The 225,152-nt window shown below is 50.5% G+C and overlaps 5 protein-coding genes across 9 annotated transcripts in view; 4 read left to right on the forward strand and 1 right to left on the reverse strand.

The window, feature by feature from the left end:
• The window catches only part of LAMC3 (laminin subunit gamma 3), a 60,934-nt gene extending 27,004 nt beyond the window's left edge, over window positions 1-33,930 (forward strand). The window contains exons 8-29 of the mRNA XM_046680470.1: window positions 291-389; window positions 2,892-3,028; window positions 5,567-5,677; window positions 7,608-7,800; window positions 7,980-8,098; window positions 10,928-11,146; window positions 12,780-12,968; window positions 15,772-16,017; window positions 16,856-17,009; window positions 17,675-17,817; window positions 18,315-18,493; window positions 19,796-19,937; window positions 20,948-21,153; window positions 21,535-21,611; window positions 22,827-22,961; window positions 24,207-24,354; window positions 25,396-25,545; window positions 25,715-25,817; window positions 28,181-28,380; window positions 28,970-29,116; window positions 29,207-29,306; window positions 32,411-33,930. Coding sequence (XP_046536426.1) covers window positions 291-389; window positions 2,892-3,028; window positions 5,567-5,677; window positions 7,608-7,800; window positions 7,980-8,098; window positions 10,928-11,146; window positions 12,780-12,968; window positions 15,772-16,017; window positions 16,856-17,009; window positions 17,675-17,817; window positions 18,315-18,493; window positions 19,796-19,937; window positions 20,948-21,153; window positions 21,535-21,611; window positions 22,827-22,961; window positions 24,207-24,354; window positions 25,396-25,545; window positions 25,715-25,817; window positions 28,181-28,380; window positions 28,970-29,116; window positions 29,207-29,306; window positions 32,411-32,661 — 3,448 coding nt within the window. The 3' untranslated portion in view covers window positions 32,662-33,930. The remainder of the gene's footprint in view (window positions 1-290; window positions 390-2,891; window positions 3,029-5,566; window positions 5,678-7,607; window positions 7,801-7,979; window positions 8,099-10,927; window positions 11,147-12,779; window positions 12,969-15,771; window positions 16,018-16,855; window positions 17,010-17,674; window positions 17,818-18,314; window positions 18,494-19,795; window positions 19,938-20,947; window positions 21,154-21,534; window positions 21,612-22,826; window positions 22,962-24,206; window positions 24,355-25,395; window positions 25,546-25,714; window positions 25,818-28,180; window positions 28,381-28,969; window positions 29,117-29,206; window positions 29,307-32,410) is intronic.
• Window positions 33,931-37,058: 3,128 nt separating this feature from the next.
• Window positions 37,059-58,647, forward strand: AIF1L (allograft inflammatory factor 1 like). Of its 2 annotated transcripts, XM_046680144.1 has the most exons (7): window positions 37,059-37,248; window positions 37,483-37,544; window positions 41,466-41,579; window positions 48,216-48,282; window positions 50,700-50,741; window positions 53,051-53,213; window positions 55,786-58,647. In XM_046680144.1, the coding sequence occupies exons 1-7, from the start codon at window positions 37,218-37,220 to the stop codon at window positions 55,871-55,873; spliced, it is 567 nt and encodes a 188-aa protein (XP_046536100.1). In that variant the 5' UTR covers window positions 37,059-37,217; the 3' UTR covers window positions 55,874-58,647. The 2 variants fall into 2 exon arrangements, with proteins under 2 accessions (XP_046536100.1, XP_046536101.1); XM_046680145.1 differs by lacking the exon at window positions 41,466-41,579 and having other exon boundaries at window positions 37,063-37,248.
• Window positions 58,648-59,696: 1,049 nt separating this feature from the next.
• On the forward strand, window positions 59,697-157,367 carry NUP214 (nucleoporin 214). Of its 4 annotated transcripts, none has more exons than XM_046667207.1 (36): window positions 59,697-59,830; window positions 62,086-62,281; window positions 62,919-63,070; window positions 63,916-64,114; window positions 64,777-64,847; window positions 66,093-66,156; window positions 66,606-66,709; window positions 67,469-67,575; window positions 68,394-68,460; window positions 70,755-70,881; window positions 72,241-72,402; window positions 76,728-77,202; window positions 79,896-80,071; window positions 82,633-82,730; window positions 85,351-85,437; window positions 85,638-85,787; window positions 86,876-87,034; window positions 89,675-89,778; window positions 92,061-92,243; window positions 92,973-93,058; window positions 93,163-93,246; window positions 101,704-101,964; window positions 102,802-102,963; window positions 105,073-105,172; window positions 117,370-117,445; window positions 119,296-119,374; window positions 122,218-122,311; window positions 124,137-124,198; window positions 126,616-128,442; window positions 130,456-130,526; window positions 142,018-142,174; window positions 148,543-148,695; window positions 153,392-153,563; window positions 155,579-155,718; window positions 156,563-156,587; window positions 157,105-157,367. In XM_046667207.1, exons 1-36 carry the CDS (start codon window positions 59,786-59,788, stop codon window positions 157,136-157,138), a joined length of 6,309 nt encoding a protein of 2,102 aa, XP_046523163.1. In that variant the 5' UTR covers window positions 59,697-59,785; the 3' UTR covers window positions 157,139-157,367. The 4 variants fall into 4 exon arrangements, with proteins under 4 accessions (XP_046523163.1, XP_046523181.1, XP_046523189.1 ...); XM_046667225.1 differs by having other exon boundaries at window positions 142,021-142,174; XM_046667233.1 differs by having other exon boundaries at window positions 126,622-128,442.
• A 22,865-nt stretch (window positions 157,368-180,232) lies between these two features.
• FAM78A (family with sequence similarity 78 member A) lies at window positions 180,233-195,114 on the reverse strand. Its single transcript, XM_046645978.1, has 2 exons — window positions 193,598-195,114; window positions 180,233-181,051 (listed from the first exon to the last, which is right to left on the reverse strand). Exons 1-2 carry the CDS (start codon window positions 193,918-193,920, stop codon window positions 180,523-180,525), a joined length of 852 nt encoding a protein of 283 aa, XP_046501934.1. The 5' UTR covers window positions 193,921-195,114; the 3' UTR covers window positions 180,233-180,522.
• Window positions 195,115-205,437: 10,323 nt separating this feature from the next.
• Window positions 205,438-220,318, forward strand: PLPP7 (phospholipid phosphatase 7 (inactive)). Its single transcript, XM_046672300.1, has 2 exons — window positions 205,438-206,656; window positions 218,990-220,318. Exons 1-2 carry the CDS (start codon window positions 206,206-206,208, stop codon window positions 219,352-219,354), a joined length of 816 nt encoding a protein of 271 aa, XP_046528256.1. The 5' UTR covers window positions 205,438-206,205; the 3' UTR covers window positions 219,355-220,318.
• The last annotated feature ends 4,834 nt before the right edge of the window (window positions 220,319-225,152 follow it).

Consider the following 225,152-nt stretch of genomic DNA (forward strand, 5'->3'; position numbering starts at 1 on the left):
GGATGGGTGGATGGAAGGATGCACAGGTGGATGGATGGATGGGTGGATGGAAGGATGCACAGGTGGATGGATGGATGGATGGATGGATGGATGGTGGGTGAGCAGATAGGTGGGTCACTTCCTTGGCATGGTAGGAACAGTAACATGTGGGGGCAGGCTCTTGGGTCAGCCCTCCTCCTGGTCCTCTCGGGAATGGGGAAGAGCAGAGAGGGTCCTTCCGAGGAGGGCGGGCTGATCCCATTCTGGAGTTGCTCGTTGACTCCTCTCCCCTTGTCCTGTCTCTTTGGCAGACCCTGCACCTGCAATCCTGCTGGCAGCCTGGGCACCTGTGACCCCCGCAGTGGGCGCTGCCCCTGCAAAGAGAATGTGGAAGGCAACCTGTGTGACAGGTGGGTGAGCCCGTCCAATAGTGAGCCTGCTGGAAGTGACCTCAGGGCTGGTGGTGGGAGGAGGCGGGGGCAGGTCTCGTCGACTTGGGCGACCTCACCACCTGGCGCTCTTCCTGGAGCGCCACGACTCTGCCGTCCAGGAAGTGGTCTCAAGGTTTTGACCCACCACCACTGAAATTCCTAAACTCTGAGAAAATGCATCTTTTTTTCTTTTACATCTTAAAAAGAAAGAGCTGGAAGGGTAAGAGAGATCCTTTAATCCAGTAAATACAGGGCCCTTGTACCACAACCCTCCCATCTCACACCCAGGCAGACATCACTAGCGGAGCACTACCACAACCCTCCCATCTCACACCCAGGCAGACATCACTAGCGGAGCACAGCAATCTTTATCATGGGGCTTGCTGTAACTTCAGAATCCTGCTCTATGCCTTGCTCCATGAAGCTCCTGCCAGTTGAGCTGAGATTCGAGCCTCTTTGCCATCCTTGCCATCCTGTCCTGGTACACATGGAGCGTCTGAAGCTCAACGAGGCAAAATGCCTTTTGTAAAGCTGCACAGTCCTTGAACTTGCTCTCGCGTGCGTTCAGGGCACCTCCTCGCCGCAGGCAATGGGGCTGGCAGATGAATGAGGGTTCCCTCCTTGGACACCATCTCCTCTTCCTGGCTTTGTTGCTGACACCTCTGAAGCCCTTTGCAGCCAGCACGGGGTCTGCCCGGGGCTCTGGTCCTCTGGCCACAGGCCCTGTGTGTGAAGTACCGAACACAGCATCATACTGTGGACTGTCTGCTTTCGTCAGTCCGTGCTGGGCCCGCAGTGGTTCAGGAAGAAGTTGGTGACAAAGCCACATGGCTGGGCCTGGCCTGGGCTCTCCCAGGCTGTCCACACCTGGCCTGTGGGCCCTGGGGTGGGAGGTGGACTCCTGCTGGGGCTTTCTCCCTGGAGACCCCTTGAGTAAGGAGGCAACATGGAACTGGGGCACGAGGTCCCACCTGGGCTCTCGGACGGCTCTGCCCCCCACCGCCTCGCACCCCGAGGAGGTCCTCCCTTGGAGCCCCACTTAGCTCGTTTGTGAAATCATTGATGAGCTGTGCTCGTCGGAGCTGGCTGGGCGTCCTGGTCGTTGGCAGCTTCTTATGAATCAGATTCCGGCACCGGGCCGGCGGAAATGGAGGCCCCAGGGTGCAAACCAGGCGTGTGTGTTTGTAACACGTCTCTCCAAGGCTCCCCGTAGAAAGGGCTGATTCTGGGGCTGGGGTGGGGAAAATGCAGGATGAGCCCAGAGCATCTTGTAGTGCCAGAAAGCAAGGAAGTCCTTAATTAAAAACAAAACCAGACAAAAACAAACAAAAAACCCCAAACCAGGATGGGGGCCCGTGTCAAAAGGACGCCAATGTGAAAGAGCTCCCAAAGCTGGAACAATTTGAACAACAAAATAAATAACGATAGTATTGGATTATAACCCAAAGAATAAAATAAATATCCACGAGTCCACACTGATATAAATAGATGAGTGAATAAATAAATACACAGAGATGAAGGGACAAATCTTCCTTCCAGAAGAATTCCCAATAATAACTGTAGAAGGAATGAGGGAAATAGAAACTCTGTTGGACTAGCATAGTAACAGTCGCTGTAGGCAAGAGCCGCCGATGAATACTGCAATTAGTGGGCGGAACTTTAAGGAGAAGCAGGGTCTTTGCAGAGCCCCAAAATAGCCCCCTTAAAGTATTTGTTAATTCCTGTGCTGGTTTCCATCTGTGTCCACAGTTCTTTGATACCCCTTCTCCAGGAGGGGGAGCTTAGTTCCCCTCCAATTGCCGGTGCCCTGGACTCAGTGACTTGCTTCTAACAATGAGAATGTGGCAGTTTTGTGGTGAAGGAACCTGGCGGGCGGCACCTTAACCAGATGGCGAAGGTTACCATTACCGGTGATGTCACCTGGGTGTCATTTACCCCGATGTGATGTGACGAGAAGGGCACTTCACCGCTGTTTCTTCCCAAAACCCATAGCCCCAGTCTAATCATGAGAAAAAAGTCAGAGAAACCCAAATTGAGGGACATTCTGCAAAATGCCTGACCAGTACTCTTCAAAATGTCAAGGTCGTGAAAGACGACAAAAGACCAAGATGCTGTTACAGACTGGAGGAGATTAGGAAATAATTAAATGCCACGCCATGTCCTGGATGGGATCCTGGAGCAGAAAACAGATGTTTGTGGAATGGGAGAAACCCTAATCCTAAAGTCTGCAGTTCAGTAAACAACGTTGACCGCTGTCGATTTCTCGGTTTTGATAAATTCGCCTAGTGGATGTTGACGTTAGGGAGAGCTGGGTGGGGAGGCAGTGGGAACTCTGTACTATCTTTTCAAGTCTTCTGTAAATCTGAAAAATATTTTTTAAGTTTTCCCCAGTGATTCTGGACTCGCGTCAGTCCGGCTGGGATCCCCCCGACCCTCGTGGACTCGTTAGGCCCCCATGGGCATGTCCCTCTTCCGTTTCAGATGCCGCCCGGGGACGTTCAACCTGCAGCCCCACAACCCGGCCGGCTGCAGCAGCTGCTTCTGCTATGGCCACTCCAAGGTGTGTGCGGCCGCCGCTGGGTTCCGGGAGCACCACATCCTCTCCGACTTCCGCCAGGGTAAGAGGTGCCCCCTGCAGCCGCCTCCTAGGGGTCTGCCCCCAGCCCGGTGGGGGCAGGCGGTGCTGCTTAGGGGCGATCCTGCCATGGTGGTGTGGGTGCGTCTCCCACAGGTCCACATGGCTAGCTGTGCCAGATGTGCCCCTCTGTGCCGCTCAGCGCTCCCCAGGACCGGCCCACACCCCTCTGTTCCCTCCCCAGCCTTCAGCAGAGTTGGGGGGCTGGGCAGACAGCAGCCTTTGGATCCTGTGGGGGAATTTCTGATTACTCTGTCAAGATTGGCCTCTGTGAGCGTATCCTAGTGCCGAGGACGCAGGCCCAGTCCCCTGGCCTCCATTTATTGAGCACCTGTGCTGAGGCACTGTGCTGAGCTCTTTACGTGCGTGGAACCTCACGACATCCCCAGCAGGTAGGTGCTCTCATGCCCATTTTACAGATGAGGCAGCTGAGGCCCAGGAAAGGGAGGTCCCATAACTGAGCTGCTGGCACCCAGGTTTCTCAGCTCCTGAGTTCTGTCCTTCACCACCGAGCAGGGTTTCTCTCTGGGCCCAGGATCCAGGGCTGCCCTGGTGTCCTGGGTCCCCATCTCCAGGCGGCACAGTTGCCTCTTTGGAGCAGGAAAGTGTTGGAGCTCTGAACTCTGCATTAATCATAGCCTGCGTGGACCCCTGCGTGCCCCCCAGGGAGGAGCCCACTGTCAGCCTGGGATCGCACCACCTGCGCTGGCTCCCGGGTGCCCCAGACGCAGGGGCACTGCGCCCTCTGCTGGACACCGCACAGACAGCAGGCCTCACGGGGGCTTGGAATAGGGACCCCGGGTCTAGGACATCAGCGTCAGACGGGACTCAGTTTACAGATGCTGAGGACGCGGTCCTTACTGTCTCTTCTCACTTTGAGCCAGGCCCCGGGTCGGGCGCTTCAGCCCTGGCGTCTCACGTTATCTCACAATCACTCTTGGCTGGCAGGTCTTAGACTTTTCCGTCTCTGGATCCTCTTTATGCTCTTGAAAATGAGGGAGGCCCTCAGAGCACTTTCATTATTGTGGGTTGTTTATATGGATATTTTCTGTGTTAGAAATCAAAACAGTAATTTGAAAATTTCTATGTATTCATTTTTAAATGACCAGGGAAACTTATAACAAAAAATAACATCTACCTGTGAAACATAATTATCTTTTTAAAAGATAAAACATTTTGTGAGAAGAGTGCTACTCGTTTTACTTCTTCTTTTTTTTTTTTTTTCCTGAGGAAGATTAGTCCTGAGCTAGCATCTGTGCCAATCCTCCTCTATTTTGTATGTGGGTCACTGCCACAGCGTGGCTCACAAGTGGTGTGTAGATCCGCATCCGGGATCTGAACCCACAAACCTGGGCCGCTAAAGCAGAGCATGCCGAACTTAACCCCTAAGGGGGCTGGCCCTCGTTTTGCATTTTCGTGCATCTCTTACAGTCTGGATTAATAGAAGTCAGCCGACTCTCACCATGGCTTCTGTTATTTAGTCTCTTGTGATATCACATGTTGTGTAGTTTCTGGAAAACTCCACCGTATGCTTGTGAGAGAGACAGAATGAAAAATGCAGATAACATCTTAGTGTTCTTAAGAAGATGGTTTGACCTCATTGATCCCCTGAAAGGGTCTCAGGGATCTCCTGGGGCATTCAGACCAACTTAGAAAACTGCTACCGGGGTCATAAGTACTTCATTACCCCCGTTTGCCAGATGAGGAACCAGGTTCAGAGAGGTTAAGTAACTTGCCCAGGGTCACACAGCCAGTGAGGGGCAGAGCCTAGTCTAGTGTCGAGGAGCCCCAGCCTCCCCTTTGCGACCTCTTTCCCTTTCTTCATCCCTCTGTCCTCCCCCCAGGTGCCCCAGGTGCTGGGCCTCCGCCCCATTCCCCAGGTGCCCCTAGAGAGTGCCCTCTTAGGTCCTCTGCTCTGTGCCGGGCTGTGCTTGGTGTACGGCTATCGCCAGAAGGTGGGTGGACTGGACTGGCACAGGGAGGACAGAGGCCTGGGTTCTCGTCCTGGCTTGACCATTCCCTAGCCAGCTGGCCTTCTGGGTGCAGCAGGCTAAGGACGCACCCCCATCGAAGGACAGGAGCAGTGAGGTTCCAGCTGAGGCAACTCTCTGAAGACCTGAAGACGAGGTCAAGTCCAGTATTGCTGGAGCCGGCTCCGACGTCCCAGCGCCCCACAGTGGCGTCTGGGCTGTGTCTTCCCGTGGCTCAAAGCCTGCTGAAGGGCCGGGGCAGGCCCAGCGCTCTGAGCGTACCCACCCAGAGCTGGGCCTGAGCTCTCCAGCTTCTCCGGGGCTGCCTCCCACCCCGAGGTCCCCAGCTCTGGGCTGGGGATCCAAGCTGCCTGGCCGTGGGCTCGAGGTGTTTGCATATGGCCTGTCTTTCCTTTCCCTGGGCACTGTCCTTTCAGACTGGGCTCAGGCCTCTGGGGGCTGTCCTTGGGACCCAGAGAAGGGTATGGAGTGCAAGGGCCAGAGGCCACCCTCCAGGACCTCACAGAGCGGGGTGTGTGTTTGTTGCCCAGGAGCTGAAGGCTGGCAGGCTGGAAACATGGGGGGCCCAGAGCATCCGGCACGATGGAGGCCAGGGGGGCTCCCCCTGAACCTGGGAGACGAGGAAGAGCTCGTAGCACCAGGTACCTGCCCACGGCGGGCGGGGGGCGGGTGGTGGGTGAACTCCCTGTGTCCCTTTCTTTCCCTTTCTTCTCGCTGCTGTGACAAGTTAACACCAACTTAGTGGCTAAAAACAAGACAGATTTATTCTTTGAGTGTCTGGAGGTCAGAAGCCAGGAACGAGTCTCCCGGGTTAGAAGCCAGGTGTCGGCAGGGCTGGTTCCTCCTGGAGGCTCAGGGGGGTGAGAAATCCGTTCCCTGGCCTCTGCAGCTTCTAGAGCCGCCTGCAGTCCGTGGCTCGCGGCCCCTTCCTCATCTGCAGGGCTGGCCGAGTCTCTCACGTTGCCCTACTCTGACCCCAACTGTTCTGTTTCCTCTTCCATCTTTTAAGGACCATTGTGATCCCATTGGGAGCAGCTGGATAATCCATATTAATCTCTATCCTGTGGGATCAGCTCATTAACAACCTGAATTCCACCTGCAACCTCCCTGCCCCTGCCAGGCAATGGGACATATTCACAGATTTCAGGCATCAGGATGTGGACACCTTTAGGGGCCATTTTTCTGCCGACCCCATGCCCCAACCCCCTGCTCCCTGATCACTGCCTTGCCACCCAGGGCCCCTTCAGGCCACTGTCACACCCCAGACAGTCCCTGTGCATTTCCCATCAGCCCCCACCCACCAGCCCGCTGCATCCCTTGCCCAGGGCTGTGGGATTCCTGCAGAAGCAAGAAGTTCTAGATTATTCTGAACCCCACCTCCATCAATTAGGGCAATTTTGGTCTCCTGGAAGCTGTATCAGACCGAGAACCGGGAGCCTGGGCTCCATTCTTTGCTCTACTCTGGCCAGAGTCGGGGTCTGCTGGCTCCCCTGAGCCAGTCCTACCCTTTTCCTCCCTATCCAAGAGGGGCCGAGGAGATGACACACAGATGACCCGGGAGCTGTGTCAACGCAGTTCCTATGTGCCCTGCGGCCAGGAAACAAAGGACACAGGGGTCCCAGGACCCTCTCGTGGGGCACGTGCTCCCAGCTCAAAGGCCCGAAAGCAGAAAACACGCTCTGTTCCCTGGCCGCTTTGTCGATACACTTCAGAGAAAGGAGCCACCCGCTCCGGAAGTGTTGGCGGGGTTCCGTGCTGGGTGCTGGGCGCGCTGCGGTGGGTGAGGCGGGTGGGCGGACTCAGCCAGTCCTGTTTCACTTCCTGGTCTGCACACGTTCTGCCGACTCGCGAGTACAGAAGGACTGGGAGGAAAGGAAGGAGGGGCATCCCATTGCTGCCTCCTGCTGGGTCGTGACTTTCGGCACAAGCGGTCGGCTCAGGCAGGGAAATAACATGGGTGACAGATTCTCTGATAGGGCTCCTGGGCCTCCGTGCTGCTTTCTGCTGGAAGCAAGTTCTGCCTCCAATGGAAAGCGCGGCCTCTGGGGCCATCAGCGCCCCTGCTTTGCCACACGTGTCGCACGCTTACCTTGTTCTTGCTTTGAGTCTTGCTAAGCTCCCGTGCGTGTGGGTCCACAACACTTCTGCGCTCCTGAGGCCTCGTGAGCGCTGTGTGTGAACTGGCGGCTGGGCGCCGCTGCTGGGCATGCTGGGCGTATCCCTGTTCCATACAGACTCCTTAGTGTCATCACACTTCACCTACAAAACCCAAGTTTTAAGTATTCTTAAAGTATTAAGAATGTCAGGACGGCGACAGCATGGCATTAGACGAGGCGTGGGGCCCTGTGTGTCTGCAGGGGTCGCACGCCCGTGAAGCCAGCCCCAGCTGCAGAGTCTGGCGTGGAGGGGAGGGTGGGCCACCCTCAGCATCTGCATGCAGGCAGCCTTTGATTTTCCACTTGCTGTAGTTTTATCTTGTTTGAATGTTTAATTGCTAATAAAATCAGTGTAGACATTAAAAATCAAGCTAATTAACTGAAGACTGTCAGAGCCTTCTTCTCTTGTCCTCAGAGAAGTTCCTGGGAGACCAGCGGTTCAGCTATGGGCAGCCCCTCACGCTGACCTTCCGGGGCCCCCTTGGGGGCTCCCCGCTCCCTGTGCAGCTGAGGCTCGAAGGGGCGGGCCTGGCCCTGTCTCTGCGGCACTCCAGCCCGTCCGGCCGCCAGGACGCCGGGCAGCCTGGGGAGGTACAGCTGCACTTCCAGTGAGTGTCCTGCTGTGTCCCGAGGGCTGAGGTCGGGCGGTCAGGGTGGTCCCTGAGGTGCGGGCATGCTTGGATCCCCCTGTGGTCGGGGGCTCTCATCCTCCCCACCCCTGCTGGAGGCTTCTTGGCACCACCTGCCCCCAGCCTCAGGTTCCGCTTTGACCCCCTCTCCCTGCCAGGCTGCAGGAGACCTCCGAGGACGTGGACCCTCCGCTGCCCCCCTTCCATTTCCAGCGGCTGCTCACCAATCTGACCGCCCTTCGCATCCAAGCCAGCAGCCGAAGCCGAAGCCCTCCCGGTCAGTGATGATGAGAACAACCACCCCTCCCCCCAAACCTGCTGGGCCCTTCCTGCGGAACCTCGTCGGGTCCTCACAGCAGGGCGGCTGTGTCCTCATTTTACCAAGAAGGAATCTGAGGCTCAGAGAGGTCGGGACCCTTGCCCAAGGTCATGTAAGTGTAGGCAGAGGGAGTGGATGCTGAGGACAGAGGCGGCAGCTGGACAGGTGAGGGGCCTGAGGATGGACAGCTCTAAGGCCGGTGAAGCAGCCAGGCAGTGATGGGTGCCGCCACTCCACGGCAGAGTCCACCGCTGCCCCCATGCCTGATCCTTGAGGACCCTCTGTCCATCCGGCCTCGGGGGGCAGCCAGCATTCCCTGGGGTGGGCTCTCCTGCTGGTCGCCAGTGGTGTTGCCCCTAAGCCGCCCAGAAAGCAGGTCTGGTTTCTAAGCCGTCTCAGCTGGGGGGGGCTAAGTCAACGCACGGCTTGGACCGGGACTGCTCACCACTCTCGCCCCGTCCCGTGGCGCTTGGCCTGGTGCTCCTGACTGTCCCTGGTCCGGCCCTCTTTCCTGAAACTACTTTCTCCACCTTGTGGTCTTACCCCCTCTCTCCTCCCCTTCGTACCCGTATGTGCCTAGAGCAGCATCCTCGGGGCCCCTTTTTAGAACAGCTGTTTCATCTGTAACACCCCTTTTACTATCTGGAAATGGAATTCATAGATATTATAACCTACCTAGACACAATTTTTAAAAATCGTGTACCGTACTGAATAAATAAAAGGAAATGATATAAAATATAATCCTATGAATTCCAAACGGTCAGTCCTCAGGCGTGCCCACGCTGGACGACACAATGAGGTCAGAGCTGCCCCCGCTGTAAGGAGGGGTTCGGGTTTGGGAGAAACAAGCAGCTCAGAAGTGCTATACACACATGGAGAGCAGGGAAATGTGGACGCAGAGGCGTGGACGGCAGATGCCAGAATACAGACCAAGCTTAGGACCACGGCCACCGGGCGGACTCAGGAGTGTCGAGTGGGCACTCAGGGAGGGAGGTGTTGGGGACAGAAGCCGGCTGGGTCGCCCCGTCACAGGCGGCACAGCTCTCCGCCTTCGTCAGTGTGGTTCTTTTTAAAAGGTTTCTCAGCCTCGATGGCTTCCTCGCTTCATTAGAGGACAAAGGCTTGGTAGAGCGTCGTTTGTGGGTGAAGCTGTAAGGCCAGGTTTCAAAATGATTGCCTTTATCCTTTAAATCCTTTATATTTGTCGTTTTGAAATCACAACTAAATGGGACTGTTTGCTGGCTCGTCGTGAGTGGGGCAGTCACAGAGGGGGCCACGGAGGGGGCAGGGTGTGTGATGGTGGCATGCTTTTCCCAAATGGTGAGTGAAAATGCTGAACGAAACAAAGCACGGTGTCCCTCTGCGCGCACGGCGCCCGCATTCCTAGACGGCCCGTGTGCACTCACGCGTTCCAGACGCCTGTGTCAGTGTGCAGTGGAGTTGGGCTCTGGGCTCAGGTGTTTACACAGGGGGTTGTCTGCCCTTTCAGCATCCAGCAGGACATTTGAAAGTCCCCTGGGAGTTTCTGTGCATGTCAGGGCGTCTAGCATCGCTGGCCCTGCCTCCCCATCGTTGTGACAACCAGAGCGCCCACAGATGTGCTTCTCAGGGGTGATTTTGCTCCTGAGAACCTCTGGCTTAGATGGCCAGCTTTCCTGGGGCTCCTTTAAGTGCAAGGCTTGGGGATTGTCCCCAGTCCCCCTCCTGCCCCAGTTCCTTCTTCCTCTTTGGAGCTGTGGTTGAATTGCCTTAATCCCCACCGTCCTCCTCAGTGCTCCCAGAAGCCCCCCACTCTCCAGGTCTCTCCGAAGCCCCTTGCTGAGGCTCCTCACAGGAATTCATTTCCCCTCTTCCCAGCAGCTTCCAGCGCTGCTTTCTGTCAATCACTCAACCTGTTGACAGATATTCACAAGGCCCCGCTTACATCAGGCCCACGCCAACATCAGCCAACAATGTGTCTTGGAAGTTGTTACGTGTCATTGCTCATTGAAAAGGCTGGCTGTCTATGTCCACCACTTACCATCTCGTGGTACAGCTGCTCCATAAAGTTTTAACCATGCCCCGTTCGTAGACATTAAAGTGGTTTCCAGGGTTTCACCATTGCAAGCAGAGCCACGGGGCGTAGCTTCGCAGAAAGGTCTCTGTTCCTTGTGCAAGCATCGAAGGGCAGAGTCCTCAGACTGGAAACGTGAGGTCAAAGAGGGCGCGTGTTAAATTTTGCTGGGTGCTGCCCATTTTTCCTTCAGAAAGGCTGGACCAGTCTATCTCCTGGTGACGAGAGCCCACCTTGTCCGCTCTCCCTGCCGTGGTGGTTCTCCGGGGTTTGCAGACTGTGGTTGGTTTTTACGTTTTGCCCGGAGTTTCCAGTTGTTTCCTGAGGGATTATTGGTCTGCTGGGAGCTCCCCCGTTACTAGAAGCAGAACCTCCTGGTTTGTATTTATACATCTAGGTGTGGAGTCGTCCACACCCCATCCTCCACTGATATTGATCTTTAAAATGCTTACCAATCTGAGGGGCGTGAATGGTATCATTGTTGTTTAAATTTACATATCTTTAATAACTCCTGAGAGGGGATGTCTTTCTGTAAACTTTCCAGCCATATTTACTACTTGTCCTGAAAATTGCTCATTTCTCCTTTTCCCTTTCTATGACTCTTTTTTAAAAATGGTAGTTGATCCGTGGGCTGCCTTTATCTACCTGGGCCAATAACCTTTGCCTGTTACATCTGCGAACTGGAAGGTTTGGGGAGAAACGTGTGTGTGTAACTCTGTCTTCTCGCTCTGCAGGCCAGATGTTCCTGATGGAGGTCCGGCTCACGTCGGCCCAGCGGGGGCTGTCCCCCCCAGCCTCCTGGGTGGAGACCTGCTCGTGTCCCAAGGGGTACACGGGCCAGTTCTGTGAATCTTGTGCCCCAGGATACAAGAGGGAGACACCACTGGGGGGTCCCTATGCCAACTGTGTTCCCTGCACCTGTAACCAGCATGGCACCTGTGACCCCAACACGGGTGAGTCTCCTAGCACCCCATCCGAAGGCCTGGGCTCCACCCGGACCAGCAAGATGAGAACTGACCCCAACAGGGTCAGCCTAGTGCATGTGTGAGTGACCACTAAAAACAAAGTTCATAAAATGGCATCATCGAGTTCCTCCCATGCGAGGCACCTTTATATAGAGTGCAGCATCGGATCCTGCAAACCGCCCCTCCCCCGCCCCGGGGTGCTGGACCATCCCTGTCCCATCTCACACATGAGGGACCTAAGTGCAGGGAGGCCACGTGGCCGGTAGGTGGCAGAGCTGCTCCTCCCACAAGTTCACTGCTGGCTGCTCATCCCGAGTCTTAGGGAGGAAACCCAGAGAGAGACCTTGTGCCACCAGCAGGTACCAGAAGGGGACTGGACACTGGCCACCCCGCACTGTGGGCCTCACACAGGAAGTGGGAGGGTCTGTGCCCTGCTGCTCTCCTGGAGCAGGTGGGGTCTCTGAGAGGGGAAACGCCTGCTCAGCTTGTCTCAGGCTCGATGCTGGAGCTAAGGGACACTAGCCCAGGAACCAGCAGACTAGCCAGGGAGGGCAAGTGTGCGCCACAGGGGCCTCCTCCCTTCTTGTGTCCAGGGCAGGCATCACTAATGGAGCCCAGAGGAGGCCTCCTCATCCTTCCATGCAGTGCTCCAGGCAGCCCCTACTGAGGGAGCAGAGTCGTCTCATGAGATGGGACCAATTTGTCATCCTTGGCCGTGTCAAGACTTCCTGCTCAGTTTGGGCAAATCCTTGTCTGTCAAATGGGTGCAGCAGCCACTGCCACCCACACTGGTTGAAAGGAGGAGGGATGAGCATGTGGGTGCCGGGCCGAGGCAGGCACCAGTGGACAGCAGGGTACCCCCGGCCCTCTCTTCCCTCCTTTTCACCTCAGCCCAGCTCCTGGAAGCAGTGGTCTTCCTTAACTCCTTCTCAGCCAGGCTCCTGGCTCCATCCCTGGCAGTGGGGCCTCCCTTCCCCCGCGCCCCAGGCTCTGAGCAGACTCCAGGTGCCGTCGGGCTGGCGAAGGGGGTCTACAGAATCCCCCATCATGAGGGACCAGTGGGCAGGGGAGGAGGGCCTCCATTCTATGAGGCCAGGCAGTCTCTGGGAACCCACAGACCCCATAAACGGGGAGCCACATGGATCCTGCATCTCTGTCATTTTCGCTTTCGTCCCTGAAGTTAGGGGGACACACAGGAAGAGAAAAGGAAAAGAGAAAACGCCAGCTGTGCTGTCTGGTGGTTCAGTTACAGGTTCTGGAACACAAAATAGTGATGACAACAGTAATAATAATAATCTGTGCCAGGGACCACACAGGGCACTTTGACTGCAAGTTCTCATTGAATCCTGGCGAGAACCCTTGGAGGTCAGAGCCGTTGTTGTGCCTCTTTTGCCAGTGAGGACACTGAGACGCGGGGTGTTAATCCGTCTGCCTGGGTTCACGAGGTCAGTAGGTGGTGGACGTGAACCCAGGCTGGACTCAGTCCCCAGGCTGTTCTGCCTCTGCCTTCGAAGGGTTCCCACCCTGGTTCTGCTCCATGATCCCCACCACCAGGATGCCTGCTGTGTCTGGAGTGTTCTGGGCACAGGCAGCGGTAACTAGGTGCTTGTCTTGCCCTCAGGGATCTGCCTGTGTGGCCACCACACCGAGGGCCCGTCCTGCGAGCGCTGCTTGCCGGGTTTCTATGGCAACCCCTTCACAGGCCGAGCCGACGACTGCCAGCCCTGTCCGTGCCCGGGACGGTCGGCCTGCACGACCATCCCAGAGAGCGGGGAGGTGGTGTGTACCCACTGCCCCCCAGGCCAGAGAGGTGAGTGGCTTGTGCCTGGGGCCCTGCCTGGGCTCCGGGAGTGGGGCCCTGGGTTTAGAGTGTGGCGGATGAGGGAGGGCCCAGCTTGGGAGTGGCAGGCCTGACCTCGGGGGACACTGAGTCCAAGAGCCCCATAGCCGGGGCCCTGGGCTGCTGTGGTTTCCGGGCAGAACTTGGGCCATTGAGCATATCCAGGTGAGATTTTGAAAATCCCCATGTCCAGGCCCTGGCTCTCTAGAGCCTGACTTAGAAGCTGGAGATGGCCCAGGAATCTGTATTCCTAAGTCCCTGGCTGACGCGGTTAAGGTGGGAAACCTCTGCTTGAACTTGCAGCTTTAAAAAAACGTCACCAGATAGTGTGTGAAGCAGAAATGCCCCCGCCCCCAGCCCTCTCCTGCTCCTCGTCTCCGCTCCAGGACTCCAGCCCATCTTACACATCTGACTTTTTTAAAACAACTTTATTGGGATATTATTCACATACTCTACGATTCACCCATTTAAAGTATATAATTCAATGGTTTTGGGGGGTATATTCCATTATTAATTTTTTTAATTGTGGCAAAACATGCATAACATAAAATTTGCCATTTTAACTATTTTTAGGTGCACAGTTCAATGGCGTTAGGTGCATTCACAGTGTTCTGCAGCCATCACCGCCATCCAGCCACAGAACTCTTTTGTCGTCCCAAATAGAAACTCTGTCCCCATTAAATGATTAATAGTCCCCTCCCCAGCCCCTGGCACCCACCATCCTAGTTTCTGTCTCTGAATTTCACTGCTCCAGGTCCCTCGTGTAAGTGGAATCGTACCGTATTTGTCCTTTTGTGTCTGGCTTGTTTCACTTGGCATCATGTTCCCAAGGGTCCCAGACATCTGATTCTATATTTGGTACCTGTGGCTGCATCAGGACAGCCCATTATGTTGGTCCTGTCGAATGTCTGCTTGGCTGGGTCTGCTCTGACAGCAGCAGCTCCCTGACGGCCAGCAGCCAGCAGGTCTCGGGGGACACCCCAGAGTGGGGATCCCAAGAACCGAAGGAGCAAGGTCCCACCTCAGGACCCCATACCCCACCCTGCCATCGTGCTGCCCTACATTTCCATGACCTTCCGCACATTTCTGGCTCCCCAACTGTGGCTTCCTCTGGTCTGCAGACGCAAGGGAGCTTGCTCAATGAGAGTGTGGACAGTTGGAGAAGTTCAGCCGGCCTCAGGCTGGGAGAGACCCGAGGGAGGATGTCGGGGGAGCAGAGTGCAACAGAGTGCACAGAGGGACCACCCCGGGAGGGATGCCTGGGTGGACATTAGGCCTGGCGCCTTGTACCAGCCCCGTCTTTATCACATCGGCATCCTTCAGGCCCCATGAGAGCCCAGCACACAGAGGGCCCACCTGGACAATCTAGTTGAGACTGGTTGGGGTCAAATCCTGATCCCCACCTGCCTACCATCCCGACCCCTCAGCAGCCCTCCTGGGACCTCACAGCTGCCTCCTGCCCTGGGAGCTGTCCTCACTTAGTTCCAAGCGAATGGCTGGTTAACCGCGGGGCCGCCTTCTTCACCCCCAGCTTCCGCCTCCTCCTTGCCCGTCTGACTGCGTTTCTCTCTGAGAGCCCCTACCTTGGACTCTGTGCACACTTGTCTTTTCCTTTCTTCCCTCTTTTTCTTTAGTGTTCCTATTCTCCATTTTCAAGGTTGCCTACCTTTAGTAATATTAACTTGATTTTAACTGGACCAATGAGCTTTGAGGACACAGGGAGCCCACAACTATTGTTCACAATGACAGTAGCTATTTGTTAAGTTGTAAAACGAGTACATACTCATTATAACAATCAAAACCATCTGTAGAAGTGTAAAGAGGAACATGAAAATGCACGCAAGCAGGAAGACGACGTGTCCGTCACCCCCTCACCCCCAGGAGACCATGGCTGCTCTTTAGGTCTGTGGATCCCCTGGTGGTCTCTTTCACACGGATATACACAGAGAGATGGGTGTGTACCAAGAACGGGCTGATGCTGCTTGAAGCACGTGGTCCATGTATGTTCTCTTATGCCCCACCTGTGTCCAGAGTTGACCTCCCAGGCCACGACTGTCCAAAAGCCTCTTCACACATCATCTTTTCTGAGACTCACAGTGACCCTGAGGGCTGGGAAATGAGGTGGCAACCCCAGTTCAAACCCAGGAAGCTGGTGGACATCAAAAATGACCAGTCCAAAGGAAGTTTAGAAACCATGCGAAGCGGAAAAGGCAAAGGGACCATGAACCACGAGTGAAAGAGCAACCACAGCTAAGAGGGAGATGAGGAGGAGGAGGAAGGTGACGATGACTTTGAAGATGAGGATGATGAAGACAGAGCTGGTCAAGATGATGATGATAGAGAGATGGTCAAGAGGATGACAGATGACGACGATGATGCTAATGATCAAGATGATGGATGATGATGAAGATGATGATGATGGAGGTGCTGATGCAGAGAATGGTGATGGTGAAGAGAAAGGTGATGACAACATGACGATGAGAGTGATGATGAATAGGTGGTGACAGCCACCTATGGTAGCTGCCATTATTGTCCTCACTTCGCAGACAAGGAGCCCAAGTTCAGAGAGGTGCAGTGGCTTGCCCAAGACCACACAGCCAGCTGATGGCCTAGACGGGCCCTGGCCCCAAGTCAGCCTGACCCTGGAGCCCATGCTCTGCTCCACAAGGAGACCTGAGGGACATTTGCTTTTGTTCACACCCACCCTCACCCCTGTGGACCCAGCACATTCCTCATGCCTGCTCCTCCATACACAGCCTTCTCCTTTCCCCAGGGCGGCGCTGTGAGACCTGTGATGATGGCTTTTTTGGGGACCCACTGGGGCTCTCTGGAGCCCCCCAGCCCTGCCAGCAGTGCCAGTGCAGCGGGAATATAGACCCCAACGCCGTGGGCAACTGTGACCCCCTGTCTGGCCACTGCCTGCGTTGCCTGCACAACACAACAGGTGCTCACTGTGAGCACTGTCAGGATGGCTACTACGGGAGCGCCCTGGCCCCTCGGCCTGCAGACAAATGCATGTGTGAGTACCCACCTCCTGGACCCATGGGGTGGGGCATGGTGGGCCCCTTCTCTACCAGACCCAGCTGGCCACTCTGCAAGGCTGTGCAACCTTAGGCAGGTCCCTCACCTTCTCTGTCCCTTGTCCATGAAGTGTAAGGGTTTGCTCTTCTCCAAGGTCTCCTTCAGCCTGGGGATCTTATCAACTCTCATCCTGGGATGTTTTTCTGCCTTGATAACTTAGCGCTTTGCTCTCCCTCCACAGTTAGCACATAGACTGTCAGAGATGCCTGCGGCCTCCTCAAGTCCTGGGCTTCTGATCAGGCGGTGCCTCCCCAGGGCCTGGGTGGACACTCGGCCCTCTGTCCCATCCCCGAGGGCCGCAGCATGATCAGCCCGTGGAAGGCTTCCAGGAGTGCTGCAGGGGGAAGCTCAGCATGTGCCCAAAACTCGCTCACTCCTGAGCACCTTTTTCCATGTAACACCTGCCAGCCCTCTGCCAGCCTCTTGTTCTGTGGGCCCCGAGACAGCAGGGTCAAGTGACCCAAAACAGTGGTGCAGGGGTCCGCCTGTGACCCCCTGGCCGCGTCTCTGGCCTTTTCTCCAGCCTGTGAGGGTGCAGGGCAGGCTCGGAAGGGCCATCTGCCACCACGACTATTCTAGGGCTGTCTCTCCCAGGACCTAGAAAATGGGCTGAGATTTGAACCCAGCCCTAGAGCCTTTTCCAGAAACAGCTTAGGAGTCTGAGCTGAATGTGAGTCATCTCTGTGGCCACCCCCCCCCATCTTCTCTGTGTCTCCTGGCCCCCCAAATCTTGATCTGCAGGGTTCCTCAACACTCTTTCCTACTCCCACCCCCAGCCTGCAGCTGCAACCCAGGGGGCTCAGTCAGTGAGCAGAGACCCTGCGACCCAGTGACCGGCCAGTGCTCCTGCCTGCCTCATGTGACTGGACGGGACTGTGGCCTCTGCAGCCCTGGCTTCTACGACCTCCAGCCTGGGAGGGGCTGCCAGAGGTGGGTGGGGCGAGGTGGGGGTGCCCTTCCCCTGGGTGTCTCTCTGGGATGGAAGGAGGCACCAGGGAGCCTCAGAGAGGGGCCTGGCTTGGAATGTGTTGTCCCAGGCCCACTGCCAGGTACACGTGCCCTACGCCAAAGGAGAACAAAGGGATGGTCCCTTGGGGGTCAGACTCATGGCCCTGCCAGCCCAGAATGCAGGCCAGGAGCAGCCCTAAGGGATGGCCAGCTGGGCAGGGTGCTGCTTTGGTCTCTGATTCCCTTCTCAGTGACGCTGTCACTCAATGACCTTTTTGGCCACAGCAGCACCTTAGCGTCTAGGGAACAGTGGAGGACCCCTGGGAAATGCCCAGTGCAGCAACAGGTTTCTCCCTTGCAAGACTGCTCCGAGTCTTTAATATGCTAACTGCACTGTGACTTTCCAACAGAGAGGTATAGTCTCCAAGATGTATATGTCCCCATAGCCTTTTTCTTGGGGGCACCATTTTGTGAGGCTGTGTTTCCCAGGCACGGCTTCGGGGAGGCTGTTTGGCATGCACTGACATGGAGCTGGGGCCTTGTCAGCAAGGGTGGGATCAGAAAGCCCCTCACCAGCTGCGGCCAGCAGAGGCCAGGCTGGGAGGGACCAGAGCTTGTCTCAGACCCAGTTGCTTCTCTTTTCGCAGCTGCAAATGCCACCCGCTGGGCTCCCAGGAGGACCAGTGTCACCCTAAGACCGGGCAGTGCCCCTGTCGCCCGGGTGTCGAGGGCCAGGCCTGCGACAGATGCCAGCTGGGTTTCTTTGGCTTCTCTGTCAAGGGCTGCCGGGGTGAGGAAGCGGCGTTCTTCCTGGGCTGCCCAAAGGGGAGGGCCTGAGGTTTCTGGGCAAAGAAGAAGATGGTCCTGCAGCAGGAGAGAGAAAAGGCAGGCGCAGGGCAGGTCTTTGAAGAGCAGCCATGCAAACGTGGAGTGAGTGAGCAGAGGATGGCGCAGGGGCCTGAGGCCTTGGAAGAATGGCCAAGAACCTAGTGGCAGACCCCATTGCTAAATTCCTGTGTGCCTGGGGCTGTCCTGTCACCCCTCTGGGCCTCAGTTTCCTCATTTGTAAGGTTGGACTGGTTGGTCCTCAGATCAGGGGGACACTGAAATAAGTCAGGCTCTCCATCCTCACCTCTGACCTCAATCAGAATCTCCTGGGAAGGACAGAGGGGTGTAGTTGAGCTGCCCAGGGGGGTCCAGAGCAGCCAGGTGTGGGGAAGCAGGGGACCTGGGGGTTCCGCTGTGGGGTGGCCATCAGGGCACCCAGGTCTGTCCTGGCCCCTCCAGCCTGCAGGTGCTCCCCGTTGGGCGCCGCCTCGGCCCAATGCCATGAGAACAGCACCTGCGTGTGCAGGCCCGGCTTCGTGGGCTACAAGTGTGACCGCTGCCAGGACAACTTCTTCCTCACGGCCAGCGGCACGCACTGCCAGGAGTGCCCGTCGTGTTACTCTCTGGTGAAGGAGGAGGTGAGCCCACCCCATCCAGGCTCGTTCCACTTTCCCCTTCATTCCACGCTCCCAGTGAGCGCCAGCTCTGTGCTGGGCGCCAGGAAATGTCTGCTCATTCACAGCTCATCCCCTGTCAACCTGGCTCAACCCTCACCTCCGCCATTGTCCCGCTCCTGAGTGGACAGGAGAAAAGTGGCTATCACTGCGTGTCCTTCCCCACCACCCGGGCCGAGGCCTCACACTTTCTCAAGTTCAATGAGGATGGGACCATAGACAGCCCTTCATGGGGAGGATCAGGAGGAGGGTGATGCCCGTTCTGGGGCATAAGTAGTATTTCGAGCAAGGAGGCGGTGGGTGCAGGAGTCAGGAGCATGAACTCTGGGGTTCCCCTCCCCCCGTCCCATTAGTTGTCATGCGCCCAGGCAGGTGACAGCCTGGGTAAGCATCTCTCCTACTCCAAAATGGAGATAATTCAAGCCTGCAGCCCCTTACCTGAAACCAGCAAGGTCAGCTTCCAGAATGATGGTTCTATAGAAAGATAAGCTGGTGTATGCTGAATATCAGGGACCACCCCCGTGGTGCCTAGACCGGCCCCTGTAATCAAACCCATTGATACCTCTATAGGAAAACATGAATACTCACACCGAGGTGGTAAATAAAGACCGCGGGAAGCCTTGTTCAGATCAGTTTTGCTCCCAAGTGAGTTCAGGGTTTTTTGAACCTGAGTTTGCCATCAAATAAGGAATGGAAAACCTTGTGGTTTTTCAGAGCATTTCGGACTTTGGAGTCAAGGAGCGGGCTCGGGACCCATGGCCCCTGCCCCTTAGGGTGGTTACAAGGTGAACATGAGCTGGTGTGTGGCTGGAGGTTGCTCGTGGCAAGTGCTGTATAAATGCGGTTACTGTCCATATGATGAAAAGAACAATATGATGAAAGGACATGTTGCATAGCACACTCGCTCAGCCAGCGGGTCTCCATGTCACGCCTACTCTGTGCCAAATCCTGGGAAGACTGTGAACAGGACAGATAGATCCTCCTGGGGCTTCCCCTCCCATCCCTCCCTCCCTCAGTAGGACAGAGGTGTGGTCGGCTGAATGCCAGCGGGTACCTTGGCTGTGAGAAACGAAGGGACAGATATGATGATGGAGTGGGCAGGACTGGTTCTCAGAGGTGTGATGTGTCCTTAGCTTGGGGCCTAGGGTAGGATTTGGAGAAAGGGACCGTTGGGGAGGGCAGGCCAGGCAGAAGCCAGGGGGAGGTGTCCTGGCACAGCTTCCAGGCTGCCAGCCTCACACACCCTTCCATCTCTGTCCCCTCCAGGTTGCCAAGCTGAAGGCCAGGCTGACCCTGATGGAGGGGTGGCTGCAGGGGTCTGACTGTGGCATAACCTGGGGACCACTGGACATTCTGCAGGGAGAAGCCCCACGGGGGGACGTCTACCAGGGCCACCACCTGCTGCAAGGTATAGCGGGAGACTGGAGCCAAGGGAAGGACTGGCTGGTCCAATGCCCCCTTTGGGGCCCTTCAGTCTGGTGTCCACCTTGAGGGCTCTGGGCTCAGCCCCTGAGGAACTTGCTTGCTGGGAGAGCCTGTCAGACCCTTCCTGACGAGGTGGGTTCCTCCCATGATGGAGTCCCGTCGCCCCATGGACCTCTCCTCCAATGTTCCTCGCCTGGTTGTGCTTTGTAACCTTATTAATATCGGTCTCTGACTGTAGTGTCTGTACCTATGCCCCTGCCCCACCCAGACTGAACTAGGGGAGGATGGGGCTGGGTTCATTCATTTACTCACTCAACTGATTATCATGGCGGCGCTGTCCCAGGTGCTGAACAGGTAGAGTTCCTGCTCTCTTGACTGTTGGCCATTTGGCTCACTGCCATATCCCCGACATAGAAAATAAATGAGTAAATAAGAAAAAAGCACACAGTTAGTGAAGCCAGGTGGAACTGGGCCCTGGAACACTGAAATTTAGGGATCACTGAAGGCAAATTGACAGTTTTGTGAAATTTCATGTTTATAAGCACGAGTATGCCTATAGCAGCCAGACGTAGGTGAGCTGAGCACCTGTTGGCAGGACTAATTATCGAAGTAGAGAGCTCTCAGATGCTGCCTGTTAAAGCACCCGTAATGAGCCACACTGCCAATTACAGAGCTGGCTGGAGGTGGAGTGTTCCTGCCGTCTCAGTTTCAGAAGGAGTTGTTTATGGTGGCTCTGGAAGGCCTGGGTTCCTTCCAGTCCCTCGTCTGTGGCTGACTTCCTGTGTGTGGCACCTTGATCCTGATTTGTCCTCTCCAGGCCTCGGCCTTTGGGGAGGCTCTTCCTTTGGAACTCACTGGTGGTGCTCAGGCCTGCTGATGGAGTTCAGCTGTGCCCAGGAAAAGTGGAGGGCACCGATAGGGACCTCCGAGGTGGGGGCTTTGGTGTGAAGTCTTGACCGCTCTGTGACCCCCTGGACTGCGGGCTTTCTGCAGGGGCCCGGGAAGCCTTCCTGGAGCAGGTGACAGGCCTCGAGGGTGCTGTGAAGGCTGCCAGGGAGCAGCTCCGGGCGCTGAGCAGGAAGGCACGCTGTGCCCAGGCCAGAGCCAGGAAGACCTGCATCCAGCTGGCAGACCTAGAGGCAGCGCTGGAGTCTTCAGAAGAGGAGATTCTGCACGCAGCCACCGTCCTGGCGTCTCTGGTACCGCAGGGGGCCCCTTCCCTCCGCTGAGCCTGGGCTCAGTGCTCTTGACCTGGTGACCTTGGGCGTGCCTCCTCTGGGAGGCTCAGTTTCCTCAGTGGTAAAATGGGGGTCACACAGTACCTCCTCTGCTGATTCGGTGGGGTAACGTTTGCAAAGAACAAGGCATGTTCCAAGTGTATAGTGACTGCCCAGCAAGTGGTAGGCGTCATTACTGTGATTTCCACGTTGGAGGAGTCCGCTCACCAGATGCTGACTTTGTAGTTAGCCTTGAGCATTTATGAAATAACTGGCCCTGTCCAGCTCTGCCCAATGATTTAGCCAGATGTGGCCCTTGCCCGTCGGGGATGGGCCATCAGTTTTCTCCTCTTTCCTCTAAAGGTGATTCCTCAGGAGGGGCTTGGCCAGCCCACCAACTGGAGCCACCTGGCCGCAGAAGCCCGTGTCCTTGCCAGGAGGTGAGCCCCCGAGAGCATGGTGAGGTCCTGCCCACACAATCATGACGGAAGCCCAGCCCTTCTCTTGGGGGGTTCCAGAGTCAGAGTGAGCCCCACAGGTGTCCCCACACCCGGAGTTAGCATCAGATGAGTACGAGAGCTGCCTGGTGGGGGGAAATGTCACCACTGTGGGAAGGAGAGATGTGAAGGACAGCCTGAGCCTGGAGATGCCGGGAGGTGGGGGGACCACAGAGCTTGGTCAACTGCAGGCATCTGAGAGCAGCCACTGGCTCTTTTTATGATAGCTTTGTTGAGATATAACTCACATACCATGCAAGTCACTCATGTAAGTGTACAATTCAGCGGTTTTCACTGTATTCACAGAGTTGTGCAACTGTCTCCACAGTCAGTTTTAGAACATTTTATCACCCCTGAAACAAACCTTGGCCCCATTAGGCATCACTCTCTATTTCTCCTCAACCTCCCTGGCCCCTGGGAATCACTTATCTACTTCCTGTCTCTGTGGATTTATCTGCCTGTTCTGGACATTTCATCCGAATGGAATCATACACCATGTGGTTTTTTGTGTCTGGCTTCTTTCACTTAGCATGATGTCTTCAAGGTTCATTCACGTTACAGCATGTATCTGTACTTCATTCCTCTTTACAACCAAATAATATTCCATTGTATGGATATGCCACATTTTGTTTATCCGGTCATCCGTTGATGGATATTTGGGTTGTTTCACCCACTGCCTTTAAGAAGCAGCTTAAGATCCTAAAAACACAGGGTCTGTGGAAGTTTTCTCTTTTAGCTGTACTCCAGGGACTTTAGACCCATTTTACAGATGAGAAAACAAACTCAGAGAAGTTACGTGATGTGCTTAAGGACACAGAGCTTGGAAGTGATAGAGCCAGGATTCAAACTCCGGTTGTTTTAACTGTTTCTCTTCTATATTGTCTTTATTAGGGTGACCATATAATTTATTGTCCAAACTGAGATTTTATGTGTGTGATAAAAGGCTCTATTAATCATTATGCCAGGACCACAGGCATAAACTGTATATAACGGGAATGGGGGCTTGGTGCCCTTTCATCAGTCTTCACTGTGTATCCGGCAGAGAGCTTGGTGCTCGTGGCTGTTCTCTGTTTGGGATGGCAGGAGGCCCACACAGTGGCGGGGGGTGCCCAGGCCTCCCTCTGTGTGAGCTCTTGGTTGGGTTGTATTTTCATGCAGCCACAGGGCCACCGCCACCAAGATCAAGGCCACTGCTCAGAGGGCCCTGCTGGCCTCCAACACCAGTTATGTGCTTCTCTGGAGTCTGCTGGAAGGCAAAGTGGCCCTGGAGGCCCAGCAGGAGCTGGAGGACAGGTGAGACCTCCCAGGTGTGGGGAGGAGCTTGGGTTGGCCTTCTGGAGACAAAGAGGCCTGACCAGGGGCTGCTGCTTCCAGAACCTGCTTCGTTCCCCTGAGTTCTGATGGTCTTCAGGGCGGGATGAGATGTCTGGGGTCTTGGGCCTGCTCGGTGGTGAGTTACAGGAACCCACTCATGCCTGGGGTGCAGCTCAGCCTCTCGAGAGAAGGGACAAGAACCTGAACAAGTAGGGGTCAGGGCAGCATCTCCATGTCCCCCGCAGTGTCTCCCAGCTCACCCCAGCTTCCCGGGGCAGCTCCTCTGGGCTACCAGCTGCCCTCTTGGCCTCTGCTTCTCTGCTCTGGGTGGCCCCCATATATCCCTCTTGGTCAAAGGATCAGTGGGGACCCCCCAACACCTTACTGAACCCCAAGTTGTCTTCCTAAATGAGAGAATCTGATTGGCCCAGCTCAGATCAGGCAGCCAGCCCTGAGCCAGTCAGCATGGGTGGGATAAGGTCACATGACCGCCTCCTAGGGGTGGGGGCACTGGCTCTCTGAGTAGGGGTGAGGGATAGGAGAGAGCTGGGCTATGGTTTCCACCCCAGCCAGTGCCCACGGTGGGCGAAGCTGGGCGGGGCGGGTGTGGGCAGCTCCGCCTGGGAAGTGGGCGGAAGCCAAGCAGACCGTCCCCTGCAGCCAGTGCCTCTCCATGGCTGCTGGCCTCTCTGTGTCTCAGACCACAGTAAAGCTACTCTAGTTGGTTGATCATAGCCCCTCGGGGTGAAAGCACCCCAGAGCCTCCTGCAGCCCAGGGGGCTCCATTTCCCTGGAGAACAACATGCCCAAGGTCAGCCAAGGGCACAGCTGAGCCCAAGACCGAGCCGAGGCCGCTGGCCCTTCCCCAGCACCAGGCATTTTCTTCTTCATGGTTCACCCAGAGGAGCCCAAACTTTTGCAAAATGTGAGATTGTCGAGTGAAACCAAGCACGAGGCCCTTCAGAAAAGCATGGTTGAACCGAGTGAACAAAGAAACAAGAACGTAGTCCCTTGGCTGCCTTTCCCATTCACGTGGAAGCTGCAGAGTGGCGGCCACTTTCTGAGGCCGGCCGCTGGGTCCCGACCCCCACAGAGGGCGGCTCTGCCTGGGACGCTAGGCGAAGGCTTCAAAAACTGGGGGCTCCAGCTGGGGGCCAGGACAGCAATGGGGAGGGATGGCCTGTGCCCTGCTGCGTGCACCATCCTGCCTCTGTCTCCTCCCAGGTACCAGGCGGTGCAGGAGGCCCAGAAGGAGCTGGGCGCGGCTGTGGCAGAGGCGCTGCCCGAAGCCGAGAGAGTACTGGCCGCCGTGCAGCAAGTCGTCACAGACGCGGCCCTGCGACCGGCCTCGCTGGCTGTCCCTGTGGCACTGGTCAGCTCGGCCATCCTCGGAGTTCTGCAAGGGCTGGGGGAGGGGGAGAATGGGGCAGCTTGGGGACCAGCACGGCCCAGGCAGGGGCAGAGGACGTGGCTTACTTTTAACTATATAATGGTTGATTAAAACAAGATAACCTACCTCCAGGCTTGGCTGAGCGACTGCCCGGCACAGAGTTAGAGCTCAGCCGATCTTTGCTGTTGATTATAACGATAATGTCAAGGCCGGGGTATTAGCAATGGGATGAGACAGACATGGGATCAAATCCCAGCTCCGTGGCTCCAGCTGTGACCTTGGCCCAGGACTTTCCGTCCGCTGTGCCTCAGTCACTTCCTTGGTCAGGCGGAGCTCGCCCATTGGGTTATTAGAGGGCTGCGTCCATGGGGGGGGGGGGGGCTGATTTGTGAGAAAGGCACAAGGTGGCGTCCCTGCTGGTCATCCTCATCCCCTCTGTGCCTGCCGCCCTGTGCCTGCCGCCCTGTGCCCGTCACCTCTGGGTAAATAGCTCCATCATGTCCTGTCGATAATCCTGAAATCCCAAAACTCAGAAACTGAATTAAAAAAAAAAAGAAAGACTAAGCTTAAACAAATGCATTTGGGGCAAAACCTGAGCGGCCCCAGATTGCTCCTCTGGGTCTTTGTTTCTCCCCCTGCGTGTGGGAGGAATGTGCGGGCGGCCTTGCGAGCTGCCCCAGTACCGCCGCGGGAGTTAGATGCTGTCAGTTCCTGCGCTGCTTCTCTAAGGTCTGGCTGTTAGCTGGGCCAGAGGTTTCAGCTGAGGGACCTGGGGAGGAGTGCAGGTCGGGCAGGTCCGCTGAGTTGCCCGAGGCCGAGCTCCCAGGGATGGGTGGGGCTGGAATCTGAGCCCCGAGAGACAGTCCCCAGCCTGGGTCTCTTGCCCTGGCCCCGCTGCTGCCTGGGGTCCACAGGCAGCCCCCGCCCCACCGCTGGCCCTGGCCCTGGCACCTCTCACCCGGCAGAGGGTCTGCCCCTCGAACCTTCCTGCCAGCCCCTGCCTGAGCCTCCATCTCCCCGCAGCCTCAGGCGGCTCGGGCTGGGGACCTGGACCCAAAGCTGCAGGCTCTGGAGAAGACAGTCGCATTGAGAGAGCGCGTGGTCACTGAGGCTGCGCGGGCCCTCCAGGCCACCGCCCGGGCTGCACTGCACAAGGCCGAGCCCCTCACGCAGGTGGGCTCTTGTGCTTTGAGGCAGGTACCTGGGGGAGGTTGGGGCCGCCCCCGTCTGGGCTCGGGGGTTGCAGGAGGGAGTGACCAAGACTGGAAGTGGTTCTCTCCATCCCTCCAGAGCCTCCCACCCACGGCGCCAACCGCCAGCCTCTCTCTTCTCCTCTCTCCAGCTGCACCAGGAGGCCAGAGCCGCCCTGACCCGGGCTTCCTCGTCCGTCCAGGCTGCCACAGTGACCGTCGTGGGAGCCAGGACCCTGCTGGCTGACCTGGAAGGTGTGCATGCTCTGCTGAGCCCTAGGCTCATCAATGCACAGAGGCCCATGGCAGCTGCCTGGACTCTCTCCTCAGCTAGGACAGGCTTGGCTGCAGGGGACAGAGTCCAGTCTGTGGGCATAAGCCAAGCAGACTGTCCCTCCAGTCAGCACCTCTCCTGTGGCTGCTGGCCTCTCCCTGTGTCATATACTGCTCACCGGGTACATGCCATATGGCCACCCATCATCAGACCACATGCAGAGCCCCTCACGGCCAGATGGGAAGAGAGTCTGAGGCCATCGGCTGTCCACCCCTGGTCTAGTCCACTCTGGCTGCGCGTCCGGTTACCTGGTACAAATGTGGGAGCCATGGTCCAGTGTTCAGCTGGGGCTATGGGGAGGCACACAGAGTTTCCCTTTAGGAGGCGGCATGGGTTGGTGCCAGTCCAGGTCTCTTTTGAGCTTTAGGAAAATGAGGCTAAGAGCTCCCATTTTACAGATGGATAGACTGAGGAAAGGAATTGCTACCTACCCCTGGATCAGAGCTGAGCAGAACAGAAACCAGCCGTTTTACGATTCTCCACCTCGGTGTCCCCCTGTGTATGGGCTTCTGTGGCGTCCTCTTTGCTCCAGAGAGAAGCGCCCTAGCCCTTTTCTGTGGCTCGGTTCCAATGAGCTGGCTAAGGCAGGAGCAGATGCTCTCGGGGCCAAGGCCAGAGGTCAGGCTCTGCCGTCATCTTGGTTGGTTCTGTAGCTTCTCTCCCAGCCCTGCCCGCTGCCCGTAGGAGATGCGGCTCCAGCCCTGGATCCTAACCCTCCAGGCGGGGTGGGGGGCGGTCCCTGCCTCCTGTTCTCTAGGTTCCTGAGGCCTGAAGTCCTGGTCACCCATTGGCTAGGGGGCTTCCAATGGGAAAGGTGTGGCTGTGTGTGCTTGTCTCTGGTCCGTGTTTAGGAAAATGTAAATGATATATAATGATGGAATATTAGGATTTTGGAACATTAGAATTATAAGGGGTCTTAGAGTCATCTGCTGCCACCCCCTCAGTGGGCGGGGTGCTCATCCACCCTCAGCTTGCCTGCTTCCAGGGATGGCATGCTCACTACGTCACCGGGTACCCCCTTCTCCTCATTGGATGGTTCTGAGAATGAGAATGCTCTTGTGTGTACTGGGCAGAGACTTGCCTCCCTGGTGCTGGGCCATCATCCACACGAGGACCCCGCCTCAAACCTCTGACCCCAGCCTCTTTTCCCCATCCCCACCCCTTTTCAGAGACACCCCTCTCTTACCAGCAGTTGGCCTGTGTTCAGTTGGTATTCGGAATGAAAGGAAAATTCACTGAATGAAACGTGGAGCAGCCTTCCCCAAGATGTGGCCCGGGGGCCCCTAGCCTGTGATGTGCTCTGCCAAGAGAGGGTTTGTGTTCAAACGAGTCTAGGAAATGTCACGTGCTGCAGCCCGTCTGAGGCCTTAGGGTGAATACCTTAGAATATTAAAGGCCCTGAGAAGGCCTGCAATAAAGAAACCTGGTTCACTTTGTTTAAACCTCATTGACATTTCCCCCTGACATCTACGAACACCCTGTAGAATTAGGACTCCATAGGGTACACTTTAAGAAGCACCAATTTTGTGTACAAGAAGCAAAGGTGATCTAATTTCTGGATTATCTTCATAGAACAATTGTGTTGTCACCCCCAAAGATTAGAAGGCTTGGTTCTTTTTAAAATTTGACTTTGTCTACTGTAATTAGTACTCTTTATGACAAATTTCCCTTAGAATTTTATCTGAAAGGAAAGGAAGAAGTCTCTCTCTTCTTTAAAGAGGAAAACTACTACTTCTTAGGTAATAAAATCTATGTGAATTGTAGTACTTCCCTTTTTGTCTTAGCTGCTGGGAAGCTCAGAGGTAAATAGAGCATTTGGTACCTGCAGTATCATTGTCCTAATTTTCTGGCACTTCTCTTTCCTTCCTCAACCCCCCAGTTACATATGGCTCTTGTTTTTCATTTTACTGGTCCAGCTGTTGTTTTATCCGTCACTATAATAAGCTGCCTCAGGGCCTTTTCAGAAATAAGTGGTACCTTAAAACAAAGAGTTGAGTAGATTTGGCCGAGTACTGTACTGTTGCTCCCCATCCCTACCCCTGGCCCAGGGATTGACCACCAAGTAATTTGTGAGTTTAATAATTGTCGTAATTTCTGACAGTATGTCCCACACCGCCCGCCCCCCGACAAGCCTGGGAAGGTTACGCATGGATCTCACGCATCTCAAACCCCCGCTACTGTTGTCTGAGGGTCTGGGGCTGGTCAGGTATCTGTCAGTGACCACCCGGCAGGCTCTGGATGCTCAAGCCCCGACCCCCTGACACAGCCTCTGCCGGGTTTGCAGGAATGAAGCTGCGGTTTCCTCTGCCTGAGGATCAGGCCGCGTTGACGAGGAAGGCGGGTCTCGTCCAGGACAGGATCCTCGCGGACGCGCGAAAGAAGACCAAGCAGGCGGAGAGGATGCTGGGAAACGCGGCGTCTGTCTCCTCCAGCGCCAAGAAGAAGGGCAGGGAAGCCGAGCTGTTGGCCAAGGACAGTGCCAAGGTCAGGGCCACAGCTGTGATGATGGCGGCATCCCTGCCTTCGGGGCCCATGGGAGGACTGTCCCATAAGAGCTGACCTTCCGTGGGGTGAACGTTGCCCCTGCAGACCCGCCCCTTCCTTGTGTGCAGGGCTGGACACTGGGCACTTGCTGAGGACTGAGTGGGTCCCGGGCTCTGAGCTCTGGAGCTTCACTTGGGTGACCCTGTTGATTCCTCAAGAAATAGGTGTCACTGCTGTCCCCATGGGACAGGTGAGGACCCTGAGGCCCAGCCCGGTTCAGTAACTGGAATCGTATGACCAAGGCCCACACCTACGTCTGTTTGGCCTTACTTCCTAAACCTCTGAGCGTTTTGTTTTGAATTGGGACCAAATCCTAATCAATGTGCATCTCCCCAGCTCTCACAGTTTTGTTGTGCCTAGCCGACCTCCAACACCTATCTGTTGAATGAATGAATGAATGAGTGAATGAATGAGTGATCTGGTGCACAAAGCGATGACTGCTTGGCATTTTTGCCATAAGCGCTCTCTACCTCTGGAAGGACTCACTCCGCTCACCCTCTTCTCCCTGCCACTGCTGCCCACGCCATAGCTCGCCAAGGCCTTGCTGCGGGAGGGGAAGCAGGAATACCGCCGAGCCGGCCGGCTGTCCAGCCAGACCCAGGCAACGCTGCGACAGGCCTCCCGCCAGGCGCTGGCCCTGGGAGCGCGTGGACGGGAGCTGGAGGAGGCCGAGCAGGTACGTGTGCCGAGGCCCCTGCCCCACTTGCTCCCAGCCCCGGGAGGCAGCAGGGACCCCTCAAGCTTTTCCTCCTTCCCTCGCCCCAAGGTGGGTGCCGGGCTGAGCAAGGTGGAGCGGCAGATCCGGGAATCGCGCCTCTCCCTGGAGAAGGACATCGAGGCCTTGACGGAGCTGCTGGACAGGCTGGGTAAGGAGGGCTCGAGGCTGGGCCCTGGCGCCCCGGGTCTCTGGGGCACCTCTGCGATCCTCCTGCGGGGCCCAGTCCTGGGGAGATCTCCTCCTTGCCCTTGTCTGCGCGGCCTCCCCCATCCCCGGCCTTGTGGTCAGTGACAAGCATTAGTAGTTGCTGCAGGCCCCCGTGCGGGGTGGGCTTGTGTCCAGAAGTGAGTTCACTTTGTGTCTCCAGGGGCCTCTAGTCTGGTGGGGCAGGGGGAAAACTAACCACGTACAGGACACCTGTAGGTACCAGAGGCACTGGTCAGCCCTCCGTGGTGGAGAAGAGACATCGCAGAGAGAGGGAGAGAGAATATCCCAGAAGCAAGTGTGACATCGAGGGTCAGCTGCTGGTTTGGAATCAGATAAACCAACACTCCAGTCTGGCATTCCCTTCCTTGGCTGTGAGACCTTGGGAAGATCACTCTACCTCTCTGAGCCTCAGTTCACCCATCTGTAAAATGGGAGTAACAGGCGGGTAACTTAGGAAGGACTTGCCACCCTGTGATACCAGTCATGCGGTGAGAATCAGTGAGTAGTGGATCTTAGGGAGGAGGTAGAATTCAAGATGAGCTTTAGCAAGGACACATTTCCAATGAAGGGGACAGCACTCACCAAGACGTGGAGGCCTCAGAGCGGGGATGGGGAGACGGTACCAGAGCAGTTGGGCTGAAATAAACAACATGCATTTTTTTAATTGTGGTAAAATACACATAAAATTTGCCATTTTAACTTTTTTTTTTTTTTTTTTTGGTGAGGAAGATTGGCCCTGAGCTAACATTTGTTGCCAATCTTCCTATTTTTGCTTGAGGAAGATTGTCCCTGAGCTAACATCTGTACCAATCTTCCTCTATTTTGTATGTGGGATGCCACCAGAGCATGGCTCGATGAGTAGTGTATAGATCTGCACCCGGGATCCAAACCCATGAACCTCAGGCCGCTGAAGTGGAGTGCACAAACTGAACCACTACGCCACTAGGCCAGCCCCCATTTTAACCACGTTTGAGTGTACAGTTCAGTGGCATTAAGTGCATTCACCTCGTTGTGCCACCATCACCACCATCCACTTCCAGGACGTTTTAAATCATCCTAAACAGAAACTCTGTACCCAGTAAACATGAATCCCCTGGTCCCCAGCCGCCAGCCCCTGGCGACCAGCATTCTCCTTTCTGTTGCTATGAACTTGGCACTCCAGGACCCTCATACAAGCAGAATCAGGCGGTAGTTGTCGTTTCGTGACTGGTTTATTTCACTTAGCGTAAGGTCTGTGAGGTTCCTCCACGCAACAGCAGGCGTTTTCAATTTTCATTCTTAAGAAGGAGGGGAAGAGTCAGCATGTTGTGTGTTTCGGCTGGACACCAGGCCCACGCCAGGCTGTTCACACACGTGCTCTGATAGAATTCTCACGCTAACCTTCTGAGGCGAGGACACTTACCCTCTTGCCATTTTGCAGACAAAGAAAGTGAGGCACAGAGAGTTTCAATGATGTGCCCAGGGTCCCACAGCCTGTCACTAGGGGAAGCTCTGGTTCACACTTGGGTCTAACTGAGTCAGAGTGCCCGCCCGTAGCCACTAGTCTGTACACAATGCCAAGGACTCAGAGCACTGGACACCGTGCCTGGCACAGAACAAACTCTCTACAGGGGGAAACCACTCTGGCTGTTGTCACTGGCGTTCCTTCATTCATGCTGGCACTGGGCTTGACCTGGGGATGCAGGAGTGAACATAACACCTGGCCCTTCCTCTCCCCCGCAACCCCCACCCCGGAACCCCAGCTGGGCAGGTAGAGTGGAGGCTGTAACTTGATTCTGAGTCTCCTCAAAGGCCAGGCTGTTTGGACCTTGCTGTGGACGATGGGGCCTCTCGAGGTCCTTGCTGAGAGCAGGACCTGCCCAGAGGCAGGGCTGGCCCCCCTCTGCCTCTGCCTGCCCCCAGCTCCCCTCCTGCAGCTGCCTGCCCTCCGACCTAGCCTGCATCGCCCAGGAAACTCAGGGCCTGGAGGAGCCCTGGGGCCCAGTGGGATCCTGTGGGGTTAGAAGCCATTTAGGGCTTACTTCCCGTCCCCGCTGGCTGAGCCCTGTCTTCCTGTTGAATGTCACCCTAATGACAAGGGCCAGGTTGGGGAGGCAGCCTGTGGATTCCATGCCACCATCACCTCCACCAAGTTCAAATGTGAGTCCCGGCCCCACCCCCTCATTTTACACTTGGGGAACCTCAGGAAGTTCTCTTTTTTTTTTTTTCTGTTTTTGAGGAGGAAGACTCACCCTGTGCTAATATCCCTTGCCAATCTTCCTCTTTTTTTTTTTTTTTCTTGTTGAGGAAGATTAGCCCTGAGCTAACATCTGTGCCAGTCTTCCTCTACTTTGTATGTGGGATGCCTCCACAGCATGGCTGACGAGTGGTGTAGGTCTTCGCCTGGGATCTGAACCCGTGAACCTGGGCCACCAAAGGGGAGCACGTGGAACTTTAACCACTTGGCCATGGGGCCAGCCCATCAGGAATTTCTTGATCCCAAGAAATAGAGCTAATCTGTGCAGGGCCAGGACCAGAACCCCCTGTCCGCTTCCCCTGCGGCCCTTCCTGCCCCGTTCACCTCCTCATCCTCATTCTGAAGCCAGAAACCTTCTATAGCCCCAGCTCCTCCTGCATCCCAGCACAAGTGGTACCTGTAAATGTGTGCTCTTGGTGAATGGAGGCGGCATGTGGGAGCCAGCAGGCATCATGAGGACCTCATGCACACACACTCCTTTGTAGATGAGGAAGCTGGCGCTCAGCACTCACCCAAAGCCACTTTTTTCACAGTAATAGTAATACCAACAACAAAAATCAACAGTTGCCCCGTGCCACCCAGGAGGAAAGTTCTAACGTCTGCACATGAGCCCGGTGGGGTGCCCAGACCACGCTCTCCCCTGCCTCACCCCACTGCCTTCTTGGTCCCTCAGTTTCTCTGGTAGATGGCAGGCACTCGGATTTCTGGAAGGTTCGGGCTGGGGAGGGTCTCGGGGATGGGGGGCTGAACAGGCTCTGGGCCCTGCAGGGGAGCTGGCCCACACTGAGGCTGTCTGTGTCCCTCTGCAGGGTCGCTGGACACCCATCAAACCCCAGCCCAGGCCCTGAACGAGACCCAGCGGGCACTGGAGCGCCTGAGGCTGCAGCTGGGCCCACCCGGGGCCCTGCAGGGGAAACTGAGGCTCTTGGAGCAGGAGTCGGAGCAGCAGGAGCTGCAGATCCAGAGTTTTGAGAGCGACCTCGCCGAGATCCACGCCGACAAGCAGAACTTGGAGGCCATTCTGCACAGCCTGCCTGAGAGCTGTGCCAACCAGCAGTGAGGGCCACCCAGACCCGTGCTGTGCCCTGGGCCTGGGACATGCACACCCCGGGCAGGTGCGCCCACGCAGGCACACCCCCGGAGCCTGCTGCTGTGTCCCCTCCCTGGTGACTACTCACCCACCCTTCCGAGTTGATGCCCATGTCCCCCTCCATACCAGCAGGAGTAAGTGTGCACTGCCACCGTGCACGTGCAAACATGCACACCCCAGGGCAGTAATAAGTGCACGTGCGCAATGGACACCTTGCAGACACATGCCTGTGTGTGTGATGCATACATGTGTACAAGACCATCTGTGCGTGCACACAAGTTACAGTCAGTCCACGCCTGTTTATGGAGTGCCAGCTGTGTGTGCGCCTCCCCTGGATGATGGGGGAGCTATGGCAGATGCCCCGTGGCACTAACATACTCACTCTTCCTCATGAAAGTGGGGACCCAGGCAGGGTTGGTACTTGAAAGGCTGAGGGGGACAACCCACAGGGGTGGGTTCAACAAGAGCCAGAGCCCCCAGTCCCAGAGCGGCCCTCTGTCCTACTGCAGCCCCCCCACCTGTCACCCACCACACACCCAGCAACTCGGCACAAATGAGGGACAGGGCAGGCCAAGAAGCACAAGATCCTAGGGAGCTCTCCGCAGAGGAGCCTGCAGCCGGGGGCTCCTGGGACCACGGTGCAGCCTGCTAGGCTGGCCAGGGGCATGGCCCGCCCCTGCAGGGGTATCATTGGCCACATGGAAGACTTCATTCTCAGGATCCTGAGACTGGGCCAGACTCGAAGGAATCGCCTGCCCTGGGCCCAGTGCCCCTTTCAAATGGTGGCCTATCCAAAGACGGGGGCTTCAAGGGCCTGGGGGAGCCCAGGTCCGGGGGGCTCAGATAGGCTGCTGGGAGCTCTCCTTTGTGACCCTGCTCACCTGGGTTTGGCCTTTGACTTATTGACACTTCCCAAACTGGCCCTGCGGTCCTGTGGCCCCACCTGCCACCTGCTGGGCGTGGAGGCCTGGCTGCCATTCCAGTCTGTCCTGCGGGGGAGTCCCCCTGTGGCCAGGGCCCCTGCCGGCCTCTGCCCAGGATTCCATGGCATTTCCTCCTGCAGCTCCGCCCCTTTCCCGGGCCCCCTGCCAGCAGACCGCAGGGCCTTGGCGCTGGGGTGCTGGGGGCCTCCAGGGACCCACCCCCCTCCTGTGGCTCTTCCTGCCCCAGGCAGCGGGGACAGGCGGCAGCATGGACCAATTCTGTTTAACGTGGAAATAAAGGATCCCTTTACTCGCCGGGTGCTGTGCCTCTGGTCCTCCCGTGCTGGTTGGCAGCAGGCGCCCTGGCTGTGGGCACAGACTCACCACCCTGGCGTGTGGGTGCACACACCCGGCGCCCGGGGAGTGAGTGGAAGAACGTGCAGTCACAAGAAGGTGGCGGAAGCTGAGCTTACTGGCTTTGCCAGGGGCACAGGGGGCTTTGCTGGGGTCCTGTGACCACGGGCACCTGCCCTCTCCCCTCTGCTCCAGGAGGCTTATCAGGCAAAGTCTAGGGGGGTTTGAGGGTGGGGTACAGAGAGGCCCTCAGCTGACTTCTGGCTTGGGCTGGAGACACTGAGGCAGGAAACAGTCAACTCCAAATCAAGCATCGGGCTGCAGAAAACCTCAGGGTGGGACGCCAGAGAGGAGAGGAGGGGGAGGGCTTCAGGCCAGGCCTGGAAGGGTGGGGAGACAGAGGGGAACATTCCAGGCAAAAGAGTAGGCAACAGCCCAGGGTTTGCAGGGTGGGGGCCTGGCCAGCACGGGTCACTCGGGAACCCAGGTTGTAGGGGTGGGGTTATGGAGCGTGCTCAGTCAGGGCCCATGGCCCCAAGGCCCGAATCTCTCCCAAGTTGGTTTAAACAGAAAAGGGAGGCCCTGGGAGGGTCTCCTGGAACCCTGGGTGGGAAGGGCTACCCAGCTCGGAGAGCCCGGGGCCGGGGGCTCCTCTTCCCTCTCCCTCCTGCCTCTCCTCTTGGCCTCAGCCTCTGCTTCTCCCTGCCTGTTTGCTTCAGTCTTTTCTCTCTGCAAAATAGCTTTCTTTGCTTTTCCTGTGCTTTATGGAAGAGGATGCCCAGCCTGCATCCACTGCCCCACCATGGCCCTGAGTTTACCTGTCATCAGGTCAAACGCTTGGCGGAGACAAGCTGGAAACTGTCCTGGCCCCATCTTCCCAGGAGAGGCAGACCCAGCTCAGGCCAGGTCCCCTACTGTTGAGAGTAATGAGGGTCTCTGGGTTCAAGGCCATATAATGAGGGCTGGGCTGTGCCTCCTGCAAACCTGCTGGAGGAGAGCATCTGGAGAGGAGGTGCGTTTCTCCGCAGAGAACCTGAAAACCAAGGTGGCATGTGTGTGTGTGTGTGTGTGTGTGTGTGAGAGAGAGACAGAGAGACAGAGAGACAGAGAGACATGGTGCAAGTCAATGGCCCTGGTAGATTTGGAGGGGAGGACATGGGGCAGGGAGGCCAGAACTGCAGGCTGGGGCTCTCCAGTGAGCTTGATGATTGGTGTCTGGTGTAAGTGGTGCCAAGGAGGTGGGGTCCTTGGAAGACCTCTGGGACGGGTCTGATGCCCCCAGGCCGCCCTCCCTCACTCCCCTCCGCCTGGTTTCTCTGCTGACCAGAGCGCACAGCGCACACAGCCATTCTGATGCCTGCTCTTGGCATGCAAACGTTGTCTGCTCGAGCTGTGGGGCTCAGCAAAGCCCAGTCCCTGCATCCCCGACGGGTGGAGGACAGGCTTCATCTCCATCCCACGGTGACGTACTTCAGGCCCGACGTCCCGTGACTCATGCAGTCCGCTCATGCCTGGGGTGTGCAGAGCCACTCTGGCCCAGAGGTGGGGCTGAGGCTGGGTGGAATGCAGCAGCTGGTGAACATCTGGCTGGCAATGCAGCCCAGCTGCTGAGCAGTGGAAGGTGCGGTGGCCCTGCCCTGTGGAACGGCTGACCGAGGCCACCCAGCCCAGCTGGCCAGGGCCACAGGCTGACAGAGCCTGGACCAGGAGGTGCACTATGAGGGCCCTGTTCTAAGTCAGCTCCCTTCCCAGGGGGAACATCTTCCATCAACCAAGGATTGTAACTGCTAAACCCTTCTCCCCTCCAAGCTTTTCCTACCGGCTTAAACTCCCTGCAAGTAATAAAGTTCTAACAGCCCCTGCTGGGTGAGAGGTGCTTGTTTCCTCCATTCTGCAGATCAGGAGACTGAGGCTCAGACGGGTCAAGTGCCTTGCCTGAGGTCACACAGCTTGGCTAGATCCAAACTCTAGGGGTGGAAGAGCATATGAATGTAACCTAGGGGAAGCAGGCACCGGCTGTGCTGAGGAGGTGGGCCTGTCCCCCTAACTGCTGCGCTGGTATTAGCCCACCTTGAGCTGTCTCATTCTGTCCAGCCCCCTCCCTTGGGACACCTGGCCACTTCCCTCCCCAGGGCAATTACAGAAAAAAAGATGACCAGCTGGTACCAGAGTCCCAATCGTAGGGGTCAAGATGGAGGCAAGGCTGTGGGAAGCAGACTTTCTGGCTCCAATTCCCAAGGACATATTCTGCGTGTGTGGGGGCGGGGGGGAGGGGGGACATTACTGGTGACCAGCAACATTGCTGTTTGCCCAGGACAGTCCCCATCCGTGCCTGTTGCTCCAGCATAATTATTAGGATTGTCACCTTTCGCTCAGAAATGTCCTAATTTGGACACGAGACTGTTACAAGTCCTCGGCTCCTGCACCCTGAGCCCCACAGCAGACTTGTACTCCAGACTTCACCTTCCTGAGTTTTCTGTAAAATGAGAATGCTGAGTCCTATTTCCGAGAGTTTTGAGAATTAAATGACTTTACAAACTATCCTGAACCGGTCTGGCAAAGTGCCTGCCTGGCCCGCTGGGAGCGCTCTAGAAATAGACTTCATTAACAAAACACTGATTCATTCGAATTGATTTAAAGCGTCACCCATGTCCTAGTGGCACTTTGTCATTATGCATCTTCTAAGTTTTTGCATTTTCTTTTCGAGAGTTCAAAATAAAGGTTGGAAAGGCAGCCTCCCTTGTAAGAGTGCGCGCTCGGCAAAGGGCGGTAGGAGCGCAGCAGCCTCGGCTGGGTGAGCGCTTACTCCTGTCGCTCCGCCCCGCGCGTGATCCTTACAGCCACCCCATGAAGTGCGAACTAAGATCGTCCCGGTTTGATTTATGGGGAAACCGCGGCCCGGAGCGGGGCAGGGACTTGTCGAGTCCCGGGAGGAGCACGCAGGGAGGTGCTGGGGCGGCCCCCGCGCCGAGTGCATTTTCCGCATCCTCCAGCAGAGGGGCCGGGGTGGCCCGGAGGCCCGCATAATAGCGGCTTTGACGCTCGCGGCAGGGCGGCGGGGAGGGAAGGGGTGGGGAGGCGGGCCGGGAGGTGGAGGGAGGGAGGGGTGTGTCCTGCTGCCCGCGCCTTCCCTCCACCCCGCGGTCCCGCCGCCACACGCCGCCGGAGCTCGGACCAGACGCCTGCCCGTCTTCCTCATCCCTCTCTGCGGCCGCGAAGCCCGGACCCGGCGGGAACCCCGCGCTCACCATGTCGGTCGCGCTCAGCAACAGGTTCCAAGGTAGGCGCCGCTGTGCCCCCGCTGTACCGCGCCCTTGTCCCGCCCCCCCGCCCTCCGCCCTCCGCCCTCCGCCCTCCGCCCTCGCCCTCTGCCCTCGCCGGCTGTCCCCCGCCCGCCACCTGTGCGTACGGGGCGGACGGCGGGGTTTGCGCCGCGCGGGAGGCGGGCGCGTGCTCGGGGACGCACGGCCCGGGGAGACCCCCGCTTCCCGGGCCTCCTCTTTGTCTCCTGCAGGAGGGAAGGCGTTCGGCATGCTCAAAGCCCGGCAGGAGAGGAGGCTGGCCGAGATCAACCGGGTAAGCGCGCGCCGCCACCTTCGCTTTGCCAGCCTCGCCGCCGAGGGCAGCCTGCGAGTCGCTCGCCCTCGAAGTCCTCAAAGATCCACAGTCTGCGAGGCTGTGCCTGCTGCAAAATCAACTCCTCTTCCTCTCCTTCTCCCGGGCTTCCCCCAATTTCCTCCCTCTGCCCCTGTCCCTGTGCCTCCAACTCCAGGTAGGTCCGCCTCCACCCCTTCCACCCCCCTAGTCCCGGCGTCTCGGGTTGCAAGTTGTTACTCTTAGACCACGGAGGTAGAGCCCGCCCAGGAGCTCCGATGCCAGCCCGGCCCGGACTCCCCGGAAGCTCTCTTGGGACCAGGCGAAGGGAGTTGGCGCTGGGAGGGCCCCCCGAGGTCTCCAAGCAGTCCCTGTTTTTATAGCGTGGGGAGGAAAGGGAGGCGCAGAGAGGCGAGGTGGCTGCCCCGAGATGCGCAGCAGGAACGGGTCGGGCTGCTGTTAGAATCACAGGCTCCAGACTCGCAGGCCAGTGCTCTCTCTACCAGAGAACATGCTGCCCTCTTGCCTGCCCCACCCCCACTCGCACATTTATTTTTCCCTCTAACTTTATGAACGGTTGCTTGGAGACTGGATGCTTTTCTTCCTGGTCCTAGTGGATTTCTATAAAGAAATCCTTCCCGCTGCTGCCAGGCAAGCAGTGGGAGCTCCACGAACTTAGCTTAATGACCATGTAGATTCTCGAAGATAAGGAAAAGTGTCAGGGCCTGCCTGGATTGGCCAAAGCTCAGAGGCAGCCAGTGGCTTTAGGTTTTGCCAGACACTGGCTCAGATCTGGCCTCCATCGTGTGCGGGCTCTGTGGTCTTCAGCAGGTACCTCGTCTCACATGGAGCCAGGGTCGCCGCCAGGGCCCAATGAGGGAAGGCCTGTAGTGTGTTTGGCCCAGCTCCTGGCACCAGGGAAGGCCTCCATGGATGGTACTGGAATTGTTTCCTGAGAAAGACTTCTCCCAGGTGTCTTCCTACCTGCTTGCAGAGGCAGGCCACCTGAAACGAGGCTGGGCGTTCCCCCTGCCAGTTCCCTCGGGCTGCTGGGCACCAGAGGTCTGAACCCAGCTCGGAGTCCTGGAGTAGGAAACTGGAGGGGGTCAGCAGGGTCCCGGTGCAGGCCGTATGGAGGTGAGTCCAGAGGCTGCGACTCGGTTGTAGTGTTTCCTCTCTCCAGGGGCATGCAGTCTTGATGCTCCTTGATTTGGACTGACTAGAACTAGGCAGCCCGTCAGCTTTCATTCCACCAGCTGTAGGAATCCCATGGAGGGCTCTGGGGAACCCAGGGTCCCTCCAGGTAAACTCTGGCCCCCTCATTGCCATCCTCACCCTGCCTCTTGGTGCCATCTTGAGCACAGCTGAAAGGGAGCCTGGATGTCAGGCTGGGGCTCTCAGGGGTCCAGGCTGCGGGGCTCCCTCCCAGCTCGCTCTGCAACCAGCCCCACCTTGGTCTTGGCAGTCCTGCCTCTGGACAGGAGCCTGGATCCCTGACCTCACACAGCCCTCTGGGCCAGGCGGGTCCCAAGCTGGCTGAATCCACCCATAGCCTGGAGGACCCGGAGCCAGAGACAGCTGGAGATGGGGGAGAGGGGACTTTAGTTGGACAAGCCAGAGGAGCTGAGAGTGTGTGGGACTTTCCACGCCAACCCCGCCCTTGGGATGCGGGCGGGGGAGGCTACAGGGTTGTTTGGGGAGGCAGATTGGCTTGCTCAGACTGGGACTGGGCTGTGGCTCTCCGGCTGATCTGGACAGCGCTGGGACAGGGGAAGGGGAGCAAGGAGAGAGAGTGTCTAACCACGTAGGGACCCCAGCGCCCAGCGCAGCTGGCCAAGGCCACACAGAAGCCAGTGGCCGAGCTTGCAGTCTAGCATCCTTTCCCTGCCCAGATGCTATTCTGAGACCCACCATGACAGCCCAGGCTACTGTAGGGCCTGCTGGGACCCAGGCTCTGGGCCCCTGGAGGAAGCAGGCTCCAGGATCAAACCAGAAGCTTGGGCTGCTTCCCAAAGCAGCAGATCGAAGTGGCCCCACCGTAGTTTAGAGTCATGAATCAGACTCTGTGACCTTGGTTGGGCAAGCCACTTGAGGTAATGATGGTGGGGCTGTTGTGGTTTTTCAGAGAGATAATCTATTCTATACGTAAAGCGCAGAGAGCTGCTGTCATGATTGTTATCGTTGCCTTGTTTGTGGCTTAAAGGTTCAGGGAGTGGAAACCCAGGGGCAAGGTCTGAGATAGGCGTGGCCCATGCTGGCTGCTCAGCCTGGGCCTGACCCCTTCATCTGGCAGGCCTTCGTCTCCCCCTGCGTGAAATGGGAGCAGTGACCCATGGTCTGCTTGGAGTCCCAACAACAATCAGTGGAGATGAGCAGATAGGCGCTCCTTGCAGACTCTGAGGGAGTCGCTCTGTTTGAGGGTCTGACTCTGTTTCCCCCGTGACCATGGTCATGGCTGCAGTGGAAGTTCCCTGGGGTGGGTGGATTCTAGAGAGAACCGTGTTGGCAGCCCAGACTGCTTTCTTTTGGCGGGCAGCTTCACTGCCCCACTGGAGCAGGGCTCCTTGGGGAGTGGACTGTGCAGCTCCTGGTGGCCCTGTGAAAGCAGAAGGCCTGAAGGACGGGGCTTCATGACTCGCTCACCGTGTGTGCTTGGGTCCCGCTGGGGCTGCTGCCTGGGGCAGAGCCCAGCCTGGCTGGCAGCTCTGGGAGCTTCTCTGGGCCAACACCCCAATTCCGTTTGGGGCCTTTCTCCCGCCCTGGGGCGGGCCGGCGTCCAGAGGGTAGCAGGGAGCTCAGTCTCAGCGATTATTATGATAAGGGATTTACGAGTAAAAATAGGAGACTTGGGTGGACCTGGAGGTCCTGGGGGAGCTGTATGGAAATGCACTTTTTTGGGGTTTCTCTCTAGTTCTCCTATCGTTTTCTGAGCACTTGGCATGTGCCGGGCAGCATGCCAGGCATGCTTTGGGCATCATCTCATTGTATGCTCCCTCTAATCCTGTGAGCGTCTGTTCCCATTTTACAGAAAATGAGACTCCGAGGGGTTGAGTAAGTTGCCTGGGTTTAAACAGCCACAACCTGAGCCCAGCCTGTTCTCTCAACCCTGAGCTCGACTGGGTCTCCTCCATGGGTGCCTGCCCCCGCCTCCATGCTGTGTGCCTGCGTGCACGTGTGTGCCTGCGTGGTGCGTTCTCTGCGCTACTGGAGCGGGCAATACCAGCGGGCGCCTCCTACTCCCCCCACATAGCTGACATTCCCTGAGCCCTGATGGCATGGAAGGTGACCCCAGACCAGCCATGCCCAGCCTTATATGGCAACGGGACAGATTCTCTCCAGTTTCCCACAGGGACAGAGAGAAGCAGAGGGGTTGGGTGGGTGCCCCCACAGCGCCCTTAGGGACGGAGCAGGAGGAGCCCAGAGGACGGCGAGAGCTGCATCTCGAGCCAGCCAGAGGCCGGGATCTTTAACAAAATAACATGAGTCTCGCCTCTGCTTGGTGCCCAGCGCCTGACGTGCGTCATCTCCCTGACTCCACTCGGTGGAATGCTCAACGAGATAGACTCTAGACGTGCAAGGAGAATCTATAAACACACCCATGGGACAAGGTCACTAGACCTCCCATTTTAGAGATGAGGAAATAGAGGCTCAGCCGGGTGAAGTCATCTGCCCAAGGTCACCCGGCCAGGAAGTGGCAGGGCCGGAATTCCGACTCCAGACACTGGCTGTGGCCTGCCCTGGCCTCTGTCCACCAGGCAGCTGCAGCCTAGCTGTGACACAGGCCTCTCTTGCTTATGTGGATAAGGATCTCTGGCTTCTGTCCCGCTACCCCCAGCCTTCCTGGGTCGAATGAAGGGCACTCAGGATTCCCTGTAGCATTTAGATGCCTAATGGTTATTTCAGAACCCACGTGCCATCCCTAGTGGGAAGAGCTGGACTTGGCTGGCTGGGCATCTCTGCCCAGGCCCCTCTGCTGGCAATGGAGGACCTCTGAGACCTGACCCAGGCACTTTGCAGGTACGTCTCTTTTCCTGTGTACTGGCAGTGCCACCATGTCCTTGCTAGGTGAATGTGCCCAGCTAGCATTGCTGGGCACCCATCTCTCTTGCTCTTTCTTAATATATTATAAGGGAGATGGTGATAAGCAGCCACGTGAGCCTCTGAGGATTCAGTGTCCCCACAGGTCCAGCTGGTCACGACCTCAGAGTGGCCATGTCACAGGAAGCTGGAGATGGAATTTCTGCAGGGTCTGCTTCATTCGTGTAGTTGGGAGGGTGTTTTTCTTCAGCTGCCCCGTCTATTGGCGAGGATGCAGTGTCCGGATGAGGCCCCAGAGCTACCGTGGGGAATGTGAGCCTGCTGTCCTTGTGGGTGCACATTACAGGCTCCTGCTACACGCCAGGCACCAGACTGGGCATCTGTGGCCTCGTCCTGGCCCTTTAAGAGCCTGTGGGCTGCGTCAGGGGCCTCACAGCCAGGCATGGCGCCTCCTGTCCTTGGGGTTTTCGCCCAGGGCTTCGGCTGCCAGCCCCTTGGATGGCCTCCAAGATGGTGATATCCGCCCGCCCCAAAATTCTGCTGCAGCTAATACATAAAGACGAGCCTGGAGGGCCAGGAGCAAGCATCCGGGAGCAGGTGCTAGAGGTACCAGCCCAGAAAGAGAGTTAAGTCGGGGGTGGTGTGGGCAGGCAGGTGGCAGGGTTCCGGAGGCCCGGACACAGCAGGTGCTGCCAGGCTCTGCTGGTTTTGGAAATGCCCCCTTCCAGGCATGAGCATTTGGACGGGGCTCCCAGGGGTTGGGGGCAGGGGTGCGGTTCTGCCTCTCTGATGTGCATCCGAGGTTGTAGGTGACCCAGAGAGACAGTAGTGAGCAGGTGCGGCTGCATGCGGGCGCTGTCCCCGGGGCCTGAGATGGGAGCCCTCTGTTCCGTGTGGATGGCCCGTCACTGCGAGGTCAGCCAGGTGTCCAAGGACAAAGCAAAGCTTGCCCTTGAGGAGGGATGGCCAGAGGGTCATGGCTCCCCAGGAGGACTTTGTGGCGCAATGTGGGACAAGGAAAGTCTCTTCTCTGCCCTTCCCCTGCTCACAGTTGTCTCTTGGTGTGGCTTGAGTTTGGGTGATCCAAACTCATCCCGGTAACTGATAAGACTTCATAACTATACGAGGAGCCAGGCTCTTTCGATGCTGTCAGCTCATTTAACACTTACACCAACCCAATGAGGAGGATCTATCATGATGACCCCATTTTGCAGATGAGGAAACTGAGGCCAGAGTGGTAAAGCAAGTTGTCCAGGGCCACAGAGCTAATAAGCTCTGGAGCTGGGATTTGAACCCAGGCAACTCAGTTTAACCTGCCTCCCCACCCCTCGGCCCGGCACGTGCGCACTCAGGAAGTTTATGTGGGGCTTCTGATCACTGTGGCTCTAGGCAAGACCTTTCCCTTCTGGGGCCTCAGTTTCTCCCGCTTTTGCACGAAGAGGACGAGCTGGATGCTCTGAGGAGCCCTTTCTGGGTTCCGTGGCTGGGCGACCGCTTGAACAACTCTGCCACTGTCCCAGCCTTGCCCCCGGATGCTCTGCCTTTCGGAGTGACCACCTGGCTCACGCTCTGTTTTGGATCCCAGGCTCCTACCCGCTTGTATTCCTGGCGCTTTGCCAGGGACTGACCAGGCCGCCGAGGCCTGCAGACTTGCCCCTCACAGATCAGTAGTCACTCTCAGAGCCCAGGGGCCCCCTGGCCCCTCATACCTGGAGGCACCGCAACAGTTTCTGCAGCTGGAAAAACTTGTCTTTTGGGACAGTGGGTTGGAGGGGGAGAGGGGGATGGGGCTAGAGGAAACCATCCACCCCACCCCTATCCACCTAGAGGGCTATAGAGTGGTTCCCTGGCCTCTGGAATAACCTCCTTCTGTAGCTGCCCAAGAAGAAAGGTAACTCCCAGTATTGACTTTCTTTGCCCAGAAACCTGTGGCCAGGCCACCTTCTCCTTGATGGGGGCAGGGAAGGAGCTGGGATGGTGAAGGGAGGCAGACCTTGAATTGTGAAAACTTCGTGATCTTGAGCAAGTTGAGCAACCTCGCTGGGCCTCAGTTGTCCCATCTGTTGAATGGGGATACCCAGAAAGGGGAAAAAGAAATCATAAGCAGCCTAAGCCCAGGGGGAACGGATCTCCTTCCTAATCTATTTAACACTCAGTCATGGTCTGGATGATGAGCCGTGGGGGTTAGGAGTGGATTGTACAGATGTAAATGTTAGCAGATAACAACAGCTAACGTTAACATTTACTGAGTGCCAGGCACTGGGTAAGCACTTTACATGTATTTGCTTACATACTGTAACGCTCAGGACAAACCTACGAGGCAGACAAGGTCTTTTTATCCTTCCTGTAGATGAGGAAAATGAGGCACAGAGAAATGAAGTAATTTTCACACAGCAACTAAGTGGTTCAAACCCAGGCTTTCTGGCTCCAGCTCGCCCTCTTTTTGTTCTGCTTTTTCCCAAACATCTGGGGTGGCTTCTATCTCCATCTCCTCCTGGAGACCCAGAGTCAGGACAGCCGGGTGTCTTAGAGTCTGGACAGACAGGGTACCTGCCCACTGGCCATGACTGTGCCCCGAGACTGGGCAAGGCTGTGGGGGAAGGACGCCCGGAGGGAGGAAGCTGTGGGCTGTGCCTGAGCGGGAACCGAATCCAAAGCCCGGAGGTGGGGTGGGAGCTGGCAGCCCAGCCGGTGGAGCTCCTGTTCCTGCCGCCTGCCCGCCTGCCTCTGTGGCCCCCTGCCTAAGGCAGCGTCCACACAGCTGCCCTAAGCCCAGGGTCACAGAGGGCTGCCGACCCACGCATGGACGGGTCAGCTGCTTCTCCCACCCCTGGTCACTCTGTGGCTCAAGCATTTGTCATTTTTGGCTCTAAGGAAAAAATATGATTCCAATCTCTAAATCCTCTCCAGTCTCTGCCACACACGTGCAGACTTTTGTAAAGCTGCCTGACCGTTTCAGGGGTGGGTGGAGAAAGTCATTCTGGGCTGAATGGTGGGCTTCTCCATTGGTTCAGCAGATTTTTATTGAGCGTCTACTGTATGCTGGGCACTGCTGGGTGCCAGGCACCCGTGGGGCACAAGACAGCAAACACATCGTCCCAGAACCTGTGGCCAAGGGCCTGCCTCCTGCCGGCATCCTTCCAACCCCACTTCCTTGGGGCACTTCTGCTCCTCAGCTCTGTGCCGGCGGGGAACCCGAGCGGCCTCCGTTGCGGGGCTTAATCCCAGCTCGGCCACTGCGCTGACTTGAGCAAGTTGTTCATCCTCTCTGAGTCTCAGTCCATTCACTCCTCCTGCAGCTGTTTATGGAGCACCTACTCTGTGCACCTGCGTTCTGACAGGGGGAGACGCACAGTGGACAACACCCTCCGTAAGCTCTTACGCTGTGAATTGTGTTAGGAGGTGATCCTCCCCTGATGAAAGGAGATGCACGGGAAGAGAGGTGCACTAGAAATGGAAGCAGGGGGCTGCGGCGGGCTTGGCCTCATGAGAAGGTGACAGTGGAGCAAAGGCTTGAAGGAGGTGAGGGGGGACGTGCAGATATGTGCACTCCAGGCAGCGGGCACAGCAAGAGCAGAGGTTCCCAGGTGGGAGCAAGCCTGTCCTGGGGGAGGCATGGGACGGAGGCCAGGGTGGCCAAGGCGCCCCCTCTGGTGGCAGGGGTGGGTAGGGGGGACACGTGTAAAATAGCATGTTAGATGGTGATGAATACTAAGGAGAAACTGGCTTCATCAGTGACGAATCATCAATCCTGGCCCCCAAGGGCCACTGCACCTGCTGAGAGCCTGGCCCAGGGCCGGGTCCAGGGAAGGGGCATTGGCATTAACCATTCCTGGTACCTGCTGTTGTCCTTGCTCTGAATTGCTGGCTGGTTGTTCTGTGCTCCTGTGTGTGCTATTTGTCTCCAAGACCAGGGACCATGTGCTACGCCTTGAACCCAGTCTGTCTGGAACCCAGAGGGGTCGGTACATATTACAGGCTGGCTTGGGGCTGGTGCAGGATTTCTGGTCAAGCAGACAGAGGAGCTGAGAGGGCCCCCAGGTTTCTCCCCAGAGGTTCCCAGATGTTGGGCTCAGCCTGTGCTCCCTGACTCCCCATGAAGCCTTTCCAGTTCCTAAAGTGGCGAAGTGAGGGGGAGGGAGAATGTGGTGAGTTGAACGTAGGCTAGATGGATTCCGTTTAAAAATTCTGAGACTGTGAACTTCCCACTTTTACGAAATATCCTCTTCTAAACTCATGGCAGCAGTCAATGGCAATTGTTTAAAGTCTTTGCTTGGCAAAATAACAAGCCCAATATGAGTGCCTCTCCCCATTTTTTGGGGGAAATGTTTCTGCATTACCCCAAAGTCTGGGAACCACTGACCTGTTTGTCCCTCAGCTGGACAGATATGGGATCTGTGACCCCAGGAAGTGCCTGGTCTGCTCAGGGCCACGGACAAGAGTTAATTGTCCTGCTTTTGGTCAGCGAATGGAGTGGGGGCAGCAGTAGAGAAGAGCTGAGAGGGAGCCAAGAGGAAGGGAAGTTCTGGGCAGAGCCGGCCGGCCGGCCGGGGAAGAGGGCGGCCACCCAGGCTACGGGAGCTAAGTGGAGGCGGGGCCATGCGCAGTGCATGGGAATGAGGCCCCGATGAGGCTGTGGCCAAGCTGGACCCCAGGGGCTCTGGGGCTGCCCCAGCCTGGCTGCTGGAGGCATGGGCCTTGGAGTCCGATAGACTCAGGTTCCAAACCAACTGTGCGCGTCCTCAGTGCCTGGGGACGTCAGACACGTTACTTAACCTCTCTGGTCCTCGTGTTCTCACCTATGAAATGGGAATAACAGTGGCTGTGAAGATTTAATGGGAAAGCACCATGCCTGCCGAAAGCAAGGGGGTAATCGGAGCACCCCAACCCAGCAGGTGGGGCCACGTTGGCAGGTGGGTTTCTCCTTCTTTGTCGGGGGCCTGAGTCAACATGGAGGCCCTAGAGCCCTGGAAGGGACGGTATTCTGCCTCACACCCCATCGCACCATTCGCTGCTGAGCCCTGATGGACGGCCCACCGCTAAGGCTCTCAGTGGGTTATCCCCGTTGCGGGGCTGGTACCCAAGGAGTGGGTACCCTTGTGCCCATTTCATAGCTGGTAAGGAGGTGACTGAGACCCAAACCCTGAGTGCTCTGTAGTCATTTCGGTTCTTGTCATCCGCCTATTCTCCTTTAAGTCTCTTGTGGGTCTTCATGACAGTCTGGAAAGGTAGTGAGTTCCCTGTCCTTGGAGATGTGTAAGTACAGACTTGGTCATCACTTAGTAGGAAATAACAGCAAGAATTTAGAAACAGGTTGAGTAATTGACCTAAATAACGTTTAATATAGTTTTGAACGTGAACTTCCTGTAATTTTAGAAGAAGGACCTTATCTTATTGGCCTTGGTTTCATGTGCTCCCTTGATGCCTAGAACAGAGCGCTGTACACTGTGGGCCCTCAATAGCTGTTGAATGAATGAACGAATGGAGGAGCGACACCCGTGTCTGGTCGGTTCAGTAATGAGGGAAGCGAGGTCCAGAGTAGGAAAGGGGTTTGTGGCCCCGGTGCCAGGATGGGAAGGCACCTTCTGCGTCCCCATCTGAATACAGGTGCCAGGGCTGCCTGAAGATCGGCAACAAGGCACGGAGGATACCTGGCCCTATGCCCGGCGTAGTAGGAGCTTACTAATTGGCAGCTTTTTGTTTTAAAGCTGGATGAGTGCCTGCCGTCTGCTCCTCTTTAAGTGTCGGGGTGAAGGATGCAGGCTCTAAATGAGATGGAGCTGAGTTGAAGCTCTGGCTGTGTGAGCCTCAGCTTCCGCATCTGTACAATGGGAGGCATAAGAGTCGCTGCCTCCTGGGCCCCTGGGAGATCTGAAGAGCGCCTGTGGGTGAGTGCTTCCTTCTGGAGCCTGTTGGCATCTCCTTCTGACCCTCCCCCCAGTCAGTTCTGAAAGGACTGTTTGAGTCTCTCTAAGTATCTGAGGGGAAGTGGGCCCTTCAGATGAGAGGACGCAGGGGGAGGGCAAGCGGCCTCCGCAGCAGTGTGCAGGCATTTTCTGGCTGGAGCAGAGATTCCTAATAGGACCGCTGCTGTTCACTGGGCTCTTGCTGAACGCCAGGAGCCATACGTACAGGCTCCTTGGCTTCTCACACAAGCTCGGGAAGCAGCCACTGTAATTATCCCCATTTGCAGATAAAGCGAGAGGGATACAGAGAGGAATTCATACGGTGGGCCCCAGACCTAAGAAGGTAATGCTGGAACCAGGAGGCTTGTCTTTGGGACTCACGGCTTCACGGCCTCCGAGCCAGGGTCCCTGGGAGGAGGCCCGGGTGCCTGGACTGGTTATTCAGAGGCTGACCGAAGTGGTCAGTCTCCTGGAGCACACCCTCCGGGCCCTGCCCTGAGCTGCTGAGCACACTTCCTCCCCACAGGGTGGACTCTGCGGCTCTGCCTTTGAGGGTTGTCGGGGGGCCAGGACAAACACTGGTGCCTCCTGCCCTGCCCGGCCGAGCCCGGCCACCTGGCGGGAGAGAAGGCACCGGGGCAGTGGGCCCCCATGTCAGTGAGTGTGGCCAGCTGACCCCTTGCTCAACACTGTCCTCTCGCCTCTGTAGGAGTTTCTCTGTGACCAGAAGTACAGTGATGAAGAGAACCTGCCGGAGAAGCTGGCAGCCTTCAAAGGTAAGCTAGGGCTGGTGGCCCTGCCACCCCGGAGAGCCGGGCTGGCTCCTCACAGGCAGGATTCCTTGCCCCACAGGCCCAGGCTGCCGCCCTGGTTCATCCAGCATGCCCCTCTTCCCCGCGGGCTGCGAGGTGGGGGACCCGGCCAGGGGCACAGGCCCTTCCACCTTTCTCCGCACCATCCCAGGCCCCTCAGCCCTGGCCTGCAGGCCCCGGCCTGCCCTCCTCCCCCTGGCCGCCTGGCAGGGCTCAGGTTGGCTCCTGTCCGCTGCGGCCCAGGCCCTGCTCGCTCCCGGGGCCCCAGCACACAATCCACTCTTTGTGGCGGCCCTGGCCTCGCCCCCTCCGCGGTGGAGCGCCTCGGGAGCCCCTGCGGAGAATGGACGTTTGTGTCGCCACAGTGGGGCAGGGGGCAGAGTTTCTGCCCATTGAATGCCGGCAGCACGGGATGAAAAGAAAACAGGGCCCAGGAGCCCGCGCGGGGAGGGGGTGGCATAAAGGTCCCTCTGTTCCGGGCCCTGGCGCTTGGTTCCCAGCCAGCAGCTCAAAAGGAGAGGAGCCGTGCACAGAGGAGCAGGACAGACTCACCTTTCCCACCCGGGAGGGGAGAGGCACGCTTAGCATGCGGGGGCCCTGGGCACGCCGGAGGAGCCCAGCGAACATCCTCTAGGCCACAGCCCCCACTGAAGTCTTGGCGGCGTGGGCTCCTCCCTGCTCCAAGGCAGAGCTGCCCGGTGCTCCTCAGATGGTTTACGCCTTCGTGGTCCTTAGACAGGACATCGATGGCTAAGCATTTCTTGGCAGTGACCTTGGGGGTAGCACTTCAAATGCTGTATTGTGAGCTCCCCGGATCATCCCTATCCAGCCGGGAGGGAGATGGTGTGATCTTAATTTATAGATGAAGAAACTCAGGCTCAGAGGGGTGGAGTCATTTGCTTGAGGTTGCACAGCTCATCTAGGGCAGAGTTGGGACCTGAACCCATGTTAGTCTTGCTCCAAAGCCCCTGCTCTTTACCATTATGCAATGGTGCTTTTTACATTAAAAAAAAAAAAAAGAACCAGAACCAAGACACCCTGTCCCAGCCCTGTCCCCCGCACCCTGTCCCAGCCGCCCATAGGAGAGCCGTGCCTCGGAGCAGTCCATTCCCTTCTTTCTGGATACCAGCGGGGTCACTCTTCAGAGGTGGCTCTGGGAGGAGGGGCAGAGGTCTTGGGGTCTAATGTCCACTCTCCTTGTCTTCTTTGGGATGTAGGGTTGGGTTCCTTGGGGCTGGCTAGGACCATAGTAAGTTGGCTTGGAAGTGAAGGGACTGAGGAGGTCTTCAGATTATTCACTCATCTGATCTCCAGGAATGTTTACTGCGCCAGGCCCCGCTCCAGGCCTGGGGATGGCGGAGAACACACAGACCAGAGGGCCCTGCCCCGGGCAGCTCGGGCAGCTCGTGTTCCAGTGGGGAGGGGATGGGGAATAGAGTGCAGGAAATGCCGAGCCTGCCAGATGGCAGTAGGTGCTTTGTGGGGGTGGCAGTGCCCAGTTAGAGAGGCTGGAGGTCCTGAAGGCATGAGGAGGGGCCCTGAGAATCCCCAGAGGACCAGTCCAGCAGCCCCCCTCTCCCGCAGACGCTCACGAAGCGGGTGGAGGCGACGGTGGCTCCCAGACTGCCGGGAGGACCTTGGCCTTCTCACGCTGGCCACTCTGTGCAGAATAGACCCTGCCCTGAGGGCCCTGCTCTTCTGTGGCTGGGGCCACCTGCCCAAGACCACAGACCTTGTTTGCACACACTGCCTGTGTCAGAAGATGCTGAACGCGTTGCTCTGTGTTGTCCTCCCTCACTGCTGACGTCCCCTGGACCCCTTGATCGGGGAAGTCTAACTCAAAGCCTATAGGTGAGGTTTGGGGGGAGGCTCTGTGTATCCCTGGACACTGTATGTGCCACTTTGTGGTTAAGGGCAGGTCCACAGGTGTTTCTCCTGGGAGAGCATCAGATTCTCGGTGGTGCCCACGACCCCCCAAAAGGTACAGAACCACAAGGACTCTTTAAAGCAGTGGTTCCCACGCCTGGCTGCCCATCGGAATCGCTGGAGACTCTGAAACACACCAGTTCCTGCCCCCACCCCACCCTTCCCACGGCTGGGAATCTATTCTAGTCACTTTGCAGCCAGTTTGAATGCAGCCAGCCTGCTGGTGGAGACCTGGGAGCAAGCAGCTGCCCTCTTGGGCAGAGGGTCAGAGTGGCCCCCTGGGCGCCTTTCTCCACAGCGCCTGTGGGAGAGGGGTGCAGGCAGGGTGAGCTCTTTCTCCAGAGACGATGACTGAGATGACTGAACTCATGTCAAGATCCCCGAGCAGGGTGAGGAAGGTGGTCACTGGGTCCCTGCTTCCAAGCTAATGCCGGTTTTTGCTCTGTGATTTGCAGAGAAGTACATGGAGTTTGACCTGAACAATGAGGGCGAGATTGGTGAGTGAGGCCTCCAGTGGGCTGGGAGAGGAGGGTGTTCAGTGGATAGAGGGTTCGAGGGTCCAGAGAGCCCCACCGACCCACCTGCGTGGATGAGGGACATGAGTCGCTCTCAGGAGTGCGACGAGGACACTGCAGCCACCCCAGTGGGCTAACCTTGAGCCCGTCTGCCTTCTCCCCTGGACCCACTACCCCCAAACTCCTCTCCCCACTTCTTCCCTCCCCACCCACCTCCCTGCCACTCCTCAGCCTCCCACCCCAGATGCTCGGGGGACATAGGACAGAGGGCGCCACCCCTGCCCGGGCTGGAGATGCTCAGGCTGCTGACGCCCTGGCCTAGGGGCTGGCGTTTCCTTTGTCCCCAAGCCTGTCCTTCGCTTTGTATGCTGTCCTGCAGTTGACAGGGTGCTTTCAAACGTTGATTCCCTCCTCCAACAGACCCTGCCTGTGTCCTGCTCTCCAGGTGCTGGGGGTGACAAGCGCCTGTCCCCTGGCACTTATGTTTAAGACCATATCTTGACCTTTACCGGTAATGCTATGACATAGTCAGGGCCTGTTGAATTATCCCCATTTTACAGATGGGGAAACAGAGGCTCAGAAAGGTGAAACGACTTGCTTGGTGCACCTGGGGGTTAGTGGCAGGTCCAGGGCCCAGAGCCCAGCCTTTTGTTTCGGGATGGGTTTTCCCTCCTCCGTTTCACCCTGAACTTGCAGTGTTGTCACTGCCACCAGTGTTTCCATTCCTCCCCGTCCTCTCTCCTTCTTCTCTCTTTTGAATCTTTTGATCCTTGTCTTCTGTAGGAAAAACATTTTTTGGATTATCAAATGAATGCATTTTCATCATAAAAGTTTTTGGAAAACACAGCAAAGCACAAGACAAAAATACCTCATCCAGCACCCCACCTCCTGGAAATAACCGCTGTACTGTCTTGGGTTATAGCCTTCCACTCCGTTCTAATCACTAAGCCTGCTTTATACAATTCTAGAACTTTCTTTCTTTTTATATGTAACTTAACTTTGTGAGTATTTTGATATATGAATAACTTTTCTTTTGAAATGTAATTAATGGCTGCATAATATTCCATTGTGGGATGGACTATAATTTACTCAGCCAACGCCTTAGTATCGCCCATTTAGAGATGTCCAGTTTTAGCTATTATTGATAATCCTGTGAAGAACATCTCTGTGCATGAATCTTTGTCCACGTCGCTGATTATTTCTTTAGAGTAAATCTCAGGAATGAGACATTCTGGGTCAGAGGCTTTTGAAGCATCTTGCCAAACTGCCTTCCAGATTTAGAGTCCAATTTAGAGTCTGGCCAGCCGTGTGGCAAGACCTTTCACTTCTTCCTGTAGAATGCTGCCCAGCTTTCTTTGAAATGCCCTGGACATCCTGGCACCCAGGGGTCTGGCAGCAGTCCTCCCCACCCTGCCTCTCGGGTGAGCTGGCGCACCTCTCCCCCAGAAATCAGCCCCCCGCTTCACCCCCACTCCGCCATCCTTTGCTGACCCATTGTTCATGGAACAATCTGAAGGAAATTGCCTCAGGTCTTGGGAGCTGGGAGGTCAGAGGCAGCAGCTCCTTAGGGTGTAGTGCCTTTTTGGTGCCTCCCTTGTTTTTCTTGAATTTTGTTCTTTTGTTGGTCTTCCTGCTCTGCGGGATATTTTTGGTACTCTCTTCCTTCCAGCGAGGTGGAGCCTTAGGACTGCAGCGGGGGAGTGGCAGGTGGGGAGAGCTGCCCCCCAGCACCTGGAGAGTGACTTTCGAAGGCTAGGGTCAGGCCGACTCCCTGACCCGGCCTCACTGGGCAGTGACTTCTTGGGTCGCTGGAGCAGCGGGCACACAGCTCCCCCTAACCCCTAACCCCGGGGGAGCAGCAGAGATGACAACAGTAGAGTGAAGAATAGCGGCTCCGTTACTAAGCACCTGCTTTGTGGCAGGTTCTTCTCATGTATCATACCCCTAGATGATCCCATCAACCCGTTTTACCACTGATGAGAATAGGGCTTCAGAGAGGTTAAGCAGTTTGCCCCAAGTCCCACAGCCAGGCATAGCAGAGCTGGATTCCAAGCCAAGTCTGTCCCTCTGTAGAAGCCCATGTCCCTAACCACTAGTCCATACTGCCTCTGGACAGAGCAGGGAGGGTGTGATGGGCTCATTCTCCCTAGAGGAGAAAGGCCTTTGACTGCAGTCTCCAGGGAGGGGCTATCCTGCTGGACTTCTTCTGGGTGTGGGTGCCAGAGGGGAGCTTTGCCAGCTTCCTCGCTCAGCCTTGTCGCCACTTAACGGATCTGCTTTTCCTCCGGCAGACCTGATGTCTTTAAAAAGGATGATGGAGAAGCTTGGGGTCCCCAAGACCCACCTGGAGATGAAGAAGATGATCTCAGAGGTGACAGGTGGGGTCAGCGACACCATCTCCTACCGAGACTTTGTGAACATGATGCTGGGGAAGCGGTCAGCTGTCCTCAAGCTGTGAGTTCATCCCCTCCCCGCTACCCCCAGGGCCTCCGAAGGCACAGTCACTGGGTGTGGAGAGGCCCCCGGCTCGGGCACCTCAGCCGGTCCCCAGCCAGGAGGTCATTCACTGTGCGACCTGCTGGGCAAGGTTCTTAATTTCTCTGACCCTGATTTCCTTATCTCTTAAATGGCCACGTTAATACGCACCTTGCAGGTGAAAGTAGCCTGTGTCAGAATCAGCCCTCAGTAGGTGGCGATGAGGATGACAACAACGATGATAAATCTACTGTCGAAACTTGCTGAGCTTCAGTTTCCTCATTTGTAAAGTGACTCTTCTGCCCCGCGGGGTTGTTTTGAGCCTAACACAGAGTTAAAAACTGGCTCTAAAGGGACGGAGAGTTCAAATCTTGATGTGCTCACTTGCTACCAAAATGACTCTGGGCAAATGACCTTAGGTCCCTGAGCCTCAGTTTCTTCACCTGTAAGATAGAGAGGACAATAAGTATCTCGTGTGAAGTGGTGCCCTGAGGCTTAATGAGGTAACACACGTGAAGAGTCTAGCCCAGGACTGGCTGATGGCTCCTGGTGTATGGTGGCCAAAATCACACTCCGTAGGTCCTTCCCCATGAGGAGCTGCAGAGCAACTCCCTGGAGAGCCTTGTGGTGTCTGTCCAAGCCGAGAAGGACACTGGCTTGGCTTTTATGAAAGAAGAGTAACTTTTTTCTAAATGTACAAATGTAAAATAAACCTGTCCCATTTTAAAGAGGGGAGAAGTTGAGGCCGAAGGAAGCTGAGTAACTTGCTCATGAGCCCACAGTCCAGGCCGGTCAGAGCTTTGAGTGTAGGGTGGGACGGGGCAGGAGATGTGGTGGGAAAACCATCATCAGATCACACTGCGCCCGAGAGGCCAGGTGGCAGCAATGAGAGCGATGAAACTATTCAAACGACACCTAAGATGTGGGGACTTTTACCATGTGTCAGGCACTGGTTCACCCATTGACTCCTTAGATTTGTCATTCATTAATTCAGCAAATATTTACCGAGCACCACCCATGTTCCAGGAATTATTCTAGGTGCTGGGGACACATGAATTGCTGGCCTCATGGAGCTTACGGCCTAATGGCAGAAAACAGACAAAAAACCCAAAAAACCCCAAAGCACTAGATTGCACTGGTGTAGTACAAAGAAAAATAAAGGGCAAGAGGAGCAGAGAGGGATGGGATAGCCGGCAGGGAAGATCTCACTGAGGAGGCACATTTGATCAGAGCCCTGAGCGAGGGAGATGTGAAGAGATGAGCCATGTAAAGATCTCGGGAAAAGCATTCCAGGCAGACGAAACAGCAAATGCAAAGGCCCTGAGGCAGAATCGTGCTTGTATGCTCAAGGACCAGCACAGGGGCCAGTGTGTCTGGAGCACAGTGAGTGAAGGATGAGTCTGCAGAGATGGGCAGAGGCCAGGTGACGTGGGGCTGTGTAGGCCACGGTTGGATTTAGCATTTTGTATGAACGTGGAGGGATGCGATTGGAGTTATCAGAGCCAGGGGCTGACTTTTAAAAGGCTCCCTGTGGCTGGGTCAGGGGTGACAGTGGCAGCAGGGAGGCCTGTAGGAGGCTCGTGCGCTCGCACAGGTAAGAGCTGAGGCCGCTGGGCCTGGAGAGGCTGCAGTGGAGGGGCAGGCGCTACTGGAATTGGGAGTGATTTTGGAGGTAGAGCTGGAAGGCTTGTCTAAATGCCCAGACGTGGGGTGTGAAGGAAAACCAGGAGGTCTGGGGTCTGAGGAACTGAGTGAGTCATGACGCTGTTTGCTTTGCGGGAAGAGCAGGCAGGGAAGGTGAGAATTAAGAGCTCAGTTTTTGATGTGTTGATGTGGACATCCACAGGGAGGTCCAGGAGGGAGCTGGATGTGCAAATCTGGAGCTCAGAGGCAAGCTGCTGGTGGACTGTCACCCTTTGGATGGGATTTAAAGCCAGGGGACTGGAAGAGCCCACCCAAGGAGGGACTACAGATGGAGGGGGGCACTGATGCCTGGAGCAGCTCCAGGATGTGGCACTTCCGGTGCCCTCACTTCCAGATGGAAGCACTGAGCGTCCGTGGGGTTGGGTGTCTTGCCTGAGTCGCCCAGCTCAGAAGTAATAGGGCTGGGACTCCAATCCAGGCTGTTTCCCTCCAGAGGCCACACCCTGAGCCCCAATCTTCTACTCCCTCGACTCTGCTCTCAGAGCAGTGGGAGTTTGTGAAGATCCGAAGGGGCTTTGAGCAGAGCCGTGGCCCAGGCAGCGCAGTTAGGGGAAGGTGCGTGGCCTACAAGTCAAAGATCTGGAGTCCCCTCCTGCCTCGGACTGCCTGTGTGGCTCTGAGGAGTCACACGGCCGCTCTGTGCCTCAGTTTCCTCCTCTGTAAAGTGGGACTAGCAGCCCCTTCCACATAGCTGCCTTCATGGGATTCCAAGAAGATTCCACTAGAGGGTGGATGCAAGGGCATTCTGTTGAGAAGCCTGTGACGGGAGGGCTGGGATGATCTTTTCTTGGATGAGGGAAGGGTCTTAATCCTGTTTTGTTTTGTTTTTTCTCCATCTCCAAACCAGAGTCATGATGTTTGAAGGAAAAGCCAATGAGAGCAGTCCCAAGCCAGTCGGCCCCCCTCCAGAGAGAGACATTGCCAGCCTGCCCTGAGGATCCCTGTCTGGACCTGCCCCACCCTTCCCATCCCTGTTCCTCCTCCTGACCTCGCTGCCCTCTCGACTCATTGTGATTTGTCTTATTTGTTTGGTCCTTGTGCCCCCCCCCCCCCCGCCGGCCATTGGCAGAATCAGTGATCTCTTTGTAAAGCACAAATTATCTGCCTTAAGGAGCTCTGGGTTGGGGAATCCTGAGCCTTGGGTCCCCTCCCTCTCTTCTCTCCTCCTTCCCCTCTCCCTGTGCAGAGGGGCTGATATCAAACCAAAAACCAGAGGGGCAGAGCCGGGACAGGGAGACTGGAAGCCTGTGATCCCCACGCTGCAAGCCGGCACTGTCCATCCTTCCAGGAGGTCTCTGAGCCAAGTCCAGGCTTGCTGGCCTGGCCCTGGTGAGGACCTCAGCCCACTTTGAGGAGACCCTGGAGTAGGGACAAGGCTGCAGGGCCCCGTTAGGCTTTCCTTGGACAGCTCTGTGGTTCCAGCCCTCTTGGGTTGTCCAGAACATGGCCACTCGGTGGCCCCCTCCCCAGCCGATTCCCCCTCAGTCCACGCTTTTTCTCGTCCTCAATGAGGTGAGAGGAGAGAAGGAGAGGGGCTTGGCAACTTGAGCCCTTCAAGAAGGTTCAGGAAGGAATCCTCTGGCTTGCCCCCTGGCCACACCTTTACAGGCAACTCAGAGGGAGGGGCAGCCTGCCAGCCCTTGCTGGGGCAGCAAAGGGCTTCGGAGGTAGAGGGGAGGTCAGGGGCCTTGAAGGCGTCAGCTCAGTCTAGTCCCACATTTTAGGAAGGATGCTGGGGGCAACAGGATAGGAGAATGGGGATTAAAATGCTCATGGCAAAAAGAGTTAGCACCACTGTTAAGCCAAGAGCTCAGAAATAGGAGATTGCCTTTCTGATCCCAATCTGCTTGAAACCTGACTGCACTTCCCTCATTTGCCTTCCCATCGTACTCACACCCTTCATTCATTCCTTCATTCACTCAGTCATTCAACAGATATTTATTGACCACCTATTATAAGCTTTAAGTCCCCCCACTTTGTCCTGACATGTGCTGTGTCCACTGTCTCTTACTCATCTCTCTGTTTCCAAATTGCCTAAAACCTTGAGCTTGAGGATTGGATTGGGGTCACTGTGTCCTTTATTATAGACTCACAGGGTTTTAGAGCCCAGATCCACCCTGTACATTATCTGAGCCAGTCCTCTCATTTCACAGCTGAGAAAACTGGTGGTCCACAGGGATTAAGTGCCTTGCCCAAGCTCAGGGGTCAATCTGGCATGGAAGATGCCCTGCCCATGCTTCATCTCTGCTCTCGGCTGCCTCAGTCAGGGAGGAAAACAAGGGAAGGGGCAGGGAGGGGCACACTCCCAGGTCAATACCTGGGGAAGGCCCAGGCCAGGACTCACCCTTCCCAGTGCCTCTGAGTCAGCATCAGGGTTTGGGAAAGGGCCAGGCCTGCCTTTGCAATTTTGCCTTCCCTAGAGCTTCTCGGCCAAGCTACGTCTCAGAACTCACACAGGAAGGTGTCACACTCAGCCCCATCTTGGCTGAGCAGAGACCCCAGCCTTGACCCCACCTGTGTTTTGGAGTCCCTTATCCTGCCCGCTCAGGACATAGATGCACTCATCCATTGACCATATTTATTAAGTGCCTGCTATGGGCCAAGAGCTAAGAACCCAGTAATGAAATGGACAGACTCATGGAATTTAGCGTCCCGTGGTGAAGTCAGACCTAGACGATGATGAGTGAGATGAACGTTAGGAAAGAGGGGGATATGGGCTGACTGCAGTGCAATTCTAGGGGGCCCAGCTGGGCCCTGCACTGGGCTAGAGTCTTGGGAAAGCCTTCGCAAAACCTTAAGTGCAAAGGGCTGTTGGAACCAGTGTGGGTTCCCTGAAGCTCCTTAGTGACCCATAATCAAGAGCCCAGCTTGAAGGTGTGGAGCCGGTAGGGGATGGAGAAATGGCCAGGTTGGGTTAATCTGCTGGTCTCAACCAGTTCAGGAGCAAGATTATTTGGCTATGACTGGCTGATCTTCAGCCTAAGGAGCTGCTTCCGTTAAAGTTTAAACCCCAGCAAAACATTCCTTCCTCTAAATGTAAAATTGCACCCCACCCCGTCCCCTGCCTTGGTTGTTTTTTTCTCCTGAGATCCTTACATGAGCAACTGCCTGTCCCCGCCCCTTCCCACCACCTCACCTCTCTGAGACCTTTAAGCAAGGTAAAGCCTTCCTTGACTACCCATTCTAGTCTGTACCTGTCCACCGCTCAGAAAGGAGGGCTTATTTCAGTGGGTTCCACAGTTGACAAGACTGCAGGAAGACTCCTTAAGGGAGGAGAGCAAGTGAGTGTGTCTCCAGCTTCTGGAAACAGCAGGAAAGAGAGTTCTCTCATTGGACAGGGGTGTCCTGGGAACCCTTACCATTTCCTTCACCATTTCTTAGAACTCAGCCCCTGGAGGGAGAGGATCTCAAGAGTGGTCCCTGGAAAGGGGGGTCTGCGTGTATTTCAGGTTGTGGCTATTGGCTCTAGGACTCTTACTTCTCTGGCTAAGGGCTCAGCTTTTTAGAACTTCAGCTGTCTTCTTTCTGAAACACCAAATCTAACTGATGTAACCAGCAACTTGGGGACTGCCAGGTATGACTTTGTCCCTGCAACTCAAAAGGAAGTGTGTTGGGCAAGTTGAGGTGGATGCAGTATGCGTGTGTGTGTGTGTGTGTGTGTGGTGCTGGATATCATCTCTACAGACTGGAAATAAAACAGACAAACTTATCAGTGTCTTCACTGGTGTATTTTGGGGATGGTTCCGGGGCTCAGCAAATTCAGAAGAGCTAGCTAATATAGTAATAGACTGAATGAACGTGTCCTGTGTCCCAGGCTCTGTTAAATACTGAACTTCATTTACTCCTCACAACCCCATGAGCCAGGTCCTAGTACACCAATCCTTGTCTTAGAAATGAGAAGCAGGCTTGGAGCCAAGGAGCAATTTGCTGAAAACTGAACAGTAAGTGGCAGAATATGGAGCTGACCCAGGGGCTCCAAGTTAAGAATGTGTTCTAGATCATTTATAATATAATTCCAGTACAAAAACCTCTACGTAGGACTGTGTAAAAAAAATAGTAATCAGCATATCCAGAAAAGCTGAATTCTAAGCCTATCTCCACCAGTTTCTGACTGACGGGCACCGGGGAATTTTCTTAACTTCTCTATGCTTCCAGTTACTTCATCAATTAAATGGCAATAATACTCCTAGATGACTAGGATGTCTTGAAGATTAAATATCACATCTAAAATGTTTTGCGCAGTTTCCAGGGTCTTGCTCTGTAAATCACAACCTTGAAAGGAGCAAGCAAAGCTGATCTTTGGTGCCCTTTAACCTCCCCTCTCAGCCTCCCTGCTCAGACATCGGGACAAGCCCCACCCCAAGCCCTTTCTGAACCTCTTTTCCTCCACCCTCTCTCAAGAGCTGCCCCTGTAAATATTTGTCAAGTTCCTAACTTCTCTGAACCGGGAACTATTAATAACTACCTACATCCTGGGGTTGCTGTGAAGGCTCAACCGAACCATGAGCGTGCAACGCTCAGGCGGGCGCCGCCCAATGAATGAAACCGACACCGAGCGAGCCGGCTCTCAGCGCGAACGCAGGGGCGGCACGTGGACGCTCCCGGCGCAGGCGCGCGGGCTCCAGGGCCACGCCCCCTCCTCGGCCGAGCCCGGAGAGCGCCCAACGATCCGCCCCCGCCAAACCGCGGACGGAAACGCGTGATGTCAACGAAGCGCGCCGGAAATGTGGGGTTCGCCGCGCGCCGCTAAAGCTGGGGGAAGGAAGTTGGCCTCCGGGCGGCCTGGGCTGTGTGGGCAAGGCCGCGGGCGGCATCGGGGGCTGCTTCGACCACCTGAGGGCGGCACGATGGGCGACGAGATGGATGCCATGATCCCCGAGCGGGAGATGAAGGTCAGAGACTGGCCAGGGCCTCCCTTTCTTCCTTAGCCGCGGCGTCGCCTTGGAGCCCCGCTGAATGGCGAAGCGCGGGTTCTGCCCCGCCTCCCGCTTGAACAGTTTGCTGCGTTCAGGGTTGTCACCAGCGCGGCCCGCAGCACTCTGCCGTGCCGCCGGCGTGGCAGCCCCGCGGGCGCCATTTCCCCGCCCCTTGCTGGTCTTGTGCGCGCCCCTGGAGTTGCCCAGTTCCTCTCGCGTGTGGGTCGGAGGAGTGGTGGTGACTGCTGTTTATGGAGCGTTTACTGTGTGCGGGGCACTGTGGTGATCATCCAGCAGCTCCACGAAGTAGTTGTTGATATAGAGAAGCAAAGCGAGGCTCGGAAGAGAACTTACTCAAAGTCACTTGACAAAGGGGCTGAAATCTAGGGTTGTTTTTTTTTTTCAAAGACTCTGTCTTCTTCACTCCCACGGTACTACTGTAAGGTGGTCCAGGCTTGCATAACGCAGAGCCAGGGTTCGTCACCTGTCCTACAAAACCTTTAGTTAACTGGAATAAGAGGACTGTTGGTACTGGGAATCAGCCTAAAGTCAGGAAACCAAAAAGAGGGGCAGGGCAGGTGATCCAAATGACGGTTATCAACACCTGAAAGGGAGTAAGTTGCAGGAAGAGTCGCGTTTGAACAACAAATCACTGAAATGCGTTGAGAGTAGTAATCCATACCGTATTTAGAGTGGTGATTCTCTGTTCCTTCTGAGAATCAGTGCTGGGGTGAGCCACCCAGTGTGAGTGTGGAATTTCCCCACATGTGCTGGGGCAGAAGGAAAAAAAGATTTTAGAACCACAGACTTAGAAGATGATAGTCTCCGTTTGAGTTACTGATTATAACAGAAAGGAGAGCTCTCCTCTGCCTCTTCCTCCCACTGGCTCTCCATACACCTGTGACTGGGACCCTAACAGGATGGATATTTGGGATTATCAGGGTGAGAATGACAGAGACTGGAAATTTTATTCTACTGTTTGAAACCTAGTATGGTCTCAGCCAGAAAGCTGTGAATTTCTGGTCACCATTCTCAGTTGGAATTAAGAGCTTTTCGTTTAATTTTTTAGCAAATATGTATTCAACATCAAATCCAAGGAAATTAGTTTATGGGGTACGTTAGGGATCCTGTATGAAGCACCATAAATACAAAAATGAAGGCTGAGAAAGGCTGCCTTTGGCTTTTACACTTTTGGAATGTAAGCAAAAGTGGGTTCACATTCTTCTCACCAAAACCTTGACTTGAAGATAGGTTTGGAATTGAAGAGAAGAAACGCTGTATATAGTACAACTTAACATAGTGACTGGTAAACTTATGGAACTCTTTTACCAAGAGGGGGTACACACTGAAAGTTGTCTTTGAAAGCGTACAGATAAATTCATGGAAGACTAGCTGAGTCAGGCACTGACAGGTCTGGGAAGGCTCCCAGACCCTGAGATGTTAAGAAGCTTAAAAATGGAAGGAAATGGAAACTGGAAGTGGGTGGGGGTGGAGGTGGGGCAGAGGTGATGGCGCCCTTGTGGGAGGGACGCAGAATGTTGTGAAGCGAGGCTCCAGAGGCAGGTGGGTCAAGCCATTCCTAGCCTTAGAGCCTGTGTTAAGGGTGCTGACTTTGTGTTTAGATGTCCTTGAGTATCTAGGTGTGTTTATAGGACTTGACCACCAAGAGATTGACCATACATATCCTTTTGTGTGATGGAATTTTGTTTAGCACTTGATGCAGGCAAGCCTGTTCTTGGGTTTGGTTCTTTCTGTGGTCATTTTTTCCGTATCCATGTTTGTTGAGTGCTGCGCGGAAACGTCCAGCTTACAGCATGGTTGGCTGATGCTTCAATATTGAACAACGATTTATTAAGCATCACTCTGGATCACGAGACAATACATACCATAAAATAGGACAAGATTATAGATAATAAAGTGCAACTTGTGTGGTGGTTTAAGACAATAAATTAGGAATTCATAAAAGGAAAAGATCAGTGTGAGCTGGATTAGTCAAGGCAGGCTTAATGAAGGAATTTTGAAAATTTTGTTTCATTCAATAAATAGTAACAAGCACTGTGCCAAGCACCACAGTAGGCCCAGGAAGCTTAAAAATGATTGAGCTGCACAGTTCTTGGCCTCAGGGTAGTACATATTTTTGTTGCGCTGGAATTGGGTCTACTGGAATCTAATGACAGACATTAAATTTCCTGTTTTCCCTGAATTGATCTTGTTTTGATCCCTCACAACAGGATTTTCAGTTTAGAGCTCTCAAGAAGGTGAGAATCTTTGACTCTCCTGAGGAGTTGCCCAAGGAACGCTCGAGTCTACTTGCCGTGTCCAACAAATACGGTCTGGTCTTCGCTGGTGGAGCCAGTGGGTTGCAGATTTTTCCTACTAAAAATCTCCTTATTCAAAATAAACCTGGAGACGATCCCAATAAGATAGGTAAGTTACTTGCTTCATGTTGTAATAGAGGAGTGTAGTGAAGTGCTAATGTAGTTTGCCTTCCCAAGAAAATCGTTCTAATATTGAAATTAAAACTGCTGTTAGTCCTCAGGTTGCCTCCCTAGGAGAAGAAGTTGTAGGTAGGATGCTGGAGGGCTTTCTGGGTGTTCTCTTTGGTGCTTCGTAGTTCTCTTTCGATGAGTTGTTCCTGTGAGCTCAGGGAAGAATTTACCATTCTGCCATGCTTTTATTTTTGCTCAGTTGAACTTGAGTTCTGGCTCTCTGGGAGAAGGGTTTTGTTGCGTGGCTTTTAGTTGACAGACCAGTACCATCCAAGCAAATGGGAGTATGTACTGTTTAGGCCATTGTTGCAAAAATCTGGGTACAGGACGCTATTTTCAACAAGGGCAACAGCCATAGTTAGTTTCCCCAGGTCGTATGAGGAAGAGTCCCTGGGATACTTGACGCCTTATACGTCGGTCAGGAAGCTAAGATTTATAGGCCTAACCAGGTATCAGCATGTGTGCGGATGTTTATGTAGATGCAAAAATTGTCTCACGTAGATCTGAATAGAGGGGTTGTGGCTTATGCTTTGAAAATCCCATTTTCTGCTTTGTCTTTTTTTATGTTCTCATAGTTGATAAAGTTCAAAGCTTGCTAGTGCCTATGAAATTCCCGATACATCACCTGGCCCTGAGCTGTGATAACCTCACCCTCTCCGTGTGTATGATGTCCAGTGAATATGGTTCCATTATCGCTTTTTTTGATGTTCGCACATTCTCCAATGAGGTAAGCTACTGGCAAACTGTAGTGTCAGTATGGGCCCTAAGAAGATTTCCTAGTTTTGAATTGTAACCTAGGAGTTCTTGGTGGACCCTTCAAGTCTTTTTCTAGATTAAAATTTGAGTTTTAAAAAAGTCCTTAAGTATACAATCATAGATCTCTGAGATAGAAGGGACTTCGAGAAATTATTGCACAGTGCCACCTGCCCCGAGGTGTTATCATTTCTCAGTTACATGTGAGACAGCCAAAGCCCAGGGAGCCTTAGGGGACTGCCCAGGGCCATGGAGTGGTAGATAATGTCAGAAGTTCTAGTCCTGCGTCTTTGGCCTCCTAAGGCAGTGTTCTTCCATGCCCAGCAGTTTAATAGTGAGAGCAGCAATATTATCGTGGGTTTTGCTGACTCTGGGCCAGGCCATGTGCTGGTGCTTTCCGCGCCTTGCCCTTGTGCATGCCTACCACAGCCTTTCACAGCAGGTACTGTTGTCTTCACTTTACAGGTGGAGAAACAGGCCCAAAGAGTTTAAGTAACAGTCCAAGGGCCCAACACTATTAAGAAGCAGAGCCAAGATTTTAATCGTGTCTATTCTTTATTGATTGTTTTACATTTGTGTATTTCCTGCTGAGAGCCCTTCGAGTGTGCTAGAGTAATTGCCATTTTCAAAATTGTGCTCAAATTGTCTGTAAGAAATAGGTGGTTGTGTAGAGCTAAATTTTATTTTCATGGTTATGGGGAAAAGTGAACTGTAATTTCAGAAAACTTGCATATTCAGTAATTTTCTTTGACTATTAATGTATCTGTGTATTTATTAATTTATTAATTTATATTTGCTTCTTGGCATTTGTCTTAAAAGGCTAAACAGCAGAAACGCCCATTTGCCTATCATAAGCTTTTGAAAGATGCAGGAGGCATGGTAATCGATATGAAGTGGAACCCCACTGTTCCCTCTATGGTGGCAGTTTGTCTGGCCGATGGCAGCATCGCTGTCCTGCAAGTCACAGAAACAGTGAAAGTGTGTGCGACTCTTCCTTCCACAGTGGCAGTAACGTCTGGTGGGTAATAAAAGCTTTCACTCTATAACATATGGTAATGGTAATCTATTTAAAAATTAATTTCTGGAAATAAAAGCAAATGGGTTTTTTGTTGTATTTGTTGTTTAGTAGAAGGGGAGCGCATTGTTTGTTTCTGTGGTTAATGTCTTTGACGCCAGGTAGCGCACATGCTTTAACTTGAACGCGCTTGGATTTCTAGAGAGAGAGATATTTTGGTATAGCTGATTTAGAACTATGTTTTTAAGAATACTTGTTTCTGCATCTAAAGGGTCGTACTCTGAAAGACATTTGTTCCTTGGGGGAAAAGCATTAGAAATCTCAAATGGGAGCAAGAGAATGATCTCTTGATACTTGAAAACCTTCTCTATTGTCATCTTGTCTGAAGACTGGAGTTTTCTGTACTTTCCAGCTTTGAGGGCAATACTCCGTTGCAGGAACGTTTTTGGCCGTTGATTCAGTGGCCCAGTGATGCACCATTATTGGATAGTATTGTCAAAATGATTTTTCTTTTTTTACTTTGCCGAGTAGGGGTGATCCTACAGCTTTCCTTGGACTGACACAGGGACAAGAAGTGGTGATTATGTAGCTGTTGTGGTCCAGATCTCATTGCTTAGCTCCGTGTTCTTCAGTTTTTAATTGGCAGCATTCTCTTCTTTGCTCAGTGTGCTGGAGCCCCAAGGGAAAGCAGCTGGCTGTGGGAAAGCAGAATGGAACTGTGGTCCAGTATCTTCCTGTAAGTCTTGCCTCGGACTTTAGAACTTGTCTTACTTAAGTTACCCACTATTTTTTGGGGTGGTTTGGAAGTACCTTTGGTGTTTTTTTCTATTAAACTGTAGTTTATGCTGATTGCAACAAATTCATCAGAACACAGGCAAATGCAGGAAAGAGCAGAGCTCTTCCCTTCTGCCCCGTAGTCCTCCTTGCAGATGCACCCTCTGTGTTCTGTTTAGTGGTAGCCTTCCAGACTTTTCTGGATGCTTATGCAAATAGTCTACATGTGGATGCATTATTTTTGTTTTGCTTTTTAAATAAAATGTGATCATATTCTACACACGGCTCCCCGACTTGATACTCCCAATCCATTCCATAAAGACAGAGCTTCGGGGGAAAGGAGTTAGTGAAAAGGCTAGTACTTTAATGTGGAATCACTCCGGGGTAAAGCCCAGTGTTAGTCGTCCTCTGGCTGAGTCTGCCTTAAAGGTTCAGTTTCTCTATAGGCAAAAGAGGAAGTGACTGCTCCTCTTGTTGCACGTCCGCTCTGTCGGCCTCTCCCTCAGGTCTTCCTGGGATAAGGGTCACAGATGTTCTGTGATGTAAGTTGACGAAGAGTCGGTCCGTATCCAGTCAAGCCTGGTGGGAAGCGGGGGTTCACAGGCACTGCCAAGGCCGGTGTTGTGCTTTCCTCCTCCAGAGACTGCTCCCCGTGGGGCCACAGGCTCACTGTGGGGGTGGAGCTTTGAGGTTAAGGTTTTCTTGTCTGTCATTGCAAAAAGGTCTTATGTGAAATTTGGTACGTATTCTTTTAGGGCATTAGCCTGTAAACCAGTAATACGGTTGGTTTAATTTTATTGGTTTGATGTTTGCCCTTTTTTTTTTAACTTAATAGTATATTGGAGTTCTTTTTCCAACTCATTGCATATAGAGCCGCTTTGTTCTTTTGAATGGCTGCATAGTAGTCCGCTGTGTGAATGAGCCGTAATTTCCTTTTCTCTTGTTGATGGTTATCTGTATCAGTGTGAGTAGTTTTGTCACTGTAAATGGTATTGCATTGAGCATCCTCGTTACCTACATCCGAACACGTTCATGTGAGTATTTCTGTAGGAAAGGGTCCTAGGAGTACTCATTCACTCTCCTCTGTTCTGTCTCTTGTGGCTGGAGATGAGAGAGAGGTGGCTTCTAGGGGAACATATTGGATTTGACAGTTTCATTGCTTTAGGAATTATTTCATTTGACACTTTTTCTTTCAAATCTCTTTCAGACTTTACAGGAAAAAAAAGTCATTCCTTGTCCTCCGTTTTATGAATCAGATCATCCCGTCAGAGGTAATACATCTGCTTTTCTTGCTGGGCTGACCTCTATTGAGGCCCCGTCTACATTACAGGTTTTTCTGTCACGTGACGTACCTACGTACCTGCTCAGGGAGGTGTTGTGCCTTCTGTGTGAATACTCTCATTACTTGAGTTAGCTAATTAAGTTGTTGTAACACTAATCCTCTGGGAGATGCCTGTGTCTCATGGTAAAGGACATTAAATGAATCCTGGTATTAGGATTCTTCATCATTTCCGTGATTATAATCCACCAGAAAAAAATACCACTTTGGGATGAGTTTGGGCTTCTCGAGTCTTTGTGTCTGTGAATTATATTTAGTCAGTGAGATCTGGACCTTTGTAAAAGCTGTAGTGCTCTGAGTTTTTTGTGCATAGGGTGTTAATTTATAACTACAGGGGCTATTCCAAACACAAAATGCTTTATTGGAGTGTGTGTCTTTCAGTTCTGGATGTGCTGTGGATTGGTACATATGTCTTCACGATAGTGTATGCCGCTGCAGATGGGACCTTGGAGACTTCTCCAGACGTGGTGATGGCTTTACTTCCGGTATGTATATGAAAGGGACATTTTTGTTCTTTGAGATTATAGAAGTTTTTTGTGTGTGTGTGAGGAAGATTGGCCCTGAGCTAACATCTCTGCCAGTCTTCCTCTGTTTTGTGTGTTGGACGCTGCCACAGCATGGCTTGGTGAGCAGTGTGTAGGTCTGTGCCCAGGATCTGAACCCGCAAACCCCAGGCTGCAGAAGCAGAGCGCACAAACTTAACCACTATGCCACTGAGCCAGCCCCTTATAAAATTCTTTTGATAAAGTTTGAAGCTTAGGCATCAGTTTCCTTTTCTTACTGGCAGTGATGGTACAACTTCAGATGTCAGGTTTTAATGTTGCATCATGGGCCTAAGGACTGAAATTATTGTGTCCACTGAAAGCATGTTCTACTGTTTAGTTATGAGGTGAAAAAAATTACAAAACTTGTTTTTGCTTAAGCTGTAAAGTGTGTCTTGGTACATGTTAACCTGAGAAAGAAATTATAGAAAAGCAAGAACACATCTTGATTTTTTTTTTCAGTTGTACATTATTATTTGTCAGTCACCATATAAATGTACCCCTTCATATCTTGATTTTTAAAGTTCTTCCACTTGTTTCTCCATCAGATATTTATCAAACGCCTGCAGTGTGATAGGCACTGCTTTAAAGCTGCGACTATAGAGGTGACCAACGCGAAGTCCCTGCTTTTGTGGATCTTACGTTCTAATGAACGTGCTAGTTAATAACACAAGACTTTTTTTCTCATTCTATTCCTTGTAGAAAAAAGAAGACAAGCACCCAGAGGTGTTCGTGAACTTCATGGAGCCCTGCTACGGCAGCTGCGCGGAGAGGCAGCACCATTACTACCTCAGCTACGTTGAAGAGTGGTGAGCTGGGGGCCCAGGGCGGGGACGCCTGAGTCACTTTGTTCCCACTTTGAAATTTTTTCTGTAAGGAGAATAGCCGGCCTAAACATACTTTCAGCTGATGCTAGATGATGCTTTTATAACTAATACTTCTTTTTTTCTTTTAATTGAGGTCCCTTTGGTTAAACATTATATAAATTTCAGATGTACATCATTATATTTCATCTTCTGTATAGTTTGCATCATGTTCACCACCAAAAGTCTAGTTGCTGTCTGTAACCGTGCATGTGTGCCCCTTTACCCTTTTCGCCCTCCTCCCACCTCCTTCTCCTCTGGTAACCACCAATCTGTTCTCTGCTGACTACTACTACTATTTTCCCAATTTTGAATTATTTAGATTGAATATGTACCCATTTTCTCAATAACCCGAGCAATGACAGGAAAATACTGATGTTTAAGGAACGTGTTAAAACTTTTCCCTCTGAGAGCAGAAGTTTCTCTTTGGAAGCTAGTGACCTGAAGTCAAGCTCCTGTTCTTCTGACCAGATTATTCTGCTTACAGGGTGGTGTGCTTGCCGGAAATTCCGCCTTGGTTCTGTTGTGTCTCTCCTCTGTCTTAAGAAGGTAGACAGTTGGCCGAGTCTCCAGGGCTTTATCCTATGAACTGAGAAGTTAAGCTTTGTATCTAAAATCTTCTCAGCTTTATTTGGCCAGATAGAAAACTTTACCTTCCTCTTTGACATCTTGAGAAAATCCTCAGAGATCTTAGCACAGACTCAAGTCAAGTTAGAACTGTTGTTGTTGGAATTTAATGAATCTTCTGGTTTTATTCTTTGAAGGGATTTAGTGCTGGCAGCCTCGGCGGCTTCAACAGAAGTTAGTATCCTTGCTCGACAAAGTGACCAGGTACATTTTTCTCTTCTGTTTTGTTTATGTGATACTTTCCTGAGAAAGACTTTGGACGGAGTTAACTCTGTGGTTAAGATTTAAATGAGGTCACATCCCTTTTAATGAGCTCCTGGATGAGAGCAAAGCTTAAATGACAAAGAGCCTTGGGCCAAATGTCTTGGATGTTGCATGGGACAAACACAGGTGTCAGATTTAGCAGTTCCCTCAGTGTGGTGAAAAGCCCTTCTGTTCTGTTACGGTCCATCCATGGTCTGTGGAAACATACTATGTAATCGGCCTCTGGCGGGAGTATACCTGGATATGCAGGAGACTTTTTGTTGCCTTGTTTTGTTTTACCATCTTTATTTTCTTCCTGTTACTTGAACCTGCCCCTTCTATTCAATTAACTATAACCCATCCTTGATTATGGAGGAGAAACATGCACATCAAACCAAATTGTGACTCATCAGAAATACTTTCTGTTTGACTTTGAGAAATTGCCAGAAGGCTAAAAGCACCTGCATATAAACACCTGCTTTCCTTCTGTCACTTTGTCCTCCTTGCAGGCAGTGGGTGGGCTGGGGTGGTCGGGTAAGCCATCCTGAAGCACGGTGGATTATGCAGAGTGACTGCAGAGGAGACAGGCTGAAAGGGCAACTCTTGTTTTTAAGAGTCTGCCTTGAGTTTAAAAATGTTCTGTGCGCTGCACAGATACTTAGGCCTCTTGAACCGTTGCACATTTGTCCGTCATTCTCTGGGCGGCAAGGTGGCCTGCCAGAAGTGCATGGCTCTGGCAGTGTCTAGAGTGGGCCATTTTGGGGTTAGAGGCCAGAGGTCAGTCCGATTTGCTGCTCTTGGATTGATTTCAGTAACAGTTTCCTAATTGCACAAATATTTTATGTATCACACATTAAAAATATACCTTTATTTTTGCTTTTTATCAAGGTAATTTATATAGTTAAAAAATCCAATAGTAGAGAAGGGTTTATAAATGGAAAAATCCCCTCTGCCCTGTCCTGATCGAGTCCTGTTCTCTAAAGGGGACCATTTTAACTTGTAAACTTTTTCTTTTAATGGTTACCTCCTTATCCCTAAATAATTATTCGTTTTACTTATCATTATTAATTTTAGACCTTCTTGGCTGTTGGAGGATTTAGCTCCCATGTGCCTTCAGATCCCCCTCCTTCCTCCCAGTAGGGTTCTACATTGTGGTGGTTTCTTCTATTGGTTACCCTTCTACTTTAATATTTCTTACCTTCCTTTCTCATGGTGTCACCGTATACACTATCTCTGATCTTCCACTTTGTGAAAGGAGTGTCTTCGCACCCCCACCCCTGCCTGTAGCACACCTGCCCCACTGCCGCCTTCCAGCTGTTGTCATCTGTCTTGTCTTTTGTAAAATTGAAACCAGCACTGTGTGTGTTCTGTTCTGTAGTGATGATCGAGTCTTCATCTTGTCTACAGACTGTTTTCAAAGTTGGAATCACTTTTGTTTGCGTTGTTATGAACTTCACTATTATTCTTCACTCCATAGCTCAGTTGGGGAGTTTGATGGTGTTCCCTTTTCTGAGCAGGTTTTTGTTTTTCTCTTTGTTACTCACTGAGTACTATTCCCCTTTGATTTGTGCTGCCCAGTTTTGGTTAACACTGAAAGCTAGACAAATGTTAGTGATTTTTTAAAAATCGATGATCATCTCTTAGAAGGAACAGAGCCCACTTAAGCAAACTTAAGCCAAAGGGGAGCTTTTGAAAAGAGTTAGTGGTGTCTCAAGGAATCCAGGAGTAGGAGGATGACCAATGTGAGGAACTGACACCAGGAACTAAGACCTAAGGTTACCTTCTGTCCCCGTGGACAAGCAAGCACTGGGCATCTGGCCAGCTTTATAAGCGGCTCTGCTCAAGACCGTGGGAGAGATCAACTGGACTTCCTGGTCCCAGTCCCAGCTTTCTAGGAGCAGAGATTCCCTGACCTAGGGCCGCTGTTGGATTTACTTAGCATGTTCAGGAATCTCCCAGGTCGTGGTGGACAGCACCTCAGAAGGTGTTCACGATAGTGGTTGTGTTTTTACAGGGCAGGGACTTGGTGTACTGGGGATAGATAGGTTGATTTGGAAATTTAACCCCTCCCTTGCTGGGATACTCATGGCTTTTAGACTGTCTTCCTAGACTTCAGAGTCTCAGTCAAAACATAGCTCTAAAGCAAGTGAGTTGACTTTTTTCTTCTCTCCTATTTGAACAGTGCTCGGAAGAATCAGTGCAGAGCTCTAATCAATATGGCATTTTCTTCTTCTACTGCTTGTTATTTTTTCCAGATTAATTGGGAATCTTGGCTCCTGGAGGATTCTAGTCGAGCTGAACTGCCTGTGACAGACAAGAGTGATGATTCCTTGCCCATGGGAGTTGCCATAGATTACACTAACCAAGTGGAAATCACCATCAGTAAGTGTAGCCTGGTGTAGCTTAGTGCCGAAATGGTCTTCCTCCCGATCATTGTTAATATTTAAATCCACTTCTGCATTGTCATGACAATCTACTTTGCTGGGTACTTTTTTTTTTTTTTAAGATTTTATTTTTCTCCTTTTTCTCCCCAAAGCCCCCCGGTACATAGTTGTATATTTCGTTGTGGGTCCTTCTAGTTGTGGCATGTGGGACGCTGCCTCAGCGTGGTCTGATGAGCAGTGCCATGTCCGCGCCCAGGATTCGAACCAACGAAACACTGGGCCGCCTGCAGCTGAGCGCGCGAACTTAACCACTCGGCCACGGGGCCAGCCCCTTTGCTGGGTACTTTTAACTTCCAGTAGCACATTTCTGCTTGAAGACTGATATAAAGTGCGTTGTGACGACACTAATCGTACTTGAATGAATACTCATTGATTAGACCAAGGCCATACAACCCCATGTGTTTGTGTGTGTGTGTCTGTCTGTCTGTCTGTGTCTGTGTCTTTGTGTGTGCTTTAGAGTATGACTGAAATATACAACATCAGAATTTCATAGCTTTGCTTCCTTGCCCATTCCACTTCCCCAATGACCTCCCAAGGGAATAATATCCTAATCAGATACTGCACACCAATACTTGGTTTGAAGGCGTAGATTAGAAAATGGAGACTCAAACACATGTCTTCCCAGTTGGGCCCAAGTGTGTGCTCTAAGTATTTCTTCTCCCTGCTAAACCTTGGCAGAGCTGCAGTCTGAAATGTGCAAATGCAACGGAAGACATATTCTTTACTCTTTGATGCTTCAGTTTAGAGGGGTGTCCCTGTCAGGCACCCTTAAACTCCCTGTCCTTTCTCTGGTCAGGTTATTTGGTCTGATCAGCTCATTTACTCTGATTCTCTTGAAGTGTTAGTTAACAAAATATATGCTTATGATTCAACTGTGAGTGAAGCAGTTTGACTCACTTTTTCTGTGTCCTACTGTGTATTTTCTAGAGTCTAGTCTCATTTTTTACTAAACCAGCCGCTTCCTTGAGACTCCGGTCTTGGTCAGGGGAACACTGAAACTACCTCCTGAACACCGAGACACGCGTACAAATTGAGGGAGCGTTGAGAGAGTCAAGCCGTGCAGGACTGCTGGAGCTTCCATGCAGCACTCGCAGGGTGGCGGCCAGCTGATAATGGCCGGAGCTCCGTTTAAAGAGCCATTTCCCGGAGGGCTGTTGAGATCTGAATCAGAGCACACTGGCGTCACTTCCACTGGAGTGAGTCCAGTACGCCCCTTCCCGCTCGGGGCAGTCTTTCCCTTCTGGGCCCAGGCCCTTCAGTTGACTTGGCTCTTTTGTCACTTTTTCTTTTTTAACAGATGATGAGAAGACTCTTCCTCCTGCTCCAGTTCTTATGTTGCTTTCAACAGATGGTGTGCTTTGTCCATTTTATATGATCAATCAAAATCCTGGGGTTAGGTCCCTCATGAAGACACCAGAGCGGCTGTCCTTGGAAGGAGAGCGACAACCCAAGTCATCAGGTACGTGCCTGTTCTCGCTTTGGCAGAGAGGGAATACCAGGGGCTTGTTCAGGGGTCTCCCCAAGGATGAGAACTGTGTAAGGACACGTGGTCATCCGTATCTGGCCAGTCTCTTCATGAGGCAGGGCTAATCTTGTCCTCGAGCGCACATACGCACGCTGGCCTTCCTTCACCCCCGCACGTTCTTCTCCGACCTTTACTTGAGAGAGAAAGACGGCTCAGCCAGATGGCTCCCATCAGGTAATTTATCAACAGTGTCCTATTAGAAGACCTTATATTGTATGGTCTGAATCCTAAAGACATAGAGACGTGTTTAATCATGAGGGATTAAATAAATGATTGTAGATTCATATAGTGAAATGCCATGTAATTCTTAAAAATGTTATGTTTATTGACAAGGAAAGAGTATGATATATCATGAAAAAGCACTGTATACTGTGTGATTCCTTTTTTATGAGAAAAAAATATATATAGAAAAAATACTTGGAAGATGAATATTATAATATAAATAGTGGTTATTGCTGGGTGGTGGGGACGTGGGGATTTTCTTTTTGTTTATCTGTATTTAATTTTCTTTAGGTTTTTTACCCCCTCTTTGAAAATATTACTTAAGTAATATATGTTTGTTGGAGGAAAATTAGAAAACACAAGAACAAAATCATGTAAGAGCCCATCAGTCATCAAGCAATGGCCAGTCAACATTTTGGTACATGTTCTTCATACTCATAAACGCACACGTATACATGCCAATTTGTAGTTTCAAAATTTTCACAGTGACAGTGTGTCACTTGTGAGAACAAAATATAAAACTTTTTAAAAGGGCATTGTTTCATATTTTGGAATTTCACTAATATGTCTCTTTTTGAATTCTGTTGGGATAAAACTAGTAAGATTTTCTTCTTCTGAAATGGCTAAAAAAGGTCACAGTGTAACCAATTCCATATCTAAGGAAAAATATGTTGACCAGTTGAGTTGGATAAGGTTGACACTACTTAGGGTATCTTTTCCCGCTGCTTCTTGATGCAGAGTGAATTGTCACTCTGCGTATCATATCATAAATAGAGCCACTTGGATACTTGGGCCCCTGCCAGCTGGCAGTGTGACCCCAAGTAATAGATCAGGTGCCTTGCATAGACTGTGGCACTGTTGTTGTGTTGGGATATCTCATTATCTACAGGGTGTGTCCTCTTTGAATGGTGTTTTTTTTCTCCTTATATGGTCCTGAGTACCATGAACTACCTACATCCAGTTGCCTGGTCTGTCGGTAACAAACAGTGAAGTCAGGAGGCTGTGGAGTGATGTTCGTTTTAGAGCGCAGTTCATGTGAGAGACTTTGCTACCAGCTCGTTAAACCCCCGAGCACAGAGGCCAGTGTTACTGTTTGCTTTTCCTGGAGAAGCCCCCTCTTCCCTCACTCTTGGTCCGGAGGTAACGGCCATGTTGAGATGAGTGGAAGAAAGCCACTGAGTGGGGGAGAAAGTGTTCCACCAGTTCCTAGCTCTAGCTAAAGCCTGGGTCGTGGGTTCAGAAGACATTAATTGTTCTGCCCATTTCCACCCTACAGCTCTAAGGGTGCTGGGTTGAAAGATCAGAAATAGCACCATGGCTTTTTAATTAGTTCTGTTTTCAGCGGAAAATGCCTCTGGTTTCTTTCAGCGCTGGCGTGTAGTTTTCCTCTTGGTCTGCTAAATGTGCGTGAAAGTGATTAACGTGTGCATCTTTGTGTCTTTACAGAAGTTAGCTGTTCGTGGTTCCATATTCTATGAAAGAAATATTAACAGAATAGATTTGCTTGCATTATTATACTTCCATAGAAGCAACAATTTACTTGGGTCTTTCTTTTCAGAAGGTGGTATTTTCATACTTGTATCCTAAGTATTTCATTGCTTTAGACATAGTGAAGATAAACTGTCATCTCAGACAATTTGGAAGAAACAAAACCCATTAATGTATTGATAAAAATACTGCTTTCTTATATATTTAGTTGGTTATTTAATTTAGAGAATTGTCATTTTTACTTTATAGAGTATTTAGACAATAGAAAAAATTTTAAACCTGCCTTTTGGGGTATTCTCTGCCAGTGTTTTTTTTCCTAAACAGCTTTCTTCATACTTGTAATCATATTGTATACATAATTGGTATGCAAGTTTTAATTTAAATTATAAGCGTTTTCCAGGTTCTTGCATAATCTGCATGATTCGTTTAAAAGAGTGACTGCTTAATACTCCATTGAATATTTTTTTTACCATTTGGGTTGTATTAAATCTCTTTTTCATTTTTTAGGTTATTTTCATAGGCTTTATTCTTAGAATTGGGATTACTGGGTCCATTTTTTATGATCTTTGAGACATAATGCTAAAATATTTTCTGAAAGACTGTGCTAAATTAGGTACCTACTAGTGATAAAAAGTTTCAGGTTCTGGGGCTGGCCCAGTGGTGTAGTGGTCAAGTCCATGTGCTCCACTTCTGTGGCCTGGGGTTTGCAGGTTTGGATCCCGGGCACGGACCTGCATGCCATTCATCAAGCCATGCTGTGGCAGCATCCCACATACAAAATAGAGGAAGATTGGCACAGATGTTAGCTCACTAACAGTTTTTCTCAAGCAAAAAGGGGAGGATTGGCAATGGATTTTAGCTCAGGGCCAGTCTTCCTCATCAAAAAAACTATTTCAGGTTCATTTTATCCTTTCAAACATAGGGGATTATACATATTTAAATTTTGATATTTTAGAGGACAGTAAAAACTGTGCCTCATTTAAATTTACATTTCTTTCAGTAGAGAGATTGAATCAGTTTTCTTTTTGTGAATTAGGTTCCCAGTTTATGTCCATTAAAGTCTTGTAATTTTTGTTTGTTTTTATTAATTTTTTTTCTTTATGAAGATTAGCCCTGAGCTAACTAACATCCACCACCAATTCTCCTTTTTGTTTGCTGAGAAAGATTGGCCCTGAGCTAACATCCATGCCCATCTTCCTCTACTTTCTATGTGGGATGCCTGCCATAGCATGGCTTGATAAGCAGTGTGTGGGTCTGCACCCAGGATCTGAGCCAGCAAAGCCTGGGCCACTGAAGCGGAGTGTGCGAACTTAACCACTGCACCACTGGACCAGCCCCTTGAAATTTTTTAATCTTAATTTGTGTGAGCTTTTTAAAAAAATAAAATATTACTTATTATTTTCTCGAGATTTTTATTTTTCTTTATTTTTTTTCCCTTTTCTCCCCAAAGCTCCCTGGTACATAGTTGTGTATTTTTTAGTTGTGGGTCCTTCTAGTTGTGGCATGTGGGACGCCACCTCAGCATGGCTTGATGAGTGGTACCACGTCTGCGCCCAGGATTTGAAGCCGAGCACTCGAACTTAACCACTTGGCCACGGGGCCGGCTGCCTGCTGCAGATTTTTAAAATTTCATTTACCTTTTAGTTATGTAACAGTTTTTGCACACAGTCACATCTTAATCTTTTTCTTTTGTTCACTTCTGAGTTTATCAAGTTGTTTGACTCTCAGAGACTGACCTCACTTTTTGCCACCTTTGTTTTGAGGTGTGTGTATATCTGTGCTTTTGTTTATGTGTATATCTTTAATTCATCTGGAATTGCTTTTAGTGACTCTTAGGAGGTGGAGGTCAGAATTAAAATTCTTCCCTGATTGTTACTGAAATGTTGCAGAATGACTTATTTTTCACTGTAACATTGAGAAGTGTATTTTTTCTGTATTACTCCACTGGGTGTCCATGAAGTTCTGTGTAATGTTTTTCTCCATTGCCTTTTTCCTTCAAAGTTTCATACATCTTATATCCCAAGTCCAATGTCAACTCTGCTTTTATTTTTTTTTTTCTTGAACTAAGGACCATTATTTCTTTTTTTTTTTTGCCGATCATCTTTTTTTTTTTTTTTTTAAGATTTTTTATTATTTTTTCCTTTTTCTCCCCAAAACCCCCCCAGTACATAGTTGCCTATTCCTCGCTGTGGGTCCTTCCAGCCGTGGCATGTGGGACGCTGCCCCAGCGTGGCTCGATGAGCAGTGTCATGTCCACGCCCAGGACTCGAACCAACGAAACGCTGGGCCGCCTGCAGTGGAGCGCGCGAACCCAACCACTCGGCCACGGGGCCAGCCCCCATCTTTTTTTTTTTTTTAATTTTTTATTGAGTCAATGATAGGTTACAATCTTGTGAAACTTCATTTGTATATTATTGTCTGTCAGTAAGGACCATTATTTCTGACGTCATTCTACCACAAACCCTTTTCCATTTGCTTTCTGTTACATGGATCGCCGCTGTTACAATGCTAACTTCTCTCTTCCTTTTTCTCCATTTTTTCCATTGCAGGAAGTACTCCTTCTACCCCAACCTCCTCTCAGGCCCCGCAGAAGCTCGATGCTTCAGCAGCTGCAGCTCCTGTCTCTGTCGCACCTTCATCGCTGGCTGCTCCCACCTCCACCTTCTCTTTGCCTTCTGCTGTTGGAGCCCCTGCCGTGTTCTCCTTTGGTTCTTCGTCCTTGAAATCATCTGGCTCCGTCACTGGGGAGCCCCCTCCATATTCCAGTGGCTCTGACAATTCCAAAGCAGCCCTGGGCTCTGGTGCATCCATCTTCTCTTTTGCTCCTCCTTCTCAAGCCTCCCTAGCCCTGACCCCTGCAGCCTCTCCCTTGGCATCATCAGCTGCGTCACTCTCCTTTGGATCATCGAGTTTTAAGCCTACCCTGGAAAGCACGCCACTGCCAAATGTGTCAGCTCCAAACATAGGCACGAAGCCCTCCTTCCCACCACCGCCCTCTACAGTCAAGGTCAACCTTAGCGAAAAGTAAGTGACACATAATGTTTGCTGCTTCTGCAGGGTGGGTAGAGAGCACGTGTTTCACTGGAAGGAGTCACTGTGAGGGGAGTTAATAGATTTTCTCTTTTATTCTTAGTAATATTTGTAAATGGCAAAAATTCAAACAATGTAAAAGGTTTGCCTTTCTTCAGTGGACAGAGTCCACAAGAGTCTCTTAGAATTTTTTTTTTTCACTATTAGAAGTTTAGGGACTGGCCCCGTGGCCGAGTGGTTAAGTTTACATGCTCTGCTTCGGCTGCCCAGGGTTTTGCTGGTTCGGATCCCGGACATGGACATGGCACCACTCGTCAGGCCACCGTGAGGTGGCATCCCACATGCCACAACTAGAAGGACCCACAACTAAAATATACAACTGTGTACTGGGGGAATTTGGGGAGAAAAAGCAAAAAAAAAAAAAAAAGATTGGTAACAGTTGTTGGCTCAGGTGCCAATCGTTAAAAAAAAAAAAGTTTATTTGTTCTTTTTGTTTATTTATTTGGTCAAGAAGATTGGCCCTGAGCTAACATCTGTGCCAGTCTTCCTCTACTTTACATGGGATGCCACCACAGCATGGCTTGATGAGCGTTGCTAGGTTTGCCCCTGGGATCCGAACCTGTGAGCCCTGGGCTGCTGAAGCAGAGCACACAAACTTGACCACTACACCACTGGGCCGGCCCTCTTTATTTTTTTGCCTTTTAAAACATAGACATTATCTTTTAGAATGGTTTTAGATTTGCAGAAAAACTGGGAAGATATTACAGAGAGTTCCCACTCACACTTAATTTCCCCTAACATCTTACATCACTATGGTACATTTGTACAGTTATTGAAGAAACATAGATATGTAATTATTATTATTATTTGTTTTGCTTTTTTATTGAAGTAACGTTGGTTTATAACATTATGTAAATTTCAAGTGTGCATCATCATATTTTCTCTGTAGACATCGTGTTCACCACCCCAAGACTAATTACCATTCGTGACCGTACGTGTGCCCTATTTCCCCTTCTGTCCTCCTCCCTAGAAGTTTATATTCAAGTGCTTGTTTTATTTTTTTCAGATTTCAAATGTAGGATATATTCTTTATTTTTAAAAATGAAACAATACCGAGTATGCGTCCCGTAAGGGAAATGAATCTCCTGTAGTCCTTTTTCCTTTGGTGTCCACCCTTGACTCTTCTCTGAACCATTTCTACTCAGCCACCAAAATGGTCTCGTGAAATTGGAGGTACATCAGGTGACTGTCTTGCTTGACAGTCCCCAGCTTCTCATTGCTCTTTGAGTACAGTCCAAACTCTTCAGCAGTCTTCCGGTTTCCTCTAGATCTGGATCCTGCCAGCTCAGATTTTATTTTTTACTTCTTTATCTGCTTGTCATGTTCTCCCACTAGAATATAGTTTCTTTGTTTTTTTTTAAAGATTTTATTTTTCCTTCTTCTCCCCAAAGCCCCCTGGTACACAGTTGTATATATTTTTATTGTATATTTTATTGTTGTTGTGGGTCCTTCTAGTTGTGGCATGTGGGACACCACCTCAGCATGGCTTGGTGAGCAGTGCTAGGTCTGTGCCCAGGATCTGAACCTGCGAAACCCTGGGCCACCAAAGCAGAGCGTGCGAACTTAACCACTCAGCCATGGGGCTGGCCCTAGAATGTAGTTTTTTTCTTTCTTTCTTTCTTTTTTTTTTGAGGAAAATTAGCCCTGAGCTAACATCTGCTGCCAATCCTCTTTTTTTTTTTTTTGCTGAGCAAGACTGGCCCTGAGCTAACATCCATGCCCATCTTCCTCTACTTTATATGTGGGACGCCTGCCACAGCATGGCTTGCCAGGTGGTGCCGTGTCCACACCTGGGATCCAAACTGGCGAACCCCGGGCCGCTGAAGTGGAACGTGTACTTAACCGCTGCACCACCAGGCAGGCCCCGTCGAATGTAGTTTCTTGAGGGACGTAATCCCTTGTATCTTGTAAGCCTTCCCAAGGTAACCATTGAGTGTAAACACTACCAGCTTTCCCCCTGATTCATCTCTACTGTCTCTTCTTGCTGTGGAGGTGTGCTGATTGTTGCTCCGCCACTGCCGTTGTCACTTAATATTAAATTGTCACACAGTCACTTGATTCTAACAGTTGCCTGGTATTCCATTTTGTGGCTGCACTGTAATTTATTTGACCAGCTGTCTAATGCTGGATTTCTAGATTGTGTACAGACTTTTTGCTTATTAGGTGAAACTTACCTTTCATTCCCACTAGGCTGTAAGCATCCCCAAGATGGTGACCTGCTTTCCTTTTCCTTTCTCACCCTTAGAGGAGGTGGTCACCCGAAAATGAATTCTCAGCAATTTTCTTGGTGAAAAGAGGGTCCTAAACGCTCCTAAGCATAATTGAGTCCCACCCTCTTTTTTCCTACTTAGCTTGATAGAATAGGAAATAAGCATTTCATATCATGGTAAACTTAGTTTATCTTCATATTAAGTACTTATTTATAATTTTTGTTGAATAACTCGTTGCTAAATAAGCAGACGGTAAGATAAATGTTTCCTTACACCTTTTATAAGAAATGGCTAAATGTTTATGTTTCACAAAGGCCGAAAAGCATGGATAGCAAGTTGTCGTTTGATGCCATGGCTCCTGACCAGTGTGAGCAACTCTCACGGGCTCCTCTGTCCCCTTCGGGCCGCTGTTTTCAGGTTTACTGCTGTGGCCACCTCCGCTCCCGTTAATAGCTCGCAGAGCACACCATCCATGGTGCCCTTCTCCTCTGCCTCCAAGCCGGCTCCTTCTGGACCTCCTGGCCACCCTGCACCTCCCTCAGCATCGTCCACTTCCATGTCGTCAAAGTCGTCAGTCTCTCCCTCAGCAGCAGGTATGACTTTAAGCAAACACCTTCAGAGCTCAGTCTTGAATCCTCAGATGAACATTTTCAATTGTTGAGAATCCCAGCTCACATAGCTGGACTAGATTGTTTTTTCTTGCTTTCTGTATCTCACACTAATGTGCTGTGATTTTCATACTCTGAGTTCGGAGCGTTCAGAATGACCTCAGTGCTGCCACACTTGTCTCTCTGACGTTTCTCACGCAGCTGAGAGTACTTGATGATTCCAAGGAAGTATCTTCCTGTGGAGCCTGCCCTGCGTGAAGGGCAGTGATAGAACGATTGTTCAAGCAGCATAGGAGAGAGCGGGCCTGCAGAGGCTGCTCTGCTGACTGCTGCTGGGGACTGGCTGGATTTTCACGTTCAGAACTACTGTAATCAAGCTTGTTAAATGAAGATCATATATGGAAATCATTATTATAGCCAAGTTGAATTAAATGAGCAACTGTATCTAGTTTATCTTGTATTTTCCATTCAAACTTGCAGTAATGAATGCTGTGCTCTTCACCGAGATGGCGACATTTGCTAACATTTTGCACCATTTACTTCATCTCTTTCTTTTTTTCTGCAATTTTTTTCCTAAAACATTTGAGAGTTAATTGCAGATGTGAAGCAGTTCACCTCTAAATTCTTCAGTGTGTATCTCCTAAAAACAAGGGCACACGACGTATTATCACATTTGGGAAATTTAACAGTAGTCGATAGCCCATATTCACATTTCCATGGTTGTCCCAATAATGTTCTTTATGGTTTTTTCCCCCTCCACTCAAGGACTGCACATTATATTCCAATTTTGTCTCATTGGTCTCAGTCTCAAACAGATCTTCTCCTTTTTTGTTTTTCCCAACGGTGACATTTGTGAAGAGGTCAGGCCAGTAGTTTTGTGGAGTGTGCCTCGCTTTGGATTTGATTGTGAACGTTTTGGGCAGTGACACACGTAGGTGGCGTGTATCACATCCGTGATCTCATTTTGTCCTGACGTGAGTGATGTTAATTTGCTCGTGTGTTAGGGTGGTGTTTGCCACATCCATCTCAGTTTTTTGTTTTTGTTTTATTTTTTTGAGGAAGATTAGCCCTGAGCTAACTACTGCCAATCCTCCTCTTTTCGCTGAGGAAGACTGGCCCTGAGCTAACATCTATGCCCATCTTCCTCTACTTTATATGTGGGACGCCTCCCACAGCATGGCTTGCCATGTCCACACCTGGGATCCAAACTGGCGAACCCCAGGCTGCCAAAGCGGAACATGCACACTTAACCGCTGCGCCACCGGGCCGGCCCCTGTCTCAGTTTTTAACTTGGTTATTTTCATGAATGCTGGCGATAATGCCTAGCGAGACGCATTTGGGTAGCCCTTTGGTGTTTGAATGTCAGGAGTCATTTTATCTTGGTGAATATTGAACAAGCATTGAGCTCTTACCTATTGCTCAGGAGAAAGCATTGCCGTGTGGAGTTACCAGAGTCACTTCATTCCAGGTCTTTTCATCAGATTCTGAAAGGGATTTGTCCATGACCCAAAGAATTAAGAAGCCTTGCCTTAGTCTTTTCACATCTGTTTACAGTTTGGGAGAGAAAACTTGAACCATAGTGCGCATATACTTTCTCCCTTTCCACTGCTCACCACTCAACTCTCCCTACCGCCCATTACCGTTACTTAATTCTTCAAGTTTGGTGGGTCCTGATTATTGGATTGCAATCCTAGTTGCACACTAGACTCATTGGGGCGTCACCTCCCTAAGAGTTTAATGAGCTCTCTGGAGATGAGGGTTGAGTGGGAGTTTTTGGTGGTATTTTTTTTTAAGATTGGCACCTGTGCTAACATTTGTTGCCAATCTTTTTTTTTCCCCTCCTTCTTCTTCTCCCCACAACACCCCCACGCTCCCCTGGTACATGGTTGTAGATTCTAATCGTGAGTGCTTCTGGTTGTGCCATGTGGAACGCCGCCTCAATATGGCCTGATGAGCGGTGCCATGTCTGCACCCAGGATCCAAACCAGCAAAACCCTGGGCTGCTGAAGCAGAGCGCACAAACTTAACCACTCGGCCACGGGGCCGGCCCTGTGTATTTGTTTTTTAAAAGCTTCCTAGGTGATTTTAATGCATAACAGGGCAAAACTTGTCTTAGAGGCTTTTAGAAGGGTCCTGAAGACCCTGTGAGTTCTTACAAGGTTCTGGGGATTATCATTCTTGTCCGGTGGTTTTAAACTTTGTCCCCAGTTCCCAGAGATGCCTTAGGAGCCTCTGTGAGGAGTAAGGATGGGCCAAATGGCCAGTGTCCTGGGCCTGCACACAGAAACACATAGCTGTTAGCAGAGACACTGCGCTTTTGCCTGCTTTATAAAAGAGTTTCGCATCTGAAAATGTAATGTATGTTTTTTAGTTATCTTGGAACAGAGGCTAACACAACTGTGGACATCACTTTTGCTAACAAAGATCCTAAAAGGGGGGCCAGGGACAGTGAGAAACATGTTTTTTTAGATTTGAGGAAAGGACGTTTATGATGGAAGAAATAATGGGAATAAATACTGTCTGTTTTAACTGACTCCTTGTTCCAGCAGGGCGATCTGCTCAGGGCAGTCCAAGTCCAGTGCCCTCAACGGTGCAGAAATCGCCTAGGATAACCCCCCCAGTGGCCAAGTCGGGCTCTCCTCAGGTATGTTTAAACTCCACTTCCAGTGCTGTGTGTGTTAATTTACTTCCCCAAACGTACATGTGTGTAAAATGGGTTTTCGTGTTTTAGAATTCACACCTTCGAAATAGTATTTAGGACCATGTGATAGGAAATACCAAAGTATGAGCTTTGAATATTTGTAATGTGTGCTCATAAAAGCCATTTGTCTCCACCCTAGAGTCTTAGAGTTGTTTTCTCCGCTGGTTCCTGAGCTTATCCATGCTATGCTGCTCAGTTTGTTGTATTCTCTTTATATCTGGAAAGACTGTAGCACCTGATTTTTTTCTCTCATTCCGAAAGTAACCAAGAAATCTTATCCACTGCCTTCTTTTTCTCTGCTTTTCCTTAACATCTCAATATATTTTACTTATTTAGTTTTTATTGACGTACAATACACATAGGAAAGAAGTACATGTGTGATACATGTGCCCCTCGGTGAACTGTCACCGGCTGAATACACCTTGAGAAGCAGTCCCCAGATCATGAAATAGAACATTCCCAGGACCTCAGAATTCCTGTTCATGTGTGCCCCTCTAGTCACTACCCTTGCCAGAGGGGACTCACTGTCGTGCTTGCTGACCGCATAGCTTAGTTTAGCCTGTCTGTACCTCCTATAAAATGGAATCACATCGTATGTTTCCTTGTATCTGGCTGTCTTGCTCAACATTGTGCTTGTGTGATCTATCCGTATCGTTTTTGCTGTATGGAATTCATTGAGTGACTATACTACAAGTATTCTTGCCACCTTGAGGGACATTTGAGTCGTTTCCGGATTTAAGTTATTGAGAGTAGTGTTGCTCTGACCTTGCTAGTTGATGTCTTTGGGTGAACGTGTGCATGCATATCTGTTGGGCATGTACCTAGGAGTGGAATTGCTGGGTCATGGAATACGCATGTGTTCCTCTTTTGTAAATTCCGCCAGGAGTATGTGAGAGCCCCGCTGCTCCACATGCTCACCAATCTTGATATTGTTCACTTTTTATTGTAGTTGTATTTTGTGGTTTTAATTAATATTTCCCTCATGAACAGTAAAATTCAGCTTTTTTTCGTGATTATTGTCCATTTGAATATCTTCTTTTGTGGGGCATCTGTTCAAGTCTTTTACCCCTTTTTCTATTGGGTTGTCTGTCTTTTTCTTATTGATTTGTAAGCGTTACTTCCTTTTGGATACACACACGCACACGCACTCACGTAACGTAAATACTTTCTCACTATGAATTGTGTTTCTAAAAGCTTTGTTATTTCACTTTTCATGTTTAGATCTACAGGCTGTCATCTCAGTTTATTTTTATGGTTTAACTTAAAGAGAATTTTATGTCAATTTCCCGCTTATTATTTGAGTGCCTTCAGAGCAGGAGTCATGTCTTTTCCTTCTGTCCCCCAGCCAAGCCTCCTCCTGGCCCCAGCACACACCGTATGGGGCACACAGTAAATGCCCACTCTACAGGTCTAGCTTTTGGCATAATACATGACACATGACGTTTATTAAGTAAATGTTTGCTGTTTTAGTGAATGCTTATACAGTCTAAAAACTTTCTACATGTTAATTGCTGTAGATATCAAATAATTTAAAAGCCATCTCAAATTCTAACACCTCTAAAGCAGAATTCTTGGTTTCTGTGTCCCCTAGAACCTGTTCCTTTTCCAGTGTTCCCATCTCAGTAAGTAGGTCAAGGTTTGCTCAAGCCTCAAACCCAGAAGTCATCCTGGATTTCTCTCTTTAGCAGAACCTCCCCCCAGTCCGTGCTAGCAGAAAGTCTTGTCAGCTCTCCTCTCATGTGGTTTATGTCATAAATCCATGTCTGTTTTCCCTGCTAAGGTCCTGTTTCAGGCCATTATCATCTCTTACCTTGTTAGCCTCCTGACTGTTTCTTCTGCCTCTCACTGTCATCTGGGCTCTATTTAGCAGTAAGAGGGATCTTTTAAAACCGTGAGTCAAAAAGTAGTTTAAACTCTCTTAAAACTCCACTGGTAGCTTTACAACACACTTGGAATAAAATCCACCCTCCTCGGTATAGCCTTACACGACTTGCCCCTGCCTGCCTCCAGCTCCCTTCCTGCCGGCCTCCCTGACTTCAACCGTTAGTTTATCTCTTTGCCTAGAACATGCGAACGTCTTTCCTGCCTCAGATTCCTTGCACTTGGCTCTTGTTGCCCAGAAGGTGCTTCCCCCAGCCCTTTCTGTAGTTTCCCCCTTACTTCAGGTCTCAGTTCAGAGGCAGCACCGGATGAGGGCTTTCCCGGCCGTCTCATCTCAAGTCGCGCCCCTTTTATTCTCTCCGTGTTCCTCTTTACTTTTTCATATTGTTTATCACCAGCTGAAATTAGCTGGTTTGTTTACTTCTTATCCATCTTGTCCCAACAGAAGGTAAATTACACGAGAGGAGGGACCTCATCTACCTCCTTCACCTCTGTCTCCACTGTCTAGAACATGCCTTGTACCAAGCAGATACCCAGTAAATATGGATTCAAAAGAGTGAATGATGGAACAATGACTGTGAAGAGTGTGCCACTCTCTGTGATAGGAACTGACCCAGCTGCTTCATGAAGCCGTGACTGGTGGTATCAGATGCATTTTTAAACCTTTTGCCTTCCATTTCAGGCAAAATCACTTCAGCCTCCTGTCACAGAAAAGCAGGGACATCAATGGAAAGAGTCCGATCCTGTGATGGCTGGCATTGGGGAGGAGGTAAACTTCTTCCTGCACGTTGTTTCCCGAAGTAGCTGTGAGAGGCTTGCTGGCTCTGGGTGCAGACTCCTCCGGGACTCTTTTACTCTGGCTTGCGACCTTGGTGTGTCCCAGAGTCTATGCTTTCGCGAGCCCAGTAGCAGTGCCCTTACTGCCGTGCCATTCAGACTGAGGAGTCTGCTCATTTGTGGCTTCTGCAGATCGCTCACTTTCAGAAGGAGTTGGAAGAGTTGAAAGCCCGAACTTCCAAAGCCTGTTTCCAAGTGGGCACGTCCGAGGAGATGAAGATGCTGCGGACAGAAGCAGATGACTTACACACCTTTCTCTTAGAGATTAAAGAGACCACAGAGGTTTGTGTTTGTATTCTTCCTAAATTGGATTGCAATTTAAAAACTTGTTCTCACAGTACTGGATGTCCATGCTTTCTCTCTTCAGGGACCACCACTGTTGTTTTTGTGTAGCTGAGTGGGTCACTTAGGAATGCCTAACTGCAGAGCCCGCCTGCAGCACTTGACCAGAAACTGTGTGCCTTTGGTCAAGTCAGTCTAGCTACTCTGGGTTTTAGGGTTCTTAGATTGAAAATGGAATAATAATAGTTTCTACCCCACTGACACATACAAGCTACTCCATAAAAGTTTATTATAGTTGTTAATTTAGGTATATTTAAAAAATTTACTCTCTTTTTTTTTCCTTAGTATAAAAACAGATTTTAATGAAGATATTGTGGCTCATTTACAGGAGCAAATTTACTATCTTTTATAGTAAATTGTTAGATTATAAGGTGTGAGGTTTAAAAAAAAGCAGAATACTCAAGAGTATACATAGTGTAAAAATATCAGACGTTTGTTGTTAATAGTATGATTTACTGTGTTACTATCATTGCTCCTTACTGTGTGCCAGGCGCTGTGTGAACTACTTTACCTGTATTATCTCATTGAATCCTCACAACGTACCTGTATAATGGGTACTGTTCTCCCTTCGATTTTGCAAGTCAGGACACTGAGGCTTAGAGAGGTGAAGCCGTTTTCCCAGAGCCACCCGGTTCCCGAGTGTTAGTGCCAGGATCCCAGTTCGGGCTGTGTGACTCCAGAGCTCTGGTCTTGGGTAACATACTGGACAGAGGAAGGTTCTCCAGGGTGCTAGCAGTGATTGTCTTCAGGTAGTAGGATTATTGGTACTGTCAGTACTTTCCTGATTTTCTGAGTTCCTGATTATTAAAATATGTATTTTTTTATTGAGGGAAAAAAGTAATTAAAAAAAAATGAACATTAGTATTTTTCTTTCTAAACAATGAAATTCTTTTTTTCTGTAACTAACTATATTCAGATGTTCATCGTGTTAAATATTTGAGAAACACCACCTTCCTTGACCCAGACAGAAAGGTTTATGTCTCAGAAATACCACTTTCTGTATCAATACATCCTTGTACCTTTTTTAGTCTCTTCATGGAGATATCAGTACCCTGAAAACAACTTTACTTGAGGGTTTTGCTGGTGTTGAAGAAGCCAGAGAACAAAATGAGAGAAATCGTGACTCTGGATATCTACATCTGCTCTATAAGAGACCGCTGGATCCCAAGAGTGAAGCTCAGCTCCAGGTAGGAGAGTCCAGCCCAAGTGTGCTGTTTCAAGCAAACTCCTATGGCAACCACTCTCCTTTTTGAGGTATGGGTTTGGATGACTGCCCTTATGAAGTTGTTAATTTCTTGTGAATAATTTACTATGACCCATAGACTTCCTTAACTATAACATAGAAAATGGCACGTTTCTACTTAGTGATTTTTGGATTAAACAAAAAACAGAATTCTTTTTCTTCCCCTAAATTATATTTAGCTTTTTTTTTTACCCTCCCTAAAGCCCCAGTACATAGTTGTGTATTCTCGTTGTAAGTCACCCTCGTTCTTTGTGAGCTGCCACCGCAGCATGGCTCCTGACAGACGAGTGGTGTGCTTCCGCACCCGGGAACTGAACCCAGGCCGCCAAAGCAGCGTGCACAGAGCTTTAACCACTAGGCCATCAGGGCTGGCTCAAAAATATAATTCTTAATTAAACCTTAAGCTTGGTAGAGGGTGCGCTATCGAAAAAGTTATATTTAGACATCAAGTCATAAATAACAATTATTAAATTACTAACTATTCTTTGAGTGCCAGGTACTCTGCTAAGTGTTTTTTACACATTATTTCTAGTCTTCAAAACTAATTGCTCTGAAAGATGTGAGTTATTGATTCCATTGTGCAGCTAAGGAAATTGAGCCTCATAGGCTAGGGAGCTTGTCTAGAGTGATGTTGCCACTAAGGGTGGAATCAGAATCGAAACCTCCACCTGTAAGCCATACTTTAGCAAAGTTACTTCTCCCATTAACTCTTAGTTATCCTTATTCTTTGTTTTAATCTGGGTTTGTTTTCGTCTTTCCATTTATTCAAAACTGATGTATCACAAGCTGTGGTGGCGATCATCTCCCACCTCCTCACATTTGCCTAGAGTCCTGGTAGCAAAGGGTGCACAAGTGGTAGTGCTGGTCTTCCTCACCTGAGACATGAGGGTCTGTGAGTGCGCAGAATCCCCTCCTGCCCAGAAAGTCCACCATTTCCATCCCACACCTGGGAAGCTTACCGACAGTAGGAAAAATGAAAGAAGTGGTCCCTGCTCCCAGACAGGCTGAGGAACCCCTGCTGTGTCCCGCAGCCCGCATGGCATTCCTAGACGTGTCCTCCCTCTGGATGTTAACTCTGGAAAAGAGTGCTGACCACTTGCCTACCACTCATCAAATTACAGGCCTCCATGTTGCATCAATTACACGTTCTTCCTACATGCCTTTTTCAGTTCTTGTTCTGTGTCTAAGTTGAAAGAAAAGCATACAGCTTTTGGGGGACACCTTCCCCATTCAAAAGTAAATCACTTTCTTTTTTTCACAATGCTTAGTAGATAATAGCTAGCATTTATTGAATTGCACACTATGTACAAAAGGAAGATAAGGAAACAAGAAATATTGAAACTACCCATTCTCACCACAAATAAATGCGGGGCCCTTGACCCTGGGCAGTCTAGCTCAGAGCCAGTGCTCTTAACCAGTGTGCTACAATGTACAATCCCTCCAGCTGGGTAAGTGGCAGTGGGAAAGATGAACATATAAATGTAATGTGGGCTGTATTGCTGTGGGATTACAGATGACGGAGCAGCTAAGCCACAGGAAAGAAGCATTTGTGATGGGCCCTAAAAGAAAAGTTGTTTTCTTTGTGGTAGACCAAGTTGGGAGGGCATTCAGAAGACCCAGCATCAGCTAATACACACAGGTGTGATCACATTTGAAGTGTTCAAAGAAAAGGGCCTCCTTGTAATCATTGAATATTGCGTTGAAATTTATGTTTGATGCTAAGGTTACTGCTACTTCCTGAAATCATCCTGCCTCTTTTTAAATGACATTTTCTCTTTTTCAGCTGAGGCATATACCCTTATCCAAGAATAATTTGGAAAATATAGTTAAGCACAATAAGATCTTTGTACAGATGTAAAGAGCTTTTCCCAGTGTATAGCACATTGTCTTCATTTGTATACATATTTGATGGAAAACTTCATCTTTAATTTTTGAGAGTCAAATTGTGTAGCCATGAAAGTTAACACTGGACCCAAAATTTAAAGAAAATTATTGCAGGCCCAAAATAAGTTAATAAGTAGGAATTTTAATAATAGTAAATTCAATTTCTAGTGCTGATACTGTTCATTGTTTTTGAGAAGAAATGAGTGTTTCTCAACTGGCGAGATGACTTGTGTGTTCTATGCTATGGATAGATAGGTTTAGAATTATTTTCAGCGCTGTTTCGTAGGATAATTTTGTCTATATTCCAGTTAATTTCATGGGTGGGAGAGCAAAAACCAAATGGCTGCACGGCTGGAGTGCCAGAGTGCAGTGGAAAATTCCTAGACCGTGTGAGATGCTTTACAGGAGCTGAAACAGGAGACTCAACAAGAACATTTGTTCCCTAGAGGCCCTGGGCAACAGCTCCTTCTCTGTCCCTTTTCCTGGCACCACCTGTCTGACACACAGTTAAAAAGGTGGAGCTTCTCTTTTTCATTTTAACTATAATGTTCTAATGAATATGTTAAAGACTGTTAGGTTTTCCGTGTTCATTGTGGTCCTCAACATAAAAATGTTTCACAATCATTTTGACTGTTGTGATACACCTTCCTCCAAGCTCCTGGAAAATGCAGCCATTTGCCTTTTCATTTTCCTCTTGTAGGAAATTCGGCGCCTTCATCAATATGTGAAATTTGCTGTCCAAGATGTGAATGATGTCCTAGACTTGGAGTGGGATCGGCATCTGGAACAAAAGAAAAAACAAAAGTGAGCCATGTCTCATCCCCCACGGGCTACAGGAGATGCTGCTGTAGCCTTTTTAAAAGATGACTTAGGGATATTTATAAAAAAACGTACAAATGTTCGTTCTCTTTGACCCAGTCATTCTACTTCTAGAAATTTGTTCTACAGAAATAATAGCAAGGCTCACAACAATTTACATAAAAGAATTTATATTGCAGCATAGTTTATGATAGTGAAAAATTGGATTCAACCTGATTATCCAAAAGTTACAGGAGTGGCTAAATAAATCTGGTCATGTTTTTTTTCTTAATACAGAATACTGTAACCATTGACTAGCAGGTTCTGAAAAAATCTGATTAAATATATTTTTTATGTTATGTGAAATGTACAAAATATATAATTATTAGATAAAATGTATGAAAGACAGAAAAGGTAAGACAAAATTATACTGGATCATTTCAGTGTGGAGGTCTGAATATAGAAAAGATACTGGAAATAAATCTGTCAAAATATTCACAGGGGCTGGCCCCGTGTCTCAGTGGTTAAGTTTGCGCACTCTGCTTCAGTGGCCTGGGGTCTCGTTGGTTCGGATCCTGGGCGTGGACATGGCACTGCTTATCACGCCATGCTGAGGCGGCGTCCCACATGCCACAACCAGAAGGACCCACAACTAGGATATACAACTATGTACTCGGGGCCTTTGGGGAGAAGAAGAAGGGAAAAAAAAAAAAGATGGGCCACAGATGTTAGCTCAGGTGCCAACTTAAAAAAAAGAAATATTCACAGCTATATCTATGAGATGGGATTAGGAGGAACTGTCCTTTATGCTATTCTGTATATTCCAAGTTTTCTTTTTGAGGAAACGTTCCTAATTGGTGTGGATAATTCAAAGGATGAGAGGAGTGATGGCAAAGATGGAGAAATCCTTTTGCCTCATCCTCTATCTCTGGATATTTGCTTTTATGCCGTATGTTTTCTGGGAGGAATAAAATGCAGTACATTCTAAGAGCAGTCAAGTTTCCACAAGAAACGCGAAAGACGGATCAGCCCTCACAATGCCAGATTTCTGAAACACCTGTGCTTGATTAGTGATTAGCCCTATGAGGAAAGGAACCAAGAAACGATCTGTTTACTTGTTTACAAAGCTGTGGGATGGCGGAACTTTTCAATGGAGCAACCTGTGTGAGATGTCAGGGGCAGGGCTAGAATGTGCTTAAACTTTAGAGGGCAGAATTTGATGCATTGTATTGTACCACGTGGAGAAAGGCTTTGTGCCTGACCTGAGGAGCCTCAGCCTGGAGCATAGATGTGGGCAGACAGAGGTGGGCGTGGATCACTCAGACACTGGTTGGGGGAGGATTCAGTGGCCTGTGGCCTGGAGCACGTGTACCTTTGGGCAGTTGGGCCCCCTTAGAGATTTCACAGCTTACTCCCCTGGTTCTGAATTCACGTTCAACCACCTGTTGGCAAACGGCTTGCCCTGATGGTGCACACATTCTGCTGTGCATGACAGTTGGATTTCTCTTTGCTAATTAATAAGTTGGCTTTTTCTAAAAAGTGCATGATGTTCTTTGGGAAGCCAGGCTTTCTTCTCCTTTAAAACGACCCCATGGATTTATTACTTAACATGGTTTTCTTTTTAAGTTCCCTTTCTGCAGGGTTCAAATTCTTAAATCTGTACAATTTTCTAGCACGTCTCTGTTTTAGGTCCTTTAAACGTTACCTTGTACCCTACTGAAATGCATTTTTAAAAATTTATGCTGAACTACTTTGTCACTAGAAAGATAGAGCCTGTGGTCCCCTTCTTCTTGTAGTTCTTTCTGGAAGGTTACTTCTTTGCTGCTAAGTCGTGTGCTGTTCCAGTGTTTGTTGACAGCTCTCTGAAGCAAGGACTGATTCCCATAGAATTCCAGTGAACTCCTGGGTGTTTTCTTTTTACCAACTATAATTTATATACAGAAAAATACATATTTCCTAAGTATGTATATGAATGAATTTTTCCCCATTTTTGACTCGATCTCCCACCCTTTTCTTCCTGCAAACCTCCTTGGACTTTGTCCTGATTATGCTGTCCTTTGCCACAGGCCTGGCCTGCATCTCTTAAGCTGCTCTTTCCTCGTTCCAGTTTATCCTCATTAGGCTTTCATCCCCTTTTCATGTTCTAGTAATTTCTTGATGCTTCTTGCCCACTAGTGGCTCTCCATTTTATTCTTTTAACTGTTAGACTTGTAGTCTTTTTCCTTCTTGTGGGAGGTTCTTTTACTTGAACCATTCACCTTTAATTCTTTTCTCATTGCTGTCAACAGGCGCCTGCTGGTGCCAGAGCGAGAGACACTGTTTAACACCCTGGCCAACAACCGGGAAATCATCAACCAGCAGAGGAAGAGGTTGAATCACCTGGTGGACAGTCTCCAGCAGCTCCGTCTTTATAACCAAACCTCCCAGTGGAGCCTTCCCTCGGATGTTTCCTCCCAGAGCAGCGCGCACAGGTGTGCGGGAGCAGGGGCCTGTTACAGCTCCTCTACTCAACAACGTGGCTGAATGAAAGAATGAATATTTGGGAGTAAAGTGGAGTATTCTTAGAGTGGTTCAGATGTGGGTTTGAAAGTGACTCCGCTGTCACCCATGTGATCCTGGTCAAGTTCCTCACCCATTCCAATCCTTTGTTCTTTTGCCTTAAAAATGAGGGTAACAACACCTGCCTCATGGGATTGCTGGAGAGTTTAATTAAGTCTGTAGAGCAGCTGGTAGTGTGCCTGATGAAACAGTTGCTCAGTGGATGATAGCAGATACTACGGTAATAGGATTGTTGTTTTACTGTAAATTAACTGATAGGATTAGGTTGACTGACTTGTCTCAAAATTCAGGTTTGTCGTTTTGGTTGAAGGTGGAAACTTAACAGACCCTGCCAGTTAGACAGGTAACTCTGAAGTTACCAAGGTGGTTTTGTGTTTCTGCCTTTAGGCCAAACGTGTAGATGTTAATTGCCCTTTGTGCTGAAGCACAGGTGGTGCTGTGTTTGCAGTGGGGATGGTATGTAATACTGAGATTCTGATCTCTTTGAACTGATTATGTTGATTGGTTAGATTTCCTGTTTCTGAAGATTTCCTGTTGGGGATGCTCTCATCTCTTGCATTTATACTTAGGAGGATAGTGTACCCGCCTTCCCTGATTTCTCTAGTCATAGTTGGTTTGTATGTGACACTATCCTATTTCAGTTTTGACAGTGACCTTGAAAGCCTGCGCAATGCTTTGTTGAAAACGACCATAGAGTCTAACACCAAACCCTTGACCAAAGTACCAGGTAAATTGCATTCCTCCCAGTTTTTTAACTCTTTGTTCTCTTCCATCTACTAACATCTTGAAAACCAAGTCTTAAGCGTTTATGGGTTCATGAATTTCTTGCAGCTAAACTGTCCCCCGTGAAACAGGCCCAACTGAGAAACTTCTTGTCCAAGAGGAAGACGCCGCCCGTGAGATCTACTGCTCCAGGTAGCGGGAACTGGTCCTGGACTCTTTAGCATAAACCCTGCAGTGCATGGCGTGGGAGGAGAGGGGGTGTGTGTGTGTGTGTGTGTGTGTTTCCCTTTTGGTTTTTAATAGAGGATAGAGAAAATGTCCCCAGAATCTGTCATCTGTCTGAATATTAGAGTAGGAAGCAGTGCACACATACCTGACGAAGCAGCCCAGGTAGTAGTTTTGGCCTTTGCCCTGTGTTTTCTGCCATCCTCAGATTATGTGGCAGTGATTCCCAAGGCTTCGAGGAGGCCAGCTGGCTCTAGGGGTCCTGGCCTCTGCTTTAGCTGGAGAAGTTGTACTTTTCTGATTCCTCTGGGGTTTTGAGTGAGATTGCATTTGAAAAAAAGGCTTCTTAAGAAAGAAGAAAAAAACTGATTAGGGAATGATGGCTGAAATTGCTTGGTGAGAAGAAGCCATATAGCTGTTGAAAAAAATTATTTTGCAATTAAATTACCTATATAATTACTTCAATTTTGTTTTTAAAAAATATTTGTTATATACAACTTCAGACGTAACCATGGTTTACTGGCCACATCTGCTTTTTTCTTTGAAATTCTGTTTTGAGTTGAAATTGTTTTTTTAATACCAACAACAAATGCCTTTTGGTAATTAAAATAGTAGGAGGAAATTTAATTTAATCACTGTACCGTGGTTTATTAATTTTACTTTCATCATATAAGGTAGGTAATAGTCACAGACAAGTGAATTATTTAATAACCTTTTTCCTTATCTAAAGAATTCATTTTCTTGGTAGATAATTGGAAAAATATGGAAAAGTGTAAAGAAGCATAAAAATTATTTTTATCCTTCAACCCAGAGAGGGCATCACTTATATCATTTTGGTTTACTCCCAAACTTTTTTCTTTGCAGATGTAAGCTTGATTTTTTGAAAATAAGATTGGGTTACAGGTTTGTGTCCTAATTTTTTATTAATTAAAAATTCATGAGCCCTTGCTGTGAAATAGAAAATAAACGTTGGTGAGGATGTGGACACATTGGGATGCTTGTGCACTATCGATAGGAATGTAAAACGGTGCACCTGCTGTGGAAAATAGTTTCATGGTTCCTCAAAAAATTCAAAATAGAGTTACCATATCATCCGGCGATCCATTTCTGGGTATGTACCCAACAGAACTGGAAACAGAGACTCAAACAGATATTTGTACACTCATGTTCATAGCAACATTTTGCTTAATAGCTGAAAGATAGCTGAGTGGATAGGGAAAATGGAACTTGTGCTACCTTAAAAGGGAAGGAAATTCTGTATGTGCTGTACTGTGGATGAACCTTGAACACATTATGCTAAGGGAGATAAGCCAGTCACAAAAAGACAAATACTGGATGATTCTACTCGTATGAGGCGCCTAGAGTAGTCAAATGCATAGAGACAGAAAGGAGAATGCTGGGGACTGGGGGCCGGGGAGGGGAGAAGAACGGGGAGTGCGTCTTCCTGGGGACAGGGTTTCCGTCTGGAGATGGACAGTGGTCATGGTTGCACAGCAGTGTGAATGTACTTAATACCAGTGAAGTGGACACTTAAAAATGGGTAAGATGATAAATTTTATGGTGTGTATATTTTACCACAGTAAAAAATTGGGGAGAGGATTTTTTGTTTTTTAATTTTAATTTTTCCTTTTTCTCCCAAAGCCCCCGGTACATAGTTGTGTATTTTTAGTTGTGGGTTTTTCTAGTTGTGGCATGTGGGATGCTGCCTCACTATGGCTTGATGAGTGGTGCCATGTCCACCCCCAGGATTTGAACCGGCGAAACCCTGGGCTGCTGAAGCAGAGCATGCGAACTTAACCACTCGGCCATGGGGCAGGCCCCCAGAAAATTTTAAAAATTAAAAGAAATTTCATGGGGCTGGCCCAGTGACACAGCAGTTAAGTTCACACGTTCGACTTCGGCAGCCCAGGGTTCATCAGTTCAGATCCTGGGTGCAGACATGGTACCACTTGTCAAGCCATGCTGTGGCAGGCGTCCCACATGTAAAGTAGAGGAAGATGGGCATGGATGTTAGCTCAGGGCCAGTCTTGCTCAGCAAAAAGAGGAGGATTGGCAGCAGGTGTTAGCTCAGGGCTAATCTTCCTCAAAAAGAAAAAACTTTCATGAACCTTTCTTCTGCCTTCTGTTTTTAAATATTCTTTGGACATATGCCTTATAATGGCTGCACAGTATTTCTTTGTATTAGAAGGCCATAATCTACTTATCTAATCCTTGTTGTTAAGTGTTAATCTTTTTGCCAAGATTTTCCTCAGAACATCCCTGTTCACAATTCTTTAACTACATCTTTGATTCTATCTTTATCATAGATTCCTTAGAAGTGAGGTTTGTTTAACTCATTTACGTTCAACAAATACGACCGCCTACTTTGTTCCACAGCGGTAGGTGAGAGGAACATAGTCTCTGATCACATTAAACTTTTGATTAAGACGGGAATACAGACATTAAGCAGATAACTGCATGTTATACTCATTTAACGTTAGCATATATGCTATAAAGAATAACTCAGAGCATATAAACGTTTTTAACATTCAAAATTGTGAAACTAACACACACACAAAAATACACAAAACAAAAATATCCATCTGTGTAACCTCTCTGTACCCAAGTTGAGAAATAGGACCTTCCATTGCCACCTCCCTAGACCGCTCTTGTGCACCTCCTCATCCTGCTCCCAACAGCTACCACTCTCTGGACGTATGTGGTAGTGGTAGTATACCTTTGCTTTTATTTGTTTGGTTTTTTTCTTTTGGCATTTTAAGTTTTTATTTATATTTCGAAAAATTTCAACCCCCCAGCTGCACGAAGAATACATTGAGCCACCCACTTAACCCCTCACCCAGTATATTTCCCAGTAACATTTGCCACAGTTGCTTTATTTATCTCCTCTCTCCCACACGTGCACACAGTATATTATTTTTTGGTGAACTATTGAAAATAAGGTACAGACAGGACCCATTACTCCTAAATATTTCAACGTGTCCTTTAAGAACAAGATCATTGTCTTATGCAGCCATCATATGATGATCAGGTTAATGCACCTTAACTTGGGTAGAATGCTGTTGTCTAATATGCAGTCCCTGCTCATCGTTTGCCCTCTGTCCCTCTAAGTCCTGCATAACCACTCCTTTTAAAAAATCTGGGATCCAATCCAGGATGGTACACTGCATTGAGTCATTCTCTTTAGTCTCCTTTATCTGTGCTTTTCTTGACAGTTGTACTATTTAATTGTGCCTCTCCAAACACTGTAATTGGGTTTTTTCAGCTTTTTGGGCTTTGCATACTGTGTTAAGTCCATTCATTTATTCTTTGGGTGGATTTCCCTTGTTCCACATTGGGTTTGTGAGGGTCATCCATGTCATTGCATGTAGCTGTTATTTTGTTGCTGTGTATTATTCTGTTGTGTGAGTATACTGCGTTTGTTTATCCATTTGCCTCTTGGTGGACATTTGCTGTGCCAGTTTTTAGCTATAATGGAATAGGATGTTGTTGTCAACATTCTTGTGCGTGTCCCTTGGGGCGTATGTGTATCCCTTTTATTTGGTCACATGGCTCAGAGTGGAATTATTGGCTGCTATTCTGTCCGTATGCCCAGCTTCAGTAGATTCTGCCATACAGTTTTTCAAAGTGGTTGTACCGTTTTCTACTTTTATCGTCAGAGTATGAATATTCCAGCTGTTCCACGTCCTTGCCAAGCTTGATACTGTCAGTCTTTTTCCTTGTAACTATTCTGGTGTAATCCTTTTATATGTTTATTAACCGTTTGGATGTCTTCTTTTGTGAAGTGCCTCATTAAATGTTTTGCTCATTTATCTGTTGGAAAATCTATCTTACTGATTTGTAAAAGTTTTTATAAATTCTTGATACCTTCCCTTGGTTGGTTATATGGCTTGTAGATAGTCGCTTTGTTGCCTTCTTACCCTCTTTATGATATCTTTTAGCCAGTGGAAGTTCTTAATTTTAAAACAGATGTATCAGCCTTTTCTTTTACAGTTAGTACTTGCTGTGTTCTGTTTAAGAAATCCTTCTCTATCTCTAGGTCACAAAAGTGTGTGTGCACCTTTGTTATTGTCTAGAAATGGTAATGTTTTGCCTTTCAAATTTAGTTATACTGTCTACCTGGAATTGATTTTTTTTAACAACTTTATTGAGGTATAATTTACATATTATAAAATTCACCTGTTGTAAGTGTACCATTTGACTTTTGGTAAATTTACGGAATTTTATAACCAGCTCCACATTCCAGTTTTAGAACATTTCCATCACTTAAAAAGTTTCCTCGGGGCTGGCCTGGCGGCACAGCGGTTAAGTGCGTATGTTCCGCTTCTATGGCCCAGGGTTCACTAGTTCAGATCCCGGGTGCGGACCTACACACTGCTTGTCAAGCCATGCTGTGGTAGGCGTCCCACGTATAAAGTAGGGGAAGATGGGCTCGGATGTTAGCTCAGGGCCAGTCTTCCTCAGCAGAAAGAGGAGGACTGGCAGCAGATGTTAGCTCAGGGCTAGTCTTCCTCAAAAAAAAAAAAAAGTTTCTTCATGCTTGTTTGTAGTTGGTCCTTATTCTGCTCCCCAGCAACCACTGATCTGTTTTCTTTCTCTGTGGCTCTGCCTTTTTAAGAAATTGCATATAAATTGAATCAGATGTAGTCTTTGGTTTGGCTTCTTTCACTTAATGTAATATTTTTGAGGTTCACTCATGATGCATAATATGTATCAGTAGTTCATTCCTCTTTTTATTGCTGAATAGTATTCCATTGTATAGATAGACCATAATTTGTTTATACTGTTTTGAATTGACTTTTGCATATGATATAAAGTGTGACTCGTGTCATTTTTTTGTATTTAGGTATCTGATTGTCCCAACACTGTTTATTGAAAAGACAGTTTTCCTCACTGTTAAGCAGCCACCTTTGTAATAAATCAGTTCTCCTTATGTGTTTAGATCTGTTGGTCCCATACACTGGTTAGAAACCACTGCTACCACACTGCCTTGATTAACTGGTGCTAAAATAAGTCTGAATACTGTTCTTTTTCTAGATCCTAAAGTTATGCTGTCCAATACGGTTGCCTATTTAAATTTAAATTAATAAAAATTAAATAAAGTTAAAAACTCAGGCAGTTGCAGTAGTCACATTTTAGGCATGCAGCAGGCACATGTGACTAGCGCCTGCTGTAATGGCAAGCACGGATATTGAACACGTCATCATTGCAAACGGTTCTACAGTCTAGAGGAGGGGTTGGCAACCTTTTTTTTCTTAAAGGGCAGGATAGTAAATATTTTAGGCTTTTCGGCTCTGTGGGTTCCATTTTACCTGCTCACCCTCTGCCCTTGCAGTAGAAGAGCAGCCACGGATGGTCTGTAGGCACATAGGCGTGTTGTAGTTTGCTCACCTGTGGTCTAGAGGGTTTTGGCTCTTCTTGGTATTTTCCATTTCCATATTGATATTAGAATTATCTTACTAAATTCTACCCCTCAAAGAATAGTTGAGAGTTTGATTGGGATTATCTTGGCTCTCTAAATGGCCTTGAGAGAATTGACACTTGTACAGTGTTGATCTTTCAACTCCTAAACATGGTATATGTTTATTTAGGTCTTTAATTTTTCTTAATGTTTTCTGCATGGAAGACATGCACATCTTTTGTTAGATTTATTCCTAAGAGTTTAATATTTTTGATGCCCTTAGAATGGTGGGGTTTTTTTTCTTAAATTTCATTTCCTGTTTTGCTTTATGTTAGATGTGGTATGTAGAAATATATTAGATCTTTTGTATGTTGACAAATCCAGCATCCTGGGCTAAACTCATTTACTCAAGTAATATGTCTGTAGCTATTTCTTGCAATTATATCCTCTATGGCTACTAATGCTTTTGTTTCTGCCTTTTCAGTCCTTTTATTTATTTTTCTTACCTTATTTCACTGGCTAGGACCTCCAAGGCAGAGCCCAGTAAAAGTGGTGATTGGGCAACGTTTCCTTGATCTCAAAGAGAACACTTTCAGTTCACCGTAAGCTGTAAGGTTTGCTGCATCTATGGAGGTGATCGTGATTTCTGTCTTTTTTTGGCTCCCTATTAATGTGGCTTTCTGCCTTTCCTAATCTGAGCTAGCATTTAAGCAGAATAAGATTCTTTGGGTTTCAGTAGGGCCCCCTTTCTAATGCCAGGAAGGTAGCTGCATCCTTGGTTGCAGCAGACAGCAGCACATGTTAGCTGTGGAGGCAGCACCATTGGGAGAGTAAGCCGTCCGGGCTCCTGGCCTCTGCGGGTGAGCATGGTCTTTACAACTTTAAGTTGATGGATTTCCTTCCACCCAAAGCCAGTGAATTGTATCAGAAAGATAAGAAAGGAAACTGAGAAAACCTCAGCTTATATCACTGTTTGGAAGTTACATGGTTAGATGTCAGTTTCTCTCTCTGTTCAGTTCGTGGAGGTAATGAGTCTGAGTCATCTTTTGTTGCTACTAACTCTCAGAAAGTAGGATGTTAGAGAAATTATTGAGAGCAGTGTGGCCCTGAGCGAATGTGGGATTTGAATTTGTTTTCTGTGGATGCTATAACAAATTATCACAAACTTAGTGGCTTAAAACACTGCCTATTTATAATCTCAAAGTTGTGTGGCTCAGAAGTCCAGGTGCAGCGTGGCTCAGCTGGGTCTTTGCTCAGGGCTCACAGGCTGAAGTCAAAGTGTTGGCTGGGCTGAGCTCTCATCTGAAGGCTCTGGGGAAGATTTCACTTCTAAGCTCATGGGAGGTGTTGGCAGAATTCAGTTCCTTGCAGCTGCAGGGCTGAGTTCCTCGTTCCCTTGCTCTGTACTCCCAGCCGCCTTCATCCACACGTCAACAACAGCACCTCGAGTCCTTCTTGTGCTGAAGATCTGTGACTTCCTCTTGTTGCTTCATTTCGCTGCCTTTAAGGGCTCATGAGACTGTATGTTGGGCCATTCTGGGTAATCCAGGGTAACCGCTTTGTTAAGGTCAACTGATTAGTAACCTTAGTTATGTCTACAAAATCTCTTGCCATCTAATATGACCTTCTAACATAATAGAACCTTGGGTGTGGCACCACAAGCAAAGGTCATGGGGCCAAAATTCTGCCTAGCACAGGGTTCAGTCTTATGTAACAGAGTATTGTTAGGAACATGGTCTTTCAAGTCAGATACAACCAGGTTTGAATTCTGGCTCCACCACTTACCAGCTTCGTGACCTTGGGCAAATTACTTAGCCTTTCTAGGCATTAACCATAGAATCAGATCGTAGCAGTTTCTAATTTATAGGATAATTGTGAGGATTAAATGGGATAATGTCTATAGACGCTTTGTGCAACACCTGGCACCAGGTAAATTCTCAATAAATGTTAACTGCGGTTTTACCAGGGGTGTTGGTGTTTTATGAATGGAATTTCTAAGTGACATTGCACCATATTTACTTACATCAAAATAATCTGGTACAGTGCTGTCCCATAGAACTTTCTGCAGTGACAGAAATGTTTTGTATCTGTGCTAATGTCGTAGTCAGGTGCCTGTTGAGCACTTGAAATGTGGCTGGTGCTACTGAGGATTTGAAGTTTTCATTTATTTCAATTATTTTTAACTTCAGTAGCCACAAGTGGCTAATGGCTACCAAATTGAGCAGTGCCGCCCCAGTGGCAGCCCTCGCACGTGGCGTGGTTTTCATTTGCTTATATCACACTTACATGTGACATAAAATCTTGCAGAGTGATCTGCCTGTAGGAGAGACAACTATTAGCAATGCTTTTAAATAACTTGAGGAGAAAGGGCTAGGTTTTTTTTGTTTGGTTTTACGTTTTTCCAGTATACCAGCAGTAGCATACGTTCGGAAATTCATGGTAGAAAGTAAAATGGCAGAAAGCCTTATTTCATAGTTTATAGAAGGGAAAAAACAGGTAAGGTCAGCATTAATTTCAGTGATTTTTTTAACCTAATTGTCTGAATCAGAAGAATCATTAGATTTATCTGGAAATGTCTGAGACAGGCCTGAGGACTCTGCTTTTTCCGGTTTGCGTTAGGCCTGTTCTTGGAAGTTTATTGTTGGAAAGTGACAGCAGTGGCGTGACCGTTGACTCTGCTGTGGGAGCTTGTCTCTTACTTTGCTGATAGGTTATTATTCTGTCTGTGAGACCTCGGGTGAGGTCTCGAGGCCTCCTGCTTTTACACCAGTGTTCATTCCATCTCACACGTCACGTTTTTTTGTTTGACAGTCAAAATGTTCTTGTCCTACACAGCTCAGTTTTTCAAAGCCCCACTGGAGCAAAGACCCAAAACCATCTTTGTTGATATTGCACAGCAGCTGCTTCCACTTAAAATAAGTAATAATTAAATCGTTTTACAAATTGGATATTCTCTATTGACAGTGAAAATTACACAGCTTTTGGACTTGCTTTGAGTTGTCTAACTTGTGTTTTGGGCTTTGTAGCGAGCCTGTCTCGGTCAGCCTTCCTGTCTCAGAGATATTATGAAGACTTGGATGAAGTCAGCTCCACGTCATCCATTTCCCAGTCTTTGGAGAGTGAAGACACACGGACATCCTGTAAAGACGATGAGGCAGTGGTCCAGGTCCCTCGGCACGCCCCCGTGGTTCGCACTCCTTCCATCCAGCCCAGTCTCTTGCCCCACGCGGCTCCTTTTGCTAAATCTCAGCTGATTCACGGTTCACCTGGTGGGATGGGAGCTTCGAGTAAGTAAACTATGAAACAGGAACCTTTTTCCCCTATTAGGTTTCTACTCATGAAGGAATTGCAACTGAGTTTTATACTATCACACCAATAAGTTGTTGGTTCCAGCTCATTTCTACTATTATTCTAGAAATTAGAAGACTAATTCAAAAGAGGTGTTCCCCTTGAAAGCATTTGGTAGAACATTGTGAGGAAGAAGAGGCTCTGCCAGGTTCACACTGTCACAGCTTTCCTGTTGAGTCCAGCCTGTGTCTTTTTAAACAGGTCTTTTTAAGGGTAAAAGGAGGAGGCTGTTTGTCTCCATATAAAGCAACAGCCACACTGAGCCTTTCAAATCCTAGCTCATTTCAGCTCAATTTGTAGCCATATTCTGCCTTGAAGCTCAGCAGCTGCAATGCTCATTTGCAGTATTGGCTCACTAAAGTGACCTGTATTTTGCTGTCACACTTTCAGTTCAGAGTGTCAGGACTTTGCACTGACGTGACTTCTAACAGAACAAACATGAGCGTGAGGTCCTGGAATGGAGAGATTTTATAAGAGGAGAGCAGGGAATTGATCTATATTGGTATAAAAGGTGTATCTTGATCAGTATCAGAGGAAATGATTGTGTAAAGTATTTTGGCTGATAGAGGTGGGCAGGCAAATTTCATCTGGCCTCTTTGAAAATATATAGGTGCCAGCCTGTCAGTTTACCGGTACTTTTCTATGTGCGTTAATGCTTAAGGATTTTTAATCTTAGCATTTTCCCTGCAACTTAACCTGGAGAATTTACCATTTTAACTTTTGTGTATTCCCCTTGTCTGACCCACTCTCTTACTTAGTTTTTCTTTTTCCCTCAGTGTCTACGTCTGGTAATAAAATTATTCCTCAAGGGGCTGACAGCACAATGCTTGCAACAAAAACCGTGAAGCATGGTGCACCTGGTCCTTCCCACACCATCCCAGCACCCCAGGCAGCCGCCGCTGCAGCTTTGAGACGGCAGATGGCCAGCCAGGTGCCAGGTAAAAACTGCACCCCGCACCTAGGCAGGACTGACTGTGAGGGGGCGAGTCACAGGCCAGGACTACAGGTGCCGTGAAACAGCGGACTCTCTCTGCTGCCCTTCAGAAGAGAGGACTGATGTGGCAGCACTCTCCTCTTTTTTGGGAGAGAGTTCCAAGAAAGCAGAAGCTGAAACTTTTTCCTTTCAAAGGGAGGTATTAGATCTGCCACATTTGGTTAAGTAGGAAATCAGTGGGGGTTTTTTTTTGATAAAATTGATAGGCTTTAAGCCCAAAATTAATCTTTGCAATTAGATCACCTAATAACATGAGAATTGTCTCATAGTCTCTTACGGATCCCAGCCACCCTGTGAGGTGGTGCTGGCAGTTTGCCCGTTTTGCTTTTGCGTTGTGTAAGGTGCAGAGAGGTGAAGGTTATGCGAGCAGTAACTAGCAGAACCCACGCTCCAGCCTGTGCTCTTTCTCTTGCGTCACAGCTCTTTGTTAAGATTGCAAACTTAGCCTTTCCGGACGGAGGCTCGAATGAGCTGATCAGCACTTGCATTTGTCGATGTTTGTGGCTATCCAAAATTCTCTCCAGCAGGATTCTAGGTGGTTGGCCTCAAGGCCTGCAGTTATCACTAGTTATCAGTTTGTTCAAGCCAGTGGCTCTCAGCCAGAGGCTGTTTTATCCCGTCCCCCCAACAGTTGGTAATGCTGTCAGCATTTAGTTGGTAGAGGCCAGGAATGCTACAAAAAAAATCTTAAAATGCACCAGACACCCCCACAACCAAGGATTATCCAGCCCCTGAGCGTCAGTAGTACCAAGGTTTAGAAACTCTGCTGTAAATATTTTTGTTTTAGTGAATAAAACTTTTTAGTCTTATCACTGCTTAGAACACTATCAATTTAGACACTTCTTTTTAAAAGACTAAATAAAAAGACATGGTGGTTGGTTTTAGACAAAAAAGAATTACTGTTATACAGCAATAAATGATTTCTAAGAAAAGTTCAAGTATTAGAATGCTTATTAAGGCATCTAGAATAGATATAAAAGAGCATAAACAAGATAACTTTTTTAAGTACCTTTGAGCCTTCTGAAGAAATAGAATCCTTTGATGTTTTCTTTAAGTATTACTTGGACCGAGCAGTCTTGGCATTGTGCTGAACAGGCCCAGATCAAGCTGATTGAGTCGGTTATTTATAAACTGAAAGTCTGCCAGGACTTAGGATTGTTCCACTCTCAGCAGGAGGCAGTGTGAGCTCTGCTGTCATTTTGGAGGCAAGATTTTCGAAGGCGCAGGCCCCTTTGAATGTGAAAGATGAGATATGTGTGGTCATGGCACGGTGTCTCTGCAGGAGGGAGTGAAAGCGTTCCGCCTGGGCTACAGCTTTCACCTTTGCCAGAAGCATGCTAGAGAGATCTAAGAGCTTTGCTCACACCTTCTTAATAGTTAATTATAAAATGTTGGTAAGGCTCGGAATGCAGTTTTAAATTGTAGGACACAGAAAAAGAGATGTGAAAGCTGATGAGCCTAAGATAGATAGACAGGCGTCAGTCAGCCCCTGTTGCCACTCCGTAGTTCAGGCCGCTTGGCCTCTTCCTCCCTTGTCCAAGCTCCAGTTTCCACATTTTACTCCTTGTGTTTGTCTTACCAAGCCATGAGCTCCTTTAGAGAAGAAGCTATATGTTAGACATTTTTTGTGTTCCCAGCGCCTAACAGAGTCTGGCAGTAATAGGCTCATATGAAAGAATGGACGGACGGACGGATGGCAGAAATGCTTAGTCTGAATGCTGCTACTCCTCTAGTCTGTCTGCCGTTTTCCAGGATGAGCCTACAACGTGACAGGATATCTTAGCTCTGCTCTGTGAAAGCTGGCAGGGAGTTCTTTATCCCTAAACTAGTATATTTTATTAAATTGCATGAAGCCTTATCCCATAATCTTTACGAATGGAGTATGCCAGGTGTCCATTCAACACAGTACAGCAGAACTGCCTAGCGTAGGTTTCCTTTATGTAGTAAGATTGTGTTCTGCGTGAGTTTGTGTCCTGGTTATTGCCCTCTAGTTGGCCAGAAGTTTTGATCCTTAACGGCAATTAATATGCCTCTCTCTTGTCTATTTAAATAGCTGTGAGTACTTTGACTGAATCAACTTTGAAGAATGTCCCTCAAGTGGTCAATGTGCAGGAATTGAAGAATAATCCTACACCCCCTTCTGCGGTGATAAGGTATGAATGGTGCTACTTTTCAGTTTCAGCCACTGAATGATTCTGCAATAGCAAGGCCCTGCCTGCAGGGAGCAGCATTGCTGCTGTCACAGTGTGACTGCCCGCAGAGCTTTAGGTTACAAGAGGGGTAGACACAGCTAATCTTAGGTATGTAAGTGGATTTTTGGGAGATTGTCTTCTTCAACTTGCCAGTAACTGTTGCCTCATAAACCATTAAAGTCTGTCTTGGTGATGCATACTCAGTGTGCGTCTGCCGTGAGTAAGTCTGCCTGTGGTACACATTAGGGTTATTAAGTTGCGTGTAGGGGGTGATTTTTTTTTTTTTTAGTACTCTTTGGGTTCCAGAGATGATGCTTCAGTTCTAATGAAGACTGTGGAGTCTTAAAACTCAGTGGTGATCTTGAGACTGACAGTTTCTTCCCTCACTTCCTCTCTCCAGGCATTTCTGTTCTTTCAAATTTCTTTTGCCTTTTGTATGAAAAAACAGTCTTTTAAAAGGCAGGGCTCTGTTTGGGGACTTCGAGCTTCCCTTCCATGCCTTATTTGAAAGCTGGATCATTGCTGCCGGAGCTTCCTTTTCTTTAGTCGGAATCTGTGTTTAGAATTCAAGGCACTGCCTCCCTCCCACTGTCCTGGACGGCACAGTCCATAGACTGTGCCTGGGCTCTGTTCTGTGTGTTCTGTGGCCGTGATCTCTTTAGTCCAACCCCACCTCCCCTGTGGCACAGGGAGGAGTTGAGGGCCGGTCCTCAGTCTGAATGGAGGGAGCACGAGAGCCAGTGTTGCGCAGGGAATGAGTGTCTAGTGTCCGTGATTAGTTCAGCCACAAGACGAGCAGCCAGAGACCTCGTGGTTTTTCCATATCATGCCCACCCTCTGCCACCCCCACGGAGCGGGCCTGCTCACTCGTCTGTTTTGGCTTTATCGAGTGGCCCTGCTTCACTAGTCTGCTGGCCTTCTCTTTTTCCCACATTGGTCCATTTATCAACACTGCCTGTTCCAGGAATTTCTCAGTTATCTCAGGGCCACTCTAACAGCCAAAACCAAGCCTACCCACTTTCCTATCTTGTAGTGACCTTGAAGCTTTGGTATGCTGTTTAGACCAAGATGGCATTTGTGGTTGTCGCAAACTTCTCAAGGGAAAGAACCATGTATTAAAGTTTGGGGATGGTGGCCAGATTCCGAGTGTGGGGAAGGCAAAGAAAAGCCGCTGAAAGGCAGAATATTACACAAGACAGGAAAGTGCAGCTTAATGGTGAGAGAAACTTGGTCTGGTATGTCTGAGATGTTTTAGCCATTAACCGTGCGTGAGAAGCGCCTCTTGGGGATTGCACTTCGCCTTTCTTCCAGCTTTGTTTCCGTCAGAGGCCTCATCTGAGCTGACCTGCGATGAGGGCTTTGTTAGAGGAGCAGTTCTGAGTTTGCCCTTTTTTCTGACTTAAGAAAAATAGACACAAAAGTTAAAAAGGAATCTTGAAGAAATTTTCTTTTCCTTTCCCCACAGAGTTGGACTCTGGCAGAGTTGTTTAACTTGTATGCCCAGTCTGGTGCCTGGAATGTCTTTTTTTACTAACTGCTTACTGAATAATAGGTAAATGCTAAGCATAATTGATAAATGGAAATTGGTATTTACCACCTCCCCCAGTAAGAAAGCTTGAGAGGGAAATCTGTTCATTATATATATGTTATATATATGTATTCATTATAAAATTACTTTCAGATTCTGTTAAACAGTAGTTTTCTAAGTGTGTTTTAAGTATTTAATTTTGTGTTTAACTTTCTCTGAGTACTATCTTATAGAAAATTTATTATAAGATGAGCTTACATATTTCTGCCGTTGATATATCGGATGTTCATTGGCTCATTCATCATATTCATTGACTAACTGTCCTGTTTTAAGGAAGATTTATCGAGCAAACCATGGCTATTCAGACTCCTCTCCAGTGTGCCTAGTCACTTGATTCAGCAGATTCTTACGGAGCCTCTGCTGTGAGCACGACACTGCCCTGGGTGTTAGGGTACAGCAGTGAATAAGACATCCCATGTGCCTGCTTTTGGGGCACTTCTACTTTAGCGAGGAGACAGCTGCTAAACTGCCAGTTGCACCAGCAGTTATTTGAGTGCAGTATGGTAAGTTCAGCGAGGGAGAAGTACAAGGTGCTGAGAAAGCACATAGTGAGGCAATCCGATGGAGTCCGGGGGTGACAAGAAGGTTAGTAAGGAAAAGATGGTTTAGCTGAAAGGTGAACAGTGAGCAGAAGTTGCGAGGCAGAGCGGAGAGGAGAGTGTTCTGGACAGAGGGTGCAGGATGTGTGAAAGCCCACACCTGGGAGAGAGCAGAGCGTGTTCGAGGTGAAGTTGAAAGCAGGCCCGAATGGCTAGAGACCTGGCCGGAAGTGGAGTGTGAAGAAGTGGGGCCGAATGAGGTTAGAAATGAGGTGGGATTTTTGGTTTATCTTGTTTGTTTTTACCAGAACACGCCAGACACAGCATTCCTTTCAGAAATTTTGGCATTCGTCTATTCTTTCAGCAAATACTCAGTGAGCACTTTCTGTGTGCCACACACTGTTGTAGGTGCTGGGGATAGAGCAGTTAGCAAAACAGACTCCCCACACCCCCAAAAAAGCCCTGTCCTTGTTAGTCACAGAGAGACAACGATAAGTGGAGTAAATAAGTAAAATATAACTTTTTAGATGGTCATAGGTATGATGGAGAAAACTAAAGTAGGGAAGGGTTTAGGGACAGTTGTCTGGGTGTGGGTTACAATTTTAAATAGAGTGGCCAAGGAAGGCTCTTCTCACACATGGTTAATGGCTGAAATACCTCAGAAACACCAGACCATGTTTCTTTTACCATTAAGCTGGATTTTCCTGTCTTATGTAATATTCTGCCTTTCAGTGGCTTTTTTTTTTCCTGAGGAAGATTTGCCTTGAGCTAACATCCACTGCCAGTCTTCCTCTTTTTGTATGTGGCCATCTGTCAGCATGGTCACTGACAGATGAGTGGTGTAGGTCTGAGACTGGGAGCTAAACCCAGGCCACCAAAGCAGAGTGTGCCGGACTTAACCACCAGGCCACTGGGCCGGCCCCTCAGTGGCTTCTGACACTTGACACTTGAGCAAAGAGAGCAGGTCTCAGGAATATCCTAAGGAAGAAAGCCCCAAGCCCGGGGCCTGTCGTGGGGGCGTGTCTGGCAGATTCAAGAAAGAGCCAAGCAGCCCCTGGTGGCTGGAGCAAGAGGGAGAGCACCCGGAGATGCGGTCAGGGAGTAGGACCGGGGCAGGTGTGGCATGGAGCATCTCCTAAGCCTTGGCAGGACTGGGCTGACCATTGGATTTTTTGAGCAGTTAAGTAACCTGATCTGATTTAGTTTGTTTTTTTTAACTAAAGCAATTTTTTAAAAATTGAGGCATAATTTACGTATAGTAAAATTTACATTTTTTGCTGTAAAATTCTGTGTCCTTTGATAAATGCAAATAGTTATGTAAACCTCTGGTTTTAGCAGGAAGCTTCTGGTTCTTATAATGAGAGTTGATCAAAAAGGCTAGAGTTAGGAATGGTAGAAACAGGTAGAACAGGAAGCTTTTGCTTATTTTTTATTGTGGTAAAATATATATATATATATAAAACAAAATTTGCCACTTTAGCCATTTTTAAGTGTACAATACAGTGACATTAAGTACACTTACAGTGTTGTGTAACTCTCACAACTATCCGTTTCCAGAGCTTTTTCGTTGTCCCAAACAGAAACTGTGCCCATTAAACAATAAGTCACCACTCCCCACTTCCCTCCCTTTGCATCTGGCTTATTTCACTGGAGTTTTTAAGGTTCATCCATGCTGTGGCATGTGTCAGAATTTCATTCCTTTTATGGCTGAATAATACTCCACTGTATATATATATATACGCTGTTTTACTTACCCATTCATCTGTTGATGGACACTTGGGTGTTTCCCCCTCTTGGCTATTGTGAATAATGCTACAGGAAACATTGGGGTACAAGGATCTGTTTGAGAACCTACTTTCAGTATTTTGGGTAATGTTTTAGGAGTGGAATTGCTAGATCATATGGTAATTCTGTGTTTAGCTTTTTGAGCTAAACATAGTTTACACGATTTTCCAAAGCAGCTACACCTTTTTACTCTCCCATCAGTAAAGTATGAGGGTTCTAGTTTCTCCACATCCTCCGCAGCATTTCCTCTCGTCCATCCTTTTGATTACAGCCATCCTAGTGGGTGTTAAGTGGTATCTTATTGTGGTTTTGATATGCATTTCCCTAATGACTAATGATGTTGGGTGTCCATTCATGTGCTTATTGATCATTTCTGTCTTCTTTGGGGAAATGTCTGTTTAGATCCTCTTCCCGTTTTTTAATTGAGTTATTTATCTTAATTGTTGAGGTGTAAGATTATATATATAATCTAGATTCAAATCTCTTACCAGATATTTGATTTGCAAATATGTCCTTCCATCGTTTGGTTAGTTTTCACTTTCTTGATAGTGTCCTCTGAAACCCAAAAGTTTTTGTTAGGGGGCCACCCCATGGCCGAGTGGTTAAGTTCGCACACTTCGCTTCAGCAGCCCAGGGGTTCACCGGTTCAGATCCTGGGCGTGGACATGGCACTGCTCATCAGGCCATGCTGAGGTGGCATCCCACGTGCCACAATTAGAAAGATCCACAACTGAAAATATACAAGTATGTACTGGGAGGGCTTTGGGAAGAAAAAGGAAAAATAAAAATCTTTAAAATAAGTTTTAAAAAGTGTTGGTTTTTTTTTAAAGATTGGCACCTGAGCAAACATCTGTTGCCAATCTTTTTTTTTCATCACTCCTTCTTCCCCTCCAAGCCCCCCAGTACATAGTTCTATATTCTAGTTGCGAGTGCCTTTGATTGTGTTATGTGGGACGCCGCCTCAGCATGGCCTGATGAGTGGTGCCATGTCTATGCCCAGGATCCGAACTGGTGAAACCCTGGGCCACCGAAGTGGAGTGTGCGAACTTAACCACTCAGCCACAGGGCCGGCCCCAAAACAGAAAAGTTTTCAATTTTGGTGAAATTCAGTTTATTTTTTCTTTTTGTTGCTTGTGCTTTAGATGTCGTATTTAAGAAACCATTGCCTTAGTCCAAGGTCGTAAAGACTTGCACTTTTGTTTTTTCCAGGTTTTATAGTTTTAGCTCTTACATTTAGGTCTTTGATCCATTTTGAGTTAATTTTTGTAGCTAGTGTGATATTGTGGTCCAACTTCATTCTTTTCTATGTGGATATCCGGTTGTCTCAGCACCATTTGTTGAAAAGGTTCTTTTCCCCCACTGAATTGTCTCAGTACGCTTGTCACATTGATTGGTTTTTGAATGTTAAATCAATCCTTGGTAATGGTGCATTGCCGTTTTTTATACATGGTTGGATTCAATTCACTAAAATTTTTAAGAATTTTTGAGTCTATCTTAATGAGGGATATTGGTCTGTAGATTTTCTTTTCTTGTGATGTCTGTTTGATTTTGGTATCAGAATAATGCTGGCCTTATAGAATGAGATGGGAAGTGTTCCTTCCTCTTCAATTTCCCAGAAGAGTTTATATAGATTTGTTATTATTTCATCCTTAAATGTTTGGTAGAATTCACTGATGAAGCCATCTGGGCTTGGAATTTTCAGTTTCTTTAGAAGATATAGGATTGTTCAGTTTATCTACTTCTTGAGTGAACTTTGGTAGTTTGTGTCTTTCAAAAAATTTGTCCATTTCATTTGAGTTGTCAAATTTACTGGCACAAAGTTTTTTGTAATAGTCCCTGATTATTATCCTTTTAACATGTGTAGAATTCATAATGATTTCACTTCCTTCTTTCCTGTTAGTGGTAATTTGTCTTTTTTTTTTTTCTTGATCCATCTAGCTAGAGGTTTATCAATTTTATTAATCTCAAAGAACCAGCTTTTGGTTTCATTGATATTTTTTTTTCCCTAATATTTTTCTACTTGATATTTATTATTGTATTTTGCTGTTTGCTTTGGGTTTATTTACTCTTTCTACCATAGAAAGCTAAGATCATTTTAAGGTAGAAGCTAAGGTCATTGATTTGAGACCCTTCTTTTCTATATAGGCATCTGAAGCTATAAATTTCCCTCTAAGAATTGCTTTGGCTACATCCCACAGATATTGAATATTGTTGTGTTTTCATTTTCATCCACTTCAGAATACTTTTGGGGGCCGGCCCGGTGGTGCAGGGGTTAAGTTCACACGTTCTGCTTCTCGGCGGCCCGGGGTTCACCAGTTCAGATCCCAGGTAGGGACATGGCACCGCTTGGCAAAAAGCCATGCTGTGGTAGGCATCCCATGTATAAAGTAGAGGAAGACGGCCTGGGATGTTAGCTCAGGGCTGGTCTTCCTCAGTAAAAAGAGGAGGATTGGCAGTGGTTAGCTCAGGGCTGATCTTCCTCAAAAAACAAAAACAAAACAAAACAAAATACTTTTCAATTTATCTTTCTCTTTTTTTATATACCTGTGGGTTTATTTTAAAGTATTATTTAGAAATAATTGAACATTTTCTAGGTATCTTTTTGTTAGTGATTTTTAATTTAATTCCATTGTGGTCAGAGAACATGCTTTGTATGACCTTACTTCTTTAGATTCGTTGAGACTTTTTTTATGACCGAGAACTGAGATCAGCAAGATTATTCTTAAAGGGCCAGATAGGAAATATTTTAGGCTTGCAGGACATGTGGTCTCTGTCTCCACTACTCCATTCTGCCTTTGTAGCCTGAATGCAGCCGTAGACAATATGTAAGTAAATGGGAATGGTTGTGTTACCGTAAAACTTTACAAAAACAGGCAGCTGACCCTTAGTCTGTAGTTTGCCAGCTCCTGACCTAGAATGTCAGTCGTCTTGGGAAATGTTCTGTGTGCTCTTCAAAAGAACATGTATTCTGCTCTTGTTGATTAGAGCGTTCTATAAATGTCAATTAAATGAAGGTGGTCAGTAGTGTTGTTCAAGTCTTCTGTGTTCTCAGTGGTTTCTGTCTACTTGTTCCATCAATTATTGAGAGTGTGGTTGGTATTTTCAACTGCAGTTGTGGATTTGCTTATTTTCCTTGCAGTTTTATCAGTTTTTGCTTCATGTTGAAGTTCTGTTATTAGTTGCATGAATGTTTAGGATTGTTCTGTTCTTTTAATGAAATTACCCAGTTATCATTACAAAATGACCCTCTTTATCCTTGCTGAGATTAATTGCTCTGAAATCTACTTTCTCCTATATTAATGTAACTAATCCAGCTTTCTTTGTTGAGTGCTAGTGTGGTATCTTTTTTCCACCCTTTATTTTGAACCTAGTTTGTGTCGTTATATTTAAAATGGATTTCTTATAAATTGCATTTAGTTGGGTCTTTACTTTTTTATGCAATCTGACAATCTATGACTTTAAATTGGAGTGCTAGGATTGTTTACATTTAATGTGATTATTGACATGTTTGGCTTTTAACCTACTATATTGCATATGGTAGGTTAAATTTATCCCATTTGTTCCTCTTTATCCCATTTGTTGTTGATTCCATTTTTCCTTTTTCTGCCTTCTTTTGGGTTCTTTTTTATGAGTCTGTTTTATCTTTCTTGTTGGCTTGTTAGCTGTAACTCTGTGTGTTATTTAAGTGGTTGCATTAGAGTTGATAGTATACATCTTTAACTTAAGTACAGTCTGTCTTCAAGTAATGATAGACAACTAAAATATAGTATAAGAGGGGCTGGCCCGGTGGCGCAGCAGTTAAGTTTGCACGTTCTGCTTCGGGGGCCCGGGGTTCACCGGTTCGGATCCCGGGTGTGGACATGGCACCACTTGGCAAGCCATGCTGTGGTAGGCGCCCCACATATAAAGTAGAGGAAGATGGGCACAGATGTTAGCTCAGGGCCAGTCTTCCTCAGCAAAAAGAGGAGGATTGGCAGTAGTTAGCTCAGGGCTAATCTTCCTCAAAAAAGAGAAAAATATAGTATAAGAATTTTATAAGAGTATTCTATTCTTCTCTCTCTGCCTTTGTGCTATTGTTGTACATTTTACTTCTCCTTATGTTATAAACCCCATGATATGTTGTTGTAAAGAGCTGATTATCCTTTAAACAGATCAAAAAGAAGAAAATATCTTTTGCCTATCTGTGTAGTTATTGTTTCTGGTGTTTTTCATTCCTTTGTTTAGTCCCAGCTTTCCATCTGGTATGACTTTCCTTCTGCTTGAAGGACTTCTTTAACATTTTCTTCAGGTGGAGATCTGAATTATTTCAGCTTTTGTGTGTCTACCAAAGTCTTTATTTCACCTTTGTTTTTGAAAGATATTTTCACTGAGTAGAGAATTCTAGGTTGATAGTTTTTTCCCCCAATGACTTAAAGATGTTGCCCCACTTTAAAAATAATAACCTCAGTACTGACCATAACCTTAAAAAACCTTCATCCTTTTATTTTTCTTACTGCAAATGTTCATTGTAGACATTATAAAAAACAGAGGTAAAAGAACAAAATTAAAATCAGCTTTATTCTCACCACAAATGTTTAATCACTGTGTGCATGTTTATTCATCTTTATTGTGTTAAAAATTAGTTTTTTAAAGTAAAATTTGAATGCATGCTGCTGTGTAACCTCTTTTTTCAGCTTAATCATGAAACTTAATTGTTAACATTTTCCATGTCATTATAAATTCTTCTTAACAGAATCTCCTGTTTTCCTGTATAATATAAGTCTTTTTCAAAGCTCTAGCGCAGTTCCAATGAAGGTATTTAGCACCTACATATTCATGCAGGAACTGCAGTTTGATTTAGCAGACTTTTAGGTGATATTTTGGAAAATATTTGAATCTTCAAAGAATAAAATTTGCCAATAGGGCACAATAGTTGGCAGTTACAATCTGCATTGATGGACATAAGAAACTCCTACAAATGAATTGATAGCTTCTTTTTTTCTCTACTGACTGACATTTGGGGGTGCACCTGTTTGTTGTGCTGTTACCAAGAATGCTAAAATAAATAATTGGGTACATAGATCATTTTGCACACTTGAAGCTGTATCTGTTGGACAAATTCTCAAATACAAGACTGCTGAACTGAAGGAGCTGTCCATATGTGTGTGTCAATATACATATACGTGTACATATAATCTTGACAATTATTCCCAAACTTCTCTCAGTAGTGCTTGTATCAGTTGTCTCCCACAAGCAATCTATGACTCTCCGCTTCCCCTTGTCTTCGCCTGATCATCAAACTTCAGGGTTACTGCCAACCTGACAGGTGAAAAAAATGAACTGAGAGCATTTGTTTTCAATAGCCTCTATTATTTTCTTTCTTTTTCTCTCCTGATTTTTTTGTTTCTTTAATTGCTGCTGATAAATAGTCCTGTCTGCTTACTTGCGTCACCTTTAAATTATTACCAAAAACTTCGTAGTTCGTTAAATGGTTAACTTTAGTAGCTTTCACAGTTTAGATTCGCTGTGTCAAATATGAATGTATAAAAAGATATGCATGATAATGGTTAGGATTTACCAAAATAGAACGTAACCAAGTCTCTTGTTTTTTAAGCCCTTTAAAATGTTGACATAAGTGAAAGGATGAGTAGTTGGCTCCTTCACAGCAGTAGTATGAATATTTACCTCGTTAGAGTTGATTACAGTTTAAGGTGCCACTAAGAAAGGGCCTGGGTGACATTGTAATGCTTCACAGTCGTAACTCAATTTTATAATTGTGTGTAGAGTACACATGCCTAGAACGTGTGTCATTTGTCTGCCTATGTCAGCAAGTAGTGCTGATAGGGTGTGGCAAAAAACAGAGGAAAAAATGACTCTTGTATAATTCAAGATGATGTTTGAAACAGGTTTTTTGTGACATTTTTCCGTGTTCATCGTATTTAATATTTAATTTCTGTCCGAGTGGCCTGGGTGGTGGAGAGTCGGAGGACTTTGGTTCTGTTGGAATCATCTTTCCCAGCAAAGCTGTGTGACTGCCTTACTCATTTCTAAGCAGCCCTCGAGTGTCACCAGTAATGTAAATGTCATTCGTAGACACATGCAGTGTGTGTTTCTTTGGAGCAGTGTTACAGTGCCATTTTCTGCTTGTGGTCCTTTGATTTTTGTTTTCACTTGTGGAACAGAGCATGTCAAATGAATTTCTGATGATCTCTTTCAGGTTTGTATTGCTCGAAAGTCATCCAAAATATGATAGTTTTGAATTTGGCTTTTCCATCTTCTGTTGAACATTTCTAGCTGTTGATTTCCATTGTTTTGGTTCATGATCATGCGCAAATCTGTGAACGTGTTTATTTGGTAGTATTCTCTTCTCTTCTGTTTGCAGTCTTTTTTTTCTTTTTTTGAGGAAGATTAGCCCTGAGCTAACATCCACCACCACTCCTTCTCTTTTTGCTGAGGAAGATTGGCCGTGAGCGAACTTCCTTGCCCTCTTCCTCTACTTTATGTGTGGGACACCTGCCACAGCATGGCTTGCCAAGCGGTGCATAGGTCTGCACCCAGCATCTGACGCAGCAAACCCCAGGCCGCCAAAGCGGAGCACATGAACTTAACTGTTTTGCCACCAACCATCCCGTTTGCACTTTTCCATCATGGTGGATCCAATCTAGTCAGTTGGTCTGATGCTGATTGCGCTGAGCAGCATTTCTCTGCAGGGTTGTCACGTGGCCCGGTGTATGGGTACTGTGAATCCTAATTTGATAGTTTGGGGATTTAGGATACTCAAGAGATTTGTAGCATTATCACAAGTAAATCAAACAGTAATTATACTCAATCTGCCTCGTGCGTGATTTAATTTACCATCATGTCATAACTAAATTTTGGGTGTAAAAAATGTTCTAAAATTCGGTAAGTTGCCGCTTTTATTTTTATTTCTAATTTTTTTTTGCTGGTCTTTGAGAAAGCATGGAAGGTTTTCATTTCCCTTGTGATTCTCTTGTGTGCAAACCCTTTCTCTGTCCCAGTGCGCTGTCTGCCCAGGGATTCCTCCGCCCCAGCAGCCTCTCTCGCACAGGCCTGTCTTCTGTCGGAGATTCAGTGGAGGGGAGGGGCCGCTGCCCCTGAGTGCCTGCTTGGTGGGACGGCTCGGGGGGCGGGGATGTGTTGCTTCAGAGAGCCGCACACTTATAGCTTCTTCTATCTTCAGTTAAAAATAAAGGGGCTTTTGTTTCTTGGAAATAACGTCGTTTTTTCTTCTCTCAATTGGTAGTGTTTGTGTGGGAGGGCTCCTGTGTTATTCCAGCAGAGAATCCCGGGGTGCTTGTAAGATTGCTCGCTTGTTGGATGATTTTCTTCTATGAGGCATGAGCCTATTTTTTCTTTCCTCTTTCAAGTTAATTTTTTGATGGAGAAATATTAATCCTCTATAAATCTTGGGGGAGTTCTGAAAAATAAAAACAGATCCTACAGCTCCTGCTGCTATACATAGCGGTCAGAGTAGCTCTGGTCTGAGCACAGGTAAACCGATTGAAAAAATTGTTCCCAGGACCACGAATAGAGCTTTCAGCTGTGATTACATTAAAGAGGTGGGTTTTTTTTTCCTCGCCTATCAACACTAAGTATTGAAACAGCAGGTCCCTGCATTGTGTGTTCAGGGTTGACAGAAGACAGTGAGAGCTCTTTCTACAGAGAATGGATGCACTTTTCACACTGTAGCGAAGGTGCAGGCTGGAAACGGAACGTGGCACATTGACTCTCATGTGCCCACCTGCTGAGCACCAGGCTCTTGGGCACGGTTGCTGTGAGAAGCTGAGACCTCTTCCTTGAGTAACACCTCTGAGCCGTATATGCAGCACATTGTGTGCATCCCATAGATCCTGATGAACGTTTTCTCAGGCTTGGAAAAGAGGATCAGGAATTCCTCACGTGGTCCAGAACTAGAGATGGAGTGTGGAGGAGGCGGGGGTGGAGAGGGCTTACTCTCCAGATAGAGAAAGATCTACTTCTGAATAGCTAAGACTTTTTTTCTTAGGATTGCAGGAACACAGTAAGTTTTAAAGCCACTGCCGTGACTTTTATGCTAAAGACCCAAATTTGATTTAAACAGTTTATTCTTCTATCAGAAAAATGTCAAGTGACTGTGGTTAGGGTCCCAGACATATATAGTCTACCTAAAATTGGTATTATTTCTTGGACAGAAGGTTGGCTCAAGGGCGAATGTGATTTTCACCCAGTCATGCCTTTCTCTGGAGTGTCTGCTTTGTATTTTTCAGTTCTTCAGTGCCGTACTCTGCAGCCAAAACACCTCACCCCGTGTTGACCCCGGTGGCTGCTAACCAAGCTAAGCAGGTAACTCATGGATTTTTGCTTTGTAACAGTCATGCAGTGACTGTCTTTGCAACTGAAGACAATACTGTGTTAACTTCTCATTTTGTTTAAATAAACTATGAGTCTAACGAAGACCTGTGACCCTTGCCCTGCAGTTTATGCCAGTCTTGACATAGTGTGTCAGTCAGGGCCTCATTTGGCCATTTGACATTCTGCGTGTAGTAATCTTGAGTCATAATTCCAGTACCTTGCATTTGTATGGAGTATCTGGGTTTGCAATTTACTCGCACTTAACATTATCTTAGTTAACCGATACAACAACCAAGTGCAATAGACAGGTATTTAGCTACGTTTCACTAATGCAGAGGCTGAGGCTCAGGTGACTACTGCAAGCTCACACGGTTAGTAAGCGGTGGAAGCAGAGCTGGAACCAGGTCTTCTCCCTTCTTCCTCTCTTTTGCTTCTTTCACATACCTTTCAGGAGCAGCATCTGGAGAGAGGTTCTCTTGCTTTCTCCTGCAATCTGTTTTTCAGAGCTTGCTTAGTCAGTGATGTTTGTTATGTCTACTTTCAGGCTTTTGCCTGATAAACACTGTCTCTTACAAAAATAGGGTATATAACTGTAGAGGAGGAAGACATTTCCTGTACCCGCTGTGGGTTCTTCTGGCCAGAGAACAAACTAAATTCACGAGACAGAATAACAGGAGAAAATTAAACAAAGCTTTATAACATGTATACATGGGAGAGGCTCAGGCAACCTGAGCAACTCACCAAAATGGCTGAAGCCACCACCTTAAAGATCCTCCTCAGCTAAAGGCAAAGGATGATGTTGGGGGTGGGGCGAATCAGTTACAGGAGGTTACCAGACAAGTACAGTAAACAAGATGCAGATTTAAGTCCTTGCCTTCCACATTGATAAGAGTTTCTAGAGATAAGTTCATCCCCCTTCTTCCTGGTACAGAGAGGGAGATTCCTTCCTTTACAGGTGGAGATTTCCTTTACAATGTAAATGTCTCTTAACAAGGGGTAACTAAATTCTACTTTTCAGAGTTGCTTTCCTGTCTGCAGTTTTCTAAAAGTAACTAGTCTGAAATAATCCTCACGCCAAAGAGACATATCTTGGGGTGGCCAATTCCAGTCCCCCACAATATTGTAAACAGTTAAACAATCCAGAAGAAAACTGTAGGAGATGCCTGAAAGCTTGATCAAGCTGTCTCTGAAGCTTCCTTGAGAAAACCTGGTTTCTCTGCAACTCTTCTGTCTGTCTCTGAGAAAAGTAATTTTAGATTGTGTTGGAGACTGAACATAAGAACTTGCCTGTTGCGCCTTTTCAAACATGGCTCTCTATTCCTCAGTTTGCTGTGACTTAAATGGCATTTAAGCATTTAGTGTTTGGTCACTCTTCTGGAGATTTCTATGTTCACCTTGGAGAACACATGGTAAGGTATGAGTCACGACAAACAAGAGTAAAAGAACAGTGACTGGAGAGGGATCAGTCAAACTGCTTTGCTTTTTAACCTTAGCATGCGTTTATTGAGAGCCGGAACCCGTTCTATCCATTTACTTCTTCATTCGTCTGCCAAGTACTCCAGTGCAGCTTATGCGCCAGGCACTGAGAAAAGAGCCACAAGCTAGACAGGCATGACTGCTTTCTTGGAGCTTGCAGAATATTACCGCTTCCATCCTCTGATAGGATCTCTTACATATGGTAAGCACTTAAAAATATCGACTTAAATAGAAACTGTAAAAAATTAACCTAAAAAAGTGGTTATGCTTGCTTATTTTAAACTGTGTTGTCATTTTACATGTTCCTTTATTCCAGGGAATGGTTAGTGGTTCCATATAAACACGTTGTTTATGTTCTGTTATAGGGATCGCTAATCAATTCCCTAAAGCTATCTGGGCCCACACCAGCGGCCAGTCACTTGTCATCTGGTGATAAAGCTTCAGGTCAGTTTGCATTTTTGTTTTAGTGTAAATAAAGGTGAAAGAAATGGTCCACAATAGAGTTTATTGTTCTAGATCACAAAGGCAGTTAACATGGGAAATAAGTAAAGAGATATCCAGAAGCCTCAGTTGATGAAGAATCTCCAGGAAGTCAGTGAGCCCTTCAGCAGCGCTGCAGACTTCTGAAATTTGAAAGCAATAGGAGAAGACCTTCCTTTAAATGTTTTTCCTAAAAAGGAGCAAAAGTATTGTCTTTACCTGCCTTGCTGGATAAGCAGGGTTTAGAGAGAAGTGGATTGGAACATTGAACACTCTATTTCTTCTAGTAAAAGGAATGAAAAATTCTCTTGGCTCACAACGACAATTCAAAAGCCGGTAAAACACGGAAAGTAAAACGAATCTGTTACATTGTAAGATCTCAGAGTGGATGTAAGGTCAATATTAAAAGATTTTATGGCTTCACATACTTCCAGCAGTTACTCAAGCATAATATTCTTAACTAAAATTAGTGAGTGCTGTGACCAGGCGTCCCCGGTGCCCAAGCCCACCTGAAGCAGAAACACGCCTGTATGTGTAACCTAATTTTCGTGTGGAGTCTTCGTCAGCATCCCCTTTTGGTGGCTTCTTTTTTATAACCCACTCTTATTTGTCGCGTGTTGCTTTCTGCTTCAAGGGTCTTGTGCTGCCTGCAGTCCTGTGTTTTCACCACACTCTTGGACTCTGGCCTTTATTTTGATTCATGCTCTCAAGTGGGTCTTCAAGTTCAGTCTGTTAGAGATGCTGAGCTTCACACATTAGCAGCCTGCTTTCCATAATCTCTACTCAGTCAGACAATCACTGCCACTTCCTCTGTAATCAGAAGCTTTCTGATTGGATATTGGATTTATCTTCCGTAAATATTCCTTGCACTCAGAAGAAAATCACTGCATAAGCTAAAGTTGTGTTCTGGAATTTGGATTAATGCAGAACTACGGTTGTTATGTAAGCCTTACATGAGAAGGAGATCATAGCACTCCTTGACTGGGATCTAAAGCTTTATATTGAAAGGAAAAATGTAGTGGAATTGTCAGAGAGTTTTGAATTGTTTATTAGATTAAGAAATTTGTTTCCATTTCTGGCTAATATTTTAGAAAAAGTTTTTGGGAGATCACATATCCTAATTTCTTTCAAAGACTTCATCGGCGAGCTTTTTGTCACTCCTGAAGTGAAGAGTCAAGGAAATCTAAGGGAATGCATGTCTTATGCTATTAGCATGACTTGCTTGCAGAGAAGTTTCTCAGGTTCATCCTTCAGTGATGATTTTGAAATATTCTCTCTCATTACTAGGTATTAGCTTCTCTTTTCACTTGCTGGATAATCAAAAGAAAAGAACTTTTTTTGGGTAGGAAAATTTCCCTGAAAACATACTATTTAAAAGTTTGCAAAAAATTTCTTTAGGGAGGAAAAAAGCATTTCTGAAACCTCTATAGAATAGTTGTCTTATTGATTAACAATGGAAATACCTTCATTGTTTTTCTGATTATAAAACTGTTCCACAGTTTAGTGGATACCAGGGGAAAGGTGGGGTGGCCACAAAGGGTGAAGTGGTGCACCTACAACATGACTGACAAACATTAATGTACAACTGAAATTTCACAAGATTGTAACCTATCATTAACTCAATTAAAAAAAAAAAAAAAAAAAAAAACTGTTCCAGGTCCACAGGAAAGTCCATGGGGTAGAGATGCACAGTGTAGAGAGTGAAAGCTGCCCTGTGAGCTCTGTATTCCAGAGGTGACAGCCCTTAACGACTTGGTGTGTATCTCTTGAGGTTACTTCATTGTTGCTTTTTAAAATAAATAGGCATATCCTGTATATATGGTTTGTAATCTGTTTGCCCCTCTCCCCTCAGCCCCTTCCAGTGACTATCCCGTTCTTCTCTCCAGATCTGGTACGGCTCTCCCTCACTCATTTTAAGGGCACCCCAGGACTTGGTTGTCTCGTTGCATCCTGTTAAGTTTTACCAGCACTCTGCTGAGAGTTTTGATTGTTTCTCACTTTTCAAGATTATGAGCAAGGCTGCATTAAACATCCTTGTACACACCATATGTATTATAGTAGTTTTAAAAATAATTTTGCTAGTATTTGCCCCATACTCATTTAAGGAGAAGATACTTTTTCTTATTGTTTGGTTTGGGTTGATTTGAGCTTTTTAAATGCAGTTTTCCCATTCTCCTCCCCCTTTTAAAAGTAGAGCAGTAGGGGAAAGACTGAAGATAATACCCCACACTGTGAGTGATTACAGTGAACTCGCGTGTGGGGAGGGTGATGGGCTGCTCTTTAACTTTCTGCGCTTCTCTGTATCACAGTAATCGTGTATTACCTCTCTCATTTAAAAGAAAACTGTTATTTGTTAAATACAACATAATCTATGGAAAATTCAGAAACGTAGGAAGAAAGCAAATAGCCTTAAAGTCACTACTCAGAGGTATTTAACTTATTAACCTGTTTCTCTTGGGGTTTTTTTCCTTTAGTATATTTCAGTAATTATAAATCTACTTTTAAAGTTTTAAATTTAAACTCCTCTAGAATTATTTTGATATCTTTTCTGGAAAGGAGACTGTGACATGTCTTCTTTTGGAATTAACACTGACAGAGCCAAAGAACAAGTTCAGAGACCTGGAGCATAAGTTAGGCAACACGCTCTCCCGCTTGGCCGCTGACTGTCACAGGGCACATGTGAGGCCCCCAGACCTGGAGCTGCGCTCTGAGAGGCACCACACAGACAGTGCTGCAGAGCATCACAGGCTGGAACAGTGTTTCTAACTGACTTTTTGTAATGTTCTTATTTTTCTCCATAATTTCAGGGCCGGGGACAGCCAAGATTGAAACCTCTGTGACTTCTACACCGTCGTCTGCTGTTGGGCAGTTCAGCAAGCCTTTCTCATTTTCTCCATCAGGGTCAGTAATGAACTTAAGTTTTGTGGCAAATCGTCAGTGCCCTTATAGGTGGCTTTCCCAAATCTTACAATCAGTAGATGTATTTATATGCTTATTAACTGTACATGAACCCAGAGTTCTTATCACTGCAATAATACACCTGATGATAGTGGCGGTAGCTTAATGTCCTAAAGTCAATCTGTTTCCCCTTTTCAATCCTAGTTTATACCCATGTTATTACGTGTTTGTTTGTTTTGTTGTTTAGGATGAGCTTCATTTTCCTTGGGCAGCGGGTCTGTGTCAGAGTCTGTGGTTGATGTAGTTTGTCACACAGAGATGTTTTCCCTCTGGCGTCGTTGGGGGCTAGATGACATTTGGATTGGCATTACTACACTGAGAGGTCAATATACCAGACTCTGAGAGAAGGTCATGAAAGACAGTAGTTGTTTGAAAATTTGGGTTTTAGAAAGATGTGGGGAAGTCTGTTCCTGATTCATTTTTTACAAAGTGATGATGGCTGTATTTGTAAAGTGGAGTCATTTTTAAAAACGAGTCTTTTAACCTTCATTCCAAGGGAAACATTTCTTAAGCTTGGGGAGAGAGCCTGTTCTCTGTACTACAAGCACTCATGTTGCAATCTGTGAAAGTGGCCGAAGCTCCTCTCCTTTGGCGGGTGGAGTTGGGCTCTGTGTGGCTGAGATAAAAACCTCTCCAAAGATTTTTTGCCATGGAAGGGTTGCACATTCAGGTCCATTAGAAAAACCTCTTTCAGTTTATTATTTTGTAACTGGAATCATATTAATCACAATCTCTTTTTCCTGAATTAATTTGTTTCTTAAGCATCTGCAACGTAACACAGAGAGAAAAGAGAGTGTTAGAATTTGAGGGGGGAAATTACATTTTTATGTATATATATTTTTTTTAGCTGTAAAGATAGTTTGGAGCAAATTTTAAAGAGTACGTCAGTGCCAGGCGTTACTGCATCTTTCACAAATGCTGATAATCTTTACTTCTGTGAACTGGTACTCTTCTTCCCATTTTAAAAATAAGCTGAAAAGGTTTGGGTCATTGGGTCAATGGCTTACCTCCAGTAGATAAAATTTCTTCACCAAAGTTGAGACAAAGAGAGTTTTTTTTAAATATGATAAGATATTTAATTCTTAGCTTTTATCACAGTGGATAGTCTATTCTGGTTCATACTTGAGCCGAATTTTCCTCTTTGGCTATGGTGTCTTTGCTCACAATGTAAGGAAAATGTGCAGGAGGGGAGAGGAGATGATAAAAGGAGTCAAAAGGTTTTGAAGTCAGTTTTCCCAGTGTAGAACTAAGAGTTCTGTCAAAACAGCAGAGACACTAGCTTCTGTTCCATGCTCTCCATCATCCCCCCCTAGTGGTCTGGAGCGTTCCTGACGTGCTCTTTGACCTTGGGATGGGTTATAAGAGTCTCTCCCTGATCCGGCCCAGCTTGTCTCCTTCCCTGGGACGGGCAGGGCCACTTGCTCTGCCACCTTTCCCGAGGGCACATTCCTAGTGCGTTTCTACTACTACTACGTTGCTTTCCTTGGAATAGGTCCCCGCCCAAACCTTTGCCGTGGAAAGCGCAGCCGTCCCTCCACGGCCTTCGCAACTGCTGCTCCCTTCTTAGCCACAAAGTGCCTCTCCCTGCTTGGAGATCTTGGCGTGGCTTTACTGCTGCAGAGAGTTGTGCTTTTACTCTATTGTTTCTCTTCTAGATTGTAAATTCCTTGAGAGCAGATTTTGTGAATGAATTATAAAGTGTGATATTAAAAGGCAACATTGTGCCTGCGGTTTGTTCCTTCTTAACTTCTCTTCTTCCACTTCCTAGGACTGGCTTTAATTTCGGGATAGTGACGCCAGCACCGTCTTCTAACTTCACTGCCACACAAGGTACAGTCTGCGTAGCACCGTGTTAACGTCCGTTTCCCCCACGCAAGTGCAGCTGCTTTTCCTACAGATATCTCGACATTTTGCTTGCTGCTCAGCCTTGCTTCAAGTATCTGCAATAAATTTGCTGTTGATATTATGTGTTAGAAATGGGCGGGATTAAGAAACTATTGGGGAGGACCTCTGTCTATCTTCATTATTAAGAACAGGCAAAAGATTTGCTTCAAGAAAAGCAAAGCTGTGCTTTAAATGTGAAGGTTAACATGTGAATTAAAATTATTTTCTTCATCTTTTTTTGTTTGCAATTTAAAATTTCTTTAATTTATAGAGTGAGATAGACATAGTATTACAGAAATAAAAGACCAAACTCATCTTTTTTCCTTGATAACCTATCAGCAAACACATCGGTCCCATAAGTGTTGTTACAAGTCCATCAACTAGCATATTTTTAACATTTAAAAGAATTTGAGGACCTATAAAGAACCAAGTGCATTTTTTAAGTGTCTTCCAGCTCTCAGTTTAAGTAATTAAGTTTATTTTCTTTTATTTTAAAAAGAAACCTTTTCTTATGGAAGTGATATGTTCTGGAATCACACAGTGGACCCCTGACTCATACCATTGCAGTTCTATTTCCTTCTGGGATTTTTGTCTTTCATTTTACTTTGTTTAACAGAATCTCTTGGGAATTTTCCAATATTATTGAAAATCTTGTATAAATGTCATTTTTAATGGCTACATAATTTTTATCTTGTGGATATGCCATAATTTATTTAACTATTCACCTGTTGAACATGTAGGTTGTTTCCAAGTTTTCCTGTAATAAATAACACAATGACCATCTTTCATCTATTCATTCGACAAATATTTTTTGAGTGTTTTCTGTGTGCCAACCCAAGTGGTAGAAGTTTTTTTTTTTTTTTTAAAGATTTTATTTTTTCCTTTTTCTCCCCAAAGCCCCCCGTACATAGTTGTGTATTCTTCGTTGTGGGTTCTTCTAGTTGTGGCATGTGGGACGCTGCCTCAGCGTGGTCTGATGAGCAGTGCCATGTCCGCGCCCAGGATTCGAACCAACGAAACACTGGGCCGCCTGCAGCGGAGCGCGCGAACTTAACCGCTCGGCCACGGGGCCAGCCCCTAGAAGTTTTTTAGTGAAAAAGGGATCTCCTAAAGAGAGATTAGGGAGCTGAAAACATAGCAGACTTCCTAAACCTGATCCATATGTGGCACTTAAAGCGTTGTTGATTTCATTCCTTTCTCTCTGCGACAGTGATTCTTGGAATGCTTTTCTAACCTCTGGCCACTTAGATGCGGCAGAGTACGCTCAAGAGCCACCTCCTCCCCAGCCTCACTTTCTAGGGGAAAACAACTCAGCGATGTAGAAAGATTGGAGAGGAACAGACGATTGTCAAAATCCTAAATAAAATAAAAAAGTAGTAAAATACAATGGTAATTCTATAGACATTTTCATTAATACACGGATAGACAACAATCCAAAACCATAAACAATTCCATACAACACCAGTGATACAGGGAGGTCTTCTGGAGTTACGCACAGCTGGTAGGGGCTTTGCTGTGTTCCTGGGAATTCATGACAGCCAGACTTCTTAAAATAATATGCAGTTAGGAACACCAGTAAACCCTTGCAGTAGGCTAATTTTAGTTTGTAAATACAAAATTTTAATTACTTTTATTTACTGACAAGTTATTGTTTGGCCAGACCTTATTCTGTGTACTTTACCTTTATTTCATTTAATCTGTGTAACAACTCTGTGAGGTAGGTACTGTTACTATCTCTATTTTCCAAATGGGGAAAGTGAAGCCCAGAGAGGTAAAGTAACTGTTCCAGAGTTGCACAGCCAGCAGGTGGCAGAGTGCCCAGCTCCAGAGCCCTTGTCCTTGACCAGTAGTCCATGCTGCCTCCGTAAGACCACTTACTGAAGAGAGCTCTAGGAAGTAGCTCTTAATTGTGCGGAAAAATGATTGTAGATTGGCACTTTATTTGCTTGGAAAAACTTCCATTTTGGATCATTTCCTGGTGTATCCGGAGGTCCATAGGCTAGTACTGTGCCAAGAATGTCATTGAGGAGAGGACACACAGGAGAAAAGAAGGGAGGATGCCTTTTGATTCTGTTCTGGGAGAATACATGCATTTCATGTATTCTGGCTATGGTGTGTTTGTTGTGATTTAATGGTTGTAAAAGCAGCACTTGTGCTCTTCGCCTCAGTGAGGTGACTCAGAGCTCACTGACGTTCCCAGGGAGAAGCGTTCGTCCCGTCCTCCCTGAGGAGGACTGCTCTGGAGCCAGCTCTCCCTGACTGTGTCAGGGCAGGAGAGAGACTTTGGCTGAGAGCTCGTCAGGAAGTGTGATAGGTCGTATTTTGCTCAATCCAACCCATTCCTAATTTCTTTTTCTTGCTAGGGGCAGCACCCCCCACTAAAGAGTCAAACCAGCTCGACACGTTCTCCTTTGGCGGGGGAGGCAAACCTTTTTACGAGACCATTCCTGAAAGCTCACCTCCCTCAGGAGTGACAGCACCGCACACCACTGGCACTGCCGTTGCTTCTCCAGGAGAGTCTGCTCCATCGGGCAGCAGACCTGTCGCACCTCCTGGAAGTGCTCTTTCCACGCCCTCTGGCAAGCTGGAAAGCCCGCCGTCCAAGGTGGAAGAGCTTCTGTTTCCGAGTCCTTTGGCTGGAGAGACTCTGGGTAGTTTCTCAGGACTGCGGGTTGGCCAAGCAGATGATTCTACAAAGCCAACCAGTAAGGCTTCATCCACAAGCCTAACTAGTGCACAGCCAACCAAGGCTTCAACTGTGCCCTCGGGATTTAGTTTCACTGGCCCTCCAGTGTTAGGGAAGCATGTGGAGCCCCCTGTGACCTCCTCTGTGACCGCCACCACAGTAGCACCAGCAGCTGCAGCGAGCACGAGCACGAGCACTTCCTCCACTGGCGTCTTTGGCGGTCTGTCACTCCCCAGTGCGATAGCCTCTGGCGTAGTCAGTTTTGGTGGGATGTCTGTAGGTGGCAGCAAGCCTGTTTTTTCTTTTGGAGGCCAACAGACGAGTAGTACCTTGCCCCCATCTGCCCCACCATCAGCTACCACTGCCACTCCCCTTCCTCCATCATTCTCCATATTGCCATTTGATAGCTTCCTGAATTCAACATCTGCTTCCACCCTGTCTGTGTCCTCTGGTAAAAGCACAGAGGAGGCCCCGTCATCAGCTTCGCCTGAGAAGCCAGGCAACAGTGAGGTCTCAGCATCATCAGCCTCGCTCCTAGGGCAACAGCAGTCGGCCGTACCTCCCCAGGCTCCTCTGCAACCTTCTGACTCTGTTAAAAAAGAACCTGCTCTTGCCCAGCCTGCTGTCGGCAGCCCCAGTGCTGCAGCGTCTGCCGCCAGTCTCATAGCCCCTTCCACTGAGGCCGCTCCCGCAGCCACCAGGCTCCCTGACGTCAAGGTGGAACTGGCATCTCCTGCTTCCAGCCTTCCGGTGCCCGGGCAGACTGCCGTCACAGCAGCTACAGTCCCAAATGCGGCCCCTCTGGCTGTAGAGACATCAAGCCCCCCCACAGCCTCCAGTGCCGTTTCCAGTGTTGCTCCAAGCCCAGCTACGGAACCAGCTGTGTTTGGGACTGTCACTTCTGGCTCATCTGTCTTCACTCAGCCACCTGCTGCCAGTTCTAGCTCAGCTTTCAGCCAGCTCACCAGCAATACAGCCACTGCCCCCTCAGCCACCCCCATGTTTGGGCAGGTGGCAGCCAGCACTGCACCTAGCCTGTTTGGGCAGCAGACAGGCAGCATCGCCAGCACGGCAACTGCCCCGCCCCAGGTCAGCAGCTCAGGGTTTGGCAGTCCGGCTTTTGGCACCTCTGCCACAGGGGTCTTTGGACAGACGACGTTTGGGCAGGCCCCAGCCTTTGGACAGTCGAGCAGCAGCCCCGCAAGCAGCTTTCCCTTCAGTCAGCCTGGGTTCAGCTCAGTGCCCGCCTTTGGTCAGCCGGTGTCCTCTGCCCCCACGTCTACCAGTGGGAATGTCTTCGGTGCCTCTTCAGGCACCAGTAGCTCCAGCTCCTTCTCGTTCGGACAGTCTTCTGCCAACACAGGAGGAGGGCTGTTTGGCCAAAGCACACCCATCGCTTTCGGCCAGAGCCCTAGCTTCGGGCAGGGTGGCTCTGTGTTTGGTGCCACCTCGGCGAGCACCACGGCAGCATCGTCCTCTGGGTTTAGCTTTTGTCAAGCTTCAGGTAAGAATTTATGGAAGATTTTTACTTTGTTGCCCTCTGTATTATTTGGAACATTTGCAGCATACCTGTATTACTTTTGTAATTGAAAGAAAGGGAAAACCAACAAAACAGACCGTGAAATCAAGGAGGGAGCTCGGAGCACTGGCCGTCTCAGGATTGTCTTTGGCCTAATCACTGTAGCTCCGGTTTTGCTTCTCAGCAAGTTCTCCACTCTCCTAGCCACCAGAGTGCCAGTTTCATGGGGGAAAAAACAAGTTTAAGGTCATGGCAAGTAATGAATGACTCATAAATATGAAATTTTAAATGTGGAAGGCACGTTACAGGTCATTATGTCCGCAACCGTCAAGCCTCACGATGACTGATCCGATGTCCTTTAGTGCCCTTGGTGAAGCCGCAGCTTGCCTGCCGAACTCCTCAGCCTCGTTCACTGCCCTGCTGCTGTTTGATCTGTCCTCTGACACCATCTTGCTTGCTAGAAGGGCAGATGCTGACATTTGAAAAGTTGGGATTTTTTCTGTTTTCAATGTTGTAATTAAAAAAAAAAACTTTAAATTTCACTTTCGTGTGTGTGTGTGTGAGGAAGATCCGCCCTGAGCTAACATCTGTTGCCAGTCTTCCTCTTTTTTTGATTGAGGAGGATTAGCCCTGAGCTAACATCAGTACCAGTCTTCCTCCCCTTTGTATGTGGGACGCCTCCACAGCATGGCTGACAGGTGGAGCAGGTCCACACCCAGATCCAAACCCGTGAACCCGGGCCACCGAAGCGGAGCACACAGAACTTTAACCACTCGGCCGTGCAGTCGGCCCCCAAACTTCACTGTTCTTTAAAGTAAAACATAATCCTCTCTATTGTGTGTTCAATTTTACTTCTAAAAGTTAGCAATAGACAGGACAATTTGAAAATCCTTTCTGAGTTTTACTTTCTGATGGTTGTCTTATGAAAGGCATTTCTTCAGCAGTTGAGCTCTGGGGGAGAAACGAGGATCAATGATTCCTTAGTTTGCAGGATTATAGGTAACTGCTAATTGATTCCTTTGGTGTAATTTATTTGAATATGGTTCATAATTTATTAGAAAGGAAATCTTTTCCTTCTTCCTTTGACAGATGTTTGTTAAGTTCTCGCTCAGTTTAGCTACGAGGCCAAGTGGTGAAAGGCAGTTTTGCGACTCACCTGATGCCCTGTGACGGGCTGGGTAGCCTGTCTAAGTGATGGGCAGTGTGATCACTTGGTCTAGAGAAGGCGCAGGGAAAAGGCCAGGTGTGTCTAAAGAGAGCAGGATATTTAACACTATCTCCAGTGCCTCCTTTGTTCTACAGTCAGGTGTAATCAAGCTATGTCAGCACAAGTGGGAACCTCTGAGGAATTCTTGTTTCACATAGTAACTCGGTGGAAAGGCACCTAAGCAGTCTGCTCCAGCCCTGCTTGAGGACTTAAGAGTTGCCTGAGCTTACCTCCTAGATCAGTGACAGACAAGAATGGAACTCGTGCCCTCCACCTCCTCGTCTAGGGCCCTTTTGTTGTAATGTATAGTTCTGCTGGTTTTCCCAGGCCCTGTTCAACCCAGCACCTCAACCATGTAATGCCACCTAGAAGAAAGATAAACAACCCAGAAAGAATCTGGAAATTGAGAGGAGCGGAAATGGGGGAGGGGAGCTATTTATGATATTCAGTCAGTCAGTCAGTGGAAAGACTTCTTGGCAGCTAAACATCTGGGAAGAGCTACTCTGAGAGTATACCGTTTTATTGGTCCCCACCTGGCTGGGGTTTGGTAGGAGACAAGGATTCAGTTCTTGGGACTTTGGAATTTATACTATTATAAAATGTTAGCAATGAAGAAAGGTCTTTAAATTATTTACTCCATTCCTAGATAGGAAAACAAATTTTATTCGTGAGTTGATGTATTGTGGGGTACCTTACACACCTGAATGCTATTTAAGAAAAAAACAACAAACCGCTTTGATGTTGTAAAAGACTCATCCGAATTAAACTTTTGTTTTCTTTTTATTTTACAGGTTTTGGGTCTGGTAATACTGGTTCTTTGTTTGGTCAAGCAGCCAGTACTGGTGGAACAGTCTTTGGCCAGGTATATACTTATGTTTGCCCCTGTTTGTGTCAACATATATCAAACGCATCCATGTTGTTCCTGTGTAATATAGTCAGTTCATGTTATACACCCACCCCCAGCAGACAGCCGGGTGGGGTTCTCAGGCTTCGCCTTCTTTAGCTCCCTGGGGGCTGCAGAAGTCTCAGCCTCTCATTTGAGAGAATCACTACAATTTTGATCCTTGTTTGACAGTCCTCTAGGAAAGCACTTTAAAAGCACATTGCCTGATTTCCATCAGTCTTCTGCCTGTTCTGTTAGGCCAGGGGTTGACAAACGACAACCCATAGGCAGAATCCCCTCCTTGGCCTTGTTTTTTTTTTTAAGGTCCTTGAGCTAAGAATGGTTTTTACCTTTGTAAATGGTTGTTTAAACAAAAAGAAGAGGAAGAATATGCAACAGAAACCATATATGGCCCCTGTGCTAAGCTATGTGTCGTCCAGGGACTCCTTTTAGTGACCTGAGCTGTTTCAGTGTGTATAGCTGTGGTTATCTGTGTGCCAGGCACCGTGTTAAGTGCTTTCTACAAATTGACACGTGTAATCATTAGTACTTCCACAAGGTAGGTGCTGTTACCATCCCCATTTGACAGATGCAGACACTGAGGACCCAGAGAGGTTGAATTTACTGTTAACATCGCATGCCAGTGGTAGATGACAGTAGCCTCTTGAGGAGTCCTTCTGAAGGAGGGTACTCTGACATATTGGAAATGATTGTGACTTTCTGAAGGTAGCATTGGTGTTCATCCAGTAGCTAATAAAGTGGTAGGCGTATTATATGTCTCTTACACATCTTCAGTAAGAGATTCTCATTATCATCTTTTTCCTTTGAAGTTAGGCTCTGCCCTAGTCAGTGACCCTTGACAAAGAGAAATGAAACTTCTGATTCTAGTTCTGGTAATGGTGGGTTAGGTCATTCAAACCAAGTTCCCTGTTGAGGATAGCTAAAGATGCTAGATAAAACATGAAAACCATAGTTTTAAAAGCACTGAGAAGCTAACAAAGTATTTACCAAGCCAAATTAAAAGTAAAATGGGAACCTGTAGAAGTGAGGGGAGCGCAGAAGCCAGTTTTGCCCTGAGAGCATTTACTTCTCTGAGAAGATGTAAATTTGCTATTTTAATAACCCCAAAGGGCAAAGGGGCAGAAATCGCTAACCAAGATGTGTGCAAAGTGAGGAGTCTAAAGGACACCCTCCCCACAGTGAGCTGGGACTTCAGATTCATCAGTCTCAGCCTGCGAATGTGACCTGACGTGATCCTAGGATGGTAGTGTCTCCTGGTCTCTGGCAAAAGCAGCACAGACCACTCTGAAGAGGAGTAACTTTACTCTAGGCCTCAGATCATTTTAAAGCACACCGATTCCCACACTGAAATTAGTCACACAAGGAAACAGCGAACTTTGAGCAAGAGCCAGAATAAACATCAGCTTTGTATTTGCGAAGACTTCGAGACTGTAAAACAGCTGTTTTACATGTTTAAAAGAAAGAAAACACAAACTTGAAAATACCAGTAAAGAAGAAGAAATTATAAGACGGGTCACAGCACCTTTGAAAAAGAACCAAATAGAACTTATAGAAAAATATAATTAAGATTTAAAATCAGCAGATCAGACCCAGCTGAAGAGAACAGCAATATACTAGACCAGGGATCAGCCAACTTTATCTGTAAAGGGCCAAATGGTATTTTAGACTTGGAGGGCTACGTACCGTTTCTGGCACAACTAGTCAACTCTGCCAGTGTAGCACAAAAGCAGCCATAGACAATACGTAAATGAGGCAGCATGACTGTGTTCCCAGAAAGCTTTAGTTACAAAACAGACAGCAGCCTGTATTTGGCCCAGGGGCTATAGTTTGCTGACCCTTGAACTGGAAGGTAGGTAAGATTAAATTATCTGGAATGCGTTATGGAGAGCAAAAATGATGGAAAATACAACAGAGAGGGCAAAAATCCTAGAAGAAAATCTAACATACACTTAATCAGAAAGAGGAGAGAGAAAGAATTATGGCAGTATTAGAAGAGAAAAAGACATCAATTTCCAAAACAAATAGAAATAGTAACCCACAGATTCAAAATGCCAAGCAGAACGTGTAAAAGGAAAGTGATCCAAGACCTATCGTGGTGAAACTGCAGAAGTACAAAGATAAAATATTCAGCGTACTCAGAGGAAAAAGACAGGCTCCTTTCAAAGGAGCAGTAGTTGAACTGACAGCTGCCATCCCAGCAATGACACTGAAAGCCAGAAGCAGCCTATCTACCAGCAAAATGTATCTTTAAGGACTGAGGTGGAACAAGACGTTTTTCAGAGAGATACTGAGAGAGTTCATGCCTGCCAGACCTGAGGGAAATCTAAAGGATATTCTTCAGGCAGAAGGAAAGTTTGACCTCACTAAAATTATAGCTTTCTTAATTTTAGGGTAAAACAAGCCATGAAATAGGAAAATTGCAGCCTGTGTAACCAACAGAGTAGTTGTATTCAGAATATATAAATACAAATCAAAAAGGAAAAAGACAACTACACCCCTGCCAAGATGGCTAAAATGGAAAGGGCTGGCAACCCCCAGTACTGGGGAGGGAGCAGAGCAAGGAGACACTCACTCATTGCTGTGGGGAAGCAGAGTCATATAATTGCCTTGGAAACCCACCTGGTAGTATGGAAACTAGATGCACAAAATCCCCACTGACCCCGCAGGTCTCCCTCTAGATCTGCAGTCAACAGGAAGGAGTGCCTTTGTTCACCGATGATGGGGATGGGCATGTTCGTAGTAGTATATTCGTAAGAGCCAAAACCAGAAAGCAGCCCGAATGCTGGTCAGCTGGAGAATAGATAAATGGTGGTGTGTTTACACAGTGGAATACTGCAAAGCGGTGAAATAGAATGTGCTGCTCCTACACAAACAAACAGAGGAATCCCGCAGACGGTGTTGAGTGAAAGCCAGGCGCAAGAGTGCACGCTGCTGGGTTGCATTTACCTGGAGTCAAGTGCAGGCCGAACTCTGCTGTCATGAGAGAGGTCAGCACCTTGGTTACTGTGAGGGCGTTAAAGATGGGGTACAGAGGAGCCTTCTAGAGTACTAACAGTGATTGACATGTTGAACATTATAAACAGTTATATGTCAAAATTCACTGAGTTCTCTACACATTAGATTTGTGAGCTTAACTAAAAATACAACGGAGGGGCCGGCCTGGTGGCGCAGCGGTTAAATTCGCACGTTCCGCTTCTGTGGCCTGGGGTTCACTGGTTTGGATCCCGGTGCGGACATGGCACCGCTTGGCACACCATGCTGTGGTAGGCGTCCCACAAATAAAGTAGAGGAAGATGGGCATGGATGTTAGCTCAGGGCCAGTCTTCCTCAGCAAAAAAAGGAGAATTGGCAGCAGTTAGCTCGGGGCTAATCTTCCTCGGGGGGGGAAAAAATACAATGGAAAGAAAATCGGTGAAAGACTTCATAAAAAGGATAATATTGGTTGTTCAACATTGTGAATGTACTTAATGCCATTGAATTGTATACTTGAAAATGCTTTAAATAATGTTTTCTTTATATTTTACCACAATTTTTAAAACAAGAAGGAACAAAACATAAAAAAGTAAAGCACAGCCAGAGAACCAATGAACATATTCAACTTAATTAGTAATACAAATTAAAACCACAAAGAGATATGCACCTATAAGAACAAAAATTAAAAGCCCGATGGTACCAAATGCCAGCAAATATACAGAGCAACGGAAACACACACACGTTCTGAGTCGGGGTGTAAGTTGGTACAACCACGTGGGAAAATAGTTTGGCATCATCTAGTAGGACCAGCAGTTTCACTCCTAGGTTTGTTCTTTAGAGAAACTCATGCACATGTGTGCCAGGATAGGAGAGTGTTAATAGCAACATTGTTATAATAACCCAAAACCAGAAGCAACCCCAATGTTTATCAACTAGATGAACTGGTATTATTCTGTAGTTGAAGGTTACCTAGCTGTGAAAATGAACGAAGTAGAGAGCTACCTGGGTCACTCTCCCAGAATACTGTTGAGCCAAGAGATAGAAAACTTTACTGTGATTAACTCCTTATTGCCTCGTAACACCCCTCCATATTCTTCCTCATAGAAATTATGTTTGCAATTAGAGGGGCCAGAAATGCAAATCAGTATTTTGTCTATGATGGCATGGGCTTTTTCTCTTATATTCATTGCTGTATCCCCGGTGCTTAGGACTGTGGCTAGCACATGACAGACATTGTGAAAATGAATGAGTTTTCAGATAGTAGGGGTACCCTCAGAAAAATCTAGGATATAGAAGACCTTCGCTCCCATTATAACATGAAGAAAACTGCAGATAGTGTGAAAATCACAGTCATTCTATGGGTATTGGAATTAGCCAGTGCTGTGTAACGAATTACCCCAAAACCTTGGACCATTTACTTACTTGTTTTCGTCTATGTATCCATCTATCTCCAGTGATTGGCTTGGTTGTTGGTTCAGACCCTAACTGGAGCTCTTGGCTAGAACATCTAAATGTGGCTTCTCTGTGTGGCCTGGGCTTCCCCACACGTGGTGGCTGGATTTTAAGGAGGAATATTCCAAGAAAGAGACGGAGCACGGCAGGAGCTATAGAATCTTTTATGATGCTCGGAAGTCTCAGAGCATCATTCCTGGTGCATCCTCTTGTTCAGGGCAGCCACAGAGTCCCACCCAGGCTCAAGGGGAGAGGAGTGGACTTCACCTTCTGCTCTAGAAGAGCCTGTGAGTCTAGAAATATTGCTCTGGCCATCTTTGGAAAATACAGTCTGTCCCAATGGGACTCTCAAAGAGTGACAACAAGAAAGCCTTGTTGAACTCATTTCCAGAGAAGGGAGTCCATCATAAGTGAGCACTGTGATACAGCAGCTTCTGGGGACAAATGTCAGGTCTGGGTTTGGGAAGGTGCAAGAGGGGCCTTGCTGAAGACAGGAAATTTACCTGGAAAAGACAGAAAAAGTTATTGGCAACAATGGGGACAAGCAAAACAAATGACCAGTAAACACATGAAAAGGTGATCAATAGCATTAAACATTAGGAAAATGAAAATCAAAACCACAGTGAGATACCACTCCACACTCATTAGCATGGCTATAATTTTAAAAAATAAAAAATAACAAGTATTGACAAGGATTTGGAGAAATTGGAACCCTCATACATTGCTGGTTGGAATATAAAATGGTGCAGCTGCTATGGAAAACAGTTTGATGGTTCCTCAGAAAGCCAGATATGGAATTATCATCTGACCCAGCAATTCCACTTTTAGGCATATACCCAAAGGCGTTGAAACCAGAGCCTCAGACAGACACTTGTTTGCCGGTGTTCATTACAGTGTTATTCACAATGGCCAAAAGGTAGAAACAACCCAAGTGTCCATCAGTGGGTCACTGGATAAGCGAAATGGTATATGCATACAATGGAATATTATTCAGCCTTCAAAGTTCTGATTCATACTACACGTGGATGAACCTTGAATACATTATGCTAAGTAAAATAAGCCAGACAAAAAGAGACAAATATTGTATGATTCTGCTTAAATGAAATATTTAAGTAGGTAAATTCATAGAGGTGGAAAGTGGATTAGAGATTCCCAGGGGCTGGGGAGAGGAGGGAATGGAGAGTTATTGCTTAATGCTTACAGAATTTCGGTTGCAGTGATGAAAACATTTTGGAAATAGATTGTGTTGGTTGTGCAACATTGTGAATGTAATTAATACTACTGAATTATATAGTCAAAAATGGTTAAAATTGCAAGTTCATGTTATATCTATTTTACCACAATTCTTTTAAGGTTAATAATGTGATACACCAGAAACTATTGAATTTTATACTTTAAATCAGTAAGTTGTATGGTATATGAATTATATCCCAGTAAGGCTGTTTTTAAAAAAAATTGGGATCTAAAGACATGCAAGTACAACAGTAATTTGTATGGTATAAAAATCCTCCCTATCCATCCCTCTCCCACTTTTGCTGAGAGAAAGGGAATAAAGGCAGGACTGAAAAGCAGAAAGAATTTACACCGTCTTGCAATCCCCTATTCCCTGGACCTGTTGAATCCAAAGGTAATGCTGGAGCCGAGCTGCCTCCTGGCTCCAGGCTCCATCACGTATAAGACAGATCACCTAAACCCTAGCAAAGACAGTGTTGGGCTAACCAGAGGAGAGTTCATTCTTGAATCTGTGCCTCAGTTCACAGTCAACTCAACACGTCGTGAAATCCGAGTAATTAGCTCCTCACTCTGGGATACAGATGAAAGAGAGGCTCTCACCCTCTAGGAAAAATATTAGTGTTCTTCAGTCACCACACCGCTGTTCTGTATGCAAAGTCCAACATACCAAAAGAAAATTATGTAGCCCACTGAGAAGCAAAAATAAAAGGGGGACCCACAATCCTGTTTTAGAAATCAGCTAAAAACACCTTAGAGATCCACATATTAGAACTAGCAGGCAAAAACTTGAAAATAATTATTGTGCTCAAGAATTTACAGGAAAATAAAAGAATGGTTGAGTAAGGAATCTCAGCAGAGAAATGAGGATTACAAAACAAATGGAAAATCTGGATCTGTATCTGAAGTTTAAATCTAGCATCTGCAATAAAAAATGGTTAGACAGGTTTAACAGTGAACACTGCAAAAGAACGTGAACTTGAAGATAATGTCAGTAGAAGTTATCTAAGATGAAGATCAGAGAGACTGAAAAAAGATTGGACAGGACATTAGTGACCTGTGCAAGAGTATCAGACAGTCCAATGTATGTGTAATCAGAGTCCCAGAAGGAGAGGAGACAGAATGGGGTAGGAAAAAATACTTGAAGAGACAAGGGCCAAGCTTTTCCAAATTTGTTGAAAAGCAGGAATCTACAAGTCCAAGAAACTGCAAACCCCAACCAAAAAAAATCAGAAAACTACACCTAGACACATCATAGTTTAGCTTCTGAAAACCAAATAGAAAAAGAAAGAATTCAAAGCAGCTAAAGAAGAAAGACTCGTGACATACAAGGAAGCAATGTCTTGTGTGGTTGTAACGAGATATTAGATATATGACAGCCATAGCAAAAAGGCAGAAAGAATGTCTTTGCTTACTTTGGAGTAGACCAGTGGCTCTCAACTGGCATCAGTTTTGCCCCCAGGGGAGTTTCCCAATCACAATGTCTGGAGACATGTTTGGTCCTCGTAAGTAGGAGATGCTACTGGCATCTATTGGGTAGAGGCCCGGAGATGCTGCAGAGCATCCTACAGCCCTCCAAGACAGTTACCCAGCCCAAAATGTCAATAATGCCGCTGTTAAGAAACCATTAAGTAGACGAACATTTCTTAGAACACAAAAAGCACTAACTGTAAAAGAAGAAAATTAGAAAACTAGACTTCATCACAATTGCAAACTAATACTCACCAAAAGACTTTGTTATGAAAATGAAAAAGCAGGGCATAGACTGGGAGAAAATATTTATAATACATATATCAAAGGGCTTCTGTCCAGAGTATACAAAGAAGTCCTATGAATCAAAAATAAAAAAACCCAATGTTTAAAATAAGCAAAATACTCAGACACATACTTTACAGAGGAGGAAATGCAAAGGGCCAGTGAGCACATGAAAACTTGCTGAGCATTGTTAGTCATCAGAGAAATGCAAAGTAAAACCACAATGAGATACTACTTCATACCCACCAGAATTGCTACAGTTTAAGCACTAACAAGCAATTGTGGAAAAGATTGAGAGCAGCTCGATCTCTTAACACATTGCTGGTGGGAGTGTCAAATGGTGCGGCCACTGTGGAAAACCATGTGACAATTTCTAAATAAGTTAAATATACACTAATTTTATGGTTTACAATTCTAGGTTAGGTATTTACCCAAAAGAAATGAAAATACATGTCCACAAAAAGACTTCTCTAAGAATGTTCCTAACAGCTCTGTTTATGATAGTCCAAACCTGGGAACAATACAGGTGTTCATCAACAGGAGAGTAGTAAGCCCTGGCATAGTTGTACAGTGGAAGACCACTCAGCAGTAAAAAGGGAAGAACGACTAATGTATGCAGCAGTATGGATGCATCTCAAAAGCATGTCTTGATTCTAGCCAGGCCAGTTAGGCGAGAGAGTAATAAAAGGCGTCCGATTGGAACGGAAGTCAAGCTGTGTGTCTGCGGGTAATGTCACATAGATAGAAAATGGCAAGGGATCCGCTAGAACATTATTAGAAGAAATGGATTCACAAGTTTGCGGGACACAAGATCAATATTAAAGATCAATTAGATTTTTATACATTTGCAGTGAACCATCTGAAAATTAAGAAAATTCAATTTCTGGTAGCATCAAAAAGTAAAATACTTAGGAATAAATTTAACAAAAGAGGTGCAAAACATTTACTCAAAATACTGTAAAACGTTGTTTAAGGAAATTAAAGGGGATCTAAATAAATGGAAGGACATCCCATGTTCATGGACCAGAAGATTTAATGTTGTTAAAATGGCAGTGCATGGGGCCAGCCAGGTGGTGTAGTGGTTAAGTTTGGGTGCTCTGCTTTGGTGGCCTGGGGTTCGCAGGTTTGGATCCCAGGTGTGGATTTACACACTGCTCAGCAAACCGTAGTGTGTCAGCATCCCAGACACAAAATAGAGGAAGATGGGCAATGGATGTTAGCCCAGGGCCAGTCTTCATCACCAGAAAAAAAATAGGTAGTGCATAGCTAGTAAACTGTAGAACCAGGACTGTCCAAATTAATTGAATCCCTCATGCAGGAATTCAGTGATGAGTAAGACAGACAAAAGTGGGTGTGTTCACAGAGCTCACACTGCCTGGAGGGAGTCAGTCTCTATTGAAACAGTTCAGTTTCAGACAGTTTTAAGCACTGTTAAGAGAATGGAGTGATAGTGGTCAGGGAAGATGATTTAGGTGCCTTTCTGAAGAAGTCTCGTGAGTGTCTCTCTTTTCTTTTTATGTTTGTTTCTCTGCATTAGAATCACATTAGGTCCACGTGTTGAGAGTGGTTGATGGGTCCCTTAAGTCTCTTTATCTGTAGGTTACCCTTCCATGTCTCTCCGTCTTTTATTTTTCCTCATAATCCTCGTAAGCTGTTGAACAAAGCAGGTCATTTGTCCTGTCGATTCCCTGGGCTCTGGCTGCTGACTGCATCCCGGTGGTGTAACTTCCACGTTAGCATGTTCCTCTGTTACTTCCTGTGAAGTAGTGCTTGGGTCTGGAGGCTTGATGAGATTCAGCTTTGGTTTGTTTTTTTGGCAATATTGTATGGCTGGGTCTTGAACACTAACTCCCGCTTTAATGATATTAAGGAATCATTGTTAATTTTCTAGACATGGTGATGGTATTATGGTTTACGTTTGAGAGATTTATACTGGAAAATCAGTGGATGAAATGGTCAGACGTCTGGGATTTGCTTCATACTAGTAAAGGATGGGGGAAGTAAATAGGGGCATAGATGAAACTCAACTGGCTGTGAGTTAATCGTTGCAGCTGGGAAATGGATACGTGTGGGAGCTTCATTATGCTCTTCTATTTATTTTTTTACACTTTTGAGATTTTGCATAATGTAAAGTTTTTAAAACTATTGTTAATTATCGCAATTAAAATGAATGGGACTTTCTCTAACCATTTATGAGGAATGGTTATAAACCATTCTCAGTAACTGCCAGTTCACATTCACTGCAGTGAAGTGTTAGCCGCTTCCTTTCTACAATTTCTACAGATATCCATTATTTTTCAAATCATGTTTTTAAAATTAAGTTGAACCATCTGAACTTGCTGGGGTTTTGTCGGTAAAAATATCCATATATTGGCAATTTCCTGTGTTTCAGCCTGATGCAGGGAAGTCAGCTAAAAAATTTCGTCTTTTCTACCTGCGTGCATTACTTGTCATGTCTTCTTTCAAAGTCAAGTTTACTAGTTATCAGAACCTATGCTTTTATGCTTGGATTGGATTCCAAGTTTTAAAAAGCTGTTACTCATCATTAAATGGTTGTAGTAAACTGTTACTGTTGTTTTTAAAGAAGTTTCAGAAACAAAGAGAAAAAGTGAAAGAGATAAGCAAGTACATTAAGTCCATCCCCCTCAGGTACAAATTTGGCTTTTTGTCCCTTGTTGTATTCAAGGCGCAAAGACTGGTGTGACCGTACCCAGTGAGGGGAGAGGGATGAGCAAAGGTGCTGTCCAGAGATGGACGGGCCACGTCCTGTCAGGGCTTTTAGAATTCTTGAACAGGAGTGCAATGACCTGACTGCCCTTTCAAAGTGTTATTCTAGCTGTCGTGTGAACATAGGTTGCCGTGGACGCAGAGCATCAGCTAAGTTGTCTACAGTAAGGCAAAGAGGCAGGTTCCGTGGCTCAGGCCAGGTGGCAGCTGTGCACCTGCAGAGGAGGGACACGCTGCGGGATGTAAAGGGGGCCCACTAGAGGTTTGACTTTCGTGGGGATTAAATAATTACTTGTAAAGTGCCTAGCACATAGAAAGTGCTCAATCATTGGTCTGTTATCGTCGTTAAAATCATGAAAGCAGCCATTTTTTGAGCATGTAATTATATTTCAGGAGCTATTCTGAAGTGTGCCGTGTTTCTTAGCTCATTTAATTCACTCATCATTTTGAGGTGGGTGGTTTATTACCCCCATTTACACAAGAGGGACTCGGACACCACTCCGCCTCCCTTGGAAGGGAGCTTCTGTAAGGTTCCAGTGCACAGTGGCCCATTTCTAAAAGCCCATCTTACTCTACGTTATCAGCCAAGGAGCTAACGCCCTTAACTAAAGTTAATGATCCCCCAAATGTAGCACTGGTCTTCCTGAAAGCACTAGTTTCCAAACAGAAATAAAATGTGTGGCGTCTGATGCAGCTTTGAGTCAGCATGCTCCCTAACTTAGCAGCATCCTCTGGGCGTAAGTTTGCAAAGTTGGACAGAATTCAGCTGTGGTCATCATTTCAACAATGGAGCTAATTTAAGCTTATTTCTGCAGTACTGGGAAAGTTATTATGAAATAAAAGTGCACATATTGGGAGAAAAGACAATGTAAATCACTTAGCATCAGTTGCTGCTGAGTTCAGCCACAACTAGGGGAATCAAAATAAGTGGCACTCATAATAGCCCAGAAATGTTTTTAAAGTTTTGCGTTAGGGAGAACTCTTCAGGAGGTGGTTTTCCGGTCCCTGGCATTGGGTCAAGCAGAGACTGCAGGCAGCAAGGCAGATAAACTTTTTAAAATTCCCACCTACTATAAATCATCTTTTCAGAGAACTGTGAACGTGGACAGCTTGAGAACTTCTGATTCGTAGGAAGTCCCTGTCCAGAGTCCAGCTTCTTTCGTGGTTATCAGAGCATTCGTACCAGAACTAATCAGAGTTCCCTTGGTTTTCCCATTTGTACCAGCTGTGAGTGCCTCCTTTCCGCGGATGTGGCCTGCCTTTTTCCGATGACCTCTCATCCTATCTCACTTCCTGCCCCTTTTGTTTTTAGCAGTCGTCCCCTTCCAGTGGTAGCGTGTTTGGGCCTGGAAACACTGGAAGAGGGGGAGGTTTCTTCAGTGGCCTTGGAGGGAAACCCAGCCAGGATGCGGCCAACAAAAACCCATTCAGCTCGGCCAGCGGAGGCTTTGGACCTACAGCCACCTCAAGTAAGTTGAGAAAGAGTTTTCCCAGTCCCTCAGTCCCCTGATGCAATTGTCATCTTGTTGGTGTTATCAAAGCTTCAGTGAAAAATGAAGAAAGGAAAGAAAAGGTCTGGAAGGCCCACTTAAAACATCTTCCCCAAAGCAGTGTGATCTGTTTTGGTTTTGTTTTTTATTTTTGGGTTTTTAATGAGATGTCCTATATAATCATGAAAAGACATCAGAGCTGCAGGGAGAGAATCTGAGTATGAACTGCTCCCTTCTCTCCCAAGGCCCAAATTGCTCTGTTTCTTAGCATTGAAATGACTTGAAATGAATGCAAGCAGACAAGCAGAAATGAGAGCAGCAGAACAAGCTGGCTGTGCTTGGAGAAGGAGCATCTGGACTTTCATTTGTGTAGTACTCTCTTTGAATTTGCTTTAAAATTCAGCTGCTATAGAGAAATGTCACCCAAAAGTTGAAGCCTTCATTATTTCTCATCTTTTACATTTTTGTCTTATTTTCAAATGAAGCTGTATCTTTCTGCAGGCAGTTTCTTCTCCAGCTAATTTTTAAAATTCTTTGTGTGATCTGTTATTCGTGGTTTGAAATGAAAGAAAATTGTTTGTTTAAATCTTTTTAAAAAATATCCTGCTGCTGATGGAGGCTGAGATGGGAAGTTGGGAAGCTGTTTGTCATCTTCGTCTTAGCTTCTCATTTGATACGCTGTCCATGCAGCTTTGCCCATCCATTGTGCCTAACAAGATCTCAATGAATCAAGAGCTAACGTTCTATGGACAGGACGGATATCTCCTTAATATTAAGGCCCATGGGGTTAAAAGCAAAGCTCTCTGGGCTGAGCTTCCCTTCTGGGTTCACACAGCAGGTATTTTGATGTCACTGTTCCTCTAGTAAAATATAAGGAAAGATTACAGTCAATAGACACATACCTCTTAACTTGTGAAATTTTATAATCAGACATTTGTGTTCTTTAGCTTTCAATGTGCCAGGAGGAATTTAGGATCCTAGACTGAAAGGATCTTAGAAATCGAGTCTAGCAGTTTTCAAAAACTGTTTCTGCAGATGAACTCTCAAACAGAATCTTGATATGTAAAACAGATAAAAATAGGTCACTTGGAAGCAAGGGTCAGGAACCAGAGTTACACCTGGGTGGTTTCCCCATCTTTTCCCCAGCTCTCAACACAGAACCGCAGGGCTGCACAGCACGTACTTTGAAAACATGATCCTTGTGTAGCACTCTCCATTTTCCAATAAGGAAACAAGCCCAAGATGGTTAGGTGATTGTTTTTTTGTTTTGTTTCATTCACAAAACCAGAGAGTGGCAGATCTAGAACTCAGCTAGATCATACATAATGTGCCAAACACAGCATCTGGCGCTTGCTAGTTAGAAATATGGGTTTATCCCATAGGTAACTTATCATCTGCAAGATTGTGTTACTAGCCTATTGTTAAAACTTAGGTGTGTACCCTTGTAAAAATTCCTTTTTTCCTGCCTAATTTCCTCTCTAGTGTCATGGCTCTCACCTGTCAAAGAATTGCCTTCTCTCAGTGGTGGGCTGGAGCTGGCTTGCACTGGCTCACAAGAGCCAGCTGTGCACATCTCTCCCCAGCTCCACAGTCAGTGACATCAGGAAGTATTGATTCACACCATGGAGATTGGACAGTGCTACAAATCAGAACCCTCCCTCCCGCCCCCCAGCCTCTTGTTCACTGGCACACTATTGTTTCTAATTCTTTACTTCTGGTTTAAAATAAACACGTGTCTATCTTGATACCAGACGCCTTCTGGTCTTCATCTCCTAAAGGCTGGCTATTGGAAACTAGCAGTTTACTTTTATGCTGAAGGGATGTTTAAGTGAATTTGAAAGGGTACAGGAAAGGCTTAACATTATTTTGTTTTTGAAAACTAAATTATGATTTGATAGTGAAAGAGACAGGATTCTCTGTATCCCCAGGGATTAAGTGCCGGATAGGAGAAAGGAACAATGGAGAAGGAGCCAGAAGTCATCTGGGGAGGGCATTGTCCTTGCCACAGGACTGAGAATGCTTTCTGCAAACCACCAGGGACAGCCTCTTTCTCCGTGGGTGACTCTGCAACATTTGATACTTGCCAGCGCCACTTCTCTCCCGGATTGTGTGGGTCAGCTCTCCTGGTTCTCTTCCTGCCTCGCAAACAGTTCGTTCCTCTCTCCTTTTCTTCTCTTTTCTCTGTCACTGTGGGGTGTGTTCCCCATCGTCACCTGGGTTATCACAGTGGTCTCCAAACTCCCCTCCCTGCCTCCAGTCTCCTCTACTGTGGGCTGAAAATCCATAAAATTGAGTGTCTAAGACTCCACTTTGATTTTGCCACTGTCCCTATGCAAAACCCTTTGGCAGCTTCCTAGTAACTATACGATAAAGTCAAAACCAACTCCTTAGGCTGAAATTCAGGGCCCTCTGTGAGCTGGCCCCAGCGTCCTTTTTTGACTTTGACTCAACACCCCCAACACATTCCCTCTATTTTGGCCAGTATGTCTGCTTGCTGTCCTTCACACCAAGCACACACCTCTCACTTCTCCCTGCTTCTGTGCCAGGGTCCCACGCTCCCTCCACTCCACTCATCTGAACTGAGCCTTCCTGTAAGGGCGAACGAAGGGTCACACAGGCCCTCAGTGCTCTCTCTTCTCTGGAATCCTACAGCCCTTGTATTCCATTCCTTCACAGGACATCAGGCAGAAGCGACCTAGCCTTTATTGATCACCTCTTGTGTGCCAGGTGCCCCATGTGTGTGGTCCAATTACTTCTTACAACGGTGATTTTAGATGTGGCCGTCCCCGTTTTACCAATGAGGAAATAGGTTCAGAGAAGGGATGTGGACTTAGGGAAGTAGCAGCCGTTGACTGGCGTCGCCAGAGGTTGATCTGAGAATGTTTCCTGGGCTCTGAGCCACCGTGTTGCCTCCTGAGATCTTCTAGCCTCACGTAATGGAACTCCCAGGTGTGCCTTGTTTGACTGCCCTTGTGCTCGTTCCACACGGCATTGAACACGCTCCCTTGCAGATAGGTATCTGAGCAGATATTGAGCAACCAGCAGTTCCCTTTGTGACATTTAGGCCCCAGACTGCCTGGTCCGGAAGCTGCCCTCTTTAGCCCCGAGAAGTAGTTGGAACTGTGCAGTGACCAAGACGGACAAGCTAGGAGCACTGTTGCTTGGAGTTGGCTTGCGCTCTGTCCACAAGCTCACGCTTTGTAAAGACTTCTTCTCTCTGGCTTCCCCAGAGACTCTACCAAAGATACACTTTTAACCCCTGGGCTCATTTAAAATTCAGCACCCCTGTGACTTGTTACCTGCAAGGACCTACTGCCTCCTGAGTCTTATTCTGAGGCCACTGGTTAGAACCATTCTCAGCACATTCTTTCTGTTCAGAGGTCTGAAAGACTTACTCGTGTGAGGATGAAAAAGCCACTTGATCAAAGGGCCTGCAACTGTTCTTTAAGAAAATGTCTTGGAAAGTGTCCTGGATGAGAGCTTCTTGAGAACCCCCTTCTCAGTGCATATTGAATTCTTGTTTAGTGACTTTAGACCTGCAGAATGACATGGGACCTGGTCTTGGTGATATTATTTATATCAAATTTATATCAAGTATAATTTGATTTAAATTGAGTCAGACCTTGATCAATACTTTCGCTAGTATTTTTGCCGAATAAAAGATCAGCGAAGATCCTTGTTGTGCCAGCAGCATGGGAGCCCCAAGCGGATGCCAGTTTCCCCTGTACTTGTCACCCCCCAAAGTGGAAGTCATCTGGTGGCTCTGCAGAGAAAAGTATTCTCACTGGTTTGTTCCCAAGTGAAAAAGAATCTTCTACAATGAAATATTCTCCAACAACCAAGATATTCTCTTATTTACCATATTTTCAAGAGCTAGAGACTTATTTTGGAACCATTAGGAGAGAACAGAGAAACACATTGTTGACCATGGAAATGGAAAGAACAGACATCATTTCATGCCACTTTGTTTCAGAGCAGCTTAAATAAATCCTAAAATATTTCAACATGCAGCCTTCCTTTTGAGACTGCAAATGACAGCTCTTACAACTTGAATGGTTTAATTCTTGTGATCTTTGCAGAGTGAAAAGGATTTCATTTCTACAGCTGACCTACTCTGTGTTTTGTTACATTGAACCTGATTGGGGTATGGCAGGAGGAAGAGTTAAAGACAGAGAGGGGCAGTTACATTTCCTGAGGGTCTGCCCTGTGCCTGACTGGGTGTTCCATATACGTTATCTCATTTGATCTTCACAGCAGCCTTACATGGTCACAACTGCTGTCCCCATTTCAGGATGAGAAAGTAGGAACATAGGAAGTTCTTGCCCAACTTGATAGTTATTAGGTATTCTAAGTCAGGTCTGACTGTAAAACTCATGCTTGTTCCACTATAATAATGCTATGAACATCTTAAAGACAGAAGATTCTTAAAGATAATGGATAAAGAAGCCCAAAGACTTCTAAATGTTCTCTGACGTCTCAGGAATTTAAGTCTCCCAATATTGTCCCAGTAGAATCATTTCCCCTCGGTACTTTGAATTTCTCCAGGAGGAGATCTGATCCCTAATCTTGTGCTTGGGTTTGAGTGCTATTTGGAATTTTGCATTGCTAGCACCAACAAAGTCCGAAAATTGCAGTCCTCTGTTCTTGAAATTCCAAGGAGCCTGTTTTTGTCTCCAGTGGCAAATGCACTGCTATTGGAGGAGCCAGATGTAACCTCCAGCTGGCTCTTGAAGGGAAAGATCAGACTGTTCAAGAGGACATTTTGTAGATTCCAGCAGGGGATAAATAATCCTATGGTACTGTCTGTGAGGATAATGGAAAGGAACTTCTAAATCGCTCCCACTGTCAGTGCCTGACACACTCATAGCCAAGCTCTCAGACTGTCAGCAGTAGTTTTCCAGAGCAGGTGACCATATGGTAGTCCGAGGCCCTGTGCCTAGACAGTCGAGGTGATTGTGCCCCTGAGATGAGGCTCCTTACTTCCTAGACTGTAGACCAAGAGCGTTCCAGTGAGAAATAGCAGCAGTTGTGTCTCACGCTGGGGTGGGATTGGTGCAGAGGGAGATGAAAGACTTTGGGATTGACAGGTTAGGGGTGGACCACCTCTTGAAACAGCTCCACTTGGAGAGAGATAGTCATCCCCTTTCCACTGCTCTCCTTTCTGTCACCTTCACACAAGCACCTGATTAGCTTGTACAGCCTTGTACCGATGTCTGTACTTCTCACTTGGTGACACAGAGTCAACTCTCCATTACCCACCCAGAGCATATCATTTCAGCCTCCTATTAATGCCTGTGTCTTTGGGCATCGACCCCATTTCAGGATAGCTTTTCCCTGCCTTATTGTGGGTGCAAACTCATTTTACTGAAATACCCATCCGTATGTGGTAGGGAAATGTGAGTGGTCCCCCCTCCAAAAAAAATGTAAAAGAAAAATTGCTGATCCATAGTATACTATCGGCGTTCTCCGAGGGATTGCCTCTGTGTATGCGACTTTGGCTGTTTATATATTGCCTGTCAGATTTGCATTTCTTGTAACAAACAAAAAACTTCTCACCCGTCTTGGTTTGTAGAAGTTCCCTTGTTTCCTTTAATTCCTGGAGCCGATTCAGTGCGTAGTTGAGGGAGTGACCCGTTAGATAAGTATCTAGAAGGTCAAGGGCTTAATTGCACCTCTTAGAAAGAGGAAGTAAGACTGGAAATCTTGCTGGCCTCTTTATGTTCTTGAGAACATCCCTAGCTCCCATCAGATCAGAGGTAGGAGCAGCATGGGTTTTCTCGTGTCATCTGCCATTCTCTGAGCAGACCAGGCAACAGCAAGCATGCCCAACTGGACTATAACAGCAGAATGCTGGAAGCCATTATGCTTAGTTTGGATTTACTCTAACTTTATTTTCTCTGGTTTGACAAAATTTGAAGTTGGTCTGCACCTGCATGTGAGGAGATTGATGAAAACAAGCCTTAGTCTTCAGGAGAAAATTGTCTCCTGTGAAGCTGCCGTATCAGTCCTCTGTCGGTGGATAGGTCTGCTGGGGGAGCACAGATGAGTTTCTGCAAAGGAGCCTTGTCATTGGCGCCTGTTGCTGCCTCTTGATTTTGTGCCTGTAGGATCGTCCCAGGAAATCCTGAGCCTGGGTACCAAAATGATTAAGAGCTTGTCATCAAGATGCATGCACATCAGAGAAGGTATCCATTTCTCTACAGCTCTCTTCCCTTGGATCCTAGATTTCTTTGTCACTCCCTTCTCCTGAAACAGCCAGCTGAGGTTTCATCCTTCTCTGTTCTAAGAGGTAAATAAGAACACTTTCTCCCTCTGGTCTCCCTCACACCTGTTTTTCATCTCTTCAGATACCTCTAACCTATTCGGAAACAGTGGGGCCAAGACCTTTGGTGGATTTGCCAGCTCATCATTTGGAGAGCAGAAACCTGCTGGCACTTTCAGCTCTGGAGGAGGAAGTGTGGCATCCCAAGGCTTTGGGTTTTCCACTCAGAATAAAACAGGTACCACTATCCTTACAAGCTGTGGTTCTTTTTATACGTGTATTTACATCTGCATAGATCTGAGAGGAGATCTCTCTAGGGTGGTTCCCAAGGGAGTAGGATGGCGTATGGGTGAAGTGCTTTTTCCCCCAATTTATTTGTATATTCACTGAGCATCTGCTGTGTTCCTAACACTGTTCTAGATCTCCTGAGACGTGTTGGAAAGCACAGAATGCATGCAGTGCAGCCTTTAAGAGAACTTAGAGTCTTCCTAGAGAAGAAAACATTGTAAATATTTATCAGTTGCAGAACAACCAAAGTAAGGGAATACAAAAGAAAGTGATAACTGAAATGTAAACAAGAAAGCATCCTGAGTCACAGACTTGCTTGGGTACCCATTACTGTCATAGGCAGACAGATTATCTGTTTAATTTTTTATGTCTATATCATTTTGCCCTTTTTCACAAATCACATTTTGAGTATAGCATACACAAATATATTACATGTACATATGCAGTATCCACATATCATAAGTATACTGCTCAGTTAATTTTCACAGTTGGAATATACCCATATAATCAAGAATAAATAGCTTACCAGCACTATTTTTTATCCCAGCATTACTTTTAAAGTATACATCTATAAGCTGTGTGACTTTTTTTTTCTTTTTAAAGATTGGCACCTGAGCCATCAACTGTTGCCAATCTTCTTTTTTTTTTTTTAATTGCTTTCTCTCCCCAAATTCCCCCAAGTACATAGTTATATATTTTTTTAGTTGTGGGTCCTTCTAGTTGTGATATGTGGGACACTGCCTCAGCACGCCTTGGTGAGCAGTGCCATGTCCCCGCCCAGGATCCAAACCAGTGAAACCCTGGGCCTCCAAAGCGGAACGCACAAACTTAACCACTCGGCCATGGGGCTGGCCCCTGTGTGACTTTTTATAATTGTCTATTACATTTATAATTAAAAATTTTAAAGAACAATATATGCTTAGGTAGAAAAACATACTTCATTTCTGTCAACTGCCTCTCTGTCCTATTTCTGTCTCTGAGATGTGCGGAGAGTCTGCACTGCTACCCCTGTTGTGTGGAAAATTGTGTGAAAAGTTTTTTTTTAAGCCAGGGGGCAGGGAGGAGGGTGTTTGCTGAGCAAGCAGATTTTTGAAGCAAAGTCCCATGAGTAAGCAGGCAGGATGCTTCTCCCTGCTGTGGAGTCAGGGCAGACTTGGCAGTTAGGCAGCTTCCAGCGGAAGGAGCCCACCTGAGGACCAGATCAGGCGTGGCTCTGATTTAGGACTGCCTCATGTTAGTACCTAGAATTCTGCCTTTTGGAGCCTAAATTGCAGTGGTTTCCAAAAGCACTGCGCACCTTCCCTCAGACCTGTGACTTGGCTGGGTTAGTCTTTGGATAGTTCTGGATACTCTTTTCCTGGAAGTTAAAATGGACTAGAAATGAGCGTTGCAGCTTTATTTTGGCCCCACCCTTCCTTGCAGTGACTGATTTAAAAAGGAAAAGGCTACAGGGTTCTTGATCCTGGTTAAATCTTACTAAGAAATTTTAGTTCATTAATCATCAAGACTATTTATTTTTTTTTTGAGGAAGATTAGCCCTGAGCCTAACTACTGCCAATCCTCCTCTTTTTGCTAAGGAAGACTGGCCCTGAGCTAACATCTGTGCCCATCTTCCTCTTTTATACGTGGGACGCCTACCACAGCATGGCTTTTTGCCAAGTGGTGCCATGTCCGCACCCGGGATCCGAACTGGTGAACCCTGGGCCGCCGAGAAGCGGAACGTGTGAACTTAACCACTGCGCCACTGGGCTGGTCCCAAGACAATATATTTTTTAAGGAACCTGATGATGTCTTCTTTGACTCGTGTGTTTTCTTATGTGTTATTCCTTCTCCTGGGATCAGCCTCCAGTTGATGTGAGAATCCAACGCTCTCATTTTTGTCTTAGAGAAAATATATCCTCCCGCCTTTCAGAATATCTTTCCTATTTGCCTGTTGGCCCCATGAAGCCACCTAGACTGAGGACTCTAACAGAGAAAGCTGCCTGTCAAATACATGAGATGGATGAACCAGTAACCAGAAAGGGGAAAGTGAGGGTGCAGGAAAGACTGCTCTCCCCGTGCTCTCCTCTGCTGCGGCGCTTGTGTCCGCTCTCGAAGAGCTCCTTCCGCAGAAGGAGGAGCCCCGAGTGTGGAGCGCAAGGCAAAGCTGCTTTACACAGAGAGCTTCCTTCCTGCCGAGGCAGTGCAAGTGCCTGAGGCGTCAGGAGTAGCACTGTTTGCTGTAAGAGGGATGGATTTTAGATTGATGGTGTGAATGAGTGTGAAAAACTTCAAGTGTCCATCCTCCCTTCAATACAGTTGCGTTAGAAAATAATACTGCTGCAGATGATTTGGGGTGGGACAGACTAAAAATGACCCTGCTGCTGTCCCCAGTCCATTGTGTTCACCCCGCTGCCCTGTTGGTGGAATTGCTGGACTTAGCGGCAGTGGAGGGAGGCAGCATGACACATGATGGTTGGGTGACAGGCGCTCTTTTGAGTCGCTCAGGCCTTGTTCCAGGCCCAGCTCAACCACTTACCAGCTGGCTAAACTCAGACAAGCAATGGATCCGCCAAGCCTCAGTTTCCTCACCTGTGAAGTGGGGTCCCAGGTTTATTGGGGGATTCAAGCAAACTGCTCTGCGGCACCTGGCACCACACCTGGCATGTAGAGGGCCCTCAGTAAATGAGATATTTTATTATCATTCATTATTAGTAAGTTTCTGTTTCTTCTGGAGAAGAAAATCATGAGAAGATGGCATCTGATAAAGTCGAACCCCTCCTAGCATCAGGAGTAAGTTGCCTATCTCCAAAAATAAGACCAGAGTGACCATTCTCTTCCTATTTCATTTAGCTGTGACCCAGGTGTATTGTTTGTGGCATTGTGTGTGTGTAAGTGTCTGTGTGCGTGTTTAATCTGCTCCCCTCCTCTGTCCGGTTTACCTTCTGTATCGTTGTGACTTCTCATTTTTCACTCACCTTCCACCAAGAAGTCTGAATAATATTGAGTGCTAGATAAAGCCCCGTGTATCTAGGAAGAAAGTGTAACTAGATCTGTGAGCAGTCTTGAATAATTCAGCTGCAAGGGTTTTTTAGCACTTTTTTTTTTCCAGTCTGTTATATTTGTAACCAGTCTCCGTTATCATGGCTTGGAATTTCACTCAAGGTTTTAAAATACAGAATGTTAACCCAAACATGAGCCTTAGCAAAAACTATCTTCTCACTTGTGCAACCACTACTAAGGGTAAACAAGCAAATAATTGAATCACAGAATAACAGTTAACTAACGAGTTTAGCTGACAGCTTTTCATACCCAGTATTTGATCTTTCCTGATTCAGGTGGCAGAAGCTTATGGTGGGCTTATGCCTGTAATAAGGAGGCCTGATTGATCCTGCTACAGCGGGACTCACTTTCTCAAAGGGGCGAGAATAACATCCCTGTCTCCTTAGGCTGATTGCCTCCTTGCTTGCCCCTAGGCCGCCATCATTCCCTTTAGCATGTAGCTCGGAGGCCAATACTCATTTTAACAAATACTCCCCTTTAGAGCACATTTCTTGTACCATTTTATTCCCTTCCATTCAACAGACACTCCCTGAGGGTCTCTGCTGATGGCCTAGATGATTTAAGGAGTATCTTGGGGGCTGGGAACCCTCCTCAGGAGCAGAAGGGATAGTCAGGGAAGGATGGTCCCTTTTTCTGCCTGAGGGGCATCTCCAGTCCGAGGAGGCTGCCCCGGCACATGTAACCCTTTTCCGTGCATCCCCCACACGCGTGCAGCCCCGCCAGCCCGTGTGCCTGAGCAGCTGTGCTGGGGCCTGCAGAGGGCTCCTAGACTCCGCTGGCTCTCCTCACAGCTGAGTGGGTGCTTTATCACACTTACACAGCAGCCTTCCTCCAGAGAAGACATTCAGCCTGCTTCTTTATTGAGGAGTAATTCCTGACTGCGCAGAGAAAGCGTTTTTTTAAAAAATTTCTGTACAAAGAGAGAGAGACCAGTGAGAGATGTGAGAGCCATTAGGCTTTAAATAAATAAAAAGCCCCTGGCTGAGTGCCAGTGCCAGGCGTCTCTCTGTGCCTCCTGTCGCCCAGGTCACAGGTTCTCCCCGAGAGGGACTTTGGGCCTCTAATTTGATCATGTGGGTTTCCATGAAGCTGGATGCCTTGCCTGGTGGTGATGAGTAATCAGATCTGTCATCTGGGCAGCTGAGTAGGGATCGGAGTTTTTGGGAACCATTTTTCAATGAGGAGTCTCACAGCTGCCAGAGGGGCTGGGAAGGGACCTGAAACGACCACGTTGCTTCTTGGTGGCCGTCTCATTTCACGAGATTGAGAGCTGATGAGTTCCGCGTGCCTCTGGGAGGCACTGGGCATCTCGCAGACAAACATGGGGGCTGCTGGGTTCTTCAAATTCCAAGGAGCTCTCCCGAGTGGAGCCCGGACTCCTCTACTGGAAACAGATGGAGGGGGGCGACTTGGTCTTTGGTTTTAATAATTATTGTGCTGATGGAAGGGTTGTTGCCCTTTGTTATAGTTCTTTGTATTTGAATTTCTAACATATTTTTCTTTTTTCCTTCCTCTTTTGATTTGGTTTCTCACTGCTCATTGTCTTCTCTTCCTGTCTCCTTTCTTTCTCCCTATTTCTGTTTGTTTGCCTCTGTTTTGCTCAGGTGGCTTCGGTGCTGCTCCAGTGTTTGGCAGCCCTCCTACTTTTGGGGGATCCCCTGGGTTTGGAGGGGTGCCAGCATTCGGTTCAGCCCCAGCCTTTACAAGCCCTCTGGGCTCGACGGGAGGCAAAGTGTTCGGAGAGGGCACTGCGGCTGCCAGCGCAGGAGGATTCGGGTAAGCTCCCCGGGGAGGGACCTCAGGAACCCCACAAGCTCACACCAGCCACAGGTGCTGAGGCCTGCTACTCTTGTTGTGAAGGGAAAGTTCCCTGCTCTTGACTCACCTGAAGGCCCCTCCCTCGAGATCAGCAAACAGGTCACTCCAGGTTCCTGTTCTCTCTAGGGGAGGGCCCATTTCTTCCAAGCCAGACTCCTTGGAGTGCATGAAGAGACGTGAGCTGTGTTGCTGTGCCCTGATATATAGAGTACTGATTGGCAGCCCCCGTTCTCCTGATGGAGCTGAGCGATTGGTTAAAGGAAGGAAAAGAGTCCTGCCATGGCTACTTTACAGCCAAGCTTGTCCCTTGTGTGGTAACATCTGTTAGGAAGTTCTGAATGGACAGTTTTCACCAGGTTCTTTCCTCTTGGGATTGTTGTGCACTAGACCCATTGTCCTTGAGTGACAACTCCTTGTGTCCCCTGCTCCACTCCAGACCCCCAGAGTGGGTATTCAGTCCGCTTTGTTCAGCTTCTGTCCTAGGCACTAACCACCTCCTGCACTTACAAGAGTCTCCATCACTGCTCGGCTTTCACAGCTGCTCTGAGTGCCTTGTGCGCATCGTCACTTGAGATTGCCCTGTTAGGGATTTGCTTTTAATGGCCCCAGAAATTGAGTCTGGTTGCCAGAAAAACTCCAAGGAGAAAATAACCTTCACCACACCACAAAGTGGCGGTAAAATAATGTGGTGATGAGCACAGAGTGTCTGGACAAAGGCAGTGTTGGTGTCTGAAATTATCGTCTGGTAGACCCCTGGCACTCGGCACTGGCTCGGGAGGCAGAAAGCTAAAGATTGGGGAAGGCAGGCTTTGTTTTTGGGAATTGTCAAGGTAGCTGGGATGAGTCTTGGTGAAGTGATACCATCTTGCTCTTGAAAATAAACTTAAGTAGCTTCTTATTCATACCCTTTCCCCTCCATGAAAGGAGCTCGTGCAGAAATACTAGCAAATTTCAAAGAAAGTGAGCAAGTTGATGTATTGCTTCTTAGATTTCATGTAGAGACTAATGGCTCTTTTAAGTTTCCCCCAGGAAACCCCAAGAAGTAAACTTAAGGAAAGCTTTTACAGGAGAATTGGGACTGACTGGAACCGGTATTCTTGGCTGGTTTTGGTGGATGCTGTTCTCTCCAGTGACCACCTGGCCCAAAACACTACAGAGTTGGTAGAAGGGTTTTGGTTGACTGGGAATCTTGAGGTTTTATTTATTTATTTGAAACCAGCTATTTTCTTTGCTGGTAGAAGAGTATCATATTCTGCCTTGGAGGGGCTCTCCCACATAAATCCTGGCTGGCTGGGTAGTTCCATTTTGTTGAACAGGGTAATGAGTACCAGCTCTCATATGAAATCTCCAGAAGAGCCCCTCACCTTTTTTCAAGTCCCTGGTCTCTGACCCCACAGACATCTGAGGAGTTCCCACTGCAGTTTGTGAGAGGCCTGAGGCAGGAGTAGGAAGAGATCAGGACTCTGGGGGCAGAGTACAGTGAAAGCAGGCCCCTGGCTGGCTGTGCATGCAGAGCAAACCTTACCTCATCTTGACGGGTAGGTAGAACCAAGATCCAGAGAGGACCTGAAGATTAAAAAATGGGGGAGGGAGGATTGTCGACAAATAAGAAATGCTGAAATGATGGACGAGAATTGAAGAACTATTGGAGGCAGAAAAGGCAAAAAACGTAGTGCTGCTTAATTTCCAAGTGACCTGGAATTTCCAGGCAGTGGTTGAAAACTAAAACACTGGACAAGTTGGCTTTCATATTGTATTCCTGTTATTTTTCTTCCCAAAGCTGAGATGAAGGTTTGCTCTGGGCTCTGGCCTGTGCTTTCTGAGCGGCTGCTATTTTAAACCGATAAAGCAGGCACGTCACCTCAATTCATGGATGTCGAGCATCCCCAGATTGATGAGGGTGGACTGAGGCTTTCGGCAGCAGCATGGCGGCACAGCCGCGCTAACCGGTCTCGTTTCTCCCTGGAACCCAGGTTTGGGAGCAGCAGCAACACCACCTCGTTTGGCACCCTTGCAAGTCAAAACGCTCCAACTTTTGGATCACTGTCCCAGCAGACTTCTGGGTTTGGAACCCCGAGCGGGGGATTCTCGGGCTTCGGATCAGGCGGAGGAGGTAGGCAGCCAGCCAGTCTCCCCTCTCAGTTCTCTCCTGCCTTGTCCTCAGTAAATGCCCCTCACACCCATGCCAAAGAAAGGAGGGCTTTTCACCTGGTTATTCAGTTTAAGTATTTTAAAAGCTGAAAGTGGTTGAAAGACAAAATGTTCTTTTTAGATTTTAATTAGACTTGTAACATTGTGCCGTTTCTTACCAAATAAAGAAATGACTGACTTGATTTTCTCTCACGATTTGAGAACTCAAAATAATAAGCATCTTACTAGACCTTGGTTTAAAAATCCAAACCAGCAGGCTCAACAAAACAAGATGTGAAGACTTCACAAAATGTTCATTTGTTAACACTCTGCCTCTTCAGACAGTGGAATATATATATGTTCTGTTTTCATCCTTGCAACACACTTATGAGGCACAGAAGTTAGGCAAGTTATTATATTACAAATAAAGACACAGAAACACGAAGGGGCCAATTTGCCCAAAGGGCCAGACGGTGAGTAGCAGAGCCTGGCCTAGAACGCACGTATCTTGCTTCTGTGGCCTCAAGAAGTAGAAGCAACTGGATGGAAAAAGTAGAAAAAGCACGTTTTCCTAATGAAATGGATCTGTGTGGCAGGGTACAGCTCCGTGAGAGGGGCTGTGCCGGAGACCCTCTGCCTGCGCCCAGCGCGGTGCGGAGGGAAGAATCCCAGAGTACTGAGAAGCCGGCCCACCTGCCTACCTGGCCGCAGGCGGGGCTGGAGAGCTTTCCGCAGGCAGGCAAAGGAGGGAAAGAGCTTGGCCTGGACTCCACCCTCGGCTTCCCACTGTCTGTGTGTTATAACTGGACCCTTTTCATCTCTTTCAGGATTCTCCTTTGGACCATCTAACTCGTAAGTATCTGTCTTCAATTTTGAGTCATCAAATACAGATGGGAGAGTGTATGATATGTGAAAATATGGACTACTATTTTTCCTGTCTTTGTACATTTTGTATCCATTTTTCCTGTTTTGAAAGCTTGTCCTGGGAGCATGGGGGTGCCCTGGCAGGTTTGGGTTTTGTGACTTGCTGGTCTCAGCAGGAATATGGCAGGGGGTGGCAGGCCTAGCCCTCTGAGGGCCGTGGTAAGAGAGAATAATGTGCCATCCGACGGGCAAAGGCTGGAGGACAGGACTCAAGAGGCGCTGCTCCTCATTGCCCTGTTGGTGTCCCAGAAGCTTCCTGCTCGCCACTGGGCTCCAGGCCCGTCTCCAGTCTGATGTTTTCATCCTCAGTCTAGTTTCTGCCTAGAATTGCATGACGTTAAGAATTCAGTCCTGGACTTGGAACCCAGGCAGCTGCATGAGCCCCGAAGCCCTTCCTCGGTCGGAGCAGGAGCTGACCCGCCTCTCTCCCGGCGCTTCCTTCCAGGTCTGTCCAGGGCTTTGGTGGCTGGAGAAGCTGAGTGAGTGTCCGTGTGTCTCTCGGTTCCCGTGACCAACTGCACTCTCAGCTCCTCTTCGCTGAGAGTCACTGGAGCAGCCCTTTAAAGTGGATGTTCTCGTTGAAACACACCAGAAAGAAACAGCAGAAACCAAAACTCTGGAGATGCTTGCTTGCTTGTTTTGTTTTGTATTTCGTGTTGGTTGTTTTTTTCCACCCCCTGCTATTAAACTGTTTGATCTGTTTCCATACAGAGCGTATGTAGGTTTTTTCAGGTCACAGCCAAGGAGAGAAGTTTCCTCATTTCTGTGGCTTTGAGAAACCTGCACTGCCTTCCATCAGCCAGCAGTGTATGTCTTCAAGGATGGCAGCAAAAGTAACCTGCATAGGAGATCAGGGGATAAAGGGAGTAGGCAGCAGCTTCTCCCGACGGTCCCCTGGTCTCCTGGACCCAGGGCCCTCCACCCAGAGAAGAGGTGGGACGCTGGCGGCCACCTTCTGGAGGCCATAGTGTGTTCTCTCCCCTTCGTGTCTTTTTTCTGTTGGGTATCAGGAGCCTTGGGGTGCCAACTTCATGGCTGGGTGGAGGGAAGGAAACTCACTCATTCAGGCCTCGCTGAGTTCAGAAAAGACGCAGCATTTCAAGTATAGGCACCTGTGAGGCGAGCATGGCGCAGACCAGTGAGTGCCCCGACGCCTCTGCTGCCCTCGGGACATCCTTGTCAGTGCATCTTCTCGTTTTGGCTCTCGGATGCTGGTGTCCCCAGCTAATTTCTTCTGTTCTGGAGAGGAAGTAGACAGTTGATTGAGAAGACAGCCTTGGTCTCCAGTAGGTGACAGTGACATTGGTAACCAAGCCTGGCCACTGTCTGTTAACCGCAGTGCAGATAACCCTTGGGTGGACCCAGACTACTGCCCAGTACCACCATAGAGCATTTGCTGGGATGGCCTAGAGATCGTAAGTTCAGTCTCACTAACGTGCGTGTAACGCAGTGTCTTTCAGGGCTGGGCCTATTTTATTTCTCAGGCCTGTGACATCCTAGACAGTTGCTGACAAACGAGGACCGCTCGCATCGAAGCAGGTGTAAGAGTTGCTTCTGTTTCAGGTCCGGAGTAGGATAGGGCTTGGGCCTGGGCAGCAGCAGGGAGGGGTGGAAAGGGACGGTTGTTCAGAGTTGGGCGTAGTGGAAAGTTGTATTTTGAAATATTTAAATAAGAGTTTTCCGTGTGATTTAACTTGTCGTCTGATAGCCAGGGTGTGGCTTTGCTGGTTCTGTTAGCTTGTTGGGGAGGATAGACCTCAGTTAGGTGCCCCTGTGCCACACACTGCCCTGCTGGTCCCCACTCTGCCAGCACCTCAGCCTCACCTGGGAGTCCTGTGTGGAGTACAGACTCACCCGGTCCCCCAGATTCTGATTCTGCGGCACTGAAATTGGGCCTGGACGCCCGAGGGCGTGGAGTTCAGTGGTTTCTTGCGCTCATCGGCAGAGGAGCCGCGTAGAGCAGCACTGGCGGGTTTCAGGGCCCGCAGACCAGAATCAGGTCCGCGGCGTCCCTGTGTGACTCACTCTGCTCTCTGTGCAGTTTATGAGAGAAGGGTGAGGGTCTGTTCGTCCTTCTCATTCATTATGGCGTCTGCCTCTTTCAAAGAGCTTGGACTTCAGTCATTTAGTGTGTACCCTTTTTGGTCCTTGTGGAATTGAAGAGCTTGTCTCCACCTGTTCCCACATGTGGCCCCCTGGAGCCTTGGAGCCAAGGATAGTCCTCAAGACATGCACACAGCCAGGCTCGTTCCTCCCACACGTGCTCTCCTTTCTTCATACTCAGGGGTCGTCTTGATACAAAGGACCTCGCACTTTGATGGGAAAGCTCACAGCAGAGGGCCTCCTTTACAGGGAGCATTGTGACGAGGGACAAGAGCAACTTCTGCCTTGACGTGCCATCCTGCCAACCGGCACCCAGACCACGCCAGGCTCCTGTTCTTCTCTCTTCCCTGGAGACTCTTTTTTATAAATAGAAGCTGGTTCAGCCTAAACCCTTGACCCCAAATTCTCTGCATTAATCCTCTGTTGAGGTGACATGTGACATTTCTCCATAAGGCCCTATCAGCTGTGCTTGGCCAGATAACGCCCCCCCACTTGCTGCCGGGGGAATGCACTGCTGGCGCCTGAGCCCCTCTGAGTTCCTTTTTTGGGGTCGATTTCACTGGTAGGTGGCAGGGGTCATCTCAGAGCACAGCCAGCGAGCATCCCCTGAAACCCAAGCTCCCAGGATGTGGTGCTGGGAATGCGCAGTGGCTCCAGCCTGCCCAGCAAGAAGACACGGGGAATAAGCTTTTCCCAAATAGGGGCCGGCAGAGAGCTGGGGTAAGGGTGTGGAGCCTGTGCCAGTGAGAAGGGACCATGACTGCTGAACAGGCCCAGGGGATGCCACACCCAGTGCCTATGGCACCGTCAGCTGCAGTGGGTAGGCTGGCAGTCACAATTGGCTTAAGTTGTGTTTCTGCTTGTGTAGCTCAGGAAAGGCAGGGGAGTAAGTGGGAAGGCGGTTTAATGAGCTAGGTCATGTTTTGCTTGGCTTTTCCAGACATAATTGTTATATATTCATGATTGGTGCTTCAGATGGCAACACAGTGATAGAGGCCACAAATCGGGTTTCTCAGGGACAGGAAGAACCCAAGTAACAAAACAGGCGAGTGTACGAGTCCACTTGCATGCTGATGTGGCTGTGAAGCCCTCTGGTACGTGACTGGTGGTCCCCTCACGCTGTCCTGCCGTCCCCATGAGCAGCCTGGTGCTTGCCTTCAGCTTTGCTCTGTTTCCACCAACCTGCAAAGTTTCTAGGTCAGGTCTTGGGCACTACAGAAAAGGCATGGACCGTGCAGGCTGATGCCAGCCCTGACCCTCACTAGCTCTGTGGCCAGCACGAGGCACTTGGCCTCTTGATGTCCTGAGGGCTTTTCCCTCAGTGGTAAAGTGGAGGGGAGGACAGCGGTGCTGCAGGTGGCTGTGAGGATTCACTGAGGTCACACACATTGAGTACCTGGTGCAAAGTTGGTCCTCACTAAATGGTGGCTCTTCTTACCATGCGGGGTCTTGCCCCACATCCAGGGTAAACAGTTCTAAATAGATGCCCGCTTCTACCTCCTCTGGTTTGGGCTGGAGGCACCTTCCATCTGGCTGTCAGCCCCTTCTCAAACACAGGACCACGGTGGGTGGGGGGGGGGGTCGTCCCTCACTGAAAGGAGTGCTCAGTTTTAATTTGACACTCTGATTCAGCAGAGCTGGGTTGGGCCCTTGAATCAGTTTTTGACAAGCTTCATAGGTGATTCCAATGTAGATGGTCCATGGACCACATTTTGAGAAACGCTTTAAGCACACTAATTATTTTCCCTCTCCGGGAGGATCTGAAAGAGAACGTGACTCCCATGGACATGTTTGTTTGGCCATTAATCCAGGATCAGGGATCTTTCTGGAATTGTCAATGAGAGACGTCAAGTTTACATTTCAGCTGTCGCCTCCTTTCCGTTCAGACAGCTCTGCACGCCTCCTGTGCGAAGTCTCCTGCTGAGCCGATGGGAGGAAATGCCTTCCTGGACCTCAGCAGGCCTCCTGGCGCGCCTCATTCCTCCTGTGTCTGGTCGCCACGTAGTCCTTTCGTGACAAAGTAACATGGAAGGAAGAGCAGTGTCCCCGTGTCCTCCCGAGCTTGGCGCTCTCAGTCTTGTCTTTTTCTCTCGAGTTTCACCAACTCTCAGTTCTCATTCACAGTTTCTCTCGGAACACCTGACCGGTGCTTCTCAGCGTTTACTGGCTCTTACAGTCCTTGTTCTTCTAGGCACCGCCTGCCGGGTGGAAAGCATGGGAGGGTGGATCTCCCACGGGGCTGCCTGGGCTCGGCTCTCCTCACCCCCGTCCTGTTCTGATTTGTCTGTTCCTTCATCACTCTCATGTGGAAAAAAGCAGTTGGACTTATATTGTTGTAGCACCCAAGCTGCTGCTGTTGCCAGAATGTTTCCTATGGAAAGTCAGTGTTCAGCCAGAAGAGAAAGGGTGCTGTGGTCAGATACATTGGGGAAAAGAATGGACACAGCAAAATTTAACAGATCTTTTTATTGAAGGACTCTGAGCCTTTAGTATGCAAATTTGCTTTGTAAATCAGTAAGATGAAATAGCCATTTCCCAAATCTTTTTGACCAAGGAACCTTGCTGCTGGAGCCAAATTCCTTGGAACTCATCCTGGGAACGGCTTCGTTGTTGGTGTCTCTGGACAGAAGCACAGCATACTTCTTGCAAGTTGTGTTTCTCACACGCATTCCTCTCTTGTATTCGATTATAAAAGTAGTGATAATTTATTGAATGCCTGCTGTGTGCCAGGTACTGTCTATCCTAAGTGCTTCCTATTGTGTGGTTGCTCGCTCCCCTTCTGCTGGCTCCAGCCTTGTACTTAGTCATTGGCTGTCTAAACTGTGACTGGCGGGGGGCGCGGGGGGAGCGGCGGAGGCTGAGGCTGTTTAGCCCGTGTTGGTGCATGCCATATGCGGATGGGGGCTTGCTAGCTGCTCTCTGAGGAAGGTGAGCAGACCCTGGAGGAAGCAGCTGGCTGCAGGCCCTTCAGCTGTCTGATCTCCTCCTCTGCCGTCTATCCGGGGTCTGGCTTTGAGGCTTTCCAGAGTCCCAGAGGAGGTCAGGCCACAGACCCTTGAGGCAGCAGTTGCTCCATTGTTCAGCCCCTCTCTGCTTATAAATAGAATCCCGGCCGGCGGTTGCACAGCCCTGGCCGGAGATTCTCCGCATTGTTTTCGGCCCTGGACCGCCAGCTGCAGAGAAGGAGGCTTTGTGCGGGAGGGGGCGGCAGGCAGGAGCCCAGAGCAGCGCAGGGCAGGGCGTCACTCATCTCTCAGTGTCGCGCCTGCACTGTTCCTGCACGACCTGCCCTGCTCTCCCGGCTGGCCTTGGGCTCTGAGCGCGCAGCCGAGGCATTGCTTCCTGACCCTCCCGAGGTTGGGTCTCTCAGCCACCCTTCCGCGTGCAAGGCCAGAGGGGCATCCTGACCGTGGCCCGCAGGTTGCATGTCTGGTCCTCCTCGCTCCCCTGCCTCTCTTCTTGCCTCACTCTCCTCCTTACTCTCCAGTGCCCTCTGCACCTTCTCTCTGCCTCTCCTTGCCCCCTTGGGACTCTTCCAGGCTCCACAGTTCTCGCTCATCCTGCAGGGCTCCGTTTAAAAAATTCCGCTTTCCCCCAACACCTTCCCAGGCTGCCTGGCCTGCTCGGGTTTAGCGGCTCCCCCTCTGGTGTTCTCCTGCCATACTGCACTGCTGTTTTGAGGCATGCATTACAGTCATGATTATCTGCGTAATTGGTCAGTTGATACATTTATCTAGTCTGTCCCCTCCTCCTACCCCCAAACAGTCAGCTTGATGAGGACAGGGCTGTGTCTGCCTTGTTTGTCCTCAGCCCCTGGCAGCACGAGGACAGCAAGAGTCAGGAACTGGAGGATAAATGCCACCACAGAAGGAAGCTAAGACTTGTTCAAAAACCAGACCCCAGCAAGAGGTGACAAGGGATGGCGGCAGGCCTGTTACAGATAGTGCAAGGGCACAGGGCCAGCAGATCACACCAGGGCCACACAGCAAGGTCAGTATCAGAGCCAGGCCCACGGGCCAACCATAGCCCCCCCAGCCATCACTGCAGTGGCCCTCTTTCTCATTGTCCCAGAAAGGCACTAGCTTGGGGCCGGAGCAGCTGTCTGTGGCACACAGGTGATGAAGAGCACAAACTGGCCGCAGAGAGACCTGGGTACGTGGCTTTCTGAGACCTGGCGGCTAGAACAAGTCATGTCATCTGGCCCAAGCTAAAATGGGGCAGATCACACATACCTCACAGTGGGTATGCACAGGGCTTAGGACAGGGCCTGGTGCAGTCACTGGGCATCTCACAAGTGGCTTCCCTGGCTTCATGGAGAGACCCGGGGGCTGCAGCAGCCCGGCCCAAGTAGATGGGCCCTAGTGCCCTCGCCCTAGGCACACACCCAGGGTTTGCCTCCAGTCCCAGAGCTGACGGGCAGCGTTCAGGTCAGGACCAGGACTCCCACAGGAGGGACGAGGCCTCAGCTGAGAGATGCCTTGCTCTCGGTTCCCCCTGGGCCTCATCCTGGCCCAGAAGGGGGCAGGGCTAGCGCCAGGGAAGGGGTCTCCTGCACCCCCCTTCAGTCTGCAGGGTTCTGCGCCTGCGGGCGACAACAGCCAGGTGCGTGGCTCGCACCCTCCCAGAGCACCTCTCTGGCCCCACCCCTTGCTGATCTTACCACCCCAGAGCCCTGCAGCTGGCCGGAGGGAGCCGAGGGCAGGAAGGGCTGGCATGCTGAATTTTGAGTCACTGGCTGCAGCCGACAGAAGGGGCTGTGTGAGCTGAGGGATCAGCTTGATTGTCACCAGCCAACATTTTTGGAAGCATTTAGAATTCTCAAGTCTTAGGATGTTTGCTTTCAAATCACTTTCATTCTCTATGTTTTAGGGAACAAAGATTTACCCCAGTGTAAGGAAGTGAAACTGCTGTAATTATGTCACAAGGTTCTACATACGGTGCTTTGACATGCAGCCTGAGTGCCCCCGCCCAGGGCCCGGGGTAGCCGAGCTCCTCTGCTTATCAAGGAGCAGCAGTTGCTCTGAGCTGAATTCAGGCCTGGATTCTCAGCCTCACCTGGGGCTTCGGGCATCTGACCTGGCTGACTCCTGACTCTTGTCTGTACGGCCTTTTTTTTTTTTTCATTTTGAGCCGTTCTGGAAACAGGAATAAACATCATCTCTGAGACTTTCAAGCCAAGGGGTGCTCAGACTCTGCCGTGTGGTTGTCAGCGTCACAGACACTGGGACCAGTGGTCATCCAGAAGCATTCCTTGACGTGCCGTACATCTGTGTGCGGCTCCCCTGCCCATCGACCGTCAGCACTGCGCGCACACTGTGCTTCCTCCTGACACGCGGCGGCTCTGGCTGTTCAGCCACACACTCATCTGCCAGGCCCTTTTCTCACTGCGGGTGTAGTTGGCTGTAAGATGTGTGTTCAGGGAGGAGGTGGTCCCTGCTGTGGCCCTGGCACCCAGCAAAGCTAGCCCTTGTGGGAATCACAGAAGCCCAGCGTTTTAGGGCTGAAGATTATCTTGTTTGATTCCCTCCTTGAATCAGAAGGGCATCACCCAAAGAGGGAAAGAAACTGCCTCATTCCGGCAAGTAGCGTTTATTGATTAAGATCACAGAAATGTCTGGGCTCGAATCCCATCTTTGCTGTGTGACTTCAGGCAAGTCACTTCACCTCTCTGAGCCCCAGTTTCATCCTCTATAAAAAGGGGGAATGATAATACATTCATCTAGATTTGTTGAGGATTAAATAAGACACTGTATCTAAAGCTGGTAGTAGTTTTACTATTAGAGTGAGAGCAGAATGCTAAGTTCCCATTCCTGACCCACATCTCTACTGCACATAGTGGCCCTCGCACTCATTAGTCCGTGGCAATAATCAAAGAGCTGAAATGAGTCTGTGCAAGATCTGAGTCGCTTGCTCTGTGAGCTGTTCGTATTCCAGAACAAATGAGATGGCTGCCCGGAGGTGAAATCTTTCTCAGAGCCCTACAGCTGAAAAAGATGTGCATAATGGGTCAGCTTGTGCAACAAATGTTCCCTGGAAAGAAAAATACTCACAGTGAGACTTGTGGTCAATATTTTATCTTCCGTGTTCAGCTGTGCCTTAAAAATTGGTTATTGGAAGCCCCTCGGGGGCTCTGGCTATCACACGGTCCCTGTAGTCTCGAAGGACTGAGGAGCGGCAGGAACACATGTCCGTCTGAGGCTCCGGCTCGTCCTCAGGAAGACGGTGCAAACCAGGCAGGCCCGCCGCCTCCACTTCTGGCTGTTCACCCAGCTCTGTCCCTCATTGTCTTCAGGAGTCCCCACTGCCCTCACCACATGATGTCCCCCAATGGAGTGGCACCTGTGAGGCTGAGTTCCCTTTTCAGCGATCTGTGTTACAGTGAGGTCTCTCGAAATACTCTGGGCCTGAAATTGAACCTGCCAACACACAGATTAAACCCTGCCTCTGAAGAAGCCTCTAGTCTGACTTTTGTTGCAGAGCTGAGCCCTTTCGTGATGGTGTCCACCCAGTGCCTCTTGGATATAAAATCAGAATGCACCTTGGCCTTCTCTGCAACACGTCTTTCTTTCCGATGGCTTATCTTGCTTATAAAGAGTATTTTGTTCCAAAGCAATTGGATTGTGGAATCAGGAATGAAAAGAGGCCCCAGCTCTACTCAGCTGTCATTTAATGCTGATCAGGGCCTGAGAGCAATTTGCCTGAGTAGACAGTTATTCTAATCTAAAAGTCAGTCTAATTTCCAGGTAGATTCTTAATCAGAGGTTTTTGTTTCTGTCGAGAGCAAGTAGAGTATCGAAGTACACGTACTTAGCGGCCCAGTGAGAGGAGACAGGCCCTCGGGGCCTGGTGTTAGGGTCATCTGTTAGTGTTTGGAAGATTATTCATGCTGTCAAATAATGACTTCTCTTTTCTTCCTGGTGCTGATAGCAGATCTGAGAGGTAGGAGAGGGCGGAGGACTAGCGAGGAAGACAAAACTTAACTGCTCATCCTGAAAGCAAGACCTGGCCCTCGGAATCTCGGCTGCTGCGCCAAGTGCCCAGGGCTCTGGGCAGCCCTCTCTAACAGCGTCTTCTGATCTCAAAAGGAAAGTCTGTTCAACGTAGAATTCCTTAGGTTTCCTTCACACACAAGGAAAGTGACCTCCTGAGTCAGAAAATGTGGTTCATGTTAGGTATTCACTAGTCATAAGCGTGCGGAGAGGCTGTGGAGGACCCTGAGTCCCTGTCGAGGTCTGTGGCGCTGCGGCTGTCGGCCACATGCGGTGCTCCTGCTGCCCGAGAGCAGGCTGGGCCGGGCGGGTTCCTGCAGTCCTGGGGATGGCCACATAGCAAGCATCAGTGTCGCCGTGCGTTAGTCGTGGTTTTCAGTGCTGCCTAAGATGAATTAATGAACTGTAGAATTACAGTTGTTTCTCTCTTCAGTAGATCATTATGTTTTGTGAAATTACAGTAATACCTTTTTTTAAAAGGTTAATTGATTCCTCTAATTCTTGGTTGTTTCTGAGTCCTTTTCCTCTAGAAAATGTGGAAATCGGTGACACTGGCCCACAGATTCTTTTATTCCCGAGTACACTCGGATGAGTTTTTCTGTTTCCAGCAAGATGAATTAGTAGGTACCAAATTTACCCTCTTTTCTGAAACAACTGAAAATCCAGTCAAACAGTTTTCAAGACAGTTAACATCAAGCGGCAAAGGACAGTGACCCTTGAGACACAAGAAACAAATGAGGTGAGCCGTACAGTTGCCCCGGTTTCCTGCCTGGAGAACACTCCCAGACCACAGCTTAGGGAGGAGAGTCCAAGCAGCACACAGCGGTCTCCCCGAGTTCACGAGGCAGAGAGGCTGCACGGGGAGGACTGGGCACTTTGCAGAGGGACGCTCGGAAGTCCCGATCGGCGTGTGCATGAGGAAACCCTCTGTCTGGAGCAAAGGCAGCATGAAAGGATTAGAGGCAGCATCTGCGGAACTCCAGGGCAGAATGTAGTGACCCCTTGCAAGTCACTGAGCGTTGGAGAGAATGCACAGAAGAACTTTGCCTCAGGAGTGGGGGATCAGTGCCAGACAAACGCCGTTCTGATCTCATCCAACAAAGCTTAGGAGCAAAACCCAAATGAATCAGGCCATTTTCAAGTAATGTCCTGGAAGTAACCAGAAACTTACAGAAATAGAAGAATATCCAGTACCACAAGATAAGTTTCACAATTTCCGACATCCAATCAAAAATTGCCGAGTATGCATGGGGCCAGCCCAGTGGCACAGTGGGTAAGTTCACGCACTCTGCTTTGGTGGCCCAGGGTTTGCGGGTTTGGATCCCAGGTGTGGACCTACATACCACTCATCAGCCATGCTGTGGTGGCATCCCACATGCAAAATAGAGGAAGACTGCCACACGTGTTAGGGACAATCTTCCTTACATACACACACACACAAAATTACCAAGTATGCAAAAAGCAGAAAAATATCTGTAATGAAGAGAAAAATCAAACAGTTGAAACTGATTCAGAAGTGACGCAGATGATAAAATTAGTAGTCAAGAACTTTGAGACCATTGTTAAAACTATATTCTCTATGTTTAAGAAGCTAGACAGAAGACTGAACGTGTTAAATAGAGGCGTGGAAAAGACCCAGATCAAACTAGAGATGAAAACTATAGTGTCTGAGAATATCCTAGATGGGATTGACAGGATATTACACACTGCGGAGGAAAACATTAGTGAACTTGAAGACAGAGCAATCGAAACAATCCAAAATGAATCACACGAAGAGAGAAGACTGAAAGAAATTGGAATAGAGCATGATGGTAAGCTGTGAGACAACTGCAGACAGCCTAACGTATGCGTAATGAGAGTCCCTGAAAAGAGGAGAAATGGGGAAAAAGTAGGAAAGATGTCACAAATGGTAACTACATGAGTAAACATAAAGATCTTGGGAGGTATTTTTCAAGACTCTTTAAAAGATAATTGTTTAAAGCAGAAATAATAACAGTGTGTTATGGGTTTTATAACATGTAGAAAAAATGTATGACAATCATAAAAGAGCTGGGAGAGAAGAAATGAAAGCGTCATGTTTTAGGGTTCACCTGCTCCCCTGAGCTGTGGTGTAACATCAGTTGAAGACAGGCTGTGGAAGGTTGAAGATGTGTATGTAAACCCTAAAGCAGCCGCCAAAGCAGCACAAGAGAGAGCTACAGCTAAGAAACCAACAGAGGGATATGACAGAATCATAAAAACCAAGCCAAAAGAAGGCACAAAAGGGGAAAAGAGGAACAAAGAACAGATAAGACAAATAGAAAACAAACAGCAAGAGGGTTGATTTAAACCCAACCATATCAATAATCACCTTAAATGTATATGCTCTAATTCCCCAATTAAAATGCATGATTGTCAGATTGGATAAAAAAGCAAGACCCAAATATATGCTGCCTGTAAGGAACCAACTTTAAATATAAGACACAAGTAAGGGCCAGCCCTGAGGCACAGCACAGTGTGCACATTCCACTTCAGCAGCCCAGGGTTCACCGGTTCAGATCCCAGGTGCGGACATGGCACCGCTTGTCAAGCCATGCTGTGGTAGGTGTCCCACATATAAAGTAGAGGAAGATGGGCGTGGATGATAGCTCAGGGCCAGTCTTCCTCAGCAAAAAAGAGGAGGATTGGCTGCAGATGTTAGCTCAGGGCTAATCTTCCTCAAAAATAAAGTAATCTTTTAAAAAAACAAGTTTAAAAGAAAAGCATGAAAGAAGATATCATGCCAACATAAAATTTTCTAAAAAGCTGGAGTGGCTATATTTATATCAGATAAAGTAGATTTCAGAGCAAAGAATATTATCAAGAATAAACCCAGTCATTTCATAATATGTCAATTTATGTAGAGAACATGAGCCCTAAATATTACTACACCTAATAACAGAGCTTTGAAGTACATGAAGCGAAAGCATTAGAACTGCAAAGAGAAATAGATAAATCCACAGTCATAGTCAGAGGCTTCAACAGTCCTCTCAATAATTGATGGAAGTAAACAGAAAATCAGTAAGGCTGTGGAAGACTGGAACAACAGTGTCAACTAACTTGGACCTGATTAACATTCACAGAACACTCCTCCCGACATGAGTTGAGTATACGTCCTTTTCAGGTATACACAGATATCAAGACAGACCATGTTCTGAGTTGTGAAACAAGTCTCAACAAACGTAAAGGAATCAAGTCATACAAAAGAGGTTCTCTGGCCACAATGGAATTAAATTAGAAATCCATAACGGATATCTGGAAAATCTCCAAATATCTGGAAGCTAAATAACACATTTCTAAATAGCCTATGATTCAAAGAAGAAATTAGAGAATAGTTTTAACTGAATGAAAAATGGAATAGAACTGATCAAAATTTGTGGTGCTAAAGTAGTACTTAGAGGGAAATTTATAGCACTAAATGCTTATATTTTAAAAAGAAGAAAGCTACTTAAGAAACCAGAAAAATAAAAGTAAATGAAACCCAAGATAGGCAGAAGAAAGGAAATAATAAAAATCAGAGCAGAGATGAGTGAAACAGAAAACAAGACAAAAAGGAGAAAAATCAGTGAAACCAAAAACTGGTTCTCTGAGAAAGTTAAGTTGGTAAACATCTAGCCAGACTGATCAGGGGGAAAAAAACCCACAAATTGTCAACATCAGGAATGAGAAAGGTGACATCACTCAGATTGTGCAGATATTAAAAGGACAATCAGGGAACATTATGAATATCTTTATGCCAATAAATTCAACAACTTAGCTGAAATAGACAAATTCCTTGTTTTTCAAGGAAAAACACAAACTATCAGAGCTCGCTCAAGAAGAAATAGATAACCTGAATAGCCTATAGCTCTTTTAAAAATTGAATTGATCATCCCAAACTTTTGCATAAAGAGAATTCTAAGCCAAATGGCTTCCCTGGTGAGTTCTACCAAATATTTAAGGAAGAAATAATACCAGGTAAGCACAGACTCTTCCAGAAAATTGAAGAGAAGGGAATGCTTGCCAATTCATTCTATGAGGTTAGCATTACTCTGATACCAAAACCCAACAAAGAAAAATAATAAATGAAAACTGCAAACAAATATCACTCATAGACAGATGTAATAATTCTTAATAAAAGTTTAGCCATCAAATCCAATAATATGTAAAAAGGATAAAGCATATTGACCAAGTGGGGTTTGTTCTAGCAATTCAAGGTTGGTTTAACATTTGAAAGTCAGTCAGTACAATTCACCATATTAAGTGAGTAAAAAAGAAAAAACACATGATCGTCTCAATAGATACAGAAAAAATATTTGATAAAATCCAGTGTCCATTCCCGACAAAAATTCTCAGCAAAATAGAAACAGAAGGGAACTTCCTCAACCTGATAAAGGGCATCCAGGAGAAAGCTACGGTTAACACTGTACTCAGTGAGAAAGAATGCTTTGGGAACGAGGTGAGAATGTCCATTCTCACTGCTGCTATTCAACACTACCAGCAGATCTCGCCAGGGCACCGAGGCAAGAAAAAGACAGAAAGGCGGATTAGCAAGGAAGAAGTTAAGCGTTGTTCACAAATAACATGATTATATAGAAAATCATGTGGAATCTATAAAAAAAAAAATTAGTGACTTTAGCAAGGTTGTAGGATATGGTATACAAAATTCAATTGTATTTCCACGTACTAGCAATGAATAATCAAAAATTGAAATTTAAAACGCCAATACCATTTACAATAGCACCAAATATACAAATTACTTAGGAATAAATCTGACAAAAGATGTACAAGACCTGTACCCTGAAAACTACAAAATATTGCTAACTGGGATTAAAGAACTCCTCAATAAACAGAGGGATAGATATTCATGAACCGGAAGACTCAGTACTGTGAAGACGCCACTTCTCTCCAGATTGACCTATAGATGCAATCCCATGACAGATCCAGCAGACTTTTTTTTGTAGCTGAATCTAAAATTCATATGGGAATGCAAGGGACCTATAGTAGCCAAAACAACTTTTAAAAAGAAAAACAAAGTTGGAGGACTTAGGGTCTTATTTGACTTCAAGACTTACTATAAAGCTACAGTATTTAAGACCATGTGATCCTCATGTTAAGATGAACTAATAGATCAATTGTCCAGAAGTAGATCCTCGCGTACGTGACCAGCCGATCTTTGACAAAAGTGAAGAGGCGATTCTGTGGAGAAAGGATAGTCTTCACCAAGTGATGCACGAGCAGTCGATGGTGTGTAGAAATGTCATTGGTTTATATTCACTGACCACGTGCCCTGTAACTGCTCAATTTGCTGAATTCTATTAGTGTGTGTGTAGGTAGATTTCTTTGGGCTTTCTGCACACACAGTCTTTATCATTACACTGCAGATAGTTTTCTTTTTCCTTAACATTCTTCGTGCATTTGATTTTTCCTTCTTGCCTCCTTGCTCTATGCGCAGGTTGAATAGAAGTGGTAAGAGTGGGCATCTTTCTCTTGTTCTCCTGCCTGCCCTCAAGCAGCCAGAGTGATGTGCCAAATGGCTGGGGCTTGGCCGTGGAGGGGGTGAGAAGGGGTGAAACTGGGACCCAAAGGGATTCTCTGCAGAACCCAGGTTTCCGGATTCTCAGGCTGGATCTCAGGACCCCTGTCCAGCTAACAAGGAAGTGGTGCTTCTTCCTAGGGAGTCCGTCTCCCTCATACCTCCCAGGGAGGTAAGATGCATCATGGGCAGGATTCAGACCTTTCCAGATTCCCTGGCCATCAAACCACCAATTCTGCCAACTCGCTGCCGCTTCTCACACCTGTGGTTCCTGAAAGATCCTCAGCTTCATGTCTGGGGGCAGGGTGCGGGGGTAGATTCTCCTCCACCCCCGTCAGAGGGAGATGGAATGTGTCCACGTGGCAGAATCACTGTGGCGCGGTGCTGTCTGTCGAGAGGACAGCTGCAGCAGCCGAGCCAGCCTCCCCTCGCTTACTTTACAGGAAGTGGCAGGCTGTCTACAGGGAACTCCCTTCGCCCGCTCCTAACTACACCCCGTGTGCTTTGTTAACAAAGTCCACCTCACCCGGTGCCAGGCATGTTCTCTGAGGCCCTGCATGCAGAGTCCGTTTTCCATTGCTGACAGCCGGATCTGCAGCCAAAACCAAGTGATCACTGAAGATCAGGGCATATGCCCCTGTCACTAATCCTTGGTGAGGACGTCAGCTGGTAGTCAAGTGGGGGCACCCTGGCTGCAGCCTCTAGGTCCGCCTCCTGTCCCCAGCAAGTCTTGTCATGGGCCATGTCCAGATTAAAAGACCCAAGGGAGCCCAGAGTTATGCCTGTGAACACCTGCCCCCGAGGATGTGGTAAAGGACCCTTCTCAAAGGTCACCCTGAATCCAGGTTCAATAGAGCACCTTGAAATATGCTTCCTCGTCCTCTTACCTGCTTCGTGCATAAAAATAACTTCATTTCATGAAAAAGAGCGTTTTCCAGATAAGTGAATTTTCCGGATGAGAAAAATTTCTCTCTTTAAGCACTCGGAATTTTATTATTTTAACCAGTTGGGAGGGACATCTTGCAAAATAGACCACACGTGGACTTCCTGCACAGCTCGTAATTTACCCGCACACTGACAGCGCTCTGCGAGATCCCGAGGCTGGGCTGCAGCTGGGCAGTCAGGACCCACGGCCTCAGACAGAAATGCCTTAAAAGGAATAGTGAGCCCTAAAAAGGACGGAAATTCTGACACGTGCTACAACATGGATGGACCTTGAGGACAGGATGCTAAGTGACATAAGCCAGTCACAGAGAGACAAATAGTGTATGATTCCGCTGATATGAGGTCCCTAGAGTCATCAAATTCATAGAGACAGAAAAGAGGATGGTGGGGCCAGGGTGGGGGGCCGGGGGGAGGGGAACAGGAAGTTGTTGACTGAGTCTAGAGTTTCAGTTGTGCGGGAGTTAACAAGTTCCGGAGCTGGACCGTGGCGCTGATTGCACAATGTGAATGTACTGAATGGCACGGAGCTTCACACTTAAAAAATCGTAAATTTTGTGTGTATGTTATCACGATGATCATAATATTCACATTCTCAGCCAAGGGTGCTGACAGCGCTCGGGGACCACAGTGACAGGCCGCGGAGCCAGCGTTCTGACTCCAGGGCCGGGCGCATCTGAGCTCTTCAGGGTAGTTTCCATCAGCAGTGGTGGTTGGTGAAAGCCCCCGTGGGCCTAGGGCAAAGCCCCCACAGAGACAGGGACTGCAGGGGGAGCCTGGCTTCCCGACTTGGGGAGGCCGCAGGTAGGCCGGGGGCTGGAGTGCAGTAGCCACGCCTGAGGGCCACGTGGTTCACCAACAGCCCTCCCTGGCGCGGCCTTGCCTTCTCGGCCTCGTCCGCCTCGCCTCCCTGCACCCCTGAGCGAGGACGGGACAGATGCTGCCCGAAGTGCTCCTCGGCCCTCCGCATGTCCAGCGTGGGCGGCCTGCGACGGCACTGAGGGGGAGGGGCATGCCACTTGTGCTGTTGTTTACCTTCCGCTTCTCAGCTGAAATTGGGGCAGAAAAGAAAACCACTGCACCGTCCAGTTACAGGGTCAGGAACAGCTGACACTGGGCACCTGGCTACAGGCGAGGCCTGGTGCCAAGGGCTGCGCTTGCTGGTCCCACTGACGACTCCTTCCTGTGAGGAGAGCGCCGCAGCGCCATCCTGCAGGTGAGGAAACTGAGGCTCAGGGGGCTCCCCGGTGTTAATTGCTCAAATCCCTGGTACTGTTCCGAGTGCTCTGTATCCGTTGACCTTTGAATGGCCCCCACAACCCTATGAGGCCAGGAGCCCTTTCTCTCCCCGCTCCACGTCTGAGGAAAGCACGACCTGGGAGCAGAGGGCACACTGCCAGGAAGGGCTGAGCAGGCACGCCACCCAGGTGGGGCTCGGGGGCCCCGGCCGGCCTCCACAGCCAGTTATGTGGGAAGTCACGGGAAAGGTGATCGGGGAAGCCCAGAGGACTCCCTCCTGACGCCCAGGCTGCAGTGCGGGGACCCCCTGTCCTGCTCCACACTCTCCTCCTGGCCATTCACAAGCGATGGCGCCTTCTAGAGAGCTGTCGCCACCCAGCTGGCCTGGACAGAGCCTCAGTGCCGCTCTCCCGGAGGGGCGGTGAGCCCTGCGCACAGGCACCGAGGGGGTCTCGCTCCTCTTCGTGGCACCCCTGGAGCCTGCAGTGGGACCCAGCACCCCATTCCCTCGCAGCTCCTAAGATAACCCTTGAAATCCTTCACCAGCCTCGTGTCTGTGCCAGGTGCTGTCACCACTCTGTCCCTCAGCCCCCGGACCCTCTCCCTCGAAGGCCCTCCGCTCCCCTCTCTCATGTGGCTGAGACGCTCCGGTCCATCCTCTAAGTCTCCACTACGCCGCCACCTCCTCAGGGAAGCCTTCCGGGCCTCAGACCGGGCCAGGCCCCTATTCCCTTCCCCCTTGCAGCACTCACAGGCCGTCCTCACCACGTGAGCTCTTTGCAGCGTCTCATTTGTCTGCTTCTCCGGCCTGTGTGCTCCGAGCTGCTGCATCTCCAACACCTGGCAAAGGGCCTGTGCACAGGGGGTGATCAAAGGCTTTTGTCAGGAAGAAAGGCTGATGCACGTGACAGCCCGGATGAACCTGGGGACGTCGTGCTGAGTGAAAGCCACCAGGCATGAAAGACCACGTACGGTCCATTCACACGCCGTGGCCAGAACGGGGACATCTATAGAGACAGAAAGTAGACTAGTGATGGCTGAGGGTGGTGTCGGGAGGTGATGACTAACGGGCACAGGGCTTCTTTTTGAGATGATGAAAATATCCCACAGTTGACTGGGTGACGGCCGTACAACTGTGAATATACTAAACCCATTAATTGCACACTCTCAGAGGGTGAATTGTATGGTACTTGAACTATATCTCAGTAAAACTGTGTAAAACATTTTTAAATACACTTGGCTGGCTGGCTGGCTGGCACTCCATGTGTGTTTGTTGAGAATGCTAAGAATCCTGAATAACCAAGTCCTGGTGCCTGGATGTTGCGGATAACTTTTGCCACACTGGTGGAGAGAAGAGTCTCTGGTCTCTAATATACACCCTGGTCCAGGACGATCATCCTCAGGTGGCCCATGGGCACATTCGACACTGAGCGCGACAGCTACGCTTTGCCGGGTCTAGACGGGGGAGGGCGGGCGAGGCATGCGTGTCTCGGCCCCAGATTAGGACAACTCAGGCGTGCGGGGTCAGGTGGCCAGCCCTACCTCACTCAGCAAGACGGGTGGCGGCCAAGAATAGCACAGGGCTCCCAGCTGCACCTCGCTTGCTGTAAACGCCCAGCCGCGCCACCCTGCATCTGTCCGATTTAAAAAGGAACCAGAAAATATGAGCCGGGGCAGCCGCGCTTGGACCTAAGTTGGGCTCAGGCCGATGGAGGAACTAATCTCGTCCCCGAGTTCTGGGCTGAGGGACCAGCGGGAAGGCCCTGCCTGGACTGGAGCTGGGCTGCCGTCTGCCAGGACCGATGTCCACTGCGTGGGTGTGCCTCTCTGGACACGGGCACAGAGATGCAGCTCATCGCTCAGACGAGTTTCCTTGCATTTGATAATTTCCGCCGTCCAGGGCCAGGGGGCTGCTGCCGACTTGGATTCAGCGTCGCGTGAGGGGCCTTCTGTGCCGCAGTTAGCAAAAGAATGGAGAAGGGCAGTCTGGTGGAATCGGGGTGTGGAAGGCCGGGGTGGTGTAGCCAAAAAAGCAGTGACAGAGCCTGCTGGAAAGATGGCTGTTTGAAACCAGCCCAGCTCTGCGACTTCCCAGCTGAGTGTCCTTTAGCAAGTCCCTCGGCCCTTTCTGAGGGTCAGTTTCCTCATCTAGGAAAAGGGAAGGACACCACTTGACGTGATGGATGGTGACAGCAAGGGCCAGCGCTCACTCTTCGGCTGTGCTTCTGCAGGATTTAGCTGCGTGCTAACGATGCGGATGGTCCTTTGTGGATGGTGTGTGTGCGTGGTGGCCCATTGCCACCTGCAGCATTTGCCTTCATCCTGCCCAGACCCAGCCAGGAGGGAGACAGTTTCTGTGGGGCCTCCCAGGCAGGACAGATGACGACCAAGAGACAAATCAAGCCAGGTTGAGAGAGGGCCCCTGGGCTATCAGAAATGTCGAGAGGCCTGAGAGCACCCCCAGACATTGCCTTTCTGCACTTCCCAACAAATTGTCTCCCTCCTGGACCCCACTGGGGTCTCCTCTCTGGCCTAGAGGCCTCGCCCACAGTGGGTCAAAGCCCAAAGCAAGGCTGGGCTCTACTAAGACGCGACTTCAGAGGTGGAAGGCAAGCTGTGTGTGGGGTCACAGTGCACCTGCCTGCTTCCCCAGATGTCTTGGAGCGGGTGGGCCTGGCCCAGCCCGGACAGCGGGCTCTCCCAGGTCTCAGCTCCTGGAGGGGACCCCCTGACAGCTGGCTCGAGTCTGGCATCTGTGTCTCATCTCAGCCAGGGACTTCTAAATTTAACCTGCTATCAGCTCGAGAGGCTGGAGGGCTTCCATCATGTGACTAAAGGCCCCTTGGAATCCACTTTACTCATAACCAGCCTCCCTGCACGTTCCCCTCCCAAATGTGAGCCCCAACTGCAGGCTGCCGTCTGAGCATCCTCACTCCGTGCGTGTCAGCGTGCAGATTCCAGCGCCTGAGCAACTTCAGCTTTATCCTCAGAGGATCCAGTTCAGCCTTCTCCTGCCGTGGGCTGGGCCTGCACCCTGCTCTCTGTTCACACACACACACACACACACACACACCATGGTCTCTCACAGGCAGAGCTCAGGAGCCGACTCTGTAACCGAAAGCCAAACCACGACAGTGAACTGCACCACCCATAAGCCATCTGGGTGGAGGGCGGCCGGCCGAGCCTGTTATGCAATTTCCTGCTCTGGTGTCTCGGACTGGGAGACAGGATGCAGAATGCCGTTGGGTTGCTGCAATGTGGAAAACCCAGAGAAGAAACTGAGTCCCCAGGGCCCCAAGGGCATGGCGGCCTCTGGTCCTCCGTGACAGTGCCGAGGGGCTGCCGCCCACCCAGGCGACGAGCCTGTGGCCTGCAGCTGACCCAGCAGCCCCTCCTCCAAGGGAATGAGCCTGGCTCACTGTGGGCAGTGGGAGAAGTGACCACACAAAAACTTCCTGTGGGGGGCGGAAGGCATTTCCTGCCCTGGAACCCAGGATGGAGGGAGCGAAGGCGTGGGGCCTTCTTCAGAATAAGAACTGACACTTATTGAGCACCGAACAGACGTTCCGCAGCGACTTGCCGAGGGCGAGCGCGCATGCTGAGGGTTTGACCTGCGGCTCGCATCCTGGCTCTGCCTCCCCCCAGGTGCATGGCCTTGCAGCGTCTCAACCTCTGCTCCCCCTCAATGTACTCATCTGTGAAATGGGCTCATGAGAACACCCGGTGTTGTGAGGATTCAGTGAGTTAACACCCAGGAGCTGGGTAGACCCATGTGTCCTCACCGCCTCAGCTAGGAGGCAGCTGCTCAGAGAACCCGCATTTTCCATACAAGGTAAGGGGGGCTCAGAGGGGCTCGGCATCCTGCCCAAACTCATGCATATGGCCTTGAACCCATGGTCCACCTTCAACGCCCCCACCCACTCCAGGACCTCGGGGCTCCCCCACCTCCCGTCTTCTCCTAACAAGGTTCTGAGAAGAAAGTGTTTACTCTGGTGCTCTGACCCCTGCAGCCCCCTTTGCTCAGCTCTGACCGCGGGCAGGGCGCAGGGCCATGTTCTAGACTGACCTTGTCCTAGCAGCTGCGTCTCCATGTGAAGACAGGGATGCAGGTCCGATCTACACACTAATCCCCCTTGTCATATGGGTTTTGACTCTTTGCCAAAAAGCCACGCTGCCCCCCATGTCCTGGCTCCTCCTCCACACGCGGCAGCAGCCAAGGGTCCTTGCAGTGGGCACTAAGGTCCCAGGGCTGTGGCCAGCCTCCTCCCGGGCTCTTCCTAGGCCCTTAGCCCCAGAACCTCCAGGCTCCAGCCGAATACCCACCCCTCAAATACGTTCACTCCTGTGGCCAGAAATACAGAGCTGTCGACCCCAAAATGAACCGCCACTTCAGAAACATCCAGATCCTAGCCAAGCCTACTTTAAAATTACTTTTTATTTCTCTTTGTGAATATTTGTTTTAAAAAAAGGTTCATTTTACATTTTCTTCAAGAGTCTTGTGCCTCCTGGTAAATGCATTGGTTTGTTTTCACAGTACTCTCCACGACCACGAAGGTCCTTATTGCTGGAGGAGTGTGTCCACGCCAGGGAAGGGGGACACCAGAGGGATCGGGGTCCCAGGCGAGATGCCTGGGGTCTGTGCTCCTGACACAAGGGAGGAGGCCGAGGGACCAGACCCAAGCTAGGCCGAGCATCCTTGGCTGGGCCTGCAGCCCTGTCTCCAGAAAGGCCGGGGTGGCGGGACAGAGAGAAAGGGGCAAGGAGGTAGGCGGGTAGGAGGAGCCAGGGAGCGCGGGGAGCTGGGGCCCAGGCATGCGGTGGGCCGGGCAAGGCAGCCAGAGCAGCATCGCTCCCCTCCAAGCACACGGCACTGTGCCCCTGCCATGCGGGCTCGCTCACTCAGGAAGTGTGGGTCTTGGGGACTCTGCCCCAAGACAGCTCAGTTCACCCCTCCCTGTTCTTTCCTGTGCCCACCCCCTACCCCAGTAAGAACCCCTGAGCAGTGACCCAGCCCCAAACCACAACTCCGGCTTCCTGACCCCTCGTGCAGGGCCCTTTCTCCTTTTTAGTGCAAGAAAGACCTGAGTGCAGAGAAGGACCATTCCTCAGGAGGCCAGGTCCTGTCCCCGGAAGCTGGACACTGTCACCCTGCTCCCTCCCAGGCCCGCCCCCAGAGGTTGGGGCAGGGACACACCATTCCCCTCACTTGGCCTCTCTGGGTGGCAGGGTGTCTGTACACACCACGGGGAACCGGCAGCTTCCAGGGGGTTCCTGGGCCTGACAGCGGTGTTCCCCAAGCACCACGCCAGCGGCCGGCAAGGCAAAGCTGCTTCCAGTCCAGTCATTCCAGGACAGCTGCGCGCCTCCCGTCGGGAGCCGGGCTCGGAGCGGCACTGGACGTTAAGCACCCCTGAATAAATACAGTGTCATGTGGATGAAGGACTAGAGCGAGGCTTAGGTGACCCCAGCCCTCCCACGTTGTCACGGGGACTCCTACCAGTGGCTCATCTACAGCAGAAATGGATTATTTTTCTTTTCTGACAGTTTTCTGTGCTTGATGATGATTCGTTTGAATGCGGGGCCTGGGTGATATAGCTGTGGGTTTGGCAAGCCTGGAGGAAGGGGGCTCCAGTGGGTGCCCCCCACAGCTCAGGCGAGCAGCCTTCAGGGCAGACATTGCTAAGAAAGCTCGGCGACGCTGGGGACCAATTCGAGGGCTCCAGGAGCCGAGGGAGGGTGGCCCTTGAGGACCAGCCATGCTGCCAGACCAGCCTCCAGGGTGGCTCCAATGCCTGCCATCCATGGGCCCACTGATGCCCCAGCCCTGGGCCCTGGTTGACTCACTTGAGGATAAGCAGCAGGGGAGAGCCTGCCCTCTGCCCCCCCAGGCTCCCCAGATCCAGGAACGCCTGTCCGTGGGGGCCCCCTTCACAGCTCCCCCTCCTCCAGTGCTGTGAGCCCATCTGAAGCCCCCAGAGCACCTGGGAGCATGTCCCCTGAGAAGGAGCCAGGAAGGAAGTGCATGCCTTTCTTACCTTTGAACCAAAACTGGGTCAAGGTGGCTGCGTGTCTGGGACCAGTGTGGGTGGACAAGGAAAAGCCGTGCACTGAGCTGTGCGGGCAGACCCACCTGCGGATGGGTGCTGAGGACTGAGGCAGAAAGTTCCCTGGGCTCAACCTCCACCTCACAGGCCCCTCCCTCTCTCCTGGGCCCACCCAAGGCAAGTGAAGGCTGCGAGAGAGGAGAGAAGCGGCCACAGAGCTCACAGCCCTGCCTTCTCTGCAGGGGCGGGGATTCTGCCTGGGCTGAGAGAAGGGGCTCTTGAGGCAGAGTCTGTGGTTCCGTTTCTGCTGAAATAAGGAGTAAGCAGCTGGTTTTAGGTCTAAATCTGTACCCCTGCCCCACACCCAAGACACCGGGGAGAAGGGGCTCCAAGGCACCTTCCTCTCACCCCTGATCCAGCCCCCTCCCTCACCTCCAGCGGAGATGAAAAGTCCAGTAGAAAAGAGATCCTGCTTTCTTTGTCTGCTGTGGGTTTTTTTCCTTTAAATTCAGCTTAAGGCAAAAGTTTGGCAAAGCAAGTCTGCATAAGGCCGCATGACAGAGGGCGAGAGAGAGCTGCCGCGGGGCGGCCCGACACTGTCACAAACCAGCGACGACGGCGCTCGGACCAGCCTCAGCGTCAGCTCCTCCTTCCCCCCCTCCCTTGAACCTCCTAGAGAGGCGTTTAAAAAAAAAGAACTGAAAAAGCAGTTGTTTCGGGGAGTCTGTTGCAAGAGAATGGCTGAAATTGTGAGAAAGGAGAGGGAGGGAGACCCAAGGTGACACTGAAGGGCGCACGTGGGGCTGGTCTGTCCCGGCTGGGTCTCCCCCTCCCCGCCAAGAAGCAGGGTCCTCGGAGGGGCGGGGAGGCCCTCCCGGGGGGCATTCGCACAGTGAGGGCCGCCCGCCGGAGCAGGTAGAGTGGTTGTGTTTCGCTGAATGACTGAGAGTCCGCGTGGGTTTTGTTGGAGCAGAATTATTATTTGAGTCTAACCTAGCGGGGCGCCCTGGCCGTCACCAGTGCTTGGGCGGGATCACCACCAGCGGCAGCCCGTACTTGGGCCGCCACATGAGGACCTGAGCGTCGTTGGCGTTGGGCTTGACCAGGGCGTTGGGCGGGATCGGCTCGTTCTTGCTCAGGATTTTGGGCTGGTCCTGGGTGACGGGCTCCCGCAGCCTGGCACGCTGGCCCAGGGGCCGCGTCGGGTTCACCTCGATGCTAAGCTGCATGTGCCAGTGCAGCGTGTGCAGAACGATCATGTCGTTTGTCGTGGTGTTGCTGGCCACCAGCCACGTGGTGAAGCTCTGGTTCCGGTAGATGTTGGTCAGTCTGGCCACGTTGCTTTCGCTGACGGGCACGGCCCACGTGACGCTGGGGTAAAAGTTGTCATTCATACTGATGATGAACTTGGAGTCTCTCTTGGTGGGGCCCATGACGGTGCACGTCTCCGTGGTGTTGCCGTACCAGGGGTAGTTCACCCCGTCTGAGTCGCTGATGGCCTCAATCTTGCCTTCCTGGAGGTCGGGGAGCTCCCAGCTGGACCTGAGGACCGGAAGGATAGTTTACTCCGTCAGCCACCCACAAGGCTTTTCTGTGTCCCTTGTGTCCATAAGACTTAACCTCCAGGGCGACCAGACAGTAAACAGACACCCAACATCATGTCAGGTGAACTGGGGCTCCCCCAGACATAGCCCCCGTCAGAAACCACATCCTGTTTTCTCGCCTCATCTCAATTCAGTCTCCCCCCTGAAACCGTGGTAGACGGGGCTGCATCCCAGCTGGGTGCCCATGAGCAGATGTGTCACATGGAGGGGGCTGGTGGTGGTAAACAGTAATGGGGAGCCCTGACATGTGCTGCGTCCCCTACCCCGTGTGGCCCAGCAGCTGGCAGGAGAGCCACACGCAGCCCTCTGACCTTGGGGCTGAGGTGGGGCAACTCTTCCGGGCCACACAGCTCATCAGGGTGGGTCTGGATGGGCACTCAGGTCAGCCCAGCCTCTCTGGCCCACATGCCCCCCTCACCACCGGGTGGCAATGAGTTGCTTTCTCTCACTTCAGGGGCTGACGGGAGGCTTGAGGGCCCAGAGGGTGTGGGGTCAGCACATCTGAGAATGATTCCCAGCCCCTCCATTGACCAGCATGTGGCCTGGGGCAGATGCCTGCCCTCTCTGAGCTTCAGTGTCCTTGCCCACGAAAGGCAGGGCTCCAGCCTCTCCCTCCCCGCCCTGGGGCAAGGGGAGTAGGAGCCAGGGTCCTCTGCTCCGGGTCTGGCCCCTCACCACCCCATGTCTCCTTCACCACCTGGGGGCCTGGCTCCCTAGACCGCCACCTGGGGCCACAGCCAGGACCAGGGGGGCTTCCAGGCATGAGATGCCCTTTCCTCCCCTCCGCCCACCCTCCCCCATTCTTTCTGCTCGTGCCCGCCTAGAAGAGGAAGCAGGCGGAATTACTCCTGCCTGGCTGACCCCTGTCTTTGAAGCAGTGGAACCAAGAAGCCTAACCAGCCCCATCTCAAAACCCCACGTTCAGGCCCAGCCCCGGGGCCAGCTGTGCGATGCCTGCAGGGCTGTCCTGCGAGCCCGCGCTTCGCTTTCCCCTGCTGGAGGCCCAGCAGGCTCAGCCTTCCAGGGGCAGGAGCAGGTGACCGGGCTGTCCAGAGCTCGGACTCGGGGACCCACCGGCAGTGCTGCGAGTCTCAGCCACCCCCTCACTGGCATGAGACCCTGGGCAAGGTCCCAGCCCTCCCTGGACCCCAGGCTCATCATATACCTCTCTCGAGGGGTTACGGGAGGATGCAGGCAGGAACGTGAGAGCCAGGAAGGGCACAAAGCAGATGCCAGTAACCACTAGCTGCCATCACCGGTGCCATCACTATTGATGCTGTAATAATAACTCTCAGACAGAAGAGGACACAGTCCGTCCCAGGTTACTCTGAGGACACACTCTCCCGTGTGGCGAGGGACACAGCAGCGCCTGGGCAGCCCTTAGAGGCTCATCGACAATCATGTCCACCCGCCTGGACGGAGAAAGCAAGTGAAGCTGGGGTGGGGGCTTTTCCCAAGGTGACTCGGCCAAGGAGCCCTGCCCCAGGTGGCCTGACTTTATCCAGCACTGATTCCACCTGGGCACCTGATGCCGAAGCTCAGGACACTGCCGACCGGTCCTCCCCCCGCGGGGGGGGGGGCGGGGGGGGGGGGGGGGGGGGCCAGGATATACTGCTTTACAAAATGCGTTCCTGTTCATAGCAGCGGTATTCACGATGGCCAAAAGGCGGAAGCAGCCCGAGAGTCTGTGGACAAGTGACTGGAGAAACAAAATGTGGTACATCCGCATGGAGCATGATTGCCTTAAAAAGGAAGGAAATTCTGGCACTCGAGACACCGTGGATGAACCGCGAGGACACTACGATAAGTGAAATAAGCCAGATCCACAAGGAGAAATACTGGATGATTCCACTTAGAGGGTCCCTGGAGAAGTCAAGTTCATGGAGACAGAAAGTGGGATGGTGGGGGCCAGGGGCTGGGGGGGGGGAGCGAGTGTTTAATGCGGATGAAACCTCAGTTGGGGAAGATGAGAAGGTTCTGGGGACAGATGCACAGCAGTGTGAATGTACTTAATGCCACTGAACTTAAAAATGGTTAAAACGGTAAATTTTACGTGTATCTCATCACAATAAAAAAAGGCATTCCTCTACTGCAATGCATGGTTTAAGGTCAGCCGTCAGCAAAATTGGGGCCACTATAAGAGGAATGCTTCGGAACGTGCTGTTGCTAATTTTTCTGTTTATTGCGTTTCTGTTTTCTGTTTATTGCATTGAAAAGGTCACAAAATAGGGCAACACCTGCCTAGCAGGCCACCTCCTGCCCCGGGGCCCCGAGCTGGTCAGGCTCCGGGAGAACTGGGGCAGCAGCCCCCACGACCTCGCGTTTCTCAAGTGCCCAGGAGTCCCTGAGACCGCGGGGCCCTTCCAGACCCACCCGGCCACGGGGTGGGTAACGGTCTGAGCCTGCTGATTCGGCTCCCCGCATGGGGGGCGCCACGGACCGGAGAAGGGGTCAGGGGCCCTGTCCTGAATTTCTGAGAAGCCGGGGCCTTGGCCCCTCCTGTCCTCAGCCGCCTGTTTCAGGAGGCACCCGCCACCCCCCATCCTCTCGCACTGGTTACACTTGCTTGCAAAAGTTTTTTTTTTAAGGCAGAAAGTAAACTTGCAAGAGGAACTTTGCTCCTCCTTGGCCCCCTCTCACTTCCTGAGAGCTGGCTCGTTCTGGGAGGGGGCTTGGCACCTGAATGGCCTCTCTCTCTCGGCCTCTGACCCCCAGCTTCCGTCCCTTTCCTCCCCCAGCCCCCAAACGCGCGAGCCCTGGCTCAGTCACAGACAGGTGACGATCCTCATGAGCTGGCAGACGGCCGTGTCTCATGTGGGGTATTACTCAGAACCAGGGCCAAGGGCGTCTGTTTTCAAACCATCACAGGCCAGCACAGGCTGGCTCTGGCCCCCGAGGTCCCTCTCCCAGAAGAGGAGGTGGGAGGGCGAGTGGCTGAGGGCACAGCCTCTGGGGGACACAGCCCAGCCCTGAATCTCGTCTCAGTCTGGCCACTAACTCCGATTAGGTTACAAATCTCTGTGCCTCCATCTTCTCATCAGTTAACTGTGACCAATCCTACCCACCTTTAAGCAGGGTTTTTGTGGCGATTAAATGCGTCAATACAGCTATTCCTCGACTTTGATGGGGTCACGTCCCGGTAAACCCATACTAAGTGGAAAACATCCTAAATCGAAAATGCATTTAATCCGCCTCACCTCCCAAACATCCTCGCTCAGCCTCGCCTCCCTTAAATGTGCTCAGAACACTCACATGAGCCCACAGCTGGGCAAAATCACCTACACGAAGCCTGTTTGTGCCACAGTGGTGACCGTCTCTTGTAACGTACTGAATACTGTGCTGAAAGTGACGAGCAGAAGGCTGTGTGGGTGCAGCGTGTGGGGGCGTGTGTCAGCCGTTCACCCTCGGGATCGCCAGGCCGACCTTGCGCTGCGGCCGCTGCTGCCCAGCATCATGAGGGGGTCGGACCGCATCGCGCGGCCGGGGACAAGCTCCGTTCAGAATTCCAAGTGCGGTTTCCACTTATGCGTGCGGCTTTCGCACCATCGTAAAGTCGGAAAATCGTAAGTCAAACCGTCATAAGTTGGGGACCATCTGTGTATCCGACCTGGTACACAGGACGTGGAAACTTCCAGACACCATTCGAGGGAGGTGTCAGCAGTGTGAGGTGCGCCTCGAACGTAACGGATTTGCCAGCCCCATCTGACCCGAGCCTTTTTGACTCATGCAGCTTTCAGACGATACACGCTCTGAACGGGACGGACTCGCCCCACTTGCCGCCTCCTCCAGTATCTCCCGTTTGCTCTGCAGTGACCTGGGGCTCCCAGGCGGTCCCTCAGCTCTCTGCTCGGGGCTCGAGGGGAGAGCCAGGACTGAGCCTTCTCCCTCTTTGCACGGCGGGGACAATCCTGGCTCTGATGTGCTGCCCACCAAAAGGTGTCCGCAAGGCGCCCAGCACCATGCCTGCACACAAGTGCTCAACCGCCCGGTCTATGCGGAGTGCGGGATCTTGTGAATAAGTGCAAACACGCCTGTTTGCACCTTGAGTTCACAGACCCTGATCCCGCCTGCCCCCAGTCACCTTCTCTCCAGACCCCAGGGTGCGCTGTGTCCATCCTCACATTGGTCTCCCTCGTGTCCTCGCCCTGTGTCTGCCCCCTGGTCTTCAGGGTAAGACCAGCTACGCAGTCTGTGGGACCCAGTGCAGTGAAACCTGAGGCCTCTCGTTCAAGACTTAAGAATTTCAACGTGGCGACAGCAGAGCCTTGAACCACGTGAGGGGCCTGTCTGAGAGCAGGCCCCAGTGTGACCGCACAGTCCAAACGCCCAGGGAGTCGCCCCACTTCCATGGGCCACCTGTCACACCCCTGCCCTTGTCCTTCTAGTGGGGGGAACCCAAAGGACAGCAAAGTCCAGGCTTGAAGCTGGACCTCAGAATGCTTTCTTGGGCCCCCTCACATCATGTCTGAAATGGACTCCTCAGCCTCCCTCAGCGGCCCTGTTCTTACTGCAGTCCCCATCCATCGTCCACTCAACAGGTGTTTGCAGAGCACCTGCTATTGACATTTGCAGAGCACCTGCCATTAACACTGGCCACAAAGCTGTGAAAGAGATGGACAGAGGTACTGCCCTGGTCAGCAGAGATGGCAGAGGGCCCTGTGTCCTCCGGGCACCCAGCACCATCCCTGACTCCCCCTCTCACCTCAAGACTGTCCCCCCTTCTTTGCTTTCCTCCTGGCCAGGACCCCTCACTTCTCCCAGGTCTCCCAGCCTCCACTCTGCCTCCTGCAATGTTGTCCTCCCAGAAGCCTGAGTGGTATTTTAAAAAACACAAATCTGATTATGCTGTTCCTCCCTCCAATTCTGTTAAACCTGCCATGACTCCCCAGGGCACTTAAAGCCGGATGCAGATGAAGCCAGGACCCTGCCTGCACACACACACCCTCCCCGGGCTCCAGGCCCATCAGCCATTCTCAGTTCCTCTAACAGGCCGTGCTCCTCCGTCTCAGGGCCTTCTGCCAGGAGCAGTCCCCCTCCTCCTGTCCTAGCCGTGGTCCTCACGGCTCAGCTCTGGAGCCCCCAGGGAAGCTGCCCTGACCCGTCACACAAGGCCAGGTGCTCCCTGTGTTCGATGCCACCCAGTCCTTGTCCTGCTGCTTCCTGGCACACGCCCAGGGGTGATTAAATAATCCTGCCATCATTTGCTGACGATCTCGAAAGGGCAGGGGCCAGACCTCCAGGATTTACCCCGGTGCCTGGCCTAGAATCAGGCACGATAAACGGTGGTGGCCTGGATCAGCGACTGTGGGCACCTGCCAGTCTCCCCTCGGGGCCTGAGCCTCACACGGGGGTCTGAGGAATGAGTTCCAGGTACCCAAAGCCGCCTCTGCTCATGTGCGTTCTCACCTGGAGCAGCGGCAGCTAGAACAGCCACTCCCAGCTGGGGTCGTCCCCACAGCAACGCCGACGACAGCAGTCACGTTCCCTGAGCACACTGGACATGCCAGGCACCGTCGGTCCGTCCATCTGCCCAGGGCTCTCCTCAGCTACCCGGGGTCCGGGGCCCGGGGGCACGTGTTACAGAGGGCACTTGGAGACCACAGAGGCCTGGCCCAAGGTCACACGACGGGAAGCCACTGGGCCAGGACCTGTGGCCTAAGTGAGCTCTTACTACTGGCCCCCAACAGACCCTCACCCAACCCACACACACACGCACACAGGCTCCAAGCAGCACAACTGACAGAGAGTGGGAGTGGGATGGGGTTCCAGGAAGGCCTCCCCTGGAGGTCGGAGAAGGGGTTGAGGCTGCCCTGAGGGGCACCCACGGGGGTTGGGGAGGGTCGCCCTGTGGCTCCAGGCCCAGCCACCAGCCAGGAGCTGGCCCAGCGTGGAGGCCCCACGGTGGAGGGTGAAGGACCCAGGGACGCTCAGAGCCCTGGAATGTGCCCGGGAGGGGAGGGGTGGGACCTGCCCCTTCTGTGACCTGGACACCCCCTGGGAGACACCCTTCTCACCGCTTCAGGAAGAGCCCTGGTCCGTGCCGGGCATGGGTGGCGAGGCTGGGCCGGGCTCCCTCCCGGAGGGGTGAGAGTCGGCACTCTGGCTGCACTGGAGTCCTGGACCCCAGAGCCGACGGCCCCCGTCACCTGGTCTCAGAACAAAGTTCCTAAACTGAAGTCTCTGTCTTCGTTGGGTCCTGTCTACACAGCTGCTATATTATTATTCACTTCATTTTATTCCTTAAAATTAATCACTTTTTTCAAACCTCTACTGTGTTTAGTTTTTCCTAAGAAACACCTTTGAAATAACAAGTTGGAAGTACTAGGTATACAAACTTTTTTCTAATATGCTTTAGAATAAATATGTTGCTTTAAATTAAAATTACCCTTAAGCTGAAATGAATTCACCTAAATATTATTTCGTGTCCCACAAGTGGCGCCCTCAGGCCCTCGGAGAAACACATTTACAGACCAGGATTTGAGGCTCGAGGGCAAGAGGGCTGGGGCAGGGGCTCCTCTGCCCGGCGCTGGTCCCAAGGTCCCAAGGAATTCTCTCACCTGGGCCCCAAGCTCACAGATTTTACCGTTTTGTACAATTTGCAAGAAGTTCAAATTCTGTAAAATTTTGCAATTTTACAGAAACTGAAGCCCAAGTGCCCCCTCCCAAACCAGACTAGGATCCTGGTTTCCTGACCCCGCCCGGTGCGGCCGCCCACCAGGCCAGCCCCTGCCCATCAGATGGGTCAGCAGGTGCGCTCTCTCAAAGGACAGGCTGGAGGTGCCCCTCCCTGCCAGCTGCTGCCGCTGTTCCCCCAGACAACACACCCACTCCTTCCGGGGCCGGCGGCGCCCCCCACTGCTGCTTCCTCCTCACCCAGCCCACAGCCCCGGGGCCTAACACCCGGGCAAGGGGCCGACAGTGCCTGGCTAATTTTAGTTTTTAGTTATAAAAGCTGTGCTTTCTGTTGTTTTTTTTTCCTTTTTTTTTCAAAAAAAGGAAGCCATGGAGAAGTATAAAGTGAGAAACGAAAACCGTCTCTTCTGTGCCTCCCCCTACCTCGCCGAGGGACTCACCACATTACACTTTGGTAAACATCCTTCTAGACCTTTCTCTCTGCACGTACACAGACGGCGTGTTCCCATTTTCAGTGTTTTCAACAAAAATGGGTTCCTACCCTACATATTTTACAACTTGTTTTGAAAGTAACATCTCTGATCGTGTTACCAGGTGGGAGCATCTCCGGCTCGAGGCACGGGCTGGCTCGAGGCACGGGCTGGAGCAGCCGCACGTGTTCTGCGCTGTTGACCGCGGTTCACCCCCGCTCCCCCGCCCCCAGCGGGCGGGCACCTGAGCTGTGCTTGGCTCTTCGCACTTATGAGCGGGGCAGAGTGACTGTCCTCACGCACGTACCCTCCCGTCCTGCTGCTTCTGGGCACGTGCGTGTCAACTCGCTGGTTCAGCAGATTCCCTTTTGTGTGCCTACTGTGTGCCAGGCCCCAGGCCGGTGCCAAGTCTCTAAGAGGGACTCTCAGGTAGAATGATGGAGGGGAAGAGCACCTGTATTTGTAACAGAGCCGAACTCGCCTTCCAGAAGCTGCTTAAATCGTACCCCCGCCAACAGCGTGTGAGGCTGTCCACGTCCCCCCTCCCCAACACTGGGCATTACTGATCTTTCTCATTTTTACACAGAGCCGATCAGCCAAAATACAAGCATCTCCGTTTAATTCGTTATTTCCCGGATGGCCACAGCTGTCGGTGCCACCTCGCACGTCTCCTCGAGCAGCCAGCTTTTGTTTCTGGCACTGGGAAGGTGAGGGTTGGGACGATCACTTGGCTGGGGCTGGTCCAGGGGGAGGTCTTTGGGGCCGGGCAGCCCCCCCCCCCACAACTTCCTCCCACCCCAAAGCCTGGAAACAAGGACTTCCCTCTCCCACCCACGCCGCCCTCCCCTCCGCCAGAGCCCAGCAGATGGGGGAGGATGCCTTCCGGTCCAGAGAGGAAGCATCGTCCTCAATTGTTCTGCGTAGGGCCCTCGGCTCAGGCCCGGCTGCAGGAAGAGGCCACGTGGTCCCCAGGGCCGCTCCTCCCTGCCCGTCCCCAGACCCGCTGAAGCAGAGCAAGCCTCCTTGGGCAGGTGGCTTCAGTCCCTGAGGAGGTTTCCTCCTCATAAAGTGAGGACCTCGTGAGGTCCCGGGGAGACGGGCAGTGGAGAACGGACAGGGAGCCGGGGAGCTCGGGAGCACCCGCACAGCCCCAGCGTGTCTTGGCCGGGGCCTCAGCTTCCCCACCCCTGCCAGCCCCTTCCCGCCAGCCTCGTAATCCTGCGACAGACGTCACCGCACGTTCCGGCTGGAACCCTCCCTGGGCTCACGGCCCAAGGCTCTCGTGCTGTCGGCGGGCAAGTGCAAGCCGACCCAGGAGGACACCTCCAGTACAGCGGTCTTCATGCGGGGCCGCTGCCGGCCTTGCGGAATTACTAACGGAACCGGCAGTAGTTACGACATTGCCAGCTACCCGATATCGAGGGCACAGGAGGCACCGGGCGCTGCATTATCTCATTTAATCCTCACAACCACCCTGGGAGGGCAGGGCTGTGCTCCCCACTGCAGAGATGGGAACAGTGAGACCTAGAAAGGCTAAGAGACTGGACCGGCCCCAGGTCGCAGCACTAGGGTGTGGCGGAGCCGGCGTCCACACCCTGCTGGACAGGGTGCAGGGAGATGGCGCCGTCCACCCAGAGACCCTCTCTCCCAGGCTGCTGTCCTCCTGACCCCCAAATCTCCCCTTGGCGGAACCCTGAGCCAGAAACTGGCCTTGGCCGTGGGCCAGCTCCCTGGGGGCTCCAGAGAAGGGCAACCCAGGGACGACGTGAAGCGGCTCCCACACAGGCGAGAAATTGGGACTTGTCACTTAGCAGACTGTGCCAGCTGACAGGTGGCAGTTGAGGGATTGCGGGGGACGGGGCTGTGGAGGCAGGTGTCTCCAACAGTTTTGGGGGGGATGGCTCTTAAGGCAATGTGGGTTGGGCCCAAAACCATATAGAATCCTCTCGAGCTGGCACCGAGAAGCTCGGCATTTTCCAGCTCTCGCCTGAGAGAGGCGGGGGTTCCTGGGGTGGCGTGTTATTGCTCCACTTCAAATATTTCAAAGCCAGAATGTCATTCTAGAAAGTTCTGGATTAGAGATTAATTCCAAGCGGGGATAATGTTTGGGGGTATTACGGGTTTCAGTTGAGTATTTGGAATTAATATTTTTAATACAAGCCCGTTTGGAAAGAATGGAAGCCCTGACCTAACTTTGTCACCTGGCTGTCCCCCTCCCCTGGCCACTAAAGCCCAGTGTGTGGGTTTCCTTTTAATGATTCGAATTGTCTGGGTCCAGTCCAGTGGTTCTCAACCAGGGGTGACTTGGCACCCCTCGCAGGGACATCGGGCAAGGACTGGGGACATTTGTGGTTGTCACAACAGAGTGGGGGCTACTGCATTGAGCAAGGAGAGACCAGGGATGCCGCCAACATCCTACAATGCACAGGAGCCTACAGCCCCCCCGTCGGGGCGAAGCTGGGGGACAGTTCTGGGCAGCTTGAGGTCTCTGGTCAGTCCCACCAGCCCACTCCCCACCTTCTTTCATGTCATGGGGCTTAAAAATATGACAAAGGGGAGTTTAGGGTAGGGAAGCTGGGAAGAGCCTTTTCCCTCACATCTAAATGCTTCCATTTACACTCACGAAGGAGCCGCCGTCCGGGCTTTCTCTCAAGGGGCACGGCTGAGCACAGAGCCCTGCCTGCAGGCCGGAGGAGCCGTGCTAGTCGCTAAGTCAGTTTCTCAACACGATTTGTTGATTAACAAGAAGTCAAGCAGCTTCCAGCTCAACGTTTCAGCCACAGGGCTGTCACCTCCACCTGCCCTCTCACCGCATCCTCACAGCAGCCTACGGGGAGTTCCATCCTTATCCCCGTTGACAGATGACAAAAGCGAACCTCCGAGGGGTGACTCGCCAAGGCCCCAGAGCCACCGCTGGCCGGGCATTCTGACCCCAGGACCTGAGCCCATTGACGACGACCCCACACTGCCCCTCCCAGGGGGCCTCAAACTCTGCCCTTTGTCTGGGGCGGGTCCTGTCCCAGCTGGGATTACGGACCCAGTGGACACAGGAGAATGAGCCGTGCGGGACACAGAGGGCCCCACCCTGAAAGAGGTTCCCCAGCAGGGGGGAAGTGAATGAGCAGCACGGAAAACGGCCTTCAACCCTTGAAAACTCAAATTATTTAGGACTTACACAATTTAAAATTTTTAAAAGTCAAGGAGCGGGCCCCGTGTAAAAGAGGAAGACCTGGGCTGGGGAGAAAATCCAATACAAGGAGTAATTTACATCTGTCCCAATTCTGTAGTTTCAGCCACAATTCTCAACTCATTACAGATACCATCACTCACTCCCCATCTGAGGATAACAGTCATGGAAACAACATTAAGGTGATAGCTGCTTGCATTGAGCATTTACCGTGGGCTGACTGCTGGCAAATGCCATCTCTGTAATTCTTGCAGTAAGCCATGGGGCAAGGACTATGACTGGCCCTAATTTGCAGAGGAGGAGACCGACGGTCAGAGTGGCTAAGGTCACACCCTGGAAAGCAGCAGTGGTGGACTCCTGCCAGGTCTGCTTGACCGCAATCTAGATGTGCACTGGGTTCCTCGAACCAGGAACCAAGGACTGGCACAGAAAGACAAAGGTCAGCTGGGGTCTCTGACTCAGGCCCGCCTCCAACAATAGTGCCTGAATGTTCTCAGAGCCTTAAGGGAGCACAAGGCCTTGAAGACTCTGCAGAGCCCTGTGTACAGATGGGGAAGCTGAGGCCCCGAGCCAGGCCTGTTCCCTCCCACCTGCACAGCACGTCCACCGCATCAGAACTCGGTCCCTTTCATTCTCCCCAACTTCCTTGCCCTTGGCGCTCGTGTCTTTCCAAGTTCAGAAGGACCTTCTGTTTCCTACCCACCTAGGGAAGAAAACAGGCTTAGCCTAAAAGCCCTAGAGAAACCCACGTGTCTTGCCAGTCATCTCGGATGCCTTGCAAAGCTCGAGAAGGTTTCGGGCTTAAGGCTTCTTAGGAAAGGTCCACACCAAATAACTACGAATCACGTTTCCCTTCATGGAATGGAAATTCAGCCTGCGGCCTGGATTAATAGCCCCACGTTTGAGAATTAAAGGGTTTGGGCACAGAAATCAGGTTGACAGAAGGGAGCCGACCAGTGTCCAGACAGGCCCCACGTGCACCTCTCTGGGCCCATCCGGGTTAGCTGTAAGTTTTACCAGGATCCTCCTGTTTCCCTTCTGACTTTAGAGTCGTTCAGTGGAGACGCCACGAGATTTGGTGTCCCGCCACCATCCATCTCCTCGCCACTTCTCTAATTTCAGGTGGCCTGGGATGTTCTAAAATTGGTGAAAAGTCCCACCTCCTTCTGGGGACATTACCCTCCCTGTCCCACACTCGTAGACCCCACAAGTGACGCTGCACATGGTGGACACTGAGAGACGGCCTCTGGGACAGTGTCCACGGCCAGTCACGGGGCCCGGGGGGCGCTGCTCTCAGGGCCTGCCTCGCTCTCTCAGAAGGGTCTCGTGCTCGGACGCAGTTATGTTCATCGCCCCATCTCAGGGTGGCCCTTCCAGTGAAGGCCCTCTCCCTTCTGTCCACGCTGCTTTCCACACATGGGATGACCATCTCAGGGATCAGGGAACATGCCAGAAAAGAAGACCCAGGACCCCCGTGTCCCTTACCGAGAGCTACGTTATCCTGGGAACATTCTGGAGACCAGGCTGGAGAGCAGAGGCCAGCGGGCTCCTCTCAGCTGTTAGGGCCCCGCCGGAGCCTCCTGGACACTAACACTTGCTGTCTACATAGAGTGGCCTTCTGCCCCAGAGAGAAAACTGTACACGGAAAAGCAAACCTGGTTTCTAAAACTAGCCGTGCTCCCAAACAAAACACTGTTCGGAACAGCAAAGCATTCCCCCAAGGAGAGACACACTCAGGCCCCACGCAAAGCACCATACGAATTACGCCGGAGGCTGCCGGGGCTGTGTTCCCCTTCCCTGAGGATCCACCACGTGTGCTCACGGAGGCCCAGGCCTGGGGGGCCCAGCCGGGCCGCTCTGGTGACCCAGGATGGCACACTTGCTTTGACAAAGAGGCACCCAGTGGACTGTTCCTCTGCTTTCTCGGCATCTTACAGGGAAGGACACAGGAAGCCCAGGGGCCAGGGAGAGTGGCAGGGAAGGCCCTAGAACTGGGACCCCAATCTGAACCAACAGGCAAACCCTCTAGGAGGTTACCTGGCCAAAGAAGACTCAGAGGCCACTTCCATACACCCATAAAGCTTCCCTCTGGCCCTGGGGAGGCCCCTCTCTGACCCCCCCAACCTCCAGCCCCAGGCCTCCAAGCTCCCCACCTCCAGCAGCCCCCCAGAGCTTGCCCCGGAGCAGTACTCACATGCCCTGGTCCCCATACTGGTTGTAGAACTCCATGTGACTGCACGCCTGGATCCAGCCGACCACCCAGGTCTCCTTCTTGGGGATCGGGGGCAAGACCACCTGAGCCGAGGCGCGGAAGTGGGGTGTCCGGTAGCGCAGCACCACGCTGGAGGACTCGTCGATGCTGGTGGGGATGGGGTCAATGGAGGCCTTCACGTCCATCACCGTGATACCTTCCCGGAAGACTCTGCCTTTGCCCCCGATGCTCTGAATACAGCCCATGGCACACAGTACCGCTCTGATCTCCAGAGAAGGCCAGCAGTCCCAGAGAAAACTGGGCATTGAAAGGATGGAGGCTGCGGGACCCAGTGCAGACAGGACCGCTCTGCAATCTCAAAGCTCAAGACCGATATCCATAGGATAGAAAATTCAGCGAGCAGAGCGGCCGTGCATATCACGACCTCGGCCTGTTTATAAATAAGGATTTTGCTGCATTTCAAGAGCCCTGGGTTCTCTCTTCTGCTGCTAGCAGTGGACAAAAATCACCGATATTCTTTGGGTTAAAAAGAAAAGTTCGGAAGTTAATGGATAATCATGTTGCTGGACATCCAGCCCCTCCGTGCCTCACACGCGGGGAACACGGCTCCGAGACGCTCCCTGAAGTCTTCGGGTGTCGGCGGCGCAGGGCGGCAGACACATAAGTGAGGGAGGCTCCGTCCCCTGCGCGGTGCCGCCCCCCTCGCCGCAGAAGACCGACTTCCTGCCCCTCTGCCTTCCGCACGCGCTCGGGACACGCGCACCGGCCGCTGCCCGTCCGGGCGAATCAATGGAAGAGCAGTTTCTGTTCGAGCGCGGAGGTCCCGGCGCCCTGGGGGGCGAGCGCCGACCCGCGGCTTCCAGGAGGCGAGCGCCAGGCTCGGGCCGCCCGCTGTGTCCCCGAGGCGCGCGGCGCAGCGCGGGTCCCCGTCGGCGTCCACTCGCGGGCGCGGGCTAACGCCCCCACGTGGACGCGCCGCGTCCCCTCGCCGCTGTCGCTGTCGCCGCCCGCCGCCGCGCGGGGCCCCGGAGCGGCCGCCGAGGACCTGGTGGGAGGTGGAAGAGACAGAGCCTCAAGGCCCGCCGCAAAGTTGAGCCGAACTTTGCTGCGGGGGGCGCGCGGGGCGGCGACGCGTGTGCGCCCAGCGCGGGCTGCGGAGCTGACGGCGCAGCTCTGGGCGGTCTCCCCAGAGGCGGCGGGTCCCCCCGCCCGCCCCGTCAGTGGCGGCCGCACGACCGCGCGCACCAGCGAATAATCGCCGCCCGTGACATCTCCGCTGACACCCTCCCGGCCCTGGGGCGGGGTGGAGGGGCGACCGGCTGGCACTGCAGTGGGCCACGTGGACTTGCCGGCCCTAGCACTGCCCCCACCGCCTCGCCGCCGGCGCCGGCGCCCCTTCCCCAGCCGGGTCCCTCCGGCCCCCTGGGGGCGCAGTGCCACCCCGCAGGCCGGTGTGATCGGGCTCGCGCCCCTTCCGGGGCCGGGATCCCCCGACCCCAGCCCCGCCGCGTCGGGCGCCTCGGTCCCCCCTCCGCCAGTCCCTAGCGGCCCCCAGGTCCCCGCGCGTCGGGCGCGCTCGCCGCGGCCGGGCAACTTTGGCGCGCACGCCCCCACCCGGGCGGCGCCACCGACTCACCTGCCCCTCGGGCCGCTCTGCGTGCCCCGGCCGCCGCCCTCCGGACGTCCCTGACCCTGCCGCGGGCACGTCCTCGGGGCGCCCCCACTCCCTTCCCCGGGTAGTGTCCTTTGGCTCTACTAGGGTCTGAGGCCGGCGCGGGCGCCCCCAGCCCCCACCTCCTCCTAGCTCAGGACTGCTGGGGGGTGGCTGGGGGCGAAGGGGTGAGGCTCGGGGCTCTCTCGCCCCCACCCCGCGCGTCTCCTTTATTTTATGATCATTGTGAGCGTGCTGTCGCCCTCAGCCCCGCCGCCGCGCCGCAGCCGCCTGGCGCGCCCCGCGCCTCCTCGCTCTGCTGCGGCATCGGAAAGGCAACCAGGTCAAACTTTGCAGAAACTCAGCCCCTGCGCCGGCCTGGCCCCGCGTCCGCCCGCAGCCGCCAGCCGGAGCGCAGCGCGCAGGGACCGCCGCCCGCTCGCCGGCCCCGCGGGGCTGCAGGTCTGCAGGCGGCGGCGGCGGGCGGGCGGGCGCCGCCTCCTCCTCGCAGCCGGCCCTGCTCTCCACCCTCTCCAGCCTCGCTCCCCGCACACAGCCCGCCCTCCCCCTGGTAATCCTCTCCCCCTCTCCCCCCTCTCTGTCCCCTCTCTCTGCAGCTGCTGGGGAGCTGAGCCTCTCCTTGCACAAACGACATTTCCTTTGTAGCTAGCCTCGGGAATTCTGGGTAGTGTAGTTCGGCTTCTGTCTCGGGTCCAGGTGGGCTGCTCCTCGTGCCCTTTGAACTCAGCAGGCTTTCCCGAGCTCAGAGCACGCTCTGCCATGGTACTTCTGGCCGCGGTGGGGTGGTGGCTTGGTGGAAACAGTGCAGGGGCGCTGGGAGGTACCAGGACTGGGAAGGTGGGGGTGGGGGAGAGAAGTTTGGGGGGACAGGTCCCTGTGTTGCTCCCTCCGAACTGGGCCTCTGGGTACCCCGATAAGTGGTCAGGCCTGTTGGGCCCCGAATGTGACCAGCGAGATACAAGCTCATCGTTTCATCCACCATCAGCCACCTTGTGTAGGAGGTCTGTTATGTGTATTTCACAGAGCAGGAATCCAAAGCTGGGAGACTCAAAGACTTGCCCCAAGGCCCCAGCCTGGCAGGTGTCCCAGCTGAGACTGGGACCCTGGTGGTCTGAGTTCAGAGATTCAAAAGGGGTTTGACCCTGACTGCAGGGTGATGGCTGGGAACCTCTCTAAGCAGCCAGTGGCCCTACCCCCACCTTGCAACTACACCCCAGGGAAAGCCTGAGTGGTTTGTGACATGAGAAAACCTGGCAGCCACAGGACAGCCATGCCCTCCCCCCTTAACTCTGACTTCCAAAGGTGCCCACAGCCCCGCACAGGACAGATGGTTCTGGCCACCCCCAAGCCAGAGCATCCTGTGAGCCAGTGAGGACAAGGGCTGGAGGGGGAGGGACTGGCCACTTGGAGGTCTCTTTGAGCGATGATCAGCCTGGCCAAGTGATCCATCTCATACCAGCATCAGCTCAGGCCACAGGCAGGAAGTGGTCACTGCCTTGTCCCCAGCCACAGCCCTGCCCTCACCCCGCTCGCTGCCATGGCCCTGCACCCAGCCTAGCAAGGACTCGTCCCTTTCGAGTCCAGCTAGTAGGCAGCTTATTTCTAGTCCCACTGACTGAGACCAAGGCGGGGTGGCCCCCATGACCTGTTTACTGCCCCATGGTACAACCCTAGACAGCACAGGTCTCCTACCCACCCCATGTGAATTTCCATTTCCAGGAAGAAGGCTTCCCTGGCCTCTTAACCCACTGTAGCCTCTCCCTGGCGTGAACTCATGACCCCCCCAAAGTATTGTGCCCTCCTGGGATTCACTATGGCCTTCCACACCTCCTTTGCCATCAGGTAATTATTAGGCTATTCAGTTTATATATAGGTAAGATATTAACTTTTAGGGTATCCATCTCATCTCCCAACCCCTGTCACCCCCACTGCCTGGACCAGAGCAGACCCCATTGACCAGGATGCTCCTGAAGGGCAGGGATGCCATCCTGGCAACAAGGATGTGGGTGTGCCACAAACATGTGCCAAGCTGCACATCTTTCTCATTTGATGTGAAAAGAACAGGAGCCAGGGCCCTAACCTGCCTCACTCAGTGGCCAAGCTGCTGGGGATGGATCGCCTCCGTGCCCGTTGGAAGTGATGTTACTCGCCTCAGCCCTGGGCTTTGCCTGGGTTTGTGACAGTAATGCTGAAGCACCTGCTGTGTGTCTGGCGCTGCCTGAGCGAACGCTGTCTCCTTTACCCTTCACCTTGACCGCGGGAGGTGGGCTGTACAGAGAGACCCAGGGGTCAGGGAGAGAGAGGGGTGGGAGAGATCAGGCAAACCCAAAGCCCACACTCGGCTCCTCCTCCAGGCCGCCACCCTGGCTAGCTGGGCCAGCCCCTCGGAGCCGGGACGGACCTGACACTAGAAAGCCCTGTCTCTGGTAAGTCCTAGCAGAAGCCGTGCTCAGGTGCCTGCAGGGTGGGAAGACGCCCCTCCCTAACCTCGGCCCCAGAGCTGCCTCCCCTTCTGCCTCACCCCTCTCCAGTGTTTTGTCTCGGGCTAGTTGGAGGGCTGGTCTGCAGGAGGAGGCCCAGGCAGCGTCCGTGGGCCTGCTTGCCGGCCCCTGAGCTGGGAACTGGCTCCCCCAGGGCCAGCCCTGACCGATGGAGGGTCTGCCTGGGCTCGGCTCACGCGTGCATTCCATCCCAGCTCCTGACGAGTCTTCAGGGCTCTGGCTGCCTGCCCAGCTCTCAGGCCCCTCTGCCCTCCTGCCTCCCCACGCAGCCCTTCTTCCTGCTCAGCATTTTCTGGAGCCCTGTGGGTGTTGGGCACAGACCCACAGCTGTCTCAGCATATGTAGAAGGCCCACGATGCGTCCACATGAGTGTGAAGTGCTGACATCTGCCAAACAGAGGAAAGGGGCGGCTGTTTGACATGCCCAACACCACAGGGACACACACTGCCCCCCAGACCCCTCCCTCCCCCAGAACTCGGTCTCTGCAGACTCCTCTGCTGTGACGTCACCAGTGATGGGGACAGTGGAAGGGTCAGCCCCAACCCCCGCCTGGAGACGGTGAATCCTCAGTATGACAACTTGGAAGCTCAAAGTGTTGTCAGTGGGAGAACAAGGTCCCTCAACTCCCCGCACATGGCCCAGAGAGGTCCTGAAAACGCAGACACACAACAAATCAGAGTAGAAACAACATGACCCCATGCACCAGGGTTTTAACACGCAGCCCCAAACGAGTCGAGAGCCCTCCCAGGTCTGCGGAAAGAGCGGATGCAGCTTCTCCTCACTGAGCATCCCTGTGAGGCAGGGCCTTCGCACACGTCATCTTCTTGGCCCTCCACAGTGACCCCTGAGCTGGATCCTATGACGACCCCATTCTACAGATGACACTGAGGCCTGGGGAAGAGGGAGTGTGGGTTGAACCCGGCAGCCTGGCTCTGAGCCCCGGAGGCTGGTGATTTGTGGCAGCAAGTGCTCTCACCAGCATTCCCTGCAGTTGAAGGGACCTTGTTTTCAGAGGCCAGTGGAGACAGTATTCAGGCTTCTTCCCCCTCATGGACCAACCTGCATCTCAAGGCTGCAGCTGGTCCTCCAAGAGCTCTCGGCCTCCACGGGTGTGGTTATCATGAGACCGCAAAGGCATTTCACCGAAGGGAGAAGCCTTGTTCTGCAGATGGAAATGTTAATGCTGGAATTCTGTTGCCCCGGGAGACGGGGTTCTCTCCGAAACTGTTTGGGACCAGACTGGAAGCCAATGGGTGAGGCTTGGAATGTCCACCTGGGAGTTGGGTGGGCAGGGCCGGAGAGCTAGGCGGTGGCTTGGGGGCGGGGGCGGGGGGCGGGCAGCAAGAGGCAAGGAGGCTGCAGGGCCCCCCTGGCGTCACCGATGCGCCTCGCTTCTGCAGGGAGCAGGCTCAGCCCGGCCAGGTTAGCGCAGACGGGACCTTGGAGAGGGCTGGCCCCACAGCCTCCCCTGCAGATGGGGAACACAGGCCTAGCGAGGTCATCCAAGGAGGACTCTGGGACTGGTACCCAGGTCTCATAACCCCCAGATGAGTGACGACGTCACTCTCCATTGAGGGGCAGTGGTCTGTTGTTGGGAATGGCTGTGTGGCTCAGGGCACTGGGGCGGCCACAAATCTGGAAGCTCAGGTCTTCTTGTGACCCTGGCCACAGGGTCAGAACCACGTTTCTCCCAGGCTGTGCAGGGCTTGGGACTTCTCAGCTGGCCTCCCCATCACCCACACATGCATGTGTTCCTTCCCCAGTATTGACTGGGCAGCTGTGCTGGGCTGAGTACTCAGGAAACACTGGAGAATGCAGCCAGGGCCGCGACAGACAGGTGTGCAGCCCTTACATCCCCGTGCGCCAGAGAGATGTCAGGGGATAACTCCAGGAATGATCGGTGGAGGTATTAATTAACATAAATAATAAATAGGTACAATTCATACTCAGAACGGTTACGAGTATGTATCGATTGCTATAAATCAGGGCGCGTACAAGGAAGTCCCTTTGGTGTGTGCGTGTCCAGTATCGAGCTTGGGGAGGAGAGGGCGGAGGAGGCGTGTTCCGGGGGGGGAGTGTGATGGTGTGTGTGAGTGAGCATGTCACAGGTTAGAGTGTGTGAGTGAATGTGTGACGGCGTGAGTTTGTGTGTCTCTGTGTGTGAGGGTATATGTGGCAGTTGTGTGTAACTATGTGTGAGGTCGGTCCAAAAGTAAGTGTATATGCCCATGAGTGTATGCTGTGTGTCTGTGTCCATGGGGGTACGTGTATGGGGTGGGTGATGGTGTGAGTGACCGTAAGAGATGTGGGTGTAGATGAGCGTGTGCATATTGTGTATGACGGTGTGTGCTTTGTGTGAGGGTCTCTGTGAGAGTGTGTGAATGCATAAGGATGTGTCAGAGCGTGTTCCAGTACTGTGCGTGTGTGTCGGTGTGAGTGTGCGTGATGGTGTGTGTCTGCATGTATGTCTGTGGAGATCTCTATGAGCGTGTGTGTCTATGGATGAGGGTGAGAGGATGTGGATCTGAGGGTGCGTGTGTGGTGGTGAGTGTGCATGAACACATTTGTGGGTGTGAGTGGGTATATTTGAGTGTGTGGATGTGAGAGTGTGCATGTCTGTGTCTGTGCCTGTGGGTGTGTTGGGTGTTCTTTCAGGGAGGGGCGGGGTATGGTATCTAAGGTCCCGGCGGGATGCAGATTCCGATGGCGGAATCGAGGTCCCTAAGGACGGGGGACGGGCTGCTTCTCCCAGCCTCCCACAAGGGCGGTCCCTACTGGGCCCCGTCGCCTCCCGCCGCCTGCTCTCTCTGCCCCCCTGGCCCGGCCGCCCCATCGGAGCCTCCAGAGCTCCAGTTCTGAGCGCAAAACGCCTTCTCCTCCCCGGACGGCCTCTCCAACGCACAGCTGCCCCCCCAGAGCAGGAGCTGAGCTCGGCGGCGCCCCGAGGCCAGGCGGCGGGAGCTGCAGCGCCCACAGACCCGGCCCGGGCACCGGCGGGGCTGAGGATCCCTCCGACGCGGGGGGACGCGCCGCCGCCCCCGGAGGCTGCTCCGGCCAGGCCCGCGCCCCGCCGCCCGCCGCCCGGGGAGCACCGAGGCGGCGTCGCAGGCCGGGCGCGGCCGGGGATCGGGTGCGGCACTGGGAGTTCTCCAAGGTGCTAAAATAAACCCGGCGGCGGATCAGGTTTCCCGACTGAAATAACCCGGGAGCGGCCTTGGACGTGCGAACCGAGAAAGCCGTCAGGGGCGGGAGCGCCTGCGGGGGGAGGCGGGGATGGAAGACACTTTCCTCGGGGCTCCCTCCCATTCCTGGCGGGGGACCCCGCCGCTCCCCCTCCCTCCTCTCTCCTCCAGCTGTGCGTATCCGCAGCTGCCGCCCCAGAGCGGAGCTCCGCACCCACTCTCCTCCCCTTCCCTTCTGGGGTCATTATCTCGAATAACCGGCCTCCTCTTGGCCGGGTCTTTGATAGCGAGGTTTGCGGTAGATTAGAGGCCAGGCTCAGGAATCAGTCATTTATTCATTCAATAGCTATTTATTGAGTGCCTTCTATGTGCCAGGCACGGCCGAGGCACCTGGTCCCATAAGCCAGCGAATAGACAAGAGTCCCGGCCCTGTGGGCTGACACTGCTAGAAGGACACAGGCCAGGAACACATACACAGTGTGGCGTGTTAGAAAGGATACAGGCTGAAGGAAAAAAGGAAAAGAGCAGAAGAGGAAAGGAGTATCGGGCTGTTGTTTCAATCCAGGGGCCCCGCTGGCTCCCTCGACGGCCCGGATGGAATTCCTTCACCTTGACTTCAGTGTTCTCATGTGTGTGTAGACGGAAAGCCTGCCTATGAAGCTGCTGTGACCGGTTAACATGGAGACGCAGGGACGTGCGCTTTGCTCTGAGTCTGGCAGAGCAAGTGTTAAGAACAAGTTAATGAGAAATATGCTTATTAATATTAGTAGTAAATCTATCTTAAAGACTTAAAGACAACAAATAGCAAGTGTCTACGTGCACAGACTGCTCTAGATCCCACGAAGCTGCCAGAAAACCTCTCTTGATCTCAATAAGAGGGAGGCCGAGTACCCAAGTGTTTAGGGCCAAGGACTTCTGGCTGAGACTGCAATCTGAATCCTGGTCTGCCTCTTAGCAGCTGTGGGTCCCGGCAAGTGACTTCACTTGGCACCCCGCCCCTCTCTCGGCGATGGACAGAGCTGGAACAGGAAGGTTACGTGGATAAGGCCAGGTGGGGCAATGGTGCAGGGGCGGCCAGGTGGTCTGCGGGCATGGGGCCACCTCAGAGTCATCCTTGCCCTTCCCACTGGTCCTTGCATGAGGCCTAGCACACAGCATGCCTCAAGATGTGTTCCAGGAATGGGCAAGTGAGGGAGTGAGTGACATAGGAGGCCAACCAGGCAGGGAACAGAGAAGCTGTGGGACACATGGCCAGGAAGACAGCCCACAGGCTCAGAGTTACAGGGACCAGCCGGCCCATGTCCCAGATCTGGCCCTGACCAGCTGCGTGGCCTCACAGGTGATGTCACACTCTGGGCCTGCTCTTCCTCATCTCTAACGTGGGAAAAGGGTGGGTGGACTTGCCCTGAAGTATCTTTGATCCCATCAGGCTCCCCCAGGCCTGGGTGCTGCAGTAAGCCGCTCAGGTTGGCCCATCAGATCTCATGGGGGTGCCCCCGAGCACACTGTTTTATTCGGCACTTGCCACTTTAACCACTTATTTATATTGTGCTTTAGTGCACGGGGTGTATATGCAAGGATGGCCATGGCAGAATAGTTTTGAATAGTCACAGAAGAGGAACAATCTACATATCCAGCAATGGGGAATGGCTTATATAAAGCATGGCCCATCCACATGACAAAGTGCCAAGGAACCATCAAAAAATGATGGGTTGTCATGGAAACATGGCCAGGTTTATAATAAGTGAGAAGCATGGGTTATTTTTTTTTTAAGGTTGGCCCCGAGCTTATATCTGTTGCCAATCTTTCTTTTTTCTTCTTCTCTCCAAAGCCCCCCAGTACATAGTAGGTCCTGCTAGTTCTGCTATGTGGGATGCCGCCTCAGCATGGCCTGTCAAGTGGTGCCATGTCCACGCCCAGGATCCAAACCAGTGAAACCCTGGGCTGCCGAAGCAGAGTGCGTGAACTTAACCACTCGGCCACGGGGCTGGACCCCAGGATTGGTTGTTTTTTTAAAGCGTGTATAATGTGACCATATTTTTAAATGCATATTTGTATATTTATACAATATATATAGATACAGTTTGTTTAATATATATTGTTCCTGATTATTTAATACTGGGTTGTTGTAAAATATTTTGATAAGTGGAACTGAAACAACTGAGCATCCCTTTGCACCCTGACAGCTCGCGGGTTGACAGTGGTGGTCTCTGGGCAGTAGCATTAGGCCTATATCATCCGTATTTATCAAATTTATTGCAGTAAGCATGTAACACTTTGGCAGTAAGAAAAAATAAAGCTATTGGTAAAATTATACTGTTTTATAAACTGGCTAGTTATTTCGTGGGTGTGTATCCTATCTCTCCAACTAGGCTGCAGGAAGAGATCAACGAAAGCATTGATTCAATGAATGAATGCACTCTCAGGCTCTTGAGAAGGGAGACCGTGTGGCCTGTGGTAGGTGCTCCTAAAGGGATGGGGCTTGCTTCTCCGCTGCCTGAGAATGTGAACACGGTAACCCCCCTTACAGGGGGAGGAGCAGGTCTCAGTCTGAGCCCTTCACACTGTCTTCTCACCAGCCCTCTGGGGGGAAACAGAGGTCAGAGGGCAGGCAGGACTTGCCTGCAGTCACTCAGCTAGAGGTGGCTGAGCCAGAGTTTGAACGTGGGGCTGTCCCACTCCAGAGCCCATTCTTAACCACTCCTGGGCCAGAGGCCAATCCGACTCCATGGCCTTCCCCAGTGTGGAGCCCACTGTGGCCCTCAGAACATGCTGGCGGCTCTGGCCAGACCAAGATGCTGACACAGCCGTCTGGGTATTAATAGCCCCTATCTGGGCTGGGCTCTTGTGCCCCTCCTGAGGTCATCCCGGGTCATGGGCCCCACCTAGGGAGAGTGGGGTGATACCCTGGTGGAGAGGTGAGCAAGAATGTCTAGGGCCCTGTGACCCAAGGGATACAAGTCTGGAGGCCCTCATGTCCCACCCCAGGGACTGCTTGATCTCCCCTCCTTTGGGCCTCCCAGCTGGAAGCCTTTGATACTCTGAGCCTTAGCTTCCTCATCTGTACAATGAGGATGACAGCACGACTTCACAAGAACGTTGGTTCTATGAGGTCAAGGAGCTAAAGCCCATGGAGAGCTCAGTACACTGCCCGCTATCCGGGCCTTCTGTGCACATCTTCACGCACATCTGTCCAGGGTCTGGGATGAGGGAGCACAGGCCATCATGGCTACACCCAAGAGGCAGGATGTGCATGTGACAGTCTGGGACATCCTCCTCTGTGGCTGTGTGGTCTGAATGGAATACTCTGGAAGAGGAATGCCAGGGGATCTGCAAGGAAATAGGACTGAGGGCTCCTGGAGTCTGGCTTCACTCCAGCCAGGTATGGGGTGGGGGTCAACCATGGGGGTGGGTCCTTCTGAAGGGGGCACTCAGAAAGGAGAGAGGACTGGCCCTCATTCGTTAAATGGAATCAATTCCTAACCAGTAGGGTGGAAGGCTCACCATGTGGCAGGAACCCTGCTCAGCACTTTACAAACATCATCTCGGTGACCTCACCACGACGCTTGGAAAGTGGACACTATTATTCTCATATTACAGGTGGAAAAACCAAGGCCCAGAGAGGCCAAGTGACTTGCCTAAGCTCCCACAGCTAGTTGCTGGTGGAGCCCCAGGTCATCCCCCATCTCTCTGACCCTGGAGCCCATGGCTGGTCCCCTGTGGCCAGAGAGCACTAACCCCCACCGCAGGGAGCTTCCCGTTCTTGGGAGGCTGTGGGGTGGGCCTGGGTCTTCACTGGTGGGCTCCATGATTGGTAGGGCAGCTGCATCCTCCTGCCTCCATCCCGGCTAGGCAGACGGCCTCAGCTGACCTGAATGGTGAGACCAGGGCATTCATTCCTAACTCTTCTGGTCACTATCAACCAGTGGCCTCATCCTCAAGCCCAGGCCAGGCAGCCCTAGAAGGACCGTAGGGACTTAGGGTGCCTGCAGTCGCCCAGGTGGGTGCAGCGAGGCTGGACTCAAAGCCCGAGTCCTCACCTGGCCCTCCTGGTCTGCCCTCTCTGGGTTTGCAGCCTCTCTGGCCCCCTTCACTACATGCACCCGCCACACAGGCCTCTCAGGCCTCACGTGGAGCAGGTTCTCCCCTACCTGGGGCCTCCCACCTGTTCCTCCTTCCTGGGGGAAGCCCTCCACGCCTCCCAGGCTGGCCCCAGGGCCCTGGTTCTGCAATCCCGCCACACGCCTGCACATTTGCAATCATTGACGTGTGTCATTTGTTTACTCCCCACTGCACTGTGGGTTTCCAGGGACAGGGAGGGAGTGTCTCGTTCGCTGCAGTAGCACAGGCACCCAGCCCGGTGCCAGGCTCGCGGGAACTATTTCTGGGTTGCCTGAAGCTGCTGTTGTGCTCCTGTCCTTCACAAACTCCGGGCGATGGAGGCAACCTCCAGGGGACAGATCCACAGACACTGATTCATTACCCCTCCCTCTCCCAGAAATCAAATCTTACAGATGGCCGCGGGATGGGACTGTGGTGCCTTGAAGACAAATTCAGGACTGATTAAAAAAAAGAAAAAACCCAGCTTGCCAGCTTAATGAAATGCTGTCACAGAGGGGAGGAGCTGGGCCTGGCCCCAGCGGACCCAAGATGATGCTGTCAGTGACGTCATTCACTCCATCTGCTGTCTGGAGAGGCCTTTGCCCTGCACTCCACTGTCCAGTCCGTGGGGCCGGGTCCAAGCTGCCCAGGCCAGTGGGGCAGGCAGGCCTGGCTCTCAGGGGTCTGGACTGGTCAGAGGAAGCTGGTAACAGCAGGAGTCAGTCTGGGGCCCACGTCTGGGGCTCTGGCTGGGGGCACAGTGAGGCCGGGGCAGCAGCTGGACTACATTTCCCAGAGTCCTTCAAAGCCCGGGAGTGAGCCATTGGAAGATTTAAATAGCCCAGGCCCGAGGCAGCCAGGCCGCAGCTGTGGACTCGTCCGCCTCCCCGGTGGCTCCATTGGTGCTGGCCCACACTGGTGGGCTCGATTGGCTGCCCAGCTGGCACTGACGTCCCCTTGGAGCCTGGTGGCAGCCAGAGGTAAACAGCCATGTGCAATCCTCCGCTCTATATTTAACAGCGGCCGCAGAGAAGACAGGGAGGCAGGGAGCCGTGGCGGCTCTGGGATAGCTCGTCTTCGGGGAGAAGGCCCTGCTGCCGGCTTGGCACCGGCCCTCACACTGTGAGCATCACCATGCCAGCCTCCCAGAGCCGGGCCCGCGCCCGGGACCGCAACAACGTCCTCAACCGGGCCGAGTTCCTGTCCCTGAACCAGCCCCCCAAGGGCGCCCCGGAGCCCCGCAGCTCGGGCAGGAAGGCCTCAGGCCCCTCGGTACAGCCCCCAGGCCCTGGGGACGGGGCCCGTGAGCGGCGCCAGTCGCAGCAGCTGCCGGAGGAGGACTGCATGCAGCTGAACCCCTCCTTCAAGGGCATCGCCTTCAACTCCCTGCTGGCCATCGACATCTGCATGTCCAAGCGGCTGGGGGTGTGCGCCGGCCGGGCCGCGTCCTGGGCCAGCGCCCGCTCCATGGTCAAGCTCATTGGCATCACGGGCCATGGGATCCCCTGGATTGGGGGCACCATCCTCTGCCTGGTGAAGAGCAGCACGCTGGCTGGCCAGGAGGTACTCATGAACCTGCTTCTGGGTGAGTGTCCCCGCCGCCCGCCACCTACCCGCCAGGCTCTGGGAGGGAGCCCGCCCCGCCCTGGCGAGGACCAGTGGGGCCCTCAGAAGCTGACTGGAATGATCTAATGAGGTTAGGCAGGAAGGGTGCTCCAGAAATAGGCAAGCCTCTGGCTTGGGGAAGAGAGAACCAGGGATGCACAGACAAGGGCCCCCTGTAAAATGGGGGCCTTGAGAATGGGGAGACGCTGTGGGAACCCCCGAGAAAGGGCCTTGCTCTTGGCAAAGTGCACCATGGCCCCAGAGGCAGCTTGGAGGAAGGCTGGGGGCTGGAGGCAGTGGCCTGGAGGGAGATGGCCTGGGGTCTGGTGGGGTTCCTGGAGCGGGGTATCTCACTGTGTAACTCCCACCCCATGGGCTGGGGTCCTCGAGGTCATTGGCCACTTGCAGGCAGTGCAGGTGTGCTGCCCCCATGCCCTCCTGCTCAGTTCAAGGACCCTGCAAACTGCCCAGGATTCTCCCATAGGGCCTGCGGGTGCAGGGGGTCCAATCTGGGGCTCCCACCCACTCGTGGCCTCCTGGAGGACTTATCTGCTGTTTCCCCAGGTGAGTTTCCAGAGGAGAGGGCCCAGTGAGCTGGTCCTTTGGTTTGTTTTTCCAAAGTCTTTGCCACCAGTGTCTTTTAGTTGAGCACTGCCCTGTGCCAGGTGCCACGTGGGACCCATGTGGAAGGCGGGCCCTCACCTCCCCCTGGCCCCCGGCCGGTCCACCCTCCAGCACCTCCAGATCCCCCAGGTGCTCAGGGAACCTCTGCCTCACCCTCCATGCTGGGCCCACGTTGATCCCCTCGCCCTTCCTGGCATGGCCACCATTTGGGGCGCAGGTGGGCAGGGGTCTCAGACACAGCAAACACTGGCAAGGGTCCCGGTTCCTCAAGGGCTGTGGGTGGGACCACTGAGAACTGCGGTCCCAGAGGAAGTTACGAGGACATGTGTCTCCCCACTCGGGTCTCAGGGAGAGTGGGGCTGGACGCTCCGCGGGTAGGCCGAGGGAGGAGGAGACGGTGGGGTCTGGCACCGTCGATGTGTTCTCGTTCTTACTACTCAATTATTCACATCACGTGACTTGTTATTTAGCCCAAATCAATGGTCCCACATGACGAGGGCTGTTGACATTCCCACTTTACAGGTTAGGAGACTGAGGCTCCGGGAAATAAAGCCACCTGGCCCGGGCTTCGGAGCTGGAGGTTTGTACCAGGTCCGCCTCACATCCAGGCCTGTGCTCTTTCCAGGGGCTGTGCCGTGGGCTTGGGAGGGAGACAGAGCGAGGTGGCTGAGGCCCTGGGCCAGCGGCTTCTGGGGGCAGAACCTGCTCTGTTATCTGAGGTTTCCCCGCTGTAGCTCCACACACAGCAGTGGCTCAAGAATAGCCTGCTGCAGGTTAGGTGGCCTGATGTCAAAGGTTGTCCCTCTCATCCTGCTTCCCAGGCCCCGTCTGCGCGTCCGTCCCGTGTGACGGAGGCGATGAGGCGGGACTCGTCCCTCGTCCAGTCTTTACGATGTGACCGGTTCTGCATAAACCACATCATCACTTCAATCCTCCCCACAAGAGAGAAGCTGCTTTCCTGCCCCACTTAAAGAGGGGAAACTGAGGCATGGAGAGATGACTTGCCCCCGTCCTCCAGCTACTGGGCGGTGGGGCTGGGATCAGAACTGGGAGAATTGTACCTTGTTGAGATGAGGTTTCTGGCCCGTTCCAGCCACCAGCTGCTGTGGCACAAAGTGTTTGCTCCGTGGGACAAAGAACCAGATTCAAGTACCTCCCTTCCTGAGTGAGAATGACAGTCACTGCACGTTTCTAAAAACATCATTTATTGGGCTTTATTATGTACCAGATACGATGCCATGAATGTCCCATATTGCATGATTTTAAAATCTTTTTAACGACCCTGTGAGGTTAGTATTAATACACCCATTTTACAGATGAGTTAACTGAGGCGCAGAGGGACTTGCCCATCCCACACAGCTGTAGGTGGCCAGTCCAGGAGCCAAATCCAAGTCCTCGGGCTGCAAACCCCTCGCCTTCGGCTCGCCGCCGTCTGCCGGCCAGGTGGACGGCCCATTTCACAGAGAGACCACGGAGAGATGAGGGCCTGGCATGAGGCCGCTCAGAGCAGGCAGGGTGGTCACTTCGTGGGGATGTGGCCCCAGCCCCTCCGCTTCATGGGAGAAAGCTGCGCCAATAGCCCAGGCAGGCTCTGAGCCCACAGCTCCGGCCCGACCCCCCAGGCCGGGCTCCCGGCGCCGTTCTCCACCTGCAGAAAACAGACCATCCGCTGAGCACCAACTGCAGGGTCCTGTGTGTCCTTTAGTCTTGGGGGGACCTGGGGGCCTTGCAACCCTAGAGTGCAGGCTCTGCAGTCCGAGTGGGCTTTGTCCAGATCCTTGCTCTGACCCTTACTTGCTGTGTGAGCTTAGTCAAGACACTTCCCATCTCTGAGGTTCAGTCAGCTTCCTGATCTGTACCTGGGGCCTCAGGGCTCTGGTGGGGACTCATAGGGAGCCGGGGAAGCACATGGCACAGTGGGTGGCATGCGGACATGCCCCGGGAGATGACCGACACCACTGTGGTGGGAACTGTAGGACCTGGGTAGGGCGGCGGTGAGGGAGCACTGCCCGGCCCGGCCACTCCAAGCACCAGGGCACCCAGCAATTCCTGGGGGCAGTCTCTGGGCCAGAAGTAGAGGCCTCCACCTGTCCAGTTGGGGCCAGGGCTCCCGTTGGCCCAAAAGGGGCAAAATCAGGAGCCTTGGGCGATGGGAGCTCCAGCCCCTGAGCCTGGAAAGAGTCCCAGCTGGGCCAGGAAGAAGCTGTCTGCACTGCTCCCTGGGTCCCCTCCCCCAGGGCATGCTGCCCAGCCTCTGGAAACCTTAATGCCAGGAGGGGTCTAAGCAGCTGGCAAAAGCTTGGGCTCCAGAGTGGGCCGGACCTGGGTGCAGTCCCAGCCCTGCTGTGGGAACTTGGGCAAGTGACTGTGCCTCTCTGAGCCTCATTTTCCTCATCTGTCAAATGAGTTGCTGGGATGCTTCATTGCAGAGTTATACACACTGCTGGACGGACACTCATGCCAGGTAGTGCTCGTGTAGCCGTGATTGACACCGTCACCGCCATCACCATTATCGAAAGAAGTGCCGGGTCCAGCCTCCCTCCGGATCCCCTCCAAGCTTTAGACACCTGTGAGATGACCTGGTCCCCTCCTCCGCCCCTCCCCTGCAGCCCCCGGCTGGATGATTCCAAAGGGAGCCAGGTGGCAGGTGACGCAGGCCCATGCCGGTTCACCAAGCCCATCCTGGTTTCCTCGCGAGCATGTCCTTGGTGGAAACGGCCTCCGGGTCTTCTTGCCATGATCTATAAAGGTCTCTTTATGGAGATTTTCCTGATTATGAAAACTAGACACTCTTCTTTTTCTATGTCACTTTGTTTATTGTGGTAAACTATACGTAACATAAAGCATCATTTTAACTGTTTTTAAGCACACAGTTCAGGGACATTAAGCACATTCACATTGTTGTGCAGCCATCACCACCATGCGTCTCCAGAACTTTTCCATCTTCCCAGACTGAATCTCTGTCCCCATCAAACACTCACTCCCCATCTCCCACCCCCCTGGCCCCCCCCATCCTCCTTTCTGTGTCTATGAATCTGACTACTCTAGGGACCTCATATAAGTGGAATCATCCAGCGTTTGACCTTTCGTGTCTGGCTTATTTCACGTGGTGACACAATGTTCTCAAGCTTCATCCATGTTGCAGCAGGTGTCAGAATGTCCTTCCTTTTTAAGGCTGAATAATGTTCTATGGTGTGGATATACCACATTTTGTTTATCCGTCATCCGTCCGTGGACACTTGGGTTGCTTGCACCGTTTGGCTATTGTGAATGATGCCGCTATGAACACGGGGCAGAAACACCTGTTGGAGTCCCTGCTTTCACTTCTTTTGGCTATATACCCAGAAGTGGAATGAGTGGGTCAAACGGTAACTTTATGTTTAACTGTTTGAGGAAGCTCCGTACTGTTTTCCACAGCAGCCATCCCATTTTACATCCCCACCAGCAGGGCACAAGGGTTCCCATTTCTCCACATCCTCGCCAACACCTGTTATTGTCTGAGTTTTTGAGTTTATTCTAATGGGTGTGAAAATGGTACCTTGTTGTGGTTTTCATTTGCATTTCCCTAGTGGTCAGCGGTGTTGAGCACCTTGTCATTACGTTCTTATAGGAAAGAAAATCTCAAACGTTACAAGGACAGATCATGGAAAAGTGAGCATCTCCCTTTGACCCCTCCCAAGGAGTAATCTCTGTTGCAGTCTGGGTCACTGGCCTCTGGATTTTTCTCTGTGCACAGACTACATTATCACGTGCTTCTAAAATGACCTGCAGGGTTTCACCCAGCGCCACCTGGTTCTCACAGGCCGTGATGGACCTGCTGGGCTGTGCACTTCCGGTTGGAATCCTGGTCTCGGCCCCACACGTCCATTCACATCAAGAGTGAGGGGTTCAGACACCAGAACCAGCCCCCTCAATCTTGCGGCAACGCCGCGCCCCTCACAACCACCGCCCCCCCCCCCCCGCCATGGCCCCGCTCCCCCCCCCCCCCCCCCCCCCCACCCCTGCATATAATCTATTCTGTCAGCTCTCCCACCCCGGTCAACTGGCTCCTGTTCCCTGGGACAGCCTAGGCGACAATCCGTCCACGAGGCAGGCATAGCCTGTCCCTAATTGATGGATATTTAGACTGACCCCAGCCTTCACTGTCAGGAAGCCTCCTGCTGCAGACGCCCGCTCCGCAGAGGCAGAACGTCCCTCCCCTTCCTCGTACCCTTCTCCCAGCTTCACTTCTCATCATCTCAGTGGGGCTCAGTGGTACCGGCGGCCCCTCCGGGGGCCCTTGGCTGCCCCCCGCCCGGGTCAGGGCCCCCTCATGCACTGTCATGGCAGCCGCCCTTGCAGCTAACACAAGAAATGAAAGAGTGAGGAGTCTGGCTCTGCACTGCCCCTGCCTCAGACCCGGTCCCAGCAGAGCCTGGCAGTCAGCGGAGGGATGGCATGGTGTCCTCAGACTTCTGTGCTGACGATCTTGATTTCCTTGTGCCCTGACAGTCTTTGGAGATAGATAGAGGCGGCATTAGTGTCGAGATTCTTCAGGTGGGAAATGGAAATCTGCCACGTTACAGACCTCGCTTGGAATCACTCAGGCCCCGGGAGACAGGGACCAGCCAAGCCCCTTGTGTCAGCCCCCTGAGTGCTGAGGGTGGGGCACTGGCTCTGGCTGGCGGCAGGGGCTGCCCTGGTCAGGAGAGATGCTGGGCGTGTGCACATGTGTACGTGTGTGCGCACACAAACACACACACACTGCTCACACCAACAGAGCGGAGGTCCCGATGCTAAAAGACTGGAGTGTTCCTGCCGCCCCTCGGGATTTCCTTCAACCCAACCACTCTGCTCACTGCCACCTCCCCAGGGGCTGTGTCCTTCTGGACCAGTGCACTGGTTTTTAAAACAGCTTTTGCATGTGTGTGCTAAAATACACATAACGTAAAATTTACCATTTCAACCATTTTTAAATGTTAAAATTCAGTGACATTAAGTATATTCATGCTGTTGTGTAACCATCACCACCATCCATTTCCAGAACTTTTTCATCTTCCCAAACTAGAACGCTGTCCCCTTTAAGCAGAAAGCCCCCATTCGCATAATTCACTTGGCATAGTGTCTTCGGGGTCCCTCCGGCCCTCGGCTCCCCGTAACCGCTTTTCCACTCTCTGCCTCTATGAATCTGTCCATTCCAGGGACCTCACAAAAGTGCAGTCATGCAAGATTTGTCCTTTTGTAAAAAATAACTTTTAAAAAAATGTACAAAAGTAATGCGTGTTTGTGGTTAAGAAAAATTTTAAGTGCAGAATTTCAGAAAGACAATGAAAGTCACCCTGATCCTCCCACCCAGCGAGAAGCACTGTTAACATTTACTGTGGTGCCGTCCAGACTTTTCCCTCTGCATAGAAATGCATTTACATCTTATTTTACAAAAATGGCATCCTGCTGTAAATCCTGTTTGGTAATTGGCCTTTTCCACTTAACAAACCTCATAACTCTCCTTCGGCAGCTATAAATACACACCTGCCTCGTCATTCGCAGTAACCCCGGCGCGCGCCATTGTCGAGACTTGGCCACAGCTTGTCCCCTCTGTCTCCTGCTCAAGGGCATTGGGTTGGTGTGCGTGTTCCAGCGTGATGAAGAATGCTGCAGTGGACATCCTTGACTGTGAATCGTGGTGGACATCCCTAACGATTTCCCACCGAGATGTTCCTACAAAGGGGAGAGCTGAGGCACAGGACACATGAAAAGACGCTGAGTCTGAAGCCAAACACCCTTCAGAAAGTTTAGGCTGGTTGAGACTGCCCCGCAACACTAGCAGGCTGGTTCCCCACCTCCTGGAAAAGCTGGAATGAGGGCATAGAGGCGGGATCGCCGCCCAGGGCAGAAGGGCTAGGACCCCTCCTCCAGGCCCTGAGAGACGCCGCCTACAAACCTGTCCCTCACCAGCCAGCAAGGGGCCCCTTGCTGAGCCCACAGCCCCCTCCTTCCGACCCCCATCTCAGCAGCTGGTCCTACAGTGAAAGGAGCACAAGCTTGAAAGGGTCATGAGAGTCATCCCAGGCACCCCTCTGCCTCCGGGCAGCCCCATCCCGCCACACACAGCCACGCAGAGACAGGCGGCCTCAGGAGGAGCTGATTCCGAGTCCCCCACGAGAGCAGGTCTTTTCTAAGAAAGCTCCGGTTCCTGTCTCTCCCTGGTGACCCCTCTCCCCAACTCCAGCACCCTGGTTCCTTGGCCAGCACTGGACCCCAGGGTGTCTGGGATGGGGGAGGAGAGAGGGCACCCTCTGAGGACAGGGAGGCCGCCAGGACAGCAGGGCTTCAGAATAACTGTGCTTGCTGCATGGGGGGCTCAGTCATCTCAGACGCCAGCTCGTGAGTGGGGCTGAGGGTGGAGATTGCTGCGGGGACGGCATGAGAGGTGCTGGGGCCGAGCCCTGCCCCCCAGGCACCATTGATGGAATACTTGCTGCACGAGGCCCTCAGAGCAGCTTCCAGGAAGATCCCCCGTCATCAAGGAGGGGAGGGAGGCTCGGAGGGGTGGCCATGCCAAGGGCATGCAATTTGCAAGCAGCCGACCTTGAAGCTGGTCTCTGATTCTGGAGCCCAGGTGTGTGGCTGCCGCCCTAGTTGACTGCAGTGAGTGGAGGCTGGGGGAGGTTAGGTGACCTGCCCCGGTCACACAGCAAGTCAGGCGGCACACAGCTTTGGCCACTCTCCTAACCCCCGATCTTCCTGACGGACGGACCTTCCCCATGGGGTCCAGGAAGGAATGTAGGTCAAGGAACCCGACAGGGCCATGTGAGTGGAATTGACGGAGCCTTGAGTGATGGTGCCATTTGCTTCTATTTCTGGGCCCCAGATAACTTGCTGACGGTGTCAGGATCACAGTCACACCAAGGGCCGGCTGTGGCGCTGGAGGAGGGGAGAGCGGCCTGCATGGCAGCAGGAAGGGGCATGGTGGTGGGAGGCCTGGCAGAGGCCATCGGCTCTGCTGGAGAGCCAGCCTGGGTTTCAGCGTGTGGTCCCACTGCCTCTTCTACCTCCAACCCTCAGCACCAGACAGACGGACAGACGGTCAGACGGCTGCAGTGTGATGAGGGGACAAGAGCAGGGGCCCATCATATGTGTAAAGGAATTATCTGTGTAGCCATTCCCTACTGCCGGTCTACCCCCGTGGCCAGATGGTGGCCCCTGGCCTGGCCCATGCCTGATGTACTCAAGAACCGGCAATGCCCAAGAACTGGAGGTCAAGAGAATGAACGAACCAGGCACGGATGGGACGGGCCAGGCTAGCTGATGGTCCCCAAAGGGCACGGGGCAAAGGGGCAGTATCCACCTCATTATGGCCTCAAGAGGCAGAAGCAGACAGAAACAGCAGCAGATTCCCAGAGGCCCAGATACGAGGTTTTCTAATCATGGGACCGGGCAGCCTCAGAGGCCTCCCTGGGGACCAGGGGAGCTTCCCCCACCCCCCCAGCTTCCCCACAGGGCTGCCTCTTCCATCTGCTTCATATACTGAGTCTTTGTGTGTGCTTTCATTGGGAGAAAAATGTTTGCTGCTAAAAAATTGGAAACGTGTTCTTGGCCTGTGGATCCTGACGGCCCATGAGGAGAGCTGGGGCACCTGGGGAGGTCGAGGCACAGCCCTCCTGCCTTCAGCCACCGCATCAGAGTGAGCCCTGAGCCCGCTGCATCCAGCAGGCAGCCCAGAGAGGTGCGGCTGCTGCCCCTCCCTCCTGCCTCCTCCTTGCAGCCCCAGCTCTCTCCGGGCGCCTGCAGGAGGATTGACGCTCGTCTGGGAAGGCAGATTTAAACCCGCAGGGACTCGCCGAGTTGCTGAGCCTTGCGTTTTGGCTGAGAAACTTGGTCACCAATTGCACAGATGACCCACATCTCAGGGTCACGTTTTGATCTCCCTTGGGCGGTCATGGTCCTCATTGATGCCCCCACCCCCCCCAGACCCCAGCAGCCCTCCTGGCACCCAGACCCTGGCCAGCCACTGCCCACCAGCCCCTGGGCCCCAAATCTCTGACTTTCCTTCAGGTGGTGGAGGTGTCAGAACCCGGGCCAGGTAACTTTGACTCGGAAACTCCGAGAAGGACACCCTTTCACCGACACACCTGCTCGCTGCCACCCAGCCTGCGGGGTCGGAAAACCTTCAAGTGCTTCCCGGGGTCAGGCCAGGCTGGGGCTGAGGACCCATAGCACCAGCTGTGACCCCCACACCACGCGCCTGGCTGCGCTGAATGCTTCCCAGGCGTGAACGAGCTCCTTTCGTCCTGCCACAGCCCCTCTTACAGGTGGGGAGACCGAGGCTCTGACAAGTGAGGGGACTGGTTCTTCATTAGCAGAGCATCTGGGACTCGAGCCCCACCTGTGACTCTGGAACCTGCACTTTTAACCCCCACCCCGCGAGTTGTCCCCTCCCCAGGCAGAGAGAGCCTGTCAGCCAGGTGAGGGAGCAGCCTTGGCCTGGCCTCCTGCCTCAGCTCCTCGGTTAGGCCAGAATCCCAGGAGTCAGATGCAGCCGCCTGTCTCCAGCACCCACCTACCCTGGGGATCTGGCAGTCCCTGGTCCCTCTCTCCCCCCAGGACTGTGACCTCCTGCAGGCTCCAGATGGCTCCCAGCCTGGGCCTGGCCTCCTTGTGGCTCAGCAGCATGCAGGCTGGCTGGCCACACATCTCCCCGGCCAGCCGCCTCCTGGGAGGCCTGGGCTCCTGGGAAGAAGCTGCCATGGAAATGCCTGTCTGTGGGGGCATATAGGACAAGGTTCCCTCCCTCCCTCCCACAGGCTCCTCCCCTCATGGCTGGGCAGCCTCTCCATCCACCGCCTCCTGCTCCCGCCCCCTCCCTAGCTGGCCGGGCACGTTGCAGGGTGGACAGACATCAGCCAGACTGTGGCTAATGAGAGGGGCAGGCCCAGGAGAGGCCAGGGGTTCAAATCCCAAACCAAGAGCCCAGACTGCAAGGAGCAAGCCTGCGGAGGGCAGGAAATGAGGAAGGCCGGGAAGTTCTGCACGAACAGGGGAGCGCAGTGCCATCTGGGAGCAGTCTGAATGCCCAGGGCTGTAGCTGTTAAATGAACACACCAGGTGCCTCATGCTTACAGCTCGGGGAGTGGGCCAAGACTTTCAAAAGCAGGTTACAGAGCAGCATGTGTAGAGCATGTTACAGCTTTTATTAAATCTACGCTCTATAGATCGATAGAAGGTTCTAGAACAGTGGCTACTCTGGGTGGCAGGATTACAGGTGACTTAAAATCTCACTTTTACTTACAACTAGGATATACGACCGTGTAGTGGGGCTTTGGGGAGGAAAAAAAAAGTGGAAGATTGGCAACAGATGTTAGCTCAGGGCGAATCTTTCTCTGCAAAAAAAAAAATATCTCACTTTTGTTTTCTGCTTTGTAAATCTTCTGCAGTGAGCATTTATGGTGTCATTTTTCCCCAAAGTTTTTTGTGTTGGTTTCTGAGCAAGAGCGGTTGCAGGCCAACAATTTTGACATGGGCTGCAAAGTTCCTGGGCGAGCTCTTTTGATGATAATCCTCCACCAATAATTCTCCGGCTCTTCCTGTGCGCCAGGCACGTGGGGGGACCCACTTGTCCCCGCGTGCTGGGACATCACTGTTTTAGCACTGAATGTCTTGTGTCCTGGAAACCCCTCTGTCCCAGGCAAACCTGGGACGGTTGGTCACCCTGCAGGCGCCATGCCGCGTCCCCTCCAGGAGGTAGGTACCATGATCTTATCTTACAGATGAGGAAGGTTGGGTGACTTGTCCAAGGTCAGACCGCAGGGAGGCTCCAGGCCCGGGACTTGAACCCAGGGCTCTGACTGACACTCGTGAGTTTCGCCACTGTACCACAATGCTGGTTTCCCCTTATGTGTCCCCTGAAGAAGGGTTTCCACGTGCTGTGACCTCATTGCAGCCTCCAAGGGCCTTTCTAAGGGTGGGCGAGGCTTGCCCAGAACCCCTACATTGGCTGTCCCGGTGCCACCGTGATCAGCTGGGTGAAACTGGGGCCTTGGCGTCATGTATTCATCTAATGGCACAGAGAGGCAGAGCAGCCTTTCCCAGGCCACACAGCAGGGTGATGGTGGAGGCAGGATGGATGGAGACCCAGGTCTCCCTCATGTTCCCACAACGGGGAAAGAGACCCGCCCTCTGGCTCTGTGCCCCAGGCCAGTGACTCAAGTGATACTTGGAGTCTGCCACTCTGTCTGGTCCTGGGGATAAACCTATGAACCAAGAGATAGCCCTGGCCTCCAAGAAGCAGTGGTGAGGGCGGGGCGAGAAGCTGACACTGAGCACCTCTCCACCCAGCGACCTCCTTAGTCGCAGCTGAGTAAGTGCCAGGAGGAGAAATGTGACGTGTTGGGAATGTACTATTCAGGGCCTGGCCTGCCTGGAGGTCAGGGAAGGCCTCCTGGAGGAGGTGACATTTAGGTTCAGGCCTGAAGGATGAGGGGGAATAAGTCAGCAGCGAGGGAAAGGGTGGAACATTCCAGAAAGAAAGAGCAGCAGGTATGAAGTCTCCAAGCTCCAAGGCTCCGTCGCATCCTCTGTAAAATGGGGATGACACGCCGCAGCTGCTGTGGAAAATGGTTTCGTGGTTCCCCGAGAAGTTACACATAGAGTCACCATTTGATGCAGCCAGACCGCTCCTGGGTTTGTAGCCACAAGAACGGAAAGCAGGTCCTCAGCAAACACTCACACACGCTTGTTCATCACAGCACCATTCACAACAGCAAAAGGCGTAAGCAACCCAACTGCCCATCAATGGATGATGGATAAGCAAATGCTGGTAGGTCCAGACGGTGGAATATTACTCAGCCCTGAAAAGGAAAGGAGCACTGACACACGCTACAACAGGATGGCCCTCAAAAACACGAAGCCAGATGCAAGGCCACACACTGTCTGATTCCATTTATATGAAACGTCCAGAAGAGGCAAATCCATAGAGACAGACAGTAGACGGTGATGGCCAGCGGCCAGGGGAGGACGGGGACTGCCTGCTTAACGAGTATGGAGTTTCCTTCTGGGGTGATGAAAATGTTTTGGAACTAGATAGAGGTGGTGGTTGCACAACCTTGTGAGTATGCTAAATACTACCGAAATGTATACTTGAAAACGGTTCACTGTGTGTCACATGAATGTCACGTCAACTTTAAAAAGATGGCGGGTGGTAACATCTCGCTCTCAGGGCAGGCGGAGTCCTCAATGAGGTCCTTTGAGAAAGATCACCGGCCCAGGGACCCTGCAGATCCTCCAAGGGGCCTGTAGTGGCCCACCAGAGCCCTGGTCACCACTCTCTCTCTCTCAGTGCCTTTAGCAAACGCCTCCCAGCCGTGAGCAGACAGGGCCCTGGCCCTCATGGAGCGCACGCCACAGTGGGGGAGAGAGTGCGTGACGTGGCAGGTGGTGAGAAAGGCTGTAAAGGAGAAGAAAGCAAGGAGGAGGGGTAGAGAGCGATGGGCTTTTGAGAATAGGTGGGCAGGAAGACCGCTCTGCCAAGGGAGCGAGGGCGCGTGAATGTTCCCAGGGAAGGACAAGTAGAGGGAACAGCACGGGCAAAGGCCCTGAGGTGGGAATGTGCCTGAAGCCAGTGCGGCTGGAGGGGCGACAGCGAGGGAGGAGGGAGGGGAGACGAGGTGGGAGGCATTACTGACAGTCCCTCGGGCCCCTCTCCTGCCCACAGCCTTGCTCCTGGACATCATGACGGTGGCCGGCGTGCAGAAGCTCATCAAGCGGCGAGGCCCGTTCGAGACGAGCCCCAGCCTCCTGGACTACCTCACCATGGACGTCTACGCCTTCCCCGCCGGGCACGCAAGCCGCGCGGCCATGGTATCCAAGTTCTTCCTCAGCCACCTGGTGCTGGCCGTGCCCCTTCGCATCCTGCTGGTGCTCTGGGCCTTCTGCGTGGGCCTGTCCCGCGTGATGATCGGACGCCATCACATCACGGACGTCATCTCAGGCTTCATCATCGGCTACTTCCAGTTCCGACTGGTGGAGCTGGTCTGGATGTCCTCCAACACCTGCCAGATGCTCATCTCCGCCTGGTGAGCCGCCACCTGCGGCTCCGGGGCTGGGGTGGCTGGAGAGAGGTGGCAGGAGGAGGCAGGACCCACAGGGGAGGGGTGGACCAGGCGCCCCCAGCTCATCTTCCCCATCTTGTTGGAGGCTGGTGAACTCAGGTGGGCCCACCCGGGGACTGGCTTATCCGGTAGCACCCGGTGCTTTCCTTGGACTCCCAGTCGCCCTGGGCAGGCCTCGGCCCAGCCGTGGGGACAGCCCTGCTTAGCTTCTGCTCTGGAGACAAAAGGCGAGAACCAAGATGGCGGGCAGAGGCCGAGCCTGTCTTGTCCTTTCCTCGTCATGACTGTTGAGTTCCTGGCCATGCCCACCACGCCACAGCACGATGCTTGGCCAAATACCCCCACCCGCCGCCCGACACAGGTGCCATTGCCATTAACGGTCATCGATAGCTTAGGGCAGCACTTTCCAAAGGGCGTCCCATGGACACTAGCCACCCGACACTAGTCTGCAAGATGCTTTAGGAAGAAAAAGGGTTTTGTGGTCAAATAAATTTGGGAAATGTTGCAAACTCTGCCCCATATTGAACATTCACAAGGGCTGTTATTGTCAGAAAGGCTCTGACAAGTCCTGCAGAAAAGCTTTGTGTGGAACCTTGTTTAACCCATGCTTCCTAAACTGATTTGACCACAGAACCCTTTTCTCATGGAACAGCCATTAACCCCCAAGGAACCACCGTGTCCTCAAGCACGTGTTGGGAGACGCTGCCCAGGAGCCGAAGGGCCTGAGGCGCGAGCTGGCCTCTCCCAGTGCCAGGCCCTCAGCCTGGGGAGACCAGGTGTCCAGGTCACCGCCTACGGAAAGCCCATGGCCATGGGCATCGGTGCCACTTTGGCCCCCAGGGGCCGGACTCCGTGTGACCTAATAGGTCGTTTCCAAGTCAACCGTTATGGATGTGCATTTCCTGTGACAATACAGATGACATGCGATCAGACCCTGTCCCGCGTGGTTTTATCCTCGGGGGAGTGTCCAGCAGGAGTCTGTGAATGTGGCGGCTGATTTCTTCGGCCCCAGTCGGGCCATGGTGTCAGGTGGTCAGGGGCAGTGGACGCCTAGACTTTTCCAGGCTGCTTGGTCCTCTCCCTGAGGTCACCGTCAGGGGCCCCTCCATTCCCCCAGGCCCCACACGGGCTGCTCTGCCCAGGGCCTGGGTCGTGGACAGTTGAAGCCCCCACTGAGATCTCCCCTGGGGGCCAAGACCCTCTCTCACTCCAGTCTGAGGACGCTCATTCCCTCCCTGCTGGTCTCGTCCCTGCCCCCGAGGAAGCAGACAAGGGACCAGGCAGACACAGTCGAGCCGGAGGGGAGCTGCAATGAGGGACATGCAGGGCCCTCAGTGCTGCAATCAGGTGCCAGGGCCCAGGCCCCAGGGCAGGCGAGATGGTGGAGATGAGAGGAGTGAGCCAGGAAGGCGGGGAGGAGTGTTCTGGGCAGAGAGAATGGACAGGCGAGGGCCAGGAGGCAAAAGGAGCCGTGCCTGTCACAGACAAGTGGGACGCTCCAAGTGGCTGCACCCAGAGTGCAGGGTTGGGGTAAAGATGTGTCGGGCTGAGGCTGAGGCTGAGGATCCAGATACCTGGAGCAGGTGCTTTGTGTGTAGACTCATCGATGCCTCTTAACAACCTCATGACGTGGGGTGACGAACGTGCCCATCGTATGGATGAGAAAACTGAGGCCTGAGGGGGGAGGGGACTTGCCCAAGGTTGCCCAGCCAGGCGGCAGCCCCGCAGGGTGGGAATCGGTCTGTCCGTCACAGCCCTCGGCCCGTAGTCCCCCAACTCCAGCCTCCTGCATGGGGCTTTGTGCGGCCCACAGGAGGGGAGACAGGGATGAGCTGGCCGTTGCTGCCGACAGTGCATTCGTCCCCTAACGAGCAACCGCAGCCCAATGGTTTAAAACAACAAATTTATTCTCTCACAGTTCTGCAGGTTAGAAGTCCCAAATCAAGGCGTCAGCAGGGCCTCGCTGCCACCGAGACCCTGGGTGGAACCCTGCCTCGCCTCGTCCAGCTCCTGGAGGTGGCTGGCATCTGGGCGTTTCCCGGCTGCGGGGTGTCACTCCAGTCTCTGCCTGTCGTCACGGGGCCTTCTCCCTGTGTCTGTGTCTCTCCTCTTCTTATAAGGACAGCAGGCCCATTGGACCAGGGCCCACCCTACTCCAGTATGACCTCATCTTAACGTACATCTTAGTCACATCTGCAAAGACCCTGCTTCCAAATAAGGTCACATTTGTAGGTCCTGGGACTTAGGATTTCAACATGGCTTTTGGGGGGACACAATTCAACCCATAACACATGGGATCCTTTGGGGAGGAAAACAACCTCCTCTCCCGGCCGGCGCCTCTGGGACAGGGCAAGGGTGCCGCACGTTCCCGTCTGAGGGCCCAGCTGTGACAGGAGGGGTGTCGGGGGCTCCCGGGCACAGAGCTCTCTGCAGGCCCAGCCCTCAGGCTTGACTACCTTCCCCTCCTGCTGCAGAGATCGCACACCCTCAGTGGCTGTGGTCCCCCCAGGGCCAATGCCCCTGCACACAGGACCCAAGCCCCTCCCCTGCTCTCCCAAGGCTTCCCTCTGAGACCCCCGCGCCCAGCTCCGCAGGGGGTGCAGGATTCTGCGCCTCGTCTGTGCCCTGAAGGAGACTTTGGGTGCTGAGCCCAGCCGGCCACTGCGGTTAAAACCCCTGACTTCCAATCTCGGACGTTGGCTGCCTCTGGAGTCTTTAAAATACATTCTGCACATTCCCGCAGATGCTCCCGGGCGCCGCGCTTACGAGATGCTGAGCAGAAGGGCTGAGGGGGTTTCCTTCTCTCCTCGCCCCCGCCCTCCGGAATCTGTCATCCCCTGGAATCTGTCATCCCCTGAGAACGCAGCTCCAGCTTTGGGCCGGGGACGGGCTGCTGCCCTTGGAGACCCACATCACCAGCAGGACACGGGTCCTCCGGGGGCTCTGCCTCTGCAGGGGGCGGAGGGTGGTCTCTGCAGTCTTTAGGATGAGGAGGGGGCTTCTGAAGACTGGAGGGCTCTCGGCAGACGCCCAAAGCTTAGGGGGCTGACAAACAGGAAAAGGAAAGTCTCCTGGGAAGGCAGTGGGCATCTGGGCACATCCTGTGGGGTGTCAGGAACATGGGGTGCTGGAGACCCGGGCTCAGGCCAATGCCAGCACTTCCTGGTGACGATGACTTGCCCCTGCTGACCCCTGGTGCCTTAATCTGTCACATAACAATGGCCATGGTCTCCATGGGGTCATGTGTGATGCAGGGGTGCCCTCCATGTGGGAGCCTGGGCGACGCCTGGTACAGGGTCCATGCTCAACAGTGCCAGCCTGGCATTTCAGACGAACCAGTCTGGGAGACCCTGCAAGAGCAGAGCCTGGGAGGGAGGGAGGCTGTGACTCCTTCAGGAACCTGCCATGGCCTCACGGGTTCCTGGAGAGAGCCGGGGAGGGGAGGTGGCGGGCGGCGAGAGGGTGTGTGGCATCTGTGAGAGAGGCAGTGTGCATGTCTGCTCCCGCGGGCGTAGTGAATACACTTTGGTGCTCAAAGCCAATCACGGCACCCACTTTCCTGAATAGTGAGTTATAATAGTTGGGTTCAAAATGGCAAACCGACTCTACATGCCTGGGATAGACCCCACGAGGTCGAGATTCAGTACCCACCCTAAATGTCACTGGACGGGACTGCACGGAGATGTGGTTACCGGTTCCTGCGTCTACAACGTGAGAGATGCTGCCATTATGGCTTTGTCATGTCTGCTTCGCTTATCAGGGTAATGCTGGCCTCTTCTGTTTTTCTGAGAGAGTTTGTATAGACGTGGTATTATTTCCTTTTTTATCCCTCGGATCTCAGATCTCTTTTTCCTTCCTAATCTCTGAGAAATCAGCCTCTCCATGGAGCTGACATTCACCTCACAACTTGGGGTGAGGGGAGGTGAGGGGGGTTATGGCTTCCTAAATCCTTCAGACCCTGAGCAACCTTGGCGCAGAGAAGCCCTCTGGAAAATGGAAACGCAGGACACCCGCCATGCTTGGGGTGCGGCTGGCCTGGTGAAAGGCAGGCACAGGGGACGGGTGGGCCCTTTTGGTTTTTTTGCAAAGCACCAAATCCCACTGTGCAGACGACTGCCTGTGTTGTCCAGGGTCAGCCTGGGCCACACCGAGGGCTCCACCTGGCCGGGATGCTGGGTCTGGCAGGAACAAGACCCGCTTGGTCCCTGTGCAGCCTCAGGAGCTCCCTGTCAATGCGACCCCTCCTCTGCCCTTCATTGCTCTGACCCATGCCCTCACCCACCGTCAGCTGGATCCGGCCCCATGGGCTCTGATTCCCCGCCCCCTGAGCCTGCAGCTGGTCCTGAATTTGCCCAGTGACCTCCTGTCTCCTAGTTTCTCCTCGCCCATCCCACCCACTCTGCATCACCCCCTCGCCACCCTCAGCTGCCACGGCCAATGTGACCACTTTCCAGAATACAGAAGAACGGGAACTCAGAGACCACCTCCAAGAATCCCGACTGTGGAAACGAAAAGGTGATTTTTCAACGTGTCATTTCATCCACTTCACCAAGCAGGATTCATGAAGGTCCAGGCTGCACTGACAAAAAGCAGGAACGAGTGGCTTGTCCTTGATTCTGCTGTGACCAAGGGACACCAGGACACCTGGTGTGGACACCAGGGCCATAGCAGATTGGGAGGGATCTGTGCGGAGTCTCTTTCAAGGAGCAGGTGGCCACCTCAGCCATCAGGGAAAGGCAAGTCAGGGACCAAAGGACATGTCCCCTCCAGGTGGCAGGGTCCCAAATGTGTGGGCCACAGAGCTCCACCCACCTGGGTTTCCTTTGTAAAGGCCGCTTGGTGGGAGGGCTGAGGGGGCTGCGGGAGCCAGGCTGGCGGTGGGCTGGGCAGGGTGGCGTGGAGGAAAGAGTGCAAGTGGAAGTCAGGCAGACCTGGGTTCACATTCTGGCCTGGCAAGTTGCTGAGCCCTCTGAGCCTCGGTTTCCCCTCCATAACACAGAGATAATGCTCACCTTGTCTGGAGGTGAGGATCAGAGCAAGGCCATGGGGAGTGCCCAGCCAGCCAGGCCACAGAGGGGCTGTGACAGGAAGATGAGCTGCTTGGGCTACCGCCCCTCCCCTCTCTCCAAAGGACCACGCGTCTCCCCCAGGCGCTCGGGGACAGGGCAGGACACTTCTGGGCTTTGGTGGGCAAGTGTCAGTGGGGAGTGGAACCCGGAGGCGGGCCTGGCGACGTCATGGTGGGACCAGTGTGGGCTGGCCTCTGGCCAGGGTCTGTCTGGACCCTGGTTGGGGGCGCGGCTGGGCAGGGCTGCCGGAGGATCTGTGCTCCCTCACTGAGACCAGCTTTTCTGGGAAACCCTCACAGGAACGTCCAGGGCAGTAAGCCCCTCTCAGGGAGGTGAGGAACCACAGGGCTTCAGATCCTTTGCTCTGGTCACTGTGGTTCAAGTCCCATGAGAGGGAGGGCCTTGGGGTTGGTCCCCACTCCAGGCCCGGAAAAGGGACAAAACAGCTGGTCTTCCTCGTGGGGAGGGTTCCAGGAGGGGGAAGGAGGGACGGAGGCTTGGCTCTGGCTGGGAGGGCCAGGGCTGCCCCCGGCCTGTGGCTGAGCGCTCACCCACCCTCCCCATCCCCAAAGGCGCTGGGAGGCGGCGGGACGAGGGCAGGGGCCTGTGGCTGAGACCTTGATGGCTCTGGGGCTCTTCGCTCATCTGGAAAGTGTGATGCTGCTACCACCCTGCTGCCCTGCAGGGGGCGAGGCCC

This window comes from Equus quagga, chromosome 1, assembly GCF_021613505.1.
Source record: "Equus quagga isolate Etosha38 chromosome 1, UCLA_HA_Equagga_1.0, whole genome shotgun sequence".
NCBI classification, from domain to species: Eukaryota; Metazoa; Chordata; class Mammalia; order Perissodactyla; family Equidae; genus Equus; species Equus quagga.

Coding starts and splice junctions, on each gene's coding strand:
- NUP214 (XM_046667207.1), top strand. CDS start 59,786: ATGGGCGACGAGATGGATGCCATGATCCCCGAGCGGGAGATGAAG. Junction 82,731..85,350: donor CCAAGTCGGGCTCTCCTCAG/GTATGTTTAAAC, acceptor CTTCCATTTCAG/GCAAAATCACTTCAGCCTCC. Junction 102,964..105,072: donor GATGGCCAGCCAGGTGCCAG/GTAAAAACTGCA, acceptor CTATTTAAATAG/CTGTGAGTACTTTGACTGAA.
- FAM78A (XM_046645978.1), bottom strand. CDS start 193,920: ATGCCCAGTTTTCTCTGGGACTGCTGGCCTTCTCTGGAGATCAGAGCG. Junction 181,052..193,597: donor CAGTATGGGGACCAGGGCAT/GTGAGTACTGCT, acceptor TCCGGTCCTCAG/GTCCAGCTGGGAGCTCCCCG.
- AIF1L (XM_046680144.1), top strand. CDS start 37,218: ATGTCGGTCGCGCTCAGCAACAGGTTCCAAG. Junction 48,283..50,699: donor GAAGCTGGCAGCCTTCAAAG/GTAAGCTAGGGC, acceptor TGTGATTTGCAG/AGAAGTACATGGAGTTTGAC. Junction 50,742..53,050: donor GAACAATGAGGGCGAGATTG/GTGAGTGAGGCC, acceptor TTCCTCCGGCAG/ACCTGATGTCTTTAAAAAGG.
- PLPP7 (XM_046672300.1), top strand. CDS start 206,206: ATGCCAGCCTCCCAGAGCCGGGCCCGCGCCCGGGACCGCAACAACGTC. Junction 206,657..218,989: donor ACTCATGAACCTGCTTCTGG/GTGAGTGTCCCC, acceptor TCCTGCCCACAG/CCTTGCTCCTGGACATCATG.